The 249,330-nt window shown below is 42.1% G+C and overlaps 7 protein-coding genes and 1 long non-coding RNA gene across 8 annotated transcripts; 3 read left to right on the top strand and 5 right to left on the bottom strand.

The window, feature by feature from the left end:
- Positions 1-464: 464 nt before the first annotated feature.
- On the bottom strand, positions 465-62,988 carry LOC306960260 (protein tweety homolog 3-like). Its single transcript, XM_079552637.1, has 15 exons — positions 62,492-62,988; positions 57,688-57,851; positions 33,800-33,993; positions 23,456-23,567; positions 22,482-22,702; positions 20,930-21,025; positions 19,282-19,354; positions 19,115-19,190; positions 14,651-14,706; positions 14,461-14,553; positions 13,385-13,477; positions 11,946-12,082; positions 5,903-6,073; positions 4,753-4,828; positions 465-1,151 (listed from the first exon to the last, which is right to left on the bottom strand). Exons 2-15 carry the CDS (start codon positions 57,811-57,813, stop codon positions 1,017-1,019), a joined length of 1,659 nt encoding a protein of 552 aa, XP_079408763.1. The 5' UTR covers positions 57,814-57,851; positions 62,492-62,988; the 3' UTR covers positions 465-1,016.
- A 3,574-nt stretch (positions 62,989-66,562) lies between these two features.
- On the bottom strand, positions 66,563-91,224 carry iqce (IQ motif containing E; the record flags this gene model as incomplete). Its single annotated transcript, XM_079552895.1, has 21 exons — positions 91,102-91,224; positions 89,116-89,157; positions 88,989-89,031; positions 87,199-87,354; positions 85,944-86,042; positions 82,467-82,531; positions 82,265-82,378; positions 80,142-80,192; positions 79,996-80,066; positions 79,751-79,823; positions 79,633-79,673; positions 77,425-77,576; positions 74,353-74,408; positions 74,026-74,267; positions 73,284-73,391; positions 72,046-72,253; positions 70,650-70,709; positions 68,434-68,561; positions 68,266-68,336; positions 67,057-67,110; positions 66,563-66,693 (listed from the first exon to the last, which is right to left on the bottom strand). The coding sequence occupies exons 1-21, from the start codon at positions 91,150-91,152 to the stop codon at positions 66,563-66,565; spliced, it is 2,016 nt and encodes a 671-aa protein (XP_079409021.1). The 5' UTR covers positions 91,153-91,224.
- A 3,573-nt stretch (positions 91,225-94,797) lies between these two features.
- Positions 94,798-95,614, bottom strand: LOC306960279. The gene is made up of 3 exons (XR_013792670.1): positions 95,538-95,614; positions 95,146-95,191; positions 94,798-94,871 (listed from the first exon to the last, which is right to left on the bottom strand). It is a non-coding gene; the product is annotated as an uncharacterized lncRNA (long non-coding RNA).
- Positions 95,456-105,333, top strand: LOC306960262 (fascin-like). Its single transcript, XM_079552639.1, has 5 exons — positions 95,456-96,408; positions 98,599-98,755; positions 100,609-100,730; positions 102,210-102,380; positions 104,466-105,333. The coding sequence occupies exons 1-5, from the start codon at positions 95,598-95,600 to the stop codon at positions 104,669-104,671; spliced, it is 1,467 nt and encodes a 488-aa protein (XP_079408765.1). The 5' UTR covers positions 95,456-95,597; the 3' UTR covers positions 104,672-105,333.
- A 7,517-nt stretch (positions 105,334-112,850) lies between these two features.
- On the top strand, positions 112,851-122,522 carry plk1 (polo-like kinase 1). The gene is made up of 11 exons (XM_079552632.1): positions 112,851-113,504; positions 114,939-115,107; positions 116,228-116,372; positions 116,449-116,542; positions 117,598-117,826; positions 117,906-117,948; positions 118,837-118,940; positions 119,025-119,102; positions 119,333-119,487; positions 120,945-121,127; positions 122,191-122,522. Exons 1-11 carry the CDS (start codon positions 113,142-113,144, stop codon positions 122,386-122,388), a joined length of 1,761 nt encoding a protein of 586 aa, XP_079408758.1. The 5' UTR covers positions 112,851-113,141; the 3' UTR covers positions 122,389-122,522.
- A 2,323-nt stretch (positions 122,523-124,845) lies between these two features.
- Positions 124,846-135,147, bottom strand: palb2 (partner and localizer of BRCA2; the record flags this gene model as incomplete). The annotated part of the gene is made up of 12 exons (XM_079553621.1): positions 134,962-135,147; positions 133,626-133,685; positions 133,403-133,547; positions 132,028-133,233; positions 130,762-131,939; positions 129,314-129,469; positions 129,130-129,212; positions 126,721-126,870; positions 126,518-126,634; positions 126,195-126,282; positions 125,920-126,107; positions 124,846-125,119 (listed from the first exon to the last, which is right to left on the bottom strand). Exons 1-12 carry the CDS (start codon positions 135,040-135,042, stop codon positions 124,846-124,848), a joined length of 3,726 nt encoding a protein of 1,241 aa, XP_079409747.1. The 5' UTR covers positions 135,043-135,147.
- Positions 135,148-136,128: 981 nt separating this feature from the next.
- On the bottom strand, positions 136,129-145,241 carry LOC306960955 (retinol dehydrogenase 8-like). The gene is made up of 6 exons (XM_079553546.1): positions 145,034-145,241; positions 140,391-140,552; positions 139,000-139,179; positions 137,682-137,775; positions 137,159-137,342; positions 136,129-136,463 (listed from the first exon to the last, which is right to left on the bottom strand). Exons 1-6 carry the CDS (start codon positions 145,137-145,139, stop codon positions 136,236-136,238), a joined length of 954 nt encoding a protein of 317 aa, XP_079409672.1. The 5' UTR covers positions 145,140-145,241; the 3' UTR covers positions 136,129-136,235.
- Positions 145,242-148,867: 3,626 nt separating this feature from the next.
- LOC306961013 (uncharacterized protein) lies at positions 148,868-234,355 on the top strand. Its single transcript, XM_079553622.1, has 66 exons — positions 148,868-149,081; positions 174,945-175,112; positions 176,623-176,714; positions 179,836-179,957; positions 182,753-182,915; positions 188,849-188,971; positions 192,956-193,075; positions 194,672-194,785; positions 194,871-194,918; positions 195,196-195,237; positions 196,620-196,682; positions 196,763-196,837; positions 198,744-198,830; positions 198,901-198,957; positions 200,105-200,158; positions 200,229-200,282; positions 200,355-200,408; positions 201,325-201,378; positions 201,453-201,506; positions 201,584-201,628; positions 201,909-201,962; positions 203,856-203,900; positions 203,973-204,026; positions 204,101-204,145; positions 206,167-206,220; positions 206,289-206,333; positions 207,897-207,950; positions 208,017-208,061; positions 208,186-208,347; positions 208,419-208,472; positions 211,792-211,845; positions 211,919-211,963; positions 217,739-217,792; positions 217,873-217,917; positions 218,001-218,054; positions 218,143-218,196; positions 220,018-220,071; positions 220,148-220,255; positions 220,488-220,577; positions 221,936-221,989; positions 222,094-222,201; positions 222,284-222,391; positions 222,902-222,955; positions 223,039-223,092; positions 224,333-224,440; positions 224,505-224,558; positions 224,637-224,690; positions 226,235-226,288; positions 226,367-226,420; positions 226,488-226,595; positions 226,685-226,738; positions 226,915-226,968; positions 227,048-227,101; positions 227,235-227,288; positions 227,462-227,569; positions 227,643-227,696; positions 227,774-227,827; positions 228,013-228,120; positions 228,207-228,260; positions 228,334-228,369; positions 228,436-228,489; positions 228,563-228,860; positions 229,280-229,392; positions 229,470-229,538; positions 233,381-233,614; positions 233,692-234,355. The coding sequence occupies exons 1-66, from the start codon at positions 148,997-148,999 to the stop codon at positions 233,836-233,838; spliced, it is 5,199 nt and encodes a 1,732-aa protein (XP_079409748.1). The 5' UTR covers positions 148,868-148,996; the 3' UTR covers positions 233,839-234,355.
- Positions 234,356-249,330: the final 14,975 nt, after the last annotated feature.

The raw sequence follows: 249,330 nt of genomic DNA on the forward strand, positions 1-249,330 counted from the left end.
TATAGAAAATAAAATGTAAACAAAAGTCCAAACCAAATATTTAGTAAAATTGAGATTGTGAAGCTAACTAACTTTAGCTAATGATTATGTGTCAAATTAGCGTTAGCCTTTAGCTTCAAGACCAAACCCCCTACATTTATAAACAGAAGTAAGTTTTTTAGCATGTTTATTGATTCCTGATTAATTATTATTGTACCAAGACATGGCTAACTCAGGAAGACCACAGGAAGTTAGCATCATGTTGCTATGGAACATTCCATTATCACTACTGGGATCAGAAGGTTTTTTTGAGACCCAGCCTTTAACCAGTGCCTCAGAGTGACCCGTAAGGAGCTGGGGGCTGGGACACCTGCAGATCTTGAGCTAAGTTTGTGATGAGGAGTACCTAGCTGGAGGGTTAGCCATAGGGAGAACAGACAAACAGAAAGATTTCGTCAAACAGAATCCGCGAGGAGTAGCTGTGACTGAAGCCCATGAATTTTGTCGTTCATAGTTCCATCTTGTTTGGAGCCGCTCAAGTTTAGAAACAACTCTGCCCTCTGCTGGTAACACTGGGAAATGATGTTTGGAATGAAAAATTAGCTGTGAGGCTGTTGTCAATATATGACCAACAGAGGTTTACTTGTGAAGGCAATTTAAGTGCTAAAATGACTTTTAAAAAGCATCTATAAATATGGAATGTTTACAAGAGATGTCTGAAGACTAGTTTTTAAGTGCTTTAAACCGTACAAAACTTCAAAAACGTATCGACCCGACCTGTGGAAAAGTCCCTTAAGTGTTTCGATAAACCTTGGGGGGTGTGGCCTGTCGGGTGTTGTGGCTGGGCTCTCCTCTAGGGGGCAGTGTAGAGAACCCAGAGGAGAGGCTAGGGAACGCTGCGGTAATGGTTGGATAGCGGAGCCAGGGCGCGTTAGCTTTAGCCGCGGTGTCCTGGAGGGGCTATCCCAGGGGACCAGCCGGGGGTATAGGGGCTGGGGTGGGGTTGGTTGGCTGGCTGGCTGGCTGGCTGGCGGGGCTCAATGCACCGAGGACTGGGGGCGGGCGCTGGGGTGGGGCCGGCTCGAAGGGTCCAGCTGCTCATTGGGCACCGAGCGGCGGTTCTGTTCGGGCCGGTTGGTGGCCAGGTACTTGGCTCTCATGCTGGACGTGTACTGGAGAGAGAGGGACATGTTTAGAACAAGCAGGCAGATGGCCGTCAGTAAAGTCGGAAATCAACGAGCAGAACCAGGTTTAATATCAACTCAAACTGTCTGAGAGGTTTTATTTTAGATGCAGATTTGTTGATTGTTTCTTGTGTTGACCCTACCAATCCCACTAAAGAAACCACTTCACTCATGTCAGTCTAATCCTTATTTTATCTATTCAGTTCATTTCCAAATTATTATTCTGCCAAGTGTATGGTTGTCGAAGATGAGTTAACCTATTACCTGCCCTCTGAGGGTTAGGGTTAGGTTTAGGGTTAGCAATTATGCATATCCAAATCTCAAAGCGTATTGACTGGAGAGCTTACAGCCTATATGCCAGTGTGATACCTCATTTCACATTTCCCGTTCCAAACGCAAATTAGAATCCTAATCCCTGACCCTAACCCTAGGCCCCGATCGGGGGGACGGCAAGTAACAGGTTAAAATAGTAAACATAAGGTGAGTCTAAATCATGGCCCTATGGAACCCTGGAAGGGACATAGTGAGATTTAAAAAAAAAAAAAGCCGCTATTATGTCGGGATCCCAAGATATTAACTCAGGGGAAAGCGATAGTAACTTGGGGTCCAAGATAGTTAAGTCTCATTCCCCCTGACTTATACGTTAGGTAAGTGGTGACGTCACAGCTCTACTTCCGAGTCCCGAAGAAACTACAAAAAAACTCTTTAATACCACAATCAATATTTCTGAAACTCGACAGAGTTACTGAACATACTTATTTATCAGGCCCATTAGCCAAAAATGCTGTACCTACTGCTATAAAAGTAATATTTACCAAAATCGCTACATCCAGGTTAGCAGAGATAAATGCTAACGGCGCAGCAGCTACGCTAACCCTGGAAGTAGTAAATATCACTTTTTTAGCAGTAGGTGCGGCATTTTTGGCTAATGAGTCTGAGAAATAAGTACGTTCAGTAACTCTCTGTTCAGTTTCAGAAATATTGATGGTTGTTTTGAAGAGTTTTTAATGTTTTTTTCTCGCTAGTACCCGGAAGTGGACGTCGTGACATCACACTTAACAAACGTATTACCTCAGGATTCCGACATAATAGCAGGTTTGTTTGTATTATCCCATCATCATAAAAACTTTATTCATGCCATGTCCCTTCCTGGGCTCTGTAGGGCTCCCTAAAACGCAGCCAAACTACTAGCATAAACGAGCTTCAGTTAGCTCCCGCTGAACACATGGGGGAAGCTACCCTCACTTAGTCTATGGCTATTCTACAGTCTATGTGCGCACCAAAACCTGCAAGAGCCACACTGAGATTACAGCACAAATACAATCATTAGCACAGTAACATCAATCTGGAAAGGTTGAAATTGTTCAGGAACCAATAGATTAATGAACATGGGTAGAGGTTTGTGGTAAGAGTTAGCTCCTACACCTAGACAGGACAATGTTGATATTAAACCTGCATTATTGCTTATGTTATGAATGAAAACCACAACCACACACACACATACGTACACACACACACACACACACACAGTAGTTGAGTCATTTGGACAGCCGGGTCGGGACACAGCAGCAGATTAGCTGTTACATTTCGTCTTGAAGTTAGTGCTCTAGTTCTGATGTAGTAGGTTAGCCCATGAGTTAGTGCCCCAAACCATGTGAAATCCCAAACCGTAAAGTGGGACAGCCGGCAAAGAGAAGCGCGCGAGCCGCTGTGTGGACTTTTTTGTTGTCGTATCTCCGCCCGGACACTGTGATGTGAGGGGTGAGAACAGAGAACACACACATCTGCACATAAGACACGGTGTGGGACAGCGGGGGGAGTGGGGGGGTGGAAGGCGGGACGGTTAGGGCGGGGAGGTCTGGGCTCAGCATTTGAAGCATCATACGGATTTCGAACATCGGTACAAAAGAATCCACGCCGGTGCCGATAGTGACTAGGCGGTGACCGACAGCTACGGGGAAGGGGGGGGAACCAGAGTTACATCAGAAGTAGAGCCTTTTTTAGAACGTACGGAGGGGCTGACGTCGTGCGCCGGGACGCCCGGGCTGCCAAAATGACCTGAAGGAGAACAGCTCTGAGCGAACACATGAGAGCTGACGGGGGGTTCTGGGACGCCACTCCAATACCCACAGGAGGGACTGCAAACAGGCCGCAACGCCAACAGAAGTGGGGGTACAGTTGACCCGTGCTAATGAGCAGAGGTGGTCACAAACAAGTAAAGAATTAGGCGTATTGAAGATCTGTACTATACTTGATGTTTAGTATTTTTTACTTTTCACTACATTTAAAAGATAAATATCAAACTTTCTACTCTGCAGTATTTCTACAGAGTCTCCAAGAGTTGGCTGTCTGGTTTCCCCCCATTTAAAAGCCTTATGGTACATATTCTAGAACAGTAGGTGGCGCTGTGCAGATGTAATCTCAATATCACTGGCTCACCACAAGGAAGAGGGTTGGTCCCCATAGTGTTTCTGAGGATAATTCAGTTGCAATCTTCATGTTTTTGAAGCCATAACATTTTTGTTCGAGATGAAAAATCGCAGGTGGGGACAGGCCTAAAACCACATTTTTATGAGAAGTTTATTTTATAACTATTACTAAAAATGATTACATATTAAATATTGTGGCTGTTTCCTTGCGAGGCAGAGAGGCTCCAATTTGATGGATTTGCGTAGATTTCTGACTCATTCTACCAATATGGAGGTGAACTAACAAACACTATGAAAATGTTAAGTCAGGAAACACTAAGAACAATTTATATCTTTATATTAAATATAATTGTGTTACCTGTGTATTAGAGAAAATTCTGCCTAGTATATAATATGCACTAAGTAAAAAAGATTTGAGCAGCTTTTCACTTGTATTGGAATAATAATATACCGCAAGTATATTTCACTCAACAACACTGCTAGTTCTACTACTGCTAGTTCTAAATAAGTATTGGCTGAGTGAGTGATGTCAGAGATTAGCTTAGTCTGTGTGTGCCGCTGCGACTGTCACTGAGGCTCTGTACACAGTGTGCTCATCTATTGTCTTCACTCTCTTCTAGTGTTTTGTCTTTAAACTAAGTAACTAAGTTACAAGGACAAGTTGACTCAAGAGTCAGGGGCAAGTGGTACCCAGCTGCATTTACTCAAGTCCTCGAGTACATTTTTTAAACAACTGCACTTCTTGGAGTTTACTTTACTACTTGAGTAATATTGTTTTGAATTAACAGTGCTCTCAGTTCAGTACAAAACATTAAGTCACTCTTTCTAAGTCACTCTTTTCATTCTGAGCTGTAGAGCTGTAGGTGACAAAAGCACCAAACTGATAGAATGAAATTGTAATGATTTTTTTTTATTTTTTTTATGTTTTTATTTGAAATATTGTAATTTTAACATTATTAACCAAATAATTGTTTTAGTAGTGCTTGAATAATTTGGATGACATTTTATTCTACTAAAACGATTTCAAATAACGTTAAAGTAAATAACTGGGCTGCGTGTCATGTTTCTTAGACAGCCTGTACTGAGCGTGCGGTGCAGTCCGGCTGTAGTGGGGATTGGAGCGGCTGGAGGACAGTGATATCTAAAAAGTGTGCACTTACAGAGGGTGGAGGGGACTCCCTGCCAATCAGGGGGGTGTTCTCACACCGAGGGTTTTGAAAGTTTGCGTTCTGGCTCCTGCGTATTAAAATCAGAGGTTACTGCGTGTGCATGTGGCGCTCAGCCCTGCCCTGACACTCCACTAATGTGTCTCTGAGCTGATGCTAACTTAGTTTATGCTCATATCACGGCTAACACATATATTCACTACTGAGGCTTCCACTTCATTACTGCGCACAGAGCATGAACTACAGCTCCAGCGCTTCTCCACAGACAGTTTCAGGATCAGTTTATGCCAGTCCATGTAACACTATAATAAACACTAGGGTGGGGCTGGTGTCTGTATCAGTATATCAACGCAGCTTAGGTGCTGATTGAACTTTTCAACATTTAAAAACGAGGGCCAATGTCAGACAGATCAGCATTAGTTGATAACTTTTGGAAATTCAACTTGTGCTGTTTTTGTTCTCTTCATTCAGGGCAAAGTATTGCAATTCCTTATTGACGACTACTGTGTTGCAATACCAATGGTGTTGCAAATTGTATTGACACAAATGCCTTATGAGACTGCTCTAAAAATGTTGTTCTGGTACACTTGTGGTACAGACAATTATATGCAAAGTTTGGGTGCTTGAAGAATCATGGTCAGTGCATGACTGGACCTGCAAGCTTACTAATCAAGTTAGCATTTTAGGCTTAATACTTAACATATTGAACGGTATGTTTAACAGTTAAAAGTGATAAAGTTATGATAGTTGACCTTTTTCTTTGGAGTCTGTGACTGGCAAAAACTGATTACAAGCTGGTTTAATGAGGAATACTTTGGATTATCTTAAAAATACAGCTATCATATAAATGTCTATTGAAGGAGAGCAATGTGAATCTCTGCTTTAAGTAGCCTGTAGCCTTGAAGCCTCTTTAATGCATGGCACGGTGCATCACTTAGAGCAGACAGGTGCGCATGATGTCACTGAACCGTTCTACGTGCAGGTTCTTCTAAGACTTTCCTCACTATAGTATCATCTGAACTTACTAGTCTGGACTCTTGGCCTGTCTGGTCTACAGTGAGTGTGTTAGCAGGCAGTGTGTGGCTAAGCTAACCCTGTTCACAGAGCGGTGCAGGCGGTGGGGCTAGCGCAGGTGCTAACTCACATGTATTCAGTGACGGGGGCATTGCTGACAGTGTGGGCGGTGGCGGGCAGGCTAGCTTCACTACCGTAGCTGGAGCCACAGCTGTAGAGACTGGGCATGTGAACGCGGTACAGGTTATCGTGCACACCGCCCCGCGACGCGCCCTCATCCTCACAGTCGTCTTCCTCCGATCTTCATCACCAGAGAGAGGGAGACACAGGGTTTAGACAGCTCCTCAGCCCGCAGCACAAGCACAGGCACCGGCTGGACCACGGGCTTTATGCACAATAACATCGAGCTACATCTGTTTCTGGCCCCATTCAATTCCTATGAGGCTCTGTGCTTGAATGTAGCGGCTAACTTCCTGTGGAGCAACAACTGTTTACTGCTTTAACATACATTGAAATTAAAGATTTCAATTAAACTGTAGCTGGTTGTTTATTTCAATAAAAAAATGTTTAGATTGTGAAGTTATTTTAACATTTATTATGCATCAAATTACCCTTTAGCTAATTAGCCTTTAGCTTCACCGCTAAAACACATACATTTATAAACATAGAAGTCCTTTTGGGTAAAGTTTCAAACATGTAGCAAGGGATTTTCTGCCAGCATCATGTTTTCTGTCTCGCCTGTTTCAGTATTTGTTTATTTCAGTGAGACATGGCTAACTTCCTGTGGATGCACAGTTTGAGGACGGAGAACAATCTGCTGCAAAGCCAATAATCTGCAGCATGAATGTGCTAATGGGAAAGAGGAATCTCTCTTTCAAAGGTACCTCTGTCATGGTACATTTTTTTTTTTTAAATATATAAGTTCAAGACACTATATTAAAAAAAATGCTTTTATTGTTTTTAAGACAAACGTGCTAACAGTTAGCCTAGCTAGACGCTTTAAGTCTGCCGCTCGTCTGAGGCCGTAAAATAATGTAAACATTTTTCTACCGGATAAAATCTACTGTATTAAACACCTGCCAGCAATAAAGTGATGCAAGACTATTTTTATGTTGTTAAATTATTGATTTGACGAACATAAAACGCAATAAAATACAATCATTGGTTGAATAAGCCAAATCAGCATTGTCAGTACGAATGCGCGGTAAAGTTCCGGTCAAAGTTCACAACTCCCCACGGTGTCAACAAAGCCCATTAAAACCAGACTATTATAGCAGAACTACCAGCTATTTAGTGACTATTACGACGCTTAAAGTGGTTCTACGGCGATATGCAGGTTCACATTCATTCTCCATTGCAGTGAGACTGTCCACATGGGCTAAATCAGTCTATGGAAAAGTTCTGCTCTGTTCACAAGTGCAATAAAGGAACCTCACAGTGTTGTATATGGAGCCACCATCACATTTCCTACTGAAAGAAAAGATCCAGAACGTTGTGACGAATGGATTCAATTAGTAAGTTTGACATATAGCTAACCAGTAATAAGTATTTGTAACCAATACGTCTGTTTACTTAATACAACAACTGTTATTTATTTATTTATTAGTTTAGCAAGAAGGGCCGCAAGTTATTTTTCTCTTCCCAATAACACTGTGTCCCCGTTTCTTACAGAATTCTTTTAAAACATTGATTTTTAACACTCAAAATATTCAATATCTGTGTCACACTCGGTCATGTTAACAGTTTGGGATACGATAATTATAATGTCACAACCTGCCCGACTGAGGACGCCATTATGGATGAAAATGTGTAATTACTACAGAGCAAAGGGCATCATTGTTAATTTGATATAATTTCACCAAATAACGGCCTTTAATTCTGTGTTTTTACTTAATTTAGTTTGACTTTCATGCTTCCAAAATGTGACCGGGCGCCGTTATTGGGTGATCTGTCCGTGGCTTGCACTTATTAGCGTCTGGTAAGCCAATAATTGCCACAGTTGTTGCCAGGTGTGATTGACAGTTTGCCTCCAGATTGTGCTGCCGCCTCAAGAAGTGCAGGAATAATATCAAGACTGGAAACAGTTGTTACCCTGAGAAGCTACAGCATCATGTTGCTTTGAAACACATCATGCACAGAGCCAAGTGTCACTGAAATAAATCACTGTTCAAAGATAACACAGTGGAAACTATAGTTACGGATGGAAACACTGACATGTTGAAAACTTAGGTCACACATATAAACTTTGCTGAAGGATTTTTTTTGTTGATAGCGAACATTATATTAGATTGCAGTTTTAATATTTACAAACAATGAATTAATGCTAGCTAACATCTTCAAGACAAAAACACCTAAATTTATTAACACATGGTTCAACCCAGCAGAAGCAAGTCAAATGTAATTCTTTTTCATGCTTTCTTTATGTCCAAATACTACATTTTAAACAGGAAAAGTAATCGGTGCATATTTAATTTCTTAAGATTTACAAACATTTTATCAAACAGAGGAAAGAGAATCAAAATGGGCAACTTTTGAGTAAAAAAAATGTGGTCAATTTCAGCCAAAACATAATTTCCCAATACATTTCTACTACTTTTAACAATATTTGAGGCCTTGACTTTGGCGTAATTCATTTAGTGAGTTTGAATGACCCTGCAGACACCCTGTAACAGTAGTGATGTATGTGTTACATCAAGTTTTCAACATACTGTCAGTGATTATCCAGCTGTTTATTGTACACAGTCTTCCCCATGTACATGTGTGGGGCAGAGCCAGGGTGCTGCACATTGCAAGTCAACAATGACAGAACTAGCCTGATGTCACAGTGCATATCGCCCACACTTCAGTCCAGTCCATGAGATAATTCCTATTCACTAGCAAAGGCTACACCTTGTCAAAACACATCCTCACGAGCTCCCGCTTCAGTCAAACATGCACTGGCTTCATGCAGTCTGCTCTTGCCCTGCAGCTAACCACAAGGTCCCTGTGCCGAAACAAACTCCCATCGGTGAGTCCACGTCATGCATCTCCGAGTGCTCCATGGAAATAAAGCAAAACATCAGGAAAATAAGGAGAGAATATGGCGGATTTGGGCAAACCATTTTGAGACATAAAATGGTCAGAATGTAAAAGAAAGAAAAAAAAAGAAAAAAAAAAAGCCAGCAACGGAACACAATGAAGCATTAATACGTGCTGATTTGGAAGGGTCGGCTGCGTGTGCTGCTGCGATTACATCACCAATGGTCTGACGCTGAACCGGCCGTGGCCACCAGGGGGAGCCATGCCCCTCGGAGAGGCGCTCACAGATCAGAGTAAAGAGCAGTTGTTGTTAAGACTCCCTGGGGCCACATCATGGTGATTACCGTGTCTCTCTCCAGGCTGCAGTAATCAGCCTGACAGTACAGAAGAGGCGTCGTACTGTTCGGCCTGCCTCTTTACGGCGCAGGAATCACAGCCTGGGGTTAACTCGCTAAAATAATCATGGCTTTAATCATATATTAATAGGAGTTTTCTTTTGCTCACAAGGTTTTACCACCAAAACACAGTCATGTCGACGTGCGTGCCTCCTCTGAGGAGTAATATGGAAAAGGGGACAACTTGTGCCAAATGATGTTAAACAAACAATCTTCTGGTATTATAAACGTGTATTGATTAGATCAGTGCTGCCCTCTACAGCCTAAAAGTTTAGACTTTGAACCTCTGAGTGTGTCACTTACACTAATGCTAGAGCATTCTTCTAATGCCTTAACCTAATTAAAGTGCTTTATATGGAGTGAACTAGGTGGAAGAGTGGCTAAGGGGTTAGCGCTCTCGCTTCACAGTAAGAAGGTTCTGGGTTTGGTTTGTCACTCAGAACAAACAAGCGATCACAATGTCATCACGTCTGGGGCTGTGATAGACAACATTAATGTCTTAGATAAATAATAATAGTTCTATGACAGGCAAAACAATGTTCACAAACGGGGCATTGCTGCTCTTGTGCTATTACAGATTGGAATTTAAAAACAGCGTGAGATGTCAGGATGCATCAGCTGTTTGCCCACCGACTATTCACCAAAACATCTGAACAAAAATGGCAGAAGTACAACAACAACAACAGCGATGCTTGTACTGAGAGCTGCCGTGGCTGCACTCTGTTATATCTTTGTTCACTTTGTTGATTTGTCGTTAATGCAAATTTTACATCAAGATTTATAATGATAATGCATTAGACTTATGCAGCAGATGCTCAAAGTCGCTTTACAATTTCATGCATTATTCATTCACACCACACTTGGTAGTGGTAAGCTACTATTGTAGCCACATCTGCCCTGGGTAGGCTGTCATAATACTTTGTTGTCAAATAAAATAGAGACCATGAAGGCTTTTTTGGTCAAAATATGAAATGACTGTCAGGTAGTATTAGCTTAGCAGTTTGGCCTAATTACTAGTTTGGGGAAAATGTGAGCAATAACCAGCGCTGCTTTAACCACGTCCAAATGTCACAATCCTGTATTTTCATGGTATAAACCTCTCGGTTGGATATTTGATGGAACGAGCCGGCGTCAGCATAGACCATGTTTCTTGGCGTAGATTTTTCTCTCCATCACGTTACTATTCGACTATTCCATGTCAATAGCCTGAGTTACATATCCAACATCGTTCGCTGAAGCCCAAAGGCATTTCCAAATCAGGACAGGGACGCAGGGAGGAAGGGAGGGGGGAGCGAACAGAAGGACCGAGTGGGGCAGGGGAGAAAAAAACAGAGGATGACAGGGAGGTGTGGAAGAACGGAAACAGGACAAACTCTCAGCCAAACAGAACTACAAAAGTACCAAACAAAATGGCAGCGGACAGAGGGGGACATGCATGGGCACGGAAATCTGCACTGCTCCCTGCTTTAGTCTGTTTGCTGCGGTCAGGTCGTGAGCGCGTTAGGAGGAGTTAGTTAAGGAAGAAGTAGTCGCTGTGGACACGGCAGGAGTTAAAAGGATTTGTATAGAATGTCACTCAAAAATATTGAATTTACCACATGTTATGTCTGGTTACTCAAGAACAGAAAGTCATCACACCACAGCCAGTTTCACAATATCATGTTATTGGCTAAACGGTTTTATCCAATTTAGGAACTTTTGAATTCTGGTTAATGCTCTAGACAGCTTATTTGATGACATTTTGGAGACACTGCAAGTGAAAAGGAAAAAATAAATAATTTAGAGATATTAGTTTGAAACTCTTGCTCAAGATTATTGTAATTAAAGTTGAAAAGAAGAGGCAACTATTGCCATTATTTGATGCAACAAAATCAGAATAATCTAAAACCGGTTTTAAATGTATGGGTTAATTTTGTTGTCATATTTGAAAAAAAAAAAGGATTACATTTTGAATTTCTTGTTTCTTGTAAAAACAATGGATGATAACTGACTTAAAGGCCCTATATCTAAGTTTTTATTCTTTTAGTAAGGTAATATTCCTTTTGCCCCATAAGAGTGTGAAGTCAAAGTAGTAAAAGTGCTGTGTACTGTAAACTCAAATAGTCAATATGTGACGTAAAGGGCTATACCTATTTCGTCACAATTTGAATAAAATAGGTTTAGTCACCTTTTTAGTCCAGAACTGACAAAACAGGTGCAAATTGACAGTAGTGCCTTTAGTGACATGTTTTTTCTTATTAATGAGTAAAGGAGATGGGTTTTCTTCTCTTTTGTTTGCGTTTTTTTTCTATTTCCTTGTATTATAAATTTAGAAACATAAACAATGAAAATAGTTTTTAATTAAAAGAATCTGGTGTTGGTGCTGCTTTAAGTGTAGATGTTGTCCCTAGACTGAAGAGGGAGAACGTATTTTGGTAAAACCGCCTTTGAAGCTACAGTTTTCCACTGTATATAATTTCATTGTGAAATATTACGTAGATTACAGTATTTCCCTGTTTTCAGGTGAAAGCTGATGTTAAGAGAACAATCTGGCACAAAACTAGAAAATTGAAAACAGAATTTTGCCTGCAGTGCCTTGCCAAACTCAACACAAATATAAATATTTTGAAAAGGCGTGCAAAAATTATGATATTATAAGCCTCGTCAAACCTGCTAAATCCAGTTTAAGACACTCACTTCAAATCCTTTTAACTCCTTTACATGTCGAGTATGAGCAGTGGCGGTGTCTGTGTTGGTGGAAAGGGGTGTGTTGGGTGCTACCTCTTGGGGGGCCAGGTGTGGGGCACGCTGCACACGATGGAGGAGAACATGAGCGCCGTGACGAAGGAGAAGAGCACCAGATAGATCAGGCCCTCCACGCCGTCGTAGCACAGGCCGGTCAGCGCCTGCACGTAGTCCTGCGACACAACAGAGGCTGTAGTACGCGGGACGTGGCAGCCACCCCCCCGGAACATTTCACATTTATTTTGCTGTCCATGCCACATTCCTGTAGCTTTGGCGAATGTTTTTGCATCGGTGATGGAAGGATATGCTTTGCAAGAGATCAGAAGGTAAAGAAAGCATTTCCGTGTTACTTAGGGCTGTGGGAGCTCGGGGGGAAGACGAGGAGTATTGTGTCAATACTCAAAGACATGCATCAAAGGCTCAAATAAGGATGCACCGATTTGATACTGGTATCGGATATCGGAGCCAATACTGAAAAAAATACAATATCGGGTATCTGCTAAATATACATCCAATACTGAACCAATACCAGTTTTGTCTCTCAACGCCTTAAAAGCACAACTTTCACCACCTTAATAGTGAATATGCTGTATGTCATTGTCATTGTATTTTTGATCGCCACGCAAAATTCTGCAGTTAGCAATAGCTAACAATAGCTAAATAATGCTATCGAAAACTAATCAAAGAAAAAAATTAATAAATACATAAAGTAGCCAAATAGAATAAATTCAGCCACTGCTGAAGCCAAGTGTTTGTATTTTAGTTTAACAAATAACTGATCGGACATATTTGTAATGATCAGATCACTTCATGTGAGTTGTTTATATTAATGTAACCTAAAACCTGTCAAACTCTATACCCAAGGATATTTTGTGTGACCCTCATTAAATGTTTATCCAAGAGTTCATCAATAGATATAATTGATAATTGATCTGTAACATCATAACAATAAAATATCAGATATCGGCTGATACTCAAACCCCAGTATCGGAATCAGTAGCAAAAAAACTGTATCGGTGCATCTCTACTCAAAATGTAACTCCATGTCAGTTTTTGATAAGGAGACAATGCTGTGGCGTGGTAAAAAAAACCTCTAGTTTTGTATAATACTCCTTCATGTCTAACCATTGATCACAAATGAGCTGTTTTTATTAAAGTCTAGGGGAAAGATTTATGGGAAATGTACTTCCAGAACCAGAGGGTGACAAAAACATTGTATTTACGGCAATAACAGTAACATAAAGTGGCCGCTGAGCAAAAACGTTCATGCCTTGTGATGACAATGTTGATTTAGCCACAGTTAAATCTATTTGTAATATAAACATTGTTTATGTGTAGAATTGTTTGTTTCCAAGACTAGTTAGGTAGAATTGAACCAGGTCAAATAAAGTCATTTTGTAGCTCAAACACATGATTTGAGGAGATTTGTCCAAGTGTTTTTTGCCCTGTGTACCAGTCTGCTGTGAGTGACTCACCATGTGCAGGCTGCGGCAGTCCACCAGAGCCGTGAGCTGATGGAGCCCCACCTCAGTGGAGTTGAGCACAGCCTGGATCTGCTCCAGACTCCCCTGGACACATCACAGAGAGAGAGTCTCTATATAGACAGCTCAACAACGAGTGCCCAACACTTCAAAGACCTTATACTCATTGTTTTGTTTTGTTTCAAACTGCATATCAATATAAATGATTGACTTAATACGCAACTTTCTGGGAGAAAGTTAATGTACATGCATATAATACGTGTTTATGCTGTTGTTTCCTTGTTGTCGTTTTGTTCCTTTTGAACTATGTTCTTGTACCAATCGTGAAATGTACTTTTTTATTACATTGACTTTGGGGGTTGGCACTCATAAACTTATTGCTCCAGCCCACTCCTTTTGAGCAGAGCAAATAAAGTAAACTAAAGTAAACTGAACTAAGAAAACAACTTGTTTGCGGTTGATAAAAAGGCTTTAGAATGCAAAGGTCTGGTGTTGGTCAGTCTATTTCAACACTAGAAAAATCAGGCACAGGGCCTTTAAAACCAACTTTGAAAAGCAATTTTATAAGGTTATACAAGACTGTGACTAATTCTTTTGTATGATGAACACTTTTTGCTTTGCGCAGTAACCATTCGAGCCAGCAGAGGGCAGTATGTCAATGTTGGACAGAAACACGGAAGCCTTGATATTACAGCCGACTTTTACAAATAATTATTAAAATATTTGTAAAAGTCGGCTGTCCCCTGATATTTATCTGACATTGCGTCGCGTTGGTCTTATGTAAACTTTGTTCTTTGCAATGTTAGCATGTAGCATGTAGCCCTAAATACACTGATGTACTCTTCATCCGCTCGTTTGTTGGCTGAGTAAAATCTCAGTGTTTTGTGGTGGTGTAGGAGTGTGCCACTAGCACACTCCTACACCATTCAAATCAATCATTTTAGTTTATTGGCCTCATGGTGAGAAAGTGGTCAAAGATATTTTTCGTTTTCTCAAATGGAAAATACGGCTTTTGGAATCCTCTGAATGTGGGTGCAAATATCCGAACAGGACGCTCAACGTCTGCAGACCTTGGTGCTGGCGTAGTCTCCGGTGGCGGATCTCAGCAGCTCAGCCACATCGTCCTGCATCTCCACCAGGGCTTTGTGACTGCCCGACAGCCTCTGCACAAACACACGCACACACACACACACATACATATACGGTCAGAACCACGTTAAATGTAATCAAAGCAAAGTGAAGAGCAGACAGCAGAGTCACCTGTTGGAAAGGGTTGGTCTGGCCAGAGCTGCACCTCAGGTAGTACTGCAGAATGTCTGAAAACAGAGCGAGATTTCACGTTAGTACAGACAGAACATATGTCAATCCTACAACAATCAAAACAAGTAACAGTACAAATGATATTACACACTTTATTATTAAAATGACTGTGTGTGTAGGAAAAAAATACACTTTATAAGTAAAGACAAGCTACAATTTTTAGCTAACGGCATGTTGTTAGCACTTAAACGTAAATGTTTAAGTGCTCAGGAACGAGCAATCGGAGCACTTAAGAAGAAGAAACAACCAAACTAATCAGGATGGACTCAAAGCTGGCAAATGAAGCAAAAGTACTGCTGGTGTGTTTGTTTTATTTGACCGTATTAGGATTTTTGGACTGAAGGCTTTAATAGAGCATAGTTCAGGGTAAGAGGAGAGATTTTCAGCAAAAGAGTCGAAACTCAGATCCACTATCAGCTGTGCTTACAATCATTTTAAAGTTCATAATATAATCAAATAATGTTTATATAATGAAATCACAATTTTCACTTGTTTTCTGGCGGACTATAAACATACAGTATTTATCACACACAACTAAAGTCGAGTCAAAATCTGGTCCATATGGAGTTTTTTTTCACATCATATTGTTCAGGAGAAGCGAAAAACCGCACTTGTTGCTAATGTTAGCATATTTAGCATGAAGCTAATGTTAGCTTTGCTAGTTAGCATTGTCAGCTTTTGATGTATTTATTGGCTGTTGAAGCACTTTGCTCCTCTCCGTGTCTCTGTATCTTTATTTAGAAGAAAAATATATTCATTCAGCATTTGACAATATATGGGCAGTTTCCTTTTAACGTTTTAAATGATTTGAAAGCTAAGTCCAACAAAGCTGAGTTTTATGTCGCCACATTTAGGTCACATTTTTGTTGCTTATTTGTTGTGTTTTTTTGTCATGTTTTCATTGTTTTTTTCCTTTCTATTTGCTCTCTCTTTCAAGATAAATGGTTAAAAATATGTACACAGTCCATACCATTACCATGCATTGATCACGTTTTAGTTCGATGTTTTAAACAAAGCTATATGTTCTATTTGATATATTATTATGATAATTTTGTTATATACTGTATAAAAGACACATCCAAAGCCAAAGCTCCAAATTCAACATAAAAAAGGTGATTTGATTTCCTTTGACCGGGGCGATCTAATGCTGTTACACAGGATTACAGGATTACAATAAAGTCGAAGGTGTGGGAGTCAGGAAGTAGTGGAAGCACTAACAGTTCTGAGGTGGAGCAGTAACTCGATCTAAACTCTCCATCAGAGCTCAGAGGCTTTCACAAGGCTGGGCGGAGGAGTTTTAGTGTGAAGCTCAGGACGTGCTCCACATGTGGCAAAAACAGCAGCCAAAGTCCAAATACAAAGAAAAAACTAAGTAAAGCAATAAGCTTCTGTTCAGATTCCTGTGTAGAGGCTGAACGGTGAGGGTTTTTTATGGTTCATATCATTACTGTTATTCAGACTTAAGGTTTCTTTACCTTTTCATTGCAAAGTAAACTGTCTTAACTGAAAACTTCACTTGTGCTTTTGACAGCCAAAACCTTATGCAGTTAATCACAATAATCTGCTGTTAAATATTGGCAATAATTAATCAAGATAAACAGCGATTAAAACTCTGTGTGATTTGCAATGAAAGAGTTAATTTGTAATCAACTTCTGACACTAATTGTTCTATTTCTCGTGGAATGGATCGTTTTACATCATTTTGCATCAACCCAATTAACTTTTCTGTTTTGCAAAATCAAAATATGTTTTTCTTTATTATCTTAAAATAAAGAAATCTATAATATACCAAATATCTTGCAAAATAACAAAAATAATGTCTGACAAAACAAAAATGTATCTAAATATACAGTGAGAACCACATGTTTACATACACTTTATGTTACAAAGACACATTTGCATTTTTCTCACTGTCGGACATGAAACCTGAATTTACTTTTTTATTTAGGTCAGTTAGAATTTTAAAAAGTATTTTTATTTGCTTCAGTCCAGAAGAATGGGAGATAGAATTTTCTACACCGTTTTATATTACTGTTTACAAAACCAAAAGTTTACATACTTTTCTTTAATATTTGGTGGCATTGCCTTTGAACTGTATATTTTGGGTCAAACCTTTTTGATTTCCTTCCACAAGCTTCTCACAATAGTTGGCAGTAGTTTTGGTCCGTTCCTCCAAAACAGGTGTAACTGAGACACATTTGTAGCCACCTACATACATTTACAACTGGACTGAGATTTTTGTGATGACCATTTCAAAACATTGACTGATGTCTTGAGATGTTGCTCCGATATTACCACACAGTGTTCTTTCTTCATGATGTCCTCTATTTAGTGAAGTGCACCAGTCCCTCCTGCAGCAAAACAACCCCACAGCATGAGGCTGCCCCCCCGGATTTCACAGTTGGGATGGTCTTCTCAGGCTTGACGATGGTCATTATTGGCCAAAATATTTTTTTTTTCCGTCAGACCATGTATGTCTCCAAAAGTTAAAGTCTTTATCCTTTTTCCAATCTGTGTTTTTTGATGTTTCTTTTGGAGTCAGAGCTTCTTCCTGGCAGAGTTCCCTCTCATGTCGGTACAGGACTTCCTTCACTCTGGATAATGACAAACTCTGACCAGGTTCAGCATCTTCACCAGGTCTTTTGCTTTTGTTCTTGGGTTGATGTTCACATTTCAGACAGAGCATGTTCATCTCTGGGACACAGAACCCGCCTTCTTTCTGATCTGTATGACGACTGGACATTTCCATCATTGTTTGAACCAACGAACCTGAACCTTCAAGTGTCTTGAAATCACACCAAAGGATGAACCAGACTTGTGTTTCCAAGGTCATGACATCGTCATCTGGGCTTTCCCAAACTGTTTGAAGGTATAGTTCTCTTAGTGCATGTAAACTTCTGACTTTGTAAAAATTAACAAAAACATTTCTAAAAAAAAACACATTGTATCTCTCATTCTTTTGTAATTTAGCAAATAGAAATAACTTTGACCTAAAATCATCAAAGTTATTTCTGGTTTCATGTCAGACGGTGAGTGTCTTTTTAGAAAGTGTATGTTAACATCCGGTTCTTACTGTATTTGCTTTTTGTACCAAGCGTTTTTATGATCATGCCAAAAGTGAGCTACTTCCTGACCAAGTGATCCAGTTTTTTGTCTGGCAAGTTGAAATGATGCTCTGATCTGTAATGTTTAAGTAAAAATGGGACATTTCCGAAGATTTAACCTCTTAACCCACACCTGAACCGAGCACACTTTCCCCAAATCTATGAGCTTCTTGAAAAAATGAGGATGAAAGCGCAACCTATAATGTGACCAAAAACACACTGGAAAGCCACAATAACAAAACAAAAAGTGACAAAAACACACTACTAAAGAGTGATGGAAAAGCAACAGAAAAAGGACAAAAAATAGATGAAAAAGTTAGGAGAACACGACAAAAACACATTCAAAATGTGAGAAAGTGCCCAAAACACGTCCAAAAAAAGTTACAATCAGTGTTGTAGGCAATTGCTTTCAGATGAGTTTCATACACCAGCCTATAGGCTGTAAACTCCAGTCGACAAGCTTTTAGATTTGGGTAAAGCTGAACTGGAGAACATGTGCTTGATTAAGGTAAGAGTAGTGAGTAATTAAGGGTGGTTCCTTTGTGCCTGTGGAGACTGCAGCTCTAATCAGGCCGGAGAGAGTTCCAGACAGTCACAGACAATCTCCAAGGCTCTCTCTTCCTTCCTTTCTCTTTCTTTCTTTCTCCCTATCGATCTCCTCTCACTCTCTCGGTCCTTTTCTTTCTCTCTTCTCTCTTCTCTCTTCCTCACACCAGTATACAGACAAACTCCTAAAATAGCCCTCTGCGAAGGATGCGCAGGGCCGTGTTTGCTAATTTGGACCTTTTCATCTTCTCACTCCTCCATCAGATCACTCACAGAAACCAAACCCCTGCAGACTGGAGACAGGAGCCCGTCCGATGCGCTGTGTCTAAGAGGCATCAGGACACTGAGCCCAGATGAATTCTAGTTCGTGGCAATCGGCTTCAAGATAACAGAGCCACCAGATCAAAAGGGAAGTAGATTTCGTAAGATCTAAAAAATAAACCTGGCGCACGACAACAAGAGTGCTGCTTAACCGTGACGCATTTCTGTCACAATATCAATTCTCTTCAAAACAATGTGAAACTGAAGCCAGTAGTAGTTTACCTATGGATATGTAGTGAACCATCAGTAACTGCAGTGAATTTGTATTACTATTTTTTTTCTCCTGTCTTTAGCCTTGGCTGTCTCCCATAAACAAAATGACCATATTTGGATTACAGCGTCCTTGCGGTCACAGCCTTTCCTGCTACACGTGGATACCAAACATGTCAATATTTGTGAATGAATAAGGCTGTTGTGGCGTCGAGTCTCGTACCCTGGTCGATGACGGCGTTCTCCTGGGTCACTCGGGTGATGTACATATCGGGAGACACGCAGAAGTCGCTGGCAGACTGGGAACACAACAACAACAACGACGGTGACAATAACAACAACACATTCTCGTCTCACACTGATGACATCACTAACCATGCAAACACTTACCGCGGCCGCCGCCAGCTCCAGGCCCAGGGACCCCCAGCTGATGACCAGAGTCAGCACGCCCAGGAGACACACGCTGGAACAGGGAACGAGAACCAATCAGGTTTTTCAGTCCTTCTAAAGCCACCGTCACATGTCACAAAACAGGCTGTTGTCATGACGATTTATCCAAACCTGACGCCTCCCGGATGTGCGGAGTGTTCCTTATCCAATACTCAGAGTTTTCAAGCCCCATATGTGTGATGTGTCCTCTTTAAAGGGGCTGGATGCAAGTTGGTCATTTTATGCTCACTACTGCCACCTCAGGCCATATGTGTACCTGCACCTTCTATATTAAGCTCGTGCATGACGGCAATTTGGACCCGAAGTGACACCTTTTTGAGTGACAGTGCAGGATTTTGTGGTGAACAGGTCTGAGCTCATTCTACACATTAGGACATGGCTGGAACATGTAGGGGAGGAAAATACTTCATTTGTCCATTTTTAAACTCTCTATAGTCCCTTTAAAGAGGACTTTGTACTTTCACTCCACAGCATTTGAAAGATAGATCATAAATAACAGCCCCTAAGTAGTAATGAAGTTGTTGTGTTTTTTGTATCATCTAAAAGCCTTACACTCTATGAAGATGTACTGTCAATGCCACGGACTCACCAGGTTTAGGTGCAATCTTTATGTTTTATATGTCATCAAAACAACTTGAACATGTTGCTACCTTTGAAAACTTTTCAACAGCAAATACTTCAGTACTTGCTGTTGAAAAGTCCTGACTCGAGTCCTGACAAGAACCAGGAAATATGACCATATTAGTCCACTGCTCCGGTCTCTGCACTGGCTTCCTGTCACTCAGAGAATAGAATTTAAAACAGCTCTGCTTGTGTACAAGCCTTTTCATGGTTTAGCACCAAAGTCCATCTCTGACATGTTACAGCCGTATGAACCATCTCGGGCCCTGAGAACCTCAGGGAGGGGCCTACTGGTGGTTCCCAGAGTCAATAATAAACACGGTGAGGCTACGTTTCAGTTTCATGCAGCTAAAATCTGGAACAGTCTTCATGAGGATGTGAGACAGGCCTCAACTCTGACAATGTTCAAATCCAGGCTGAAAACAGTTCTTTTTGCTCGTACATATGACTGAAATAAGTAATTATCTGCACTCTTGTCTTTTACTGTAATTGATTAATTTTATGTTGATGTTTTTATTGATTCTACTTGTTTTCCTGTATTTGTGCAACTGTGAAGCACTTTGAATTGCCTTGTGTATGAATTGTGCTCTACAAATAAACTTGCCTTGCCTTGCCTACTTTCACTTTAACAGGATTTCGTGATGTTGCGATCACAACTATTAACGCAAAAACAAGCAAACTCCATGAAATCAATGCGGCTTTTCAACTATTCCTGAACTTTGCACCTGCAACTAAAGTGAATTATCAGTTAAATCCATTTTACCTGTTATATTTGCACACAGGAAGTGTCTAGCACCTCCGGGGGTTCTAAAGTGAGGGCTGCTGCTTCTGCTCCCGCCTCCTCTCACCCACCTGGGTCTGACTTTACAGCGAGAGCCGCTGTGTTTTGTTTCTCTGCCATTAAATGTTCATTACAGTGAAACTGATGAGGCCCTATTGTACAGAAACACTACGGCTAGTGACTTACCCGATGAGAGTTCCTCTGGAGTTGCGGATGAGGCCGAACAGAACCAGCAGGCAGATGAGAACGTCAAACAGCAGCAAGCCCAGGTAACCCAGCCACCTGCAGGGACCATGCAGGAGTTATATTAGGGCATATTATATTATTATTATATTATACAACAACAGGAAAAAACGAGTAAACAACATTTAGGAGACGGTACGGTTTGTACTGTATGGTCAAGGCAACAGTCTAGTAAATGAGGTCTTATTTAAAGCCACACTGCAGAACATTCCGGGCCCGATCTTGTGCTTCTAAACGCAGACCATAGCGTAACATTTTGCTCTTTGTAGGAGCGCACTTTCAGATCTTGCCACTCCAGACATAGCATTTTTAAGTAGAAGGAAGTGGGAGAAACACCCATGGCCAATGTGGTGCCATGCACAACAGCCCCACTCCTCCAACCAGACTCCGCGGCAGGGAGAGGGGTTGTAGGGAAGTGGGGGGTGAACATGTGCATTTGTTTTGGTCACTATTACGGCCGCCGATCCGCACCACAGCAGGGCCGGCACAGGCTATCTCTTTCTCTCTCGAGACACAAACACCGTTCAGGTCACGATGGGGCCAACATAGTTCCCAGTTTGACCCGTGAGAGCCCACAACGCCCAAGGAGGAACACAGGGCAGCGCGATACGAACGAGGAAATGGATGCGAGGCTGACACCAGAGCACTGCTCCCAGTGCTGCCCGCAATGAACCACGCCCCAGTCGACCTCGTCTCTCCTCATAAACGCCCTCTCGTAAGTGGCGCAGGCACACAGCGCAACTCAGTCATCAGGGTAGTGTTTGCACAATCCCTGTGCCAGGCACAAGATCTGGCCCTCCAGGTTATATGCTACTATGTCACAAGAGTCTCTCAACTTAAAATATAAACAAACATGCTCAAGGCGAGAAGCTGCAGGGAATAAGGGAGAAAAATATTCAGAGATATCAATTTGAAACTTTTGCTGTACATTACCGATATAACTAGGAATAAAATAATTGTTTTCTGTTGCTTTCTGTTTTCATATAAAAAAAATGAGGTTTTAGGTTCGAAGCTCAATAAATCAGGCTGGGAATCCCTTCAAAATGTTGCAAAGTCCAAGACTAAAGTTTGGGGTCTGTAGGAGCTGCTAAAGTGGATGCAGAAATCCATGTAAATATTTGTGAATGAATAGATGTGGTAAACTGGCAATGACATTGTAACTACTTCCTGGATATCGTAAAAGGTAAGTTTTCTCTTTTAATACTCTGACATTATAGCTGAGACTTGCTAAAATTCAATGTTTTCACCTTAAGTTGCCAAAGACGCTTCTAATGCTCAGCTCAACACCAAGGAGACCAACGTCTCCATGGAGACGAGCTGGTGATACAGTTCAGGGCTGAAGACAGGCAAGCCACTTACAGTAGCTATACTGTAGAGTTATTGTTTTTATTAGTAAAACCTGTAATAAAGTAAAAGCCCGTATTTCCTCCTCTACAGGGTGAAATGTTCCGCAGTGTGTGTTCAAACAGAGCTGTAGTGCTATGGGATGTGTGACCTGTAGAAGTCGAAGGCCTCAGTCAGGCGGGCCAGCTCCTCCAGAGACACCTGCGTGTTGGACCAGAAGGGCAAGTCCTCCATGAGCCGCAGCAGCTCGTCCAGCTGGCCCTGCAGCTTCTGCACCATGGACATGTGGTCAGGCTGCTCCTGGTAGGCCGAGGTCAGCTGCTCCAGACTGTCCCCTACTGTCAGGTTCAGGGACACGCCGCTGTCTGTCACCTAAACACAGAGGACAGCGTCACAGACTCGCTTTTACCCAGAACTGGTCCTGGTCTTATCCATAACTTGTGCTGCTGCATTCCCACCAATTTACCTCCACATATGTATATTTTGCAAATGTACAGTTTATCTTTTTTTACTGATGTTTCTTCATTATTTGCATGTCCTTGTCCTTGTGGCAATCCTCCATCAAAACTAAATTGCTAGTTTGTGAACCCTATCACTGACAAGGCAAAGAAGTATGAAAGTAATGCTGTACTGGAAAAGGAACTTTTCTTGTAGTGGAATCAGTTTTGTCTAGTTTTTCAGAATATTGTAAAAGCAGACATTTGTGGGGGAAAAACGACCTTGGTGCATTTTAATTCTAAAGCCTTTTTTTTATCAACATTGAACTCGTAGCTGGCTGTTGTTGTTTGCAAAACGGAGACAGAACAGAACAGAAACACTCACTGTTAATCGTTCTGCAAGAGTGTCTACTAATCTTTAGGATATATATAAGTCGATAATGTGTAGTTTATATAAAATGTAATCAATATGACATGAAACACTAAATTGATAAAAGAATGTGCATTCCTAACATTTTATTTATAATTCTTATTTTCAGTTCAATATTAAGTGTTTTTTTACGGCGAGAACTACAAGTCCCATAATGCCCCTGTTGCTGCCACCCCTCCCTCATGGCGCCACATTATCTATCCCAGCAGAAGGAGTAGCATTGTGACATAGTTGAAAAGTACAGGCCCTGGCACTCACCAGCTTGTTTATCCCTGACACGGTGCGGTTGGCGTGGCGGAGGGAATAGGCCAAACGGTTGGCCCCATCACTGGACTCTCCGTTCCCGTAGAAGCCCACAGCGATGCCGGCGCTGCAACACACACAATGGTCAGGTTAAGACTGAGGTTCAGGATCTTTTTATCAGTGTCCAGGCCGCAGGGAGAACCCCGACAGACCAAAAAATGGCCTCAGGGCCCTATTGTTGCCATGGTGAAAAAGGGGGGTGCTGCGCTGTGAAACAAATCTCAACAAGGCTCACCTTTTATACATGTTGTGTATGTTGTGCAGTTAAAGTGCGAGTCTGTAAGTTTTCCCCCTCCCCTCTTTAACCAGAAAGCCCTTCTTAGTTTGCAATATGAGGAGAGCAGGAACAGAATTTTCAAAAGCAAACGATCAAGCTCCTCCCCCTCCCTCCTGATCAGATCTGACAAGCTGGTTCACAGGAGACGCTCGTCTCATTGGTCGACTCGGGAGGATACTAGTATTTGATTAGTTGCTGAGATCCGGCGCGACTTTACAAAACATATATATACATTATTACTTACTTTACATTAAAATGTAAGGTTAGGTGGACAATTTGCCACATTTTATAACATTTGTAAAACATTTAGACTTCCAGACGCCCCATCCCGTGCCATGTCAGATTGTCCAAGAGAATGGTGAGTACATTTACTTTTATAAACATGCATTAAAAACTCAAAAGTTTATCAGTTTGATGAGATTATTATTTAAACCTGCTTGTGTTCAGTCAAACTGCACAGCGGCTCTTCCTGGCTGGGTTTAGAGCCGCCCTCCTCGGCCTGTCCCGGGGCAGCTCTCGCTCCGGTGGGCAGAGCTGGAGGAAGACAGCGACGGAGTTTTCCACCTGTCTGAGTTATTGTGCAGATGAGTGGGGTTCGTCCAAAAGGAACCGTGAGCTCTCCATCGTCTCCACAAATTCATGTTTGGATTTGGAGCTGTTATTTGCGGGTTCTTTCACTGGAAATGGTGTTTTTGGACCCAGGTGCATTATTGTTGATAACGCCACACAATATTCAGCATGATCAATAAAGTCTATAGATTAGGTGCATTGTTGCATAAGGTGCAGGCTTCACCGTCCATTTGTAAATCCACCGACTCCTGCTGCTTTATTTTGTCAGTGCATTAGTTAGTTTGTTATTTTTCCATCACTATATCTTGCTCTATTCCTTTTGGTCCTAGTTTATCATTTATTATTATGCTTCATGTTGCTTGTTCGACAATGGCAACACAAATGATCCTTAAAAACCGTCCAAAATCTCATTTTTATTGTTGCGATCAGAAGGCGCATGGATGACTTAAATGCACAGTCTGATAAGCCATTACAAAAACAGCACTGCATGTGTCCCTCTGATCATGAGGACGACATGTTTCCCCTTGTCATTCAGCCCTAGTGCGAAAGGAAAAGAGCAGCAGGGGGCAGCACTGAGCAGCCCATATGCCAGTCACCCTGAGGCTCGTGGCTCTGTAGAAATGGGTCACTAGAGCGCACAGAATGTCATACTTCTGTGGCCGTGTTCATATTGATTAAACACATGGACACGGACTATTTACTGGAGCGAAATGGAGCACCAAGTTTTAAATGAGTCTTTATTGTATTACATAGCAGGCTGAGGCGAGGAAAAACTTAAATGTCTTCTGGTAAAAAAAAATAAAACCACTAAGGCTCCAAGATAAAAAAATAAATAAAACAATTTAAATATTGCAGACTCCAGAGCAGTAGGTGGCGCTGTGCAGTCAAAAGCCACCGATTCACAACAAAGAAGAAAGTTTGTCCCCGTGGAGAATTTTTGGTATTTTTGAAGTTATTTTCATGACACTTATTTACACTGACTTGTACTTTCTACTTTGAATATTTATTGTTTACAGAACAATACTTTGGTGCTGTGACTTTATTAATCATTTGACAAAGCAACTTTTACTTTTATTGGAGCAATAGTTGACCAGTAGTGTCTGTACTTTTACTCAACTAATGACGTACACATTGTCCAAAAGAGAGAGAGATTTTCTTCTAGGTCGTGTTGGCCCCCAAAGAAGACCCTATTGTGCGTGTTTTGGGTCAGGCAAACCGTAGAATACTGTAAATGTACTGTAGATGGAAACCGCTCATACTTTGAATGTAGTTCTCTTAAAGATCATGTTGCGTCTTAAAGGCCATTTGAGCGCTGACATGACCTGGTGAAAACACCATGCGCTGCCCCCACCCCGCTCCAGTCCAGATTCCTTCGCCCCCATTAGCCTGAGTGCTCCGTACGCTCGTGCCATTGTTCCCGATGAGAGCGTATCAAAGCTTTATGACGCTCTTTACATTAGCGCGTCCCATTCAGTTAACGTCCTCGCTCAGGACAGGCCCACGCTCGTAACAAGGGCACAGCGGCTCAAACAGGCACTTCACTAACCCAGGATCACAAACACAGTCTCATTAGTTTATAACACGGCTGCAAGAGCTGGACATGAATGCATTACTACATTCATGTCATATCCAGACAGTTATTACAGATCTGTGGCACTCCTTGTTTCTCCATGGAGTCTTGTGTGTCAAATTTGCCACGCCTTTTGGTTAGATTATGAATATATCACTTTTCCTCACGCTAAGTACTTTCATTTGAGTACTTGCTGATACCGAGTACCGATACGAGTAAAAGTCATTTCTTGAAACATACTATGTTATAGGCTGTTGTTTTTAGAAACAGATGTGTTCAGAAATAGGGCTGGACAATACACGTTTGTTTGCGATACAATACGTATATCCCGATGCATATTGCGATACGTGTCATTATAATGACCTGCAATACTTTACCTTGAATGAATTGAATAACAAAGCACAAGTTGTGTTTTTCAAAGCTTACATCAAATATACATTTGAAAACGGCAAATGGCAAACACATTTCTAGTATCCTCTTTTGTTTAAAACTTTCACCAAAACAGGTAGATCAACTTTAAGTCAATAAACGTTTGTATATATATTTTCTAGAACTGAGGTGACTTATCAACAGTATATATACAAATACAATACAAGTATCACAACAAAGATTGTGATATATTGTAAAACGACATTTTGTTCCAGCCCGAGTTAGTAATTGTTGCTTTAGTCAGTTATATTTAGGCAGCACAGTGGAGCTGCAGTTAGCACTTTGCTCTTCTTGGACCTTCTTGCTGTGAGGAAAGAAGGTCCAGATGTAATTCCCTGGGTGGGCCCTTATCTGTGAGCAGTTTGCATGTTCTCCCAGCCTCTTCTGAGTAGGTTTCCCTTGGTTTCTCCAACCAGTTAAGGTGTACTCTAGTGTCCTGTAAAGAAATGTGTCTCTGCATTTGACCCCCATCCTTCTGATTCCACTGGGGCGACACGTAAGGAGCAGTGCAGCGCCCGGAAACGCATCTCCAGATGGGATGGTCAGAATCACCTGACAGGAGGATGAACCTATCGTGGTCGGGGAAACCAGAACACCTGGAGGAACGCAAACTCTACTTCTGGAACCCCCGAGTGTGAAGCCCGAGAGCAAACCACTGCACCGCCCAAACCAGATTCAGAAAATAAAAGAAACATAACCTTTTCAATGAATCATATTAAATATATTTTCAGTAAGTTTAATATTATTTTAATTATAACATGAAGGCTGTATATTTTCCTTAAGTATCTGTAATACTTAAGTTGCATTGTTTTATTTTATTTTATTCATTTTTCCGAAATGAGTCAAAATGCCATTGTGCTCCAAACTCCAAGAGTTACTCAGCGGGCCTTTTTCTATCTTTTGCAGTTGCCTTACTACGATCAATTACCATGGAAATGGTATCCAGCACATAACTGCAGGGTGTAAGATGCTGCAGGGAAAGCTTACATGGAGCGCCATAACCAAGTGGCTGGTATAGTGTACAGGAACATCTGTGCAGAGTATGGGCTGGAAACCCCAAGGTCAAAGTGGGAAACACCTCCAAAGGTGGTCGAGAATGACCGAGCCAAGATCCTGTGGGACTTCCAGATACAGACGGACAGAATGGTAATGGCGAACCAACCGGACATTGTGGTGGTGACAAAGAGCAGAGGAAAGCCGTTGTGGTCGACATAGCAATACCAAGCGACTTCAACATCAGGAAAAAGGAACACGAGAAACTAGAGAAATACCAGGGGCTCAGAGAAGAGCTGGAGAAAACCTGGAGGGTGAAGGCATCAGTGGTGCCCGTGGTCGTTGGGGCACTCGGGGCAGTGACCCCCAAACTGGAGGAGTGGCTCCAGCAGATCCCAGGAAATACATCAGACATCTCGGTCCAGAAAAGTGCAGTTCTAGGAACTGCAAAGATACTGCGCAGAACCCTCAAGCTCCCAGGCCTGAGGACCCGAGCAGGAGGAAAAAGAGACCGCCCGCGGAGGGTGAGGAAGGTTTTTTTAATATATATATATACTGTATATATATATATATATAGATAGATAGATATAGATACAGACGGCATCTCTGGAATCGCCTATATATGGTCATGTGTAAAAACAGTTCAGGGGGAAAACAATTTGGAGAAAAATCTAAACTTTCTCTAATTATTCAAAAACTACTTAAAGAAACGCTGAATTATGAATATAGTTTTCAACTTAATAAAGATACAAAGACATGGAGAGGAGAAAAGTGGTTCAACAGCCCATAAATACATAAATAATGGAGAATGCTAACAGGAAGCTTCATGTTAGCATCGAGCTAATGCCAACGGCTAGCCAGCGGTAGCTACAAATGCCGTTTTTTTCACTTCTACTGAAAAATCTGCTGTGAGAAAATATCCATATAGGCCCGATTTACACTTGACTGTATTTGTATGTGATCAATAAGTTTATATTTTGCCAGAAAATGGCTAAAAAGAGTGAAAAATTGTGTTTCCCCCTCGGTGAGGCCACGCCCCCTTCTATGACAAGATGCCGTCTGTATCTATACATTTTTCTACTTGAGCCCATTGTAATACCCACCCTAAACGGCTTGACCTGTGTTGTTGTGTTCGTGACCTGGCCTAAAAAGCTCCTACTCGGACTGGGGGGATTTGAATGCACCGCCAGCTGCTGCGGCCATGATACTTTCACGTTGTCGGTGATATTCCAGATGTTACTGGTGCAAACGGCACACATTCGAAGATGAGTTGAGCACAACATTAAACAAAGCACAGGTTCATGTTCTAATGGTACCAGCCTGGTCTGTGTGACAGGGGAGTTGATGGAAAAGTGCTGCTCAAATTGACCTTTTACATTGTGGCTCATATTCAGCGTTGCATTGATGTAATACAGTGACCTTTGGATTTGTTGCAGCGCTATATTCGCCAGCGTTCGAATTCTCATGGCAAAGTAAAGGTTTTGTGGCTGTATCCTGCACCTGCACCTGCACACAAAGGGAGGAAACCCAAGAGTGAGGTCATTTAAAAACACTACCACAAAAAAAAAAATCAGTGCTGGTTAGCGCTTTCAGCTCAAGGTTGGAGTATGAAGGCTTCCTCTTGCCACAAAAACATATACAACAGAGTCCCTTCTGGCTTGAAATACTTAAATTCTTTGGCAGCATTCGTGGCTACTGTCAAATTGCAGATGTTTAAGAAAGTCAAGAAAGTCAAATTATCGTCTATGACTCACTTTGTTCTAGCAAAACATTGGTGCATTTTCTGTTGAGAGATTTATTTCCGACTCACTCGCAGAGCAGAGCTGACCCCCTCCTTCCATCTGAAATGGTGACGTCATAAAAAGAATTGGCCATGCCCAGTTTTGAATAACAAATATGATTTGGTGCTTCAAAATAATTTATTAAAAGTGCTAAAAGCCCGGTGAAGACTCCGAGTCACGCACAGCGCTCACACTGCAGGATTCAGCGCTGCATCCGATCTGCTCCTGTCGTCATGGCAACCCCTCCCGAGCGGGGCCCACGAGATGGCCGAGCCGAGCGTGTTGGTGGGAGAAGGGAGCTGAGGGAAGTACGGAGACGAAATGTTGTGGTTCATTGCTTGGCGTGCTGAAAAAATACAGTGGGATCGGCACGAAAACGGATAAACGTTGGTGCGTCGACCCCGGCAGGAGAGGATGATGGTTCACTTGGTGGAGGGACGATTTTCTTCATCGTCAAAAGTCCAAGAACCGAGCCTCACATTTTGTTGCGCGAAGTAAAATGCCAGTGTTGTCCATCATATACAGGTTCAATGCTGGAGCTCAAGTTGAGAGGAATGAGGAGAAAAACAAAGCACATTTTGCAAGAAAGATGTATCTGTTTTCGATTTCGACTATTGATGCACTAGTCTTTTAAAATGTAAAAGGACTTTTCCGGGCTCTCATGGAGTGATCGTTCACTGGCCATACACTACAAGCTGCCCTGGAGTAGACGAAAGTGAGGCTGCCAATCGTCCTCCAATCACCATCAACCACTCAACCCTGGTTTTCTCTCGCGGTCTTCCATCCAGGTTCAGACGGCCTTAAAGGAACAGGCAACCGTTTTTCTATACTGGGATATGTTCTTAACTGAGCTTAGACGACTTGATGTGTAACTGTCTGGTCTTTACACATGTGCTCAGTCACACAAAAAGACCAAAGATGTTGTTAGCATTTAATCATAATAATAATAATGCCTTACACTTGTAATGCGCTTTAAAAGCCTGTATTACCAAGTTTCTCAAAGCGCTACACTGTCGTCATTATTCATTCACTCCATACTCTGTGGTGGCAAGCTACTGTTGTAGCCACAGCTGCCCCGGAGTAGACTGACGGAAGTGAGGCAACCAGTCTGTGCCATCGGCCCCTCCGACCACCACCAAACACTCACTCACACACCACATTCACCCCAGGCTTCCTGGTGTTACCAAATGGTCTCCCATCCAAGAACCGACCAGGCCCTTCCTGCTTAGCATCCAAGATCTGACGAGACTGGGCATAGCAAAGGCGGTAAGGCCCTAGTTGGCCTCGTAGGCCCTAGCGGTAAGGCCTGGCGCAAGACAGTTGTTATGTAGAGATTGATGACTATTAATTTGTGATAGAGTAAACATGCTTACCAGGAAAACTTTACTCATGTACATATAACGTGGCCAAAAAGCAAGATGGATCACTATGTCTAAAAGTCTAAAAGTCTTTAGCCTCTCCTCCTCTCCTCTATGTGTTCAAACGTTCTTCCACGTTTTTCTTATTTAAATATGGTTATGTGAGTGTTTACACGATCCAAGTCTAGTTACACAAAATTAAACCTGTCGATTTTCTAAGTGGATAAAAAGGGGAACTATGTTGTAAGGCGTAAAAACACCTTAGGAGCACTCCGACGTCGGCGCAACAAAGTCTATAGGAGTGAAGATATAACTGCGCGGACATCGAAGAACGGTGGCCTATTCCTTTAAGGAGCCATGTCTATAAGAATTTTTATGATAAAAATGAACTGAATCAAATTTATGATCCTGTGCAATGTATTTATTTAAGGAATTAAAACGTGTTTGAGGAGTTAGACAAGGTTGCCCTCCTTCTCCATCTTTTTGATACAGTATATAACAACGGCCACTGCTTTTGTCGGGTCACTCTTTTGAAGGATGGGTCAAATGCAGAGGACACATTTCCCAAAGGGGTACAATAAAGCATACCATTACCTTCACTGTTACCCTTTGGTGTGTCAGCAAAACAGACAAAACAGACATGCTAGGCTCACAAACAAACTGGGAGTCAAGAAACACGATTCCATCTCCACGCTATTGTGTATTAGAATCTAATCTTCTAGGCAGGTTAGATGCAGAGGACTGATTTGGTTTTACAACTGCAGAATGACAAATAAAGCGCATCGCTTTACTTTTCTATACTGACTCAACAATGTTTGAGCCGACTGAAAAATGTCGATGTTGAGCGAGGATGAAGATGAAACCGGACTGAGCTTTTAAGAAACCGCTGGTCGTGTCCACAAAAGAACACAAGGCTCTTTATGGGATCAGGGCAGGGTAAACAGCATCTTAGTGTCAAGGGCTTTATAGCTTTGACAGATCTGTTCAACACTGTTCGCTGTCCGGCTGACCACTGAACAGGGACCAGAAGCATCGATGCGTTTCAAGGCTTTGGAATCAGAGCGCTGTAAAAAATCACTGTGCCTATCCTTGTTCAGATTTGTCAGGGAAGCCAAAACCGACTTTTAAATTGCCATTTTTCGAACAATATTGCAATGAAGACGCAGCTCACAGTGCACTTTACAAACTCGCCGAGCAACATTCACTTTTAAGAGAAAACTGAACTATGGAGTGCAGAAAACAAATCCAAGAATTGCATTGCTTTCGGGATCCCATATTCACTCATATTTATTTGATGGAATTGCCTTTTTTCCTTTGTATCCTAGTTATTTTGTCAGCCCTGGTCTGAAAGGTTTGGGAACCCAGGTCTCAACTACATTTTATACATAAATAGGTCCCGATGGAGAAACAAGCCACATTAATAACAGGCTCTATGCATATTTTATACAATTAGTGTGGAATATTTCTTTCCATGTCTTATCCAAATAAAAAGGGTCTGAATGCAGCCGATGGAGAGTCATAGGAAATGACATTAACTCCATAACTTCCATATTTCTTACATTTGTTTATATTTACCACACTTAAATGTTTCCGATCATCACGCCAATTTTCATATCACATAAGGACATTATCAGTGAATACAAAATGCAGTTTCAAAATGCTTATCACATTTATTAAGGGAAAGAAAAATCCAAACCTCTCTGGTCCTGTGTGAAAAAGTAAATGCCCCGTCTGTGATTGTCTGTGAATAACCAGGTCTTTGGAAAAGCTGAGTTCAGTTTCTTTGGCCACTCCAAAGCCTGATTGCCTTAAAAGTTTGTTGAATCAAGAAAATATTACGTTTAGACCGGTCAGATAAATAAAGTAGGCTACAAAATCTCATAAGAAAACCTATAACGCCACGAAATGAGTCCAAGAGAGTAACGACGACTCATCCAGGAGGTCACCAAAGAACCCAAAAGGACGTCTGCAGATCCGCAGCTTCACTGGGCTCAGTCAAAGTCTATAACTACAAACACTGAGCAAAAATGGCATCCACCGAGAGTTCTGAGGCGAAAACCACTGCCGGCAAATAAGAACTCAACAGCTCGTCTTTCATTTCCCAAAAAACACCTGGATGATTCCCAAGACTTTTAGAGAAATGATCTGTGGACTGACGAGACCGAAGGTGAACTTTTGTCATGTCTGCGACTCGTTGCATCTGGCATTAAAACAACCCAGACTTTGTGAAAAAACAAAGGCCATGCCAAAAGTCAAACAAGGAGGAGTCAGTGCGACGGTCTGGGGCTTCGCTGCTTCAAGACCTGGACACCCTGCTGTCATTGATGGAATCATGGAGGAGAACGTCCAGGCATCAGTTCAAGCCCTCTAGCTCAAGCGCTCTTTGGCCATGCAGCAGGACAAGGATCCCTCACATACCAACAAATCCACTTCTGAACGGCTCAAAAAGAACAAAGGTAAGTTTTGGAGTGGCCCGGTTAAAGTGAAAATGGATTTAAGTCTAGACTTAAATCCATTTCATATGCTGTGGTGCGACCTCAAAAGGGCAGTTCATGCACAAAAACCCTCCAATATGGCTGAGGTCAACTAATTCTGCAAAGAACAGTGGGCTAAAATCCATCCTCAGCGATGTGACAAACTCATCACAGACTTCAGTTGTTGCTGCAAAAGGCGGCTCAACCAGTTCAGGAGGCATGTACTTTTTCACACAGGGCCAGAGAGGTTTGGATTATTATTATTTTTTGCCATAATAAATGTGATAATCATTGGCAAACTGCATTTTGTATTCACTGGGAATGTCCTTGAGTGATACAAAAAATGTCTTAGGTGTGGAAAATATAAACAAATGTAAGAAATCAAGATGGAGGCAAATACTTTTTCACCACACTGTATTTTAATCAATCACAATAAGACGCTTTAAGTAAACTTCACTATCCTTAAAGTTAGGTTTAGGGTTAGTTTGGATTAGTTTAAGTGTTGTCCTGTTGTCGGTCTCATTTGTACAGTCCCTGTCAAATAAACTAATGAATAAAAAAGCAACAATAATTTCGAAGGGGATTTTGGATCTCGTTCAGTTTTGAAAGAAAAGCTTTGAAATTTCTCCTTGTTTGGGGGGGTCCAAAGGTTGGAATTAGATATTAAAAAAATCCCTATGATGAAAAACACCAAGACTGGAAAGAGTCTTTTTCGCCCCCCTGCTTCCGTCTCCCACAAAGGAAATGCCCATATTTGGATTACAGCGTCATCTCAGTCGCCTTTCATGCTACACGTGGATACCAAACATGGAAGAAGCCGTGTGGGAAGTGTTGTGCGAGCTCTGACCTGCAGACCAGCGTGGCGATGATGACACACCAGGCCGTACAGCAGCAGTCGGCGCTGGGCTGAGATTGTCCGTGGGAGTGCGACGCGTCCTGGCTCTTCCTCCGGCGACAGCACAACCAGAACGAGTAGAACAGCAGGAAGAGGAGGTCCAGGGCCAGGCACAGCAGAGCCAGGGCCCCGAGCAGCAGCACCGACTGGGGGGGAAAGAGACAACAGCAAAGCAGGGTGAGATTATTTGGAGAGCAGAGTGTTATCCAAACACAACATTAATGGTCTCTTTGATTTTCAGTTCCGGCCGATTGGGGAAAAACCCAGGAGAAATCCCGAATGGTTTTTGTCAAATTGATAAAGCTATTTTGGGTTGAATAACAGTTTTGTGCTGCTCATCCTCGTGCTCCAAAGAGGAGTGGAACGAAGGGCAGCTCTGTGCGTGTCAAACAGGAAAACAGAATAGATACCAGCTCAAATTAATCTACATTTGATACTATACATACAATTAACATGATTATGAGCTGAGAAAATTTGCAGTATGACATTATTGCAATATTTTCAACATGGTAAAAATCGGCAGCTACAGCGAGATTCCATAGCAGGGCGAGTTACTGGTGGACAGTCACAGCATCATATTAACACAGCATATTCTATGTTATAGCTATGGACACATGCTATGGCTCGTTTGAAAGCTGAGACTCTGCTATCCGTAGGTGAAAACAGTTTAATTCTACGTGCTTCGGTTCCTCAGAAATCTAAGCTAAACAGAGGCTAGTTTTGATAAAAATCACAGATTTTTTTCTAGAAACGAAGATAACGGGGGTTTTATGAAACTCTCTCCTTTCTGATTAACTCCTCTCTCCTCTCTGGACGGACACTAATGTTATGGGAAGAGGTAAATGCCTAAATATGTCTGTTTCAAGTCAATTTTCAACGATAACCCCGCGTGTTATCGATCGCTTTTTATGGTGTGTGCATTTAAACAGCCTGGTTCTCGGATTGAAGACTTTATCAGGATGTTTCTCAGCCGTCGTTGGACCGATTTTAACCATTTAAAAACTCAGAGAAATGTTAAAATCTCAACTGTTTCGACAAAGGAAAAAAAAAAGAAATGCAATAGTATATATAAAATGTCCAGATTGTTTTTGAGCAAGTGTTTTTGTCTTGAAGCTAACGGCTAACACCAATAAAAAATGAAAATAGCGACAAGATTTTAAACGAGTCGCTCAAAAAATAATCAGCCTGTCTTTTGCATAAATACTTTTTAGATGTTTCATTATTGTGGCGTTGTTTTTTGATACTAGCCGTGTAACCTAGCCTGACTTAGTATCCTCAAGCACTGACTTAGCATCCTCTTGGACGTCACGTGTCATTTGCGAACCAAATCAGGGTTTATAGAGGCAGAAGGAAGTCAAATCTAATGCTTTGTGAAGCCATTTTAATGCCCACACACTAAATTTTAATGCCACAAACTGAGAAAAAATAATAATAATCTGTGCGTATTTCAGTTCTTACGATTTGCAAACATTGCATCAAACAGAGGAAAGAGAATTGGACAAAACGGGAAACTTTTGAATAACAAAATGTGGTTAATATCAGCCAAAACCGCTGCTGCACATGTTTAAGACCATCATTTTGGTATTTTTGATGAAATTATACAGTAAAAATTGTTGAGTAATGTTATCATTTTTTGCGTTGATAATAATTTGCCACATATTGTGCAGCCCTACTGGAGGATTAGCCCTCTGTGCAAAATAATTCTTTGTACAATTAGCCTAATGCACATTTGACCCTGGGAACTTTCTCCAAGGATTCACACATGCTTTTTTTTCCTTTAAGCCTGACACATAATAACAGAATTTGAAGGTTGTTGAGGCAGGAAATGTTGTGTGACCAAAACGTAACTGTCAGCATACTATTACATAAGATAAACCTTTGTTCTAAAAGTAGTTCATCAGATCTATATGCTGATAAAAGGCATCACAAATGTTGCAATTAAAATGAAGTACGATGAAACAAAAGCAAAATAATCAAAAATAAATGTAGAGACGATACATATAAGACTAAAATACATTGTTATCTGTTATTTATTGAACGGTAAGTCGATATAGAAATGTGACAGGCTAGGTTCTTCTTCTATATCGTCCACTCTGGGTATCTAGTTCTGGTTAAGAACATTTAGGCATAAAACATAACATGCACTTTTAGAAGAAAGGAAAAAGCTAGTTAGTATAAAATATAATGTATAATGTATATTCCGTAGTGTACTGAACATGAACCCGGCATGCTTACACGGTAGCCGTATGGAACTAATGCGAGGAGACTGCCTGTCAAACGCCTCTCTGCTAACGTGGCGACAATAAAACAGCATCAAAAACACCTCCACTGAGTGAGCGGAAGTGGGCCCACACACACCGAGCCCCCACCTCTCAAGGAAGGGGGGGAAGGAGGCACCAGACAGGACCCAGACGGGGAAGGAACAGGGGACATGGGAACTAAAAAGGGAAATCAACTGCGTGTGCTCGAAGTGGATTGAGTCAGAACGTCAAATGGAGATACTGTATCTCTATCTCGTGGCTTCAGATGAAATCTCCAAACCAAAATGTACATATGTTGAACCTGACTATGAATATGCATTTACTCTTATGATTGGATATTTTACACTTTAAAAAAATCTGCATTGGTTTAACATACATTGATAGTTCGCTGTGGTTATGACAACAAACACCCAAACTCTGTGCAAAGGCACCGTTTACAGGGAAGTAGACACACACGCGACCTTTAAGTCCGGAAAAGCCATTGAAGTATTGTTAGACCCTGAAATAACAGAAGAAATCCACAAAGTCCACCTGCTAAAGCACTCAGCCAAAAGGAATCCCTCCGAGTATTGACAGCTGTGCCTCGTTGCAATGCCGGGGGTTTCTGCGCGTAACACAAGACTTCACACAACACAAGGCTCTTCTCCTCATTCCCCTGCATGACGACGCTCCATGGACAAATGCTGCTCACAGCAAAGCTTTGTGATTAGACTGTCTCGTTTGATTTTTAAACCGTTGCTATCGTCTAACAATACGGGCGTTCCGCAAGGGACTGTTTTGGCCCCGTCACTTTACATTACAAACATACTGGATAACAACAAACCCGAAGCACTGTGGAGTTTGCAAGTTCTCAGTCTGTGTCTGGATGGGTTCCTTCCGCTGGTTTCCCACATTACACAAAACATGCACACTAGGCTAAATCCTCCAGCTAGGTAGTTTTGACCAAACCTGGCTCACTGCTCCACACAGGTTGCGCCAGCTACGTCAAAGGAAAGGTCACATGCTTAGACAAATTTCCCTATGGAGAAGTACATCTTGAATGTTTTATAAGTATACAGTTGTTAAAGGGGGGGTATTACGCAAAATCGACTTTTTCAAGCTTTACATCATGTTATTATGTCATTCCCTCATTAAAAACATGCCTGAAGTGTGGTCTTGGCACATTCACGCATTTTTGAGTAATCTGTAAAAACTCTGATGGCAGCCACTTTAGGGATAGGTTTGCCTGAGTCCTCCTAGGAACGCCCCCACCTCCTGGAGACGCCCCCACCTCCTGGAGACACCTCCGACCTTCCGTCACCAGCCGAGTAACCAACCACTGCTCCTCAGCAGAACCCCCTCCCCACTGATGCCACAGACAGCGTGTGGAGGGGGCGTGTTGGAAAGAGTCAGAGGTTCTTAAAGAGACAGAGGCCTATTTCAAGACATTCACTACAGCCATTTTGAGAGAGCAATTTTATACAAGGCAGTTATTCTAATTTACTGCATTTACAGACCAACAGAAGGTTTGGTCATCATTGTAGTGTGCTATAGACTGGTGCTATGTGATTGAAAAAAGCATAATAACCCCTCTTTAAAGCAGTACCTTTGGAGTAAGTCTGCTTGTGTTGATACAAAAACATAATTCACAGTAGTTAAAAAGCAGTTTTACCAAATACTTAGGACTCTCTGTCATTCTAAGGTCTCACGTCCTGAGCTCACAGTCACTGCTCCTGTTTAAATGTGCTGGAGTGCCAGCCATTGTCATGAAGTATTGGGGTGTCCAGACAATTGACCTTTGGGGGGAACATTGGGTCAGTGGTTTGCTACGAGCGATTGTTCACGACCGTACTCAGGATATAAAGAGGTGATGAGAGGCATCGCCATAAAATATCACGGGCAAAGGGTTAGGGCCATGGTTTACGCTGCCTTATGTTGAAAGTCTGAAAATGTTAAATTCCAGATACATTTTCTCTGAGAATATTCTCCAATAAATGTATCAATTTACCCTGCTTGCTTTGCAGATGTGATAGAACTAAAATTTACCTATTAACTGCGAGCGTTATGCAAGTATCCTCTACAACACACTGATGACCTCCATTCTCGCAGTCATTCATGAGAGGAAATTTGTGGCAAAGTGATTCAAGTTCTTATACACTTTGTCTAAACTGCAGGGGAGGCCTGAGTACAAAGCTGACAAAATATCAAAATGTAGAAGATCTTATTTCAAATGTAGAAGATCTTATTTCAAAACACCGATGCCCGGAGTCTCTTGCCTGCTGACGCCTTTTGAGCGCTCTTTAAACTCCTCAAACCCACGACAGGTCACCATACGTCATCAGCGCTATATCCTCTTGCAGCGAGTGATCAAATATAAATGATATGCTTATGTAAAAACACGTGTGAGGAAGTAAACCAATGGAAAGTCAGGAAACTCTTTGCGCCCGCCTTATGTAGGATTCTGATATAAAGGGCCCCTATAGCATGTGTATGTGCGGGAGGTGGTGCAGGTGCTGAACCGCTCCCTGATTCAGAGCTGATATAAAAACAGAGATCGGTTCCAACACTGGATCGGATATCAATGTACAGTAGATCCGAGGAAAAATACCGGATCGCCAATCATTTCCACACACCTGTACTGAAGCGATGGTCGGTTGAAAACCTAGTTGGGACACAGTATAAGGGAATTAACGGGAATTTATGGCAATTAAAGGGAATATTTGAGAATGAATGGGTTTGAAGAGGACACTGATTTAGATTGTGGCCAATACATAGAAGAGCTTTTGGAAATGGAAAAGACTCGTTCCATGTTTGTATCCATCTTGCAGTACAGTATCATATTGTTTTAAAAGTCTATCATTTAAGTTTGTTCTGTTTAGTACAGCTTCGAGTCTCTGATCTGAGACAATATGGTCCTCACACTTCTTGTACAGGTCGGGGGAGTGACGTCACTCAAAAGAATATTTTATGGTTCAAAAGCATGATTAATGGGTGGCTACTAGTTCACCAATCGTTTACTCAACAAAAAAACAAAAACAAAATTATATATATTTAAGCATTTTGACAGTTTTTCTTTTTTTTTTTTTATTCTCCAAATTTCCGAGGTAACGTTCCCATTGAAAGTTTCAGAAAAATGTATCAGGAATCCACTGGATTTCTCAATGGACTTTTCAACATCCAATATCCTTGGTTCATGTGACATAGGCTGTAGGTTGCATCAGTTACGGCCAACTTCCAATATAAAAGTAATCTATTCAACAGCTTCTGCATTACATGTAATGGCTAATATGGTTCAGACACACAGTCCTGTTATGGTCTGCCCTACTTGAGACCAGAGGGGGATCAGGGCGCAATATCATCTCTGTTATTATCTACAGGCTTACTGCAGGACTCATTGTGTGGCAGGCGATCTGAGTACAGCTAATGCACGGAGTGATCTGCGCGGCCCTCAAATTAAGCCTTAAAGACATCCTGTAATGCTACATGTATTACACCGACGAGAAAATGAAAGCCCCTGATGTAGACATTGAGAGTGATGTATGTCTCTATGGCACACTGCCCAAGTCACGCTCAAGGAATAACAATGAGGCTGCAGCAAGAGAGTGAGGGAAGGCAGTCGGTAACACGATTATATGCATCATACGCTAAAAACGATCAATGGAACACTTAGGTATCAGTTTCATCGGACAAACTGGCCCACTTTGCTCCCTTAACTTATAAACTTTCACTTGGAGACAATTAAATGCCAAATTTTAAATGTTGTTCTAAGTCAGCGTTTCTAATCGGCTAATTTACTCAAAATGCCCTTTCCTTACATTGCGGCGACAGCATATGCACTTAAAATAGCACCCACAAACACCAACAAGGCATTTTTTTTGCTGTAGACAGAGTTGTTTTCATCAACAATGACGATGATAAAATGATTTTGTCGAGCCTCTTTCATCCATGCCAATAACGTGACAGTGAGAAGCTAAAAATGGCTCTTTGGTGACTAAAACATGCCGAGGCGTGTGACGTTTCGTTGACAAGGCGAAAATGTTAAAAAGTGTCTGTCAGACGTTCAGAACCATGGCTCGACCGCAGAGCCGCAGAGCAGACCTCTGTACTCGCACTGGCGCGCTCTCTCTCACACAGTGAAGTGAGGTCACAGGGGCTTTCTTTCCATCTTTTCCCAATTAAATACAGTAGCTGTATGAACGCAGAAAGGACGAGGAGAAAGGCTGCTGTAGGGAAGAGCCCTGTTCACAATGAAGACATTTCTGCATGTGGTTTGTGGAATCTGTCTCTCAAAAGCTTGATTCAACTTGTCGACCTTCATCCACATTTCCAACGCTTACTGACCTCACTAAAACTGACTAAAACCAGAGGTGACTAAAGCCTATAAGCATTTTCGTCCAAAAGACTGAAACTAAAATGGTTGCCAAAAACAACACAGGCTGAAGAAAATACTTTTAAGTACGGTAGTCAGTAAAAAGTTCGAGTACGAGTTCTTAAAGCAGTACAAAGTAACTTGTTTACCTTAATAAATCCTTTCTGTAGTCCCTCTGGGGGTAATACAAGTGTTGATGGGATGATTGGGGGGTCTTTCATCTCCCCCTGTTGTCTGGAAGCCTTTTCTGCCTACCGGTCGGAGGCCCCAATACAAACTAATAGAATCACGAAGAAGATAACAGGCTAACGGGCACAGCTAACTGCGGGCTAGCACCACTTAAACAGTATTTACAGCCAAGTTTGAGTGAAAATATTGATCTCCACTGTGTAATTGGATGAACAATATCCCTCTGTCCCTTTGTCTTTTCTGTCAGCGTAGTATTTACTCTCACGGACAATTGACGAGTAAAAAACTGTAACTTGCTACGACACCTGCAGTGGCACTTATGGCCTCTAGGGGGATGAGTTTCTTAGTACTGCTTTAAGTAAGGATTGAAAATTAAAACTTTGCAGCTTCAGAAAACATGAAGATTGAACTGTAGAGCAACACAACGGGGACAAAATAAATTTGTTGTTGCGAGTCAGTGACATACATATTTGTGCACAATGCCACCTAGAAACACTCATGGATTTCATTTAAAACCACGTTTTTTTTTTTCCCACAGACCAAGCCATTTCCCCACTAGTTCTAAGTGCATTAACCGTTGGAGGACGTAATCTATGCATGCTTAATCTGCGGACATGCCCGTGTGTTATTGGACTCATTAGGTACAGACTATGATGAAACAATAGAAGCAGAACTCCTGGTGTCTGCTACATGGGATTACACCCTCTAATCTAACTCCCCTCCCGAGCTCCTCAGACCCCCCCCCCCTCACCCTTAACCCCACTCGCTTCCACCACCACGTAGAGATTAGCGCACTGACACACCATCACCGCAGATTAAGCGTGGATCAATTAGCCAGTGCAGAGCGTGGAGGAGGAGCTGTGCTTAAGAGGCACTCACTCAGTGCGTTTACATGGAGGGAGAGAAAACTGAATTATGCCCTACATATTATGGAGCGGCGGTCCATTAGCAGCTGGTCAGCTTGAGTTTTATCGGTTTGGTCCGGTGCATCCAAAAGTGAAAGTAAAATGCTGAAGAGACGCTGCGAGTGAATGGGAGGGGTTAATAGGGATAGATACAGATGGCGTCTTTGGAATTGTCCGTATATGGTCAAGTAGCCAAGGAAGGAAAACAAAGCAGATAAAAAAAAAATACAAAAAACATTCTCCCATTTCTTCACCATTACTTTAACAAATGCTAAATTATGAATATATTTTACCACTAAACAAAGATTCAAAGGCATGGAGAAGAGCAAACAGCCCAAAAAATACAAAAAAACGGACAATGCCAAGCAGGAATCTACCCTAGCTTCATGCTACATATGCTAACGTTAGCAACAAGTGCCGTTTTTGCTTCTACTGAACAATTTGCTGTGGAAAAACATCCATGTTGACCCGATTTTGGCTTGATTATATTTGTGGGTGAGAAATATGTTTCTGCCAGAAAACGGCTAAAAACAGTGAAAAATTGTGATTCCCATGAGAGGTTTTCTTCCCCCTCGGCTAGGCCACGCCCCCTTGTATGACACATTGTCGTCTGTATCTTCATATATCAATTTGGAGCATTTGGTGCCGAATGTTGACATGAAGACAACTTTGAGTCAGAAATCTATGAAAATCCAATAGTCAGTTGTTGTTTTTTAGGGTGCGGGATCTAAAAAAATTGTAGAAATCGAGCAAAGAATTAGCTATCAACAAATCCTTGTGAAAAAATAGTCAGTAATAATAATGGTTTACAACTGTATGACCAAATGAGCCTCTGTCGCCCCAGCTGTAGGATGTGCTCTTTTAATGGTTTAACAGGTCACTGCTTATTTGAAAGCTAAGAACTTCCAGAGTCCATGAGCTTAACTAGCATCAATTAGGTCTTTATTGGGAACAGGAAAACTGTGTTTGTAGGAGAAAGTCCCTTAATAAGATGGATTTAGTTCTAGGATGTGGCAACCGTAAGGCTATGTTCACATTTGGGCCACACATACAAACTAATCCTGCTGCATCTCCTAAAAATATATATTTTTGGGCAGGCACTGGTGAACACAAATGGACTCTAGTGTGCTTTAACTGTTTCCAAACAAACCTACAAACTGACAAATAAATGTGATTTGGTGTTTTTTAAGTGAATAGGAGACAAAAATATGTGTATCTAACAGGAGCTTTAGTAAAAGTAAGAGTACAAACAAGTGGACCAGTATACAGGCCTGGATGGATCACGAGCATCAACACAGATGTCAGATAAATCTCCAGAGAGTGTCATCTGTCAGTATGGCTGCGCTACACTTTACACTTGATTAACTATTTGGGAAAGTCATACTACCTCTGCTGGCTATATACTGCAAATAACATCCAGACAAATGACTGAGGCCCTATCTGCCTGGATCATTTTTTAATCAACATTACTGCATTAAAGGAACTATACCTGATTGTACAAAGAAACAGGGTCACTCAAATTTCAAATTGCTATTTTCTGGTCCAAACTCATCTCAAACTTTCCTAATGCATTTACAACATCAACATTCGTCACAGGTTTCACAACTTTCAGGGAGGAAAACTGTCACTTCACAGTAAAAAATGCCTCCTAGCCTGACATTTTCTGACTGTTTAAAAGGCTTTAAAACCAGTGTTTTTTGGACAAATGCTTTTACAATATACTAACAAAAGGACAAAACAAATTTTATACCAATAACAGAAAATTAAAAAAATCAAGGATAGCTCATTTAATGAATATGTTTACCTCAGACCTGGGGAAGCAAATGGGCCATGATTTTTAATTATCTACAAAATGATCTTACCTACGTACCTATAAAAACACATATGATATACATATATTTTGTTTTAATCATAATTAATCATTAGCTGTGTCCAAGCACGAAACGTGCTTGGACACAGCTAATGATTAATGATGATAACATCACAATTCTTCACAAGGATGACCACTTTCAGGGTCACTTCTCAAGGTCACTGGTAGCAATAATGCTAACTACAGCAACAAAAACATTATATTAACATCTTGTCTTTTAACAAATGTCTACTTTTAGCTTAAATGAAAATATCAGTGACCTAAAATTAAATCAAAGAGTTACGAGACTATGATGAGATAAGGTATGATAAGGTACTGGCTGATTGTTTAGCATGTACATTGTACGTACATCTGCAAAGTGTAGATACTGGAGAGCTCAGACTATAATTGGAGTCCCGTCATGTAAACAAGCTGAGTGATCTACTTTCAGCCTATCGGTGTGTGTGTGCGTCTGTTTGTGAGCTGACAGGGGGCATCACTTCCGCCTCACTGAGCCGTCCTTGCTCTATCCCTGGGCCCGGGGGGAATCTGCGGTCACTCGTCAGGGATGTCGTCTATCCCCTCGGCTTTTCCTGAGCTCCGGCTGACCTCTGTTTACGCTGATCTTCACCTGCTCGCTCTCTAAGTCAAAGGGCAACCACAACGCAGGCATATGATAGTGACGCGAGACAATTCATTATTATATTCATTTATATTTCGTATTAAAAATGACCTTAAGTGTCACCTTGTCAAACATGGTCATTGGGGTCCAACAATAGCAAGTAAAAATACAAACACGGGTTTATTTTTATTGCTGGTCACAGCGCCAACACACGGCTACTCAAAGAGGCGCCATTGTGCTGATAATGCATCTTCAAAGCGGCGCAGAAACTCCCGAAAAAAACATACTTTTATGGAAAATGAGCTGCGGGCTGGATTAGATTGCTTGACAGGCCCGGGTTTGCCCAGGTCTGGTTTATAATGTAATAAAAACACTCACTTCTCTGTGTGATTAAACCCCATTGTGTAGTTAATTTAACTGCTGCACATTGTGGATTTGATCATGTATTTTACTGTTGCATCTGCTTTATTCGTGTATCACTCAACAACAATTGTTAACATTTAAATTAAAGTGATAGTACTGCTTTAAATAAACACAATCTATTACATTTGTGAAACATTTCAACTTACAGACTAAGTAACTCTTGCCCCTAGAGGCCATACGCGCAACTGCAGGTGTCGTAGCAAGTTGTGATTTTTTAACTTATTCATTGTCTTGGAGAGTAAATACTACACTGACAGAAAAGACAAACGGACAGAGGGATATTGTACATCCAATTATACAATGGAAATCATTTTTTTCACTCAAACTTGGCTGTAAATATTGTTTAAAGTGACGTTAGCCCGCAGTTAGCTTTGCCATTAGCCTGTTAGCTTCTTCTTCGTGATTCTATTAGTGTGTATTGGTGACTCCGGTCCGGTGGCAGTCAAGTTGCAAACATGGTTTTCTGGCCAGAGACACCAGGGGGAAATGAAAAACCCTCCAATCATCCCATAAACACTTGTATTACCCCCACAGGGACTACGGAAAGGATTTATTCAGGTAAACACGTTACTTAGTTCTACTTTAACCGACTAGGTCTGACCTAAGCAATATTAAATAATATTTGTTTTTCTAAAGTCCTTCCCTTTGCTGATTTCAACAACTAATCAGAATCTCCAGGATACCACTTTGACCAATGAGGCGAGCTTTTCCTGTGAACTAGCCTGTCAGGACCAATCAGGGGGACAGGGGTAAAAGCTTGAACATTTACTTTTGAAAATTCAGTTCTTGCAAACTAGGAGTGGCTTTCTGGTCCAAGAGGGTTGGGATTTGATTATTTACCTTCAAATCTCTCCTGACTTTGCAAACTTACAGACTATCACTTTAATGTAAACATCTGTATTCTGGTGTATTTCACCCCTTCTTAATCTCAGTGGGACTATCCTGGTTAAATAAAGGTCAATAAAATAATAAAATATGCTCAATCTCTTTATATATTTATTAAAAAGTACATATTTCTGTACAACTGTTTTTACCCCCCTTCAATTTTCAGGTTTTGGGTGACTTAGCATATCGAGTTTCAAAATGAGGCGTTTAACTATTGCTCTGTATCAATGTTTCTCCATAGATTTATATGGGAACTTCTAGGAATTCTAGAAATATTTTTCCTCAAAAGAAACATTGTCTTATTCACACTGTGTATATAAATCTACTGGTGTTAGAAATAGACATAAAAAACCTTCATCTGTGCAGACGGTCATGTCATGGTTATTGCGAAAGCCGTGTTTCTGGCCGACTCACATGTGTGTTATCGGGTCACATGGGCCGCTGTAATGTTGTGCAGCTGTTTAGCCCTTGCTGCTGGCTGACTCTGCACTACTTTAATAGACACATGTTATTCCAGCGAACTGCACGATTCAGGAGGAGAGCTCACATTTCAGCTCTGGGGGAGAGGGAAGTGAGTTTTTTTCTTTTTTTTCTTTTTACAGGAGCGAACGGAGTCAGCATCCGCAATGAGGCAGTGTGGATGAGGGAATGGACGGAGTGACAGGGGGGCACTGGGGGAAGAAAGGAACGGGGCGAGGAGGGAATGCAGATGGACATGGGGCATTTCTTCTCCAACTGTTCACACCGAGCGCCGTCAGGATTAGACCGAGGACTAAACTCGGGTCAAGCTCCTAAAGTGGAATACAATGAGTCTAAACTGAACTATACTATAGGGTAAGACAACAAGGACATGCTCTGACTGTTAAGTAGTATATGTAAGTAAAAGCAGCCGAGATGTCTTTAGACTCCTTCACTTGGGCCAAACATGTTGAATCCCGTCAGGTTGTCGAGAGGGCGGTGGCACACTGCAGTGCACAGGTGTTGAAAGTTGCACAGTCGCCAAGGTGAACCATGGCAAACTTTTAAATATCGCAGTAACGACCACATCATAATATTTTCACTAAACTAAACTAAAATGAGAGCTTGAAAACCGTGCTGCCGGGAGAGGCTTGACAACAGTGTAGCGACGCCTCCATGCCCAGGTAGTTGCCGAGGCGATTGTTCAGAAGTGCCACCGAGGATGAAGATTTCAATTTCTTGTAGTGATTTGGAGTGAGATCGAGAGTTTGGTATGTTCTTTGTGCTATAGTTAGGGCTGTAAATACTGTTTAAAGTGACGCTAGCCCGCAGTTAGCTTTGCCATTTAGCTTTTCATCTTTGTGATTCTATTCGTGTGTATTGGTGGCTCCGGTCCGGTGGCAGTCAAGTTGCAATTTTGGTTTACTGGCCAGAGACACCAGGGGGAGATGAAAGACCCTCCAATCATCCCATTAACACTTGTATTACCCCCACAGGGACTACGGAAAGGATTTATTAAGGTAAACACGTTACTTTGTATTCCTTTACATACCAGACACATTTAATCCGTTGTTTATGCTTCATGTAGCTAGCCATCAATGTGTTATGCTAGCATACCGTTTACCTATTCAGCCTGTTTGTTTATCCACTAGGCATTTTTTGTACTCTGGAGCGACTTATAGTCCGGAAAATACGGTAGTACCCCTTTTTATCCGCTTAGAAAATCGACATGTTTAATTTTGTGTAACTATACGTGGATCGTGTAACTACTCATGTAACCGTATAGGGAAAACGTGGAAGAGCTTGGTTGCTTCTATCTTCAACCCCGTTAGCGGAGAGGAGGAGACGCTATATGCTAACAACATGTTTGGTGTTTTTGTGTTACTGAGGGCACGCACAAAGACCACACAGGTACGCATCAACTCGTCTAAGCTCAGGTAAGAACATACAGTATGGAAAAATGGTGGCCTGTTCCATTAAAGGTATACCATTCATCTACCCTGGTTTTGCTTCCCCTCCGTGTCCCACTGTGAGCGCTCTGCCCCGCCTTCGTCAGAGAAACATGCCTAGACTGTAGCGTCTTAGCAAACAAAGTAAAGAACAATCAGGTCAAAGTCTACACCAGGCGAGGAGGGGAATACGAATGGCCTGACTGAAGGAGCATCTTGTCAGTTGTGCGCTGGCTGGTTGTGTCGTCGTATTGTGCGCTGACACGTTGAGGGGGCAGCGAGGGGGGGGGTGGTTAGGGGGGGGTGCTCTCAGCTGGTTGAGTGGATGCATGAAAGCCTTTGAGACAGATAGACCGAGCCAATCTGAGACAGCTTCAGAAAAGAGCGAGAGAGAGAGCGGGAGAAAGAGCGCATTCTTCCGCGGACACCCCCCTTTGACCATACGCCCCCCTCACCCCCCCCCGGTCCATTCAGCCTGCACTAGTCTAGCCAGAATTAATGATTTATCTCAATAGGGCCCCTCTGTTCACACACACACACACACGCACACACATACACACATACAGGGCCGGGAGCCTCGGGGGGCCCTGTGACCTCACCTCCATAAACAACGCTAAGTGCTAAATACTCACTGACACAGAAAGACGGCGCTGCTTACTGTACACGCGGCACGTCACAACATTATGCTTTCACAGGCGGGGATGGATGGTGCTCCGGCTTTCCATGCACAGTCTCCATGAGGGCCGGGACAAGGTGATGATGAAAGTATTGTTTGGAAGATATGACATCAGACTGCACAACATTACAGCGGCCCATGTGACCCGATAACACACATGTGACACATCAGACTCACAGGAAACCAACGGAGATCTGCAAAAACTGCTGCTAAAAAAAAATTATAAATGGAACGGTGTAAGCAATCTGAATGAAGATGCTGAAAGACTGTTGGACTTGTGACCCAGGTGATGGCCATCCGAGCCGGTGTGGCCAAAGCAGGTCCACACTCTGAATCAGGGGCAGATTTATATCAGCAGCATCTTTAACATGCCTGATGTCACCAAAGAGTTGCGATACTGGCTTCCGATAGGATATTTATATAGTGCCTTTCACAGACATAGTCACAAAGCGCTTTACATGAGACAATTGGACATGCACTCCATACTCGGTGGTGGTAAACTACGTTTGTAGCTTCAGTTTCCCCTGGGGGAGACTGTCAGAAGCGCTGTCGCGAGTGCACACGTCTGTGCCAAGAGTCCCTCTGACCACCACCACCATACATTCACTCACACACATCATTCATCCTGGCCTATTGTGCATGCTTTTAGTGGTAGGGGAAACCGGAGTACCCGGAGGAAACCTACACAGACACGGGAAGAACATGCAAACTCCACACAGAAAGGACCAGGTGGGAATCGAACCCAGGACCTTCTAGCTGGGAAGCGGAGGCGCTAACCGCTGCACTACCATGCACTATATTGTCCCAGCACTAGTATCAAGTATGATTCAGACTCTACGTTTTCATCTATTTAGAGTGCGTCGTGAGGGTTTTCTGTTTGTAAGTTGTGGTGAAGGACGCAGGAAGGCTGCAAGAACAAGAGTCAATTTCTATAACCAAAAGGCTCACAAAACACCCCAGGCGTGGGAATAAACCTAGAAAGTTTACAGGAATGTGGAATGCTTTACTCATGGTGGACAATCATGGTAATTAAAGTAGTAGGAAAAGTATCATGGTGGAGGGTTAAGGACTTGGGACGTTGTGGAGTGAAAGTGTGTTTGTAAATTCCATTCATGTAAAGGTCCATCCTGAACGACCTTGAGAAATGTTACACCATAGCCCTCTCACCGTACGACGGGTTCTGTTTCACTTTTACGAATCACCGCACACAATTTTCTTCATCAAGACTCCCTTCACAAAGCACTGCACTCTCGGGTCAAAGAAAAGTGCCGTCAAAAAACCACACACACAGAGCAGGTCTAACACAACGCAGCAAAACGCTAAACACCGCTCAAATCAATGTGTTTTCACGTGGAATTGTAATAGAAGAGACACTTTTGAATGACTGTGCGCAGTGATCTGACAAGGAGTGAGAGTAAGGCTTTGTGGGGAATAAACAGGCGTCTTTAGCGTGAGTGGGCTCTCTTCTCCTCCTTTGTCAGGGACGGGACCTCATGGAAATCACAGAAATGCCTTTAACTATCTGAGCCTGTTCCTACAAATGCACACATTCTGTTAACCATCTAATCCTGGACCCAATTTAAATGAACGTCCCATTCGGAGCAATGTGTGGGGAGGTATGTTTTGTCGGCATTTATATCATTTCTGTGGTTTCTTGGATGTGAATCCGACCCCACCAAAAAGCACTGAGTTAGCGTTTAGCTCAGAGGACACTTTTAGACGCTAATTTGTATCTAAAGTAAAATCTCAAAAGGTCTGAACATTCAGTAATGATTTCTAACAAGGCTTTGGGGCGACAGTGGCGCAGATGGTAGAGCGGGATGTCTCATGATCGGAAGATCGGGGGTTCGAATCCCGGCTCCTGCAGGTGCAGACTGTCGTTGTGTCCTTGGGCAAGACCAATGGCCGCTGGCTGCTCTGCTTTATGCCCACAAACCTAGAGGCTGCCATTGCTGTAGTACCTCCATATCGCCGCTAGTCCCCCATTGAAAAGCATTGGACTTTAGACACATTAAAAACAACTTTAAAGCCTGGTCCCATTTTTTTGTAACTATCTAGAGCTAGATATTACTCCTGTCATAACGCTGAATTAGTCAGAATTTAAGAAACCAGGCTGGTTTTCGTAAGAAGAATGTTAGCATTGGAGCAGCGCGAGCTACACGTCACGCAAGGGCCGAGGCTACAGTGAAGATCCCGCCCTTATGCCCTTTTTAGGAACATGCTTGGTCAGAGCTGGCACTCCCACAAGCGTGGTCATTATGGTAAACGGGGAGGAGTGAGCAGAAGCTGTCCATTTATATATACAGTCTATGGGCTAGACATTTCACTCAATGCCTACGTGTGAGTGGTTGGTGGTGGTCGGAGGGACTGTTGGCGCAGATGTAAGCAGCCTCGCTTCTGTCAGTCTGCCCCAGGGGAAACTGTGGCTACAAATGTAGCTTAGTAGTGAATGAACCCCCCTCCCTTTAATGTGTGAAGCACTTTGGGTGTGACTTGTGTCATATCAAAAGTGCTACACAAATAAGATTCCCTTCTCTTTGACCTAAATGTGGGCGATGGGTTGACAACAGCTGAAAACATCTGGATCGTTTATAGTTTGTGATGTTTGGTGGCTAATGCTAACGGCTATATAGGAAAGTTTCATTTCATTTTTTTATTTATTTCAATCATACTGATTCTTTCTTTTTTAAATGAAATAATGCTCATGAGAAGAAGAAAAAATCTTAAATGCACAGACAATTGAAAAGGAGCACAAAGAAGACAAACTTATATTATGGGCCCCTTTCTCCAAAAGAAACAAACAACCTTTTCAAGATGGTCTGATGTAGCAACATGTCTGTCACAAAAAAAATATACATAAACATTATGCTACAAGCAGGGTTTGGACATCAAGACAAATAATCTTTGTTATTTTTCATTTCATTTCCAGTTCATATGATTGAATTACTGTTTCCTTAAGTAGTTGTTTGCACTGAAAACCATTTCATGGAGTTCCTCCTGTGGAGATAGCCATCCGCTTCTGGCTGGTTCTGGCAAAAGGAAGACTAAAGTTTGTTTCGGACCATGAGCAAGACTCGCTGACTTGCTAACTGTCCGCATACGTTTGGAACGGACGCTGCTTCTCCTTTTTATCTCTATGTGGCCAAACATGAGGTTTTCACATTAGGTCCTCTTCCAAATGCTTTATCATTCACAGCAAAACCTTTCTGCGATGCCAAATAAATAAAAGTGAGCGCAGACTCAGTGTATAACCTTGACTGTTCCGCAGCGTGGCTGTAGGGTTTGGACAGTTAATGCCTGTCACTTTGGGGCGTTGGGTGCGAGCGGCTCTCGGCTCGGTGACATAGAAACGCTGAGGTCCGCTCAGCCATGTCAGGATGTAATTAGTCTAAAGAGCTCCTTAGCATTCCTCTGGTCGCCCTCTCCCACAAAAGCGCTCAGTGGAGGGAGAAAGGCCCAGGAAGTGGCTCCCTCTCCTCCTCCTCCTCTTTTATTCCTCTCTCTCTCTCTCTCTCACTCTCTCGCTCTTTCTTTCAGTCTGTCCCGCTCAAGGCCTTCCCACGCTCTGGGACGGCTCTCACAAAGGTGCCTCCCGTAAAGCACCGTTTGCAGCGTCTGGATTGATTCTCGATTTCGATATTCCATGTTGTACAACTGAAAATTAAATCTGCTCTTACTTCTGTGGCAAACAAAATGCAACTGCAAGAAGCAAAAGAAAATAAATAAATATTCAGAGGTAATTGCAAATGCAGTGACTTGTGTTACACACGTCTCTTGCTGTGTAATCACATCACCAAAGCAATCCTGGTCTGACTTGAAAGTACTGCCCCAGAGCAGGAGCTGAAACAGTCCCTCTAAGCACTACGGCAAGGGGTTCTTATGGCGCTCGTCTTGTGGAGCGTGTCCTAGGTCTTCACTGGGACCTTCTCAGCTGGCTTCTCTCCATGTGGTGGAGCAGCGGCTCTACCCCAAGCTCCTCTTGGGCGACTAACAGCCATCCTGCAGAGGAAACTCATTTCAACCACCTGTACTGGGATTGAGTCCGTTCATCACAAAAACATGACGAAATGTGGATGTAACAAGTGTTCTCAGAAAGTCTAATATCGATCCAATCCCAGAGCACGTTGTCACGACAGGAACCAAATTAATCACTTAACAAGAATGTACCCGCGCAGATGTTGATGCTTCATCTTCTCTCAGAGGAGTTTTTCCCAAACGTATATTGATTGAAACAGCCGTAACGCAAGGAACTCAAGGACTTAAAACCCACCTTTTTACAAAAGCTTATTTTAACAGCTAATGCTTTGTGTTTTTAGTCCTGTCTTTTAATATATGTTGTGTTGTATTTTATAATGTTTTGTTTTTAACTATGCTGTCCATTGTAGCACTTTGAGATTTGGTGTCAAATGTAAAGTGCATTATAAATAAAATGTATTATTATTATTATTAACGCGTTCATATTGGATTCTCCTGGGTTTAAAATCTGATGTGATGATAATGACCCCTCCAGCGGTGGCTGCTGATCTAAACTCTAGGTGTTTGTGTTTTTTTATTGTTTGTTTTTTTACGCTCAGATCTACTTAACGCATTTACCACCACTTGTCAGACTAATAAGAAGCATGTAACCACATATCAGCAAATACCCACGGAACAACAGCATTACAGACAACTCTTATTCCCAGAGCATCAGGCCAGAAACACGGCAAAGGTTTACTCTATAGACGGCAGTAAACATAATTTAAACTGAAGACTACTAAACAGCAGATTACCTAACAGTGCATTTACCCTCAGCACAATGATATGAGAGCATAAAGGAGTTGTTTATGTCCTGTTAAAGTTACAATAGTTGAAACCGACTCGCCCGTAACATTTAAAAGCATCGCGTTCAAACGTCTGTGTAGCCTCATTAAAACTCTATAAACACACGGCAGCTTCCCCACTTCATCTTGTGTCGCCAGCGAAAAGTCCCGATGCGAGGACTCGCTCAAAAACCGAAGAATATTCAAGTAATCCACCGGTGTTTGCTAGTTTACCCATAGTGTTTACAGAGAGCACGTGGAACTTAAAGGGATATTTCAGGATTTTTGACATAGGGCCTCATTTCCTGGTTATCCAGAGTGTTGCTGATTTCTGGAGATATTTTTTTTGTAATACAAGCAGTTCTTATATTTGAAGAGTTTTGTGGCACTAGGCTAATGCAAGGCTAGTGCATTTCTATGGTATCAGCTAGCCTGCATTAAAAACAGTCTGACCCGCTCCACAGAGCACCTGAGGCAAATCACTTATAACACCAGACTAACCATATAAATGTTTGTGTCCATAGAGTAATTTGAACCTTTTTACATTTAAAATACCTTATATTTGAGCAGCATCAGCTTCGTGGTTGTATAAGCTACACAGCAGCGGAGTGATCTGCTAGAAAATAGTCCCTCAAAATGCGATCATTCATGTGATGCAAGGTCAGTTATATTCCAAAAAATATGCTATGGACACAAACATTTATATGGTTAGTCTGGTGTTATAAGTGATTTGCCTCAGGTGCTCTGTGGAGCGGGTCAGACTGTTTTAAATGCAGGCTAGCTGATACCATAGAAATGCGCTAGCCTTGCACTAGCCTAGCGCCACAAAACTCTTCAAATATAAGAACAGCTTGAATTACAAAAAAAAATATCTCCAGAAATCAGCAACACTCTGGATAACTAGGAAATGAGGCTCTATGTCAAAAATCCGGAAATATCCCTTTAAGTGAAAGTAACCAATGAGGAGTCTTCAGTGTGGTGTGCTGCTCTGTGATAGGGTCCGGGGGTGTGTATGTGATAGAGGCGGGACCTCACTTCACTGCCATCACTGTCATATTCATGTGCGTTCTCGGAATATGCCCTTTCTTGTTTTTGTGGTAATCATCGTTATCAGATGTATAAAACTACAATGATTGTACACAGTAATACATTAATTATTATGTATAAAATTAACTATAATAAATGAAAAAAGAATAGGAAGTGTGAATTTTGACTGGCCAGGCTGAGGCTACCAACATGTATGAAGCTAAAAAAAACCTTTGAAAAGGATTTTAGCAGAATTAGACCTTTAATGTAAAGACAATGAATATGCTGAAACCAGGCCCAAACCAGACCCAAACCAGGCCCAAACCAGACCCAAACCAGGCCCAAACCAGGCCCAAACCAGGCCCAAACCACGACTAGATCGCATCGAAACCAGGACTGAATCAGGAACAGGCCGTTTCCTACTGGACTAAACCGGGGCCACAAACATATTCTGCGGCAGCTGTCACTGTGTTTTCCATTTCAGTTCATGCAGTGAGAGTGTGGGCCTAAACCAGGACTAAACCAGACCAGGAGTCACCTTGTTGTTTTCCATCCCGCCGCTCGCAGTGAAAGTAGGCCATGGCGGCTCTTTGAGAGAAGCCTCCTCTGGGGACAGGCCACAGACTGGGAACGCTTCGGTAAAAAAAAAAAAAAAAACTGCAATCGCATGAACACATCTGCTCGCATCCTGCATCTGATCAGTTGGAAATATCCTGTCTCCGCAGTGCCACGCCTCAACGCGCTGCTATGGCAACGGGGGTGAAAGCCCAGGAAAGTGGATGAATGGATTGGAGTATGAAGTGCTAAATTCATAAATGGATCCCATGCATTTGAGAACATGCTCATGCCTGGGCATCGCGGGTCGATCTACGAGAGAAACCAGGATATTTAGTTCTCTGTAGAAGACACAAAGCAGTTGCAGTGTTTTCCTTTGGTGATTTCTTTGTCTCTCTCTCTGTCTGTTGCTGTCAGCTGATGACTGATCCTGAATGAAATGAGCCTGCCCTGAAGACTTGGACGATTCAGACAGTTCATGACCTGACTTGGACTTCACAGGAATGACAAACATGGTCTCGGATTTGACTTGAAGTTTATTTCAACAACCGGGACTCATTGAAAGCTGCATATAGGTTGCGTTCACATGGCATTACAACATTCTAAACAGCCTATACCGTCAAAACGCTGAATTTTGGAATTGGTTTGTTTCATTTCTCTATAATAGCTGGATCTGTCTACAAACAAAGACTGTTGCAAAGCTCAGCGTCTTCTCTCACAGCACTTACGAACTAAGGTCACATGACCGTCTCATGAAGGTGTCCAAAAGTGGAGACACTATTCAGAATGATGTTGGTCAGATGGAAGGACTTTCAGCCATGAGATGATTGTGGCAGGTTTGAGAATCCAGTCACTTACAGATAATGATCAGGGAAAACTGTGTCTCTCCCATTGGGTTGTATCGCCCCAAGCTCCAACTCAAATTATGACATGACATTCTAGAAAGTTGTGAATGCAGCCTATAAACAGATGCATAAAGCAGAGATTCGTAGTCTACTGGTCATGGCAGTAGGATTGTCAAAAAAATCAACCCTCAGATATCAGGGCACTCACTCCATACTTGGTGGTGGTAAGCTATTATAGTAGCCACAGCTGCCCTGAGGTAGATTGATTTAAGCAAGGCAACCAGTCTGAACCACCAACCACTCACTCACTCACTCACTCACTCACTCCATTCATCCAGGCTTCCTGGTGTTTCCAAACGGTCTCCAATCCAAGTCCTGCCAGGCCCTTCCTGCTCAGCGTCTGAGGTCTGACAGGATCAGGAAGAGCTAAGGTGGTGTGGCCACAATATCAGAATTGCTTTTTTGGCTATTGTTATGAACAGCTTCACAAGAACAACAGCGTGAGTGTGTTTACAGATGTACAGGTGCATGAAGTGTTAGCAGCAGATATGAGTGTGGACATTCCACATAGTGCAATAGAGCAGTGCCTTTGCGCAATACCAAGTATCAATACTTTATCAAAGTATCCATACTTTAAAAAATGTTGAACTGTGTTTTACTTGCAATAGCCCCAATGTATGTGTTTCGGAGGCCTTTTTCTTGCAGTCTTACACAACACCCCTTTGTTAAACCTACAAAGTGGTGTTTATGCATTTTGTCATCTTAAAGTGATAGTCTGTAATATTGCAAAATGAGGAGAGCGTGAGCAAAATTTCAAAAGTAAACGATCAAGCTCCGACCCTCCTCCCTCCTGATTGGACCTGACAGGCTGGTTCACAGGAAAGCTCGTTTGATTGGTCAAAGTGAAAGCCCAGGGATTCTCGTTAGTTGCTGAAATCATCAAAGGGAGGGACTTTAAAAATAATACTATTATTTAATATTACTTAACGTTATGACAGATTTCAGGCCAAGGCCTCTATCATATGCAATCAGTTAGATTCACCGGGGCCGCCAACGTTCACACACTCATGCAGTATTTCTCACGCAAAATTTGGGGAAAGAAAGTGAACAATATTAGACTGAGTGTGGGAGAAAAACAGTCGGTTACAAACTATCCTCTTTATAAGAATATAAAGGCAGCCAAACAACCAGCATAAAGACATTTGAAACCCACAAATATCTAGTTCTGAAACACTGAAGAGGCACACAGAGCCCCCCACACCTGCAGCACAGAGGCGCTACAGGAAACATAAAAGGGACAAAGCTAAGCTACACAAATCTTCTATCCCTACAATTGTTCTGGCTAATGGACACTCTTCCCAGGAAATGGTTAAAGAGTGTTGTGGGGCGGAGGGAGCAGTGCAGGAGGAAGAGGAAGGAGGAGGAGGAGCTGACCAGTGCAGGACACCACGCTCTGAAACAGGAACAAACCCAAGAGGTGGTGCACCGTTTCAGAGGAGATTGAAAGCAGAACTCCGGTTTCCTCTACCTCCAAAAACATGCTGGTCAGGCTTCTGGATGGCGGCGAACTAAGTTACAGCGGCTCAGGACTAACCCAACAGCTGAACGCAATTTAGTCGTACAATTGCACAATGAGACATAAAGCATTTACTTACTTAATTAGCAATGTGACTAGCACAGGTCGCCAACAGCACACTGTTTTCAATACACAAGCTTAATTAAGACCACTGACTAATTTTGGGTTCTCAAAGCAAATCCGACACATTATGGTCAGTTTGTCTGTTAATCGTGGCTATTGCAGCTTATTAGAGAGGCATAAAATAAATGAGAATAAACTAAGAATATAGGAAAATGCCAAACACAATGAAACGGTAAAATGAGAAACTACTGATCAGTAAAATTATGATCATAGGCTCATGACTACTGCTCACTTATAACTGGTGCGGAAATATGATCTAGTGTTGAGCTCTTTCTTCATTTCAAAATACATTGAACATATTTGTGTCTCACACCCAAAAGTTGGTTATTGAGGTGTAGATTTTGTTTATTATTTTTGTACAAAAAATGTACAAAAAATGTACAAAAAAATGACAACATTTGACAAAAAAAGTGAGAAAAATTTGATGAAAAATTGAGAAAAAATGGACGAAAAAGTGACAAAAAATAAACAAAAATGTGATAAGAATTTGACAAAAAAATGCGAATAATTTGACGATTTTATTTTTTTATTTGACGAAAAAGTGACAAAAAAGTCACGAAAATTTGACAAAAATGAGATGACTGCCCAACAAAAAAGTGATGAAAAAAAATCTGATGATGTGAGGAAACAGATCAATTTAGTTTTGTAGGTCTTAGCTTTCAAATGAGGTGTTACGCTGGCCTACAGGATTTGGGTAAAGCTGAACTGGAGAAAATGCTCTCGGTTCAGGCGGGAGTTAAGAGGTTAAAGTACATATGTCAACGTGGGCCAATTTGACTTGGACATGAGGAAATGACTGGACCCGCACCACGTCTCGACAAGGAGAGTCTGTAATGGGGTTTGTGTCTTACCTTCTGGTACTCCTGGTCGTCGGGCCTGAAGTCGCTGCTGACGAGCTGGAAGTCCATGTTGAAGTGGGGGAGGCGGTGCAGCAGGTTGACCCACCACGGAGGGGAGTAGTTCACCACGGACGCCATACTGAGCACTAGTGTGGATGCAAGGCCTCACCGGGCACTGGGGACACACAAGGACTAACGTTACCCACATTTCATTCATTTCACATCTTTTCTTTTCGCTAGGGCTGCACAAAACATCGCCAAATCGTTGTTTTTACCCTACCAGGTCAAGCTATGTCCATGTTACAAGAAGCCACAATATACATCAGACTTCAGCAGGAGCTTTTTGGGAGCTGGTGCCGTGATGCTAAGAACAGCCACTGGAGAAGATTCAAAGATTACTAAAAATTAAAGTTGTGCGAGTGAGCCGAAAACAGCCCCTGGTCTGTTTTTGAGGAGAGAAGAACATTGTAACGTGGTAAAAAGCTCTATCTGGGGGTTGGGGTGCCTTTTACGGTTCTTATTTGGTATTTTTAAGTCTAGTTTCAAAGCAGTTACAAGTAATTCTTGCCCCTAGAGTCCATAAGCGCGTTAGCATTTTTTAACTGATTAATTGTCCGTGAGAGTAAATACTACGCTGACAGAAAAGACAAAGGGACAGAGGGATATTGTACATCCAATTACACAATGGAAATGTTTTTTTTCACTCAAACTTGGCTGTAAGTACTGTTTAAAGTGGTGCTAGCCCGCAGTTAGCTTTGCCCGTTAGCCTGTTAGCTTCTTCTTCATGATTCCATTACTGTGTATTGTTTTCTCCGGTCTGGTGGCAGCAAAGTTGCAAGTTTGTTTTCTGTCCAGAGACACCAGGGGGAGATGATAGACCCTCCAATCATCCCATAAACACTTATTACCCCAGTATTACCCCCAGACAAACAAGTTACTTAGTACTGCTTTAAAAAGATCATTAATAAAGAGCGCCACTTGAATGTTTTTTCTGAATGTAATGAAATGTACTGTGTTGAAATGGTTTAGGAAAATATTGCAGTAATGGGATTATTGCAATGTCTTTTTCATGTTTCCTAATCCTAATTGTCATTGTCTGCACCAAGTCACAAGCTGGACTCATTTCTCCCAAAACATGACTCTTTCATCACTCTGAACACTTCAAAACTCCACTGTGGACTTCTCCCTAAGTTCACTGTATATATGATATAACTTAAAGGGACTATACGGCGTTTAGAAATGTTAAAACTAAGTATTTTCCTCCCCCTAAATGTTCTAGCCATGTCCTAATGTGTAGAATGAGCTCAGACCTGTTCACCACAACTGCCTCTAAAATCCTGCACTGTCACTCAGAAAGCTGTTACTTCAGGTCCGAAGTGCCGTCATGCACGAGCTTAATATAGAAGCTGCAGTTACATGTATGACCTGAGGTGGCAGTAGTGAGCATAAAATGACCAACTTGCATCTAGTCTCTTTAAGAAGACTTCAATCAAATCAAAATCTTTGAAATGTTTCAGAAAATTACTGATAAATTAAAGCCACGCTGCTTCACATAAATAGAATAGAATACAAGCATTTATTTGTATTTTCATTTAGTCATGCAACTGTGAAGCACTTTGAATTGCCTTGTGTATGAATTGTGCTCTACAAATAAACTTGCCTTGCCTATTTCATTACAGATCTTTTCATTGTTGAAAAGTCCCACGTGTGTGTTTGCTGTGAGCAGTTCAGCTCTTGTCTGACCGGACAGGAACTTTACCAAGAGCGAGACGTCTCCAGCTCGTCTCCATGGAGATGCAGACTAAAGGCAGACATCACCTACAGCAAATGTAGCATTCCCTGTGTCAAGCTGGTCATTAGGAGCATCTTTTGTATTGGCAACAGTAGAATGCAATATATTACACTGTGTGCCTTTAAAATGTTTATATACGCAAATTAGGCATTTTATGTTTCAAATAAGTAAGATTCTGGCTTTTATTTTGTTGATGCATTAGTTATAAGGGTACTTTTAAAAAAAAAGGGAATATGTCTTGGAATTAGAATTCAACAAACCCATCTAAAATAAAAAGGTAATATGGTTCACTACAGGCCTGGAAAATCTGGTCTCTATGTCAGGAGTTCTCAACCTGGGGTTGGGACCCCCAAGGGGGTCGCGAGACAAATTTGGGGGGTCGCCAAAGCATATAGATAAAAATGTATATTTTAATATTATTATGATGGTGTTGCTATTATACTAGGGTGCCATATTTTGTTCTAAATTTGATTCATTTTATTTTAGCCATTGTCTTGTCCTTGTTTTTTTTTTTAGAATTATATAGGTTAATGTCCCTGTTTTTCCCATGGTCTGACCCAGGCGGGGGTCACGATCCTAATGAACTGTTATAATGGGGGTCGCAGCTCCAAAAGGTTGAGAACCACTGCTCTATGTGCTACTTAAAGTAAAGTGGAGATATTGTCGCCCCAATGTGAGTAAATGGTCACATATAAAATCTAATGGAGAAACATTGAAGAACATATGGCTTTGCCTGCGTCTCCCCTTCATGTTTCCATACTTGTTGTTTTACTTCAGGATTTTTACCAATACCAAATTGCTGTCCAGCCTATTTTTAGATGAGGGCAGAAATCAAGACTCGAGACAAGCTGTGGGCACTATAATCTTCTCTATACTCTCTATACTGGGACTCGCTGCTGCAGCATGTAATTACTTTGCCTTTCGCATACCGCTCTGCCTTCACACACACTGCTCTGGAGCGGTTGTATGGCATCCTAAATGAAATGATAATCAATGGACGGTCAGTGAGTTAATGGACACGCATTATGAGATCTCCAAACACTCAATGCATCAGTGGTTTTGGCACAAGCAGACGACAAGGCAAAAATGTACTGTAAACAAACCTAAAATACAGCTACGGTTATGCTATATTTAGCACCATGAAGTTGACACAGTACGTACAGTTCTCTATGAATAATAAATAGTCGAGCTGCATGGTTTTAAGAGAAAAACAAGGCTTCTGTACAAATACAATTGATAATATTACGCTCAAAGTGACTTACCAGCTTTAAGCGTATCTACAACTATCTTGGGGTCAGAGAGGCCATCTGCGCCACTCACAACAGTGACACTCACACAGGCTAGGTGGTCGAAGTGTCTTGCCCAAGGACACAACAACAGTATGCACGAGTCAAGAGTGGATTCGAACCACTGATGTTTTGCCTGGTGTTTCCCAAACTTTTCGCATCAGCTAACCCAAGTGGTTCCAACCAAGAGTACGGGGATCCTTTGGGGCACTCGAGGACTTAGCAGGGGGTACTTGGAACTATTTCAGACTTAAAACAAAAGTTAAAGGATCAGGCCAACATTTTGACATACTGAGATATGTTCTTGCCTGCCTTTGTGCGTGCCCTCAGTCACGCAAAACGACCAAAGATGTTGTTAGCATTTGGCGTCTCCCAATGTATTCCTATAGTTCCAAACGGGGGTGGAGTTGGAGCTATACTCTTCCACACTCTTCCACGGGCACAAAGACCCGACGGTTATGTGTCAACTCATCTAAGCTCAGGTAAGAACATATCTCAGTATGGAAAAACGGTGGCCTGTTCCTTTAACGTTATTTTTGAAAGGAAAATCTATATTCTTGCAGTAAAAAATATAGCTTTGAGATTACAACATTGTCTTTTACTCACAATCAGTCCTTTTTAAGTGACTGCGTTCTAACACCTCTTGAAAGAGGGGGAACACAGTACCACTACAGGGCCCAAAACACAACTGAGGTTGGGAACCACTGAACTCGCCAACCTTGGACTTTCCCAGCACCAAGATCGATTCAGGACCTGATTTGATGACCTCAGAGGATATTTCATGAACTACACGAGGGTTTCAATCACGTGACTTACGTTTAAAGGGGACACCATTTTGAGCATTTTTGAACGATTCAGAAGCTGGGGTGACCTTTTGTGCATATTTTTTTTTATCAACCTTAAATTTCCTTCCTTCACCCATGGATATACAATTGCAATCTTTAGGATTTGCTCATAGCAACGCGTGAATTGCAATTATAATACAATTTTCTTTTGCAGCCCAAGCATCATTCGTCATTTCTGCACAACAAGACATAGGCTAATTGTCAACAGTAAACAAGCCAAAACCCGTTACGAGACAGGAGATGCATTCAGCACCAGTCGATATGCCTACTTGGACAATAAATCTGGGCATTTGTCTCCACTTGGTTTTATCTCAATATCGTGTTTTCTCGTTGAGTTTACGCATTGCAATAAAGCACGTACACGCTCCCCGGTGTCGTGCAGGTCGTTACGAGGCTGTTCACCTGTCATTAGCTGCGATAAATCACCGCAGTGAGAGCCCATTGTCAGGCAGACTGAAGCTATGAGGTCATACAGTACGATCCGACTGTGTGCGAGCGTGAGAGAGAGCGGAGCGGCTCACACAAGAAATACTGCGATATAAATGTTCGGAGCGACACGCGCCAATGTAGGTCAATGGGAACAGTCTTTGTGTCGGACTATGCAGATAAATGCATCCACACCGGCCTCGAATTTGTTTGCAGATTTTTTTTTTTTAAAGCCTTTTTTTGGTGTGTTGTTAGGTTTGGAATGTGAATATCTCAAATTTTACTGAAAAAAAAAAAATACAAGAAAAAGGCATCGCGAAACTGTACCCGCGCGAGGTTATTAAAAAAAAGCGCCATTAAGCGGCTTTATCGAGATCAAAGTGCCGCAGTCTCACGGTCTCCACGGCAACACGACGAGAAACCCGGACTGAACCTGAACCGTGTGACCGCAGCGGGAAACCTACCTATAACGCGTGTGTTTCTGTGCTGTCTGTGCAGTCCGGCCGCCTATTGTCTTCCCAAAGCCGCTGGACGTCGTGGTGAATCCTGCCGGAGTCAGCGGCATCAACACGGCCGGGACTGTGCGAGCTCCTGCTGCCGCTGCTGCTGCTGCGGGCATCCGACGGCAAAACGAAAATGAAGTATACCAGCGGTGGCTCGGTCACATCTCAGCCCGCCGCGGCCTCCTCCCGTGTGTGTGTGTGCCCCCGCCGGTCTGCAGTGGTCTTCTCCTCTTCAGAAGGGGGATTCAGGGGTTAAACGCGCGTGCCGCAGCTTTTTCTTTCCTTTTATCTGCGGCCGGACCGTTTCTCGTGTTCCTCCGCGCGGTCCGCTTCCTCACGCGGCGGAGATTGTGGGATCGCTATTGTTAGAGCGTGAAGAGAACGAGCGTTTAAAAGACCCAGGAGGACGGGGCTTTGCAGCAAGCAGCCCCAGCTCTCACGGAGAGAGTGTCTGTCTGTCTATGCGCGAGTGCGTGTGTGTGTGTGTGCGCGAGGAGGAGGGGGGGGATAGGGCAAATGCGCAAAAAGGCCACCCCCTATCGACCAAACCCTGGCAGTACACCTGTAATAGAAGATGAGGACCATCGTGGTTCAAATAGCCATAGTGGATAAATGGTGGTTATGAATGCAACCACAACCAAGGTCATGGATTTTATTGACTTCTAAATATTATGGGTCACAATGTTGAACTTGTCAAAAATTACAAATACCTGTGTGGACCATTATAGACAGCTCCCTAGACGCTTCCCCTTTGAGGCAAACTGAGGTCGTGTGCATACATTTTCACTCCTCCGCAGCCGTCTCGATTTCATATTGCCCCATCCACGCTCAGCCTTATCGTGGTTTTATAGAGTCCTTCTCATCATTTTCAACAGACTGAGCCAGATTTGTCAAGTGGTCCGGCTGATTTGGGGATGCACAGCTGAGGCATTGCCCTTCTGTACTACAGGCAGGTGCTTCGGATCTCACGGGACATTTTAAGTGGGAAATGTCGTCCTCTCTCTGAGGAGTTCCACCTCCTGCTCTGAGGCTGAAGGCCTGGTCCCCTCCTCTATTGTGGCTCTTATAAATAGTAGGTTCTGTTTGTTGTTGTTGAACGGCAGTCTGTGTACGCTGCAAATCAAATCAACCAACGGGAATCAAATGAACTGAAGTGAACAGCACACAAACACATCATTTTCTAAACAGAGCTTCACTGCTTTGTTTCAATGCTCATAATTCAACGTTCATCAGAGAGGATATGAAGGATTCCATACAGTATATTCCATAATTCCCCCCTCCCCCCAAAAAAATCTTAAAGGTATAGTTCACAGTGTTCACATACTGAGAGATATGTTCTTACCTGACTTAGACGAGTTGATGCGTACCTGTCTGGTCTTTGTGCATGCACTCAGTCACGGAAGAAGACCAAAGATGTTGTTAGCATTTGGCAACTTACATTATATTCCTATAGGTCCAAACGGGGTGAAGTAAGAAGCGACCAAGCTCTTCCACGGGCACGCACAAAGACCAGACAGGTAACTCGTCTAAGCTCAGGTAAGAACATATCTCAGTATGGAAAAACGCTGAACTATTCCTTTAAAATCTTAGTATAAGCATGTATTTAGATATTTGAAATTATAATATGTCATGGGTTCATTCCAAAACTGATGCGAAATACAGCGTCCTCATTTATTCTAAATCATCTTGGGACCTCCAGCTGATGCATCGCCACCCTCCAGAAAATCCTGACCCCCGACTTCTTTGGGAACCCCTGTTCTAGCTTACCTCTCCAAAGCAGCAGACCACACCAGCGTTCCGATAGAAAACAGCACTTTATTGGGGTTGGATTACAAACCCTGAACGCATAAATGATTAAGTCCTGAATGAATAAATCAGCCATTGTGATAACTCTTCTCGATCTGGAATCACTTAGAGAGACAGCAGGCCGGTGTGTCTCGTCTCTTTTCAATATTAGATATTGTATGATATAATAAAACTGTCTGCTTCAGTACAGACCCTGTGCGCTCCCATTATTTAATATTTCGTTTGGCTCAGCAGTGCATTAGTCGCCACAGTGCCAGTTCTTTGACCCTGGGCATACATTTAAATATACAGTAGTCTACTTTTGTGACCACACATGGCAAATCAGTGTAGCCTTTTAGGCAAATCGCACATTATAGATCAGCCTACAAGAAAGAGAAGAACAGTAATGGACCATTAAAGACAGAAATGAATTGACTGTTGTTAAATTGAACGGGTTCATCATTAAATGCATTAGGCACTTAGGCACAAGCTTATAAATAACCCTGACCTACACAGAACAGAAATATAAACACTTTGGTTTTTACTCGCTCAACTCAAATATGAAACATTTTCTATTTACACAATCTAGATCTAGAATATTGTTAACAAATCTGATCAGACACATGAATATTGCACTGGTGTGCCTTAGGCTGTCTACAATAAAAGGACACTCTGAAATGTCCAGTTTTGCTTAATTGGAGGAGCTAGAAAACCTGTCAGTGTCTGGTGATTTCCTAACAAAGACAGATTTAGACAGATTTGTGACTAATATTTGAGAGAGGTGAGTCTATTGTGTATAAAACATTTTTTGAGTTCAGCTCATGATATTGGGAGCAAAATCAAAAGTGTTTATATTTTTATTCAGTGAACTAAATGAGACTTAAAGGGATATTTTAGGATTTTTGACACAGGGCTTCATTTCCTAGTTATCCAGAGTGTTGCTGATTTCTGGAGATATTTTTTTTGTAATTTATGCAGTTCTTCTGTTTGGAGAGTTACGTGGCGCTAGGCTAGTGGTTCGGGACCCACAAGGGGGTCGCGAGACAAGTTGGGGGGGGGGGGGGGGGGGTCACCAGAATCTGTAGATAAAATATACATATTTTTATTAGCATGTAATCTAGTATTTTTTTTGTAGCATGTGTCAGCTATTTTACCAGAATGCCATTATTTGAACGTAATTTGATGAATTTTACATTAGCCATTTGTTTTTTTTTTCCTTTGTTTTTTAAGAATTATGTAGACTAATGTGCCTATTTCTCAGGGCGGGGGTCACAAACCCCTTAACTGTTATATTGGGTTTCGTGGCTCCAAAAGGTTGAGAACCACTGCGCTAGGCTAATGCAAGGATAGCGCATTTCTACGGTATCAGCTAGCCTGCATTAAAAACAGCCTGACCCGCTCCACAGTGCACCTGAGGCAAATCACTTATAACACCAGACTAACCATATAAATGTCTGTGTCCATAGAATCATTTTAACCATTCTGCATTTAAAATAACTTATATTTGAGCAGCATCAGCTTTGTGGTTGTATAAGCTACGCAGCGGCGGAGTGATCTGCTAGTAAATAGTCCCTCAAAATGCGATCATTCATGTGATGCAAGGTCAGTTATATTCCAAAAATGACTCTATCGACACAGACATTTATATGGTTAGTCTGGTGTTATAAGTGATTTGCCTCAGGTGCTCTGTGGAGCGGGTCAGACTGTTTTTAATGCAGTGTAGCTGATACCATAGAAATGCGCTAGCCTTGCACTAGCCTAGCGCCACAAAACTCTTCAAATATAAGAACTGCATGAATTACAAAAAAAAATATCTCCAGAAATCAGCAACACTCTGGATAACTAGGAAATGAGGCCCTATGTCAAAAATCCTGAAATATCCCTTTAAGGCTATGTTCAGACTGCAGGCAAAAGTGACCCCTGATTCAGGTTATTGCCCATGTGCGACCTGTATGCGTTCTATCCAAAAATGTCCAGTCTGAACAGCCAGGTCGCTTTCATTCCACATGCCACGTCATCCATACAATACAAATGTCTTTCACTCTGTGTTAGGGTAGGCGGGAGTGGGAGCATAAAGACCTGCAGTTTGAACATAGTGAGAGCTTAAAGGTAGAGACATAAAGACAGCCAGGTGCAGCTCATGAACTATCCATCTTTATAAATTCACGTCTTTGCGTCCCGTCGCACCATGTTTCGTCAAACATCGGCGATCCATGTGAGCCTGGAAAAGGCAGCCATATTGAGACAGTCCTACGTGACCGGGACCTCCCTTCTTCTGACTGGACGCGACGGAGACACGATGATGTCGTCGGAGTCGTCGGAGTCACCCGCTGCTGCTTCGCCTTTGTGGAGGTTTGATCGAGGAGAGGGAGGTGCGCGGCCTGTGCAGGAAATGATGGCAGAGATCAGACAAAAGAGCCAAAAATGGACATGTCGAGGTGCAACTGACGTCTAATACATATTTGGTCTTATTAAAAGAACTGTCAAATACTAATAGATTAATCAAAACGGAAATTTACGGATACAGCAATTTTATAAACACTTATGGAACAGATAGGACTGGGTACCGTACTACTGGTATTGAAAAAATAAAAGTATCGAAATCAGGGGAGTGACTTGGTTGTTTTTCTGTTTTTTGATTGCTAATATTTTACCTATTTTTTCCCCAACATTCCCTTTTTTCATAAAATAAATAAATAAATAAACAAGAAATAAAAATAAAAAATGTTTGAAAGTTTCCAAACCTGGGCCAACTGTATCTTCACCATGTTTTGTGTCCGTAGTATCTTTGCCCAAACCTGCACAAAAGATACTATTTAGTTATAAAAACATTAAATAATACACATATTTTTCTATTACACTGTCAGACATGTAATATGGTGCATTTTCTGAGGCAGCTCCTTTTCAGATGGTCTTCCCCTCGTGCAGAGAAAAGCCCTGACCATGCATTCTGCTGCCCACACTTCCTTCTTTTATTCCTGCCCCCGGTGTAGTCGGGGGAGAGTCAGTGGATGTCTAACAGGGTCACACGGGTCAAGAGAGGGGATCACGTCACAGCAACAAACCCACAGCTGATCTGCAAGGCTCATAGCTTTCATATTGAGACACAGCACTGGAAGGTTTGGTAGTGACTCCATCGCTCAGCTCTAAACGTTCAATCACTTTGTAGAGGTCTTTGTAGAGGTCTAAGTATCCTCTGCGGTAAGAGGAGCCACTTAGGTTGAGACACTGCGGGTGAGAACGGGGATTTTTCTTTACAGACATCAATGTGAAACTTTGTAGATCACTGATTTTAATGTGGAAAAGAATGTTATTTTTATTTATTTAGTTTTTTCATTGATTCTAGAAGTCCTTAGGATTGCAAAAGGAGAACGAGAAAGTTCCCCTCTTGATTGGACCTGAAAGAAATATCTTCCCTAGTGCTGTAACAGAGCTGTGATGTAAATAAACAACACTACACGGCTGAACCAAAACGTTCGGTGAAAATCGCAGAAGTAAACAAGAACAGTGATCGCTTATATTGGTCCGCACGTAATCCTTTGAAATTCTGACAGCAAAGGGAAGGACAGAAGGTTGATTACAGGCATTCTATCAAATTTGCAAAAACATTTAGGGCCCGATCTTCCGCCTGGCACAAGGACAGCATTGCTCTAAATTTGAAGGTCATCTTGCCTGTACACAGCTGTTGCACAATGTGCCTGTGCCACCACCAGCAGGGTGTCGACTGAGGAGTGCTTTATTACAGGCAGCACTGAGCGTTGCTCTCCAAAGGCAGCATCACACGTGTTCTTCCTTTAACACTGTAGGCTTAAGGAAGCTGCCAGCTTTACAGCGAAAGTTCAAGTTTCCTAGACATACAGTCTAGGAAGGTCTATGTCTCTTTGTTTGGCCTTTTTTTCATTTTGTATCTTTTCACCCGCCATGTCTCGTCGTAAGTGGCAAAGCAATCTCACCTGTTCCATCTCCTGCATGTGCAAAAACATCCAGAGGGTTTCTCCCTCCCGACGACTCCCATACCCCGGAGCTGGGAAAAACACAGACGGAACATTAAAGGAAACACTGTATAATTGATTAAAGCCAAGGGTCACACACAATTAAAATATCACTATGTCACTATGTACCTGTGCAGTGCACCCCCGGAGCGGGTCAAGTGTCCTCTGAGCGCAGACTGGATCAGGATAAGACTCTTCAGGTCCAGCAGGCCGTTTGTCTGATGGTCCCCATCGCTGTACTGTGTCCTCTCAGCACCCTGCAAGGACAAGGAGTGGGAGTTAACGGGGACACACTTGTTCTTGGTAAAGAAGGACCAACTGCTTCATAAGAGGTTAGAGCCACCGAGAGGTCAAATGCAGTAATTAATTAATTTACCTTTAATTTACCTTTCACAAAAGCCCCCACCCCCTTAGCAAATGCCATCTGGGTACACCAAGATACATGTCAAAATGGGACAGCGAGTTACAGACTACTTTGGTGCAATACCAGCACAATATCCTTCAGATTCAGGCAAACTGGGTTATAATGTGCAGTGGAGGAATATATTCAAAATATCAAAATAATGCAAGGGGACACTACAACGATCGAGGCTAAAGCACCAGTCTCTCATGATATTGTAAAAAAGAAAATCCCAGGAGCCACCTTAGATGCAACCAGCACCGTGTTAACTAGTCATGCTTTTGCCCCACCGGGTAAGTTCTCTTCTTATGTTAGTCAAGTATTGATTCAAATATGTCTAGTAGGGGGTCTGCCCCTGCTCCTGGCTCTGGAGGAGAGAGAGGCTGCAGTGGCTTTGTCTACCCCGCATGGCTGTGGCTCATAGAGGTCATGATTCTCCAGCCGCGATGTCCCGTTTGTTATCAGCGCAGTGGCTAAAGAAAACCACATCAATGCTCTCCCCTAAGCAACAAACACTTCCTGTACTAACATGTAAGATATCCCAGTGGCAGACACCGCTTTTTTGTGTCAATGTCCAGCAACGACAGCTCATGAATCTCTTGGCAAACGACAAGACGGATGGTAAACGTTAATGAATGTTAATGAATTTTTTGGGCTTAGAAAATGGAGAAAACATGCAGCGCCCTATTACTTTATCTATTGGCAGGAGACCCAGATCATGCCTGGTAGCAACAGTTGCTATGACCATTTTGGGGTGAGGTTTTGTGAATGGGCAATTGCAGTTGAATGCGTTTTAGATCATAGCGTTTGCGTTTTTGATTAACTTAGACTGTAAAAATAGTCGGGCTGTCAGTATTTTTCAAGATTAATGCCAGATGGCTGTAAAGCGCTTTGGGCCTAATGAAGGTAGAAAAGCGCTACATAAGGCCATTGATCACTTAAGTTTTAAAAAACAAACAAAGAAAGCTTAAATAACGTCAAGTGGAGTGTGTTTCATAAAACTATGCTCAGATTGTGGTGATTTCTTTGCCATTTGTTAGCGTCAAATTAGCGTTAGCCTTTAGCTTTAAGGCTAAAACATCTACATTTATAAACACAGAAGTCTCCTCTGGTGAAGTATTTGCATCCTGAGTAAAGTTTAGAATATGCTGTAAGCTATTATCCAACAGCTGCATGTTTTCTGCCACGTAATGTTTAAATACTGATTCAGTATTTTGTTTTTTGGTACACATTTGCATTTGATTCTATCTATGCAAATAACATGTTATATTAAAACAAATGTTAACTATGGCAAAAGCCTAGTTTTAGTAGAACAAAATCAATTATTGTAGCAATATAGTGCAAAATGTAAACAACAACACCTGTATCTACAGCACCTACAGTGACCTCATTCATTTGTTAACTAAAGAAAATGCCATATTAGATCATTTTGAAAGTGTTCGTTCAGCATAAAGTAAATTTTTAACATGTGCCTTTGTTGATCTCAATGGACTTTGCAATAAAAGTTGGAAAACTGGGAAAGTTGATACTACAACGCTCTGATAAATACCAAGATACCACAACAGTTTCCTTAACTTTGTGAAAGGAGTGAAACAGCGCCCCCAATTTGACGCTGGTGGCCAAAAAGTGTACTGCATCCATATTTACCATTGAGAATGAATGGGAAAGAGTTAGTATAAACCAGATGCGCCGCAAAAGTAGGTCACCCTCTGGCAGGCCATCATAATTGTTCTGGCGAGCCCCACTTTGGGCACCCCTGGCTTATAGTCTCACCTTTAAAACGAGCCATAGCATGTGTCCATAGCTATAACATAGAACACGCTGTGGTTCTACAAATATCATGAAAAATGGTCTGGATTGCTGGCACTCTAAATTCTAAAAACAGTGCGGCACTCGATGTGTTAAAAGTCTGAGTAAAGCATAGCGTGTGGCGCAGGGCCGGCACCTTGAGTTGGGCGTGTCTGTGGAGGTGGCCTCTTAGCACGGACTGCAACACCACCACGTCCTAAAGAAAAGGGAGAAGAAAACAGAAGATGGAAAAGAAGAGAGATGAGCAGGAATCTAGGCCAGAGTCTTTTTATATCCTCCTCCTCCTGACAGGCCACTTAACAGAGCTCTGGTACTGGAGACTGGGCTGAGGGAGTGTCATTACGTAACTGCTCGTGGTACGTTTGTTTAGGTACCATTCTTCTCCCAAACAATGATTTTTAACCAGGCTTTGACATCACGGAAATATGGTCGATGTGTTGACGACCGCAGATAACATCTCGTCACTCATAAATTGTGATGTTGATATAGAAAAATACTGATTTACTAGGCTACAGAAATCTGAAAACTGGATCAGCTGATTTGCCAATGTGTGTTCATGTTGCTGATGACCTAAACTATAGACTACTATAGTAACGGCGGAAAACATGCTACAATGACTGGTTGAACATGTTTCTCGCATCAGATATGTGCGGACATAGACAAAGTGAGGGACTATAATTACGCTTCTATTCACAAAATGGGAAATGAGTGAAATTGCTTTGGAACTTTACCTCTATCACGTCCTGCCAGTAGCTTAAAAATGCAAATAAAAATAACTTTTCTTCATTAAAATTGCTGCTTCACTTAAATAAAATGATAATTATTACTTAAAACAGATGTTATTTCTCTCTAAATAACTCATATTTTCAAAAGCATTAAAACCTGTCAGATGTGAAGGTGAATGGGGCAAAAAATGATATTAATTTGAAACTTAAAGGGGCTGGATGCAAGTTGGCCATTTTATACTCATCACTGCCACCTCAGGCCATATGTGTAACTGCAGCTTCTATATTAAGCTCGTGCATGATAGCAATTCGGACCCGAAGTAACACCTTTTTGAGTGACATTTTTAAACTCCCTATAGTCCCTTTAAGCTGCAGATTACTGATAAAAATATTAAAAAGGGAAACATTTATTGCAGGTTTTTGCCATTTTACATTTGCAAAAATTGGCCAAAATTGACTACATTTTTCAGTGATGAAAAATGAGCCAGGTTTAAATGTATGGTTTTCATTTGTTGGCATATTAGTTACAAAGACTTTTTCAGAGGGGATTTTAGATCAGTCTACAACTGAAAAAAAAAAATGAGTAAGAATTCATATTTTGCCTTGTCTTTTTGGGTTCAAAGCTCAATAAATCATATAAGAAATAGATGCTGAAAATCTCCACATTGCCCAGTGAGTGAAAGATGGATGTTTTCACCAGCAACGTTTCGTCTAAATATCATTTAGTTATTTTGGATGAATCACCTTAATGCCATAGATCGACACTGTTTTCATAAAATTCCACAAACCCCCTTTCCCGGTACACACCCTGTCTCTGCGCTCCCTCCAGTGTCTCTGGATGACTCGTGCCGCTCGCTCTCTCCTTCGGGTGTCCCGCTCTGAGGCTTCCTGACCTTGAAGCTGTTTAGAGTCCACCTCCCTTCTGTCCTGAGGCGTTTCGAGGGCCTGGAGGGCTGCCCGCTCTCTCTCCTCCTCCACGGTCTGAAGCTTGGTCCATAGCACCTCCATCTCCTGCCTGGGGGAAAATGTCCAATCATTTACAAACACGCAGGCAATATCAACAAGAAATCCCACACTGCACAGTATTGTAGGTTATGTAACTGCACTCACTGCTTTTACTCCACTACATTTGAGAGATAAAAGGACTTTCTACTCGACTACAGTTCTGTAAAGACTTTTTTGCACATTTAAAAGCCTTGTGATGCAATCTAAGCTCCATGTAAGGTGGATACAGTTACTGAAGTAATCCTTTAACTGAAAAACGTACATTAGAATAGTAGTAGCTGTACTTTTACTCAGGTAATTTGACTACCACTGCCAGTACAGAGGATGGCTTAAAGCCGCCTTCAGCTACTCTAAGAATATTTTATGTCAGTAGGTGTCTGTAGTAAACCCATTCATCTTGTGTACTACACACAATTATCAGCAGAATAAATGATACAGTATGTAGCTGAGTAAACATTTTGATACACGTAAACTGCAACTTTCCTGTAAGTCTGTGTTTTTTTTGCTTGCATTCACAACAGAATAGTTCCATTTAGAAATATACTGTACAGAGGTTTTATATCCCACTCCCTTTGTATGCCACTTCCTGATGCTGCATGCTCTGTAAACAGAAAAATGACCTGATGGCTCACTGTAGATATTGGACTATTTGACAAACAACAGGTCACTCAGATATTTATTATTATTCTGTCATAACGCTAAACTCTGACTGTGTTAGTGCAGTAACTGTTGCTGCTTCAGCCTTCTTCTGCGATTCCTGGTCACGGGTGTGTTGGGATTGCACTGTGAGGCGGGGGATGTGTGGAGTTTGTCTCTGCTTCTACAGTTAACACGCTGTTTTGAAAGTGGCGCATCTAGCGACGCAACAATTTAGGGCCTGCAAATGGAATAGACTAGACTAGAATAGAATAGAAAAGGTCAGGCCTTTTGTTGGTGATGGAAAACTCCTGGGTGACTGAAAGCTTACACAAATGCAATTTAACAATGCGAGCGTTGAGCCCGTTAACTTTGTAATAGTATCAGGTATGAACTCCATGTACTTATGCTGCTGTCTCTCTGTGTCCCGTTCACTCGTCTGCTCAGCTTTCCGCTCCTCCATCTCTTTCTCACACTTCTCTCTCTCCGCCCTCACCTGGGCCAGCTCCCCTCTGAAAACACAACACATTATTAGTTACATTTTCTCCAACATGAAGATTCACAGCAAAGCATCTTTGAAATTATTACCATATGTCAGCAAAAGGCATAATAATCTTTAACCTCTTACCCCCCGCCATAACCCAGTGCACTTTCTCCAGTTTTACCCAAATCTGAATCTTAGGCCAGTGTAATGCCTCATTTGAAAGCTAAGACCTACAAAACGGATCTAAACTGATCTTTTTCCTTGCACTGTCATGGATTTTAATCACTTTTTCAGGATTTTTTTGATACTTTTTCATCATATTTTTGTCATTTTTTCATCATATTTTTGTCACTTTTTCATTATATTTTTGCCACTTTCTAATAATATTTTTTCCACTTTTTTATTATATTTTTTCCACTTTTTCATCATATTCTTCATCATATTTCTGCCACTTTATTGCTTTTTTGCCACCCTTTTGTTGCATTTTCATCCTCACTTTTCCAGAAGCTTTCAGATTTGGGTAAAGGCGACTTGGAGACAATGTGCTTGGTTAAGGCGGAGGGTAAGAGGTGTTAAGTTTTAGCTACAGTCAAACCTAAAAGGTCTGATTTCTAAACTGGGCTTTGGTGGATGGTTGATGCTGCTGTAAACACTGCACTCACTCTCTTTCCCTCAGTGCCTTCTGCAGCTCCGCCCTCTCTTGCTCCCATTGGCTGAGGCGTCCCTTCGGCGCCGACTCCGACTCCTCCTCCGCTGTCATGGTTGCCACGGAGATCCCTGCCTCTGTTGCCATGGCGAGGGGCTGCGTACTGTCTGGCATGTCACTGGCTGAGGTCTGCACCTCCTGGTCCAATCGCATGCCGCGCTTCTCCGACGGGGCGGGTCTCCTCTTGTCTTCTAGCCTCTGATTGGGCAAGAGAGGTTTGACTTTTAACAGCTAACCTTTTTTTGTTGCGTTTTGTTTTTTTATACACTTTAATGTAACCCACCCTCTCCAGCTCCAGCAGTCTTCTCAGCAGCCTCTTTTTGCTCCACTCCTTATAACCTACAAAGAAATATGAGAAAAAGATGGAAAGTAGCATCAGAATTGTAAAAAGTAATAATAAAGAAGAACAAGAATTAAGTGAATCATCTAAAGATATAAAATTAATGATTAGCTGAGTGATGCCATGCAATATGCACTCTGCCACGAAACTCTTCAAACATAAGAACTGCATGAATTACAAAAAAAATATCTCCAGAAATCAGCAACAGTCTGGATAACTAGGAAATGAGGCCCTATGTCAAAAATCCTGAAATATCTCTTTAAAGGAATAGGCCACCGTTTTTACATACTAAGATATGTTCTTACCTCACTTTAGACGTGTTAATATATCCCCGTCTGGTCTTTGTCCGTGCGCTCTGCCAGGCAAACGGAGCACATACGCAGCCTCTCCCATATGTCACATAGCTCCGAAAAAGCTCACGATAGAAGCTACCAAGCTCTTCCACGTGTTCCCTATTTAAATAAAGTTACGTGAAGTGTTTTCATGCGAAGTATATTTACACAGAAATGTAACATGTCGATTTTATAAGCAAATAAAAAGGGGGACTATATTGTGAGGCGTAATGATACGAGGAGCACAGCGTCCGCGTAGTAACTCCTAAAGACTTCCCCCGCTCACTTCCGTCAATAACCTTTAGGAGTTACTGCGCGGACGTTTTACTCCTCGTATCATTACGCCTCACAATATAGTCCCCCTTTTTATCTGCTTCTAAAATCGACATGCTACATTTCTGTGTAAATATACTTCGCATGAAAACACTTCACGTAACTTTATTTAAATAGGGAACACGTGGAAGAGCTTGGTAGCTTCTATCGTGAGCTTTTTCGGAGCTATGTGACATATGGGAGAGGCTGCGTATGTGCTCCGTTTGCCTGGCAGAGCGCACGGACAAAGACCAGAGGGGGATATATTAACACGTCTAAAGTGAGGTAAGAACATATCTTAGTATGTAAAAACGGTGGCCTATTCCTTTAATATAGAAGGTGCCGTTACACGTATGACCTGAGGTGGCAGTAGTGAGTATAAAATGGACAACTTTTATCTCTACTTTTATCGTAAATTCAGTTCTTCTGACTATAATAATCGTGATTAGTATTTTCCAAAAATCGAGCAGCACAAAGTACTACACTTAGCATAAAGAGTGCACAAACAGGGTTGCTACAGACAGTGACAAGTCAAATTTAATGCTTTTTAATGACATTTAGGCCTTAGTTTAGGCACAATTAATTTAATGATTTTTAATACCTTGACAAATAAACAAGACACTGACAACTGCAGGTTTGACTTAAGCATCAGCCCGGGCGGTCGAGCCAAATGGTCTAGACTCGGGACCCCCTTCTGTAAAATGTAATCAACATTTAAAATAATTTAAGACGCAAAACATTTAAATCTAGTTTAATGATGTTAGTTTGGATACTCAGTTTTGACATTTAGCTTAATTTCACAAAAATATAATGCTTTAAATCAAAAATACATCAGCCAGACATGTAAAAAATATTGTCTCAAAAACATCTTGCGACCCCCATTTAAGTGGAAGTGGCCCCTCAGGGGGTCCCGACCCTTTGGGAACCACTGGTCTAGAACAGTGGAACCATTTTCAGTGAGTCGAGCCTTTTCCAGGAACATTTATGTTAATATTGATTAAAGGAAAAAGAGGAGGTGAAACGCTTGAGGCTTTTGATAAATGTAACCCACCATTCACTTCATAATATTTCAGCAGTGAGAGAATTAAAGGCATTTTGCACCCGAAGAGCATCCTGCGTCTCCAGAACATTACGTTTGGATTTAGAGCTGTAATTGCATCTTTCTCAAGTCAGGCTCGGGTTTTCATTAGAAAAAACAAAGTGTTTTTGGACCCGCTCTTATTCAGTATGTCCATAAAAATCGAAACATTTGCCGCACTGTTGCATAAGCCGCAAGGTTCAAAGGGTGGGAAAAAAGTAGTGGTTCATAGTCCGGAAATTACGATATTTGTTCTGACCATGATATCAGCTTTCTGGGCTTATATCGAAGAGTCCTGCAGTCGTGTCCTGAGCCCTATAATGTGGAATGTTCCTGTACCTGGGAGTCCTGCAGTCGTGTCCTGAGCCCTATAAGGTGGAATGTTCCTGTACCTGGGAGTCCTGCAGTCGTGTCCTGAGCCCTATGATGTGTGATGTTCCTGTACCTGGGAGTCCTGCAGTCGTGTCCTGAGCCCTATAATGTGGAATGTTCCTGTACCTGGGAGTCCCGCAGTCGTGTCCTGAGCCCTATAATGTGGAATGTTCCTGTACCTGGGAGTCCTGCAGTCGTGTCCTGAGCCCTGTAATGTGGAATGTTCCTGTACCTGGGAGTCCTGCAGTCGTGTCCTGAGCCCTGTAATGTGGAATGTTCCTGTACCTGGGAGTCCTGCAGTCGTGTCCTGAGCCCTGTAATGTGGAATGTTCCTGTACCTGGGAGTCCTGCAGTCGTGTCCTGAGCCCTATAATGTGGAATGTTCCTGTACCTGGGAGTCCTGCAGTCGTGTCCTGAGCCCTATAATGTGGAATGTTCCTGTACCTGGGAGTCCCGCAGTCGTGTCCTGAGCCCTATAATGTGGAATGTTCCTGTACCTGGGAGTCCCGCAGTCGTGTCCTGAGCCCTATAATGTGGAATGTTCCTGTACCTGGGAGTCCCGCAGTCGTGTCCTGAGCCCTGTAATGTGGAATGTTCCTGTACCTGGGAGTCCCGCAGTCGTGTCCTGAGCCCTGTAATGTGGAATGTTCCTGTACCTGGGAGTCCCGCAGTCGTGTCCTGAGCCCTGTAATGTGGAATGTTCCTGTACCTGGGAGTCCCGCAGTCGTGTCCTGAGCCCTATAATGTGGAATGTTCCTGTACCTGGGAGTCCTGCAGTCGTGTCCTGAGCCCTATAAGGTGTAATGTTCCTGTACCTGGGAGTCCTGCAGTCGTGTCCTGAGCCCTGTAATGTGGAATGTTCCTGTACCTGGGAGTCCTGCAGTCGTGTCTTGAGCCCTATAATGTGGAATGTTCCTGTACCTGGGAGTCCTGCAGTAGGGGGCACAGTGCTGAGCTCCTCGGACAGCCTCTGGTTCTCCTGTTGGAGCAGGGAGGCTCGCTCACTCAGTCGCTGCACTGTAGAGTTCAGAGCTCTCTGCTGCCGCTGCCAGCTCTTACTCTCCGCGACGCACCTGCAAATACAGGCACATGTAAGTTAGTCAGGGCAGATACAGATGCAGATGCAGATGCAGATGCAGATGCAGATGCAGATGCAGATGCAGATGCAGATGCAGCAACAACACCAACACAGGCCAGCTGTGGGGAACCAGGCTGAGATACAGATCACCCTAGTAGCTACATATACACAGTTTGTGATTCTTTTTTCATTGATTGATTGTTGATAGAAAAAATATTTTTTTCAGCTGGGAATATCTTGTTCAGTTTTTTATTAAGTTATTTATAAGTACAACATAATGTGCAAAAATGCAAATTTCACCTTGGTTTTTGGGTTTGAATCTCAATAAATCAGGCAGGGATTACACATTAAAGCAGTACTAAGTAACTCTTGCCCCTAGAGGCCATAAACTCAACTGCAGGTGTCGTAGCAAGTTACGATTTTTTAAATTATTAATTGTCTTGGAGAATAAATACTACGCTGACAGGAAAGGCGAAGGGAGAGAGGGATATTGTGCATCCAATTATACAATGGAAATAATTTTCACTCAAACTTGGCTGTAAATACTGTTTAAAGTGTCGCTAGCCTGCAGTTAGCTTGGTCCGTTAGCCTGTTAGCTTCTTCTTCGTGATTCCATTAGTGTGTTTTTGTGGCTCCGGTCCGGTGGCAGTCAAGTTGCAAACATGGTTTTCTGGCCAGAGACACCAGGGGGAGATGAAAGACCCTCCAATCATCCCATAAACACTTGTATTACCCCCACAGGGACTACGGAAAGGATTTATTACGGTAAACACGTTAGTTAGTACTGCTTTAACAAATCATTCAGAAAAAATATTGTCAAAAGGCACACTGTGTAACAAATGGACTATACTGTTAATATATATATACTGTTAGTACAAACCATGCTCCTAATGTATATGTATGTCTTAATGTCTTAGGAGAGCTGAGCCGCTCACAGCAAAGGCTCATGTTTGTTTGTTCATTTATGAGGTATTTTTCACTGATGACAATATCTGTCACAAAATAAAAGCTTGTATTTCAATTTTATTTATTGGGTAAAATTCTACGCTGTATGGCTTTAAGTACAAGACTGTAAAGAGCCTGTAGGAGCTACTAAAGATGGAGATGGTGTTGCTAGCATGGAATGAAAAGATCATTTTGTAGGGCCAGTTAACAACAGATCATCATAAAATAAAATAAAAACTAGCTAAAAATCTCAGTCTCGCCTCAAGCAACTTTTCATTCTGTTTACATCACTTATTATAAAAGGATTGATTAACCTCTTAACTCCTGCCTGAACCGAGAGGATCTTTTTCCTCACGTTATCAAATTTTTTTCCATCATTTTTTTGTTGGGTATTCAACTCATTTTTGTAACTTTTTTGTCATTTTTTTCTCACATTTTTGTCATTAAAAAAAAAAAAAAAAGTCAATTTTTTGTAATTTTTTTTGGTCACATTTTGGTCATTTTTTAGTCCATTTTTAATCAATTTTTTGTCATTTTTTTGTCACATTTTTGTCATTTTTTTGTCACATTTTTTATCACATTTTTGTCACATGTTTTATATTTTTTTGTTAATTTTTTGTCAATTTCTTGTGACATTTTTGTGACATTTTTGCCACTTTTTCATCCATTTTTCGTCACTTTTTTGTCAATGTTTTCGCACTTTTTTGTCACATTTCCATCATTGTTTTCGTCTCAGTTTTGTTGCTTTTTCACAGCTTTTTTCCAGAAGCTTTTGGACTGGGGTCAAGCCAAACTGGAGAAAATGTGCTCGGTTCAGGTGGGAGTTAAGGGGTTAAAGAAGAGCTTTTATGGCTTTCTATCCCTATCTTTTACAGTAGGGGGCAGCATTGCACTTGTAAGACCTAAAATCTCTCCCACAAACAAAAACATTAATAAATAAGTCATAAATAAACAAACAAATAAAAAACAAAGATTCTAGCTACAGTTCAGCGAGAAATATTCCATATCAATAAGTCATAATCTTCTATAGGGACACATCTAATTGCAATTGCTAAAAGTATTAAGAGTAATCAATATTTAGCGTAAACAGGAGAAGGAAGAGGTACCGTTTCTCTGCAGCATCAAGCAGCATCTTGAGTCTTTGGATCTGAAACGCACCGACATGTTAATGTTTTCACTTTGAGTCCGCACTAACACAGCACCGCAGCAGCCCCGGCGCCTCACCTCTTCTAAGTAGGTCTCCACGGCGATCTTCAGCTCCTCTAAGCTGGTCGTCCGTAAGTCACTCTGGAGTTTGCTGAAGAAGATGGTAGGTGGTTAACTAGTTTGGAGTATCTGACTGTGATTTTAATGTTGCAAATGCCAAATATTTAGGGCCGCAAAACAAACTCGGGGCTGGTACCGTACCAGTATGGCACCGGTATAAAAAAAAAAAAGTCTCTTTTTCCCAATTTTTTGCTACATTGTACCTCAGAGCACTCTCCTTCTCCCTGCACTGCTGCTCCAGTTTGAGTATGCGCTGCTTCAGCCCGTTGACCACCTGCACACACACACACATGAGTGACACAAGCGTTTGAGGGTAATTCTTAAAAGTACTCCTCCACAATATACTCACCACACTCCCCCCTCTTCTGTTGTCCACCAAACTCCGAGCAAAGTCAGTTCCCTAAAAAAAACAATGTGTGATTATTCAGAACATCCATAATAACGAATGACGGATGTAAATTAACCCAAGGCTACAATCCGCCGTGCACTGGCCCTACCAAATAAACTAAGTAATAAACTCTACGACTTGTGTATCACTAATAACAACAAGTGATGAGTAAATGTGCTGCATTTCTTGAGTGGGTGTTCCTTCTGCTGGCAGCTATAGGAATAATTCTCTTAAATAAGAACTTCCAGGTTGGACACGGCGTTTGAGCGGCTCGAGCAGTGCGTCATAAACACACTTGGAGCACAGAGCGACTTGAAATTGATAATGTTGGATTATGGGCTTTAACCTTTTAACTCCCACCTGAACCGAGAGGATCTTTTTCCTCACGTCATCCGATTTTTTTTCCATCATTTTTTTGTTGGGTACTTTTTTGTCATTTTATTGTCATTTTTTGTCACATTTTTGTGATTTTTTCGTCATTTTTTTAAAATCACATTTTTGTCACATTTTTTGTCATTTTTTTGTCAATATTTTGCCATTTTTTTGTCAATTTTTTATCACATTTTTGTTTGTTTTTTTGTCATTTTTTTGTCACATTTCTGTCATTTTTTGTCACATATTTGTCATTTTTTGTCCAATTTTTATCACATTTTTGTCACATTTTTGTCATTTTTTGTCACATTTTTGTCATTTTATTGTCATATTTTTGTCATATTTTTGTCATATTTTTGTCATTTTTGTCAATTTCTTGTGACATTTTTGTGACATTTTTGCCACTTTTTCATCAATTTTTCCTCACTTTTTTGTCAATGTTTTCTCACTTTTTTGTCACATTTCCATCATTGTTTTCGTCTCAGTTTTGTTGCTATTTTCACAGCTTTTTTCCAGAAGCTTTTGTACTGGGGTAAAGCCAAACTGGAGAAAATGTGCTTGGTTCAGGTGGGAGTTAAGGGGTTAAAAATGTGGAGGACAGTTTTTAGGTTTCAACAATGACAAAACTGTAATCAGGAAGTACAGAACGAGGCGATGACACCGTAGAAGAAGAAACAAGTAAATTGAACAGTTTTGTCCAAGGATTAACTCAAAACTGCGTAAATATTGTGAAATACTACTCCAGGCCTGCCTTGGATGAGGGAACAGAACATGGTTTAAAGTACATTTTGCACGACATGTCCACTTTAAATTGTACTTGAAAAGTTTAACCCCTTAACTCCCACCTGAACCGAGCACATTTTCTCCAGTTTGGCCTGACCCCAGTCCAAGAGCTTCTGGAAAAAAGCTGTGAAAAAGCAACAAAACTGAGACGAAAACAATGATGGAAATGTGACAAAAAAGTGCGAAAACATTGACAAAAAAGTGACAAAAAATGGATGAAAAAGTGGCAAAAATGTCACAAAAATGTCACAAGAAATTGACAAAAAATGGCCAACAAATGACCAAAATATGACAAAAATGTGACAAAATATGACAAAAAATACAAAAATTTGACAAAAATTTGATAAAAATAGACAAAAAAAAAATAACAAAAATGACAAAAAAATGACAAAAATGTGACTAAAATTTGACAAAAAAATGACAAAAAAGTTACAAAAATTTGTTGAACACCCAACAAAAAAATCTGATAACGTGAGGAAAAAGATCCTCTCGGTTCAGGCGGGAGTTAAGAGGTTAAAGGGACTATACGGAGTTTAAAAATGTTAAAATTCTGTATTTTCCTCCCCCTACATGTTCCAGTCATGTCCTAATGTGTAGAATGAGTCCAGACCTGTTCACCACAACTGCCTCTAAAATCCTGCACTGTCACTCAGAAAGCTGTTAATTCGGGTCCGAAGTGCCGTCATGCACAAGCTTAATATAGAAGGTGCAGTTACACGTATGACCTGAGGTGGCAGTAGTGAGTAAAAAATGGCAAACTTGCATAGAGTCTCTTTAAAGCCCAAGTTTGTCCCTGTACATGTTGTCGTGAGCATGCTCAGATCTAATCTTCCAGCGGTCAGGCAAACGTGCAGATTGGGCTGTTAAACCTCAGGCCAAAGCTCACATGTCAAGAGAGCTTTGTCAGAATGTCAGACTGTCAAACGTACCTTGGTGGGATCGAGCAGCTCTTCGATCTGTCTCTCCCGTTTGGCGTTGTCCTCCTCCAGGCGGCGCAGCTTGGCTTTCATTTTCCTGTTGTCAGATTTGTGTGCGTGGACGCTCTGAGGACAAAAGCAGCGGAGGATTTAACTCTTCAGTGCAAGTCAACAGCGATAGCGACACACGAGGTTTTTGGGCTTCTTTCAATACCTTTTTGAGATGGATGATTTCCTGGTACATATCCTCTTTGTCTCTGAAGTCAGAAGCAGCAAACCCTGAAAAGACAGAAAACATCTGCAGACATGAGCAAAGCGTGCTTACTGAAGGCTTCAAAATGATATACAGCATGCCCATATTCACTTAGATTTAGGCGGTAAAAGTTGTGTTTTTAAGACGAGATCACCTCAGAATCAGACAGGTTGAGGACAACAAATAGTGTTCGCATCATTGCCACCGCTGCTTGAGACGGCGTAGACCTCTCAGAGACCATGCGGAGACTCCGCTGGAAAATAAACCTTTTTGTTTTCACCGAGACAACCTGGAGACTCGCCTTATTGCCAGGAGATGCATCGCAGACATCTCTAGGCAAAGAGATAGGCCCTTTGTATGAGCACAATCCAGAAGAGCTTGGTAGCTGCTATCTTGACCTGTTTTGGAGCTATAGTGGAGAGAGGGAGAGGCTAAATGCTAACGCCGTCTGCGCTGTGTTTACGTGATAGAAGGCACGGGGGAAGATCAGACAGGTCCTAAAGAACTCGTCAAAGCTAAGGTAAGAACATACAGTGCCTCTCGTTAGTATTCATACACCTTGAACTTTTGCACATTTTGTCATGTTTACAACCCTAAACATAAAGATTTTATTTTGATTTTTTTACTGAACGTTCACACACAAGAAACAGACAACTGTGAAGTGAAAGCAAAATGATACATGATTCTGTTATTTTTCAAAAAATAGAAAAGTGAAAAGTGGGGCTTGCATAAGTATTCATACAGCATTTTCTGAGTGCATTAAATTGCCTTTAAAACATTTCTACTGACTCCAGAATGTTCACACCTTGGCCTAACCATTAAATAGAGGCCACCTGTGTGTAATCTACTCTCAGTATAATTACAGCTGTTCCTTTAGGCCCTCAGAGCTGTGGTCGGAGTGTGTTGGTCACTGAACAGCATAATGAAGGTCAAGGAGCACCAGAGAGGTCAGGGATAAAGCTGTGGAGAAGTTTAAAGCAGCGTTAAGTTATACAAAGATTTCCCAAGATTTGAACATCTCCCGGAGCAACTGTTCAATCCATTGTTCGGAAATGGAAAGAGTAAAGCACTACTGCAGACTTACCAAGACACGGTCACCCATCTAAAATATCAGAGCGAACAAGGAGAACACTGGTCAGAAAGGCAACCAAGTGCCCCATGATAACTCTGGAGGAGCTGCGAAGTGCTGCTGCTGAGCTGGGGGAATCTGTACATGGGACAACTATAAGTCGAATCTACACAAATCTGGCCTTCATGGACGAGTGGAAGAAGAAAGCCATTATTGAAAGGAGGCCATAAGAAATCCCGTTTTAAGTTTGCTAGAAGTCATATGGAGGACACAGCTCCATGTGGTTTGGTCAGATGGGAGAAAAATGTAACTTTTTGGCCCAAATGCAAAACGTTATGTATGGAGCAAACCTAACACTGCTCATGGTCCTGAGTGCACCATCCCCAATGTCAAATATACGGGGGGGAGCATCATGCTGTGGGGCTGCTTTTCCTCAGCGGGGACTGGGGAGACTGTAAGAATAGTTGGGAAGATGGATGGAGTCAAATACAGAGAAATTTTGGAGGAAAACCTGCTGGAGTCAGCAAGAGAACTGAGGCTGGGGCGGAGATTCACCTTCCAGCAGTTTAAAAAAAAAAAAAAAAACATATTAATGTGTTAGAATGGCCCAGTCAAAGTCCTGACCTAAATCCTATTGAAAATCTGTGGAAAAATCTGAAAATTGCTGTTCACAAACGCTCTCCTTCTAATGTGACAGAGCTTGAGTTGTTTTTTAAAGATGAATGGGTTAAAATGTCAGTCTCTACATGTGCAAATCTTGTAGAGTCAAACCCAAAAGACTTGTGCTGTTATTACAGCAAAAGGGGGTTCCACAAAGTATTCATGCATGCTGTATGAATACTTATGCAAGCCCCACTTTTCACTTTTCAATTTTTTGAAAAATAACAGAATCATGTATCATTTTGCTTTCACTTCACAGTTGTCTGTTACTTGTGTGTGAACGTTAAGTAAAAAAATCAAAATAAAATCTTTATGTTTAGGGTTGTAAACATGACAAAATGTGCAAAAAGTTAAGGTGTATGAATACTAACGAGAGGCACTGTATCTCAGTATGTAAAAACGGTGGCCTATTCCTTTAAGACACCACTTGAACTTTTGGATCAAATTTAATGCTTTTTAATGCCCAAATACTATATTTTTAGTGTCACAAATGCAATAACTCTATGCATTGATCATTTCTAAAGATTTGGAAACATTACATTAAGCCGATCAATGGAGCAAAATTATTATATATAAATAGAAATTATTATATATAGATATTTTAGTAGCAAATTTGACTACAATTGACAACTTTTAAGATAACGTTTGAGGTGGAAAATGGTTTTGGACCATAATATTTGTGTTTTTCAAGTTGTGGCACACTGGCCCAGCTCTATACCCTTCATCGGGTGCTTGAGGGTTTGTGGGAGTTCGACCAACCAGTCCACATGTGTTTTGTGGATCTGGAGAAGGCGTTCGACCGTGTCCCTCGCGGTGCCCTGTGGGGGGTTCTCCGGGAGTGTGGGGTCCGGGGCCCTCTGCTAAGGGCTGTCCGTTCCCTGTATGAGCAGCAGGAGCTTGGTTCGCATTACCGGCTGTAAGTAAGACCTGTTCCCGGTGCGTGTTTGTCTCCACCAGGGCTGTCCTTTGTCACCGGTTCTGTTCATTACTTTTATGGACAGAATTTCTAGGCGCAGCCAGGGGCCGGAGGGTGTCCGGTTTGGGAGCCTCAGGATCTCATCTCTGCTGTTTGCAGATGATGTTGTTCTGTTGGCTTCAACAAACCAGGACCTTCAGCTGCTCTGGGGCGGTTTGCAGCCGAGTGTGTAGCGGCCGGGATGAGGATCAGCACCTCCAAATCTGAGGCCATGGTTCTCCACCGGAAAAAGGTGACTTCCCCTCTTCCCTGGTGGGGAGTCCTTGGCTCAAGTGGAGGAGTTCAAGAATTTCGGGGTCTTGTTCACGAGTGAGGGACGGATGGAGCGTGAGATCGACAGACGGATCGGTGCGGCGTCAGCCACAAATTAGCCCAAGGCCATAATCCGGCGTGGTTTGTTTACATGCATGAGTCTCATGTATGCTCATTAACATGCACTGTTCCGACCAAATAAAACCAATAAATGTAATGCTTTCTAGGCAAATAATTTCAGCACAAGTCATTTAGTTTAGCTTTTTATATGTGTGCAAATGAAATCCCCAAACCAAATGACAAAAGCCATTCTTGGACCTGTGGTGTGAAGAGCAGAACCAACAAGCTCATGGCTGTTCATATCACTGCACCGTGCTCAGCAGAAAATGGGTTTGCAACTTAAATCATATTATATTATTTTTCTACACCGGTGAAACTTGGGTTTTTGTGATACACAAAGTTACAAGCTTTAAAGACGTACCATTGGCTGAAGACTGGAGCAGACGGTGCTGTTTTCGGAAGGTTTTCTGGAACAGCTCCGGAGAGACGGCACAGTCGGCTCTGATCATCGGGGACAAATCTACAACAGACACAAACACATTCAACTAATCATGAACATGTGACCGACCTCAACAAGTGTTCAGAATGCAAAAAGATGTGTTACTACCCGGGTTATAGGCACAATAAGCTCATGGCAAAGGCTGCCATCGTTTGGAGAGTGCAATTACCTTTATAAACTGCAAAGTTTCCAGTGAGCTTCCTTACAAACCCCACTAACCTGCTGTTTGGATCTGTGCCATATATATCTGAAACAGCTCAAACTAACTAACTAAATATCCAGTAGTTTCACTTCCTGGTTTTCACATGATCACACCATGTGTCCCTCCCACTCCCCCTCCTCTTGCTCTCCTTTGCTGCGCAGCTGTTTCAATAAAAAGAAAAGAAGAAAGACTGTGAGGCTAGTAAAGCTATGGTAAAGTGTTTCACTTTGCAATGAAAGGATTATGCTTAGCCAGCAATGAAGAGGTGAGAAAAGGAGTTTTTATGGGGCTGTCGCCACAGTGCTTAAAATAGCCACTGGAGAAGACTCAAAGATGTGCGAGTGGCTCGACGCGCAGCTCCAAGTATGTTTTCGATGTTGTTTTCGTGGTGGAACACTCTAAAAACGGGATTTGCATTAAATGTTATTTTTAGAAATTACAACACTTTCCAGATCACCATAATGAGTCACTAAACAGGATGGAAACCATTGGTTCTTATTCACTTATTTCTGCCTCATTCACACTGTTGCACTGTAGCATACATTCATGACCGTTTTTCTTGATTGATAGGACAATGTTTTGGACACAGAACATATTTCCTCACTAGGCAAAAGTCTGACTGATATTGCAGCAGAGCAAATACCTTTAGAACAGTCATATCAATCTGAAATGACTGAAATTAAGTTTAAATTCTTTCTGGAGGATGGACTTTGAGCACATCTTGTTTTGTTTATTATGGCCAAATTTACAAAGCATTTCATTCCTGGGTCAAAAATGCACTTTGCAGTACAAACATGGGCTTTGTCGTCAAAACCTGCAAAGCCAAACAGATACAACGCACTGCAGCAAATCACTACAGCTCAGTCAATGTTTTCGTGACAAAGAGGATTTGGGAGGAGGTCTGTTGTAGAGACATGCGGTGTTCAAAAGTACAGCCCCCCTGAGTGTGCAGCATGTGTTCAGTGTTGTGCGCACCGTGCCCGTTGCTGAGTGAGACCGGTCGACCAGGCCCCGTGTCCCTCTCCCCGGGGGTGCCCTCTCTGCTGCCCCCTAGAGACGCCCGGGGCAGTCTCCAGGCTGCCACTGCGGCCCTGCGCGGGTTCATGTTCAGGCTGGTCATGTACGGAGACTCTGCAGGGACAAAGGCAGAGCAGTACGTAAGGATTTTACCACTGTAACACTTTGTTCTCTGGCACAAATATTCTATAGCAGACGCAGAAAACTTTGCATGTGACGGCTCAATTTCATCCTCTTTAAAAGACCAGGGGCCAAAGTAAAAGTAATTCTACAAATGCCAGTGTTGTACATGATAAATGACTTCACAGGAGGTTTGGGAGGATTCTGTGTACTTTAACAGGCATTTGATCTCTGGTGTCTATAATAACATTTCTCCTACTCATCCGGGACCAGTGGTTCTATGCTGGAGGGCCAGATTTTGCCGCCCGGTGTGACGTTAAAGTGCATATGACAGAGTTGAATGCTTCTGAAATTATAATATTTGGATGGATAACATCTGTTGCAAGTAATAATTATAATTTTATTTCAGTGGAGCAGCAATTTATTGAAGAAAGTTGACAGATGTAAAGATCCATACATTTGTGAAGTGATGATGTCATCGCTCCACTTCCGGGTCCAACGGAGCTATAGCCCTATTCACTATACTGGGATGTAGCTGATTTTAACCTGCTGTGCAGGCGACTACAAGGCTCTTTTTAATAATCTGATCACACATTAGTCTTTTCTGACATTAATTATCAAATATTATTTTACATACACAATGAAGATTTATTTTAAACACAAAAATATCTTAAATGGTGAGCTATGTTATTCTAATTTGGTGTTAAACAGTTGTTGCCTTTTATCTGTTATTTCAGCAGGTGATTCAGATGAAGCTGTGTTTTTTTGCCGTTTATGCCGTCTATGGAACAGTTTTGACCCGGAAGAAGCTTATTATTGTGTGTGATGTCACACTTAAACGTATAGCAGGTTGACCCGCTCATTTCTCATAACATGGTCGGCACGGCAACAGTTTCAAATTGTTCGCCTCTATCTATGTCACTTCCTGTCAGTGTCCAATAAGGAAGAAAAACTATGGACATCACAAAAAACTGTCAAACTAAAAGAAAGCTGGGAATTTTTTGGGGGCAAAATCTTTAATACAGTATAATTTTGTTAACTATGTTTTAGCAAAAATTGTGTGTCAAATGCACTTTAAATATTGTATTTTGTTTAAATGCATAAAAGCAGTCTTTCATTTTGGGGGAAACTACAGTTTCAAGCTGTTCCAATACAAAAGTTCACAAATTTGTGAATCTGTAATGAAAACAATTTTCTTGGGGTTACTTAAACACTGTGATTCTGAAATATTCTATGAAGTGGCACTTGGAAGGTCAAACGTTTGAGAACAAAAGATACCAACTTCCGACAGATCTCAGAAGCTCAGCAGGTCGGGCCTGGTTAGTACTAGAAAACCATGAGGGATAATTAGGTCCCCTGGGTAAGTGGTGTCTGGGTGAGCATTTTACCACCACCAAGTGTGAAATTAATGAAAAAAATGTCTGTGCAAAGTGCCTTGTGTGACTTGTGTGACTTGTGTGACTAAACCCTGTCTAAAAATGAGTGTAAAACAAGCCTAAATTGGACTAACTTAAGTCTAAACATTAAATTTAATGCATTATTAAAGCATAGTCGATCCAATACTGGGGCGTAATATATGATGTGACAAAATTCTATATAAAGGTGTTGTGTTTGAGTCGGGTGCTTACTGGGAGAAGAAGGAGGCTTGGCCGTTCTCTTCAGACCAGATTTCTAAAGGATAAATAAGAGAGAAAATCAAGTTATACGTTTTTAAATCAATGAATGAGAGTTGAATTTGAACAATAAGTGGGCTACCTTTTCAAGGAAATCCTCAGTAAAGCGGAAACTCTCATCAATCTGGAGCAGCGAGAAAACTGATTACTCACGGTAATTATCAGAATCCGCATCAAGTTTTAACTGAAGCTAAATCTTAGATCTGTTCCAACATTAAATACAAGGAATATTACAATAACTTCACAAAATCACAAAGTCTGACTGAGACCATTTTTTACAAATTCAGCCTGGAGCTTAATGTAAATGTGCAGTTCAAGTCCAGTTCAAGCTCTGGCTAAGGTTTGGGCCAGGAGCTGAAAACACTTAAGTGTAGAAACAGGAAAAAAAAATAAGGTTAAGGTTAGGAAAAGGTTAGGGTTAGTTCATTTATTTCTGTAATTCAATGTGACAATGTGAAACTAATATATGATATAGACTCATTACATGCAAAGTGACATATGCCAAGCTTTTGTTCATTATAATGTTGATGATAATGGCTTACAGCTAAAAAAAAAGATTAGAATATTATGAAAAGGGAATATATTATAGCTCAAAGTGTCTCCTTTCATCAGCCAATTCATCCAAAACACCTGCAAAGGGCCCCTGAGACTTTAAATGGTCTCTCAGTGGTTCAGTAGAATTCACCATCATGAGGAAGACTGCTGACCTGACAGTTGTGCAGAAAACCATCATTGACACCCTCCATAAGCAGGGAAAGGCTCAAAGGGTAATAACAAAAGAAGTTGGATGTTCTCAAAGTGCTGGATCAAAGCACATTAATAGAAAGTTAAGTGTAAGGGGAAAGTGTGGAAGGAAAAGGTGCACAAGCCGCAGGGATGGCCGCATGGGTCTGGAGAGGACTGTCAGGGAAAGGCCATTCAAAAGTGTGGAGGACCTTCACAAGGAGTGGACTGAGGCTGGAGTCAGAGCATCAAGAGCCACCCCACAGCCACCACCCGCAACTCGGGCCGCAAAAAAAATAAAAAATAATAATGTGCCCACTGCCTGGCCCGCATTTTTTTAGTACTCGACTAGTACTATATAAATACTATATAAAGGTTTAATTGGCATCTAATATCTCAAACGACCTGAACAACTGCGGCCTGAATGCCATTAAAAAATTTGGATCAACCCGTACATCACTGTCTCTTGTATATAATAATGTGACAGTTGTAAATTTAGTCTAACAACAAATCAATTTTTCAAACCAATACTATGTGCATGAAATGAGCAAAAAAAACATGTAGAGCTGTTCAAGACAAAAAAACTGGCCACTGGAGGAAGGTTTACTTAACCCTAGAACACTATCGCCGGGTGTTTTCCACCCGAGCAAATACATTTATGTTATTTTCATTATGATGGTTTATCTTAGTGTCCAGGGTCTATGGGCTTCAGCTTTGTCTTTGACATCTTTGGTGTTGGTGTTTGGTGTTGGGTGTTTTCCTAATCCAAAACACACTTTTTCCTACAGGCACATGTTGCAATAGTGATGGAAGGTCGGTAGGGTTAGTGTATTTAATCAGGCAATCTTGCCCCCTTTTAAGGTTGACATTCAGGACACACATTTATTTTGCGACTTCACCTTTGTTCCTGTCACAGAGTTCGGTGTCTCTGGTCTCACAGTAAGTGAGTAACACAGTGAGTTATTTAGTCAGTTGGTCATTCAAAAGTTGACATATTTTGTTTCTCTCTCCTGTGGCTGTTTGTGTCAAGGACATTGAGCCTTCACCAGAGAAGTCTCACATATCCCAGGAATGCGTGGACCAAAAACCAAGTTTCCATCTTCATTATTTTATGTTTTATGTTTCATGTTATGATTTTGGAGCATTTTTATCTGGTCCAATGGCAAGAGTGTAGTAGGGCTAATGAAATAATAGAAATTATTATTCGCTTAGTTCATACTGTACTATATCTTTGTTTCCATGTGAAACCTAGCAACAATCAATATTTTTTGCTTTCGTCTGGAAGTAATGCAATACACCATAAACACATGAATCATTATAAAACAGTCAACAGTGTGATTCTCACCAGCTCCTCGCAGTCCCCGTCGGACTGGACATCACCTGTTTCCTGGGACATCTTCAAAATAACTCCAAATCACATTCCCGAACCTGACTTTTTCTTCACTTAATCCCAATATTTCACCCGGCTTTGGGGAAACCTTTCTTGCTAGTTCTCCACTTGCTAACAGCTGAGCTCTGCAAAAGCTATGCAGACGTTTGCCGGCCAAGTTTGTTCGCATCAGTCTGAATTTTCCAACAAAAATGCAGTTACTGGTGACGATGGGGCGGTTGAAAGAGGCGTTTTAGGAGGCACGCTGTTGTCTTGTCATGGTGAGGTTTCTGTTTTCACGTCGCTGTTGCTGCAGGAGTCGTCTAGCAACCAGGCGCTATGGAGTTAGCAAGTTAGCCGCTCGAAGCTAACGGCGCGCCAGGACGCTTGGTTTCAAAATAAAAGAAAAGGTGTCTCAAAGGCGTCAAAGAATGGCTATTGAAGTGTTAAACTGTGAATTGTGAAAAGAAGTACGAGTGGCCGGTGACCTTTAACAGCTTTGTATTCGATGAAATACTTAAAAGCGTGGCATGTTGGTGGTTTGGTACTTTATTTTGAAACCCTAAACTCGCTGGCATTTCTCAGCCGGTGTACCTTGACGAAACAATCAGAGCATTTGTTTTGGTGGGGGGCGTGATGAACTTTAAATGTATGTTTTAAAAAGATTCATCAAGCACAAACATTGGAAGAAAGAAAACATATGTTGTATGGTTGTATCCTGTACATGTCCAATTTGTTGCTAATATGCATTATTATGCGCTATTACAATGTAGCTAATATCTGCAAGTAGTGGTAATTCAGTTTTATTAGATTACTTTTTAAGTAACGGAGTAATGCAACAGGATTTTGCCAAACTGGTAATAGAGTTTGGAAATGTGATTAGCAGCAATTGTAAAATTGTTACTGGAGTTATTGTTCACATTAAAACACTTGGACACCACAGTGAGTTATGTATTTACCAGCAGTAACTCAGCAGCTAATGGAGTTGTTCCACGGCTTTTTTCTCCACTTTATATGCTGTTTTTAGCTAATGTCAGTCAATGGAAATGTATGTTAACAGCTGCAAAGATGGCGGATCTCCATGGTAACTGTGGAATTTCCTGAACTCTATTATACTATAATACTTTATCAAGTGATTATTAATTACTCTTTGTAATATTTTGTCATGTTTACAACCATAAACATAAAGATTTTATTTGGATTTTTTTTACCGAAAGTTCACACACACACGTAACAGACAACTGTGAAGTGAAAGCTAAATGATACATGATTCTGTTATTTTTCAAAAGAAAAGTGAAAAGTGGGCCGTGCATAAGTATTCCTACAGCATTTTCTGAGTGCATTAAATTGCCTTTATAACATTCCTAATGACTCCAGAATGTTCACACCTTGACCTAACCATTAAATAGAGGCCACCTGTGTGTAATCTACTCTCAGTATAATTTCAGCTGTTCTTTTAGGCCCTCAGAGCTATGGTCGGAGTGTGTTGGTCTCTAAACAACATCATGAAGGTCAAGCAGCACCAGAGAGGTCAGGGATGAAGCTGTGGAGAAGTTTAAAGCAGCGTTAAGTTATACAAAGATTTCCCAAGATTAAAACATCTCCCGGAGCACTGTTCAATCCATCATTCAGAAATGGAAAGAGTAAAGCGCCACTGCCAACTTACCAAGACACGGCCGTCCACCTAAACTAACAGACCGAACAAGGAGAGCACTGGTAAGAAATATAACCAAGTGCCCCAAGATAACTCTGGAGGAGCTGTGAAGTCCTGCCGCTGAGCTGGGGGAATCTGTACATGGGACAACTATAAGTCGTACTCTACACAAATCTGGCCTTCATGGACGAGTGGAAGAAGAAAGCCATTACTGAAAGGAGACCATAAGAAATCCCGTTTGAAGTTTGCCAGAAGTCATAGGGAGGACACAGCTCCATGTGGAAGAAGGAGCTTTTGTCAGATGAGACACAAAATGAACTTTTTGGCCCAAATGCAAAACGTTTTGTATGGAGCAAACCTAACACTGCTCATCGTCCTGTGTGCACCATCTCCAGTGTCAAATATACGGGGGGGAGCATCATGCTGTGGGGCTGTGGGGCTTTTCCTCAGCGGGGACTGGGGAGATTGTAAGAATAGTTGTGAAGATGGATGGAGCCTAATACAGAGACATTTTGGAGGAAATCCTGCTGGAGTCAGCAAGAGAACTGAGGCTGAGGCGGAGATTCACCTTCAGCAGGACAATGACCCTAAACACAAAGATAAATCTACAATGGAATGTTTAAAAAAAAAAAACATATTAATGTGTTAGAATGGCCCAGTCAAAGTCCTGACCTAAATCCTATTGAAAATCTGTGGAAAGATCTGAAAATTGCTGTTCACAAACGCTCTCCTTCTAATGTGACAGAGCTTGAGTTGTTTTGTAAAGAGGAATGGGCAAAAATGTCAGTGTCTACATGTGCAAATCTTGTAGAGTCAAACCCCAAAAGACTTGCTGCTGTTATTGCAGCAAAAGGGGGTTCCACAAAGTATTCATTCAGGCTGTATGAATACTTATGCACGCCCCACTATTCACTTTTCTATGTTTTGAAAAATAACAGAATCATGTATCATTTTACTTTCACTTCACAGTTGTCTGTTGTTTGTGTGTGAACGTTCAGTAAAAAAAATCTTTATGTTTATGGTTGTAAACATGACAAAACGTGCAAAAGTTCAAGGTGTATTAGTACTTTCAAGAGGCATTGTATTTCAAACTGGGACACTTAATGAAAATGAATGGTTGATTGAAACATTGCCAGTATCCATTTTGTCTTTGTAGGGCTTTGAGGACCTCTGTTCCCTGTCTTTTCAAAGTGTTACTGCTCCTTGCACTGAAAAGCACCAAACTGACACCTTTTGAAAGCATCACCAAGAAGCACTAAACTTTTAATTTATTTCATAGCAGATTTAGGCTATGGATTATTTAACTTATGCATATAGTTAAATGCGGAGAAGGGGGAAAGATGTAAGGTCTGGGACTCAAACCATATGCTGTGAGGCGAAAGTGCTTGATCCAACAAGACAGAACTCAAAGTCTCATTTTGTCATGTTTTTCCAGGTGTTAGACCCCCCCCAGACTCTCGCACACTCAGACCCCCCAGCCACGAGGGAATATGGCCCAGTCCAACCACAACATGCGGTTCGTGCTCTCATTCGGAGTTGGATTCGTGATAGTCCAATTAATCAGATCAAATTATTGTTCTTGTATATTTCTTCATAACACACTTCCTTTTTCACTTGCTCTTCAAAAGGATACATTAGAATTATGTTTTGCTGTTGATAATACTTTTATTTATTTATTTCAAAACTTGGGGGCATTTCAGGTCATGTGATTATCCAAACCATAGGCAGAAAGTAGAGTTTGTAAGGTTTACTTGTCACCAACAAAATCTGTAAAAGTGTATGTCAATGGCACGTTTCCAAGCATATTTCCTCTATCCATTGAGAAGAATGGAGACGGGGCGTATACTTTTATTACTTGATCCACCCTTACTGTTGATCATCTTTCTCCTCTGTTTTGTTTCTCTCTCCATGACACAACCCTGTCACTCTCTCTCCTCATCTCTCTTTGCGCCTCTCCTTTCTCCCTTCTCTCTCTCCTCTTTCCTCTGTGTGCCTCTCCTCTCTCTATCCTCATCCTCCTGCTTGTCTCTCCTCCTCTCTCTCTTCTCTCTCTCCTCATCTCTCTTTGCGCCTCTCCTCCTCTCTCCCTTCTCTGTCACCTCTTTCCTCTGTGACTCTCCTCTCTCTCTCCTCATCCCCCTGCTTGTCTCTCCTCCTCTCTCTCTTCTCTCTCTCCTCTTTCCTCTGTGACTCTCCTCTCTCTCCTCATCCCCCTGCTTGTCTCTCCTCCTTTCTCTCTTTTCTCTCTCTTCATCCCTCTTTGCGCTTCTCCTCTCCTCCTCTCTCCCTTCTCTCTCTTCTCTTTCCTCTGCGTGCCTCTCCTCTCTCTATCCTCATCCCCCTGCTTGTCTCTCCTCCTCTCTCACTTCTCTCTCTCCTCTTCCCTCTGCGCGCCTCGCCTCCTCTCTCTCTCTCCTCATCCCCGCTTGTCTCGCCTCTCCTCCTCTCCCCCTTCTCTCGCTCCTCTTCCCTCTGCGCGCCTCTCCTCCTCCTCTCTCTCCTCATCCCCGCTTGTCTCGCCTCTCCTCCTCTCTCCCTTCTCTCTCTCCTCTTCCCTCTGTGCGCCTTGCCTCCTCTCTCTCTCTCCTCATCCCCGCTTGTCTCGCCTCTCCTCCTCTCTCCCTTCTCTCTCTCCTCTTCCCTCTGCGCGCCTCGCCTCCTCTCTCTCTCTCCTCATCCCCGCTTGTCTCGCCTCTCCTCCTCTCTCCCTTCTCTCTCTCCTCTTCCCTCTGCGCGCCTCGCCTCCTCTCTCGTATACGCTCCACTCCCTGCCGTTCTTTACTCCCGGATCCTTCCCGCTCCAGAGCCGCTCTGAAACATGTCCACAGCTGGGGCTCTGCAGCTGCCCCTGGGGCTCATCAACAATGAGGGCCGGTACCTGACCGCGGAGGCGTTTGGATTCAAGCTGAACGCGTCTGCGAGCGGCCTGCGGAAGAAGCAGACGTGGACCCTAGAGCAGAGTGGCGAGGACGGCAGCGCGGTGTTCTTCGTGTCGCACCTGGGCCGGTACCTCGCGGCGGACAAAGACGGTAACGTGACCGCGGACACCGAGGCGCGTGGGCCGAACTGCCGCTTCATCATCACGACGCATGAGGACGGGCGGTGGTCGCTGCAGTCCGAGCCGCACGGGCGGTACCTGGGCGGGAGCCAGGACCGCATCACGTGCTTCGCCTCCAGCGTGTCTCCCGCGGAGAAGTGGAGCATGCACCTGGCCGTGCACCCGCAGGTCAACCTCTACAGCGTGGCGCGCAAACGCTTCGTGCACCTGAGTGAGCGCGGAGAGCTGAGCGCGGACCGGGACGTGCCTTGGGGCGTGGACAGTCTCATCACTTTGCTGTACCGGGACCAGCGGTACCACCTGCAGACCTGCTCACACCGCTTCCTCCGCGCAGACGGGGCTCTGTCTGCAGACACAGACCGGAACACCGGCTTCACTCTGGAGTTCCGCTCCGGGAGCGTGGCCTTCCGTGATGCGGAGGGTCGCTACCTCTCACCCACGGGTCCCTCGGGGACCATCAAGAGCGGCAAGGGCACGCGCATGGGCAAGGACGAGCTGTTCGGCCTGGAGCGCAGCCACGCGCAAGTCGTGCTCACCGCGGGAAACGGCAAGAACGTGTCCACACGACAAGGTCAGTGTGTGCTAAACATCACATCACATCCACATGTGCTGCATATAGGCTGCTCCTCATTGTGACACGCCCCTCCCTGTCTGACAGAGACTGAGAGAGAAGAGAGAGAAAGAAGAGAGAACACAGAGAGAGAGAGAGAGAGAGAGAGAGAGAGAGAGCATGGGGAGGGAGGGAGAGAGATGGGAGCGAGAGAGAGAGAACGAGAGAGGGGAGTTAGGGAGAGAGAGAGAGAAGAGAAGGAGGAGAGGGCATGGGGAGGAAGAGAGAGAGAGGGGGGGATGAAGAGGGAATCGGGAGGGAGGAGAGAGAGAGGAGAGCATGAGGAGGGAGGAGAGAGAGGACAGAGAGAGAGAGAGAGAGGAGAGTGAGGAGAGAGAGGAGATGAAGAGATAAAGAGAAAAAGAGAGGAGAGCATGGGGAGGGAGGGAGAGGAGAAAGATGATAATTTACCTTCAAAGTAATTCACATAAATAACAGTTTAAAATAGTACATTTTAATTTAAAAAAAGTGTTTGTCCTTTCAAAATCAATATTTTCCAATGAACTTGATTTGTACACAAGCTTTGGGGGCTCTCCTGTAGTGCTTCTGAGGCCCACTAGGGGGCTCCACTTTGGGAACCATTCCTCAGACCAATTGCTTAGATTCCACTCCTGAGGAGAGGGATCACCCTCCTTAGCCTCTCCAGTAAGGTCTACTCCAGGGTGCTGGAGAGGAGGATCCGGCCAATAGTCGAACCTTGGATCCAGGAGGAACAATGCGGTTTTCGTCCTGGTCATGGCACAGTGGACCAGCTCTATACCCTCCATCGGGTGCTCGAGGGTTCATGGGAGTTTGACCAACCAGTCCACATGTGTTTTGTGGATCTGGAGAAAGCGTTCGACCGTGTCCCTCGTGGTGCCCTGTGGGGGGTGCTCCGGGAGTATGGGGTCCGGGTCTTCTGTTAAGGGCTGTCCGTTCCCTGTATGAGCAGCAGGAGCTTGGTTCGCATTGCTGGCAGACCTGTTCCGGTGCGTGTTGACCTTCAGCTGCTCTGGGGCGGTTTGCAGCCGAGTGTGTAGCGGCCGGGATGAGGATCAGCACCTCCAAATCTGAGGCCATGGTTCTCCACCGGAAAAAGGTGGCTTCCCCTCTTCAGGTCGGTGGAGAGACCTTACCTCAAGTGGAGGAGTTCAAGTATCTCAGGGTCTCGTTCACGAGTGAGGGACGTATGGAGCGTGAGATCGACAGACGGATCGGTGCAGCGTCAGCAGTGATGTGGTCGCTGTATCAGACTGTCGTAGTGAAGAGCTCTCGATTTACCGATCGATCTATGTTCCCACTCTCATATGGTCATGAGATTTGGGTAATGACCGAAAGGACAAGATCGCGAATACAAGTGTCCGAAATGAGTTTCCTTCGCAGGTTGGCTGGGCACACCCTTCGAGATCGGGTGAGGAGCTCAGTTACCCGGGAGGAGCTCGGAGTAGAGTCGCTGCTCCTTCACGTTGAAAGGGCATCTGTTTCGGATACCTCCTGGTCGCCTCCCGCAGGAGGTGTTTCAGGCATGTCCTAGTGCAGGGGTCACCAACCTTATTTCAGCTGAGGGCTACTTTAAGAGCATTAAGTTGTTCGAGGGCTACCAGTTAAAAACAAATCCTAAAGACTTAAACGTACACTGTTTACTTATAGGATATTGACCCCATATTATATTAAAATAGCTTTATTTTAAACTCATACCGAGTCACAAGAACCAAAATAATTGTAATTTTAAGAATTAGATTCAAGAAAATGAAGTGCTTTACACTTCAGAAAAAGTCCCAAGGGCTACTGGACATGCCCCAAAGGGCCCCTGGGTGCCCGCGGGCACCACGTTGGTGACCCCTGTCCTAGTGGGACATGGCCTCGTGGAAGGCCCAGGGCACGCTGGTGGGATTATGTCTCCGAGCTGGCCTGGTGTCGCCTCGGGGTCCCCCCAGAACAGCTGGAGGAGGTGTGTGTGGATCGGGAAGTTTGGGCATCTCTGCTGAGACTGCTGCCCCCGCGACCCGGCCCCGGATAAAGCGGAAGAAAATGGATGGATGGATGGATGCTTAGAACAAACTGAAGGGTCGTGTTGAATGATGTTGTGATGTACAAATGTACCATCACAATAAATGTAGTACAATCTCAACATTGGCCTCTATTGATTCTGTGCCTTCATGTGGTTCTCAGGCATGGACCTGTCGGCCAACCAGGACCAGGAGGAGGACCAGGAGGTGTTCCAGCTGGAGATGAGCCCGGCGGACCACAGCTGTGCCTTCAAAACTGCCTCGGGGAAGTACTGGACCCTCACCCACACCGGGGGCCTCCAGAGCACCGCGACCACCAAGTGAGTCACTGGTCCGATGGAAGACTGAGACTTAAGAGTCTTTGAGGGTCTGTACTTTACTCGAGTAGTATTGTTGTTGAGAACTCATTACTTTTACTCCGCTACATTTCTATAAAGGCTCCAGAGTAAGAAAGTCAATTTGTCCTTGTGCTGTGTTTTTTGAAATAGTAATAGTAATAGTAATAATAATACACATTCCAGAACAGTAGGTGGCGCTGTGCAGATTTACTGTCAAATGCCACTGGCTCACAACAAGGAAGAAGGTTTTTGAAGCCGCAAAGTGATTAAATTGATTTGTACTTTGTACTATGGATATTTAAAGTGCATACGACAGGTTTTAATGCTTTTGAAAATATTTCTTTATTTAGAAGGATAACATCAGTTGCATAATTATAATTTTATTTCAATGAAGCAGCGATTTTAATGAAGAAGGCAATAATATTCAAAAGGAATAAATCAACCCTAAATTAATCTTCACAATTACATCATTAAAAGTAATATGTTTGTGTGACAGTGCTTGGTCCAAGTGCTTACATTGTAGTGCTGCCCCCTGCTGGTCTGACTGAATTCTTGATCATTATTGGCCTCTATGGACTGTGAAATTAGTAGAGCACTGCTGCCTCCTTAATATGCATGACGTCGCTCATTAATTTGCTTGACGACATCAAAAGCATCGATATTGTAATAAAAAGTATCGGTAACGTATCGTCACGCAAAATATCGCGATATATCGCAAAATCTATATATTGTCACATATATATATATAGTTAACACAATTCTATCTAAGATTTTGTGAAAAAATTGCCCAGTTTTCTTTAGTTTGTCCCTTTTTGTGATGTTTATAGTTTCACTTCCTTATTGGACACCGACAGGAAATGACATAGATAGAGGCAAACGATTTTAAACTGTTGCTGAGCCGACGATGATATGTCAAACTGCTATAACTTTACCTCTTTCTATGTCACTTCCTGTTAGTAGCTGAAATAAAATCAAAAATCAAATGAAAATAACTTTTCTGCCCAACACTTCTTCATTCATTTATAGCTTCTCTGAAATAAATTGATGATTATTAGACTACTTACAGCTGATGTTGTCCATCTAAATAAATCATATTTTCAGAAGCATTAAAGGAACAGGCCACGGTTTTTCCATACTGTGATATGTTCTTACCTGAACTTAGACGAGTTCATAAGTACCTGTCTGGTCTTTGTGCCCGTGGAAGAGCGTGCTCGCTTCTAACTTCACCCCGTTTGGAGCTATAGGAATATACTGGGAGAGGCCAAATGCTAACAACATCTTTGGTTGTTTTGCGTGACTGAGCGCACGCACACAGACCAGACAGGTACGCATCAGCTCGTCTAAGCTCAGAACATATGTCAGTATGAAAAAATGGTGGCCTGTTCCTTTAAGCCTGTCACATGCACTTTAAAAAGCATTACATTGGATTCCAACTGGCATTAAATGCATATTTGTTGGAAAATAATAAGATTGCTATTTTTATTGCATACGTTTGTGGAAAATAGAAAATGATTGTCTTAAACGTGCTCAACAGTAGTCAAATTATTTTGCTCAAAATTTCCTGTTGCTTTGGAATATTGACATTTCCCTCATTCATCTGTTTGATATAACGTTTGCAAACTGTATGTTTTTGCGTTTGTGGTATTGAAAATTCATAAATATTGTGTTTGAGCATTAAAAATGTATGAGTAAGTACAATGTTAGCAGTGAGATGTGAAGATAAAGCATTAGGAAGAGGACCCACTCATGCATGTAAAGCTAATGTATGGCTACTTGTAAAAGTGTGGCTTCAAACGACTGGAACCACTGGACCAACCTGGTGTTGTTCGTCCCAGGTCGGCCAACTGCCTGTTCGAGCTGGAGTGGAGCGACAGTCATGTACGTGTGCGCGCGGCTAACGGCAAATACGTCACAGCCAAGAAGAACGGACAGCTGGCCGCTGCTGTGGACAGCACAGGTCAGCCATTTTCAACACATGCACCTCAGCTTCCATATTTGATACTGAAACTTACAATGTGGAAATGCACTGCATGCATGAGGAACGTCAGGATTTCAAATTGGCATAGAATGCAATCAGCAAGTATCAGTGGGAATGAGAAACAGGAAATATATGCTTTTATTTGTAGCTAACAGCATGTTAGTAAATCAGTGGCGTCACTGTAACTGCTTAGAACGACTTGGTTCCAGGTTACAACTATTTTTTTTACGTTTCCTTGTTTGGGACAGTGCATGTGAATGAACAGACTTGGTACTCATGCATGTGAACACGCCACGTTGGATTGTCGCCTTGTACATCCGTACTCGGGCTCTTAGTTTATTTATTTGTTTGAGCAGTAAATGTTCTGCTCAAAAGGAGTGTTCATATCACAATAGTACACGTTACATATTACAAGTACATAGTACAAGGAACCTACGGAAACAACATGTACACACACACAACATACCCCATTATGATTTATCTTTATCCTTTATCAATCGTACTATCATACTTTGGTTTGCCTCATTGGCCAAAGAGAACCTGTTACACTTCAGAGTAGCTATTCTAACACTGACCAAAATTAGTTAATTAATGTTTATAAAATTAACAGAAGCAAAGCAACTATGAAGCACAGCTACAACCTCAGTCTCGTTTCATGAGCGATGTCTCGTACAAACAAGTAACAAAGGCAATCATTATTCCTCTCAGATGGTTTCCAAAGCCAAACGTTGTTAACATTACCAAAGTCACTACGTTTAATGTCACAAAGGCACATTAGTCTCAAACACACTCTCATTCATTCTGGCCTGTTGTACATGTTTTAATGGTGGGGAAACCGGAGTATCCGGAGGAAGCCTATGCAGAACATGCAAATGTTTCCAAAACAGAAGAGATCACTCAAGCTTGAGCGACAGGGATCAGAAGCAGAATAGATTTTAATGCCACTGTCAGTGAACAGGTTCACAAACGAGAAACATAAAACCATAGGAAAGATAAATAGTAAACTATAAAAGCTTTCAGACAATAATGATAAAGTGAAGTAGGCCGACTCTAGGCATATAAACATTATAACATTATAACATGGCTAAAAGCACAAATAAGTTGATTTTATAATGAGAACACATCCCTATCAAAAACATGTACCTGCAGTTGTGTTTTGTTTTATTTCAGAAATACACTTTCAGTTTGCCCCTCTTTCACACTAACATGACTCTTATCCAGTCTATGTCACACTGTCCACATCTGTGAAGCTCAGACACCTTCATCAGAATTATTATTATGTTAAGCATGTTTCACAGTAGTTGTTGTTGATTATGAACAGATTTCTTTTCCGCTGGGCATTGATGGATTCTCCTCTTGCTGCTGGAGATTTATCCATTTGAGATTGATACAAAAGGATGTTCATTTTGGGTTCACCCACTGAGATTTTAAAAAGATAGTGTCTGTACTTTCCCACAGGAGAGGCAGAGCTGTTCCTGGTGAAGCTGATAAACCGCCCGATCATCGTCCTCCGGGGAGAGCACGGTTTTATCGGGGCTCGTAAACCAGGACAGCCCACGCTGGACTCCAACAGGGCTTCATACGACCTGTTCCTGATGGAGCTCCACAACGGAGCTTACTCTCTCAAAGGTACGCTTCCTGAAGGATCTAACAATGCCCAGAGCGCACGGTCATAGGTGAGAGAAATCCATTTTCTCTGTCTGGGTCCAAACCAAAACAAGTTTGAATTAAATGGATACTAATTAATAACGGTGCAATGACGGAAAACACGAGTACTTAACATGTAACTTTTTTCAAAACTAAAGTATTTCAAGAGGGGGTATTATGCTTTTTTCAATCACATAGCACCAGTCTATAGCACACTACAATGATGACCAAACCTTCTGTTGGTCTGTAAATGCAGTAAATTGGAATAACTGCCTTGTATAAAATTGCTCTCTCAAAATGGCTGTAGTGAATGTCTTGAAATAGGCCTCTGTCTCTTTAAGAACCTCTGACCCTTTCAGACACGCCCCCTCCACAGGCTGTCTGTGGCATCAGTGGGGAGGGGGTTCTGCTGAGGAGCAGTGGTTGGTTACTCGGCTGGTGACGAAAGCTCGGAGGCGTCTCCTGGAGGTGGGGGCGTTCCTAGGAGGACTCAGGCAAACCTATCCCTAAAATGGCTGCCATCAGAGTTTTTATAGATTACTCAAAAATACATGAATGTGCCAAGGCAACACTTCAGGCATGTTTTTAATGAGGGAATGACATGACAACATGATGTTAAGCTTGAAAAAGTCAATTTTGCCTAATACCCCCCCTTTAAAGGCCCTATACCTGATTTTCTTTTATAACAAACAATGAAAGAGGAAGCCCCCAAATTACAATGCTATTGTGGTTCAAACTCACTCCTAACTTTTCTAACATATTTGCAAGGTCACTTTCACAGAAATGCTAAAAAACCCGCTTGCAATTGTTACAAATGCTTATAATTAGATGCACAGTGTTTCCCACAAATGTCTGAGTTTACAATATACTAAAGCAAATGTTGTTCCATTACTTGAAAAAAATCAGGTATTGTGCCTTTTAACTCATTGACTGCCAATGACGTCTATAGACGTCAATTGAAATCCGAACGTTGACTGAGTCACTAGGTGGCAGCATTGCTCTTTCGTTTTCTCAGCTTTTTGGTCAGAAATCAGCATTTTGGGTGATTTCACCTTTTTTTCTACGGACAATTACTAAAGAATGGAAAGAGGTACAAACAAACTGTTTTTTTTAGATAGGTTTCGTGTTGACATAGGCCTAGACCTACATTTTCTGTTTGTCTTGAAAAAAATTGTCAAAATCCTGAAAAACCTCTGGCAGCGGGGAGCTCTCTGATTTAAAAATGGCTGGCAGTCAATCAGATAAGGGATTTGTTGTGTGCTTATTCCAATCAATCCAGCTTCAAAAGTGCATTATCTTCCCGAACGATTCAACCTAGAGCAATCCCAGACTGATGTCACTGCTAATGTTGGCACTATCTGGCTCTTGTAGGTTAGTCTAAAAAGAGAAAGCTCCAGTTGTCCTCGGACCGCCGAGTTCATGAATTCCAGTCATCCATCCATCCATCCATTTTCTTCCGCTTTATCCGGGGCCGGGTCGCGGGGGCAGCAGTCTCAGCAGAGATGCCCAAACTTCCCGGTCCACACACATAATTCCAGTCAATTTATTTTAAATGGAACATCCTTCGTACTAGGAATACCTGAAGAGTCAGGTACCATCATGCTCGCCTGAGAGAATCCAACATGGCGCCCAGCATTAGAGATAAATGAAAATGATGTTGGAATTTTTGGAGGATTTTTTTCAATGTCTAATTCCTACCTGGTTTATTGAATTTTGAATTAACATAAAATACCCCAAAATACCATCTGAACTTATTGTTGTCAATCCAAATATGTCCTTTTTCAATATGATTTCGTCACAGAAATAGTCAATTGCGGCCACTTTTGTGAATAAAAGGCCTTACTTTTAAATGAAAACTATAGATGAAAGAAAACATGCATTTCCTCCTCATATTTATGTCAGTAATCTACAGCAAAGTTTCAAATTGAATAATGTGTTATTTCCTGCTATCTGCAGAGCCTCGCCTTTATACAAGCATAGACTCTACGAAGCAGAAGGTTGAACTCTTAGCATTAGCGTGTATTGTGGACTCTGCCCTTAAACCCGTGACTGCGTTGTTTTCCGCAGACCTCCAGGGCCAGTACTGGAGCGTGGACGACGACCTCTCCGTGCTCTGCACCGGCCCCGCCCCTGTGCCCTTCCTCTTCCACTTCTGCCACCTTAACAAGATGGCCGTCCGTGCTCCGGGGGGCAAGTACCTGAAGGGGGACCACGCCGGGGGTCTCAAAGCCAGCGCTGAATCCCTGGACAGCGCCACCCTGTGGGAGTACTAAGCCACTGCAGTGTTGTTATCTATGGGACTATGGGGTATTTATGAGGGTTTACTAAATGTGATCGAGAACAAGATGTAGAGTTTTATTTGTGTTCTTTCCTGAATCTTTTTCTTCATCTCTTGATGTAAAGTGGACATATCACGCATAATCAAAGCTTTAAACTATTCCTTTTGGTTCCTCAGTATTGATATTTATCTTTTGAGAATTTAAATAATGTCTATGTAAGGAAAAAAATGTAATTTATGAAAGACTGGGCTCGTCAGGATTTTTTAACTGGAAAGCCCTCTGCTGGCCGCGGGGGGAACAACATGAAGAAAAAAAAAACAAGCTTTCACTTTTACACACACATTGAGCGCAGACCTGCTCAGTACGGGTCTGGTGATGGATCGGACGTAGCCCTACAGCAGTAGATTGATGTAAAGTACTACTCCAGATCCTTTTTTGACAACAAAGCAACGTGGCTAAAAGTGGAAAAAAAAGCTGATTGTGCATGATGTGTCTCCTTTAAGGCCTATTTCCCTACATTTGAATTGACAGGATGTGACAGCACAGCAATGGTAGTAACCCACTGGGCGGATAGAAAGTACGAGAAGCGTGAGAAGGCTCCTGGTTCAATTCTCCTGCATGGAGTTCCCATGTGTCTGGGTGGGTTCCTTCTGGGTGCTGTGAGGCCAGAGTTGCCAGGTATGAGGGGCCGCCCAAAAGTTGACTACTACACATCAAGCACATTTTCTGTGTCCAAATGTTTGGGGTCTCTGTGGGACGTTAGTCTGCTCTGGACTTTGGGAAGGGTTGGTCTATACCTGTGGTTCTTCCTTGTCCGTACATATGCCATCATAATGTAGTGTTGTTGTCTTCATTACATCTATAGTCTCGACCTTTTCTCCCATCACAGAGGAGCGAGTGCATTAACACTTACCATAGAAAGTAAATGTGCACACAAAAAAAAGACGTTAGGGCTCATTTTGATCCCATGATTGTTTGTTTCAAAACCTAGACGTCAGAGTAAAAAGAAATATGCAAAAGACGTGCCAAAGCTGTGAAACCATAATCTCAATTGAGGAGAGAACCAAGTGCCAATCGCAACATGAGGAATCTGAATGTTTATATAGTTTGTACAAGTTTTTCAAGAGTCATGTGCCAGAAATGTATGAGGTGTTTTAAAATTCAGTAAGCACAGTTGAAAACTGTCGGTGGGGTTTGTCGTTTGGAAGCTGCTATTTAGGAGTCAGTAACTTTTGGTACAACTAAGTAGAGTCAAGCTACTACTACTAAGTGTAGTCGACACTACAGAAAATGTTGGGGGTGGGACGCTGATGTCATCCCATACTATATTATGATACACGGGGCTGAAACAATTTCAATATATTGCATTGCAAAAAGTATGGCAATTCAATATGCAATAGAACATGTGTATAGTATTGCAGTAATTTGGCCTGATTAAGTTGCAAAATAAAACACATGTTCATTTTCCAAAAGGTAAAAGCGTAAAAAGTGTTACAGGATGAGCCGATTTTCATAGGACTAGGAAACTTCATTTTCTTTCCCCATTTATTTACTTCAACAAAACACGGCTAACCCACCATGGGAATAAGGCACAGACAGGAAGCTAGGAGGTTAGCTATGAGTTAGCCATAGAAATAAAAAGTGGCGTTTGATCATATATGTGGATCAAGCGGATTCATCCATGTTAACCTGCTCACTGTATTTTGCCTTAGTTGTTAGCATTTAGCCGACAAACAACACAAATTATGAAAGATCCAGATGTTTTCAGCTGTTTGTTGTCGGCTCAACAACCACATTTAGGCACTGACAGTGGATTGCTTGGAGCCATGGCCGCCCCATAGCGTTCAGCGCGGGTCAAATGTAGCTCTTTGAGGCTAGCTGTAGAGCCGTTATGGGCACTGCGCTGTTGTACAATACATTTAGGTGAGGTCAAAGCGTGGTTAGAAATCATTAACGACATTTTTAGAATTTACTCAAGATAAGAATTAGCCTAGCATATGAAAGTGGCCTCTGAGCTAAATGCTAAATCATATCGCTTTTTGTGGGGTTGGATACACATCCAATGGCCGCTAAACATCATCTTATATTACTTTAAAATGATATTTCAGGATTTTTGACATAGGGCCTCATTTCCTAGTTATCCAGAGTGTTGTTGTTTTCTGGAGATGTTTTTTTTTTTTATTCATTCATTCTTATATTGGAAGAGTTTTGTGGCACTAGGCTAGTGCACAGCTAGCCTGCATTAAAAACAGTCCACTCCACAGAGCACCTGAGGCAAATCACTTATAACGCCAGACTAACCATATAAATAAATGTCTTTGTCGATTTTTAATTTGAACCATTTTGCATTTAAAAGAACTTGGGCGGAGTGATCTGCTAGAAAATAGTCACTCAAAATGCGATAATTCATGTGATGCATGTCAGTTATATTCCAAAAATCGACACAAACATTTATATGGTTAGTCTGGTGTTATAAGTGATTTGCCTCAGGTGCGCTGTGGAGCGGGTCAGACTGTTTTTAATGCAGGCTAGCTGATACCATAGAAATGTGCTAGCCTTGCACTAGCCTAGCGCCACGAAACTCTTCAAATATAAGAACTGCATGAATTAAAAAAATATATATATCTCCAGAAATCAGCAACACTCTGGATAACTAGGAAATGAGGCCCTATGTCAAAAATCCTGAAATATCTCTTTAATGATAGAGAAAATACAGAAATGAAACACGTCATACCTCGCCATTCTTTTTATATAGGACCTGGCTCCATTCATTTGTATGGGGATAGATTAGAACGCTCGTTTCAAGCAGCGTCCGAGCCGTTAGCTAACAGAAGCAGCATACGCATTTATGGCTCAGATAGCTAACGGCATTTCAGCTTGGCTTTTGAAGTGACAAAAACGTACCAGGAAATGCACAAAATGATACAATGTCCCAGCCCCACACAATAGAGCCACTTTATATGCTTGATTAGGCATCTGACTAATGCCTACCTAATCTTTGTAATATTGTGGCGTTTTTGTAAATGCCAACCCCAGCTGCTGATGAAGACGATTTTGGATGTTATGTGTTTTTAATTACTTGTATTTTAGAGATTTCTACATCTTTACCTACAGCAAAAAGCCCAGAAATGCACATGCTAAATTTGAGTTAACAAACTGTATGAAAACTGGATTATGGAAACTATAATTTTCCAGAGTTCAGCCCACAGCAGGCACAATGCATAATTTATTGGAAGCACATTGAATATTGACTGTCTCAATAAGAAGCACATGTTGGAGGAGGTGCCTTTAATTTATGTCAGTGTTTTGAGCCAATAAAGTTTCCTGTACTTACTTTTGAGTCAAAGTTTTCTTCAATGTCTAAACACATCAGCTTTGTCTTTGTCTGTGAAACGGCCCTTTGACTGCTGCAAAGTCCTATCTGCTGTGTCATGTTCCAGTTGTCCGAAAGTCTCCAAGAATCACTGCTAGAGCATAACATTGCACAAAGTTATTTGGGTCTTGGGGTGACAAAGTCTCCTGAAGTGGGTTTGTCATATGAATAGCAGGCCATGCCCACATTCACCTGTAAGATACTTAAATGGGTTGGTGGTCGTTTTGACTGTCCTTTATGGACCTGGGCCTTCAAAGTCAAGCTTCTCGTCTGACCATCCCAACACCCTGACCTGAATCCCATGGGATGAAACTGTGAGGTGAAACAACAGAGACGAACGGGTTGGGGGTGTGGGGGGATGTGGGTCTCGGAATGTCAATGTAATGACGACGTATGATCACACAGGATTATATCCCTTTCATTTAGTTCTGTTTTACTTATCCATCCAATCACGTAATCCTTCCCCCATGTGTATCCCATCTTTCTCTTCTGTTGTGTCCTGTGTCCTTATCACTTGTGTAATTGTGCACTTTGTATCTTATATACTCATCACTTAATAAAAAAAAAACAACAGAGACCAGTCCAACAAAATGGAGGCAACATGAAGGACAGAGAAAATATGTGATGGCAATGTTCTCGAATGAATGCGCATGTTTTGTCCAGCCTCATCAGACGTTTCTGGAGACGATTCAAAGCCGTTTTCTTGACCAGAGGCAACATACATTGTTGACTTGACCTGTGGTTCTCACTTCTGAACTAGGTTGGTCAATATTGAGGCAAACGTGGAGGAGAGACCGCAAGTTAGGACTTAAACATCAGTGTAAATGTGCCAGAAGTTTAGAAATAATCACAGTCTAAAAGCATTGTAAAGTAAAACTGAAGCAGCGGAAAAGAGAAGCGTTGAGCTGGGGCTGGAGGATCTCTCCCACAAAAAGTAGAAGAAAAAAACAAGAAGAAAAAGCTCTAGGGCCTGTTTGTTGGTTAGCGGGTAAGTCACTGTGTCAGTATCAGTCAGTCACTTAGTCACTTATCATTAGGTCATGCAGTATGGCCATAAAATCTCTGTACTGTATAGAACAGTCATAATCTTGGTTCCACAAGAGAGTTCAGGATGTCATACCGCAAAGGGATTAGCAGCAATAGTAAACTAATGGAGATTTTAAAAGGTAAAATACTGGAGTTATTGTTCACATTAAAACATTTGGACACTACAGTACGTCCGATTGATTTCCCAGCAATGACTCAGCAGCTAACAGAGTTGTTCCACGGCTTTTAATTCCACTTTTCATATTGTTTTTAGCTTAGGTTGAAGGAACAGGCCACCGTTTTTCCACACTGAGATATGTTCTTACCTGAGCTTAGACGAGTTGATGCGTACCTGTCTGGAATTTGTGCGTGCCCTCAGACAAACAAGATGTTGTTCCTGTTCCTTTAATCATGGAAATGTTTGCTATAAGCCTTTAAGTAAATATACTTATTGTAATGCACACGCTAATGCGCTAATGCTAATGTCCACAGCCTATACACTTGCTCCTATACACTTGCTAAAACCATCATTATAGCAACGACAGAATGACCTTTGCAGTGCCTCCATGTCGCTTTTACAGTAGAGTCAGAACTCTGGTGGAATAGACCCAACAGCTATAATCGGAGCTAAAGCACATCTTTTTGCTGATGCATATTAAGTAGCCATGTGCTCAGAGTAATATAACTGGGACGGCCTGAAAAGGACTATAGGGAGTTTAAAAATGTTAAAATGATGTATTTTCCTCCATGTTCCAGCCATGTCCTAATGTGTAGAATGAGCCCAGACCTGTTCACCACAACTGCAACTAAAATCCTGCACTGTCACTCAAAAAGGTGTCACTTTGGGTCCAAATTGCCTTCATGCACGAGCTTAATACAGAAGGTGCAGTTACACATATGGCCTGAGGTGGCAGTAGTGAGTATCGAATGGCCAACTTCCATCCAGCCCCTTTAAGACACCAATAAGACTAAAATAATTGGTCCAAGCAGCTAGTTTGGAAGAGAAGGAACCACTATTTGACAAAGAAGAATGGAATTTGTTATCCATAATATAAAAAGGCCGTCGTTTCCCTCTAATTCCTGTTGATTGAAGAATATTACTAACCTAAACCTGATGATGATCAAAATAACTCACCAACAGTATTTTATTTTATCAGACTCTGGCATCATACTTTTGTCCTTTTTAAATTTCGAAAAGCTTGCGGCCCACTGAAAATTATTCTGATGGTTTTCATTCTATTTAAAGTAACTTATTTAGATAGAGAGAAAGATAATATCTGGTGTTGTAAGTAATAATTATCATTTTATTTCCGTGAAGCAGCAAATAAATGAAGAAATGTTGTCCAGAAAAGTTATTTTTGTTTGAATTTTCAAGCTAACAGGAAGTGACATAGATAGAGGTAAAGTTCAACAGCAGTTTGACTCATTTCCCATTGACAAAACATGGTCGGCATGGCAACAGTTTCAAATGTCTGCCTTCATCTATGTCACTTCCTGTCGGTGTTCAATAAAGAAGTGAAACCATAAGCATCACAAAAATGGTCAAACAATATAATCGTGATAACTGTATTCTATATTATGGTTAAAGGAACAGGCCACCGTTTTTCCACACTAAGTTATGTTCTTGCCTGAGCTTAGACGAGTTGATACGTACCTGTCTGGAATTTGTGCGTGCCCTCAGTCACGCGAAACGACCAAAGATGTTGTTAGCTCTCCCAATGTATTCCTACTCCAAACGGGGGTGAAGTTGGAAGCGACCACGCTCTTCCACGGGCACAAAGATAGGTACGTATCAACTCGTCTAAGCTTAGGTAGGAACATATCTCAGTATGGAAAAACGGTGGCCTGTTCCTTTAAACTGGGTGTAAACCTCGACTAACACCTCAGGATGTTAAATGCACCAAGTGGAGTAGCCACCCAAGGTTTGGTTACACTGGGTTGTTTCTCCATTTCAGCTTGTCAACTAAAAATATGCATAAAAATGCCCACGTACTTTGTTCAAACCCTGCCAAACTCACACTTTTTATTGCAGAACAGCAATGTAGTGTCCATTCGTTTTTGTGTGCTTTTTTAAATATCTGAAATCATTCCAAATGCGCCCTGCTGTGTGCTGGCTCACTCAGAAGCAAACGGAGTGACTTCATCACAGTTTGCCCTGTCATGATTCCGATCCAGATTTGAGCGGCCTAAATCCAGGTCTCGTGGGTTTTATCAAGGGCTAAAACAGAGCAGGTGGAGCCGTGAGAGGAGAGTGATGCTCTAACTTCCACAGCTGAGTCTTCGGGTATTTTTGGTCAACAAGTAAAAACGAAAATAAGCCAAAAATGGACAAGGAAGAAGAACAAAGATCAAGCTCCTGACCTACATTAGTTTAGTTTATTTATTTGAAGGACAATGTGCAGTTGCCTTAAAAAGATGGCTGCACCAATTTACAAATACAAAGTCCAAGATACAAATACTGTAAGTGTGCAATATTGGTACCCTCGAGGGCATCATCTTAGGGCTGTACCCCATTGGTACTGTAAATGTAAACAAGATCACGTTATTACACTTTGTAGGAAAAGACGGCAGACTTTCTTTTGGGAACATTGCAGTGAACCCTAGATACAGACCTTAACTCTCTTGTTATTTGAGAGTGTACACTGTACTTTATGTCTGTAGGGAGGGCAGGGCAGCATCATTAAGGATCGTAGGTACCAAGTGGATATCAGATCAAGTTGTGGAAGCTTAGTGTTAGAGGAAAACATTAAAACCGCTATTTATCACACTGGGTCAGGCTGTACAATGTCTCGAGTTCATGTCTCGGGTCCCGCACCGAAACTTCTCCTGTATAAGACATCCAGACTGCTGCCTGTTTTTCATCTATCCTCTCGAACACCATTGTTATCTCTCTAACAATTAGTATACTGTATTTTTTAAGGCTTCATCAGGCCCGTTTTACAAGTAACCACAGACACTGGAGGCAAGGTGGGTGAAGTGTCTTGCCCAAGGACACAACTTTTAGATTTGGGTAAAGCCTAACTGAGCCAACTACAAGGCTCTTTTTAAACATCTGATAGCAAAGAAATAATGCTTTTCCGGCATACATTTTCGAATTATTTTTTCCATACACGATGACGGCTTATTTGTATGTATAAAAATATCTTCATTTTACCTGGAGAAATAGTGAGATATATTATTCTAACTGAATGATTTTGTTTTTTCTTTACTGCAGTAAAATATACTGTAATGTAATGCAGAATATAAGCTATTCTCAGTATGTGTGGCTCACGGCCTGTTTTCAATTTAAAAAATGTATTTTTCTTTATTTCTGTTGTAACTGTTGTAAATGTGAAATAATAACAAACACAAATATGGGCTGGAAGGACTACAAGCCTGAAACGGGACTAAACAGGAGCTAAAGTTGACTGAAGTATAAGTACTAAACGGGTCTAAAGTCGTATTTCACTAGTTTTAAACCTTAAACACATGTCAAACAAGTATAAAGGAAAAACGTCCAGCCTGAAATCACTAAAACGTACTCTAACCAAACAGCCATAGATATTAAAGCCCTCTCCGCCTCCATTTCCCGTCAGTCTTTTGTTTGAGGAAGCCTCTGACAGCGCCTTGACCAATCACATCGCGTCACCTCGGACTCCCGCTCCGCGATTGGCTGTTTCGTGTTGACGCTCCCTTGATGCTTTGCGCTGCGCCTCAGAATTCAAATGAAGCCAGCCAATCAGCGAGCGCGCTACCGCAGACTGAGCATTTTAAACTTTCTGCTGGAGACTGTTGTCAAAGACGAGCACGACCTGGCGACACTACGGCTGCTTTTCTCACCACAGGACGCTTTTAAATGCTGGGAAGCGTGTTTTAGCGTTTGCGTGTTTTATTTAATTCGTATTTGAACACGTTTTGTTCCGTTTTAATCGGCGTTTATGACGAAGACTGGGGCTTTTACTCTCGTTGCTTGGTAAGGGAACCTAGCATCTTCGTTTAAACCCGCATTCCTTATCGCGTACTAGTAAACGACCGGGGTTTTAGAAGTTTTATCAAGAAGAAGGTGAGAAATAAGGGCACTTCAAGATGAGCGCAGCTGTAGCAAAGCCGGCCAGTTCAGCCGCACATGGCGACCCCAAGTCGGCTCCCCTGAAGGAGATCCCGGACATCTTGGTGGACTCCCGAACCACGCGGAGATACTCCCGGGGCCGGTTCCTGGGCAAGGGGGGGTTCGCCAAATGCTTCGAAATCACCGATCTGGAGAGCAAGCAGGTGTTCGCCGGGAAGATCGTGCCCAAAGCCCTGATCCTGAAGCAGCACCAGAGGGAGAAGATGAGCTCCGAGATCGCCATCCACAAGAGCCTGAACCACGCCAACGTCGTGGGCTTCCACGGCTTCTTCGAGGACGACGACTTCGTGTTCGTGGTGCTGGAGCTTTGCAGGAGACGGGTGAGTTTGTTTATTTGGGGATCAATGGGGTGGTGTTTGGATTGGGCCAACGGTTGCACCGGCCAGACGTGTTCCCTTGTCCTTTTCCCCTATGCTTCCACTGCAGTGTTTCCTATGAGCTAGTGTCAAAGTTCATTGAAATAAGTGAAAACTGCAGTAAAAGTTACAACAAGAAATGATTTTCATGTCGCAAAGTTGTGATATATATATATATACTCGAGGACAGAACATTGTGTCCCTCCTATTTTTAAAACAAGCTGATCTATAAAGTCATACTTTTAGCTTCTTGTGTCATCTTGCATGCATAAACCACTTTATTGGTCACAATAAATACACATGAACGACTCCATGTCTCATCAGGAAATGGTCTGAAACATTGAGAGAGATTCTGATTGGTATAACTGATTAGTCTCTCAAAATGGATATGAGAAATTGAATCATCTAAAATAGAATCATGTTAGTGGTTTACAACACCCTTTTCCACTCACCTCATTAAAGTGCATTTTCTCCAGTTCAGCTTTTCCCAAATCTAAAAGCCTCTGGACTGGGGCTCACAGCCTATAGGCCAGAGAAACGCTTCATTTGACAGGCCTACAAAACCCATCTAATCTTTTTCCTCGTTCTGATCGTTTTTTGTGTGTGGCTTAACCAGTTCCATTATACGGAAAAACAAAATGGGGCCAAAACTAGGGCTGAAATGAGTAATCGATTAATTGACGACTAATCGATTATTGAAATAGTCGACAACTATTTTAGTAATCGTTTTCTGGTTCGCACAGACTCAAATGGAGCAAAAAATGACATAAATGTAGTATTTTTGATGAAAAACTACTTCGTAAATCATGAAATTTACAATGTACAAAATGTACACAGACCCTAACTGTATAAACAAACAACCTGTGGGAGCGCTCGCCGGATCCAACAGATGTGTAAGCGATATGGTGCTCTGCAGGATCCTGAGGATTAGGCAGAGGATAAGTAGAATTTATTAAACGCCAACGCGTTTTGACTCGCTACTGAGTCTTCGTCAGGGCAGTGACGTCAATAAGGCAAAGTGCTTTTATTCTCCTCTAAACTCCACGACCAGGAGCTGTTACTGTCTCTGACATAAATGAGCCTGCAGTTTTAATTAAATATAACAATACTAGGCTACTCGCACCTTTTTCTTTCCACACTCAACTTTCACACCTGTGATTGTTTGGGGGATTCTGTATTGACAAGTCACCATGGAAACAGGAACACCTCTTCAAACTTGTATATTTGCAAAGTGTGACCGCTCTCGTGTCCGCATCACCTTTGACTGATCTTTTTGTCATCACTTTAGCGGCTAATTCAGTCTTTAAGTTAATTATTGAATTGTGTCTCGATGAGAAGCTTTGCAGATTGCACTGGCTTCCACAGAAGTCCCTAAAACAGTAATCTGTTTTTTTTTAGTCTCTGCTGGAGCTGCACAAGCGTCGTAAGGCGGTGACCGAGCCCGAGGCCCGCTACTTCATGATGCAGCTGCTGAAGGGAGTGCAGTACCTCCACAACAACCGCATCATCCACAGAGACCTGAAGCTGGGCAACATCTTCCTCAACGATGACATGGACCTCAAGATCGGTAACTACTCCACACAAAGCAACGGTGACGCTCCTCCTGTGACCCGGACAGTGTCTCTGTCCAAGTCTGAAACCAGTCAGTCCAAAACAAGCGGTCTATTCACATTAGTCGCTCCGGAGGATAAGAAACGCTGCCAAACTATGAAAAAAAGTGCTACTTGTAGTCCGGTAAATACGGTACCATAAAGACTCTGTCTAGTCACTCAAAAAGTTGGCACTTTGGCCCGAAATACTGTCATGCATGAGCTTCATATTGAAACTGCAGGACCTGAGGTGGCAGTGGTGCGATGATATTTGACATCTATTGAAGTGTAAAGTAAAGAAAACACAAAATGTAGCAAAGCGCTGTGTAACTGTTAGGGGCATGATAAAAATGCCTCCAAACACAAGTATTGAAAGTATTAGTAACACTTGATATTGCCATACAATTTGATATTTTGTTCCAGCCCAAGCTTTGAGTGAAGCAGGGGGACCACTCCCAAAATAAATGGCACTAACATCTTCCATCACTCAAAAAACAAAAATATTTCGGTACAGACGATGGTCCTTGGACAAGACTTTCAATACCACAGTATACAAAAACAAAACATAGAAATTGATTAAAGGAATTTGAAGCAAGTACCCACTAACTGTCTCATATTTACTGATGCATATAGTCAAACACACGGTGCTCATTTATGAAATTTAGAGGAAACCGCATTTTCCCAATTCATTGTCAAGATAAAGCTTTTGTCACTTGTTAACTTAAAAAAAAACCCACATTCATATTCAAGTTGTACTGCCTATCTCTGGTTTAAAAAAGTAAAAATTGGATTCAGGGCTTGTAATTACTACTTTGAAGCTTTCCACAGTTTGTGCAAGTATAGTTAGTTATGATAATGGTTATGTCCACTTGAATTACACTTTACAAGCTTCTCTAACTGGTCAGTATTCAGTCACTCACTTCATAACTCAGCAATAGACTGTTGGAAGTTAGGCTGCTTATCTGTGCCATCAGCCCACACACCACCAACCACTCCCACATCACATCACACGTTGACAGGGTGGATGACCAAGTTTGGAGATTTCAGGCGGTCATTCAGACTTTCACAGTCTGATTTAAACTTGTGTTCTGTGTGCAGGAGACTTTGGTCTGGCCACAAAGATCGAGTTTGACGGCGAGAGGAAGAAGACTCTTTGCGGGACGCCCAACTACATCGCTCCCGAGGTGCTGTGTAAGAAGGGCCACAGCTACGAGGTGGACGTGTGGTCTCTGGGCTGCATACTGTAAGTGTGGGACTTCTGGAGCTGCTGCAGTGTTTAGTGCCAGGTCCGGCTCAGTGAACCTGCTCTGTGCTCTCAGGTACACACTGCTGGTGGGGAAGCCTCCCTTTGAGACGTCCTGTCTGAAGGAGACCTACAACCGGATCAAGAAGAACAACTACACTGTCCCCTGGGTAAATATGTGCTCTTTTTTTTTTTTCTCTAGTGCTTTTAATTCTGTAATGTAGGAGCGCAACCAAAAGTCAACAGGGAAGCTAATGAAAAAAAAACGAATACTGTATTATTCAGTATGATCATCGCTGTCCTAACCTTTGAGCTCAAGTGTCCTACATTTACTACAACTGGTGACCCTAGGCAAAGGGTCATAAAAAGTGAGGACCCATACGAAATTGGTCGCAGTTTTGAGCCCTGACGGTGCAGGCGCACAGTACGGTGTAAAGAAGTAATTTTCTGTGTGTTGAAATATTTTTGCTCTCAGTGTGTGTCACATTTTCAGAATCAGGTTGGCCTGAAATAATTTGCATATTTAATATGCAAGGAGAACTTTCTGTTAAAGAATAACTGATCTGATGTACTGTAATGATCCGATCACTTTGTTTATATTAATGTAACCTATATAGCCCTGTCATGTACCCAAGGATATTTAGCGTAGAAAAGTCCAGTGATCCTTGTTAAATGTTTTTCCATTAGTTTATCAATAGATATAACTGATAATTGATCTTTAGCATCATGACAAGAAAAGATAAGACTTCATTAATTTTAAAGGAACAGGCCACCGTTTTTCCATACTGAGATATGTTCTTACCTGAGCTTAGACGAGTTGATACGTACCTGTCTGGTCTTTGTGCACGCCTGTGGAAGAGCGTGGTAGCTTCAAACGTCACCCCTGTTTGGAGCTATAGGAATACATTGGGAGAGGCCAAATGCTTCTGGTCGTTTTGCGTGACTGAGCGCACGCACAAAGACCAGACGGCTACGCATCAACTCGTCTAAGCTCAGGCAAGAACATATCTCAATATGGAAAAACGGTGGCCTGTTCCTTTAAAATTTCGACAGGAGACCATTCACTTTTTCACACACAACAGCCGCTTTTAAGAAAGTCACTTGGTATCGGTTAATATCGTATATTGTTTATTGTTATATATGTTCATGTTCAGTCCTAAAGCCTTGTTCGTTTTTTGGTTTAAAGTTTCCTTTTACCGAGCGCTCCCTTGTTTCCCCCCCGCAGCACGTCAACCCCGCCGCCTCGTCCCTGATCAAGCGTATGCTCCACGCCGACCCAACGCAGCGGCCCACGGTCACGGAGCTTCTGGCCGACGAGTTCCTGGCGACCGGCTACGTGCCCACGCGCCTGCCCACCACCTGCCTCACCATCCCCCCGCGCTTCTCCATCGCCCCGTCCACCGCGGCCGAGCTGCAGAGCCAGCGGAGACCGCTCACCGCCATCAACAACAAGGGTAAGGGCGCGGCACAGGTGAGCGGGCCGAGGACCAGAGGACCAGGTGTGATTTTTAAAATGTCTTTTTCTTTCAACAGGAGGCTCGGACAAAGTGGATGTGAAGGAAGAGCATCCGCAAACGTGAGTACGAGTGGAATCAGTTTCAATCAACAGTGTTGCAATTGACTCTGTGCATAACTTTAAATCATAACAACGCCACCCAAGAAGTGACTTCCTGTTTCGATCCAGCACACAGCTAGTTTCATTGATTAGTTCAGCAGGTACTTACAAGAATATAAACAAATGCACACAATTCAAGTGTTTGTCTGTTTAAAGTTGAACCAATGAACTGCTTAAAGTAGTTACTGATATCTCAATGAATGAACCTTAAAGAGGGGGTATTATGCATTTTTCAATCACATAGCACCAGTTTATAGCACACTACAATGATGACGAAACCTTCTGTTGGTCTGTAAATGCAGTAAATTAGAATAACCGTGTATAAAATTGCTCTCTCAAAATGGCTGTAGTGAATGTCTTGAAATAGGCCTCCTGTCTCTTTAAGAACCTCTGACCCTTTCCCACACGCCCCCTCCACACGCTGTCTGTGGCATCAGTGGGGAAGGGGTTCTGCTGAGGAGCAGTGATTGGTTACTCGGCTGGTGACGCAAGCTCGGAGGTGTCTCCAGGAGGTGGGGGCGTTCCTAGGAGGACACAGGCAAACCTATCCCTAAAATGGCCGCCATCAGAGTTTTTACAGATTACTCAAAAATACGTGAATGTGCCAAGGCAACACTTCAGGCATGTTTTTGATGAGGGAATGACATAATAACATGATGTAAAGCTCGAAAAAGTCGATTTTGCATAATACCCCCCCTTTAAATAGTGAATAAGATGGTGCTTTTATTTTGGTGTGCTGGATCGAACCAGGAAGTCACTTCTTGGCCGGCGTTGTTATGCACAGAGTCAATTGACACACTGTGCTTTCTCTCTGCTCAAATCTGACAGTTTAATGTGTCCATTCTACAGAGTCTACAGGGAGCCAGACGCTAACATTCACCTGAACGACATGCTGCAGCAGATCAACAAACTGATATCAACCAAGCCGGCAGAGAGGATGCACGCCCGCCAAGGTCCGCTCGCCACCACTTCCCCCTCCAAGTCTGTAATCTTTGTAAAAGTGTCTAAAGTTAAACATTGTGTTGCTCGTGTTTCAGAGGAGGCTGAGGACCCCGCCTGCATCCCCATCTTCTGGATCAGCAAATGGGTGGACTACTCTGATAAATATGGCTTAGGTAAGAACAGACGCGTGGGGGAATATTAAAAGAGCTGAGGTAACTGCTGGGAAGGGGGCGCTAATGCATAACAGGTGAAACGTGTAAACTAAAAAGTGATTTGAACCATTCGCAAAGTCCTCACTGCTTTACCTCATTTTCTTAAAAACAAGTGTCAGTGAAGTAAAACTGGCCCTTCTTTCACCAACACCTACATTGCCTGTAACCCCGCTGTGTGCTGCCCCCTGCAGGCTACCAGTTGTGTGACAACAGCGTGGGCGTGCTGTTCAACGACTACACCCGGCTCATCATGTACACCGACGGAGACAGCCTGCAGTACATCGACAAGACGATGGCCGAGTCCTACCTCAGCGTGCGCTCCTACCCCCCAGCCCTCAACAAAAAGGTCTCACTTTGTCTTTTTTATTTGTGCTTTAATTAGAATTACATTTGACTAACTTTGAGCCCATTAACCCTTCACTGTGATTGGTTTGAATGCCTCTAGATTGGAGCAACTTTCGGGTAACAAAGGGAGTTAATATGGAAGCAGATGGGAAATCTCAGATCTTTTCTCGGGCTGGGCATAAAATATTCCAAACCAGTGTCGGAACGAATGAATGGAAATATAAAAGGGCTTGTTTATGATTGCTACTATCTGTCAATGATCATTATTGGTGAAACGCCTCCACCTGCTGGCCGTGTATCTAAACTGCCCATATATGGTCACGTTTGAAACAGCCAGAGGGAAAACAGGAGAAAGAAAATAACTTTCTCCCATTTCTCCACTATCACTTAATATATTCATAATTCAGGATTTGTTCTATTAAAGCAGGGGTAGGCAACGTCAGGCCCGGGGACTAAATTCGGCCCTCCAACATAAAACCTTTGGCCCCCAAGAGAATTTTGAAGAAGCATTTATTCATAAATCAGAGACCAAATATGTGAAAAGGACTCTAAAATGTGGAAAATACTGTCAATATTTTCACATTTCCTAGCAAAACACCTGATTAGGTCATATATTATGTGCAGAACTTATATTTGTAGAAAAAAAGGTGCTTTACTTTGGGCTACAATAGTGAGTTGTTGTGGTGTTTTGGCATTGAAGAAAATCGGCCCTCCATGACACAAACTTGCCTACCCCTGTACTAAAGAGACAAATAGCAAAGTGATTCAGCACTTAAATAGAGAGACGATGTTAACCAGGAAGCTATGTTTGCATACGTAGCATGAAGCTATCACTAGCAATGAGTGTAGTTCAACTTTGCCTCTATTGAACAATTTGCCGGGGGGAAAAAACATCTAGATGGACCTGGTTGACTTTGGCAGAGAATAAACGTTTAAAACACACACGCCAAACAGTTAAAAAAATATTGAAAATTGTGATTCCTCATGGGAATCGCAAAAACCTTTTAATGACACGTAAGGTCAGGCCTGGAGGCCAAATCCAGCCCTTCGACATAAAACCTCTGGCCCAGAAGATTATCTTATTAAAAAAAATGTATTAAATCTGAAAGAAAGCTGAAAATATTGTATTGTAGTTCCAGACAAAGCTTTCCATTAGCTTCTTCATAATGTTTTAAGTGGTGCTTTACTTTTGGGAAACAATTAGGAGGTTCAGCCCCTGGTGCTTACATCTCGTTGACTAACAATATGAAAGGGGATAGAATAAGTAAACGTTGCTGACCTGTAATGATCACAGTGAGTTCAGCTCAGTTTAAAAGCGTATTCTGTCAAGCCATTGTTGCTGGTGGCAAGACTTGACTCTTCATGTTGATGTTTTTTTGTGACTTAATTATCTGGAGCAAGAGTAGTGTATGGATTGCTCTAAATGTAAAGGTTTTCCTCACTCTTTTGCCCACACAGATCACTCTGCTGAAGTACTTCCGGAACTACATGAGCGAGCACCTGCTGAAGACTGGAGCCAACGTGGCGCGGCGAGAGGGCGACGAGCTGGCCCGGCTGCCCTACCTGTCCCTGTGGTTCAGGACCAAGAGCGCCATCGTGCTGCACCTCACCAACGGCACCGTGCAGATCAACTTCTTCCAGGTCAGACACCGGGTTTGGTTGATTCCAAAGTGGTTGCATAGTTTCACCTGCCACTCATGCACCAACTACCTCCTGCTTTTATGGTTTAAAGGGGCTAGATGCAAGTTGGTCATTTATGCTCAGTACTGCCACCTCAGGTCATAAATGTTAATGCAGCGTCTATATTAAGCTCGTGCATGACGCCACTTCAGACCTGAGGTTATCAGGTTATTGGAATAGTTGCAATGCCGCACTGATTTTGCACGAACCCCTTAACCTTAACAAGTGCATTTTCTCCAGTTCAGCTTTACCAAAATCTACAAAACGCATCTAAACTGATCACTATCCTTGCGTTGTTACTGTTTTTGTGTGTGAAAACTGTGTGAAAACTTGCTTTTGCTTTTTAAATACGCTTTCGTCAATTCTCTGTTGCTCTTTTGTGGCTCTTTGTTTCATTTTCATCCTCGTTGCTGTTTTGACACTATATTTCAAGCCGTTTTTAGATTTGGGTACAGCCAAACTAGAGAGAATGTGCTTGGTTCAGGTGGCGATTAAGGGGTTGTAAGTTGGTGTTGCTTTTAAAGAGATCATTTCGGACTTCCGGATTTAGCGCAGTGAGCCTCCAGGATTTCTAAGTAATGTGTTTACCTTAATAAATCCATTATATAGTCCCTGTGGGGGTAATACAATGTTAATGAGATGATTGGGGGGTCTTTAATCCGCCCCTGGTGTCTCTGGCCAGAAAACCACACTTGCAACTTTGCTGCCACCGGACCGGGTCAACCAATACACACTAATGGACTCACGAAGAAGAAGCTAACAGGAAAAGCTAACTGCGGGCTAGCACCACTTAAACTGTATTTACAGCCAAGTTTGAGTGAAAAAAAAAATCCATTGTGTAATTGGATGTATCCCTCTCTCCCTTTGTCTTTTCTGTCAGCGTAGTATTTACTCTCACGGACAATTAATCAGTTAAAAAAATCTCAACTTGCTACGACTCCTGCAGTTGCGTTTATGGCCTGTAGGGGCATGAGTTACTTGGTCCTGCTTTAACTTTGTGCCACCTTCTGCCTCTCTCCACCAGGACCACACCAAGCTGATCCTGTGCCCTCTGATGGGCGCCGTCACGTACATCGACGAGAAAAAGGAATTTCGCACGTACAAGCTGTCCCTCCTGGAGGAGTTCGGCTGCAGCAAGGAGCTGGCCAGCCGCATCCGCTACGCCAAGCTCATGCTGGAGAAGCTTTTGGACTGCAAACCCGCCGCAGCTGCCGCACAGTAGACCACTCCTCATGCAGTCTTAATGAAACTCCCATACAGCGCTGAGGAATACAGTCTAAGACCTTTTAAAAAGAGTTACCCACCTGTACATTTGATCAACGGGAAGCTCTGATTTTATGATTTGATAAAAGACGAATGTGTAAAGTTTACTTTCTGCTGAAGCGTTGTGTATACGTGTTGGATTCAGCTCTGTGTGATATTTTTATGCCAAATGTGTGTCTTTCTGCTTCTCCCGCTGTTGTCCGTCTGCTGTCCTCATCATGTCCATTCTCTGTGGTAGCCTTTACATATTTTGGGGCTCTTGTCAACACTGTACAGTTGTGTACATATTTTAGATGCACAGACATGTTGTAAAGATGTCCATGTTTAAATAAAGATGTTTCTACCATGACACTATGAAGTTGTGATTTGAAATGCAAAAGCTAAGTTGGTGCAGGTTCGGTGAAGGTTCTTGAGTCAGATGGAGTCTCCTGTACGACGGAGCCTTCAGACATGGAGAGCACAGGATATCTGCAAGATGTTAATTAATCATTAAATTGTGCCAAAATGAAGGCCCACACAGATAACCCATCAAAAAGCATGATAATCGATTACAAATGACTTTTTCCCCCCTACTAAATCTTGCTAAAGAAATGCACTGTTTTGGATCATGTTTTTTGTGCTTTTGGTGCAGGGTTGGTCACCATTTCCAGAGAAATAAGATGCCTGACATGTAAAAATAGTGTTTGCTAAATTCTTGAGTTTTATTAAATAGGTTTTTATGGTATGTTCTTTGAAAATATTACAACTTTCAAAACATGACATAAATCAATCAGACTTTAATGTATAGCTAGTCATACTCAAGTACTTTTTTACTCTTTAATTATTTGGGCCACTAGTTTTTACTTCTTCTTGAGCAGAATTATTTTAAAGTAACGTCACTCTTGAGTTAATATTTTTTGAGTTTTTCTGTTTTTAGGCTCACTGCTGTAATTCATTATTCCACCACCAGATGGCACTTATACAATAGCCTATCAACACTGACGCATACCTTGAGGTATTTTATTTACTTATTTTGATATTGACGTAACAACAGCATTGGACAAACCCTATGCCAGGGGTAGGCAACGTCAGGCCCGGGGGCCAAATCCGGCCATTCAGCATGGAACCTTTGGCCCTCAAGATGATTTTGAGAAATAACTTCACACAGATCAGAGGTACTTTTACCATTGTAGAGTTTAACCTCTTAACCCCTGCCTTAACCAAGCACATTTTCTCCAGTTTTCCTTTACCCAGATCTAAAAAGCCTATCAACTGGAGCTTACAGCCTATAGGAGTAACACTTCATTTGAAAGCTAAGACCGTCAAAACTGACCTACGATTTTTCCTCAGGTTGCCGCTGCGCGGTCTTCACTTTTTTGTTGCGTTTGTCGCTAGTTTTTGTCGATCTTGTGATTCATTTTTTTCCAAGAAGCTTTTAAGATTTGGGAAAGATCGAACTGGAGAAAATGTGTTAGCTTAAGGGGTTATGTACTGGAAAAATATGAAAAATACTGTCAATTACTTTAAAAATTCCAAACAAAACACCAAATGAGGTCATATATTATGCACAGCACTGGCATTTGTGAGCTTTACTTTTGGCTAAAATTGTCAGGTTCGGCCCTTGGTCTTTTTACAATGAAGAAAATCGGCCCCCGACCGAGCAAACTTGCCTACCCCTGCCCTATGCATTGTTTTTAGTGTTAGAGCAAAACTGCATATTAACACTTGTCCATAGGCGGCTTTTAGACACATTTAACAACCATGTTACCATGTGTGCAGCTCTGATTCCACTTCAGCCACTGTGTCAGACCGCTCTTAAAGCTGTTTGTGTCAGTCTGCAGGTTTAAGTCAATGGGCAGAGAGTTCCACAGTCTGAATCCATTAAAGGAGAAACTGGAATATCCAAAACATTTAGCAAATTTTGGGAGAACTCAGTCCCCACTGAGCGAGGCTCTGGTGGAGGGTCTGAGGGAGCTCTGACGTCTAATAACGGAGAACGGAAACCAGCGGTGACACATGACAGATCAAACCAATTTCAGAGTACTAAAATGAACGATTATGTCAATGAATGATAGGCAGTGGGCACTGTGGCAGCTGTCAGGGAGGTCATTGATATACATGATAAACAGCTATGGCCCCAGCACTGATCCTTGAGGAACCCTCTCCCCCATGTTGCTAAGCCAGAGAGCTGACATTACCCCATGAAACTTAACACTGTCACTCATTTGCACAACCTGTTGATTCCAGGAAACAGTGAAACACTTTTAAAGCCCAAATGTTTAATGTTATTTATAAAACCAAGTCTTTTATAGCACGTAAAATCTCTACATTTACAATACACAGTTTTGATAAAGCACAGTGTAAAACAGTCAGCAGCACATACACATACACATACCCGTACAAGTACACATACACATACACACATACAGTTCTAAGATCATAGAGTGGGTGTTTTCCTGCTGTCAGTGTTTTGTTGCCACGGTGCTATCCGCTGTGCGTCTCTGTAGCAGTGGAGTGTTACGTCTCCCGTGTGCAGAGCGGTCAGTAAGACGTGCGGCCCTCCCCACCGAGCCAGCTGCCAGCCCTCGCCCTCCGGAGCGCCCTCCACGGTCTGAGGGGGGTCCCGGGGACGCTCAAGGTCCCAGACGCACACACTGCCCCTCTGGCTTAGGCCCACCAGGCGAGGGCCCAATATGTCCGCCTCACACAGTCTGAAAAAACAGCAGTGGGGATTAAAGGGCGATAAAAGCAATGGGAATAAAAATAATGGGTGGTTTCTATCGGAGCTGCTTTAACCTCTTAACTCCCGCCTGAACCGAGAGGATCTTTTTCCTCACGTCATCAGATTTTTTTCCCCAGCATTTTTGTTTTTTTTCGTCAATTTTTTTGTCATTTTTTTGGTCACATTTTTGTAATTTTTTGTCACTTTTCATTTTTTCGTCAATTTTTTTAATCACATTTTGGTCATTTTTTTGTTACATTTTGGTCATTTTTTTGGTCATATTTTTGTATTTTTTTTGGTCACATTTTTATCACATTTTTGTAATTTTTTTGTCACATTTTGTAACATTTTTTGTCATTTTTTTGTCACATTCTTGTTATTTTTTTTGGTCACATTTTTGTCATTTTTTTGGTCATATTTTTGTCAATTTCTTGTGACATTTTTGCCACTTTTTCATCAATTTTTCGTCACTTTTTTGTCAATGTTTTCTCACTTTTTTGTCACATTTCCATCATTGTTTTCGTCTCAGTTTTGTTGCTATTTTCACACCTTTTTTCCAGAAGCTTTTGGACTGGGGTAAAGCCAAACTGGAGAAAATGCGCTCGGTTCAGGTGGCAGTTAAGGGGTTACGTGCAGATTGTTGTGACAAATACATATTGAGAAAATGGGCCTTGAAGTTACAACTTCCCCGATAAATCTATAGAGAAACCGTGACACAAACACAAAAAACCCCTAAGATCACGGTGTGTTTTTTTAAGGGCTACTGTCTGGAGTTTCCCTTCCCCTCACCTGCCGGACCAGTCGCAGGGCGGACAGAGGCGAGCGGCCTGGACGGACTTCCCGTTCCTGGGGTTAATGGCCAGCAGAGAAAGCAGAGCCCTCCCTCTCTCCTCAGTGTCCGGCCCTTCACTCGGCCTTTCGCCCGGCCTCGTCAGAGAGCCCAGGCTGTGGAGCTGCATCACAGCAAACAGCGCCCCCTGTGGACGAGCCCACAGCCACACACACATGTCACTCACCACGGAGCACAAACTGTTCTGGGAGCTTTATTAACTGTATAAACTCACATTATGGGAGTACGCTCTGAGGCAGGCCGAGTGCGACAAACCATCTCCAAGTGCGACCTTCTGAAGCAGATGTCCCGTCCTCATATTCCTGGAACCAAAATCACTTGAAATAAGATTGTTTATTATTATTTTAAGTGTAAAAAAAAATGCCCCACTTCTTAAAATCGCGTTTGTCAAGAGGGTAAAACATTACAACATGGCACAAAAGAGATGATTTAGTAAAATATCAGTTTGTAGTTTTCTCCTTTACTAGTAACTGTCTAATAAGTGGCAGTTGAATAATAACCACAACACAACAGTCGTGTGAAGATGACCGCTCTGACCAGATGAGGAGGGAGTCAGACTCGTCCGTCCCGATCAGCGCGTCAGGGAGTCCCTCTACAGACGCCAGGGAGATGAGGGAGCCTCCCGGGGACACCAGCGGGAGGCAGTGCGGAGGGCTGGGGGAGGGGGGCACAAAACCAGAGGGAGTCATATGGTAACCGGCGGTGGATCTGCAGACCTCTGTACCTCCTGCTGCTGTTACCTGGTGTGGTGGGACAGAGTAAAGACCCGGATGATGGAGGCGGTGGAGGTGTGAGAGGAGCACACCACCCTGGAGTCAGGAGCTCCCATCGCCGTCTGAACCACACAGTCGCACAGCACCGCTTGGGCCAGACTGCAGCAGGACAGGACCCTGAGGACAAAGAACAAAACAACTATAGACAGCAGGTAACGATAAAAGGAAAAGATAAAGGTGCTTCATTTGTCATTATAAAACTGTACGAAATGTGTTCATTCTTCGCCGCCGCTGTAAGGAGCTGTGGGCAGTGCTCAGTCCAGACCTCCAGACCTCCAGAGGATTCACCTATTGTACATGGTTTTAGTGGTAGGGGAAACCGGAGTGCCCGGAGGAGCAGACACGGGGAGAACATGCAGATTCCACACAGAAAGACCGCGTCCAGGTATTGAACCCGGGACCTTCTCGCTGTGAAGCACAAGCGCTAACCACTGCACCACCGTGCCACCAAGGGGGGAGGCCCAACAAGCAAAGACGAGCCAAATTTAACCTCTTAACTCCCACCTGAACGGATCCCATTTTCTCCAGTTTGGCTTTACCCTAATCAAAAAGCTTCTTGGAAAAAAGCACAAAAACAGCCACAAAAAATGAGAAAACAAGGATGTAAATGCAACAAAGATGTGACAAAAATGTGACAAAAACTCAACCCAAGAGTGACAAAAATTGAACAAAAATGTGACAAAATTCAACAAAAATGTGACAAAAAAAGACAAAAATTCAACAAAAAGTGACAAAAATTCAACAAAAACGCAACAAAAAAAAGACAAAAATTCAACAAAAAGTGACAAAAATTCAACAAAAATGTGACATAAACTCAACCAAAAAGTGACAAAAATGTGACAAAAATTCAACAAAAATGTGACATAAACTCAACCAAAAAGTGACAAAAAAATGACATAAATTCAACAAAAATGTGACAAAAAAGAAAAAAAAGGAAAAAAACTGTCAAAAAGGTGAGACAACACAGCAACAACGTGAGGAAAAGATCAGTTTTGTGGGTCTTAGCTTTCAAATGAGGCGTTACACAGGCCTATATAATAGCCAAAGAGGACAGAATGCATTTGGTTTAGGCGGGTGGTAAGAGGTTAACCGAGAAGGAAAGCCGCGACAAAAACATGAGACTTTCCATTTACTTCCGTCTGTGGGAGTGGACCTGATTGTTAAAGGAATAGGCCACCGTTTTTACATACTGAGATATGTTCTTACCTAACCTTAGACGAGTTAATATATCCCCATCTGGTCTTTGTCCGTGCGCTCTGTCACGCAAACGGAGCACATACGCAGCCTCTCCCACATGTCATATAGCTCCAAAAAAGCTCACGATAGAAGCTACCAAGCTCTTCCACGTGTTCCCTATTTAAATAAAGCTACGTGAAGTGTTTTCATGCGAAGTATATTTACACAGAAATGTAACATGTCGATTTTATAAGCAAATAAAAAGGGGTACTACAGGGAGGAGCACAACGTCCGCGCAGTAACTCCTAAAGGCTATTGACGGAAGTGAGTGGGGGGAAGTCTTTAGGAGTTACTGCGCGGACGTTGTGCTCCTCGTATCATTACGCCTCACAATATATAATAATATTAATATAATAGGTTAGAATTGTGTAGAATTATTACATTTCAAATCTCTGATTATGTACAGATTCAGCAAGACGGCTGATGGTCTGAAGGCCGCATTTGGCCCCCGGGCTGCACTTAGGACACCCCTGGTTTACTATAACCATATGCACTGAGTATGGAGTGTAAAATGCTCTACTTCCTTCCTTTCACACTCACTCGCTTATAAATTGAACAAAAACACACGTTAGAAAGGTGTATGAATAAAAGAGCTTTCTTTACGTGGCATTTATATGAAAGAAGAATGTATTGACACAAACAAGGTCTGCCCCAAACCTTCAGGACACTGGTTGTTTATGGAAACACACGACACTTTACAAGCAGAAACGAGTGTATTATAATATGAATGTATGATCCTGCCGCCTGTTTTTATGAGGTGTTCTGCTGAGAGCGGTCAACCCAAATGCAATATCCTAAATAAAACACCAGACATACAGTTTGGTGTTATTTGGGATGCCTTTTAGTGTTCTGAGTCCCGCACCTGTTCCCTTGTGAGTTTTTGTCATACATAAAAGTGATTTGTATCAAAAATTAAGCTAGATATGGCCAAGATATGGCCTACACCCAAACAGCATGGCAATGTCTTTGACACCCACAACAAAAATGTAATAAGCCGCTCAATTCTGCGACGTTACTGCAGACCAGCCAACCCTGCATCAGACCCTACGACCACCATCACCACACACCATAGTCACAGAGGAAACGTCTCGCCCACGGACACAAAGGAACAGACTTGAAAGGGGAAAGTCTTTTCTTTACCTGACTGATCTGATTTCCAGTTGTCCCAGTGTCACACAGAACAGGTCAGGAGCATCAGGGACCGGAAACACACTGATCACGGGCTGCAAACACACACAGACCACAGGCAGAAGCACGTTCAGCAGTTGTAGAGTTCTTGGATCACCTCTGGACTGTGTGAGGGTTCAGGTAGCAGTGAACTCACCTCCTCAAAGCTCCATGTGTGGGTGAGGCTCCAGTCTGATGGGTGGCCCTGGCTCCTCCACAGACACACGGCCCATGTCCCGGCGGCTGCCACCCACAGAGAGCCAGAGGAGGAGGCCACGCAGCACACGTCCACCAGGCGGCCTCCTGTCGGGGCCTGGACAGATAAAGGGAGCAAAAGTATTTCACACTCGGGTCTTGTGTAATCAAAATCAAATTGAAATCCACCGGTGGACCAGACTACTGTAAGTGGGTGAATTATACATTTGCCAACAACAAAAAAAGCACTTTTATTGATATTATTTAACAACACGGAGATGATGGTAAAACATGAGGTGCTGCTACGTACAAACACAAACAACACTTTTACCAATGATTTACACCAGAGCCTGTCCAGATTGATATTACTGTGCTAGAGAGAGAATATAAATGAGTTCTTAAAGGGGGGGTATTATGCAAAATCGATTTTTTCAAGCTTTACATCATATTATGTCATTCCCTCATTAAAAACATGCCTGAAGTGTTGCCTTGGCACATTCACGTATTTTTGAGTAATCTGTAAAAACTCTGATGGCAGCCATTTTAGGGATAGGTTTGCCTGAGTCCTCCAAGGAACGCCCCCACCTCCTGGAGACGCCTCCGAGCTTTCGTCACCAGCCGAGTCACCAACCACTGCTCCTCAGCAGAACCCCCTCCCCACTGATGCCACAGACAGCGTGTGGAGGGGGCTTGTCGGAAAGGGTCAGAGGTTCTTAAAGAGACAGAGGCCTATTTCAAGACATTCACTACAGCCATTTTCAGAGAGCAATTTTATACAAGGCAGTTATTTTAATCTACTGCAATTACAGACCAACAGAAGGTTTCGTCATCATTGTAGTGTGATATAGACTGGTGCTATGTGATTGAAAAAAGCATAATACCCCCTCTTTAAACGTAAGGTTTTGTTTTTTTGTGTCAAATAGAGGTGGACCGATATGGGTTTCATTGATGTCTATGTGCACCACCGATGTTTATGACCAATTTTGAAAAATGTCTCCTGTGTATGATGCTTCTAAACGTGTCAGTGTTGCCCTGGACAGAAGGGGGCGCTTCATTAGAGACATAGGGCTGATTTATTCAGGACATTCATGTTGAGTCTAGAGAGCTCGTTTGATAGACAAAAATCAGCAGATTCCAAAATCGCCTGCGGTTCAAACATTATAAGTAAAAGTCAGCATTGCAACATAAAATAGATAAAATAGATGTACAAACTTGTGACTGATTTTCACCGCAATGTTTTTCAGCTCTGAGGCCTAAGACGTTGTGGGATTGCTCTGAATGAGCTCTTTCTAACGCAAAAAAAAAAAATTTTCCAGAGATATTAACGCCATGATATTGGTCGACTGCCTTTTGAAACCACTAAAAGCACATGCTACATACATACATACAAACCCTCAATACAGTACATACCTTCAAAGTGTACGTGCAGCTCTTGGCTTCTTCTCCGTGTCCTGGGACTGCAGCCCCCAGCTGACTCTCTCCTCTTTCGCGGGGCTCACTGGGTGCCTGACTCGGGTGGGAGGGCGGCGTGAGCGGCAGGCTGGGGGGCAGGGCTCTGAGGGGGGAGGTAGGGCAGGGAGAGAGGTCAGGTGGAGAGAGAGCTTCTGGAATGGTCCTTCGAGCCGGCGGAAGGGAGAGAGCGGGGGGAAGCTTCGCGGGCGTCACCTCGGGCGCCATCCAGGGTGTAAGGCCGAGATGCGGCAGCGTTAGCGGGCAGGACGCCGACTCCAGGGAGGGGCTCAGGAGCAGCTGTGTTGGGGGGTTTGCGTGGCACAGTTTTTCGTTTTCTAAGTTGCACATTTTTGTCATATTCGGGATGTTTTCTGAATAAGCTTCACGGAAGTGTTTTGAAGAACTTTCCAATGCAGTTATTGTCTTTGGCAAAATGTGGCTTTCACGCTGAGAATATGACTCTAAATCTTGAGTTCCCTTTTCCACATTCAAACAGTCTGTTTCCTTAACTATAGAGATTTTAGCATTTAAGCTATTAGCATTTAAAGCAAGAGTTTCTGGCAAAGAAGCTATACTCTCCAGTGCAGTACTTTCTTCTTTTGGTGTGGACTTGCAATCTCTCGCAAGAGTTTTACTTTCAATTTGATTTACTGATGAGTTTGTTCCATTTTTGCCGTCTTGCGTAAACGGCAAGTCAAGGATTTCAGGACAAGGACACACAAGCTCTGTCTTTACTTCACTAGCGACGTCAAATTCAGCACCTATGTTCTGTCCTTCATTTGAATGTGAAATCTTTCCCACTAACTTTGCATTGTCTTTTTGCACGACAGAAACATCTCGTTTGGAAACGGTTTTCCTAACATCGGGTGTCGGGGAGAGTGACAAAGGCGTGAGCTGAGGTGAAAACGTGCGGTGGTTGCGCGTTGGCGTGTTGCAGGGCGTGAATTGTTCGACACCAGCGATGATCTGTCGCAGTTTGAGGAGCTTCAACGATGCAAACTGGTCGTCAGGGAGGTGGAAGTCCTGGATGTGGGAGCCGAGCAGCGATTTGAGGAGTGGGATAGGAGGCAGAGGGGAGAGGAGAGGGAGATCACTCTGGGGCGACGAGGGAAGGAGTAGACGGGGCAAGTCTGCTGCTGGACACGAGGGAAAGATGGGAATGACATGTTAGCAAGGCATTATACCTCATTGAAATTTGGAATGAAAGAAAATCCTAAAACCTACCAGTGTTTTGAAGTCCATTTGCAGGCGTTTGGTTGTCAGGGGGACGTCTGTGACCATTTAAAGCCTGTACTTCAGTCGGGATGTCCTCTGGCGCAGCTTCTTCACCGGTGAGGCCAAGCTTCGGAGAGAACGCGTCATCAACTCGTGCATCGCCTGCCTTATCTTTCAAGTCCTCTTTAGATCTTGCTGTGCGTCCAGGGGGCCTTCCTCTCCCCCTGCCTCTCCCTCTTCTCCCTCGCCTTCCTCTGCCAGGAGTCGCAACTGCTGAACTCACCCCACCGTCTAAACTGCACGAGATCCTATTGGGCGTCTCACAGGGATTTGGGCTGTTGTTCTCGGGAGCGTCTTTACAAGCTGACCCTCCATCCACTGAAACTGTCCGATTTAGTGTTGTTCCCCGGCCCCTGCTCCTTCTCGGTCGCCCCTTACTGAGATGAGACATGATGATCGCGTTCATGTCGGGCTGGCTTCGCGACACAGCCATCTGTCGAGTGGTTCGGACGTAATACTCAGCTGGGAAAAGTAGTCCCTCCACAAGAGTGCACGATTCGAGGATTTTTTTGCCGCAATCTTCCCGCTCTGGCTTCTCCATTTTGATCTCCGCGGCATTTTGAGCACTTTCATTTTTGGCTTTTTGTTGCGCACTCTGTTTTTCTGTTTTGTCCAAGTGGTCTTTCCCTTTCTCACAAACATCTGAGCACCTTGAGCGAGTCCTACCGTTCGTATCTGGAGGTTTAGCTATTGGATCAAACAGCACTGAGTCAGAACTGAGTAGGTTTACTTCACAATCTATTCCATTTTCAAGCGTTAGTAGTTGGTTTGTAGTCTCTTCTTTTTCTGCCTGACTTTGCAAGTTCCAGTGCGGGAGCAGCAAAGACGGAGACTCGATCTCAGGTGGAGAGAACAACTCCTCACTTTCATGCGAAACCGTAGCTTTGTTTAAGAGGAGAGCATTGTCATGTTCTCCTGTGACTTTTTCAGTCGACTTTAGTGTTTCCTGGCTGTTGGCGGAGCTCCAGTCGGACTGGCCGCTCCTCTTGGCCCAGCGGATGCGGCTGCGACGGGAGCGGAGCCGCAGAGCAGGACTGGCTTTGGGGATCTGGGCGGAATCTTGGCTGGAGTCGGACGTCGGGGTGTAAGCCGTGTCAGGGAGTAGTAATGAGCCAGTGGTCTGGGGCTTCGCTTCAGTCGTGTTCTTGATTGCACCTTGCAAAAAAAAACAAGTTCAAATACTAATTACTACTACTACTAAACTGTTTATGTAATCAAGACTATGTGTGACCCTTTTATGGACCCACTGGTCCAAATCAATCAAAGATGCCTTGCAGACCATGTTTTTTTTTTTTTTTTACATCTCTAAATATGCGAGTCGAACCTGGAAAGAGCGGCTGATTCTGAACCATGGTCCCATTCTGCTCCACAGCTGAGCACGGTTTGACATCTGCTTTTGTTTGGTCATGGCTGTTGTGCGGAGTGACCTTACTCCTGCGTCCATGCACCGAGTCCAGACGCTCAGCCCGCTATGACAAAATGCACATTTAGTTCATCATTATTACGGTACAGTTTGTAAATAGATATTTGGCTGGAATCAGTTTTACCCGTAGTCTCTGGAAAGTTCTGCGGTGTTCTCTTTGTAAGAGTTCCAACTTTTGCCGAAGCTAAGGGAATAAATATGATAAACAATTTAGAAACACAACACAATAACACTATAATCAATTATACATTATGGTTTAGTCGTTTAGTAATCATAGCTGTTCATGCTTATAATGTATAACATTAACTATTTTGATTTTCTAGCATGAGGAACAAGTCTCGTCGTAATGTATTCACCCAAGTCCACCCCATGAATAAGATCACAATTCCATGTGTTTGTATTGCTTCTATAACCCATATTGCAATACATAATAGTTATAATATAAGTAATAATTACCTACTGTATTGTAAGACCATAATACAAAGGTTATTATGATGCTACATGTCCAGATTGTGCTTGGACAGTGGACACCATCTCAGTTAGAGGAATCAAGTGTTTAATCAGTACCAGCCAGGCTTAGAGCTATTGATTGAAAAGAAAAGACAGCAATACTTTTACTCTGCTTTTACACTTTTCATATTTCACTCAATAGCTGACTGATAGTGAGTTTAAAGCTCTACAAAACTCACTTTGTGCTTTGGGTTAAGGGCAACACTTTATTTTACACTACCCTTGATACATTGTACCTGTCACATTTAGTACAATGTAATGTTCTATGTGTAATGTGTAATAACTTGTACCTATGGTTTAATTTATCTATGTAATATGTATTTGTAGTTTGGATGTACATATTGTAATAAGACATAAAACCCTAACTAACCAACCCTAACCCTAAGCCCTAACTCTACATCTTATTACATTATGCACCTCCAAACTACAAATACACATTATTCCACTGTGTATGTACTACAGAGGTACAAGTCATTACACATTGTTATAAAGTAGGTTTCATTGTACCATGTATCAAGATAATGTAAAGTGTAACTGGGTTAAGTATTCAAAATTCCCTTACAAGATGCAGTACCTATTGTATAACAAGCATATCAACACCTAGATTTACTGTATCATGGCAAAAAAGGGTAGGTATCCTAGCTCGACAGAATAGTAATAAGTCACTATATACTTCTAAGAATAATTGTCACACACCCACAGAGGCTACTCCTGTTCTCTTTGGAATTTATACTGCATCATATTGTTATATAGAACACACTTCAGGACTTGAGTAGCCTTTATTTACTTACTTTTCGTCTTGTGTGAGCAGGCTACTCCTTTATATCAGTACCTTCTACTATGGTGACGTACAATTCTAACTCTGCTTGTAATGCTGTACATTTCATTAGTAATACGTTGATTCTTCACCACCTTTCTGTGAAAACCAAAGCTGGACACATTTTCCTGACCTTTTCCTTGTCATTGGCGTGCAGGGTGTTCCTCAGCTGCTCGTCACAGTGCAGCAGGTCTCCCGATCTCTCCTCCATCATGGCCCTGAGCCCCAACCACAGCGGGGCACTGGCTCATGAGCAGCTACATAAGTCAACTTTCTTCTCTATCTGGCAATCGTACACATATTTGATCGTATTATATAATCCAGACAACAGCGACAGCACACGAAGCTAGCTCTTGTTTTACACAACTACAACGTTAGCTGAGGGTAAACAGCGCAGACAGCAGACACGTAAGCTAGCTAAATACATGTACGAGTACACAGCAGATTAACGGAAGTGAAATAGCAGCCGTACATCTGAAATAAAAGGTTTTCCCCCATTGTTATCATGTTGTTGCTCTGCTCGTGCGCTTTATTTTGGATATTCCCATCGATAATATCTGGTATCGACCACAGTTCACAATTCCCGCGGCTCGCGCGCAGGCTCGAGCAATGGAGTCTCGAGCGCTCGATAGCGCCGATAGTTCAGGATTGTAGTGAATGTGAATGTATTTTGTCAGTCACTCTCGCAAAATTGTTTTTGTCATCTAATTTTCGTTTTTTTTTTTTTGCTTCAATGAATGATGCAGGTAGGACTACTCTATAATAAGCGCATGGATAAATCCATGTTATGAGAGCAGCACAGCGCCATGGCTAATAATAAATGGATAAATCAACAAATGATCAAAACCCAACAAAGTCCTAGAAATGGAAATTCATTACTTTATTTTTACTCATAAAAGTTCCCATTAACATGACAAGTTACTGTTGCTGTCATAATATAAAAATAGGCAACCTATACATAAATAAATACATCTATTACAACTACATCAGCTAAACTAAATGCTATCAAGCTAGTTATGCATGAACTCAGCCTTAGGATTGTGCTAAAAGTCAGTTGCACGCGTAAAAAAATGTACGCCCCAAACTTTTCATTACCTATACAGTATATATCATTAATTTCATTAAAATGCAAACTCAACGTTTAACTTTAAAATAAAATATGAAGAGTGAGCAGAAAAGACTCTACCCGGGTAAGTAAATTAATAGTGAAGTAATATGTTATTTATTTGCTTTGTTAGTTGGTGGCTCATTGGATTAATAGATAAGCTATATAAAGTGAAATGGAAATATGTTTGGCACTCCATTTGAGCTATAGTCAAAATCCCATACGAGTAATAAATGCTATCATTATAAACTAACATGCTGTGTAATGTTTTCTTTATTTCAAATCTTTCTGCACAGGCAGGTTCAGTTCGGTGACACCGTTCTGCTCCTCAGACAGCCGCACGTCAGGTACTTCATGGCGACCATGCTGACGTGCATCAGGGAGCCCATGTTGAACAGCATGTGGTAGAAGGCATGGACAGACAGGCCCCCCGTCTCATCGGCGTACTTCATGGCCACTATGGGGGTGTACAGGGGATTGGTGAGGTTCCGGAAACGTGGGCTGCTGGCTTCAATCACCTTCTTCGTGCACTGTAAGTACAGTTTCAATGAGGATTTCAATAAGGTTTGCCACACTTTCTTATCAATAATGAATTGAACACCCCTATTTTTTACTATGCTATGTTTCTATATCATGATGTAAAAAACATATTATTTAGATAAGTATAAGGTACCGTTAAACGATGCCAGTACGGTATCGGAAAAGAAGTTTAGGTACTACCGGTATCGAAAAGATGAAAGTATCAAAAGCAGGTATGGAAAAAAAACAAGTTTTGTTGCTGATGGTCCAGGGACAGAATGAAAGTTAAAAAATCCCTATTATTATATATTTTTTCCAATTCTTTTGCCCAATGTTTGTCACATTTTTCAACAAAAAAAAGTTACATACTGTTTTCATATTTTTGACCCATTTTTTTCCTAATTTTCTACATTTTCCTAATTTTCTACATTTTCCTGCCCATTTTTTTCTCCACAATTTTTCCTTATTTGAGCGACAAATTCTCCCACCTTTTCCCCAAACCCTCCCCACTTTTCACACATTTTTTGACATTGCAAATGAACCCTATCTTCCACACATTACTGTTCTGTTTTCTGGTTCTCGACGACAAATATTTTAGTATTGCTATCGGAAAAAGTATCGTTCAGGTATCGGTATCGAAAACCAAGTATCGCTAAAGTACTGGTATCGAAAACTTGAACGGTTTGTATAACGTGTTATACTCTACTTTGGCAACGTCGTCCGGAGTCTGTCCCAGCGCCTCGAAGATGTCCAGAGAAGACGGTAGGTAGACGTTCTTGAAGTAGTGCACTGTGTCAGCGTCAGCGCCCGGACACTCTCTCTTCTTCACCTCCTCGATCATCTTCACTTCAAACTCCGTGTGGACAGGGCCCGGCTCGATCATGGACAGGCTGCGGGGCACATTACACAGGAAATATTATGCACACATGTCATTTCAGATCGTTTTTCTATTCATTCCTATTTTATAGTTTAGCCTTCTGATGTGTATATTTGTGAGAAAAACACTGTGCACCTATTATAAATCATTTGTCCATGAACTGCCAGGCGAGTTTTCCAGCATTTCTATGAAAGTGACCCTGAAAAGTAACCCTACAGGTTGTGAAATGTGCCAATAAACTTGTCATTGTGAAGAATTGGGATGTTACAAATAGCATTTTAATCTAGTGGCTTTCGAATCAAAATCAGTTGCGGGTCCGCTATTTTGAAACATGCAGTCATCTGGGACTTACGTGACTTTAAACTTGAGAAGTTGCACAGCTAGACACTCACAGAAGCCCTCCATGGCAAATTTTGATGCTGCGTACACGTCGTTGAACACCACTCCTGAGGATCATAAGAGACAAGTGTTTACTTTCATTTCTGTTCATTGTAAAAATATTTCACATTCACCAGTAGTGACCTGGCAAGTTTCTCCGCTGATGTCCTGTTTACTGTTTTAATGAATAAATAGATCAGTTCTTATAAGGCATCTTCTGAAGAAATGATCATCATCACTATTAGAAGACCCAATGAACCTACAACTGGACTGAATGTCTATGGATGTTGCTGCCTTGACCAGATTTTGCTCATAATGTTCGATTTATAACATTCAAGTAGGGATGTCAAGATTAACCAGTTTTATGATGAACGCACAGGAGGTTAATCGTATGAATTTTAGGCCGCACGCGGTAAATCGTTCCATGAGCCAGAGCACATGTTTTTTGTGTGCACTCGCCGGTAAAGGCTGAAGAAAGTGTTATATCTGCTCTAAAACAAAACACCTGGAGTCAGCGGCATGCAGGTTCAATAATCCAATTCTATGCATTTTCTTGACTGCATAATGCTGCCAAAAGAACCACGTGCTGCTCATTTTATGTCATGTAGAAACGGAGCTGAACTGTGCGAGTGCATGGAAATATGAAAATGTACATAAAATCTCATTTTTTGCGAACATAAACATTAGACAGTACAGTAATTTAAAAATCACAATCGTTTTTTTCACAATAATCATCAAACTCAAACTTGACAACGTGACATTCAAGATTGGTTGAGATTATTGCGTTGGTTTTAGTCTTAAATGCACTTAAATGCTTCTCTCCTCTCTGTGCCTGCAGTGGATTCGCCCAGACTCTTTTTCTGCGCAGATATAAGAGCTGAATGACTTTGAAATAATACTCAATTACTAAGAAAAGTTAAAAGTGAAGAGCCAAATAATTGATCAAGTTAGAGTAGAGAAGCATTTGTTGAATATACGACTTTAGTAATTTGAGCATTAAAATCTGATTTAAAAAACAACAAATATTGATAAGGCATAATAGGCATAATAAAGTTTGACTTTTTTTTCTCTCGTTTTTTAAATAAAATGTTAAACATATAATGTCTAAAGAAGTGTTCCTCCGGAAATCAACATAAAACAATAACCAAGATACAGAGAACACCAAAAATGGCATTTGGGCCAGAGTTTCGATACTCGAGTGATAAAACCAATAACTCCAGCTACGTCAAAAAAAGTGACATATATTTCAATAAAAGTACGCGCCGTCTGCCCCCTCCGTCGTGTCCTCTCACCTTGCAGACCCATGACGCTGCTCACCACGATGATGTGTCCCCCGCGCCGTTTCTTCATGTCGGGCATCACCTCTTTGATCATGCGGATCACCCCAAAGAAGTTGGTTTCAAACACCTTCTTCATCTCCTCGATGGGGATGCTCTCCACCGGGCCCACCAGGCCTATACCGGCGTTATTGACTGTCGGACCGGACAGAAGTAAGGGTATTAAAACAAACAAACAAACAAACAAACAAACAAACAAACAAACAATGAACCAGATCTAAACAAGGGGTAGAGTTAGTCAAAATTAAGCCAGTACTGAGTACTTTTTCTGGTCTTAACTGGGGTATAACAAGGTCGAAACTAGCACTTAACCACGTCTAATTTTGGACATAACTGTGAGTCAACCGAGTCTAAACCAGCACTTCACCAGGCTTTACACACAGATCACATGGTTCAATACTGAGCTGGAGAACAGGCTGGTTCACGTGGTAAAATGTTTCTGTAATACAGTATTTCAAATGGTAAGGTAGGTCCAACTTGCCCACAAAATAGCATATTCTATATTTCTGCTTGCACTCGCTATTTAGCAACTGTCCTGATACATGACCCCCAAAGTGTGTTCATCACGGCGCCATTGATTTGCTCGCATGTCGTTAGCTGGAAGTGAAAGTAGTCTTGGACTTAACAATATTTTGGCGTTTTTTTCAGGGAAATATTTTATATGTAATTCTTAGCCTGATTTATTCAGCTTTGAACATAAAACCATTAGGCAAAATCTTAATTTTTATTGATTTTTTAACTTTTTCTTAAGATCCAAAACATTGTAAAAAGTCATAAAAAAAAAAAACATAATTGTCTCAGTTATTCAGATTTCATCGCCAAAAAAATAAAGGTCATTTTGTTTTAATTCGTTTATTTGGTCGGGACAGTGCATGTACATGAACACACATGGTCTCGTGCATGTAAACGAGCCACGCCGGATTATAGCTTTTGGCTAATTTCCATCCGCCGTCTCCCACTCCTACTCTCAAACACACTCTCATTCTTCCTGGAATATTGTATATGTTTTTGGTGGTAGGGGAAACCTGGGACCTTCTTTCTGTGAAGCACGAGCTCTAACCACTGCGCCACCGTGATACTCATACGTATAAAGCGCATTATTTATATATGACAAAATGACAGAAAACTTGCAATACATTTTTGTCTCAGATTCATGTCAGTAATCCACAGCAAAAGTTTCAAATTGATATCTCTAAGTTTAATTATTTTCCCTATTTACCTGGTGTGTCTCACCTTACAACATAATTGTATCAGTTTCTATCACCATAACAAGAACACAATCTAGATAAATAAATAAAAAACCATTGCACACTCATTTCTCTCCAAGCGTGTGTGGTGTCACTCACTGAGCACATCCACGTGGCGATCCTTGATGCCGTTGATGCACTGCTTGACCGACTCATCGCTGCACACGTCCAGCACGGCCAGGGAGAGGGTCTTCCCGTAGGTGTCTCCGGCCGCCTCCACCAGCTTGTCCTTCCGCTTCAAGTCACGCATTGTGGCAATGACTGTGCACACGGGTTAAAAGAGAGGCACCGGGAGAGGTTATGCAAGAGCGATGATCATTCTATTATCTACACTCACTTCATTGTGTAATGAAGCACATTCTGTAATAATGTGTGTCCATTTCAGAGCACTTTCAATGACACTATTCAGCATCTTAAAGCATTTGTTTACACTCATCATTTCTAAAGCAGTAACAAAGCTTTTCAAATCATTTGTTAATGTGTACGTCGGCATCAAGTCCTCCAGAACCATCACGCTGAACACGGGGACTCCCCAAGGCTGTGTGCTGAGTCCCCTCCTGTTCACTCTGCTGACCCATGACTGCACTCCTAAGTACGACTCAAATCTCTTCATCAAGTTTGCAGACGACACAACAGTGGTGGGCTTCATCAGCAACAGAGACGAGTCAAACTACAGGAGTGAGTGAGCAGTCTGGCCATGTGGTGCACACAGAACAATCTCTCGCTAAATGTGGAGAAGACAAAAGAGATTGTTGTGGACTTTCAAAGAGAGCGGGTCCAGCTCCTCTAACAATCAACGGTGCTACTGTGGAGAGGGTGACCAGCACTAAGTTCCTGGGTGTGCACATCAGAGAGAAGCTCTCCTGGACCATGCACACCACATCACTGGTCAAGAAAAGTAATCAGCGTCTCTACTTTCTTCGCAAGTTTAGAAGAGTCCCAGCCTCTTTTATGTGCAACTTCTACAGAGGGACTATAGAGAGCATCCTGACCAGCTCCATCACTGTGTGGCATGGTGCCAGCTCTGCCTCCTGCCGAAGGAGCTTCCAGGACATGTACTCCACCCGTCTCACCCACAAAGCGGTCAGAATCACCAGGGACCCTTCGCACCCATCACACAGTCTCTTCAAGGCAATGCCTTCAGGGAGGAGACTACGGAATCCACGGGCCAGGTCCAGTTAACTGAGGAGCAGTTTCATACACAAGGCCATTGGGAAGCTGAACTCCCTGCCCTCCCTGCCCTCCCTCTCACCCCTCTTCCCCCCCTGCTCCACAATCAAGGATGAGAGAAATATAATTTCAAACCATTCACATGGTTTGACAAATAAATTGAATCTTGAAACATTTATAAACATAGAGCAGACCTTTATTGCTCAGAACATGAACATGTTGAGTGCAAGGGTATCTAAACAATTATGCAGCTACTTTCATGTAACAAAAATGGCATTCACCTTCAAACGTTAAGTTACGTTAGTTAAAACAACTCAAGTTTCTTCTTTAAACCTTACAACATTCACCAAAATGTTGGCAAATTGTGTACAAAAAGAAAATCTCAATTGTCACTCATCAAGCATATGTAGAAATGAAGAAATTAATGATTCGCAAAACCGCCACGTCATTGTTCAATCATACCGGGGGCGGGTTTTTTGTGAAAGGTCAATAACGTTCAATACATACAGGATTATTTTTTATTAAACTTGTACACACTAGTTTATAGCTGACTTTATTTGCACCCAGCCCGCTGTATTTTTAGAGCAAGTCAAAAGTGGGCCAGCAGACATGTTTTTTTTTCATTTTTCTTTGTGCTGCTGAGCTTGAATAACAAAGCAGTGTGCAGGTGTGTGTTTGCCAATGGATCTTTTCCCACATTTTGCAACCCTCAGACCCGCAGGCTGCTCAGCTCACTTGGCTTGGCTGCTGGAGCAGGCAGTCTTCCCAGGTAAATATGATTAGCATTAGCATCCACATCAGTCGATGAGGTCACTGACAGTATGGTGTTTTGGCAACTACTTGAGCGTGACTTTTATTGCTCAGTGGTTGCCTCTTCTTGTGTCCATAAACAGAAGCTAGCAGAGCTTTTATTTCATGGCGTTTTTGTCGGTCAAAATGATCTAAAAAACAGCTCCCCTCAGACTCGTAACTCGTAACTTTGCTGGAAACGGAGCATCACCAGCACGACTTTGTTTTGATTTGTTAAAAATAAAATAAGTACATATTATGTGGATGATTAGCGTGGGGACTTTGCTTTCCATCGCAGTTGTCTCTATAATGCTTCAGGATCCATTTTATTTTTTTAGGACTTTTGGCAGGTTTTTGGAATGGAATGTTGATGTAACTGCGGATATGGTTCAATCAGCAGTGAAAAACAATGGCCGCTGGCTGCTCTGCTTTATGCCCACGACACTGGAGCCTGGAGGCCGCCATTGCTGTAGTACCTCCATATCGCCGCTAGTGCCCCATTGAAAAGCATTGGAGTTTAGACACGTTAAAAATGGTAAAATGGTAAATGGTCTCAACTTATATAGCGCTTTTCCACCTACATTAGGCACTCAAAAACAACTTTAGCGCCTGGTTTCTATTTTTTCAACACTAGACTAGGCTAGATGTTCCTCCTGAGATAACGCTGGGTTAGTCACAATTTATGAAACCAGGAACCAAGAATTTTTGAAATCTCGTAGTTATGGAGGGTCGGACTGTTAGCATTGGAGCAGCGCGAGCTACACGTCACGCAAGGGCCGAGTCTACAGTGAAGATTCCGCCCTTATGTCCTTTTTAGGAACATGCTTCGTCAGAGCTGGGGAGGAGGAGTCTGTAAATCCGCCATGAATTCCCCCACGACCGTGGTCATTATGGTAAACGGGGAGGAGTGAGCAGAAGCTGTCCATTTATATATACAGTCTATGCTGAAAACCCCCCAAAAACAATTGATCCTAGTAGGGCTGGGCCATAAATCGAATTAACCCTCCATCACACCCAGGCACATTTTTGTGCTTAATTCCTACATTTTTTATGCTAGTTGAGTGAAATTTTCCCAGGGAGTGTATTTTTTGGTGATCTAAAATAATGTTCTGTCATTTGGATTTTCATCCCATTGTAAACACTCATGAAAAAAATAGTTACGTTGTGCTTCGACACAAAAATGTGCTTGAAACTTTAGAAGGCTATAAAAAAATGAAGGATTGATATATTTTTTAAACTTTTTGTTTTTATTTTGAAGGTCTGACTCTCCTCTTTACATACATATAAAAAAAATATTACTTTTTGTTTTTAATTAACCCTTTAGTTGCCAACTTTCTGACCCAAAGTCACTCTAGTGTTAAAACAAAAAAATGAAATATCTTAAAATTTTCCAATGCAAAATGGAAAATTTCTGGTGTCATTTGACCCGAAGGATTTGCTTCTAAGTTAAAATTTGATTAGGTAGCGGTGATTTTAATTTAAAAAAACTCACATTGTGGGTGTTTCGACACAAAAATGTGCTTGAAAGTTTAGAAGGCTATAAAAAACCTTTTTAAAAAGTTTAAAAAGTAGGTTCTCTTCCAAAATGATGAAAAACATCATTGTGTGTGTGTCTAGCTGATCATTAGGTCCACATTTGGTGTTGCTGGCACATTTACATTTACTGTATGTTCTGACTTTTACAACATTTACTCTTAGAATGTAGCAACAGCTCACCTGGAATGTTCCGCAGTGTGGCTTTATAGTTCTAGTAGATTGATATACGTGGTTATACTATAGTGCTCTGCTGAACCCTTTTGCTATTTGGCACATACATGTATTATTATCGCATAAAATAGCATTTGATAGTCTGGTCAGAATGAACTGTAGGGCCTTAAATGTCATCAGATTCCAATAGGCATTAAATCTACATTTTATTGTGAATACAAAAAACAAAACAAAAAAACCTGGACACTCAGTTGCGGGTTATGCTAGAAATTAATGCACATTTTCTGTCAGTCTTACATAAATGTTTGCTTCAGATTTTCCCATTGTTTATTGGAAAGGACACAAATGTTTGGAAATGATAAATGCATAGACCTCTTGTTTGACTGACCATCTAATTAATGCCAAACTAAGAAAAGAAACATGTTAAAAATAATAACCTGTGTGATAACTTTAACTCAGAGAAGACTATCTTTAGACCAGCAGTGCTTTAGTGGTCTTGTTATAACAGACTGTTAACCTGTTCCCGTTACTTAAATCCCCCTCTTTGTCCAGAAATAGCCCAGTCTGCTGAACCCGTCAACTGTCAGAACGCCGGGAGAGCCACAGATTATCTTCGCTCAGCTGCTGCGGCCTATTGTCTGCGCATCTTAAGGTGGACTAAAGGGTAAAGGGTAAAGGAGGTTTACAAAACACATGCTTAAAACTCTGAGGTAAGGTTCACGTAAGCCCACAATGTTACAGCTTGAGTCAGATTTACTCAAAATAAGGTCAACTTCATTAATGCCACTCATTTTACCTCATCAAGATATTAGAAACTGGACAAAATAAAAAAAATAAAAATGGAATTGTACTTTTCTAACTACATACTTCTTGGAATGTCAAAATATTTATCAGGTGGTACTAAAAAAGTGACTAATTTAAAAACAATTGTTCTATGCCAAATCAATATCATAACAGCTTTTAGAAGGTGTCTAATGTGGTCACCCAAGATCATGAATGTTTATGTTTAAATGATCATCTTCTGTATAAATATCTACAATACACAGAAAGACGGGATAGCGCCCGGGCCGACTCACCGTGGTAGCGCTTCTGCTCATCTTTGGCCAGCATCACGGCCATGCGCAGGCCGATCCCGGAGGAGCAGCCCGTGATGAGCACCACTTTCTGTCCGGGGCTGGCCATGGCTGCTGGCTCTGGTGCCTCTTGTCCCAGGACGCCGTTGTGCGGGGATGAGCGCTGGGAAGAGGAGGTGAGAGTCGCTAAGAGGATTCACGCTGTGGGTCACGTGGCCTCCACGCAGGGATTAGATAATGCGTGCACCAGTTCATCAGGCGCATGTAATGCAAGTATGAAGCTGCAAATAAACACAACCATCTCTCCACTGGCTTCCTGTTGAGTTTAGAATTCAATCTAAAGTCCTGTTCCTCACGTATAAGACCATGAAGGGTATGGCTCCAATTTTTTGAGGGTAAGGTCCCAGGGCTACTGAGAAAGCTTCAAAAGTACCCAGGTGCCTGTGAGCATAGGGTTGGTGACCCTTGCTCTCGGAGCTCCATAGGAAGAAGAGCCTTCAGCTTCCAAACTCCGGTTTTATGGAATTAATTTCAAGCTCATGTTAAAGAAGCGGACACAGTCTCTACATTTAAGCCTAGGCTCAAAACGGTATTCTTTGGAAATATGAGGAATAGGGCTTGTGTGTCATGGGAAAAGGTCTATACAAATAAGATTCCATTGCTGTCTTCATCCCTATCTGCACGGAGACTCCAATCAGCTCTGGGTCTATCTGTCTTCATCCCTATCTGCACAGAGACTCCCATCAGCCTTGGGTCTATCTGTCTTCATCCCTATCTGCACAGAGACTCCCATCAGCCCTGGGTCTATCTGTCTTCATCCCTATCTGCACGGAGACTCCAATCAGCCCTGGGTCTATCTATAGTCTGTCTTCAGCCCTATCTGCATAGGAACTACCATCAGCCCTGGGTCTATCTATAGTCTGTCTTCAGCCCTATCTGCAGAGGAACTACCATCAGCCCTGGGTCTATCTATAGTCTGTCTTCAGCCCTATCTGCAGAGGAACTACCATCAGCCCTGGGTCTATCTATAGTCTGTCTTCAGCCCTATCTGCAGAGGAACTACCGTCAGCCCTGGGTCTATCTATAGCCTGTCTTCAGCACTATCTGCATAGGAACTACCATCAGCCCTGGGTCTATCTATAGTCTGTCTTCAGCCCTATCTGCAGAGGAACTACCATCAGCCCTGGGTCTATCTATAGTCTGTCTTCAGCCCTATCTGCAGAGGAACTACCATCAACCCTGGGTCTATCTATAGCCTGTCTTCAGCCAGCCCAGATAGTTTCCCCCTTTATTTATGTTTGTCTGTTAGTATAGATTTATCTACAGTATTTTTTTATACTTTTATTCACAGTGTCTTATCTGAAAGGTAGGTTGTGTAACCTTTTGAAAATATTCATTAAACATGACTTATCATCATGTTCAAATCAAATGTTGATTTTAATGATGACAATTGTTCTGTATTTGACTCATTCACAATTACAAAAACACTGAACATGATGTAAAAATGATTTGTACTTTTTGTTTTGGTTCTCATGATGATTCTCCAGTCTGAAGAGTGAGTCCCACACTTGCCAAAAGCTATGATTAAAACCTGTATGCAGAACTCTTGTTTCACCACAGGGGCCCTTGGAATGTGCAACAGGGATATGGCGCCACCCAGTGGTTAGCAGCTAGATTGCCATGGTGGAGAGTCCATGAGAGAGAATTCATTTTAGTATCAGGTCAGTGTTGTTGTTTTTTTTATTCGCCTTGTTTTAGCTATTATTACCTAATTTACATTTTGGTTTCAGCCTTAAACATGTACAATCGGATGGCTAGTATACATCACACATGCATATATTTTGTTTTACTCCTTTAATAAATGATTCGATAAGTCAATGATTTTTCAATTGACAATGTTTCACACAAAGTCAAAGCGTGCGAAGGAAAATAAAAACTATGAACCTATAGCGTTAAGAAGATCCAAGTGCCTCCGGTGCCTACAGTGTGCAGTTTGACAGACAACCTGCAGCAAGAAATTGAGGCCCTTTTGGAAAAATGCCTGGAATCTGTTTCGTCTATTGCCGTACAATTATTCTGTACATTGAAGGACGAGAAGATGAAGCATAACGCAGAGATGAACACACGTATAAACTAAATCCTTTAGCAGTGTCGGTCAGTAACTAATCCAGCTACTGATTAGGATACTGATTATTCCTTCTAAAAGTTATACAGTTACTTCATTAATTAGTCTATTTCAAATGTAATCTGATCATTGAGTATACTTTAGTTTTCAAAGGAGAGACCTAACACAACTCAGACCTAACAGCCTCATTACATTACTGTGAATCAATAACAGCAGCAAGAGAGGGGAGTCTTCTGGAGCTGTTCACATGGACACAAGTCCAATAAGGGGATGTTTCTTTCACTCCATTGGCGGTGGTGGTATGACACTTATCCACAGTTTCCCCTGAGATAGAGTTGCTGCACATATCTGCTCCGACCACCACACTGGAAAAAATGCCATAAAAATGCCATCTTATCTTAGAAAATAGCTTGATTTGCACTTGAAATAAGACTTTTGATGCTGATTTTGACTTGGTTTCGACTTGTCTTGAAATAAGATTGCCAATGGAACAAGCATTAATTTGCTCAAAATAAGACAAATTAACTTGAACGCTTAAAATAAGACAAAAAACCCCTGAAATGAGACAAAATGGTCAAAGACAAGAAAAATCTGTCTAGTTCCATTGGCAATCTTGTTTCAAGACGGGTCAAAACCGTATCAAAAGCAGCATTAAAAGTCTTATTTCAAGCACTTTTAAGTCATTTTTGTCTCAGATAAGATTTCATTTTTTCCAGTGCACCCACTCACACACACTGGCATCCTGGTTTCCCCCCGTGGTCTCCTATCCAGGTACTAATCAGGTCTGAGATCTAAAATGATTGGGCAGGGCAAAGATGGTGCAGTATTGTCTTCAGCTTTTTACCATCCAAAAAGAGGCCAAAATCAAAGGTATAGTGTGTAAACCGGACCAAGGTGGTCTCCTGCTGGTCCCAGAGTCAGGACTAAACACGAGGAGAACCTCATGGAGAGGTCTGTCCCAGAGCCAGGACTAAACACGAGGAGAACCTCAGAGAGAGGTCTGTCCCAGAGTCAGGAATCATATATCTCCTACAAAAAAAAAAATCAGCATGGTCAGAGTCATATCATATCATTAGAAGCACATTTGGTATGGCTCGCATGTTTGCTTTATGGAGGGTAATTTCCAGAGCAGCTCATAACCTGAAATGTGTAGCTTTAAAATCATACATTTCTGGGCCTGTAGGAAGGATGCGGTGTGTGCTTGGAACAAGTGCGGTGGGCAAAGACAGACAGGCAGTGGAATTTGGAATCTGCAGGAGCATATTTTTATTAGTCGGGCAGCACCGCTGTCCTGTCCCGGCATGCTTAGTGTGCACGGAGAGGCAGTAGTACAAGTGTATTTGGAGTCTTTTGTGGTCTGTCCCTTTACACTTGGTGTGCAGAGCAGTAAAAGTTTCAGCCATTGATCAGATTTACTATGTGCTGCTTGTGTCCAGCGCCCTGCCATCACTCATCAGCGCGCTAATAATAAGCATTAGGCCTTTTGACGAGCGCAGTAATTAGCCTTCTCCCTCACTTGGACACGAGTCTCACCCTGGAGTGTGCACACAGGAGGAGGAGGAGGAGGAGGGGGTCTGGGGGTGGAGAGGGGAGAGAAAGTGAGCGGAGTTCTCCAGGGGGAAAGCGCTAAACACCTTGTGATATTTAGGAATACTCCACTGCTCTGCGCTCCCCATCTGTCCACTCAGGAGTACAGGCCCCGTGGATCAACGCGGAGCCGTAAGCGCAGGAGCAGCGCGGTGTGGAGTGGTGTGGTTTGGCGCGTACGGGCTTGTGTGTGCGTAAAGAAGGCAGGTGTCCAGTGGAGAGGTCGGCGTGTTCGGGTCCTTGTGCGCTCCGTGATGGAGCCGAGACATCCGTGGAGCCTGATGCTCCAGACGTGGCTGCTGTTGCTGCTGGCGACGACGCTCCCCGCATCCACCGCAGGTGAGAACCGCCAAAACCGCTGGCTCAGTCACGGTGCCACTTTGTGATTTAGAACTTGTCAAAGCAGTAGCTAGTAGATTGTTAGGCTAAAATAAAACTAACGAGTGTTGTGTGTTTGTATAAGTAGGCTACGTGCACACTATAGCCAGTGATGCAGGTGGTTGTTGAGCCTGTAGGCTACCTGATTCAAAAGATAACCAGCTACAATTTATTTATTAGACCCAAGAACTGAATCTTAACGACAGAGCTTTTTCTTGTTTGTTTTCAGAGTTCAGTGTTGTTACCATACTCAGATTTCAGACTCGATTCCTATTACTTTTTTTTTTTTATATATTGATGCCACATTCCACTTTCTGAAGGCTATAGTATAGGCCTTGCTGTCTCCATTCATGTAAACATTAAGAACTTCTACAATAAGTCATGTCGTGTCATGACTCATTGGAAGTTTAGCGTTATCTTAAGGTTCTATCCTTCTGACAGTATTGATGCCTGCTCAGTTGAGTAGTCCTTGTTGGTATCGATTACTATCTGGGTATCAATTTTCTTTTTTGACAACCCCATCTCAGAGACATTCAGAGAGAGCCTATCTAATGTTTTGAGATGTGATCTGAAACTAATTTTGTGCTATTATTTTGAGGACTACATCAGAAACGCACATTCAAGTTACAGCAGCTTTTTTGAGCTTTTGTTGTCCTTGCATGGGCTAGTGCCTTGTGCCTTTTTGGTATTATTTTTCAATTAAATCAATCCTTCATTCAATCAAAGTTTATTTGGATATCACTTTAGAGCAACACAAAAAAGGACCAAAGTGCACAAGAAAAAACATACAAAAAGCACAAGATGACTCCAAACAGCATAGTAAAGTGATGTGCTGTGGGCCTACATGGGGCACAGTCAATGTTAAAGCAGATGAGTCATGACTGGATTTAGTTAAAGGTGGTGAGTCTTGTTTTTTTTCACTTATTTATTCCTTGTTTACTGCTTTAGTCTTGACATTTACGCTAAACATACCAATAAAAATCTGTTGTGTCTCTTAGAAATGGAGTATGTTCAGGAACAATGGTGTCTTTTGATCCAAAGAGTTCCTGACCCCTGCTGTACAGATACATTCTTGGAAGCAAGTTGATTTTCTTTTTAGTCTTTTTGAAACAAACCTTGGCTTTCGAGTGTGACAGATCTCGTCATGCCTCGTCATGAAGTGTAAACCCACTGACATGAAGCTGCTCCCTGCGAGCTGCCGAGGCCTCGCACATCATTTAGACAGTGAAAGGTTTAGGCCTCTTTGCCTGGACTTGTCCCTCCATACCTGCATTAGACCTGAGCTCATGGAGCGGCCTATAGAGCAGGCAGTGTACAAGGCTAACAGCCCGCCACGGTTATAGTCGAAAGGAGCTGTGCAGCCTGCAGCACTTTTACAGAGTCTCTCTGGAGTCATATGGAGCTCATCTTCCAGAGGCTGGTGGTGACGGGCCTCACAGCTGTGCTTTATCACTTTCACAAACCGCGTCTTAGAAGTCGGGGGTCTGTGGACATTCAATCTGAAATGTAAATAAATGCCAAGGATTCTAAAGTTATTCGATTGGTATTTGCTCAGACTCAAGTTTTAGAAATGCTTAGTAACAATCGAATCATGATCTGACCCCAGTATTGTCGCACCTTCAGTAGACTGAATATGCAGTGATTTGAGAAAAAAAGACTATCCGTGTAATTATATAAAGCATTTTGATTGACTGTGAGCTTGCAGGACAGTGACCATAGAAATTAAAAGGACAAACAGAGTTTGATGAAGACAGTTAGCAAGTCAGCTCATCTGGGAATGCTTTTGCTAGCCTGCTCAATGTATTAGTCCTATAACCGTTAGCATCAGCCATCAAACATGGCATATTGTGAACGATCTCGATGTTTCCAGCTGTTGTCAACCCATTGACCACCTGTTAGAAATCATTAATTATTGTACAGATCTTTTACGATTTCACTTTAGATACAAATTGGCGTATGAAAGTGCCCTCTGAGCTAAATGCTAGCTCAAATTCAGGTTGGATACACATCCAATGGCCACTGAAGATCATCTTGTAATTTGTTAATAATAGAGAAACCAAAATCAAATAAATTCAGACAGGTTAGCAAAGCCGTTGGCTAACAGAAGTAGGAACAGGCTCAGGTTTCTGTGATTTCTTAGACAGTGACCCTGAAAAGTGACCCTGAAAGTTGTGAAATGTGCTGACAAACCAATCCCTGTGAAGAACTGGGATGTCAGAAATGTGTTGTGAAAGTTGTGAATCACGCTCTGAGAAAGTGACAGACTGATTTAATGGCATTAGTTTAAAGACAATCAAAGATACTAAGGGCTGTACCTCTATCCTTTGTCAGTTGTCTTTTATCATCTCATTAAGAGCCTTATTTATTGTGGATTCTGAAGCCAAATTCCTGCAGGCAGGTGACTTGGCATGCACACTCGCACACTGCGTCCACCTGCACGGACAGACCTCCAGCATAAGTCATCTCTCAGACATGTCATTGATCTTGGAGCGCAGTCTCGTCTCCCAAACTAATTCCTCCCAGGAAGCCTTCGATGACATGCGCTTTTCTGCTCTCTTAAGTTCCTAACGCGTTCCTTCCACCAGTTTGTCTGCGAAGGACATTAGACCAAGTGACTAATGTGACCTCTGGATCTTCAGGGTCATCTGGGGTCACACGTGATGGGGTCAGGGTGCGCACCCGGCAGGCAGAATATATAACATTCAAACCTTGCAGATGACCTGGAAGCAGACCCTAGTATGTGTAGATCCGACTTCAGCCTGCACATACAAGTCGCTTTTGTTATTCTGTTCACAAACGTGTGCACTCTTCAGGCGGTACTCAGGGTTATGTGCGATTTCAGATTTTATTCATTCATTTAAGTATTTTTTCTGGTTCAGCCACAGTCTATGCCCAGTCTTGAAGTAATTCAGGTCTGTTTTAAAGTCTGTCTGGCCCTGATTTGATCTTTATCTAAGCCTGGAAGGTCAAATGTTTTATGAGTTAGTACTTGGTGTGAAAAGTTTGAAAGCCACTGTTCTCTACTCTAGATCTGTAGCGATGATATACTAGGAAGCTTATTTTCTCTGCAGTGTGAATGAAGACGTGTCCTGTGGGGGGTCACAAGCACCAGTAGGACCAGGTACTTTAGAATTGTTTTAATACCAATACTTTAATACTTTTGTTTATGATTTTGGTTCTTGAAAAAATCTCAGATACCTATTGATTATCTGGAATCATAAGTAAGGGATAATGTATAGAACACTGGTCATTATTTACTACTTGCATTATGAAGAGCCGTATAATAAAACATGTTCATTTATTCAATAAAAGTACTGTAACTTATATGGAAATGTTATGTCTTTGTTTGTTTTTTTATTTGCCGTTTTCTAGTCTTCACTATGAACGCACAGTATTTAGCACTCCTAAATAAAGTCAAGTCAAATTCGGGGATTCAGGGTCCTTATGAATGTTTTGAGACCACAGATAACAACCGTCACACTAAGTAAGCGATTAGCATGAAGCTAACGTTAGCATTATGGGTAGTATTCCCTGTTATATATACAAATTTGAGCACTTTCTTCCACTCTGTGTTTCAGTATCTTTATTTGGTAGAAAATACATTCATGATACAGCCAATTTGTTGAAGTAGTGGTGAAAGAGTACCGTATTTTCCGGACTATAAATCGCTCCGGAGTATAAGATGCACTAGCCAAAAAATGCCTAATGAAGAAAAAAACAGCAGGCTGAATAGGTGTATGGTTTGCTAACGTAGCACATTGATGGTTAGCTACATGAAGCATAAACAACGACCTGAGCACGGAGGTGTAACTGCACCGTTGACAAGCCTCTCTTGGCAGCGCGTTTTTCAAGCTCTCATTAGCGAACTCTTTCCTCTAGCTGTGGCCATCTAGCTTTTAGCTCGTGATTAGCTTTGTTTTGTTTTCTTCATTGTGGGTAGGAGTAACCTCCGCTTTCTCGCTCACTCCGGACTTTCTTTCTGCTGCTCGATTAGCCTGTAGATCCCGCTAGCGGCATGTGAAATTATATATTTGAATTTAAAAAAAAGTTGCTCCAGAGTTTAAGGCCCCCGCCAAACTATGAAAAAAGACTTATTGTCCTCTATTGTGGCATCATTTACGGATTACCACAAAAAAAAAAGGTTGAGGATCACTGTCGTAGGTACGTATTTGAAAATATATTGACATATATGGCTGGGACAAAGAATTGTTTTGCATATCGTATTGGAAATCACAAATGATCGCAATACTTTTATACTTTGACTTGAAGTAAACTATAGAGTCAGACTTTTAAAATGCTTTTTCATTTGCACTTTTTAAAAGTTTTACTCAGTGTCAGACCGATTTATATTTAATGTAGAACTTTTGTAAAGCCAGCTTGTGCTTTCTTATTCAACACATTCAAGGTAAAGCTAGAAGGACAGCAAGTTTTCTGCAGACTGAATTGTGCAGGACTTGCATGATGTCGTAAAAGAGAGTTGCGGCCAACAACTTCAATCAGAACGTTGCTTTCCTTTCACGCATCAAAAGTGGCATTGTGTAGCTTTCCTAATGTTCCTAAGACGACATTCATCAGCGAAGCCGTCTCCAGTCGTTGCTGATATCTTCGTCAGTGTTGGATTCACACCTGGCTGTCAGTGACCCCATGTGAGTTATGATCAGAGCCATGTCAGAAATGTAGCTGTGGTCACAGCCTGGCCCCGGGTGCTTCAGACTCCTACTTGTCCCACTCATAACTTATGCAACCACTTAGAGAAACTCCAAACGTGAAGCTCCTTATAACAATCCATCCGCGAGATGGACGGGAGGATAATGAAACGTAATGAGCCAATTGTTTCTGTAGCAGGAGATCATCAGTCTGGAGCGGTCCTCCTGGTTGTTGCGCTCGCCTCCCAGACATGGCCTTTAAGCTCTGTCAAAATCAATCTTCTCATAACACGTCTCCATCTTTATCGAGGTTGACGAATGTTGAATATTGGGGTTACGATGTATTATTGCGATACTATGCTAACCCTTTCAGCAGAGTACGTCTCAAAGCCAAAACTAAATGTGGAAAATGACGACAAATATTGAACTTTTGCTCATGTTGCGATGTTTGTATATTTTGTATATGGATATTGTGTCACCCAATGCTTTATCGTGGGATAAATAAGGGGTCATTGAGAGAAACCTGATGGGAAATGTTTGCATGGACAGTTCATCTGACAATAACTCAAAACTCAAACATATGAGTTTGTGTGTTTTCTTATTCTGAAGCATAATGATCCCCTCTCAGAATCACTAAGGTATTGCATCTGACTGAGAGGAGGGGAATTTAAAAATGTTTGCAATGAAATTCCCCTAATTTAATTCCATTTTTGCATTGTTTTGGTTCCATTTGAATACTTTTTAAAGTCCTGACTAGAAACACTTTCATGAAAAACAGACAAAAGAGCGTTTGTTTAAGATCAATAGAACATACAGTGTTATAAGTGTGTCAAAAGGACAGTATCATCCAGATCAACTTTTCAGGCGTTTTTTTTTTTTACCATCAAAACCAGGCATGAAGCTTTGTTTTTTCTACCAACTTGCGCATCTTTGAGCAATCTTTGAATCTCCCCCAGTGGTGTTTCTTCACATCGTGGTGGCAGCTCCTAAAAAGCTCCTCCCGAGGTCCTACGTATCCAGGAAATGCTTTTCTCACCTCTCCACATCTTGCTAAGCCTTTTCTCCGCAGAGTAAAAACTGTCGCCATTGCTTCACTACATTTTTGTTGCTTTTTTTGTCTGTATTGAATCAGATGCACAATAAAGGGGAGCAAGAGGAGGGAGGGTGGGAGGAGCTTTGCGTTAGTTCGCTTGAATAACCAGGAAGTGAAACAACTTTAGATTAATATCGCATTTTCAAACCAACAAAGTGTCAGTTAGTTAATTATCGCAAATAATATTCTTATCGCAATATTCTTGACAGTTACTGGATATCGCAATTTTTTTTGGGTTTGATCACACAGCCGCACTGTCTCGTAATGTTGTCAGTATTCCAAATGAAAGAGGATGAAAGAACTCGCTACAGCGGACATCTGCGGGCCACATGTACCAGCTCCTTTACCATTAGCCCCTCTACTCTTAGGTCCTTTATGTTGCTGTTGTTATCCCTCTGCCATTTGCTCTAATAGCATTAGCCCAGCTGCAGTTATCTGTCCTGTGGTGAATCAGTGGCTCCTCCTGTGAGGCATATACCATAAACGCCCTGATGATTAATGGTGCCGACTCCCATCTCCCATGAAAACCTTTCTACTGGATTACGTGACTTAAAGGCCATGTACCTGATATTTTTTCAGGTACTGGAAAGAAATAGCTTTTTTCCTTCCTTAAGTGACTTGTAACAGTAGACATTTTGTGAAAAGACACAGCACCCATTTTTCTTTCAAGAACACACAGGCAAGTTGACCCTGAAAGTTCCAAAACAGGCTTTAGGTGGATTCACACCAACCAAATGCTCTGTCGCTGTTTGGGGGGTAGTGCGAGGAATAAAGCAACTCGACCACTTCCGACTGGAGATGTTAGAAGAAATGTGTCAGCAAAGTTGGAAATCAGCTTAGACACAACGACAAACAATGAAAGCAAACACATCAGGTACAGGGCCTTTAACTGTTTCAAAAGGCCCCAGATTGCTAGAAAAACAGGGGGTTCTCAAACGGTGGTTCTTGGGCTTCTTGGGGACAGGTGGTAATCAGTGTCACAAGTAATATTCGACTTCATTAGACGCAAATTATTTCTATTTAGCTTAGGTTTTTTCAACTCAGTTTAGTCCCGTTTGATCTTGATCTAGGCCTGTGGGTGTTTGGAAGATCAGATATTCTGTGAGGTGTTATTTGACAAGATCGGTTCGTGCCATTGATACTATTGCGTTTGGTTCATTCAATTTGATGAAGGTTGTAAAACACATTTTTTTCTGGGTTGGCCAACTGGTTTCTCCGGTGCCCACACAGGGTCTTTTGTTGTCGCGTTGCTGCTTTCGGGATTTTTGCTGATATGGCCACGTAATACTGCGATAACGATATTATTGCAATATTTTACCAAATTATTTGTTTACCACACTAAACGCTAAATCAGGACCAATATAAGGCTAAATGGAACTAAATTAGGATCATTTGAACCCAACTGAAATTTTTGCTGCATGTCCAAAGAAATGTGTCGATCCCAGCCAGATGGAAGACTTTAGGGGTCAATTGCAATGCTTTTTGCGATAAACTGTATACTGCAGCCCTAATAGAATACATCATTGTTGTTCCACGAAGGGGAATTCGTTTTCACAGGCCGTCATGTCAAGTTGGAAATTAGCACCACAACATGCAGTATGAAACAGGCAACACAATAAGGTCATTAAACAATGTGTCAGTATACGTGTAGAGAACGGCAAAGATACTTTTCTATTTCTGATCCAAACCAACAAGTTCTTTCATGTACTCAGAGAACGACAGTTGAAGTGGCCATTTAAAGTGCCGTTTGTGCTCAGCTGAGAACCATTCTCCACACCGGTATTTTGGAGGCAAACAGGAATGGGGAACACATGGAGTGATATCACTGTCTGAACTGCGGCCAGAGGAACTGCCTGGCATTCGCCGGACGCCATGAATATTTATGCGTCTTCATTCTTCTTCATGCCTTTCGTACTGTATTTCACCTGTCTGCTCCGTAGCTACATTAACACATGCCAGCTGAATGCTTTAGCTGTTGGGACGGAAGTTGGAACTCGAAGATTGTCTACTGTAGAGGCACGTTTATCACCTGAACATGATTATTGGTGAGAAGTTTAACTGTTTCCAGACGAGAAACATGAGTAAGGTCGCTGCTTTCCAAGGTGTTATTTTGAGCTCTCCCTAAACGGTATTGTGACTTTGTGTCAGTGGACCTTTACGCTTTTTTACTTTGCATAGTCATATGTAAGTGAGCTTGCATTAGTGGGGGGCATCCGCTTTGCTCCAAAAGATGTGTGGAAGTAATTATCCATGTTAGCGTGCAGGTAATTTCACTGCGAGCGTAGTTTGTCTGTGGAGCTTTTGTCTAAACATCTTGTTTTCTCACAAACATCCTGGTTGTAAACTCTCTTGTGTTCGTTTCAAATTATATATCTTTTCATGTTGTCAGGACACTAAAATGTCACACTTAGATTTATTTTTTATTGTCTCGATTAATGCTTTGTTTTTGTTTTTGTGTCTGCACTCTTGATTATTAGTATCTTGAAAAGCGTGAGTACTAGTTTTAGTATTTAAGAATATCAGAGCAATTTGTTTTTATAACCCTTATATCTTTTCTCCTCAAAATATTTCCAACAAAAGCTTTTTTTGATGAACAAGTGAGCGTTTGAAGAAGAAGCCCTTTACACCAGACTGGAGGGGATTTTTGTTAAGGGAAGTTGTAGACAAGTTGTCCTCCAACCGTCATCTGTGCTGGGTTGTGTCAGCATTTCACCTCAAGCTATTTCGTCAGCAACTAACAATATTTTAGCAGCCGACGTAGGGAGGGGTTTACCTTGTTAACGGTCCCATCAGCCTTCAATCTACTCATCTCTCTAGATCAGTAGAATTACAGCCATCTGCTAAAATACCATGATTTGCTGACGAAGCTTCTTGAAATGAGAGCTGAAAACATCCTCAACACAAACAACCCAGTATAGATGGCGGCGTGAGAGGCATTGTCTACAATGGAACAGCCCTGTCCTCATTTCCAGTTAAAAATAAATGGGAAGTCTTGGAGTTGAGAGTTTGTCTATAAAACTGAAGAGTTGTCGGTTCACTCCTTCCCCTGAGTGTAAGCTTTTGTCCCTGGGCAGGACACCAATCCTACATTTCCTCTAAAGTATTTGCCTATTAGCGACAGAAGGTGAAACATGCCTAACCATATTGATTTGAAAGTTAATCTTCACATCATCATAAACATTGACCAAGATGTTTAACCCAGATCTTGTACAGTGGCAGATTCCAATAGATACAGGTGGAACATGTAGAGATGCCCACAAATGTTCAGGTTCGAAGCCACCAGAGGGAAAACAAAGGGGGGAAAGAACTACTCTTTCATCCATTAGCCTACTCCATTAGCTTACTTCGCAACTACAGACGCTGAATTATGGATATATTTTCTACCAAATAAAGACACAGAAACATGTAGAAGAGCAAAGTGGTTCAATAGCCAAAAAATACATAAATACCCCAAAATGCTAACCATAATGGTAACGTTGGCTTCATGCTACATGCTAACTGCTAGCTTCGAGTATTGTTTTTCACTTCTAATGAACAATCTGCTTAATTCTCATATACTAGAATAAGGCAAGACATTTACAAGGACACAATTTTGACTTGTCTTTATTTATTTGTGCTAAATATGCTTATAGCCAGAAAACGTCTGAAAACGTCTGAAAAGAAAACAAGCTTTCTTCTCCCTCGGCTCTGGAGTTCGGGAAAATCCACTGTTACCATGATGATCCGCCATGTTTGTGGATGCTAGCATATATTTTCCACAGACTAACATTAGCTAAAAACAGCATAAAAGCAGAGAGAAAAAGCAGCGGAACAACTCCGTTAGCTGCAGAGTCACTGCTGGTAAACACGGTGTAGTGTCCAAGTGTTTTGTGAACAATAACTCCACTATTTTAGCTTTCCAAGTCTCCATTAGTTTATTATTGCTGCAAATCCCATGATGCTTAGCGATATGACATTAAAATCCTGAACTCTAGGCCACACACCTTGTATGACACGTTGCCATCTGTATCTATAATAATTTGCACACGCCATTGAAGATTTTGTGGTCAAGTGTTGAGCTTGAAGTTGAAAGTTTCCGCTAGTGTCAGCAGCACATCCAAATTCTTAATATTATTTTCCTCTTTCATCTCCCTGAATCGAACTATTACAGCACATCGCACAAAAGCTCCAAGAAAAACACGCCGCCACATAGAGCAACGAAAAAGCTGTCCAAGAGCCATTTCAGGCCAGTCATTGACAAATATTGACGTAGCCTTTGATGTGTGTTTGGACTCAGGACAACCCCAGATGTTGAAACGCTGATCAAGAAAAGACATGATTCGCGCTGAAACGAGCTCTGCTTTGGCATGTGCGCGCGCATAGCCCCTCCGCCATGGCCGCCACTCTGAGAGTAGCCATACACGTGTGCTTTAGGGGGAGAGCGAGTGCGCCGTATGGAGCTTTGACGAGAGCCAGATGAAGGACAGAACACACAAAACACATGGTCCATTCACCCACTTGTCTCTCTTCTCCCTCCAGGTTCAGAGGTGGTCAGCAACAAAGGGAATTTACCCACAGTATTTTTTATTGAGAACTTATTACGGTTACACTTTATTGATAAGGCCAATAAAGCATTTACAGACACAAGCTCAATCATGAGCCAACAATGAACTAAATAAGAATACATATGAAGCAACGATTTATCCTACAATCAATGTTCATGAACAGGGATATTAAAATGAATCAAATACAAGCATTTATGATGTTGCAGATATTTCTTGTAATTTCTAGAAATATCTTATAAATGACCAAACAAACACATGTGTTTTCTGTGAGCAGATCAGCTCTCCTCAATCTCTTTTGGGAGCTGGACGTCTCCAGTTTGTCTCCATATATACTCCAATACACCCTTCGAGATTGGGTGAGGAGCTCAGTTACCCGGGAGGAGCTCGGAGTAGAGTCGCTGCTCCTTCACGTCGAAAGGAACCAGCTGAGGTGGCTAGGGCATCTGTTCTGGATACCTCCTGGTCGCCTCACTCTGGAGGTGCTCCAGGCATGTCCTATTGAGAAGAGGCCTCGTGGAAGACCCAGGAGACGCTGGTGGGACTATGACTCCGAGCTGGCCTGGTGTCGCCTCGGGGTCCCCCCAGAACAGCTGGAGGAGGTGTGTGTGGACCGGGAAGTCTAGGCATCTCTGCTGAGACTGCTGCCCCCGTGACCCGGCCCCGGATAAAGAAAATGAATGGATGGATGGAGATGGTCATTAGGAGCAGGTCGTAGAATCCAAAATGTTACAGTGTGCCTATGTAACATATTGCTAAGAAAAAAAAAAATATATATATTTATAAAAGTAAACAACAATTTCTTATGCTTTTTGCACATACTTGGTAGTAACATCAAACACATCTTTATCACTATCTACTTTGTTGGTTAGAAAATGCAATATTGACCTAAAACAGCTGAAACAACATCCAGTAGTTTCACTTCCTGATCTTCAAGCGATCTCACCGTAAGCCCCTTTCATGCGCAGCAGTTTCAATAAAGAGAAAATAAAATAAAACAGATTGTGTGCGGCCTGTGTGGCTGTAGTGAAGCTATGGCGAGTGGTTTTACTCCACGATGAAATTATTAAACTTAAGCAAGAGATGGAGGGGTGAGGAAAGCATTTCTGAGGAGCTTTCTGTGAATGTGCTAAGAAAAGCCACTGCAGAAAATCCACAGATTACTCAAAGATGCGCTGGTGGGTCGAAATGTAGCTCTGTTTTTGATGAGAGAACAACATTGTAACAAAGCTCTTAAAAAAATACTATTATAAACTCTTTGCTTGTGTACTTTTTGTAGCAGTTGTTCATTATTCATTTTTTATTACTTCATTACTTGCTTGTGTTTGTAAATGGTCTCAGTATCAATGATTTGAACTTGTTTGTAGATACTTGCCTGTTCTCTGTGTTTTACATAGAATACAAACACCCCTACATTTCAAAGAGCGTGAGAGTGAGAGTGGGAGGTGCTCAGCTCAATGTTAGTTCTTGTTTCTGCAAAAGGCATGGTATTTTATTGCATTCTTTGCCATTACAGGGATAATGACAGACTAATCACAAACACACACATACAGTCGCACAAACAACACCTCGCACACACACACACACACAGACACATCTGGACTCCATAAAATACACTGAGATTTCTTTCTAAGTGGCCACTTGCGGGTGTGCTTTGAGATATCATCGGTCAGAATTTTGCAGATGTAGCTAATATCACACCTGGACTGAGAAAAAGAGAAAAAAAGAAAAAGATTGATATTAGGGACCAATATCCTTCATTGGAATCATTTCAACGTGGATTTTCTGCCAATACCCATATAGTGGCTGATATAACCAGTGACTAAACTAATGGGTAATATAAACTTCAATGCAAGTGATCATTATATCAACTCCTTTTTTGACTTCACACACAGATGAATGATAACAGATATTTGGTGAGGAACAGTCTTTAGTGTCATGCTAAAGTTCTCCTTCTGTCTTTTCGATTTGATTTTGGCAACTTTTCGGTCAATAGCCTACACTAGGTCTTGACAGGTGATTGTTTTAGAGGTGAAGGCCTGTGAGTGGCAAGAACCAGGTATTTGTCAAATGGAATTGCAATTAGCGTTAGATTGTAGCTAGTTTTCCACCTAAACGTCTACATTTTAGTGTCTGAATAAAAAATAAAACAAACTGTCCCCTTTGCGATGTTTGTGTTTTGACGTTTCGTTGAGTATCGCTTCGCAATTTTCCACAAAACACCAGAACATCACGGCGCTCCCTTATCTTTCCCAAGCATACTCATTTGTTCATGCGACCGAGGTGAAGCTGTAATCCAGATAATGGTTTTCCTTACACTCCTGAAACAACATCTTCACTTCGGGAGGTCCTACAGACTCCAAACTTTCCAATCTTGAACTTAAAAAGAAAAAGGAGTTTTTCAGAGGTATTGGCTAATCTAATTCCTGTCTGATTTAATGAGCTTTGAACTGTAAAAGGCAAGAGGAAATGAGAATTTTTTTATTTATTTTTTTGAGAATTAGCTTATTCAAAATGATCAAAAATATACATACAAATACAGTTAAAGCAGCACTACGAAACTCTTGCCCCTATAGGCCATAAACGCAACTGGAGATGTCATAGCAAGTTGTGTTTTTTTAACTTATTAATTGTCCGTGAGAGTAAATACTACGCTGACAGAAGAAGGGAGGGATATCTTACATCCAATTACACAATGGAGATAATTTTTTTTCACTCAAATTTGGTTGTAAATACTGTTTAAAGTGGAGCTAGCCTGCAGCTAGCTTTGCCCGTTAGCCTGTTAGCATCTTCTTCGTGATTCCATTAGTGTGTATTGGTGGCTCTGGTCCGGTGGCAGTCAAGTTGCAATTGTGGTTTTCTGGCCAGACACACCAGGGGGAGATAAAAGACCCTACAATAATCCCATTAACACTTGTATTAACCCTACGGAAAGGATTTATTAAGATTAAAAAGTCACTTAGTACTGCTTTAACCCTGCATGGCTCAATCCATAATTTAGATTTTGTCACTGAAAACATATACCATTTTTGTGCATGAAATTCTTTTTTAGACCGTAGAAATGCTTCCTGGACGATTGAGAGCCTTTACAATTGTATGAAAACATAACATGACAGAAAACTTGCAATACCTGCTATCAAATCGATATCTTTAATAACTTTTGTCCCTTTTCACCTGCATTGTCTCGCCTTAAGATATCACTCCACGGCGCAGGGGCGGACTGGCCATATGTCCATTCTGGAAGAGCACAGAAGGGCCACTGGCTCTAGGGCCACCAGTCCCACCTCAACCGAGCTTTACCCAAATCTAAAAGCTAAAAAGAAAAGCATCAAAATTGCCAGAAATAGAGGATGAAAAGTCAACAAAAACATGAGAAAAACACGGACAAAAAATGAAAAAATAGTTAAAAAACAAAACAAAAATATGACAAAAATGTGGCGACGTGACGAAAAGTTTCCATCACTTTTGTAGGTCTTAGCTTTCAATTGAGGCGTTACATTGTTGCTCTCCAGTCGAGAAGCTTTTAGATTTGGGTAAAGCCCAGTATAAAAAAACAACATTAATCTAAAAGGAAATCCGTGGAGTATGGTGTACCACAAGTTCAATTTTGGGACCATTATTATTTATTATTTATATTAATGATTTTGCATCTGTTTCTACGAACTGGGGAAAATGCACTCGTTATGTTATGGCGGGTGGTAAGAGGTTAAAATATGTATTTGTGGAAGTGCACAATTATGCTAATTTGGGCCAGGCTAGTCAGAGTCCAGGGCTGTTTTTCAGTCCCCGTCCGCCCCTGCCAAGGCGTGTGATTGCAGGGTAACTCCGACATAGCAAATGCCCCCCAAACAACACCATTTGAGCAGTAGTAAAATGTTGAGCGTGCGTGGTTTGAGCAGATGTGCCTCCTGTCGGCTCTCGCTTCATGTGTGATGACTTGAGCAGAGACAGCACCTGTGCGTTAGACGGGACTCACCTTTTTTTTTTTTTTTCTTCCTGGGGTATTTTGAGTCTAGGAGACTGAGATAGTTGGATAAAGCTGCTCCGACATACTGTGCATGTGAGCGCAGGTACATGTACGAGTGAGACTGCATACATGAGGCGGGTCACGTGGTGCACAGCTGAACTCCTCCATGACCTGCGCTGTGGTTATTGTCAACTGCCAGGCCGAGGGAACTGAGACATGTCCTGTTGTTACATTCAAGAAAACACGGAGTCATGGGAAGACACACTTTCTTTTCAGGTTATGAGCCAATTTGGTCTGTCCCATGGAAGCAAACAATACTGGTTATTGCACTGATTGGATGTTTCTCCATATTTATTTGGGAAATTGTTACATTTTTCTCACAATATCTCAGTAGTTTCTACAGACTTCAGATGTTCCTGTCCTGGACTTAATAATATTTGGAAGTGTTATTCAGAGGGATTGTTTAAAGCAGCACTAAGTAACTCTTGCCCCTAGAGGCAATAAGTGCAACTGCAGATGTTGTAGCAAGTTGCGATTTTTTAACTTATTAATTGTCTTGGAGAGTAAATACTACGCTGACAGAAAAGGTGAAGGGACAGAGGGATATTGTACATCCAATTATACAATGGAATTTTTTTTTTTCACTCAAACGTGGCTGTAAATACTGTTTAAAGTGGTGCTAGCCCGCAGTTAGCTTTGCCCGTTAGCCTGTTAGCTTCTTCTTCGTGATTCTATTAGTGTGTATTGGTTGCTCCGGTCTGGTGGCAGTCAAGTTGCAAACATGGTTTTCTGGCCAGAGACACCAGGGGGAGATGAAAGACCCTCCAATCAACCCATAAACACTTGTATTACCCCAGAGGGACTACGTAAAGGATTTATTAAGGTAAACATGTTACTAAGTACTGCTTTAATATCTAATCCTTTGCCTGATTTATTGAGTTTCAAATAAAAAAAAACAAAAAAGTGAAGTATGATTTTTTTTTAGATTTTTCCACTAATAAACTAAACAAGATCCAAAATCCCCTCTGAAAAATTCTTTGCGACCAATATGTCGACAAAATGACACTATATATTTAAACCTGGCTCAAACCATTATTCAGATTTTGTCGCCGAAGTGATATTTATAAATACATTAATCTCTTCACCGCCGCCTGAACTGAGCACAGTTTCTCCAGTTCGGCTTTACCCAAAATCTAAAAGCTTCCTGAAAACAGCGTCGAAATAGAGATGAAAACGAGACGAAAACAAGGATGAAAATACAACAAAAAAGCAACAAAAGAGCAACACAAACACAATAAACAAATGACAAAAAAACAGCGGAAAAAATTTGGACAAAAAACGCGGCAGCAACACAACAAAAAAGTCATACTTTATTTTACATTACCCTTGATACATTGTACTGAAGTAAATTTAGTACAATCTAATGCACTCTGTAACAATGTGTAATAAATTGTACATTTGAGTTAGATACACAATGGAATAATATGTATTTGTAGTTTGTAGGTACATAATGTTATAAGACATAATCCTTAAACCCTAACCTAAAGGGTCTTACATCCTATTACATTATGTACTTATAAAGTACTAATACAAGTTCTTCCATTGTGTATGTACTACATAGGTACAAGTTATGAGTTATTGTTACAGAGGACATTACACATCAAGGTAGTGTAAAATAAAGTGATACCAAAGTCACAATCAGTTCTTAGCTTTCAAATGAGGCATTACTCTGACCTATCGTCCGTAAGATCTCCAGTCGAGATTCGAGAAGCTTTTAGATTTGGTTCAAGTCGGAACTGAAGAAAATGTGCTCGATTAAGGCGAAGGTCAACGCATTTCTTCCTCATATTTAGATCAATAATCAACAGCAGTGGTTCTCAACCTTTTTTTTGGTCTTGCAAACCCCTTAGACCCTTTCAGTGGTAGTTTGTGTACCCGCTACGTCGAGGGTGTTGCAGTTTATTTAGAAAGCCCTATTTGTAAGTCAAAAACACAATGCTGTGTTCAAAGTAAACCTAAAATTCTCCCAGAACTACACATTTTGCTGCAAAATATAGCTTTTCCTATCAAAGCAATGTTCGGATTCCCACTTTTTTTCCAGTCTGAAATAGTTCCAAGCACCCCCTGCTTGGTCCCCGTAACCCTGGTTGGGAATCGCTGATCTACAACAAAAGTTTCAAATGGAAATCTCAAAGTTTCAAATGATAAAACGCTTAAAAGTAGCTTGAATTAACTTGGACTACCTTCAAAGATTACCAGTGGAGCCTGTTTCTGTTCTTGCCTCTGATGGTTTGCCCCTTGAGAAACTTTAACACTTGTTCCAAATAAATACCTATACCTATAAACTGCCTAACTAGTAAGGCCGTTGGGTCAGTGAAAGGTCAAACGATTTGCTAATTACAATTGGACTCTCTTAAAGGTGCCACACAACACACAACTGTATCTCCGTGGGTTAGTTTTGTGAATTAAACGTGGTATTACTGTCGTCTAGACCTCGAAATGCATGAGATTATCCTTTCTTTTCCCTTATTGCCCACAGTTTTTTTCATGACAGCATAGTGTGGAAAGTGGGGAGGGACTTTAAAAATTGCAAGTTGTCCGAGCTGGGAGTCCATGTCATCATTCTTGTCGTAGTTTTTGACAAGACGACCTGACGTCGTAGCGTCAGGTCTGAGGGATTTTGCTCTGACCACCAAACAGCAGTTTCTTTCTCCTTTAATCCGTTCGCTTTGATACAGCCTCCTCCGTCAAACAATTGTGTTGGCCCGCATGAGGGTGACCTACTTTTGCACCGGTATGACTAATGCCAACTCTCTCCCATTCATTCTCAATGGTAAATATGGATGCAGTACACTTTTTGGCCACCAGCGTCAAATTGGGGGCGCTGTTTCACTCCTTTAGCAAAGTTAAGGAAACACCGTTGTGGTGTCTTGGTGTTTATCAATCACAGAGCGTTCCCAGTTTTCCAACTTTTATTGCAAAGGTTGTTAATAAACAAAGGTACATGTTAAACATTTACTCATAAAAGAATGTATGCTGAACTGACACTTTCAAAATGATCTAATATGGCATTTTCTTTGAGTTAACAAATGAATGAGGTAAAGTCACTGTAGGTACTGTAGATATAGGTGTATTTGTTTACATTTTGTGCTATATTGATACAATAGTTGATTTTGTTCCACTAAAACTAGTCTTTTGCCATAGTTAACATTTATATTCATGTAGCATGGTATTTGCATAGATAGAATCCACTGCAAATGTATACCGAAAAAGAAAATAAAGTAACTATTATTAAATCCAGTTATATGTTTCATGCTTGACATTGCCGTGTTTGGCCCGTGACCCACAGGCACTTTTTCAGCTTGTCGTTGACTCCGCACCACCGCATCGTACAGTAGTTCTTTCTCCGATGTGTTGGTAGCTCATCACTCACTCCTGCCCTGGAAACGTCCTGGAAACCGATTTCTTGATAAGAAACCCCAGAAAACGTGAGCTCAAAGGCCGACTCATGCCAAGCTGACATGTGTACATTAATCTGGGAGATAAGATTTGAAGCTACAGTTATTGGGAGTCTGCATGGACTGTTTTATCGTGCACATACACACACACTGGAGTTCATTTCCTTTGATAGTAAATTTATACTCAGCGACAGCATAGGCCTACTTTTAATGGACCACATGCTTTGACTTATTCTCGTCATTCGGGCTGTCACGGTGAACGAGACACCAGTGTTTTTGAAAGTTCTCTGTCATAGTTTTCAACATACAGTACGTTTTCACCTTTTTTTGCACTTTTTCCGCTCCCTCAGCGCTTGACCTGTTCCTTTAGACCAGTGCTTCTCAACTGGTGGGTCGCGAGCCATTTCTTTCAATATTCACCTTCGGGAAAAGTATCATAACGCCATCTGAGTCTGTTAAAAATGACTGATATCAGCTTGTTCTCATCACGACATCAGCTCTTCAGGCTTATCTAATGCTTCTTCAATCATTTGCGGGAAAATACAATATTTTGCTTTATAAGCAAAAGGACTTTCCATACTGAAGTTTTTCCATATTGAGATATGTTCTTACCTGAGCTTAGACAAGTTTATATGTACCTGTCTGTAGGGCTGTCACGATGATTACTATATCGATTTATCGTTCAATAAGTAACAGATAAACAATATATTTTTGGGCTCGATCTTTATCGTCTGTACATTTATTAGCATTTCCCCGCTATTTTTTCTTTGTAAAACTCAAATTGAGTTACATTATGTTCATGTTTGTCAGTATCTAGTATCGTTAGTCAATAATATCGTTTATCGCGATACCTACTTGTCTGGTCTTTGTGCCCGTGGAAGAGCGTGGTGGCTTCCAACTTCACCCCCGTTAGGAGCTATAGGAATACATTTGGAGAGGCCAAATGCTAGCAACATCTTTGGTCGTTTTGCGTGACAAAGACCAGACAGGCACACATCAACTCATCTCAGCTCAGGTAAGAACATATCTCAGTATGTAAGAATGGTAAAATGGTGGCCTGTTCCTTTAAGAAACACTCCATGTTACAACAGTATCCAGTATCAATACAAAAAAAATGCTCTAATACTGTGTGGTGTTGACTCAATAAGCTTCTGCAATGTCCAAACTAAGATCCAGTGTTGCTTTCATTCAGGTTTCCAAGATCTTAGCATCCCGGTGACGCTCCGGGATCAATCGTTTTTTTGAGGTTTCTGGTCGGTTTTCACTGCTGATTAAACAGTACCCATTGATTTCATTCCGAAAACCTTAAAGAAACCCTAAAAAACCTGAAATGAAATGGATCCTGAAGCATCATAGGAGCCACTTAGCCTGGGAATCCCCATGCTGCTGGGTGCGCTCATTTCGAAGTGCACAACAACCAGGGGACCATGGCCAAAATTTTCGCATGGATCTGCTTGTAGTTTGTTTACGGATAAAACATTAAAAAAAAAAGTTTATTTACAGTTCCAACATGACAGCAGCAACTCCATCTTTTGTTCAAACTTTAGGCCATGTTCAAAATAGTTTAGCTCGAAAGTTTACAGCGAGTATGTCATATGTCATCTGATACCATGATACTATTGGCTATGGCTACGTGCAGACGCATGATAGACATTCAGCCCAATAAACGGCTATGGAGAATCGTAAACCACACCTTTCCTACCAGAAAATGAATTGGTGGTCCCCAGACTAAATTTAACTTGAGACATTTTGTCTGGCAATAGACAGGCTAGGAGCCGTCGGGATGGAAAGTAAAGTTTGTACTGTGCACCATAAAAAGTTGCATGGTGCACCTTTAAGATATTGACATGGACAAACAAAGATGTCCATTATTTTCTTAGTCACTTTCTGCAAGTGGCAATATAGCGTATCTCAATAATATTGTTAATGGCTATATTTTCCATCTTCGATATATGAAACTGTGACAGGTCTATTTGGGTTTTCTGATATGTATAATACTCTGTGGTCACACTCTCCCGTCATCAATACGAGATCTTATAAAAAGTTTTTGTGGCAACTTTTTTTTAACTGTTTGGTCAGGCTGTGTATGGAAGGAATGTTTTATTGATGCTTTAGCAATGCGTTAATTTGAGGTGTTTTTTGGTTTTAACAGTTTACCCAAAGTTTAGACATTATTTAGAAACATTTAAAGCAGTACTAAGTAACTTGTTTACCTTAATAAATCCTTTCCGTAGTTCTTCTGGGGGTTAATACTAGTGTTAATTGTATGATTGGGGGGTCTTTCATCTCCCCCTGGTGTCTCTGACATGAAAAAAACAATTGCAACTTCACTCCCTACGGGTTGGAGTTACCAATACACACTAATGGAATCACAAAGAAGAAGCTAACAGGCTAACGGGCAAAGCTAACTGCGGGCTAGCGCCACTTACACAGTATTTACAGCCAGGTTTGAGTGAAAAAAAAATATTTCCATTGTGTAATTGGATGAACAATATCCCTCTGTCCCTTTGTCTTTTCTGTCAGTGTAGTATTTACTCTCACGGACAATTAAAGAGTAAAAAAGCACAACATGCTACGACATCTGCAGTGGCGCTTATGGCCTCTAGGGGCTTGAGTTAATTAGTACTACTTTAAGTCTATTTTAGTCTGTTTTTGTGCCTGATTGGATGATAGGAAGACAGATATTTATGAAATTTTCAATGTTCAAAACACTACAGACCTATACTATATACTATAGAACTATAAAAACAAAGTAGTTTTTCATCAAAGATACAACATTTTTCATGTATTATTTCTGCTCTATTTGAGTCTGTTTATCATAAAACAATTAATCGATGACTAAAATAATTGTCAGCTCTTTCAATAATCGATTAGTTGTGTCAGCCCTATCATTTACCGATTTGCCCGTTACGGTGAGATCGGTGTGTGGTGAAGCGGTGCCAGCTGTCCGTCTGAGCGCTCAAAGGTGTGCGGCAGATGCAGTCCTTACGTAATCCTCCAACACACCAGCACGGGCTTGTCCCTCTGCGTCCTGCCAGATCACTTTTCTTCATTCCTTTCACAGGTTATTTTCACACACAGAACGTCAGGTCTTATTATTAGCTGTTAATCATGTTTTTATATAGAGCCATTCAAACCTGGGCCTGTCCGTGCCAAGTTGGGGAGTACTAACCTTGTTTTGGACAGATCTGGAGTTTTTTTTTTCCGATGCAGCCAACATGGGCAGAAGTAGAAATGTGGAATATTCACCAAACACATTGTAAGGATCAGATCATTTACTCCACTTTAATTAACCAGGAAAGTCCCATTGAGATTAAAAACTCTTTTTCAAGGAAGACACAGTACACAATTTCAATTGCAATTATCAAAATAAAAATAAATACAAATGATGAAAAACGGTTACAATGCAAAGAGGTCGTCCCAAGTGCTCTCAGTGTGGACTTAAAATCGTTTTAGCTCCACTCATGCAACGACCTCACCACTTCAGTAGCTCCTACAGACTCCAAACTTTCAAGCTCCATCCCCTCTGGAAAAATCTTAGTATCTAATTTGCAAACAAAATAATACAATAAATTTAAACCTGGGTCTATCCATTATTTAGATTTCGTCGCTGAAAGTATATGAAAAATATCTGCAATTTTGACCATTTTTAGGCATGAAATGTCTTATTTTTTGTATGAAAACATAAAATCGCAGGAAACTTGCAATACATTTTGTTCTCATATTTATGTCAGTAATCTATAGCAGAAGTTTCATGTTGATATCACTAAATTAATCCCCCCCCCCCATTCGCCTGCGGTGTCTCGCCTTAAATGAACAGGCCACCGTTTTTACACACTGAGATATGTTCTTACCTGAGCTTAGACGAGTTCATGCGTAACTGTCTGGTCTTTGTGTGCGCGCTCAGTCACGCAAATGTTGTTAGCATTTAGCCTCTCCTAGCATAGGTATAGCTCCAAACTGGGGTGAAGCTACCAAGCTGTTCCACGTTTTATCTATTTACAGTTACGTGTAAAGTTACACCATCCAAGTCTAGTTAGTTACACAAAATTAAACATCGATTTTCTAAGCGGATAAATATAGTTCCCTTTTTTATCCGTAACTAGACTTGGATGGTGTAAAAGCTCACGTAACTGTATTTAACTAGGGAGAACATGGAACAGCTTGGTAGCTTCTAACTTCACCCCAGTTTGGAGCTATACCTATGCTAGGAGAGGCTAAATGCTAACAACATTTGCTTGACTGAGCGCACGCACAAAGGCCAGAGAGTTACGCATCAACTTGTCTAAGCTCAGGTAAGAACATATCTCGGGGCGACAGTGGCACAGATGGTAGAGCGGGTCGTCTCATGATCGGAAGGTCGGGGATTCGAATCCCACCTCCTAAAAGCGCACACTGCCATTGTGTCCTTGGGCAAGACACTTCACCCACATTGCCCTCAGTGTCTGCGTACATTGGTGCATGAATGAGAGTATGAATGGGTGAGTGGATCCCTGCTGTAAAGTGCTTTGAGTGCCTAATGTAGGTGGAAAAGCGCTATATAAGTTGAGACCATCTACCATTTACCAATATGTAAAAATAGTGGTCTATTCCTTTAAAGGTGAATTGTGCAACTTTTTTTGCAAAAAGATATATGGTAGATATTGTGCGACCTTTGACCTTATAGTTACCCAGCGGCCGTATGAGTGGTCAACATAGCACCTTTACACAGTGGTCTCTACAATGCTCCAGGATCAATTGTTTTGTAGGTTTGCTGGTGCAGAGAAAACCTTCCAAATAATTGATCCTGGAGCGTTGTAGAGACCACTGTGATCAAAAGTAAAGGTACTATGTTGACCACTCATACAGCCGCTGGGTCACTATAAGGTCAAATTCGCACAAATATCAACTTTTTTTTCGACATAAAAAGTTGCATAATGCAACTTTAAGACATAAAAAAACAACTTGTTGCTGCGACATTCCTCCCAGTCTTGAATTACCGTGACATTATTTACAGGCATCTATAGTTTACCACAGAGCACTCATTCATTGATTCATTTCCAACCTCAAATCTCTGTCTTCTTTATTCACATGTAGGTTGGCCATCTTTGTCTTCACGCTGCTTTATTCATTATTTATTTACGAAACATTACTTGGTTTATTTGTCTCTTATTCGCTCTCAGCACCGGTTACAGCCTCCGTTCACAGACTCGATTCCTCCTGTCAGTTCCCAGCGTGAGGACTGCGATGTATTCCTTTTGATGGGAATCAGCTGCAAAATGAGCCGATTTTTCGAGAGTTGATCTCAGCAAACTCTTTGAAAGTTGATGGAATTGGAACAAAACCGCGGTGGTTGCAGATGTTTGACCTAAGATGTATTTTATCTTATCTTTGATATGTGAACTGTTTTATGGATCCTTGTGTGTTGGCACGGGCGCATGTAGAAATGTAAAAATGCTTTGGGGAGAGACTTGGAAAGGTCCTGGAGAGCTCCTGGTCCAAACATGTGAACAGGATCCACAACATCAACTTGGATTATTGTGTTTTAATAATCCAAGGTTTAAACCGATTTCTACGCAGAACCATGAAGAAATGAGTGATGTTTTTTCTGTTGTTATATCTAAAGTCCTCCATGTTCTCCTGAATTTTAAACATGCTATGTTGTCCCGCCTTTCATAAACATACTTGTCATTTTTTCCACACGTTTGAGCACAGTCAATGCACTTAAGAGTTGCACTTAGTTAAACGATGTGAGCGTTTGCACTTTATCTGTACTTTCTACTTTTGTTTGTAAAAGCCTTGTGATGAACACTCCAGAACAGTAGGTGGCAGTGTGTAGATGTACTGTCGGTGCCACTGACTCACTATCACAGACTGTAAATTAAGAATGGACTAAGTGAGGGTGGCTTCCCCCATAGCGTAGGCCATAGATAAATATAAAGGCTAGATGTCTCATACGCGCTGCTGGCCAATGGAGGGCGACATCCGCACATGGCGGCCATCTTGCCACAGGGAGCTCACTCACTCAAAGCATTGTGTTTTATGGTGCATGTACTTTTAAATAACCAGAACTTGCTCAATTTTCTACCGATTTTCAAACGGTTTGGTTTGTTATAAACCTCAGAGATGTATGTATGACACTGCATACCTATGAATAAATAAAAAGAAAATCGGTATTTCAACATGTTCCAGTATTCAGAATTATAGCCACGCTAACAACGTTTGTAAGAAACCAAACCGTTTGTAAATCCATGAAGATTTGAGCGAGATATGAGGATTTGTGCTTGTGCTAATCACTCACTTACTTGAGCTCGCCAGCTTCCCTGTGGCAAGATGGCCGCCCGTTATGCCGGAAGTGACTCTGCCTTAAGACATCTAGCCTTTATGTATAACTATGGCGTAGGCTAACTGACGCTCATTTATGCTAGCTGTTTGGCAGGGTTTTTGGAACCAGAATAGAAAATAAGCATGACGTTGCGCATGTGTGTCTTTATACTGTAAGTCAGTACTGACTTAAAAAGACAAAAGTGTTTAAATGGAAAGTCTATTAGAGCAAGGAACTTCCAGAGCCTGCTTCAATTTCCTCAGGGCTTTAGGAAGAAGGGACCTGTAATGGCTGTATACACCACGCATACTGACACTGTGGCTGCTAAAATGAAAGGTTCCCAGACACGTGTTCCACTTCTATAAACTTATTTATTTGGCTCAAAAACCAATATCCACATCCACATGTGACATGGTCAAGTAGAATTGTCCCCAATTAAGCAGCACCTGGTTACGTAAGACCACGCCTTATATAGGCCCAGGGAGGAAAAAGAGACACAGTGCCACATAGAGGCAGGGGGTTATATAACAGCAACAAATCATACATGGCTCTTACAGGGTCTATAATTAGTCCTTTCAAAATTTACATAAATTCTGTCATGATACTCGATATGAATAATTTCCTAATGTCAGTCAATCATGCTAATCTGTTAGCTTGGCTATATCTTTATAATTTAGTGGTATAGAAACGGTTAAATACATTTTCTATTAACTGTACTCTTATTTCGTTATCTATTTATGGTTAATCAAGTTGTAAAGATTAAATGCTAATCTGACATCAATGAACGTTTTTCTATGCCCTGCCCTGAATTGAGCCTTCTGTCCCCATACAAATGGAGATGCCTGGCCCTATAATAAAGTATAGAGTTATGGCATTAATATAATTTCTGTGTTTTCTTCATTTAAACATGTTATAACCCCCAACCCCACAAAAAGCAGAAACTTAAGTGAATATGATTTAGCATTTATCTCAGAGGCAACTTTTACACACAAATCCTTATTTCCTACTTTCATTAACGATATCTAACTAGGCTTTGACCTTTCCTAAATGTGATCGATGGTTGACAACAGCTGAAAGCATCTGGATTGTTCATGATAAGTGAAGTTTGACAGCTTTTGGAAAAATAAATTGAACAGGCGAATGGATTCGTAACGGTTTCTCGGACTAGCCGCTTTGCTAACTGCATACGTGACGATCAAATGCTGCTTCTCCTTATTAATTCCCACCCACTAAACCCACGAAATGAAATTGTTAGTCGAGGTCCAAACTCATCCAATTCTTGGGGGGGTTTTATGCTTTTTTCAATCACATAGCACCAGTCTATAGCACACTACAATGATAACGAAACCTTCTGTTGGTCTGTAAATGCAGTAAAGGCATTATGCAACTTTTTATGTGGAAAAAGTTTATATTTGTGCGTATTTGACCTTGTAGTGACTCAGCGGCCTTATGAGTGGTTAACTTTACTTTCCATACCTGTGGCCTCTATGATGCCCCAGGATCAATTTTTAGGGTTTCTGTTAGGTTTTCTGTATGGAATGTATACGTAATCATGGAGACAGATCCATCAGCAGAAACCTAAAAAACAAAGTTGACTGAGCAGGTTTTACGTTTATTGTAATACAAATAATGCAGCCTCTTCATGAGCTCCAAACTCTCCCGTTCCTCCATCGATTTGCCTTTGTTTAAAAGTTTGTGTTTTGTGTTTAGCCGCACTCTGATAGCCTTGTGCCCTCCACTGTGCTGCCAAAAGGGTTTTGAAAAGCGTTGGATTTGAACCTCAGTCATTCTGACCCCCCTGTGGTGTTGTTGCAGGTCAGCTGGTGGACGTGCTGAAGGTGCTGGAGCTGTCGGAGGACATGGAGGGCGTGTCCCTGGAGGCCGGCCTGTGCACCAGCCGCTCGGACCAAGATGTGAGCGACCTGTCCTACAAGATCCAGAAGAAGATCCAACTCAGCGCCCCCACCAAGCAGCTCTTCCCCGGTGAGAGCTACTTTTACTTTTACTATTTGAGGAGACGCCCCTGTCTTCTGTTTCCTCGGGTTCATTAGTTTGTGTACATCTCAACACAACAGCAGGCGGTGCTCGAGGCTAAAGTGACAAACTATGCTTCACTTTTGCGCCTTATCAAATGAACTAAATGGAGAAAATGTGTCTACTTGTCTCACTGAATGTTCTTTCAGTCAGATTTTAGGATTTAGGAATTCCTTATCTTCACAAGTCTGAGCTGCTCTCTGCATCGGAAGTATCACAGTCTGACGGTCCTGGCACGTGGATCAGACTGGCTGGTGGTCTCAGGACAGCAGGGGGCGTGATCTCTGGAGAAGGGTGTCCCAGGTGTAGGGATTCAACATCTGTCGGACAAAAGGAACTTTGGCACACACTCTCTATATGGTCCCACAGCTGACAGAGACGCCCTGAAGTCAAAGGAACTGTGTGTAGACTCAGAGACAGGTTTGTATCGAGGCACAGATCTGGGGAAGGTCCTGAAGAGCACAGTGACCTCCATCCTTTGTAAATGGAAGAAATTCAGAATCACCAGGACTCTTCCTGGAGCTGGGCCCGTCCAAACTGAGCGATCAGGAGAGAAGGGCATTGGTCAGGGAGGTGACCAAGAACGAAGAAAGAAAGAGAAATAAATAAATAAATAAATGTAGAAGCCTTTGGGATGGCTTAGCAAATGACAGGCTTCCATTGGATAGTTACTGCTTGCTCAGAAATGTTCCTACTGCATTATTATTTTCACACGGTTGGACATCAAAGTGTTATTAACCACTTTTTCAGAGCCACTGAATTCTGGCGTCGTCATCTCGGACATCAGGACAGGAAAAAAATCCCAAAATGGAAGAACATTCAAGCTAATGTTTCAACTAAGTAAAGCCATGCATTTAGTTTCAGAGTTTGCCACAAATAAAATAAAAATATAGGCTTTTTTTCTGGATCATTTGGTCTTTTTGGTAAAGTTTATCATTGATCCTTGGGCTTTAGACTTTCCGTAAAAGTCGCTCGACATGCAGAGAACCTCAGGTCACACAGCATCAAGTTTATCCTGAATAAAACTCATTTAACTCCTGCTCTGTTTCCTTTACTCCAGCGACATCATTCATCATCAGAGAAAACGCTCGTATGTGTCTCTTTGTTCAAGTTTGTGAGGCAGGATATTGCCTCTAAATCAGTTCAGAAAATCATCAATCAATAGATCTATTTAAGGGAAAATGGATAACTTTAATATTTTATTGAAAGTAGCTTTTTTGTTCAGATATAAAGGTTGCCCATCATGTCCCTGCGATCAGAACTGTGCCCGTCTGGCTCATCTCGAACGAGCCTTTTCATACTGTACCAATGGGACAGGAGCAAGTCAGAGCTCTGTTCAACTTGATATGTCATTAACGTTAAGCACTTTAAAAAATGCAACAAAAACAAAACTACTTTTCTTCACAAAAGCTTCAAGTACGTTCTTGGTCACGCTCTCCTCCTCTTCTCCTCTGTCCAGACTCAGCTTTCCCAGTGGACTTCTCCGTAATGACCACCGTCCGACCGGTGAAGGGCTCGCAGGTGTTCCTCTTCTCGCTCTATGACCCTCAGGTAAGAAACATGCATGCGCTCTAACTGTGGTGTTGCATTTCAGTGTGTGGAAGGATCCCTCGCAGAGACAAAGCACAAATACGCTCACACCCAATCAAAAAGACATCACCTGCAACTTGTTTCGACTCGCGTGTCTTTGTCAGGGAAAAAGTTGTGAATATCCAAGCGCTGGTAACAGCTGATTAGATCATGTGTTACATCATGTGCTCAATAAGATGAGTACCAGGTTTACCCCAAAATTATAAAGGTGTGCACACCATTCTAGAAGATTATATACACACATCAAACATTTTTGAAGAATGTAATGACTCTTTGAATACAAACTGCTGCACCACTGATTGAGATGACAGTAGTAATGGCAGTGAACACATATACAAACATCATTATGAGTTATCCAGCCCTTAATTGTCTTTAGAAGATGACCGTCCCCTGTCAGGTTTAGTGGGCTCGAATAGCTCTATATTTTTTTTATTTTTTTCATTGTATTTATTTCATTTCAAGGTGACAACAAACCTGCTAAGCCAATGCAGTGTGAATGAAAAGGAGGTGAGAGAAGAGCCAATGATATGTGCCCAGTCACAGGAATCAGGGACACAGGCATTTTGAGCTTTTCACAGATTGTTAAAGTTTTGTCTCCAAGCTTTCCAACAATGTGCAACACATGGAAATCTGATTATATTTGGACACGTAGCGGCGATTTGAATTTAACAACTCAAAAAAGCCCAAAAGGCCTCTAAAGTTTTGGGCAGTTCTCACCTCTCTCTGCTGCTCGAGTTACAATAGGGCTCATTTACATCTCATTTAGATAAGCCATACCCGCTCCCCCCGTAAAGCTGTAAAGCACAGGGGGGAGAAAAGGCAAAAAGCAAGAAACATGTGCCATCAAAGAAAAAAGAAAAAGGTTTGCAAACAGGTAATATATAAATAAATATCTCTTGCATAAATCCACTTCCCATAGAGCCTACCTCTACAGCAACTAGCAACACAATGACAACTAGCAACATTATCCCAACACACACACATGTGACCAGAGGGAAAGAAGAACTCACACACGGTCATTATTGCCATGGACAATGACTAGGTTATATTATCCGTAACCTGCACACACAGCTTACCACCAAAAACAAAACGCAAACAAATCCAACCCACTGAACACACCAGGCTGGCACAGACACGATGGCACAGCGGCCACCGTGATCAAATCCATTTTCGTCGCTCAGTTATTTTTAATGTGGAGTTTGGCAAATCCGCGCTACATCCTGTCCTAAAACACGCTCCGAAGGCAAGAAGTTGGCTCGGGAAAGGTAATGGTCAGCAGAGAGCGCTGTGCATGCTTACAGCCAGAGCATCATCAGTCACACTGGAAAAATGCGACTGATGAACTGAACTAAAAGAATCTGCAAAAAAGTGAAAATCACCAATTTACATTAGGTCTGTTTTCTGCAATGGAAGAAAGTTAGTTCAAGTTATCATTGGTGCGGCCCTCTGACTCAATTCAGGTTACTCACGTGGCCCTTTGTAAAAAATAAATAGCCCACCCCCTTACATTTATATATACAGTGCCTCTCGAAAGTATTCATACACCTTGAACATTTGCACATTTTGTCATGTTTACAACCCTAAACATAAAGATTTTATTCTGATTTTTTTACTGAACGTTTACACACAAGTAGCAGACAACTGTGAAGTGAAAGCTAAATGATACATGATTCTGTTATTGTTCAAAAAATAGAAAAACGAAAAGTGGGGCGTGCATAAGTAAATTATACGGCATGAATGAATACTTTGTGGGACCCCCTTTTACTGCAACAACAGCAGCAAGTCTTTTGGGGTTTGACTCTACAAAATTTGCACATGTAGAGACAGACATTTTAGCCCATTCCTCTTTACAAAACAACTCAAGCTCTGTCACATTAGAAGAAGAGCGTTTGTGAACAGTAGTTTTCAGATTATTCCCACAGATTTTCAATAGGATTTAGGTCAGGACTTTGACTGGGCCATTCTAACACATTAATATGTTTTTATTGAACCATTCCATTGTAGATTTATCTTTGTGTTTAGGGTCATTGTCCTGCTGAAGGTGAATCTCCGCCTCAGCCTCAGTTCTCTTGCTGACTCCAGCAGGTTTTCCTCCAAAATGTCCCTGTATTTGGCTCCATTCATCTTCCCAACTATTCTTACAATCTTCCCAGTCCCTGCTGAGGAAAAACAGCCCCACAGCATGATGCTCCCCCCCGTATATTTGACCCTGGGGATGGTGCACTCAGGACGATGAGCAGTGTTAGGTTTGCTCCATACATAACGTTTTGCATCTGGGCCAAAAAGTTACATTTTTGTCTCATCTGACCAAAGCTCGTCCTTCCACATGGAAGTGGTGCTATACTCTTTCCATTTCTGAATAATGGATTGAACAGTGCCCCAGGAGATGTTTAAATCTTGGGAAATCTTTGTATAACTTAACGCTGCTTTAAACATCTCCAGAACTTTATCCCTGACCTCTCTGGTGCTCCTTGACCTTCATGATGTTGTTTAGTGACCAATACACTCCGACCACAGCTATGAGGGCCTAAAAGAACAGCTGAAATTATACTGAGAGTAGATTATACACAGGTGGCCTCTATTTAACCATTAGGCCAAGGTGTGAACATTCTGCCGTCACTAGGAATGTTATAAAGGCAATTTAATGCACTCAGAAAATGCTGTATGAATACTTATGCACGCCCCACTTTTCACTTTTCTATTTTTTGAAAAATAACAGAATCATGTATCATTTTGCTTTTGTAAACATGACAAAATGTGCAAAAGTTCAAGGTGTATGAATACTTTCGAGAGGCACTGTAAGTTTAGAATAAACAGAGAATAGTATGGCTGGCCAGGCTAATATTTATGTTCTGTGAGTCTCTCCCTGAGCTCTTCTTTGGAGTCTAATGTCTAACATATTGGGTCACAGGTTACATCCAGGTAGTGACTGTGGTGATCTGTCAGTTTTAGAAGTCTATGTATCTGAGTTGAGTCTTTGCCAGGCTCATGCTCCACACTGCGTCCTCCTTTGTCGTTGTAACACTATCAGCATACTGCACATGTGAACGTGACCCGCTAACGGAGCGTTGTGCTGTTTCAGGGCACGCAGCAGCTGGGCGTGGAGCTGGCGCGCTCTCCTGTCTTTCTGTACGAGGACCAGAATGGGCAGCCAACCCCGGACATGTACCCCATCTTCAGGAGAGTCAGTCTGGCTGACGGCAAGTGGGTAGATCCTCACGCACGCAAACACACACCCGCACTACTGGGCTACTGGGCACACCTGTGGGCTGGCCGATATTGACACAAATCAACATCTCAATATTTTTGGGACTATCTCCATAACGATGATGAAGCAATATTCCTTCAAACTTTCCAAAAAAATATGCTGACAAACATCTTAAAGAGGGGGTATTATGCTTTTTTCAGCCACATAGCACCAGTCTATAGCACACTACAATGATGACGAAACCTTCTGTTGGTCTGTCAATGCAGTAAATTAGAATAACTACCTTGTATAAAATTGCTCTTTCAAAATGGCGGTAGCGGATGACTTGAAATAGGCCTCTGTCTCTTTAAGAACCTCTGACCCTTTCCGACACGCCCCCTCCACACGCTGTCTGTGGCATCACAACAACACTGCGCTCGTTGTCTCAAGTATTGAAACTACGATCGGTGCATTTTAATTTTTATTGTTGGAAAGGAGCTACTGTTTATCACTTTGTGAACAATGGCCACACAGGATATTATTTGGAGACGAACCTTCCACACCGGACGCTTGGAAGGGGCTCTTGCCTGAAAAATAACTGCTGTTTGGAGGCTATCTCTTTGCATCTGCCATGCCCTATGGATCTCTAACTATACCCCCATGGACGACACCAGGATCTGCAGGAGCCCATACGATTCAAAAGACGGACATTATCTCCGCAGGTGGACAATGGTTTTACCCGTTAGCTTGTTATAATCGACTACAGCTCATTGTTGATGAAAAGTCTGCAATAAACCATAAATGTGTAAAGCCAGGCTCATTGTGTAATAATCGTAAAGGCTGCTTCGAGTAGTTGCTGCTTTATTGACGTTATTTGTGCACAGTATGCTGCCTGTTTTCAATGAATGTTGTGAAGGTGAAGGTTGTTAGCCTGTCGCGGCTAACAGTGCCTTAGCTCCGGGAGAAAACCACTCGGCCACGACTCACTGTAGATGAAATGTGAGCAGTAAACTACGAAATCAACAAGCCAGGCTCCGTGTGTGATCATCATAAAGGCTGCTTCAAGCAGTTGCCTGTTTTAGTGACGTTTTCAATGCATAATATGCTGCTTGTATTCAGTGAATTTTCCCGTTAGCTTGTCGCGGCTAGCTTGTTAGCTCCGGGAGAAAGCCACTCGTCTATGACCCATTGTAGATGAAATGTGAGCAATAAACTTCCAAATCAACAAGCCAGGCTCCGTGTGTGATCATTGTTAAACGGTTCTTTATGTGTGTGGTGGTTTTATTGACTTTATTTGTGCATATTTCTCGTTTTCACGTGATGACTCGAGGTTTAGCTTAGCATTAGCTTTCTCCGGAGGCTCTGTGCATCATCAAGGCCCAGCGCAGAACCAGACACTGAAATAAGTGTTCTTGTCACCGGTTTTAATCCTGGGTGTTTCGGTAACAGAAACACTGATGTGTGTTTTTGTAAAAGTCTGCTGTGGCTCCGGTTCACAACACATGAAGCTAATCCTCCATGATGACTCTGTTTACATCTTAGGGCTAGACACTGCGGGGAGGGGGTTCTGCTGAGGAGCAGTGGTTGGTTACTCGGCTGGTGACGAAAGGTCGGAGGCGTATCCTGGAGGTCGAGGGCGTTTCCTGAAGGAATCAGGCGTTTTATCCCTAAAATGGCCGCCATCAGAGTTTCTACAGATTACTCGAAAATACGTGAATGTGCCCAGGCAACACTTCAGGCATGGTTTTAATGAGGGAATGACTTAATAACATGATGTAAAGCTTGAAAAAGTCATTTTTGCATAATACCCCCCCTTTAATGTACATAGCTTAATTTAGACTGCGTTCCAAATTATTATGCAAACAACATTTTTCTCTGATTTTCTAAACTGTCAACTGAAATCAGCATAATTTTCAAGTCTTTAACTGGTAGAGGATCATTTAAATGTGGTTGCTGATGTCACAGCCTTGTTGGGACATGGTGGCCATTCACCAACCATCCACTACTCCATCCATCTGACCATCCAGGGTTACACGGCCTCATCAGTGAACAAGACTGTTTGAAAATGAGTCTTCATGTATTTCTGAGCCACTGCAGCCATTTCTGTTCATGAGCTTCAATGAACAGTTTAGGGGAGGCCGGATAGAAGGTCTATGCACAACTGCAGCCTCTGGAGGGTCCTACACCTTGATTGTTCGGGAGACTCCAGAGGCATCAGCAGCTTCAAATACCTGTTTACCGCTTTGTAGCAGCTGTTCTAGTCATCTGATATATTTGTCTGGCAGAAACCGGCCTTTATCTGCACAAACCCGTGTGTGTTTACCCTTTTGACACTGAAATACTATTTGCATAATAATTTGGAACGCAGTGTACAAGATAAGTGCACCCCCATTATTTACCATTCTTTTTCCCACATTTCTTGGCATAAACTCCCTATTGTAAGTTAGCATATATTCCAAAAAGCAATTTTCGATAATATCTTTTACACAATATATTACCCACGTCTAGACATACCTGTCAAGCTTTGAATTTGAAAATACAGGACATTTTCCGGCGCCCACTGCGAGTCGTCCCCATTTCGCCCTCTTCACAGACAAAGGTTTGGCTTGTTCAGCACACTCACCACCACCTTTGAATTCATCAACAATGTGCATATTTGCATCATCTGGGTCTGGTACATCTCCATTTTCTTGCCCTACAAATGAAATACATCTTATGAATCCACTTTTTACACATGGCTCGCTATCACCTTTCTCCTTCAGCCCCGTTTGCCTTTTTCTATCTACCCGGCCCTGTGCTTGTGTCCCGTCAGGTGGCACCGCGTGGCCTACAGCGTGCAGGGCCAGTCCGTGACCCTGTATCTGGACTGTGTCAAAGTGGAGACGGTGCAGCTGCTGCGAGGAGCGGACCCCCACGTGAGCACCGACGGGGTCAGCGTGTTCGGGACGCGGCTGCTGGACGAGGCTGTCTTCGAGGTGAGACTGGCAATGCTTGGTTTTAATGTCAGAGTAAAAAAGAAAAAGACCAAACTCACCCTTAACAATGTTTATTTTGTGACGTTTTGTTGAGTAGCGTTTCAGAGCTTTCCAGGAAATCACTCCAACATAGTGACGCTCCCTCGTCTTTCCCACACTCATTCATTTTCAAATATTAGCATGTTTGGTATACACGTGTAGCAGGAAAGGCGACTGAGATGACGCTGTAATACAAATATGGTCATTTCCTTTCTTCCACTGGCCAAAGAGGCAGAGATATACACACACATGCGCAGACGTTACAAAACTTTAAATGGGCCGACAGTGACACAGATGGTAGAGACAGATGGCCATGGTTGGAATGAATGGCAATTTTGGCGGCCATCTTGTGCCTGGCCCTTCATGTGATCAAATGGAAACACCGTGCAGTGCAGACTGTAGCGCCATTTGTTTGATCGATTTCATGGAACACATAGAACACTTCAAATCATTCACTTCTATTCAGATGAAATTTAACATTTGTTTCCTTCTTTAAAACAGTATTTCTGTACTTTTTAATACAACAAGCCCAATATTTATTGAGCGTGGGACAGTGATACAGTGAACGCTAACACTGAACCCTGGGAATGAATGGAGAAAACTAAGCTAATACGACTAAACAACACGACGTTTCAAAGAAATGACCTGATACTGACTGAGATACGATTTTCATCTAATTTCTGCCTGATTTATTGAGCTTAGAACCCCAAAACAAGGTGAATTTCTCACGTTTAACATGCTTATTTAAAAAAAACTAAACCAGATTCAAATTCCCCTCTGAAAAAAAATATTTTATACTAATCTATCAACAAAATGCTTTTGGCTCTGGAATGTCAATCTGGCTCTTGCCAGGTTAGAAAAATTGGCAATTTGGGCCATTTCTTTACTTGGCCATTTCTTTACTTACTAACTTACTTCTTTACATTTAATTACTTGCCATATATATTTTATTCTCATATTTATATCAGCAAAAGTTTCAAAGTGATGCCTCTAAATAGAATCCTTTTTCCTATTCACCTGCCGCGTCTTGTCTTAAATTCACCACTGCTCATTTGGACAAAATACAAACTAAAGGCAAGCCATGATTTACTGTATGTTGTTGCTGCTGCCTGCCCTGCTTGATTTACTCAGTGTCAATTAAAGGATTTAGATGTCTGATCTAACTTCATTGCCCCCCAGTGGTGACATGTGTGTATTGTACTGCAGTTACTTGAGGTGTACTTCCCATGCGTTCTTTAATACAGGATTAGTACCACTTAGCATCACATCATAAAGACGTAGAGCACATAGGAAGCCGACTCTTCACAGACTTCTCCAGCTACAAGCGTGTGTGTGTGTGTGTTTGTGTGTGTGTGTATGTGTGTGTGTGTGTGTGTGTGTGTGTGTGTCCAGCCTCAGGGCGGTGAGGTAACTGTGGCTGCTTACTCTGACCTCCTGTAGCCCGCTGTTATAAGCACAAGTCAGTGTGGAACAGATGCCTGTGCGTCCGTACAAATATCCCAATGGATATTTCCCACTTTAACCCTGGCGTGAGACTTCAGAGTTACCACGGTTGATTAAAAAGTCTTTCAATGTTTTGTGCCAAAATTAAGGTCCTGATTTATTTGTTTTTCACTTTGTTTTTCACACACCTTTATTTCGCCAGGAGAACCTTTTTGAGATTGAGGCAGCACAATTACAAATTACAGCAGGAACCATATGTTCACATACACCTTATGAAAAGACACATTTGCATTTTTTGTCATTGTCTGCTTGCTGAATTTGCTAAATACCAGAAGAAATACAATTTTTATATTACTTTTTACAAAACCAAAAGTTTTACATTTCATTATTATTTGGTAGCATTGCCTTTAAACTGTATAACTTGGGTCAAATGTTTTGGATTTCCTTCCACAAGCTTCTCTCAATAGTTGGCAGAACTGGTGTAACTGAGACACATTTGTCGGCCATCTTGTGTGCACATGCCTTTTCAGCTCTGCTCATACATTTTCAACTTGATTGAGATCAGGACTTTGTGATGACCATTTCAAAATCTTGACTTTGTTTTCCTTAAAGCAGTACTAAGTAACGTGTTTACCTTAATAAATCCTTTTCGTAGTCCCAAGTGTTTATGGGATGATTGGAGGGTCTTTCATCTCTCCCTGGTGTGTCTGACCAGAAAACCATGTTTGCAACTTGACTGCCACCGGTGCGGAGAAAGCAATACACACTAATGGAATCACGAAGAAGAAGCTAACATGCTAACGGGCAAAGCTAACTACGGGCTAACGTCACTTTAAACAGTATTTACAGCCAGGTTTGAGTGAAAAAAAATATTTCCATTGTATAATTGGATGCACAGTAACCCTCTCTCCCTTCGCCTTTCCTGTCAGCGTAGTATTTACTCTCCAAAACAATTAATAAGTTAAAAAATCGTAACTTGCTACTACACCTGCAGTTGCGCTTATGGCCTCTTAGGGGAAGAGTTACTTAGTACTGCTTTAAGCCACTTTGTAACCAGTTTGGCAGTTTGCTTTGGGTTATTGCTATTTTTATTGACCTTTATTTACCCAGGCTAGTCCCACTGAGATTAAGAATCTCTTTTTCAGGGGAGTCCTGGCCCCAGAGGGGAATCTATTGTACATGTTTTTATTGGTAGGGGATACCGGAGTACCCATCTGCGCCCAAGCTTTAACTTCCTGCCTGAGGTCTTGAGATGTTGCTCCAATATTTCCACATAATGTCCTTTCTTCATGATGTCATCTATTTAGTGAAGTGCACCAGTCCCTCCCGCTGCAAAACAACCCCACAGCATGATGCTGCCCCCCCGTATTTCACAGTTGGGACGGTGTTCTCAGGCGTTTTCCTCCCAACGGACGATGGTCATTATGGCTAAATTTATTTTTATATTTTTTTGTCAGACCACAGGATATGTCTCCAAACATTTAAGTCTTATCCTTTTTTAATTTGCAAACTCCATACTGGCTTTTTCATGTTTCTTTTGGAGTCAGAGCTTCTTCCTGGCAGAGTTCCCTCTCAGCCCATGTCGGTACAGGACTTCCTTCACTCTGGATAATGACAAACTCTGACCAGGCTCAGCATCTTCACCAGGTCTTTCTGGTTTCTTTCTGACCTGTATGATGACAGGACATTTCCATCATTGAATTTTGAAACTTGATGGCTGCCATACATTATACCACACAGTAGCATTTCCTTTCAAAGTAATGATGATCTTAAGATTGTGTCATCCAAACTGCAAAGATGTGTTTATTTATTTATTTTACATAAAAGCATTTTAACACTATAACTGTCTTAGATATTTTTGCCGTTTTGGTACCATTTTGGCTTGGGTTGTATTAAAAGAGGGAATAACGATAACAATCTTGAGTGTTGCATTAACGGTATTGTTGCAACTCTTTACAAAACCATTTCAATTTTGGCATGTTCAGTTGAATTCCAAAAGAAATTAGCAACATTAGTTACTATCTGTTCATCTGCGTCTGAGCGAGATATTGTGGCTTCTCGCAGATTTGACGTCATCTAGCATTGCGCTAACAATAAACTGGCGATATTTTGTGCAGCCCTAGATTAGCATTTGTTTTGACCAGGGGTGTGGCTCAAAATTGTGGGCCCTAGGCATAAACCATCCCAATGGGCCCATTCCACACTTTGTCTGTGAGTTTTTAAAGCTTTGAACAGGTTTTTGAGGCCCCTTCCTGCCCTGGGGTAAACAGTACCCTTTACTAGGACACCCCTGCTTTTGGCTAATGCTAATCAACAGATGTTGCTAGCTGCTCACAGCAAACATTGCCGATTGTGCCCATAACGTTTGATCCTAATCTCTGCTGACCAACAGAACAAAGGGAGCTGTTAAATCAGACTTTATCTTACGATGAGCTAAATTACCGCCACCCGCTTTATAAATGTTTTCCCCGTGTAGCTGTTGACTGGACTCCCGCGCTGTATCCGGAGATGTCCTGAGAGCTTCGTGTGCTGCTGGCAAACCATCAGACTTTGGATCTGGAGACCATTAACCGGCGAGACTCAACAAAAGGGCCTGTTCGCTCACTTTGATCACGCCAACAGAACGCACTTTATAGTTGGATAAAGACACACTGACACTTTTATTGATGTCATCTGTGTCATTAAAGGCTGCAGAGCGGACATAACTAGAAATGTTCGCCAAAGAGCGTCACAACTCTTCCCGGATGTGAATTTGGCTTTGTGGCTGTGTAAAAATGGTGACCCAAAAATAGGAGCCGAAACAACCATATCGCAAGAGGACACGATATATCTCAAAACAACTGAGGTCTTCCATCCGATTGAGTTTTGCCTGATTTACTTTTTTTTTTCTCACAGAGACAGCCTAAAACAAAAACACGTGGGAGTTTATAAATGTACAGTTCAGTTCAGTTTTAGTTATATTTCTCCTAACTTTGTTCCTTTATAACTTTTCTTGGTCCAGATTTGGCCATTTTTAAATCTTGTTTTGATACTAGATAAAAGAATGACTGAAAGGAAAGTGTTGAAATGTTAGAAAAGTATTGCATATTATATGTATTCATTAACACAATATTCAGTACATTTATAAGATAAGATGAGCCTTTGTTGATCTCACAATGGAGAAATTGACGTGTTACGTTCAGCTCTCAAGAAAATACACTCAGAGTGTGCAAAATAGACAGGAATATACAATTATATAGTAAATCGAGGTATCTTATGTAAAATAACTACAAAACTTTAGGGGGTAAAAAGTATAACAATAAAATAAATATATTATTTACTGTCATATTGTGCAGCGCCAGTGGATGTGCTACTTTATGTGGAGATGTGTTTCCCAGAGTCAAAGTTCTCATATAAATCTATACAGAAAAGTACATTTAGTTCAATGATTAAAGAGATTATTGTTAAGATCAGGGGTTTGTAACATTTTCAACACCAAGTGTATAGAATTATAGAATATTTGACCTTCCAAATCCCACCTCTTAAAGCATTTGACCTTCAACGTACCACCTCATAAAGCATTTGACCTTCTACGTACCACCTCATAAAGTATTTGACCTTCCAAGTACCACCTCATAAAGTATTTGACCTTCCAAGTACCACCTCATAAAGTATTTGACCTTCCAAGTACCACCTTGTAAAGTATTTGACCTTCCAAGTACCACCTCATAAAGTATTTGACCTTCCAAGTACCACCTCATAAAGTATTTGACCTTCCAAGTACCACCTTGTAAAGTATTTGACCTTCCAAGTACCACCTCATAAAGTATTTGACCTTCCAAGTACCACCTTGTAAAGTATTTGACCTTCTAAGTACCAGCTCATAAAGTATTTGACCTTCTAAGTACCACCTCATAAAGTATTTGACCTTCTAAGTACCACCTCATAAAGTATTTGACCTTCCAAATCCCACCTCTTAAAGCATTTGACCTTCTACGTACCACCTCATAAAGCATTTGACCTTCTAAGTACCACCTCATAAAGTATTTGACCTTCCAAGTACCACCTCATAAAGTATTTGACCTTCCAAGTACCACCTCATAAAGTATTTGACCTTCCAAGTACCACCTTGTAAAGTATTTGACCTTCTAAGTACCAGCTCATAAAGTATTTAACCTTCTTAGTACCATCTCATAAAGTATTTGACCTTCCAAGTACCATCTCATAAAGTATTTGACCTTCTAAGTTCTGCCTCTTAAAATAATTGACCTTCTACCTACCGCTTTGCCAAGATCAACATCAAATCAGGATTGTCATATTAGAAATGTGTCGGTAAAGGGAATGAGCTTGGACTGACAGTGTGGACTTTCACTCCCTCTTTCATTGTTATATATACATGAAAAGCATAAATCCATAACAGAGCGTGCTGGTTGTCTCTAAATCCTCATGTTGTGTCTGCGTCTGTTCCTCAGGGAGAGATCCAACAGCTGCTGATGGTGGATGACCCCGCGGCGGCAGAGACGTATTGCCAGAACTTCATCCCCGACTGTGACCGCGCCCTGCCCTACAACTCCATCCTGGTGGAGCCGGAGGAGGTCAGTGATGCTGTGCGCACATGCATGTAGCAATGCAATACTCAATGTCAGAAAAAAACACTTGATCAGTGCTGCTTGTCAAAGTAACGTTTCCTTGTTGCCCCTCTCAAAAGCTCGTAATGTTATTGCGTTGCTTTATTATGATAACCTTTCGAATGTGTGCACAGTAAATGCATAAATAATAGTGCGTTAAATGTGCTTCTCTGAGCTTTAATTATGTATTTTTACTGTCAAATTGCAGCAACAATCTACAACAAAAGGCATCAACATGATCTCATCCTTATAAAAATGAACTAAACTGCTGATAGTTGGCATGAGCTAAAGATGAGCATATTAGTCTTTGCAGAGGGCTTACTTTTGTAAATCACAGATTACAAGCAAAATAAGCTTTTTCACGACGTAAATGCACTCACAGAGACCTCCGATGCTGTAAAGCTGAATAGTGGCGTCTCCTCTGCTGCCCAGACACAAGAGCGACAGGGAAAGGCTTTGAGGAGACAACCAGAGCTAATGTGTTACTGAGTTGAAAATGCGCACCAGATTACTCACAAAACACATTACATTAGTCGTTACTCTCAACACTGATCAATGTTGATTTTGGATCCGATTTTATTCCATATTATTTAGTTCGGGAAATAGACTTTTTACAGCTTTTTGACCATGTTACAATGTTGTTCTCTCATCAAAGAGTCACTACAACAAAGTGTGAGATACTGATAAAGACACCTTCTCTTTAAAGCAGGGGTTGCCAAAGTGGGGCCCGCGGGTCAAATTTGGCCCCCCGGACCAATTCCGATGGCCCACCAGAGAGTGACATACTTTTGCACCGTGTATGGTTAACGCTAACTGTTCCCATTCATTCTCAGTGGTAAATATGGATGCAGTACCCTTTTTGACCACTAGCGTCAAATTGGGGGGCGCTGTTTCACTTCCTTCGCCATCACAGAGCATTGTAGCGCATCAACTTTCCCAGTTTTTCAACTTTTATTTCAAAGGTTGTTGATAAACAAAGGTGCATGTTAAAAATTTATGCTGAACTGACACTTTCAAAATGATCTAACATCACATTTTATTTGAGTTACCAAAAGAATGAGGTAAAGTCACTGTGGGTGCTGCAGATACAGGTGTTGTTGTTTACTTTTTGCTCTATGTTGCTCTATGCTACATTTGCTGATTTAGTTTGACTAAAACTAGGCTTTTGCCATAGTTAACATTTGTATTGATGTGGCATGTTATTTGCATAGATAGAATCAAATGCAAATATACACCGAAAAATGAAATAAAGTAACTATTATCATTTGCCGTTATATGTGTTTCACGCTTGACATCGCCGTGTTTGGCCCATGACCCACAGGCACTTTTTTATTTTGGCCCTCGGAGACAAAAAGTTTGCCCCCCCTGCTTTAAAGGATCTTCCCCAGTGACAATTCGAAATGTGGTGACGCCTGTTTTTACAGCACAATACTTTTCCACTTCCACAGACAAACCACTACAGCGTCTTCTTATACCTCAAAGACAAAGTCCAGAAAGTCAAGAAATTGACTTTTGAACTTCACTCAAAACGAACAGTCCATGCATCTTCAGTTCCCCGCCGTCTGTGCTCTCATTGTTGCAGCACATGTGGTCGTTTTTGTGGAGCGCGGCTTGTTTGGCAAAATACTTTGTTCTAGTGGGAAGACTCTCAAATGGTTTCCACTCCTGCAGCTATGTATGTCATCTGGATCCCGGTTCAGACAAGTCCACGCTTTGGTCTGCGGTTTGGTACATGTGTTTGACTGTTTGTGTTACGGCGGCAGAACTCCGAGAGCTAAAACAATGCCTATTATTATTATTATTATTGGCGTTTTTACACAGCAGAGCGCGGTCGCTGTGGGGTTCCACCGTGTCATGCGGAGGCCATTAAGGCACAGCATCAGGCCTCAACGTTTGGCCAAGATGGCCTTTGTTTCCAAGCAAGAAACACAAAGGGTGAAAAGATTTGGCAAAGGATTGTGGGTAGGGTTGAGCAGGTATAGCTGTGGTTAGAGTAGACAAATCATGTATGTGTTTCTCCTTTCGGACATTTCAGGAGTGATATTTTGCATATTAAAACTTGATATAGTTATAGTATATGGAAAGGAGACTCAAATTTGGGTTAGAGCGCCCTCTGCTGGTAGCACGGGGAGCCAAACATGCTAAAAACAGTATACGAGACTCCATTTTGACTCAACAGCAAACAAATCCATGGCGCTCTGATGAACGCAGCGCCAAGTGGACAGGATTACTCGAAACTGGGTGAATGATCCGAAATATCACTCCAGGCATGTTTCTGACAAAGGATTAATATTTATTATTATGTTGTTTAACCCCTTAACTCCCACCTGAACCGAGCACATTTTCTCCAGTTTGGCTTTACCCCAATCCAAAAGCTTCTGGAAAAAAGGTGTGAAAATAGTGACAAAAATGTCACAAAAATGACAAAAGAAATGTCAAACAAAATGACAAAAAAGTGACGAAAAAATGACAAAAATGTGATAGAAAATTGACAAAAAGTTGACGAACAAATGACAAAAATGTGACAATAAATGACAAAAAAAAATGAGTTACAAAAATGAGTTGAATACCCAACAAAAAAATGATGGAAAAAAAATCTGATGACGCGAGGCAAAAGATCCTCTCGGTTCAGGCGGGAGTTAAGAAGTTAAAAGCTCAGAAAAAGTCGATTTTGTATGATTGAAATAAACAGCAGCCAAATCTCATGAGAATTGGAAATGAAGTTGTGAGATTTATGGATGTTGGAGTTAAAGAGGTGTGTTATTATGCACAATCTGCAAAAATTACCTTTTGTAGTCACATTAGTGTTGGATCTGTCTTCAAAAAATGTACCTAGAGTTCAACTTGGAGTCTATTCTAAAAAAGAAGAGATGTCATGTACCAGGTTATAGCTAAAAATATTAATTGCCACTAAAAATATAAATTTCCACCCGCAATATACTTACACAGGTTCATAAAATGTATAGAGAATGATACACAGACAACACTCCCACTCACTTGCCATACCATTCATATCACAGTTATTCAATGCAGTATTGGTTTACTGTCTTAAAACGTCCACTGGAGCTTTGCTACTGGCACCGATGTCCGACAGTTGCTGCATCCACGGAGAGGCGCTGGTGCTTGTTTTGATGGGGGAGCGAGAAGAGTGTCTTAACCTCTTAACTCCCACCTGAACGGATTCCATTTTCTCCAGTTTGGCTTTACCCTAATCAAAAAGCTTCTTGGGAAAAAAGCACCAAAACAGCCACAAAAAATGAGAAGAAAACAAGGATGTAAACGCAACAAAAATGTGACAAAAACTCAACCAAAAAGTGACAAAAATTCAACAAAAATGTGACAAAAACTCAACCAAAAAGTGACAAAAACTCAACCAAAAAGTGACAAAAATTCAACAAAAATGTGACAAAAACTCAACAAAAATGTGACAAAAACTCAACAAAAATGTGACAAAAAGTGACAAAAATTCAACAAAAATGTGACAAAAACTCAACAAAAATGTGACAAAAACTCAACAAAAATGTGACAAAAACTCAACCAAAAAGTGACAAAAATTCATCAAAAATGTGACAAAAACCCAACAAAAAAATTACAAAAACTCAACAAAAATGTGACAAAAACTCAAAAAAAATAAAAATAAATTTTAAATGAGGTGCTACACAGGCCTATATAATAGCCAAAGAGGACAGAATGCATTTGGTTTAGGCGGGTGGTAAGAGGTTAAAGGGACAGGGGCAATTTTCAATACCAGAAGACAAGATAGGGGAACTTTGAATGAGCCGTTTTCGATCATTAACAAAAACCATGAGATTGCTATTGAGATGTGTTTGAAAGAATCTCCAGGTGACCCACGAAAAAGGGAGCGGTCCTCAGCCCAAAGACCGCAGTGGAACAGATCAGATAAGTCCGTGTGTGGTTGACGGAGGCCTTGCTTACTGTGTGTGTCTGCAGCTGGAGAGAGTGCCGAGGAAACCCAAGGTGGAGCACTTTGAGGAGTTTGACTACAGCGACCTGTACGACGACCTCTCGGTTTCCACGGTGACAGCGGGGCCCAATATTACAGAGTATGAGGTATGACACTCACTGTAGAGTCGATTTGTTTGTTAGCATATTAACGCCCTTTCATCTGACAGCAGTTGAGGCTGTGTGATTTAATCATTTCACCAATTTCAAATACAACAGTGAAATTATTAATGAATCCAGATCCAGATTCTCTTCAACATAAAAACAAGTGGTACAGCCAGAGTCAGATGAGCCTCACAAGCCCTGAGTCGGGGAAAACAACATGACGACACACTTTTATTTTAGCAGTAAATAAAAGCCCCCGACTACAATATTGTTAGATTTCTTCTGTTCTTGACCCATTAATTATAAGTACTTTGCTGCATGCTTGCTGTCACTCAGCTCCTGCGCAGGAGTTGAGTCTCTGTGGTTCTAAAATGCATGTTTGCTTTGCGATGCTACTGTTGCTAACGTCCACCACGGGTTAATGATTATAGAAATCACAGAAATGCCTTTAGCTGTCTGTTCCCACAAATACACACATTTGTTAGCCAACGACTCCCAGACCAGACATAAAATTGAATGTTCCATCCCCCATACAAATGAACAGGGAAGTAGTTTCTATATTATTAACATATTATAAGATGATGTTTATGTGTATCCAATCCCACAAACAGCAGAAACTTGAGTTAGCATTTAGCTCAGAGGACACTTCTACACGCTAATTTATATCTAAAGAAAAATCTCCAAAGGTCTGGTTCCATTCATTAATGATTTCTGGCTAGGCTTTGACCTCAGCTATATGTGGTCGATGGTTGACAACGGCTTAAAACATCTGGATCAATCATAATTTGCGATGTTTGGTGGCTAAAGCTAACTGCTCGGAAAACAATACATTGAGCCGTCTTGCTAACTGTTCGCCTACGTTAGGATCAAACGCCGCTTCTCCGCGTTATTTCTATGCTAATGACAACAAGAGCTAACTGCGCTCTCTAGATGTTTTGTAACTGTATTTATGAGATCGCAAACATAACCACGCCTTTTGGGTTTGAAAAATAAATTACTTTGAGCCACACTTTATTAGTTGTTTTTTTTTCTTTTTTTTTTTCTTCTTAGCTTAAAGGGACTCTACGGAGTTTAAAAATGTGAAAATGATGTATTTTCCTCCCCCTACATGGTCCAGCCATGTCCTAATGTGTAGAATGAGCCCAGACCTGTTCACCACAACTGCCTCTAAAATCCTGCGCTGTCACTCAAAAAATGCCGTCATGCACGAGCTTTATATAGAAGCTGCAGTTACATGTATGACCTGAGGTGGCAGTAGTGAGTGTAAAATGACCAACTTGCATCCAGTCCCTTTAAATGAGTTGTCACTGTCATCAAACTTTCCGACTTGGCACTGAAACTCGGGGGGGGGGGGGGGGGGGGGGGAGAGCTTTACCAGCTCTGAGTTCCGACCTTTGAGGACAAATGGAACGCAGCATAAAATAAAACTTAGACGGTGCCACAGTAATCCATCCAGCGGTCCTAACTCCCTGTATCCTACTGCACCTGTCCCTTACGGCTCCGCCCGCAGGTGGAGGGGGGTTACTTTTATGTGCTTAATCTAATTGATGTACATTTAACATAACAATTCATGATGGATTTTCCTCTTGCTGTGAGCAGATTGTTGAGTACGAAGACTACGACAACTCCACCGACTACTACCAGGTCCAGGAGTACGAGTACGAGGAGGAGCATGCAGCCGAGAGAGAGCAGGCGTACACCCTGGGGCTGGAGGTACACTTTGACCAATTTACTTCTGTAACACACACTCACGCACCACATGCCTTTAACTGTTTGCTGTTTGTAATTTTCTCCTTAGAATATTCCGGAGAAAGGGGAGAAGGGAGAGCCAGCCGTGTTTGGGCCGGTGAGAGAAGCCTATGCACACATGACTTTGATATAAACGTCATCTTGTTCAGTGTACAGCCGGGGAAATAGGTGTTGGACACTGTTTCTGGGTAAATATCTGTCTAAATGGGCTATTGGCCTGAAGTTGTCTCCAGATAAGTCTGTGTACAAGTCACTTCTTGGCATAAATCAGGAATGTTGGTCCAACACTTAGTTTCTCGCTGTTTACAACTCTCTACAGAATGACTTCTTTTGAACATACACCAGACACAACTAAACTCTCTTCTTATTCACAGGGGACACAGATCTATGGAGCTGCGGGGCCCGAGGGACCTCAGGTCAGTGAAGATCCTCCTCCTGTGTTTTGTTTTAGGGCAGGTTTTAAGGAGACAAAGAAAAGTAAGGAACACACTATAAATCAGGGCCATCAACAGAGTCGCCGAGGCCTGGGGCGAGAACGTTGCACATGGGTTCCCCTCCCCCCTTTTTCTAATATAAAAAAAAATATATTAAAAAATCACTCTTTCATGGGGCCCTGTTCCTGTGGCCTGGGGAGGCCCTGCTATACTGTATATACAAACCAAGTCAAGTCAAAAGTTTGGTAACGCTTTTTTGTTGCTGTGTTTTTTTCTTTTATTTCAGGAGTATTTATATTGTAGAAAGTGACTGAAGGCGTTCATTTATAAATGAACACATATGGAATTATGTTTTGTACGAAAAAAAGGTGAAGTTGTTTCTTCACAATAGCCGCCTTTGCATTGATCATTTTTTTGCACTTTTGACCTTTTCTCGTTGAGCTCCATGTAATTCTTTTTGAACTCCATGTGTAGTGACCAGAAATGGTTTTGACTTCACAGACTTTTAAAACGTTTCATGGACGACCTTATGCAGCGAGAGAAAAAAGGAAAAAGAAAATGCCAAGAAGGGTGGCAATTTTGAATCATAATTTATATATAAAACATATTTTGAGAAAATCACACAAAGTAAATACTTTTGGAAAATCAAACATAAAACTGGTTCCAATTGATGATGATAATTAATTGGTTTTACATAGCACTTTTCTATCTGATGGTTTACATTGCATTATTCATTCACTCCATACTTGGTGGCAAGGTACTATTGTAGCCACAGCTGCCCTGGGGTAGACTGTGCCATTGGCCCCTCCTACCACCAACCACTCACTCATTCACTACATTCCTGGTGTTTCCCAAACGGTCTCCCATCCAAGTACCGACCAGACCCCTCCTGCTTAGCTTTGAGATCTGACAGGATCAGGCAGAGCAAAGGCGGGACGGCCACACTGAGGATGTTTTAGTCTTATGAGAGCGAGGAGAGGCTTCCGAAAATCGAAGCGGAACTCAACCAACCCAGTCCAGTCAGACAGTATTCAAAATATTCACCACAAAGACTTTTTGAGGGTTAGAAGCTCCACAAATCAATGTATAAATTATATCAACAAACAGCAAAAAATAAAGAAACGTTTTTTTGTTTTGTAAAAATAAATGTATTTTTAGGAAACAGCATTTGTTACATGAATATCTATGTACATATGGAGGAAAGTTGATTTTATAAATGTCTTTGATTTCAGTTTTAGCACACGTTTAGAGCTCATTGGCCCAGTACCTAAACACCATTTACCATGACACCATTTAGCTGTGCCCTTTGGTCGTAAGTCTACTCTCTCCGCTCCAAATGAAGCAGTGACGTGTGTGCGTTTCAGGGAGAATCCGGTCCGACCGGAGTGACGGGACTCGTGGGACCCCGAGGAGACCCTGGAGAACTGGTGACTGTTGTATTTGACATCCCCCCGGCGCGTGTTATAAACCCTGTGTAACATGTATATATTTGTGTCCCCCTCCTCAGGGCCCTCCCGGACGGCCCGGTCTGAACGGAGCCGACGGGATCCCTGGACCTCCTGGAAACATCATGCTCATCCCGGTGAGTCCTGTTGTCTGTGCGCCCCGGGCTGTTACTGTCGCCCCTCAGCCCGAGGGACGGCGCTCTTTAGGAATGCACCTGTGGAATGGGCCTAATGAACACGCTCACACGCTGCTTCTGACTCGCTCTGCACTGGGATCAAAGTCGATATACAAGAATGCAACAAAAAACATTTTGTCAATCCTCAAGTTACTTTTTCACAAATTATTAGAAGGCTGAGTTGTGATTTTCCTGGAAAGAATTGTGTTTGTGATTAGCTATGCGATTTCTGCTTTGAAATAGAGACTTGGTTCAAAGTGTTGAACATTTTTCACTTAATAGCTCACTTAAAGATCCAAAATCCTGAAAAACAAACAAACATCGTTGTAACTAATATTTCAACCAAATAAACCCATAGATTTAAACCTAGATATATCCCTTATTTAGATTTTGTTGCTGAAAATATTAGGGATGTTGCTGAAAATATTAGGGATGGTGCAATCCCGATCCGGCCATTTTGAGAGTATCGGATCGTTTTGGTCACTGGATCGGGTCCGATACAAAAGACGGCCGTGAAGCTGCGGTCCTGGATCTGCAGCGGCTCCAGCCTGCACCGAAATGCTTCGAGGTTTATCACAGCACAGTGGTAAACCTGCTGCTTGGAGCCGCTGCAGATCCATGACCATAGATTCACGGCCTTCATGCTATCGCTAAGCTAGGCTACTATCGGCAACCTACCGCTAACACCTGTCTCTTAAGAACTTTCTAATTTAAAATTCAAAGCTGAAGTCAAAACCTTCATATGCTACTAAAAAAAAGCCAACTGTTGAACCTACTGTAATATCAATAGACAATAATTGATAATGATATATATTATCTGAAATATACAACAGAAGTCGAGCATTTTTTTAGCTTGCTTTTGCTTTCATAACACTCTAATTTTTACTTGTACTTAGTTTAGCTAATCTACACTGTAAATAATTTTGTTAAGTGACAAACACTTGATTTGGACATGAACCAAAATCTTTACTCATTTTTTAACTGTTTCTTATCTTAATTATTTTGTTCTTGTGTTTTTGAGTGCATATGCTTTTGTTGTTTTATGTTTTGTGCTACATCAACACGAAGCATAAATCGGACTTGTACAGTTACTTTTTGACTTTTACTTGAATATTTTACCCACCTCTGAACATGCTTTTCCTTCACGTTTGAGAGACGACTGAAATGTGAAGTGCTAAACTTGTTTTTTTGTTTTGTTTTGCAAAATGAGACGAAAAAATGTGATGTTTGCCAATAACATATGGCCAGAGGTGGTCAAAGTATTTGATTTCATCACTTGTGTAAAAGTCCAGAAACCACTGCTTAATTATTACTCCGATAAAAGTCAAAGCCAAATTATACATAAATGAAAGTAGTATTTGAAGTAAAAAGTATCACTTGAGTTAAATAAGCAGTATGAATAATAACTTTGAAGCTTTGAAAACACAAAAATCACAGCCGACTTTGCGACCCGTACGGCAACACGACGGGGACAAACCTGCTTCCCTTGTGTTTCAATGGCACTGACAATGCACAGCGCCACCTGTTGTTCTGGAGTGTGCATTAGAAGGTTAGAAGGACTTTCTACTGGTGTATTCATAGAAGAAGAAAGTAGTACAGTAGAAAAGTTTGTACTCATCTTTCAAATGTAGGTACATTTATATGTAGTACAAAAAAAAGGCCTCAACACAAATACTACTGGTATAAGGTACAGATCCTTCAAAACTCTATTTAAATACAGTCATTAAATAAAGCTGTATGTGCCCAAAATAATCGCATTGGCCTTTGTGATTTTCCTATTGTACCCATTAAATTGTCCCATATTGTCCATCAGGGGGCGCTCTGATGGCGTGTAACCTTGTGTATGCTGTTGTGTGTGTTTGTGCAGTTCCAGTCTGGAGGAGATAACCCGATAACTGGAACTGTGGTGTCGGCGCAAGAGGCTCAGGCTCAGGCCATTCTGCAGCAGACAAAGGCATTTTCACTATTTTCACTTTCATGATCAAGAATCTCCGGCTAATGCTCCTCTGTCTGTCTCTCCACAGCTCGCCATGAAGGGGCCTCCGGGGCCGCTGGGACTCAGGGGACGGCCAGGCCCTCTGGTACAGTACACCCGAGCCCGTTTATTCATTGATTTCGTGCGGCGTCACTGGAGGGCAGCTCACTGGAGTGCCCCCGCACTGTCTGAAGCACGGTTTAGTCAAATCAGGAGCGACGTTTGGATTATAAACAATTTCATCAGTTCAGGTTTTGACTCATTTAGGATTTAGGGCTGCACAATATGGTACAATATTTGAAAACAGTCACAGCACAATCCATTTAATTTAAACTTCAATACAGTGAGTGCCGCCTGTGAGCTGCAACTAACTATAATTTATAGCTGACTTGTCAACAATTATACTTTAAAATTTAGAGTTTCATATTTAGCATCAAATTGCTATTCATTTGGATTTAATTATGATATATGGTGTTGTTATGAAGGAGTTAATGGATAAAACACTGTTAGAAGCTGAAGCGAGTTTGTAGCTTACATTTGTCACACTGTACAAGCCATTGAAATTTAATTATGATTATTTCACCCAACGATTATGCAATTAACATAAATCAATACTCAAAAAAGTATTGATTTAGGAGTTCGGAGAACCCGGAATACTGCCTTCAGTCATCCCCTAAAACGTTGCACCGCCTCCTGGGTTTGTTCCTGTTTCAGAACGTGGTGTCCAGCACTGGTCAGCTCCTCCTCCTTCCTCTTCCTCCTGCGCAGCTCCCTCCGCGCCACAGCTGTCTTTCACCATCTTCTGAGAAGAGCTCAGCGGACGAATATTATCCATCTTATTTTCCAGTGAAGGAACATTAGTCAGAACAACAGTAGTGATAGAAAAATAGTATGGCTTAGCTGTGAGTCTTGCCCGGATACCTCCTCGTTTCTCCCTGTTTTGTTTCCTGTAGCGCCTCCACTGTGCTGCAGCTGGGGTCTTGGTGCCTCTTCAGTGTTTCAGATGAAAAAATGTATAGTTCTCAAATGTCTTTAGCTCAAGAGTTAGCTACCTGAAGTTATCATAAATGCTAATTACATGTAATAAGTGGAGATTTTGTGATCGTGGCACGATAAGTTTAGCAACCCCTGAGGCCTAAACCCTTACAGGCCAAAAAGCCTCAAAAACAAAGTTGGCAATGTGTTCAAAGCTAAGAGGCTATTTCAGTGCTTTGGTGGGCTCTATCCCTGACTCCAGTGTGTTGTGTGTCCAGGGCGCTCCAGGTCCCACTGGACTGAAGGGCAACAGCGGAGACATGGGGCCAGCCGTAAGTATGTGACCAAAGGCGTCTCTGCCTCTGACGCCCGGCTCTGACCGAGCTCTGCTCTTCTGCACAGGGGCCTCCGGGACTCACCGGCATCCCAGGCCAGAACGGACGACTGGGGAAAAGGGTACGCGCAAGTTACTTTTCAACATGACTGTGTGTGCGACGGCGTCGTGAACATGTGTGTGTGTTCTTAAAGGGTCGGGCCGGAACAGACGGAGGGCGAGGGGTCATCGGAGAGACCGGTGCAAAGGTGAACATCGGTGCACAAAATACACATACAAAAATGATTTAACAAGATGTTTGCTCACATTTTTGCTTAAATCTGTCAAATTCACTTTGAAATATATATTTTTTCTTAATTAGCCTGCGTTTCCAATGACATAATGCATTGTTAAGGCTGCCATTTTGAACACCGAAGTGGAATTACGCTGTACTACAACACATGACAATATTTCTACTCAGGATGACGGGCTGCTGATTGACAGTAGCATTTTGTATGTGATCGTAATCATTGCACAAGACGATAAGCGTTAAAAGATGTGACGCACATGTTTATGTAAACAAAGCAACACGTGGTTTCATTTAAAGGCAAAGATGTAGCAGCGCTGTCAGTCGAGCGACAGCTGGAGTTACCAAAGATCTGCTTCCACATCGTAGAGGAAACAGAAAGCCTTTCTCTGTGATTTTTAGAGTTTGTCACGTCAACAGAGCCTCAGCCTGAGTCAGTGTTTAAGCTGCTAAAGACATTAGCATCCTGCTGCAGTTAGCATTTAGCTTCCACACATGTGCAGCTCACATCTATGAGCTCTGAGGAAACACTACAGTCACAGCTCAGCTCTGACCACATGTGTGATTCAGGGCTTTATCTTGGAGAGGTTTGTACGACCTGTAGCTCAACAAATGTTCTCCAGAGCAGGCTTTGTGCTTTTAAGTGCTGTCAGGAACTCTCCAGACACTTTATAGAATCTCAAGTTTTCAGTTTTCATCTTGACTTTAGACTGTGGAGATGCATAGTTTGATATGATAGACACTAGCCACAGGTCTCCAAGATGGCGGCCATAACGACAAAAGTCACGGGACTGAAAGGCCTGTGTAAACGCATCGATTTGTTAAGCCTCATATTAACTCAAAGGTGAACCATGTGATGATTGTTGTGAAATTGTCAGGGCGACCGAGGTTTCGACGGACTGCCAGGTCTGCCCGGTAACAAAGGACATAAGGTCAGTCAGTCACAAGAGTTGATCAGCTAAAATGGGTAAAACGGCGAAATAATAGCGTTGGTGTTTGTCCTCAGGGAGACCGGGGGAAGCCTGGGCCTGTGGGACCTCACGGGGCCTTAGGTGAAAAGGTAGGCCTTTGCAGTCTGACTTATTACAGTCACGTGTGCCAGGTCAGAGTGTAAGGTTTTGAACTGACTCTGTGCAGGGGTCTGAGGGACAACCAGGACCAAGAGGAGCTCCAGGGGACGCTGTGAGTCGCTGTATATTTGTTTATGATAATCATTTACATAGTCTACAAACATACTTGAATATAACTGGCTCTGGCAGAAAATGGGGGGTCATGTTCAAGGCACCACTTTCTTTCTACACTGTGTGTCAGAGTGCAATGACGCCCAGAGTAGAATAAGTTTGTGTTTTATAATGAAACTTTAATCAAATCAAAACATGTCAAATATGTCAACTTAGTGTGTGAAATATTATCTTTTCATATCTGTTCATTCTGTGACATATGTATGAACTGTTTTCCGTAGGGCCCCAGAGGTTTGACCGGGCCCCGGGGCCGAGCGGGGCCTACAGGACAGCCTGTGAGTATCAGTGTCAATCTAGAGGCTGGGACAGTACAAAAGCGGACATCTATCTATCTATCTATCTATCTATCTATCTATCTATCTATCTATCTATCTATCTATCTATCTATCTATCTATCTATCTATCTATCTATCTATCTATCTATCTATCTATCTATCTATCTATCTATCTATCTATCTATCTATCTATCTATCCTCAAAGCATAAGTAGCTTTTTGACGTTTTTATTCCGTAAAAGTAGCTCACATTTGGAACTTTACAATTTCAATATCTGTGGTTTATCCGCCCTCAAACATGAATTCCACCCCATAGGTTGAAGTGTATAATATACGGTGAACAGAGTCTAAACGGCGTGCCAGCTGCGGTGCCCACATCTGATGGTACATCTGTTAACACGGTGTTAATGGCATTCTTATCTCATCTGAAACACATCTCCGGCAGATACACAAGCATGTGTGTGTGTGTGTGTGTGTGTGCCTGCAGGCCACGGCTCTATTCTCTGCATATCCATACAAACAGGTTTATACTTGTTTCCATCGCACAGCAGAGCCGTCTGCCTGGAAGTTTGGACTTTGTTGTAAATGTTTCCTGAGTGTCATCTTCAGTGTGCCACTTTTCAATAGCACAAGCCTCGAAGGATTTTTGTTCAAACGCGGCTACAGAATGGGGCGCTTAGCAGTGAATGCAGTGCTTACTACTATTTTTACTACTTTTACTACTTCTACAACAACCTCTCAGGCTAATAGCTGTACATGAGGTGCCTGGACTGGTTCCCATCTTGCCGGTCAAGGCACTCCTTCATTGTCAAGCTCAGGGACTCTTCACTGTGGAGTTCCCCAGGGCTCAATTCGCGGGCCGGTTCTTTTCATGCTGTTCCTTCTCCGTCTTGGTGAGCTTTTAACCATGGCAGTTTACGCTGACTTAAAGCAGATTTATGTGTCATTAAGGAAGAACAGCAGCACCCCCTGATGCCCTTGCTTGACTGCCTTAATGACGTCAATGTTTGGTTTGCTCAAAACCTCTTGAATCTAAATGGACGGCTGGTGTGAGTTTCAGCACGCTTCTAAACATGGACCCTGTTAGCAAATTGACTCTGCATACCATCAAAGTCATCTCCAATCCAGCAGGTTCTCGCACTCCTTCAGGTTAAGGTGTTGGGAATCGATGTTTATGAACAGTTTTGCTCCTTTGTTCCATGGGTTGGATACATGACAGTAGAAAAAACTAGCTAGCTAGCGCACATTCTTACAGTCAAAGCTGCCATTTCACGCATCTCTTGACATATTAAACTGTTCTACCTTTTTCTGGTGATTTATCCTTCAAACTCCACTATGTTACACCACTTTGTTTATTTTCTCATGTAGTCTAAAGACACAATGAAACTGCCACAAAAATACAAAAAAACAGCTGCATGCCCAACCGGAAATTACTTTAACAGTATGATTTATGCTCATTTATGCTCTTGTTTTGTACGTGAACAAATCCATACGTTTCGAGTGTAGTTGCCGTCACTACATTTACGCTTCCACCTTTCCAATGTCCAGCTTGTGTTATGGGAGGTTACCACAAGAGAGCGCTAAAAGTCCATGAGAATAATTTACCAAAACGGCAGAAGAAGAGAAGTGACAAAAACAACAGGTTTTTTTGCAAATTTGTCGAGAAAATGGGGTAAAGGAGTGACGGCTTGTTTGCAGATTTATCATATCACTTTTTTTTTTATGTTTAGCCGTTCGTTTTGCTTCACCTGTTGAGCTGTGTGCAGTAGTGCCCCCGATGGTTAGCTCATGTAGTGCTTTGTGTACTGTGGTCTTCAGTGCTTTGAAATAATCCATCGATATTATGTTACTGCTACTACTTTAATGGCGGTGTCCTGTGCTGTTTTGACTGCAGGGCGTTCGAGGCATCGACGGGGTTCAAGGCTCAAAGGGAAACATCGTGAGTAGCTCTAGAATTGACTCATGTTGAATAATGAGAAGCTGATGTATAATCGTCTCGCGTCTGATTTAGGGAGCTCCTGGAGACATCGGAGCACCTGGACAACAAGGCAACCCTGGCATCCTGGTACACACAGACCTGTTCATGGGGAGCACGTCATTGTTTTCTCATGTGCTCATGTCGGTGTGTCTCTGCTCTAGGGCTTTCCTGGTCCTCAGGGACTGGTGGGACATCCAGGAGAAAAGGTACCGTCAGTTTGTGTCTGAATGTCTACACCACTCCCATCATTGTGCACTGTTCAGAGTTTTGTAGTGGCGTCAGAATGTCCACACTATTTTGGTCATTACAAGATTGTAACCTCTTAAGCCCCGCCTGAACCGGGCGTATTTTCTCCAGGTCAGTTTTACCCAAATCTAAAAGCTTCTGGACTGGTGCCTATAAGCCAGTGTTTAAAGCTAAGACTTAAAAAATTATCTAAGATTTTTCCTCAAGTTTTTTGTCATATATATATATATATATATATATATATTTTTTCACTTTTTTGTTGCATGTGCTTCTCGTTTTTATCGCTATTTTGGTGCTTTTTTGTTGCCTGTTTTGTTAGATTCTTGTTGCTTTTCATCACTTATTGTCGCTCTTCTCATACCTTTTTTGCTGGGTTTTCATCCTCAGTTACGTCTCGTTTTTGTCCTTTTTTGAGACTTTTAGATTTGGGTAAAGCCAAACTGGAGAAAATGTGCTCGGTTCAAGGGGGGGTTCAGAGGTTAACATGCTTTTCATATCCCTATAAATGAGTTTATATACTGTATATATATATATATATATTTTTTTTTAATTCTAACTCATGTCATAATTATAATTGTCATGAATCCTTTAAGGTCTTTTCAGTAATTGTTTACTTCAGTGATCCTGAGCTCTATATTTTTTAATTACAATAGAGTCTGTTTTGGGCTGTTGATCTTTCAGGTCATTGCACAGATTAACACTACTTACAGAAATACATCTACTTTTTAATAGTTTACTTTGGGAGAAGATCATTATGTATCTTGTGCACCATTACTAATGTATTCAGGTCAACAAGATCATGTATTTTCAATCAAGTTTCTCTCGACAAAGATGGGGTTTGTTGGTGCACAGAAATCAGGCAAGGCAAGTTTATTTATAGCACAATTCATACACAAGGCAATTAAAAGTGCTTCACAGTTGCATAAAATGACAAGAAAACAGATAAATCAGCTTTAGTGATGACTCTTATCGCTCTTTTTTGGAGCAGGAGAAATGGATGAGTATTGGTTCTATAAATGATTCCCCACATGCACGAAATGTCCACACTGTTCCCTATGTAGTGCACTACATAGGGGTGACCACATTATATAGTCCACTATTCCCTAAATGATTAATAGCGCCCCCCTCAGACAAAGAACGGTTATTAATCCAAGCCCAATGCCGAAACCATGTTGAATAAAACTTCTGTAACTAATATTTTTTTGTTGTGATCAAGTTTTTATCATGTTGTGCATCTTTCAATACTTTACATATCGTTTCCATAGGCAGCACAGTTAATTATTATTATTTTTTCCCCAACCTTTGTAATAATGGCTCTTTTAGATTGGCAGTTGTGCACAATACCTATGCCGTATTTTTGTTTTTTAATTGAAATCAAATGTATATTTTCCTCGTGCAGTATGTTGTTAAAGGGACTATTGCTGGGTTGCAGGTTCTAGAATGTGATGATAAAAAAATCAGTCACTGGGTCCATGATCTTTCTGTTTAAGACCAAAAATTTCCTCAAAGACAAAATATTTTTTCCTCTATATAATAAAAATGTTAAAATCATGTATTTTCCTCCCCCTACAAGTTCTTAATGTGTAGAATAAGCCCAGACCTCACCACAACTGCCCCTAAAATCCTGCACTGTCACTCAAAAAGAGTCCGAAGTGCCGTCATGCACAAGCTTTATATAGAAGGTGCAGTTACACATATGACCTGAGGTGGCAGTAGTGAGTATAACATGGCCAACTTGCATCTAGCCCCTTTAACTGAGAAATATGCAGCCTGCAAGTTGGGGAAAAGTGCTTATAAACTCATCCCTGGGAAGAATTCTGAAGCTAGGAAAGATAGGAATGAGGTTGGACAAAACTAACAACGTAATTTTAACCTTTGATTTTATCCGTGCGGCGCTATAGTAAGTGAGGCGCTAGGGGCCGTGGATTTTAGGACGTAGAGCCCTCACCTGTGGCCCTCCTCTCACTGTTGTGTTGTGCAGGGCCCTCAGGGGAAGAAGGGGATGCCAGGTTTACCAGGGAACGACGGGCCCTCGGTAAGTGTCAGCGCCCCTCACTTTTCACACGCCATCTTCTGTTTTTTTAAACTTGTGCTCCGTCACAGGGCCATCCCGGGAGAGAGGGCACCGCTGGAGAGAAGGGGCTGCATGTGAGTCCGCTGCACACTCCCATCACACGTGCAGCTGTCTTTAGGTTTCTGCTTTGAGTCATGTGTGTGCGTATTATCAGCACGTGGCCTTCCCTGGTCACTGCTGCCCTCTAGTGGCAACAAAAACAGAAGACTATAAAGGATAAAGTAGATGCTTTGTAGTGAAGGCAACTGAAGTAGTTACAATTACTTTATAGCAGTAGCTTCTGAGGTCATTTTCAAGCTGAGATATATTTAATTTGAGTCATTATTAAAGAAATTATTTTATACACAATCCAATTAAGTTAACCTCTTGCCACACACCTTAACCAAAGCGCATTTTCTCCAGTGAGGCATTACCCAAATCTAAAAGCTATTCGACTGGAGAGCTTTACGCCAGAGTAGCGCCTCATTTGAAAGCTAAGGCCTACAAAACTGATCTTTTTCCTCACGTTGTTGACATGTTGTCGCATTTGTGCCACTTTTTTTCATTGCTTTTTTTTTATCACGTTTTTTGTCGTAGCTTTTTCATCCTCACTTTTTCAAGAAGCTTTTAGATTTGGGTAATGACAAACTGGAGAAAATGTGCTTGGTTCAGGTGAGGGTTAAGAGGTTAAGAGCAAAGATTAGAACAGCATGGTTGGGGAAATAGCATCTGCAGCAGTCATTGGTGGACATTTGTGTGATCACTTTCAATAGACTGCCCCCTTCTGGTGGATTGAGGTAAAGGCCTCGGCTTTTTATGAAAGTGTTCAAACAAACTTTTTTGATTCTCCTGTAGTCGGGCGGTCGGCCTGCGCTGGAGCTTTGAGGCCGGTCCATGAGATTCTTAAAAGTGAAAATTACAATAAATGGTCTATTTGTGGTAGAAAGAAAGCATGTTTAACGTCTTGGGAAGTTTCTGGGATGATTGACTTAGCATTGTCTCTCCTTTAACCCCTTGACTCCCACCTGAACCGAGCACATTTTCTCCAGTTTGGCTTTACCCCAGTCCAAAAGCTTCTGGAAAAAAGCTGTGAAAATAGCAACAAAACTGAGACGAAAACAATGATGGAAATGTGACAAAAAAGTGAGAAAACATTGACAAAAAAAGTGACGAAAAATTGGTGAGAAAGTGGCAAAAATGTCACAAGAAATTGACAAAAAATTGACAAAAAATGACAAAAATGTGACAAAAAATTACAAAAATGTGACAAAATGCTACAAAAAAATACAAAAATATGACAAAAAAAATGACAAAAAAATGACATAAATGTGATTAAAAAAATGACGAAAAATGTGACAAAAAATGACCAAAAAAAATGACAAAAAAGTTACAAAAATGAGTTGAATACCCAACAAAAAGTGATGTAAAAAAAATCTGATGATGTGAGGAAAAAGATCCTCTCGGTTCAGGCGGGAGTTAAGGTTAAGCTTACCATATAAATGAGTGGGATGTCTTTAATATAATGTCCAATAAGGACCTTTGGAAATGATTGTTTTATCCTGATTTTGAGGTCTGAAAACCTTGTACTAAAATAGGAACACATAATAAACCTTAAATCATTGTGGTCTAACAATGGCGTGTGGATGCACCATTTTTAGGGTCTTCCTGGAGTGCAGGGGCCTGTGGGATACCCGGGACAGCGTGGAGTTAAGGTAAGTGCTGCTGGTTCCCTCCTGCTGCAGACATTCCAATGTGTTAATCACCTGTTCATGTGACAGGGAGCGGACGGACTCCGAGGGCTGAAGGGCAGCAAAGGAGAGAAGGTCACCCAGATTTCCTCAACCATCACCTTAAGATAGACACTTTATCTGTTCTCCTCACCAACCCAAAACATGTACAACAGGTTGAACAAAGCAGGAGCCATGTTTGTTATTATTCTGTATTTAGGGAGAGGATGGCTTCCCGGGGGCTAAGGGTGAAATGGGTGCAAAGGGAGACCTGGGAGATAACGGACTTCTCGGGGCCCGAGGAGAAGACGGACCTGAGGGACCTAAAGGCCAGATGGGACCTCAGGGAGAGGCCGGGGCTTCGGGCACTTCTGGGGAGAAGGTACAGACCTCCCAGTCGCGTTGGCGTCCAGCATCGTTGTGAAAAATGTGACCTTGTGTTGTGTTCCGCAGGGCAAACTGGGGGTCCCCGGGCTGCCGGGTTACCCAGGGCGTCAGGGGCCAAAGGTAAACACACTGTTCAGGCAGGTGACGATATACATTGTCACACAGTGGTCAATGTCGAGACTTTTAGCTACTTTTCCTCCTTAACATTTTAGTTTTAATGCCAGCTTTAGTTTTCCTTTGTGAATGAATAAGTGTTTTCCCATGCTTATTTAGTCACAAATACTGACAAGTTTGGTATCCATGTGTAGCACAAAAGGCTGTGACCGAGATGAGTGACAAAAATGGGCCGGAAAAGCAACAATAACAAAACGGCAAAAACACGACTAAAGAGTGATGAAAAAGCAACAAAAAATAAACAAGAAAGCCATAACAGAGCGACAAAAAGGCGACACAAAGGCGACAAAAAGGCGATGAAAAAGTGACCAAAACACGAAAAAAAAAAAACCTACGAAAACACGTCAAAAACGCTTTTTAAAAAATAGTTACAACCAGTTTTGTAGGTCTTTGCTTTCAAATGAGGCGTTACTCTGGCCTAGAGGCTGTAAACTTCAGTCAAGAAGCTTTTCAGATTTGGGTAAATGAGGCGTAAACAAGGAGAAGTTTTGTTTTGTTGGTCTTAGCTTTCAAATAAGGTGTTACTCTGGACTATTGGCTGCTTTAGATTTGGCCGAACTGGTGAAAATGCGCTCAATTAAAGCGGGAGGTAAGAGGTTAACGCGATTTTTAAAGATTTTTTCCTTTGTTAATATCTAATTCAATGCTCGAAGTTTTGAGATTTGAACTGCAAAAATATACAGATTCTACACTTCTATTTCAAAAACTAAACAAGATGCAAAATCTTTTAAGTTAAATTCAACCTGGCTCAATCCATTATTTAGATTTTGTCGCCGAAAATATTGCAATTTGTGTGCCTAAAATGCACTATTTTGATATGACAACATAAAATGATGGATTGATGTAGTTGGACATTTTCTTGATTCATGGATCTTTTCTACTCAGATAATTGCAAATGTTTCATTGTACAAGTATAAAGTAGAATGTAGATTAGTCGACCATGATCAATACTTTTGCTTCCACTTCACTCCATTTTAGTTTGAACCAATTTGAACTGGTTTAAAAGAACAAGTATTTTAATTAAATAGTGGGTTATGCATATTACAGTATTATGATGCAAAACCTATGCATCACTATTATCAAAGTCTGAAAAGGGGTTCATTTAATCTCAACCACAGCAGGATGCTTTCAAAAATACTTGCTCGTGTCCATGGAAATGTTGACTGATGTGCGGAGTTATGGATTTTTAGAGAAATAACCAGGAGGAGGCAGCTTACATTAAAAAAAGGAAAGAATTCCACACGTGTCCAGCAGAGGGCACTGACATAATAAGCCGAATGCCCATCTTGGGTCGCCCGTTGCATTATGGGTAATGGAATTTATTTTGATTGCCAAACAATATTGATAGTTAGCGTAAAGTAACGAAGAAAGCTCTGATTTGGACCGCTTAACTTTTCATTTCTATGGTTTTAAACGCTGGAAAGTTGATGATTTAAAGTGTTTTTGTCGCCGCTGTGGAGCTTGTTACAATATTAGCTTAAAGTCTATTTTTTTACAACCAGGGCTGCGTACGGAGAAAGAAACTTAAAGAACTGAATGGCCGTTCATGTAGAGATGGAGAAAGTTGGAATAACTATGTGAGAAAAACATTTCTGACCCTTGAAGGCGATTGTTGGACAAAGTCCAGGGTCTGAAACTGTGGCCTCGTGTCGCCGATATTCATTACATTTAAACTGAATGAGAAATAAAAACAGAGAATCCTTTTTTTTTTGGCAATAACGAGGTGGACGAAACGAAATCTTTGTTTTAATTGTGACAGAGATCCACATACACATATAGGCTCTGCCAAATTGACTTTATTTGTATATTATTTTACGAGTGAGCTGATGGTGTACTGTACAACATGGCTAATCGATTGCTATTTTGACAGACGGACATTTACCCACTCTATTTAACATCAACACTGGAGCCGCCGTCCTGACTGAATATTTGCACGGAATGTCACTTGAGACTTACAGTCTTTAAACCAATGCCCGTAAGCCTTACGGGTCACGGTTATGGCTCATACTTCAGTGTTCACGCTCCGCTACCTCATTCACACATTTCAATGTGGTTTGTTTGGGCTGAAATTAGGAGCCTGATTGACCCACGCATGCGCAGTCGAGATGGACATTCGGCTTATAAGAGATCAGAATATAAACAGCATATTATAGCCACGTGGTAAATGGTCAGTCTGCCCCAGGGCGCCTGTGGCTACAATAGTAACTTACTGCCATCAAATGTGGAGTGAATGAATAATGACTTTATTTGGCACTTTGAGAAACATGTGACACAGGCTGATGAAGCAAGTGTAAGATGTTGTTATTTATGAGGTCACAGTCCTTTACAATATACACGGCCCGCGACCCGCCATGGGGGCTGGATTTCGGCCCTCGGGCCAAACGACTTCAACACCCCGTCTTACATCATTCTTATTGTGAGCTTGCAGGCTAGTTTTTTAGACCTATCCTCTGGAGATAAGGCGAGTCTCCAAGTAGTCTCAGTGAAAACAAACAGCTTTGATTTCTCCATGTGGTCACATGGTCTCTGAGTGGTCTCTGAGTGGTCTCTGAGTGGTCTCTGAGAGGTCTCTGAGTGGTCTCTGAGTGGTCTCTGAGAGGTCTCTGAGTGGTCTCTGAGAGGTCTCTGAGTGGTCTCTGAGAGGTCTCTGAGTGGTCTCTGAGTGGTCTCTGAGTGGTCTCTGGGAGGTCTACGTGGTCTCAAGCAGTTGTATCACAAGTACTCCCCGGTCTTATCTCCAGGGGACGTATCAGACAGCTCCGTGTCCAGCTCTAGTCTCTCTAGGTGAGACAGGCTCTTTGTATTTGCACAATCAGTCCGAGTTGCGGAGTCTTTGCAGCTCTGGTGAGATAGGCCCTTTACTGGAACAGTGGCCCTGAAGGTTGTGAAACCTGCTCACATACTCATCCCTGTGAAGAACTGGGGTGTTAGAAATGCATTAGGACTGTTGGACCACAACTCACAGTTTACTTTTGAACAAAAAAAGGATCTGTAAGTATCTGTACTGTGACTAGTACTGTGCTTTTCTGTTGAACCATTTCAGCACTGCACGCTCCATTTATTAAACAAAACTCATCAACTCAACTTCAGCAAATGACATCAAAACAAGGCTAAAACTAACTTAAATCTGGACCAAATCTTGGCTAATTCGGAGCTGAATGTACTAAAAGTGGCGTCACCTAATACTGTGATAATCATTTGTTGACATTGTCCAGGCCTATTTGAGAGAGGCTGACTGACGCTGACCATGTGATGTCTTTGCCAGGGTTCGGACGGCTTTCCCGGAGTCGTTGGCGCTCTTGGAGAAAAGGGCAAAAAAGTAAGTCAGCCTAAAGCCAGTGTTTGTTTTCCCGAGGCCTGATCTTATGGACTGATGTCCTGTGTCTGTGCAGGGTCCTGCGGGTCAACAGGGCAGTGCCGGACAGAGAGGGCCCAACGTGAGTATCACATCTGTGTTCTAATCAATGTGACTGTGATGCCTGTGGAAAAGAAGAAATGAAGGTCTAGAGTATTCAGGTCCTGTTCATTTACACATTAGGAAGTGCAGTTATTGAATACTGTACCACAGAGGGATTAAACAGCCCTCCAGACAATTTCCCATTTAAAAAAGAAGCACATTTCAGGCATTAATTACAATATCAGAAACGTAAAACCCCACCCCCAAACTAGGACCTGATATTGGCATCCAGGTGAATATTGGCCAAAATTTCATCTATAGAGTTCAGGAAAGTCTACAGTTACCATGGAGATCGGCCATCTTTGCAGCTGTTAGCATACATTTCCATTGACTAACATTAGCTAAAACAGTTTATAAAGTGGAGGAAATAGCCGTGGAACAGCTCCGTTAGCTGCTGAGATACTGCTGGTAAATACATCTAACACACTGTGGTGTCCAAGTGTTTTAATGTGAACAATAACTCCAGTATTTTAACTTCTAAAATTTCCATTTGTTTACAATTGCTGCTATTCCCATAATGCTTAGCGATATGACGTCACATTCCCGAACTCTATATGATCAAAGTTAACTCGCTGATGACTTTTGCAAATATCTCTGGAACAAAAAGTGGTCCAACTTTGCTTTATTCTCTGTAGTTGCAGTGTCCTCTTCGTTGCATATTTTATATTCTGAGTATTTCACTCCACTGCTTATTGTATCCCCTTTTGCCTCGATCTGGAGAATATCGTGCAGCCGTTGCCTGGTTGTTTCCCTGAGTTTGGGATGGAATGCTATAAAGTCACTGTTACCATGACGATCCACCATGTCTGTGGGCATAGAAATGCCTTTAGCTCTGAGCCGGTTCCTACAAATGCGCACATTTTGTTAACGGTCGAATCCCGGACCTGATTTAAAGGGACTATACGGAGTTTAAAAATGTTAAATGTTGTGTATTTTTCACCCCCTACATGTTCCAACAATGTCCTAATGTGTAGAAAGAGCTCAGACCTGTTCACCACAACTGCCTCTAAAATCCTGCACTGTCAGTCAAAAAGTTGTCATTTTGGGTCTGAATATCCGTCATGCATGAGCTTAACACATTTTTTTCCCATCATTTTTTTGTTGGGTATTCAACTCATTTTTGTAACTTTTTTGTCATTTTTTTGTCTTTTTTTTTGTCACTTTTGTCACATTTTTGTAATTTTTTTGTAATTTTTGTAATCCAATTTTTTTCATTTTTTTGTCACATTTTGCCACATTTTTTTTTCCATTTTTTGTCACATTTTTGTAATTTTTTTGTCAATTTTTTATCAAATTTTTGCCACATTTTTGTATTTTTTTGTCCCATCTTTTTCGTCAATTTTTTTTCAATTTCTTGTGAAATTTTTGTGACATTTTTGCCACTTTTTCATCAATTTTTCGTCACTTTTTTGTCAATGTTTTCTCACTTTTTTGTCCATCATTGTTTTCGTCTCAGTTTTGTCACTATTTTCACAGCTTTTTTCCAGAAGCTTTTGGACTGGGGTAAAGCCAAACTGGAGAAAATGTGCTCGGTTCTGGTGGGAGTTGAGGGGTTAATATAGAAGGTGCAGTTACACATATGACCTGAGGTGGCAGTAGTGAGTACAAAACGGCCAACTTGCATCTAGCCCCTTTAAAATGAATTGGGGAGAGAGGCGCAATACTAATATATGGCGGGGTATGTTTTTCATGTCATTTATATAATTTGTTTTTTCCATCATTAACATTTTATAGGATGATGTTCAGTGGCCATTGGATGTGCAGCCGACCCCACAAAACCCTGACTAAATTTGAGTTAGCATTTAGCTCAGAGGACACTTTGCTAATGCTAATTTATATCTAAAGTAAAATGTCAAAAGGTCTGTACACTCATTCATAATTTCTAACCAGGCTTTGTGTAGTAACTGATTTCATCTTGACTTCTCCAGTCCTATGTTAACTGAATACGGTGAATAGATGCAGACGAGGGGGCATAGCCTAGCCGAGGGGGGAGGGGACTTGTTATGGGAATAACTTTTTTTTTTTTTTTTTGACGAACTATAAGCGTATTTAGCACACGCAAATGAAGACAAGTCTTAATCGGCTCATCATGATGATTATCTCATTTTTGCATTTCCAGGATTAGTGACAAACTGGCACTCAAAGCTAGCCGTTAGCTTGTAGCATGAAGCTAGCGTTAGAATTATGGTTAGCATCCTCCGTTGTTCATATATCCATGGGCCGTTGAACCACTCTGCTCCTCTCCTTGTCTCTGTATCTTTATTTGGCAGAAATTGGTTTAGTTATATTGGTAGCATATTGGCAAAGGAGAATCAATGAAAGCATTAAAGTTATAACAGAGAAAAAAATCGTAGCAATTGATTTCATAATAAACGAAACGACGAAGCGCAAAGAAGAGTTCAGGTCTGCAGGCCCAAATGTGAGGCAAATTTGTAGAAAAAGCGACTGCAAAAGAAAGTCTCCTGCCGGGCCGACCAGAGCAGAGGAGCTTCAGTTTGATCCAGGCTGAAGTTAAGACTTTTAAGCTTCGAGTTCATGGGTTTCCCAGTGTTTCCCAAGCAGGGGTACGGGGCTTTGCTTTCATTTGAAACTACAGCATTGTTTTTGACTTGTAGTAGTTTCAAGTGAGCCCTTTCTACAGTATGCGTTTCATGGCGTCATGAATGTCCCCAGAGGAAGCATGTTTATGTGAACAAAGCAGCATATGGTTATGTTTAAAGGCAAAGATGCAGCAGCACTGTCACTCCAGCTACAGCAGGATTTACCAAAGATCTGCTTCCACTCCTCAGATTAAATGAACACATCGTACAGGAAACTGACAAAAGTCTTTCTCATGTCAACAGAGCCTCAGCCTGAGTCAGTGTTTAAGCTGCTCAAGGCGTCACAGCTCAGCTCTTACCTCACACATGTTGTATCCAAGGCGAGATGTTTGGAGTGTGGTTCAGAGAGGTTTGTACAGCAAAGCTTCTCCAGGGCCGGCTTTGCTGCTTTTAAGTGCTGTCAGTGACTCTCCTGGCACTTTAGAAGGATCACATCCTAATGTTTCAGTTTTCTTTAAGTATCTGCTCTGCTCACCTGCATGAGGTGCACAACTTTTGGATAAAGTATCTTGATATAGATAGGATATACACTAGGGTCTAATACTAGTATCAGATATCGGAGCCGATACAGGAAAAATATGATTCCGGGTAGTGGCTACACATATCCGATACTGAATCGACGCCAGTTTTGCCTCTCATCGCTTTAAAAGCACAGTTTTCACTGACTAAACCTAAGTGAATGGAAATGCTGTATGTCATTTTGAAGAAGAACCTGGAGAATTGAATGGCCACGGCTAGCGGCGGCTAGCAACAGCATGTTAAAGCCAGCGGCAGCATGCGAAAGCAGAACTAAGTAGCCTAATAAAATAAAAGTGTTTGTGTTTTAGTTTTTGAAATGCTGTTAAAGAATAACTGATATAGCACATTTTTAATGCATAATTTGTAGTGAGTGTGTTTACATGCGCTCGAGTAACCTGGTTATTCGGCATATCCTGGTTATGACAGTATTCTGGACATTATTCTGGAGAAACCAGGACACTCATATCCCTGTTTACATGAGCAACTACAGTATCCTGGATATTTAGGCTCCAGAGAGGGGCGGAGCTAATGACCAATATGGTAGCGAGCTAAATACTGTAGCAATGTGCTAACGCCTGGCCTTTTCTGACATTTCTCAAGCACAGGGACAAGAACTATCCAAATAAGTACTAACAAGAATAGAGTTCTTTCCCAGCTTTAGAGACAGACATGAGAATTAAAATATAATAATCATAAAATATGGTTCGATCCCGAGAGCAATACTGACTTCCATGGGAGATACTACGGCGCAACATTTTAAAAGCCCAGGTACCAGATAAAGTGGCTGTAGGAAAGTTTTTGCTCCTGCCATATCTGTTTCAAAGCACATGCTCTGTTCATCAGCAATGGTCAAAAACCAGGATACTGTGTTTACATGGTACAGTATATCCTGGAAACTGTGGGAATATCCCAGTGAGAATATCGAGGTTTCTAATAACCTGGATATTGGTTTATCCAGGAAACCGAAACCAGGATTCTGCGTTTACATGAACTAGACAAAACCAGGAAACTTAAAATCCCCATGAATAACCTGGATACTCAAGTGCATGTAAACGCTTAATGATTAGATATCTGTATGTGAGTTGTTCATATTAATGTAACCCAAAAGCCTGTCACTTTTTTACTTTTTTTGTTGCGTTTTCCTCACATCTGTTGTCACTTTTTCATCACTTTTTCATCACTTTTTTGTCACCTTTTCGTCACGTTTTTTAATTTTTTTTAATCACTTTTTTGTCACCTTTTCGTAACGTTTTTCAAATTTTTTTCATCACTATTTTGTCACTTTTTCGTCACTTTTTCGTCACTTTTTCGTCACTTTTTTGTCACTTTTTTGTCACTTTTTTGTCACTTTTTTGTCACTTTTTCATCAGCTTTTCGTCATGTTTTTCTAATATTTTCATCCCTCATTCACCATTGCGTTTTTTGTGTTGCATTTGTGTCACCTTTTTGTCTTTTCAAGAAGCTTTTCGATTTGGGTAAAGCCAAACAGGAGAGAATGTGCTTGGTTCAGGTGGGGGTTAAGAGGTGAATATAGAGAAAAGAGGACCATTTACTTTTTCACTCAGACAAAGCCACTTTGAGGAAAGTCTCTTGGGATCGGTTAACCCCTTAACTCCCACCTGAACCGAGCACATTTTCTCCAGTTTGGCTTTACCCCAGTCCAAAAGCTTCTGGAAAAAAGCTTTGAAAATAGCAACAAAACTGAGACGAAAACAATGATGGAAATGTGACCAAAAAGTGAGAAAACATTGACAAAAAAGTGACAAAAAATGGACAAAAAAAAATTACAAAAATTTAACAAAAAATGGGACAAAAAAAATACAAAAATGGGACAAAAATGCGATAAAAAATGATAAAAAAAATTGACAAAAAAATGACAGAAATGTGATAAAAATTTACACACAAAAAAAAAATTACATTTTTTTTTTTACAAAAATGTGACAAAAAATGACAAAAAAATGAAAAAAAAAAAGTTACAAAAATGAGTTGAATACCCAACAAAATAATGATGGAAAAAAAATCTGGTGACGTGAGGAAAAAGATCCTCTCGGTTCAGGCGGGAGTCAAGAGGTTAATATCGGATATCGGCTGATACTCAAACACCCAGTATTGGTATCCGGTATCGGAAGCAAAAAAGCTGGGTTGGTGCATCTCTAATTTAGCCAGTCTCCAAAATGGCGGCCATGTGACTGACTGGCATGTTTATAATCAGTGACACCCTTGATGTAGGGGAACCACTGGTGAACAAGATGATATTCCCCAAAAGATATTGAGATTTTTGGCCAGGCTTACTCGACTCATAAAGGGGAGAGAGGTCAAAGTAATTCAGTTAAAAATATCTCCTTGTGAAGCGCCAAATAGTCAGTTTAGCAAAAATGATGAGTTCCGTCAAAGTGAATGACCTTCTTGCTTCGTAAGCGCCGGCGGTGTGTGTCTAAGAGCCTTTACGACCGACCCTCGGCCTCAGCCCTCCCCCTCGTAAAACCTGCCCCACACTGGTTTCCTCGTGGCCTTTTGAGTTCTGCCGCCATATTTAACTGTCCTCTGTTATATAATCCAGTTCAAATCACTGTGTCCCGCCGAGGCCTCGCTGTATCTGCCGCTGTCAAAAACTGACTGTCTCTGTTCCCTGTCAGGGGGCCCGAGGAGCCCGGGGAGCACGAGGGCCCACGGGGAAACCTGGAGAAAAGGTTCGCCTCATTCTGCATGCTCAGAAAAACAAGCACGTGGTTGTGTTTCTAATGTGTCCTGTTTCTGTTTGTCTGCACAGGGGACGTCAGGGAGTGATGGACCCCCAGGAGCCCCCGGAGAACGAGTATGGCAGAAGGATAATAACTTTTTACAACACTCTACCTACCTTTGTGTGTCTGTGTTTATCCCTTTTGTTCCTGCACGCAGGGACCTCAAGGACCACAAGGGAGGAATGGAGAGTCGGGACCAAAGGGATCAGTTGTGAGTAGCGCTTTGAGCAAATGTGATGGGCATGTCGGATTGAAATGTGTGACTGTTTGTCATTTCTGCTCTGTGTGAATGCGTGCAGGGTCCAGCTGGGAAAGACGGCCTTCCGGGACACCCCGGGCAGCGAGGAGAACCGGTGAGGCCCCCCCCCCCCTGTGCTCGTTGGAGACAGTGGAGTTTATGGATTTATGATGGATGCTGATGCAGGGTTTGCTCAAACAAAAGCAAAAACAAGCGTGTGTGGACTTACATGCACCGGCGTGACCGGGGAGGGTTGGGTCACTATTCTGAAGGGTAAACATGAACATTCATCTATGACAGGATGATATCTAGAGTTTGTATAACTTGGTGACCACAAAGATCTACAGGAAACATAAGAGATGGAGCCGACCTGTCAGGAGAACATGGTCTTCAAACTAAATAGAAGATCCACAATAACGGACCATCCACTTCTTCAGCCACTCCTCACCAAAACATGTATACCAGGGGTCAAGGTTGGAAGGCTTAGGACGTCAATGTCTTCTGTGTGACTCCACGCTCCCCACAAAATTCGACCCAACGATCCCCTGACGGCCATTTTAGATGTTTTCACCTCCAGCCAGAAAACACATGATATCTAGTCAATAATTAAGAACCTAACTAGTCTTTAGATTATGACTCTTCATCCTGGACATGATGGACAGGTCCAATCAGGAGGGAGGGGGAGGAGCTTGATCCTTTCATTTTGAAAATTCTGTTCCTGCTCTCCTCATTTTACAAACTAAGAAGGGCTTTCTGGTTAAAGAGGGGTGGAGTTTGATTGTTCACTTTCAAATTTCACTCTCCTCACTTTGCAAACTTACAGACTGTCACTTTAAGTTCTTCAGTGTGAAAGGTGACTCACACTGGACAGCCGCAGGTTTACAAAAGTTTGGCATGTTGTTGTTCCTTGCTCTGGTTTACTCACCTTCAGCTGTCATCAAGCGTCTGTACACAGGAAGTGACATCACACTCTGAGTGACCCAACCCTCCCCACTCTCCCCTAATCCTCGGGTTAATCCCGCTTGGTTTTGCTGTTTCTTCTTCTCTGGATCCAGCGCGTCGTTCTGCACTTCCCGGGGCAACATTATCAAAACCTAAAACCTCCCTCCACATTTTTAAAGCCCATAATCCAACATTGTATCGACTCTGAGCTGAAGCTGTAAATTAAAACTGAAAGTAAGTTTTTAGTAAGTTATTCCCACGGCTGCCAGGAGGGGGAGCCTGAGACATAATCTTCACCAGCTCCTGGTCCTGTATTTCAATGTTACTATTTCATTCTTACAGATTAGAAAACACAAAATATCAATACTGAGGCACAACATCTCCTCCTATATGCAACATATGTCATATATGTGTTAAAGGGGGTATTATGCAAGAAAGACTTTTTTAGCTTTTAACCATTTTACAGTGTTCTCTCTCTTCTCTCTTCAAAAACAGACCTGTTTTGAGCCACTAGCACATCTTTGGGTAATCTCTGAATCTTCCACAGTGGTTTTTCTTGGCATCGCAGCGACAGCTCCCAAAAAGCCACTCCTGAGGTTTTACGTATCCAGGAAATGTCTCATTTCTCCATCTCGAGCTAAGCTTCATCCTCTCATTGCGAAGTAAAAACAGCCCACAACATGAAATGTCTTCAATGAAACAACTGTGCAGTGAAGGGGAGGGGCTTATGGGGAGATTGCGTAAAAATCAGGCAGTGAAACTGGATGTTGCTTCAGCTGTGTCAGATCTGTTTTAGATCAATATTGCACTTTCTCACCAACAAAGTGTAAGATAGTGATAAAGATGTGTTTAATACCAAATACCTGCAAAAAGCGGAATGCCCACTGTTCAGAACCTCACACTGTCTCTGCTGCACTGGTCGTCTCTCAGATTATAGATTGAAGGGTAGAGAGAGACCCCGGCGGTGAAACCACTCTCCCTGTCTGTGTTTCAGGGATTTCAAGGGAAAACGGGCCCCCCGGGACCCTCTGGAGTGGTGGGACCACAGGTGAGAGCGTCACACACGTCTAGAGTTCTGCTACATTCCCATGTCTAACGTCTGGAAATAACTGTGTTTCTACCAGGGGAAATCTGGCGAGTCTGGACCTCCGGGCGATCGAGGTCATCCAGGATCTCCGGGTGTGCCTGGAGAGCACGGTTTACCTGGTGTGGCTGGGAAAGAAGGCGGAAAGGTGTGTCTAATAATGCTACAATGTTAGTTGCATCAGTGGTTCCCAACCTGGGGGACGGGCGCCTGGGACGGGAGGGGAGGCCCAGAACTTTGTCTGGTCAGAGGGTCAGGTGATCAGTGAAATTGTATTGGTTAAAAGAGTACAGGTATATTAACACTTCAATTTCAAGGAGCAAACGTTGGGATCTTCTGATGAACATGACGAAGACTAACATGTCTGTGGCTGTCCTCAGGGAGACCCAGGGCTGCCCGGCACAGCAGGGAAGAATGGGCCAACCGGACTGAAGGGCTTCAGAGGCAGCAGAGGCGTTCCTGGCGTCATGGTAACGCTTTAGGGTTATAGAAATCACAGAAATGTCTACAAATGCACACATTTTGTTTGCCATCGAATCCCAGACACGATTTAAATGAAACATTCTATCCCTATGCAAATGAAAAGGGAAGACAGGTGTATTGTGGAGGTATGTTTTGACCTTTTCATGGCAATTTTATAAATTGGGGCAAACATTGGACAAGAAAAGAAAGAAAAAAATCATTCCCTTCTTTTCACGCTGTCCCTGGACCAACAGCATAAAACTTAGATCTAAAGACACTTTTGTTTTTTCGTAACCAGTAGTACGTGAACCTTTTTACTGAAACCAGTTTAACGGTACCCAGCTCTATTTCTAACTTGGTTTCGACCTAAATGTTGTTGATGGTTGACAACTGCTGAAAACATTTGCATCGCTCATAATATGCGATGTTTGAGGGCTAATGCTAACGGCTAAAGAAAAATACATGGAGCAGGCTAACGCTTACGGCTCAAGGAAAAACACATTGAGTAGGCTAATGCTAACGGCTAAAAGAAAAATACATTGAGCAGGCTAATGCTAACGGCTAAAGGAAAAATACATTAAACAGGCTAATGCTAACGGCTAAAGGAATAATACATTAAGCAGGCTAATGCTAGCGGCTAAAGGAATAATACATTAAGCAAGCTAATGCTAGCGGCTAAAGGCAAAATACATTAAGCAGGCTAATGCTAACGGCTAAAGGAAAAATACTTTGAGCAGGCTAACACTAGCGGCTAAAGGAAAAATACATTGAGCAGGCTAACGCTAATGGCAAAAGGAAAAGTCCATTGAGCAGGCTAGCGCTAAAGGCTAAAGGAAAAATACTTTGAGCAGGCTAACACTAGCGGCTAAAAGAAAAATACACTGAGCAGGCTAATGCTAAAGGCTAAAGGAAAAATGCATTGAGCAGGCTAATACTAACAGCTAAAGGAAAAATACACTGAGCAGGCTAACGCTTACGGCTAAAGGAAAAATACATTGAGCAGGCTAACGCTAACGGCTAAAGGTAAAATGCATTGAGCAGGCTAATGCTAGCGGCTAAAGGAAAAATACATTAAGCAGGCTAATGCTAACGGCTAAAGGAAAAATACATTGAGCAGGCTTACGCTAACGGCTAAAGGAAAAATACATCGAGCAGGCTTACGCTAACGGCTAAAGGAAAAATACATTGAGCAGGCTTACGCTAAAGGCTAAAGGAAAAATACATTGAGCAGGCTAAGGGCGAGATGGGTGGTGTAACTTGCTAACTGCCTACATACGTTAGGATCGAGCGCCGCTTCTCCTTTTTATTTCTGTGGTTAGGATTCTTCTCTGACGCACTAAAGTAACGAGTCTGTGTTTGTTTTCAGGGACCTCCGGGACTGAAGGGAGGCTCAGGACCTAACGGACTGCCTGGAGGCATTGTATGCTCCTCATTTTGAAGATTCTAGTTATTTATAATGCCAGCATCAGTTGATTCTCTAGTTTTCAGTCAAACAGAGTTAGCTGATCAGTGTTTGTGTTACAGGGGTCCACAGGAGAACGTGGCCCTCCTGGACCTGCGGGGGCCATAGGTCAGCCGGGTCGGGCCGGGTCCATTGGAGGACCAGGACCAATGGGAGAGAAGGGCGAGCCTGTAAATATCCCGCTCCTATAATCGGCTCACACTCTGTGCCCTCGGGGCCTCGGCTGTAAATGTGTGCACCTCTGTGTTCCAGGGAGACAAAGGGCCCATTGGACCCGCAGGGCAGGATGGAGAGCAAGGGCCTGTGGGCATGCCCGGGGTGATAGGCCCCACGGGACCCCCAGGAGACGATGGAGACAAGGTAAAGCGCTTTGTCCTTGGAGGTTGGAGTGGGTGAATATGAATAGGACTGTGCAGTTAAGTGAAATTTGATTACAAAAACAGCATAATTGAGACAAACTGATCATTACTGATACCTTCACAGTTGTCCGTGGGAGTATAATAAGTAACCTTTATGAGTCACTGATAGTGACAGTGATCCATGCTTAGGTTTAACTGAGGAAGGAATCAGCACACTGCAAAAACGTTTGGAAGACTCTCGTATCCTTTGCCCTTCTTACTCCTTTTGAGTAGATTAGTCCAAAACTCAACAGATCAGCGTCTCACCAACTGCTCAAAGCAAACTCATGATGTAATGATGTTGTAATCATCCTGTGACTTGCAAGCCAGCGATGTGTTTGCAGCGTGAACATAACATATAATTCGCACTTTAATGGTCTAAATAATAAACTTTGTCTAAAAAAAACTAATAAGCATCAATTTTAGTGATTATCATTGCTTCTGTAAATATGCGTGTGTGTGTGTGTTTCAGGGAGAGCAGGGCGGGCCTGGACAGAAGGGCAGTAAAGGCGACAAAGGAGAAGCTGTGAGTTCACTCTCCAGCGTCTACATTATAAATCTACTGTATTATTTCTGCTCACGTGTCACCATCTGTCCTCTGTTTCCCAGGGACCTCCAGGGCCCGCTGGTCCCCAGGGGCCTGTGGGTCAGTCTGGGCTTCCAGTAAGTGCAATTCCACTGTCCCTTTCTCTCATTTGTCAGAAGCCAATAGTTTTACATGCAGTAAGACTTCGTGGACTAAATGAGATGAGATAAATGCTTTATTTAAAGGGGCTAGATGCAAGTTTGCCATTTTTTACTCACTACTTCCACCTCAGGGCAGACGTGTAACTGCACCTTCTATATTAAGTTCGTGCATGACGGCACTTCGGACCCGAATTAACCCCTTTTTGAGTGACAGTGCAGGATTTTAGAGGCAGTTGTGGTGAAAAGGTCTGGGCTCATTCTACACATTAGGACATTGCTGGAACATGTAGGGGGAGGAACATTTTAACATTTTTAAACTCTGTATAGTCCCTTTAAGGCTGCAAGTCAAAACAGAGATTTTTAACACTTTATTTGACATGACCCTTGATACTTTGTTCCTGACATATTTAGTACAATGTAATGTGCTGTACCTATGGGTTAGATACACAATGCAATAATATATATTTGTAGTTTGGAGGAACATAACCCTAACCATAAGGGTCTTATGTCTTATTACATTATGTACCTCCAAAGTACTAATACACATTATTCCATTGTGTTTGTACTACATACTGTAGGCTGCTCAGTATATTATCGCAAGAAATATTGTATCGTGATACTAGGCAATGCAGTATCCGCATCGCAATAAGTCACAATGTATCGCAATAGGGCTGCACAATATTGAAGTAACTCGCGATATGTGATACGGCGGTGCATTATTGTGACAACGATATTATTGCGATATTTTACCAAACCATTTCAAAATAAAAAACACATTTTTAAGTTCTGTTCATAGTTTGTTTTTGGCTGACTTTGCAGAAAATGGCTTGGCTTTAATGATGTTGTGATATATTGTGGCTTCTTGCGATACAGATGTTGCATCACCTAATATCGCGATACAATATTGTTTTCAATAGATGGTGCAAATTTATATCACAACATCACTTAAGTCTTCAAGTCTTTTGACACCATTTGCTGAAAAACTAGTTACTTGTGATTTGTGTTTAATTTGAATGGAACGTGTCGTGTTAAAATGTTTTGGTAAAATATCGCAATAATATCGTTATCGCGATATTGCACCACTGCATCGCATATCGCAAATTACTTCAAAAGGTACATCATTACAGATTGTTACATCAGATTCCATTGCACTAAATAAAGTGTAACCATATACTTCAAACTACAAATAAAGAGTGCGCCTGTGTGTGGCCCTCAGGGAATGGACGGGCAGGCCGGTCCCAGAGGGCAGCAGGGCATGTACGGGCCCAAAGGAGACGAGGGGCTGCGGGGTTTCAAAGGCTCCCGAGGACCCATCGGATTACAGGTGAGAGAGAGAGCGCAGACCACTGTGGATGCTTGAGCCCGAGTCTGACAGGCTGTGTCCGCAGGGAATGCCAGGGACGCCCGGAGAGAAGGGGGAGAGTGGACACGTCGGACTGATGGTACGCTCTCTGTTTGATCACGTCTGCACAGAATCTGTCTTTGGACACTATTCATCACGCTCTGTGTCTCTGCTCTAGGGTCTTCCAGGTCAACAAGGCCCTGTGGGAGCTCAGGGGCCAGTTGGAGGACAGGTGAGTCCGACATGTCAAACAGAACGAAAGAGTTAAAACTACACTGTGGTCTTCTGTGCCCCTAGACAACCCCCCCCTCGCAACGACGGCGACACTTCACACACTTTCTTTTCTTACTATGCATAGAACAAGTTTCATTTACTTGAAATAAGTAAATTAGCCCCCGATTTGCATAGCTTACAAAGATATTTAATAAAACTCTAGTTCGGACATGAGGCTCATTGACGTGGTTAATGTGGCGGCCATCTTGTGACTGGTCGGTGACGCTAACCCCGATGGCAACCAATGCAAAACCAGGAGCAACATTTTTATTGATTCAACGTCACAATGTGAGACACTCATTGTTTGTGATTAGTTTATTACTTCTAAGTCTCGTATCTCAGTCAGGATCAGCTCATTCCTTTGAAACCTCGTGTTGTTAAAGGGGGGGTATTTTGCAAAATCAACTTTTTCAAGCTTTACATCATGTTATTATGTCATTCCCTCATTAAAAACATGCCTGAAGTGTTGCCTTGGCACATTCACATATTTTTCAGTAATCTGTAAAAACTCTGATGGCAGCCATTTTAGGGATAGGTTTGCCTGAGTCCTCCTAGGAACTCCCCCACCTCCTGGAGACGCCTCCGAGCTTTCGTCACCAGCCGAGTAACCAACCACTGCTCCTCAGCAGAACCCCCTCCCCACTGATGCCACAGACAGCGTGTGGAGGGGGCGTGTCGGAAAGGCTCAGAGGTTCTTAAAGAGACAGAGGCCTATTTCAAGACATTCACTACAGCCATTTTGAGAGAGCAATTTTATACAAGGCAGTTATTTTAATTTACTGCATTTACAGACCAACAGAAGGTTTCGTCATCATTGTAGTGTGATATAGATTGGTGCTATGTGATTGAAAAAAGCATAATACCCCCTCTTTAAGTCGTATTAGCTTAGTTTTCTCCATTCATTAAGGGTTCAGTGTTAGCATTCAGTGTATCACTGTCCCGTGTTCAATAAATATTGGTCAAGTCGTGTTAAGAAGCACAGAAATACTATTTTAAAGTAGTTCCAACCTTCTAACTACAAAGGAACTCTTTGTAGTTCCTTTTGTAGTTTTAGGAACTACAAAGACCTAGAACTACAGATGTTCACCCACAGATGAGAGTAGCCATTAATAGAATGGAGGGACTTAACCAAGCTAAACTCCTCCCAGTGGTCTATATGTAGTCTGCGGGTTGAACTTTAACTTTAGTGTTGCTGATGAAGCCTTTTGGATGAGAGGCGATACATTCGACACTTTAATTACAGAGTACAGAAAATGACTCAAGAACCTTAATTGAAGGCAGATTACAGATTTTTCTTTCTACGAATAGTTAGCCTTTTCAAAAACTAAGCCAGATACTTAGACTCCTCTGAAAAGCACCTTAACTAGTATATCAACAAAATAAAAGCATACATTTAAATCTGGCCCTATTCAGCCATCAGATCCACAGTTGAGGAAGTGCAAACACATAGATCAGATTCCACTCCGAGTTTTACCTGTCAGGTAAATGCGCTCTTTGCTACAGGGCCCCCCAGGGCGAGCAGGCATGATCGGGCAGCACGGCATCAATGGAGAGAAGGTAGGCATTTCCTCTGCAGACGATATGAAACTGTAATGAATAAGCTGAATGTGTATCCACTGATGTGCATGTGTTTAGGGGGAGGACGGAGAGTCAGGTGACCCCGGGCCTGTGGGGCTGGCTGGAAGAGCTGTAAGTTTCCTGTAGTTTATACTTTCACGCTGTGCTATTGATCTAAACTAAATGTGTTGTGTTCCAGGGAGGGAAGGGTGATCAGGGAGAGAAGGGTGATACTGGGGCCTCAGGTGCAGCGGGCCCTCCAGGAGCCAGGGGCCCCACAGGAGAGGACGGAGCTAAGGGCAACGCAGTAAGCACTCCTGACTCTACAGGGCTGGGTTTCTTTTAAAGAGCAACATATAGAGCGCGTATGCGAGTGATGTCCTGTGTTGTCCACAGGGTCCGATCGGCCTCACAGGAGACCTGGGACAGCAGGGAGAGGCAGGCCCCAATGTGAGTACAACCCTGATATGCCGAATGTAGCCTAACCTATATGCCTAGGTTTAGCTTGCCCTTGCTCTTGTTTGTGCACATTGTAAAGTCTTCATTCATAAATCACAAATGAAATCTTACAACTGGAGTAATTGCACATTTGTGTGTCCATTCCATCTCCTTGTGGGTCTGTGCAGGGAGTGGACGGTCTGCCCGGTTCTAAAGGAGACAATGGAGACCCTGGGAAAGCTGTGAGTGCCCCCACATGGCTTCAGCTCCATACTGCAGTAATAGATGCTCTCTACAGTAATCATTATCAAACTGTTTTAGGGACCCCCAGGAGCTACAGGGGAGCCAGGACCTCCGGGATCGCCTGGACGAAGGGTGGGTTTTGAAAATTAGGTGACATGTCTTCATCCTGTTTTTTCAGAAAGATTTGTATCTTTTTGGCTCTGAATGTGTCACTGTTTGTCTGTGAGTCACACAAGCTGATTATCTGCAATGTTAAATGTTGCAGGGCCACTTGGGAAAACCAGGTCCAGAGGGAAAGCACGGCCTGAAAGGAGCAAAGGTGAGATAAGAGACTAACAACAGTTATCATTTACATTCACTGCCAAAGGAACAGGTCTGTGCTTAATACACTATGGCTAAAACGAAGAATAAGACTAAAACTAATAAGATTAAAACCAATAGATATGTCAGAATTGGCACTGCTGCTGCTACAGTGTGTCCTGTGTACTCTAGGGGGCTCCTGGACTGGAGGGGCCCTTAGGGAAGACGGGTCCTGTGGGTGGACAGGGCCACCCAGGGAAAGCAGGACCCCAGGGCCTCAGAGGGATCCCAGGACCAGCGGTCAGTGCTGATTACACTCTTCACTTCAGTCACATGTTTGACACACTTTCAATGGACTTTTCTCCGTGTTTAGGGTGAACAAGGTCTAAACGGACCCCCAGGACAGTCCGGACTCCCAGGACCCATGGTGAGGTCAAAGGGATGTAAACACATGCACCAAGCAACTGAAATCCATGTGTGACTCTTATATTCACTCTTCCCCAGGGCCCAGCCGGATTACCAGGATTGAAGGGAGACCCAGGGAGAAAGGGCGACAAGGTCAGGACTTACTGCGGCGCCTATGGCTCACGCCCAGTCCATGAGTAACTGTCACCTAGTAAACAGGCTGCAGTGATGCAGATGGAACCGTTATTCTATTAGAGATGTGGACAAACTGGGTTTGGGTATTAGCTCATTGTAACAGAAAAGATAAAGCCCATTGATTTCCACATCTGTCCTTGCAGGGCCATGGTGGGCTGATCGGTCTGATTGGACCCCCAGGAGACATCGGAGAGAAGGGTGACCGAGGGCTGCCAGGAAACCAGGGTCTGCCCGGGCCCAAGGGAGAGGAGGTACTGCCTGAGTGGCTGTGTGCTGATATCTGTCATTTACTCTGTAATGTGTGTCGACATTGAACTGTGCTTCTGTTGGATACCAGGGTCCAGTTGGTCCCTTAGGGCCCCCTGGTCCTCCAGGACCCTCCGGCCTCTCTGTGAGTACCTACATCATCTGTAAGTGATCAAAGATAACAATGATAATGGTGAGTGTGTGCTGTCTCTCTGCAGGGTGCAATGGGAGAGAAAGGATCCAAGGGGAATCTGGTAAAGACATCATACCTGAGCTGATCAGCATGGTTGTAGTCACACACTGACACTGTTCTTGTTCAGGGTCCCATTGGTCAGCGCGGAGACGATGGACCAGCGGGCCCCCCAGGACTTCCAGTGGGTGACCTCCAGCACACACACATGTGAGGAGTGATAGTGTAAGTGACATGAGTCTTGTGCTTGTGCCTAGGGCCCCGCAGCAGCAGGAGTGTCCCCCCTCCCTCAGCAGGGCCGCAGGCGCAGAGCTCACACCTCTGTGGACGGAGCTGCTCTGGAGGGAGAGGAGGCCGACAGCATGAACACAGCAGAAGAGGAGATGATCCAAGCAGACCAGCCGGAGCAGAGCACCAAAGGCATGCAGGAGGTGTTTGCCTCGCTGTCCTCCATGAAGGTGGATGTGGAGGGTCTACGTAACCCACAAGGAACCTACCTGAGCCCTGCTCGCACCTGTAAAGAGCTGTGGCTACTCCAGCCTCAGCTGTCCAATGGTACGACACTACACTCACTACACACACCTGTAAAGAGCTGTGGCTGCTCCAGCCTCAGCTGTCCAATGGTACGACACTACACTCACTACACATGTCTGTAAAGAGCTGTGGCTGCTCCAGCCTCAGCTGTCCAATGGTACGACACTACACTCACTACACATGTCTGTAAAGAGCTGTGGCTGCTCCAGCCCAGGACCTTCTCTAGCTCCACCCATGTCTGCAAGCAGTTGAAACCAGGAAGTGCCCTTTCACTCCCCACAAATCAGAGATAGCTTACAAACATTTATCTTCCATCCTCATTATTTTAGGTGAAAAACAAGATAAACCAGAACATACCAATGTGCAGGTGTCCAAAAGCATTTGAAGGCGCCCTTTGTGCAGTGCTCTGTCCCTGAGCCTGTCTCCTCCTTTTCTTGCAGGCGACTACTGGATAGACCCAAATCAGGGCTGCCATCGAGACGCCTTCAAGGTCTTTTGTAACTTCACGGCAGAGGGGGAGACGTGTCTACAGCCGGACAAGAAGTTCCAGTCGGTCTGTGTCCGTGCGAGGGTTCCACATGTCCCTCATGGCGTGTTCTTGACTGTGGTTGTGCTCTTGTTTTGGATCAGGTGAAGTTGGCAGCGTGGAAAGGAGAAAAGCCTGGCTCGTGGTACAGCGACTTTAGGAAAGGCAGACAGGTATGTATCCCTGGCCTATTGTACATGTTTTGTTTTTGCTTTCATAGCTTATTCAAAACCTAAAGATTCAAAATCCTCTCTGTAACAATATTTGTGTTACGACATCGGCTTAAGAACAACAACAAAGACATGAGGGAGACATGACAACAAGGAGACCACCTTGTAGTAACCTGTTAGGCATCAGCAAACATGTGTAAGCTGGGGGAGCATGTTGGTTATTGCAGGATCAGTAAGCAGGCGATTTTAAAGGGGGGGTATTATGCAAAATCGACTTTTTCAAGCTTTACATCATGTTATTATGTCATTCCCTCATTAAAAACATGCCTGAAGTGTTGCCTTGGCACATTCACGTATTTTTGAGTAATCTGTAAAAACTCTGATGGCAGCCATTTTAGGGATAGGTTTGCCTGAGTCCTCCTAGGAACGACCCAACCTCCTGGAGACGCCTCCGAGCTTTCGTCACCAGCCGAGTAACCAACCACTGCTCCTCAGCAGAACCCCCTCCCCACTGATGCCACAGACAGCGTGTGGAGGGGGCGTGTCGGAAAGGGTCAGAGGTTCTTAAAGAGACAGAGGCCTATTTCAAGACATTCGCAACAGCCATTTTGAGAGAGCAATTTTATACAAGGCAGTTATTCTAATTTACTGCATTTACAGACCAACAGAAGGTTTCGTCATCATTGTAGTGTGATATAGACTGGTGCTATGTGATTGAAAAAAGCATAATACCCCTTCTTTAAGTAAGTAAGTAAGTGCTTTATTTGTCATTATACAACCGTAAAACAAAATTGTGTTCAGGTGTTAGTCCTGAGCTGCTGTGACTGAGCACGCCGCCATTGCTGGCCAACCTGACCAGCATATTTATACGTGTAGTGTTGTCAGTGCAAGTGTAGATACAAAGAATAGGCAGCGTTGTGGTGGCAAGGCGGCATGGGAGGAGCGGGCATAACAGCCCAGGCTTGTCAACGTCCACCCGGGAGATGCCGACCAGAGAGAGAGAGAAGAGGGAGGGAAAGGGGCCTCTTGAAGGCTGGAACCTCCAGTCACTCCTTCTGTCCACTCCTTTACAGCATAAGAGGTTTACCACAAGCCCAGCCTCCACCCATAAAGAGCAGGTTCCCTAGTTACCCTGCAACACCTCACCTTATTGATAACACACAAATGCTAGCCACCATTACATCATAACAGCATAAGGTCACCACAAGCCTAGCAAGGGGTGTGTAACTAATGTCACAAAATGAAACCATCATTTAAAACCTGGCTCGATCCATTATTTTGATTTTGTCGTTGAAAATATAGGCAATTAAAAAACATAAAGTCTGTCAGTATCAACAGCAAAGGTTTCAGATGAATAACTCCACCGTGTGTGCTTTGAGTGACTTGGTCATGTCAAGTGCTATACAAATAAGCTTCCATTCTATTCTAATGGTGGCTTATCCTATTAATATATCCCACAATAGACCACTATGCATGTGAACAGTCAAAACAAAAAGAAATAACCTAATTAAAAGATATGTATTTTAGGCTGTTGTGCTCATCTTAACAAATGAAGAGCTGCTCTTTTAAACTCCATCCTCTCTCCTCTTACAAACCTCTCAGCCTGAGCCTGACGTTGTTCCTAGAGCCCTCCTGGAGTGTCACTGAGATGTGCACAGTGTATGGATGTCTCCATCTCACTTGGCTTAAGAAGAGCATGTGCCACTTCATGCTGCTGTGTAGTCGTGTGCCTGAGCAGGCAGCTGCTGCACTCAGCCCTCCTCCTCCCCTCTCTCTCCATCGTCAGCTGGCTTTTGTTTTGTTCCCCAGATTAATTTATTTTGCCGCGATTTACATTCGGTGAGTGAGATGACTGACAGCTCAGAGGCAGCGTGGGGCAGTGACAGATGAGGGAGAGACGCTACAGCTCACTGTAGTTTCTCAGGCAGATTAAATGACCCAAATGTGATCATAAAATAATTTTGCAGCCATGGTTGGTTTAAAATCAGCCCAAGAAAACAGCAACCCGCAGTTCTGGATTTTCTACCGCAATACCCAAGGTTAAAGTTAGGCTGTGTCTGAATGTCCACCCTCATCCCTAACCCCTCATTCATTATGAAGCCCGCCCTATAGACTATAGATTCTATAGTGCACTGATTATGTTGACCATTCGGACATGCAGACCAATACTTTCTCCTCGCCGCGAGTCGTCACGCACTGTGACGTGCAGGGATCATGTATTTCTGTGATAAAGACCAAACAAACTCAAGAGACTGTGGAATATTTATGGACAAATGTGTTCTATTGAACATGGATTTGACATGAATGAAGAAAACGGCTTGGATTATTGCCTTTTTGTCTGAGAGAGAAAGCTATCGGTCATTTAAAGATCGAACTAAAGGTCAGCAGCTAACGCTAGCAACTTTTCACCGTAATGTTTTATATTCAAGCAGTTTAGTCTTGTCAAGGACAAGATCGTGAATACAAGCGGCCGAAATGAGCTTCCTTCGCAGGGTGGCTGGGCGCACCCTTCGAGATCGGGTGAGGAGCTCAGTTACCCGGGAGGAGCTAGAAGTAGAGTCGCTGCTCCTTCACGTCGAAAGGAGCCAGCTGAGGTGGGAGGTGTTCCAGGCATGTCCTAGTGGGACAAGGCCTCGTGGAAGACCCAGGACACGCTGGTGGGACTATGCCTCCGAGCTGGCCTGGTGTCGCCTCGGGGTCCCCCCAGAACAGCTGGAGGAGGTGTGTGTGGATCGGGAAGTCTGGGCATCTCTGCTGAGACTGCTGCCCCCGCGACCCGACCCCGGATAAAGCAGAAGAAGATGGATGGATGGATGGATGGATGGATGGATGGATAGTTTAGTCATGAAAAAGATGCAGCACATGATTAAAACAGCTGTTTTCATTCATTTGTGTTGCGTTTAGTTCAAGGACCTGTCTCTGTTCTCTTCTGACTCTCGCAATGCATTGTGGTCTATATTGACTTGTCTAGTGACCGATATATCGACCGGCCGATATATTGGGCCAATATTTGGGGATTTCACAATATCGGCTGATCAAGCGCTGATAAAAAGCTGATATCTCTGGGACCGACAGGGATTGTTTGCATTGGAAAAACGAGTCCTCTCACAACTCCCTTGGCCTCAAGGGGGCGGAGAAACATCACCATGAAACTTGGTTAGATACAAGTTTGTAAAATATAAGTTCACTAAACCTTAGTCAGTCCAGACATGCTGCATGTCATTCTGAAGCACAGAACCTGGGGAATTCAATCACTGAGTTAGGTTTCACATCCAGAATTGTATTTTGATTGCCGCGCAAAATGCTGCGGCTGGCAACAGTATGCTAACGGCAGCATGCTAATGCTAACGGCAACTAATCCAAGCAAGACAGCCAAGTATTTATGTTTTTACAGGATTATAGACCAGACATTTGGAAAAATCAAAAACATCTGCCAAGCATATCGGCGTTGGCCAATAAATAAAAATCCCCAAAATTGGCCTGATCCTCAGGAAAACCCATATCAGGCGATCTCTAGGCGTGACCACGACATAGTGCACTATAGGGAATAGTGAGGACATTCAGACACAGCCTAAATCTACCAGGACAAACTTTCTTCCTTGATGTGAACAAGGAGTCAGTACCTCTCTCTCTGCATCGGCAGAGCGCCACCTACTGTTCTACAGTGAGCATCTTCAAACGGGACAAAACACGCTGCCAACCTGCTCATTTTCAACAGTCTTCGCTGTCCCACAGAAAATGTTCCACATGTTCTGCACTGAAAACAAAGATCTAAATCTCTACTTTCATCTACTTTACTTTGTCATGTCTAATGGAGAGTATGTGTGTGTGTGCTCTGTGGACAGTTCTCCTACTCCAGTTCAGATGGAATCCCCATCCACGTGGTGCAGCTCAACTTCCTCAAACTCCTGAGCGCCTCGGCCAAACAGAGCTTCACCTACCACTGCCTCAACTCTGCCGCCTGGCTGCACAGCGCCACCTACGGCCACGAGCATGCACTGCGCTTCCGAGGCAGCGACGGTGCGGAGCTCAAACAGGAGAACACGCACTACATCACTGCACTGTACGACGGCTGTCAGGTACGTCTTTCATTTGTTACTTTATCTTTACGGGTAAAGTGAAAAGTGAAAGCCTGACGTATCTGCTGTGTCCGCAGAGTCGCTCAGGACAGGAGAGGACCGTGCTGGAGTTGGACGCCCCCCACTCGGACTCTCTCCCCATCATCGACGTGGCTGTGTCGGACTTTGGAAACGGCAGCCAGAAGTTCGGCTTCCAGGTCGGTCCGGTCTGCTTCAACGGTTAGGGGGGGGCGCAGAGCCACGGACACTTTTGAACCGCAGGGAATGGACTGAACTGGTGACATATATTTATAACAGGTTTACTTCCAGCAGCGTCGTGTGTGGTGTCGTGTTCCCCCCCCCTCCACACACACACTCCCAAATCGCCGCCCCGTCATGTTGTACATAGGAATATGGTGTTGATGTAGGCTCCTGTTCGGGAGAGGTGCTCCAGTGTGTGCAGCTTTGATTCCACCAAGCAGTTTGGTACAAGAGAGTTCAGTGCAGCGCGTTCCCACCCCCCCATCTCCTCCCCATCTCTATCCCACTCTGTCCCACTTTCACAAACACTCCACCGGGACCCCTTCCCTTGCAGCCTCAGGCGAATGTTTATGCGGCTTCAGAAAAGAACAGAAGAACATAAAACATTCCTCTCAAACAAAAAGCCAGCTCCAGCGCGAGATAAACAAACCACTTGCCGCGAAGAACATGAAAAGCAGCACTTTTGTAGACTTTTATTTTTCACCACGAGACTGGTGCAGCTATCGTTCAGACAGTTCTTCTTCTTCTTCTTCTTCTTCTTCTTCTTCTTCTTCTTCCGTGTAGTCACCGCCAAACTCCGATCATCCGTCGTCTCACTTCCTTATATCGTTTCCCTTTGTTTTACGATCTACGGACTCCGTAGTTCAGCTGCTGTGTGCTGCACTGAGCCGCACTGCCCCCCCCCCAAAAAAAAGAAAAAACTATGATTCTATATTTATGCTTAGTGAACTAGAATACAGTATCTTGAATTGAGTAGCTTTGACGGGATTGACTAGAATGATTTAACTGTTGCTGTGAACATTCTCTGGGTAAAAGGGCGGAAATGGCGTTTACAACACCTGGTCATGTACAGCCTTACACTGGGTCAGGTTTAGATTTATATTATCACAAGTACACTTTGTGTGTCCCGTTTCCGTGTAAATACCATTATTACTGTTCATACCCTTTTATTACAATGCCGTTTCCATCCTGTTACCATGGTAATACTGTGCTGTTAAGAAAAGAGCTACCGACCACGTCTGTTGAAGCTTTTCAAATCAAGATAATGATTCTGAATTTCATTCACTGGTGCAGAGGCGTAGCCTCCTGAATATATTTCAGCTGAATCACGTTTCACAACAAGCATTAGGGTTACTACAAGATGGAGGAGAAGGTCATCAGTGACACAAAATGTATGAAATTAGTGTTTTTGTGGGATTTTTTCTTTTTGTCATCTCAAGATATTATGTTTGTACAAGAAAGCATTTTCCACAAAATATTAAACGATTATGTTTAAGCACTGTAGTATCTTGTAAAAACAGGATTGATTATAAACAGTAATGTCTTGAAATGTAATGTCATGATGATCTTTTGTAAAAACATGATGCCATATCACCTCTGCTCTGCCCGATCCCGTCAGATCTCAGGAGCTAAACAAGGGCCTGGCTGATACTGGTCATATAGTGGTCAGGAAGCCTGGGTGAATGTAGTGTGTGTGTGTGTGAGTGGGGGCTACAATAGTAGCTTACCATCACAGAGTATGGAGTGAATGAATAATGTCCAGAAAAGCAGTACTATATAGTGCACTGTGCATTATACTCACACCAGGTCAAAACACAGTAATGTTGTGTAAAAACGTGATACAGCTGAAGTCTATGGCAGTAATCCGCCTCGGTCAGTTCAAGTCCAGAGAAGTGGACTTTTGGCAGTGCACTTGTACCAGTCCATTTGGTGCAAACAAGGCCTCAGGGGTAACATGCAATAACCCAGTCTCAATATTTACTGTCTCACACAAACCTCATGTTGACTGTCATGTCTGATGTGTAATGTTCATGGTGCTATGATGTAGTGCAGTCTTTGTATAGGGGATCTGGGACATTCTGTGAAGCCTTGTATTGTTCTACACAACACAACAGATTGTAATATTAATTATTTTTCTTTGTGTTTATATTTGTACTGGAAATGAAAATGTTATTTTAATAAAAGTCCATAATTTACTTGTTTTTGTTGAACTTTTGTAACGTGTGTAGAGAGCAGAGAGCGGCAGATTCAAAGCATTGTTTGTTTGTATCGACAAACAAACAATGAAGAAAAAGAAGAAAGAAGAAAAAACAGAAGACATGGCCTTGGATAAGTGTTAAATGATAAGAGGTCGACTGATATGAGATTAAAGGCTGATGCCTTTATGCACCGCCAATATTTTTGTCAATTTTTTAAAAAAAGTTCTTGTCTATAACCCTGTGTATGATACTTCTAAACTGTAAATGTGTTAGTGTTGAACTGTGACAGCAGGGGGCGCTTTATTAGAGGCAGATCATGTTTAGTTGGTATTTCCTCTGAAGCAGGGAGCTCAAATGAGCTCTGTCTGACCGGGAATCTGCTGATAATAAGGTAAGTCTCTCTCCCTTATGGTTACGATACTACAAGCAAAAGAGTAAGATAGAATATATTTGTTAAAAAAAATGTGTACAAACTTGTGACCCATTTTCTCTGCTCCTCTGACGGAAGTCTCACTTTCTTTCTGTTCTAGAGAGATCAGCCTTTTCTTGGCATGATATCAGTCAATAGGCGATATAGTAAAATACCCATATACTATACTGGCCTGATATATCAGCGAGCCGGCATCATACACTGACCTAACCATTTACAAATGAATATGAGACATGAGGATCCACGGGGCTTTGAGGTTTTAAAACGTATGATATTGGAGTCATTGTTCTCATGAAAGCATAACGTGCTGGATTCCTTCCTTCACTTGCTCCAGTATTAATACAGTTCTGGATTGAATGCCAGAAACTGTTACCAAAAGCTTTTAATGACATTTGGAAAGCTGCGTTGGTGATTACGGAATGCTCCACAACGTCCCAGACATGGTTGTTGTCTTCTTCTTCATAATAGTCTCGCACTTAAACTGTAACTACTGTTTCTTGCCGTGCAGGAGGCTGCTGAAAGTTTGATGAGGACTGGCTCTCCAACACGGCTCTTTCACCTTGACGCTTGTGAAACATTTTGCTCCTGAATGATGGATGAGATGTTGTAAAGAGTAGCAAAGACCTCCCCTGATAACCCTCCACAGCACACATCTATCGGTCTACAACGGGCCGGTCCACACACTCAGCTCCATGTCCTCCAAGAAGATCTGGGAGGTTCTTCTCCTGCTGGCCGCCGTCACAGCCTGCCAGGTAAGATATACTTTTGAGTTACTGGTCAGACGACTCTGGCAGTAGATTTAGTCCAGAATAAGATACAAATGTTTTGGATGTACAGCGTGTTGTTGCTCATTCCAGTCTAGAACTTAGTCTAGGTTAAGCTCTGGGTTAGTCTTGATCTGTTAGATCTTGCTTAGGTCTGTTTCTGTCTTTCTCCTCTCTGTGGTCTCCTCTCTCTCTCTCTCTCTCTCTCTCTCTCTCTCTCTCTCTGTTGCTCTTTCTAGACCAATGTAAACTCTTCCATTTCAAATCAATCGGCTTTAATATTTTTGTTCCCCTCAATCCATGGACGCAAACAGACAGTAGTTTCCAAAGACACAAGTCAAACAGAAAAGACGAGGAAAGCTTTGGCGTTCGGATCAGAGGAATAACAAGCTTCAATAAAGAGGGACTTCATGACTTGAGGCTGTACAGACAGGTACTGCACACTCCAAAAACATTCACAATGATTTTGGGGAAAAATAAAAAATAATAATTTCTATACATTATCCCGCTTATTATACGGCCATTTGCCAACTGAACACACACAACATAAACTTCATACACTTTTATGAAGGCTGAAAGGTTTATTTAATGACTTCCGCGGCAAATAGTTCCCAAAAGTTTGCGCGTTGCTTGGTAGCGTTTGGCTAGGCTAGAAGCAGCAAGGCTAGCAGCTAGCCTAGCTACTGAGTTGAAGGTGCAGTTGGAGGAATGGTGGTGAATCTCTGGGTTGAAAGTCGGACTCACGTTAACTTCACCAGCGATTCCCCCGACGTCTCTCGCAGAGATGAGGAGTGTCCGCTACTACGTACGTCGGAGTGATATGAAAGCACGAACTCCGTCAGACGTCCTCTATCAGAAAATAATGACCGGTAGAACGTTGGAAAATCCCATTCAAATCAATGGAGCTTCTACTTACACCATGGTCTGGGTGAATACTCCATTCTGATTGGCTGGTGGGTGCTAACAAGCGTGCATTATTTTGGTATAACCGCACACGTAGTCCGGTAGTTAAATCACTGGGATATCACTCCGCTGTGGCATCGCCCACAGCAACACATGACACAGCTGAATCAGATAAACGCTTAATTAGTGACTGACAGGAACGTATGAGATGGATTTTGTGTTAATTTCAGCGTTTTTGGCCAAAACAAAACGTTGAGTGAGCAGCTAGGTTAGCCTACTGTTAATAAAATACGAGCTTTCCATTTCTATTGAAAACGGTTAAGGCTATTCATAATTTTCAGACGTACAGAAAATGATCCCAGCATTTAAGCATATTTGGCTGGATTAGTAAAGTCAAACATAAAAGTTTCAGTTCGTGGGGCCCAGGTGTGAGCGACTCCACCGCAGCTGTTTCCATAGACAGTTGAGCTCGTTGAGCTAGCTAGCTAGCTTCAGGTTAAACAGCGTAAAAGTGAAATAACTCCTGCCCACGAGTGCCGCATATCGATGTTTACTTCCACGGAAAAGTGCCGGGTTAGTCCTGTTGTGTTGTGATTCTGTGCTGATGTTGTGTCGTTGAGCCTGACTGAGATCCTCGTAGTATCTGCGGAGAATGACTCGCTCTGAGACGAGCCCTCAGTGACCGGCTAATAACCCACAGAAAATAGTCCTGGTAGTCTGGCATATTTAGTGAGTTTAGTAAATGAAAAAAAACATTTGTATAAATGTTCAGTTTGTGGGACCCTGGTATAAGCGGATTAAACGACTCGTGCATTAGACGGTTATAATTCACTCCGCTGCGCGTCGTGGTGCTCTTGACTCCGTGTCGTGCATTATAACCATCTGATGCACGGCTCTGACTTTAATCCTTACTTATAAAATTGTGTAGTGCCACGTTAAATGACATTGATTGACAGTGATTGGCCCACGGACCGGACTTTGGACATGACTGTTTGAAGCGTCCAAGTAGAAGAGAGTTTTGGACGCGTTAGAGGGAACGCAGCTTTAGTCCACTGAGGTGAGAGGTCAGCTCGAGCCAAAGAGTGTTCCATGGATGAGCCTCCTCTGTCTCTCACATGTAGTTGTTGAGATTGGGAGAACTGATTGAGGTGATTATGGCCTTTGTAATTAATGAATCCTTTATTTCGGGGTTGTATTTATTTTTAGAGATATATTTTCAATGCTTCTTTGTATTTTCCTCCGTCTGAACGGATTTTGGTGGAGATGTGAGGCCTGTCATTTCAAAGACAGATGCAGTTGGATTTATTTAGGAGAATGATCTTTCTAAATAGTTTGTGTCGGCTCAACTGTGTGAAGATACAAGTTTGACAGTAAAATAGTTTAGTAGTTTAATAGTTTAATAGTGTTCATCTCTAGTCTGAGCAACGTCTGCAGGAAAACAGAAACTGAAAACGTGTCCGTGCTGCTTAAGTAAAGCGTGATTCATTTTGATTCACATTTTTAATCGCACTAATCCTTTCGGAATTAATGAATCGGAATGAATCAGGAAAAAGTCCCAGCCCGACTGTTTCCCCTTTGTCCAGCAGCCAGCCAAACATCATCAGTGATTAACAACACACAAAAGACAAAATCATCACTTTGGAGGAGCTGGCGAGGGGCCGGGGAACACGATGATGATGAGGAAGTTTGACTGAAGAGTTTGATTGAGTCTGTGGATATTGTTCGTACCCGGAGTGCAGGGGCGTGTGGAGGCCCTGGCGCAGAGCAGAGCATCACCTTTCTCTTTCTGTTTATCTCCCTCCTCTGTGCGGAGGTGCAGTCAGTGCTGCGGGGCTGAAATATTCATATGGAAGCGTGGCTGCCGGCGTTCTATGAAATATCGATGTGTGTCCTGAGGGCCTCCCACAGAGCAAAACCACCGCCAACATGTTCCGCTGATGAGAACAAAGGCCGATCAAACATTCAGCATTTAGACACAGGACAGGAGACAGAGAACAGAGAGACAGACATCCTGAAACAAATCAGAGGCACTTCAAAGTGTAACATAATTAACACTACAGATGACCGGATGTTGGGGGTGGTGGGAAGGACAATATCATCTTTCCCCCCGCAGAGTAGAGAGGACCCACTTTACTGGACTCCAGGGATCTCCAGCCAAAGACATTGAGGAGGTGGACAGTTTCAAGTACCTGGGTGTTCACCTCAACAATAAACTGGACCAACACACAAGAAGGTTCCAAAGTCGCCTCCATCTTCTGAGGAGACTGAGGTCCTTTAGAGTGAGCAGGCCTCTGCTCAGGACTTGTATGACTCTGTGGTGGCCTCTGCTCTCCACTACGCTGCCGTGTGCTGGGCCCCGGGCCGCACAGAGCGGGACAAGACATGTGTAACAACCCCTTTGCAGAATAATCCCTGTATTTACATCACTTTATCAACCTCTTTGCTCTATGATGTAAACCTGCACTGCCAACACTGACATTTTTTATTATAGTCTGCTGATACTTTGTGGCCATTGTATATAAGACACCACTATTTACTATTCAATGGTTTTCACATTTCCGGTCTGTCCTGCACAGCCTGAATGCTTCTAAGAGCTGAATGTAACAAGTGAATTCCTCCATTGTGAGATCAATAAAGGCTTATCTTATCTCATCTCAGGCTCAGTCCTGGAGCGTTTTGGCACCGAACAATGAAGTTAATTGCCCTCTTGGCCAACTGGGGACTCACTCTTGCCTTTACTAAACCAGGAAAGTCCCACTGAGACCAGGGGCCAGCGCAATCTTGGATGTGGAGCAGGTTTTGCGCTCAAGCTGCAGCACTAGGGAGAGGGCGTTATTTAAGAAAAAGAGGCCGACTGAGGCGTGGTTCATTACAAGCAGCACTCGGAGCTGCTCTTCTATGGCAACCTTCACATTATGTTCCTCTTCACATCGCGCTGCCTTGTCTTCTTCCTTAGAATCGACGTCAAATTGAAAACAAAAGCAAAATTGCCTTGAAAAGTCTGTTTGTGTCACGGTTTAAAGTAAAAATAAGAAAGAAATGGCCCAAAATGCAGATTACAACGAAACTAATTTAATATGTGCAAAATCCAAACAAAACACTGACGAAAACCAAAAATAAAGCAGGAGCAACTCAAAAACAAACTCACAGACTCGGACATGAAGACAATGAAGTGACAAAGAACAAGGGAAACACAGGGGTAGAAATACATGAGGAAACGGGGCACGGGTGAGACACATTAGGGCGGGGCAGGCAATAAAGAGAGGGAAGTCAAACAGAAAATCACAACAGACCAAAAAGACATGTCAAAATAAAACACCAAGGACATAAACACAAGAAAACAAACCAAAACAGGGCAACAGAAAGCAGACCATGACAGTTTGAGCGTAGGTTATGCATGGGCTGACTTTGATACAGTAGATCAACGCGCACACCCCTAACACCAAAACAACAACAGTTTTCCACTAATAAACCACACGTGCCTTTAAGTGCCACAACACCAGGTCTACTCTGAGTTTTAAGGAGACATTTCCATCGTGTGTCAGTGTTTACTTCCTGATGATGCTCCTTGTGTAGCCACAGCTCAGTCCAAAAGAAAGAAGCGCATTTTACAGGGCGCAGAGCAACTTTTCCCCCCCAATTCAGCCGCTACAAGAATCCTGCAGCTGTAGCTCAAATGTTACGATAAGCTGCAGTTTTCTTGTAACTGCTGCATAACTCTGCAACTCCTTCGCAGCCGATATGACAGTTTCTGATCAATTAACTCTTTTACATTACGTAACTTTGCGCATTTGAACGGTGTCTAACGCGAGGCTGCTGCCTCTCTGTCCCCGCCCGCTCATCTTGGATCTGCAGTGAATGGCTGCAGCAGCGGAAGGACAGTTTTATTTCTTTAATCTTTATTAAACATTGCGCACTGCATCATGCATGTTACGCGTTTACAGCGTAACATGCTTTCCCCAGACCTGCGGAAGGCGGAGGTTTGGGAGCGGCACCACAACATCACAATGCGAGTCTGTCCCCCCTCCTGTCCTGCCCACTTTTACGCTTTATGACACTGAAGATCGCAAGGAGCGCCACCCGTCTGCGTACTCGTCTTCTCTACAGCCTGCGCTATGAACCACAAGATCTGGCCCCAGGAATCTCATTTCCAGGGGAGTCCTAGCTCCAGGGGGGACCTATTATACGTGTTTTTTGCGGTAAGGGAAACTGGAGTATTCGGAGGAAATCTACACAGACATGGGGAGAACATGCAAACGCCACAGACCCGACCCACGTGTTCCATTTCACTACAGACAATGGAACACGTGGCTCTTTTTTTTTAATTGAAAATGTAGTCTTCAATGACCTGAGTCCCAGCACTGCTAAAAGCATCCACTCGATTGACCGTGAGGAAAAGGCTCTTGTCAGGTTGGTGTCACATAGAGCTTCTGACCACATGAGGGCGCTGCTGCTTTGACTTTCGCACCAGTCCTCTGTGTGATCATCCACACTGGGTTTACTTAAGGGGCTGCTGTCACTACTATGAGTCAGTCATGCTAATCCTATAGCCTGACCGTGTTTATCAAAGGCCATTTACACATAACTGTTCCATCAATACAAACCCAACTATCCACACAGTCCGCAGATATAATAAAAGTCAGCGCACATTCCTTCGATTCGTTTATGTGCAAAAAGGACGACTGGAAAAGCTCAAAGGATGTGGACAGAACAGGGCCATGGTCAGGAGCATCACCACAGAAGCAATGTCATCAGCAAATGAGAGAACATAATGGTTCTCATGGAAACTGTGTCATTCAGTCAGATTTTACTCTGTGTACAAATGAGAATCTGAGAAAACAAAGCAAAAGATATTTTAATCTAATATGTCAATACAACAAACCTACCTGGCTTTATTTCTTATTTATATTATAAAATGCCAAAACAAATGTATGTCCTCAGCATCATGCTTTAGTATTGGTGAACAGATCAACATTACCATTGTTTGATTTGGACCTGCCTCATGTGAACACAGGCAGATCATGTTCATTCTTCCCTATAGGTTTTCTGTTTTTTTGTAATGTCCATAAAATACAGCAGAGCGTTCCACTTGAGAGGCCAGCACATCATTCAGGGTTTCCGTGGGGCATTAAAAGTCATTCAATGATTTGTGCCATAATGAAGGCCTTAAAGGATCTGCATCCTGCTATTTTAGCCATCCCAAAGTAAAGTATAGGCATTTATATGATATAGTGTACCTCTACCACTATAGAGTACAATTTTTTGTGAGAAATATAAGTATTTTCTGCAGGTATTGTGCAAACCCAGAAGACACGATGCATGGATTCAGTTAACTCCGCCCCCTCCCTCCGAGCTAATCTGCCCATGCATTATTAGCAGTAAGAAAAATAAATATCAATCAATTATAATTGCCCTACATGTACGTCTGGGCTTGATCTCAGTGGCCGCGTTACATCGGTTGACTTTCAACCAACCATTCAGCGAGGGGGGAGGCGGGGCTTGTCGGTAATGTCAAGCATTTGCGCCGCATTTGCTGGTTGTAGTTTGGCAATGGCGGCGGATACGAAAGAAATGGAAGCTCTTCAATCCGTCCTCGCTCGGCTCCCAAATATCCAGAAATAAAAACTGAAGCCTTTGAATGGAATGGAAGGAATGTTCCCAAGAGTTATGATAGAGCTATGATAGAGCTATGATAGAGTTAGGATAGAGTCATGATAGAGTTATGATAGAGCTATGATAGAGCTATGATAGTCATGATACAGTCATGATAGAGTTATGATAGAGCTATGATAGAGTTATGATAGAGCTATGATAGAGTTAGGATAGAGTCATGATAGAGTCATGATAGAGTCATGATAGAGTCATGATAGAGTTATGATAGAGTTATGATAGAGTCATGATAAAGTTATGATAGAGCTATGATAGAGTTATGATAGAGCTATGATAGAGCTATGATAGAGTTATGATAGAGTAATGATAGAGTTATGATAGAGCTATGATAGAGCTATGATAGAGTTATGATAGAGTCATGATAGAGTTATGATAGAGCTATGATAGAGTTATAATAGCGCTATGATAGAGTTATGATAAAGTCATGATAGAGTTATGATAGAGCTATGATAGAGTTATGATAGAGCTATGATAGAGTTATGATAGAGCTATGATAGAGTTATGATAGAGTCATGATAGAGTTATGATAGAGCTATGATAGAGTTATGATAGAGCTATGATAGAGTTATGATAGAGTCATAGTAGAGTTATGATAGAGCTATGATAGAGTTAGGATAGAGTTGTGATAGAGCTATGATAGAGTTAGGATAGAGTTATGATAGAGCTATGATAGAGCTATGATAGAGTTATGATAGAGTCATGATAGAGTTATGATAGAGCTATGATAGAGTTATAATAGCGCTATGATAGAGTTATGATAAAGTCATGATAGAGTTATGATAGAGCTATGATAGAGTTATGATAGAGTTATGATAGAGCTATGATAGAGTTATGATAGCGCTATGATAGAGTTATGATAGAGTCATGATAGAGTTATGATAGAGCTATGATAGAGCTATGATAGAGTTATGATAGAGTCATGATAGAGTTATGATAGAGCTATGATAGAGTCATGATACAGTCATGATAGAGTTATGATAGAGCTATGATAGAGTTATGATAGAGCTATGATAGAGTTAGGATAGAGTCATGATAGAGTCATGATAGAGTCATGATAGAGTTATGATAGAGTTATGATAGAGTCATGATAAAGTTATGATAGAGCTATGATAGAGTTATGATAGAGTTATGATAGAGCTATGATAGAGCTATGATAGAGCTATGATAGAGTTATGATAGAGTCATGATAAAGTTATGATAGAGCTATGATAGAGTTATGATAGAGCTATGATAGAGCTATGATAGAGTTATGATAGAGTAATGATAGAGTTATGATAGAGCTATGATAGAGCTATGATAGAGTTATGATAGAGTCATGATAGAGTTATGATAGAGCTATGATAGAGTTATAATAGCGCTATGATAGAGTTATGATAAAGTCATGATAGAGTTATGATAGAGCTATGATAGAGTTATGATAGAGCTATGATAGAGTTATGATAGAGCTATGATAGAGTTATGATAGAGTCATGATAGAGTTATGATAGAGCTATGATAGAGTTATGATAGAGCTATGATAGAGTTATGATAGAGTCATAGTAGAGTTATGATAGAGCTATGATAGAGTTAGGATAGAGTTATGATAGAGCTATGATAGAGTTAGGATAGAGTTATGATAGAGCTATGATAGAGCTATGATAGAGTTATGATAGAGTCATGATAGAGTTATGATAGAGCTATGATAGAGTTATAATAGCGCTATGATAGAGTTATGATAAAGTCATGATAGAGTTATGATAGAGCTATGATAGAGTTATGATAGAGTTATGATAGAGTTATGATAGAGTTATGATAGCGCTATGATAGAGTTATGATAGAGTCATGATAGAGTTATGATAGAGCTATGATAGAGCTATGATAGAGTTATGATAGAGTCATGATAGAGTTATGATAGAGCTATGATAGAGTCATGATACAGTCATGATAGAGTTATGATAGAGCTATGATAGAGTTATGATAGAGCTATGATAGAGTTAGGATAGAGTCATGATAGAGTCATGATAGAGTCATGATAGAGTTATGATAGAGTTATGATAGAGTCATGATAAAGTTATGATAGAGCTATGATAGAGTTATGATAGAGTTATGATAGAGCTATGATAGAGCTATGATAGAGCTATGATAGAGTTAGGATAGAGTCATGATAGAGTCATGATAGAGTCATGATAGAGTCATGATAGAGTTATGATAGAGTTATGATAGAGCTATGATAGAGTTATGATAGAGTCATGATAGAGTTATGATAGAGCTATGATAGAGCTATGATAGAGCTATGATAGAGTTAGGATAGAGTCATGATAGAGTCATGATAGAGTCATGATAGAGTTATGATAGAGTTATGATAGAGTCATGATAAAGTTATGATAGAGCTATGATAGAGTTATGATAGAGTTATGATAGAGCTATGATAGAGATATGATAGAGCTATGATAGAGTTAGGATAGAGTCATGATAGAGTCATGATAGAGTCATGATAGAGTCATGATAGAGTTATGATAGAGTTATGATAGAGCTATGATAGAGTTATGATAGAGTCATGATAGAGTTATGATAGAGCTATGATAGAGCTATGATAGAGCTATGATAGAGTTATGATAGAGTCATGATAGAGTTATGATAGAGCTATGATAGAGTCATGATACAGTCATGATAGAGTTATGATAGAGCTATGATAGAGTTATGATAGAGCTATGATAGAGTTAGGATAGAGTCATGATAGAGTCATGATAGAGTCATGATAGAGTTATGATAGAGTTATGATAGAGTCATGATAAAGTTATGATAGAGCTATGATAGAGTTATGATAGAGTTATGATAGAGCTATGATAGAGCTATGATAGAGCTATGATAGAGCTATGATAGAGCTATGATAGAGTTATGATAGAGTCATGATAGAGTTATGATAGAGCTATGATAGAGCTATGATAGAGTTATGATAGAGCTTTGATAGAGCTATGATAGAGTTATGATAGAGTTATGATAGAGTTATGATAGAGCTATGATAGAGCTATGATAGAGTTATGATAGAGTCATGATAGAGTTATGATAGAGCTATGATAGAGCTATGATAGAGTTATGATAGAGTCATGATAGAGTTATGATAGAGCTATGATAGAGTTATAATAGCGCTATGATAGAGTTATGATAAAGTCATGATAGAGTTATGATAGAGCTATGATAGAGCTATGATAGAGTCATGATAGAGTTATGATAGAGTTATGATAGAGCTATGATAGAGTTATGTTAGAGTCATGATAGAGTTATCATAGAGTTATGATAGAGCTATGATAGAGATATGATAGAGTCATGATAGAGTTATGATAGAGCTATGATAGAGTTAGGATAGAGTCATGATAGAGTTATGATAGAGCTATGATAGAGTTATGATGCTGCTTCACTCAGTCTGGCCCATTACCTACGTCACGACAAAACAATTGCGAAAATCAGATCCAATGGTTTCAAAGGAGTTCACTCCTCCCACCTGATAACAGAGCTCAATTGTGAAGGTCCAGACCCTTGTACGAAACGTAGTGAGTATGGGGGTATGGTAAAACCAGGCTACTCTGTCCTGGCCTCTCCATCACATTGGGGGCTCGCGTTGGTTATAAAAGTTAATCCACTTTGATCCACTTTGATTCTGGTGAAGGTTCACCAAACATCCATCAGAGACAGTCACAGAAAAACACTATTTTGTTGATAGTTGCTGAATCCCGGAAAGAAATTCCAACTTCTGGCGAGTGGCCTCTTCTTTAGGAAGGTTGAATAAAAGTCCTGTACCTCTCTTAGCCAAATGGGCTTTTCTCCTTGACATTATCGTTAGGTAAGAAAAAAGAACAGCCGTGTCCAGTGTAGGTTAGAAAGAGCTCCTTCTTCACAGCTTTTAGTGCAAACATGACATCTGTTCAGATGCTCGGGGGTGCGTTTGTTTTCCCTACAGGCGCAGCGTGGATGCCTCGGGCACTTCCTTTTTTAAATGTTTTTTTATTCCTTTTATTTCTTTAAAATCAGGCTGTAAGGGAGTGTCACAACTCAGTGGTTTGATCTGCATGAATGAAGCCAAAAAACACGTTGGGGGTGTTTCTGATAAGGAAACAGGATTAGAAACATGGCTAAAAGCTCCAAAAAGTCGATTTTGGGGGGTTTGTTCAGGTGTAATCAGGAGGAAGCTAGCTGGTTTACTTTAAATTTTCGCTCTCTTTCTCAGACGATCGCTTTAAATTTGACTTTCTGTTCCCTGCATGAACCCTGTTTGTTTATTTATTTATTCCTTTCTGATTCACCTGCACTATCTCGCCTCGCGGTAATTTATGATGTCGCTTCTAGGAAACACACACACACACACACACACACACACACACACACACACACACACACACACACACACACACACACACACACACACACACACACACACACACACACACACACACACACACACACACACAGCAAGGAGAGCGAAGGAGAGGAAGAGAGAGTCAGAGAGAGGAGGGGTGAAGCTGCTGCTGGCGTGTGGATAAATGAAGGCAGCAGCAACACGGCAACGCACACGGCAACGGGGAATAAACCACACGACACACGCATTCTCTCGCGCGGGAACGACCACCACAAGGCACAAGCGAGGGGGGGTAATAACGCGGGATTACAACGCCGTGACGACGGCCACTTCCTTTGGAGATTCTCGGGGACGGATCTAGACTAACGGACGGATGGAATTGCGCGGGAGAGTGAGCGCAATTTATAGTCACAGCGATTGATTTTGTGTGTGTGCGTGTAGCGAAGTGAAATCGATACGCGGGCGCTATTTTTGGTGAACGCTTTCCCCTGGCTTTCTGAGGAAGAGTGGAAAGTGTGCACGCGTCTTGTCGGGCCAAATTGGTTTCACACGTTGTACCCCATCGGTGTTTAGAAAAAAAGGAAGGAAAAAAGAGAGAGGCGCAGGAAAACTGGGACAACACAGGAGTGCCGGTGTCTAGACGCCTGGACTTGGAAGGTTTGTTGCACCAAGAGCTGGGCTGGATCGTGGAGAAAAGTGAAGAGCGCAAGACGCCACGACGATTCGGGGGGGAAAGCGGACGAGGATGGATCTGGCGGACCCTTGATCGAAAGAAGAGGGACGATAATCAAAGTCGATTTGTTTTGTGAGCTACTTTTTCAGAATCGCTGACTCCAAAATACTCTGCCAGTCTAGCCACCTGTCCAACTCCAAGGTACCCGAATGATGCCCCTGTCTCGTCCCCTCCCTGGATGTCCCTAGGAGCCCTTCTTACCCCTCGCATCCTGAGAGCACACACTGGGCGAGGATTACGCTGCTTTGTGGGGCTAAGCTGATGGACAAAAGGACGGAATCTCACTTGGAATACTTTGTGGACATGTTCCCGGTTGTCTTTCGAAGCCCTTTGCATTCCTCACAATCGAGTCATTTTTTGATGGGGAATAAACCCTTTTGAAAGACATTGAGGGACAAAAGGATAGAATCTTACTCGGATTACTTTGTGGACACGTCCCTCTAGAAGCCCCTGTTCCCCCCCCCCCCCTCCCATTAACCTAAGACATATTTCGTTAGGAAATGCACAACCTTTCGAGGGTAAATTGAAGCATAAACGGACGGCATCTTGCTTGGATTACGTTGTGGACATGTCTCTACTTTGGTCCTTAACTGGTTGTCTCTAGAAGTCCTTCGTATTCCCTGTGACTCTTAGAAACTTAGAAAGGACAAAAGGATAGAACCTT

Source organism: Gobius niger, assembly GCF_951799975.1.
Source record: "Gobius niger genome assembly, chromosome: 3".
NCBI classification, from domain to species: domain Eukaryota; kingdom Metazoa; phylum Chordata; class Actinopteri; order Gobiiformes; family Gobiidae; genus Gobius; species Gobius niger.

Coding starts and splice junctions, on each gene's coding strand:
- LOC306960955 (XM_079553546.1), bottom strand. CDS start 145,139: ATGGCCAGCCCCGGACAGAAAGTGGTGCTCATCACGGGCTGCTCCTCC. Junction 139,180..140,390: donor TCGCCACGTGGATGTGCTCA/GTGAGTGACACC, acceptor CCGGTCCGACAG/TCAATAACGCCGGTATAGGC. Junction 137,776..138,999: donor CAGCGTCATGGGTCTGCAAG/GTGAGAGGACAC, acceptor TATGATCCTCAG/GAGTGGTGTTCAACGACGTG.
- LOC306960260 (XM_079552637.1), bottom strand. CDS start 57,813: ATGGCGTCCGTGGTGAACTACTCCCCTCCGTGGTGGGTCAACCTGCTG. Junction 23,568..33,799: donor ATCGCCACGCTGGTCTGCAG/GTCAGAGCTCGC, acceptor TGTGTGTTGCAG/CGCCGGCATCGCTGTGGGCT. Junction 21,026..22,481: donor GAGGCCTTCGACTTCTACAG/GTCACACATCCC, acceptor TGGTCCCTGCAG/GTGGCTGGGTTACCTGGGCT.
- LOC306960262 (XM_079552639.1), top strand. CDS start 95,598: ATGTCCACAGCTGGGGCTCTGCAGCTGCCCCTGGGGCTCATCAACAAT. Junction 98,756..100,608: donor CAGAGCACCGCGACCACCAA/GTGAGTCACTGG, acceptor TGTTCGTCCCAG/GTCGGCCAACTGCCTGTTCG. Junction 100,731..102,209: donor CGCTGCTGTGGACAGCACAG/GTCAGCCATTTT, acceptor ACTTTCCCACAG/GAGAGGCAGAGCTGTTCCTG.
- plk1 (XM_079552632.1), top strand. CDS start 113,142: ATGAGCGCAGCTGTAGCAAAGCCGGCCAGTTCAGCCGCACATGGCGAC. Junction 117,949..118,836: donor AAGGAAGAGCATCCGCAAAC/GTGAGTACGAGT, acceptor TCCATTCTACAG/AGTCTACAGGGAGCCAGACG. Junction 119,103..119,332: donor CTCTGATAAATATGGCTTAG/GTAAGAACAGAC, acceptor TGCCCCCTGCAG/GCTACCAGTTGTGTGACAAC.
- LOC306961013 (XM_079553622.1), top strand. CDS start 148,997: ATGGAGCCGAGACATCCGTGGAGCCTGATGCTCCAGACGTGGCTGCTG. Junction 227,570..227,642: donor GAGGGATCCCAGGACCAGCG/GTCAGTGCTGAT, acceptor CTCCGTGTTTAG/GGTGAACAAGGTCTAAACGG. Junction 228,490..228,562: donor CGGGCCCCCCAGGACTTCCA/GTGGGTGACCTC, acceptor GCTTGTGCCTAG/GGCCCCGCAGCAGCAGGAGT.